Source organism: Netta rufina (assembly GCF_964035555.1).
Source record: "Netta rufina genome assembly, chromosome: 15".
NCBI classification, from domain to species: domain Eukaryota; kingdom Metazoa; phylum Chordata; class Aves; order Anseriformes; family Anatidae; genus Netta; species Netta rufina.
The window spans coordinates 10708928-10991496 of NC_140138.1; the positions used below are offsets into that span (position 1 = coordinate 10708928).

A 282569-nucleotide genomic window follows, 5' to 3' on the forward strand; every position below is an offset into this window, starting at 1 on the left:
CCGAGCCACTCACACTAGGACTGCCAGGCTACAAAGAGCCTTGGGTTCCTTTTTTTCCCTGAGCAAACCAGTTATTTTTAGTAACTATTGAAGTGAAAGTCAAGCAGAGCAGGTCCAACAATCCCAGGAGCCTTTTCATTTCTACAGTTAGTTCTTGCCATTATTCTACTTGGCAGAGAAGCTTCTGGTTGGACTGATGCACACAACCACTGTTCTCTCCACACTGCCATCCGTCCAGGCCTCAAAGAAAGTATGGGGAAAAGCACATGCTTCTTGTGCCAAGTGGATGAGTTCACTGAAATTGATGGAGTGTACCACCAAGGATGGTTTTCAAGTGGTTTAATCTATTAATTTCAGAACATTTCTAAATGATTTTGATACCATACAACAAAACCTCATCAATGGACAGAGCATCCCATGATATTTAATCTCTTCCATTTTTCTTTCTCAAGCAAAGATAATTCTCAGATATTTCACGTTAGTGAAGAAAACATAACAACTGCTGTAAACTAAAAGGCTATTTTTGCAACACTTGTATGTCCATGTTCCCTCATACAGATGGAAGCGAAAATGACTTGTCATTTAAGCTAAATATCCTGAAAGCCAAGAGTCTGCTCCTGCCAATGACCTGGCAACCATTCCCTACCCAGCAGCTGGGAGCTGCGGAAGAGAGGTGTGGGCAGTAGCACAGTGCTCCTGCTGTTCTTGGCTGCTACAACAGCTTTTGAGGCCTTTGAGATACTGCACAGAAATAGAGCAGACGTAAAGATTGTCTAATTTATGTTAGGGTCCTGGGGAGATCCAGAATGTGGACAGATTCAAGTGCTGTGTAAAACTGCTTCTGATTATCCCACCACCTACCAATTCCTTCCCTGGTTCTTTTTTGCTCAGTGTAACCCAGATGGATGATTGGAATTTTTTACATGAAAAGGAACTACAGCGACATTTACAATCTCATTACAAAATAGCACAGAAAGATAAGCATGAAGGCTGTAATGGAGAAAACATTCACATTAGCAACAATTGCTTTTATGATCCTGCCGTGAGACAAGCAATCTTTTTATGTATGTTCTTTTCAGTGCTCCTCCATCTGATTCTTTTGGGATCAATTGTTTTAAGCATTGTCAAAAACTATTTAAGTCAAAGCACAGGGTATGCTTCAAGCACGCTTTAAATTTACAGTTGTAATTGGATATATAAATGCTAATATTATAAAATATGTAGATAAATATTTACTATTAGTCATTGAAAACAATATTACAGTTTGGATAGATAATGACAGTAATAGAGTCCTACAGTGTTTTTCCCACATGTTTGTATATCTTTATTCCTTCCAATATCCTAAAAAAAGAGCCTTTTGGAATTGTTCAAAATTTTCAGTTGCATTCCTAACTGATATCTCTTTTAAGGTAAATATTCTTTACATGCTCTGGAAGACAAATTCTGGTGTGTATGCTCCTTGATATGATGACACGATACATTAATTATTCTATTATTAAACTTCAACATATTTAATATATGCTTCAATTTGTTCTTACATCATTTTTGCTTCACTCTAATTAAGTGTATTTGTTTTCAAAAAGAAAAAAAGTCCCTTACATAGTGCTATTAATGTTTAACACTTTGCATATATGTTTTTCCCCTGAGAATCAGAGAAGTGGACACAGGGAATACACCAAAACGATCTGACAACATAAATAAACGTAGAACCAAAGAACAGGATGAAAGACAGGACAAGGGAGCGAGAAGTTCATAACAAACAGCTTAACAGAAAAAAAATATTAGCTTGATAGATATGATTGCTTTGCTGAGTTGTATATAGAATATTTACAGATGTAGTACACAGAGGAGCATGTAAAAAGAAAAGAATGAATGGCAGTAGCTATAACCAATTATAAATGTTTCCATAATTCTGATAAAGTTATGAATCATAAAGTCGAGGCTTAGATCAGTCCTAATATTGTTCCATAACCTTTCACCTTGTCTTCTGTCATCCATTACAATTGTTGAAAGTATTTCTTAGACATCAAGAGGAAATCCTTATTTAAAATTGTTTCGGGTACTGCCTGAATATGTGTATTGTGTATGTGCTGGCACTGAAGAAGAATTATTATCCTTTGTGGATGGGGAGTGGCAGGGTAATCACACTGATGCAATACTGGAAAGTGTTAGTCACCATGACACAAAACATCAGCATTACAGAGACAACAATAATTTGCACTTTTATAGCATCTTTCATCCCAAACTATTACTGTCTTCTTTAACATGTTAGTTCGTCAATAAAACCATAAACAAATGCACAGAGAAGTAAAGAAGTACCAGTATACACACGGTACATACGAGAAAACACGTCAGTGAAAAAAACAGGACACCTAAGAGTGATTCATGGATGTGTACTACTGCTCCTAGATGACACTTCCTGCAGACACCAGTTCTGTTCAATTGCCTCCAGGAAATAACATGCTACAATATCTAAGTCAAAGTAAAAGCCTGTTTATGGGTAGCGTCAAAACTGTTTTTGGGGCAAAAAGCTGTAATCGGAGCTCACAGCCACTTGAAATTAGGGGTTGGACTGAAGGAGTCAATTTTACATGAAGTGAATCACATGCTACTAAAGGGTGGAGTAAGGCTTTCAGCATATGCTGCACTCTTGTCTCTTTACATATTTGTATTAGAATCAGAAGAAAAACAAAGGAAGAAAACAAAACAAAACAAAACATACCACCACCACCAAAAACACCCAAAACAACTTGAGAGATTTATCTTACTGGAGAAAAATAGGGTTTCTCAGTGCTTTTTCATCTTACAATAAAAGCTAAAAGAATTGTCTCAAAAATTTTGTTCTTAAAGATTTTATCCTCATTTGAGTTGCTGGTAAAACTCAAGTGATTAATGATATAGTATTAGGGATATATAGTAACTGGTAGAAAGAAATCTTTATGCACAGGACTAGGGAACCAACATTTCCTCCTGGATTCTAGTTCCATCTGTGACATTACCTGCCTTTGTGGCCTGCCTGTCACTCACTGAGCCCCTTTGCCTTCCCACTTTTAAATCAAGATAGAAGGATGTATTCAAGCTGTTTGGAGAAGAGGAAATCTTCACAGAAGTTGGGGAGATATAGTAACATAAAATTCATATTAAAAATAATATAATCCACAAATAATCATCCACAAGTTTTAGCTATTCCAAGCAGACATTTTTGGCATGATTAGTTTCCTGAGCTTTGAAAAAAAACACAGTACTAGCATGTGATATGTACACTGTTCAAATATAGTACTCAGTCTGCTCTAGAGGAACCAAAGCCAGCAGTAAAAAAGGAACCACAGCTTTTAAATGTCAGCATTTGCTGCATCAGAGAGAAGAGATTAAAGGAGTATGCAAATAAAATGTTCATATATAAATCTCTAAATTAATAAGGAAAAGTTGTAAAATAAATGCATTGTATTTGTGTGATATTAGCATATTAGCATAGATGATTTAGCTGGTATACATACACGACACAAACAAGTCCTGTATTTTCTTTAGATAGCTTCTGACAAATACCTCTTCTGTGCAGAATTTCAGTTATAAAAACCACATAAGGCTTTGCATTCACTTCTGCCTCCCCTCAGGTTTAGCAAGCAGTAACAGACACGCTCACTACAGCAAGAGCTGCTGAAGACAGCGGGACTACACAGTAATCCCTGTATATGGCTGTAAGCTTTTTGGAATAGAGACATTATTATATATTTATTAACAAGACATTAGAACTCTCTTATTTATTTATTTATCACTGTAAATACCTCAGCAGAAATAAGGGAATAAGTCTTTTTGCCAACTGAAAGGCATCAAATTATGCCATTAGGTGAGACATTGCCGAAGTACACAGATGTGTAAACTAGAGATTCCCCTCATCTTGTACCTATGTTGGTATCAAGCATTTCACAGAAATGAGCTTTCAGATATTGAGGAAATGGGTAAAGGTTTAGCCATGACAGAAGTCCATTCAGCCCCACTAGTTATATTGCCTTCCACCTGCCAATTATTCTTCACATGAATAAAGACTGAAGGCTACGAGCTTTGACTTGGCTACCTGAACTCCTTTGAAAGATCAAGAGTTACTTTTGCTCCAGGCTTGCAGGCGTGCTTATGAGCTTCAGTAAAGCTAGGACCTACAAGGACAAGTCTTCTGTGGTCAATTTGCCCGAGGACAGGCAAAAGGTAAGAAGCCTACTTCTCATCTGAATTAAAAACTTTTCTGGAAAACTTTTGTTTGTTTGTTTGTTTGTTGATTTTTGTTTTTTCCCAATGCATGTACATTTATAAGCTGCTAAACTGCTTCTTCCTGTGAAGAGGAAGACTTCCCCAAATAAGTTGATTTATTCCGCAGTTCCTAAATATAACAATTACAAAATTGTCCTGTTTGCAGAACAATCTATGTGAACGGTGGCATAGGTTAATCACCTTCCTTCTGTTTTCACCCAATAGCAAGAGATGCAATTGGGTGCCTGGTGTTTCTGCGTACTTCTGGCAGCTAGCTAATTTGATATCCTGTTAGATTTTGCATTTTTTTAACTGACAAAAAACGCCTGTTCAAATGTAGTCTTGTGTCTTTTGAGCATTGTGTATGTTAGAGGACCAATGCTTCTCAGTACAAGCTCACTGCAGCGCTGTATGGTAACACAATAGCTTCTGCAAGAGTTATTCATATTGTCAGGAGCTTCAATTGCATCTAACTATGACTCAACAACTATATGCTTTTATAATCCGCAGTGTGTTGTACACCTAATTTTCTGAAAGATTTTGTAGAGAGGGGGCTCAAAATTAGACATCACAAACCAAAAGAGTAAACTGAACGCTTTTGTCAGCAGGGACAATAAACCCTCTGAGGGCCGCCTGGGATTGCAGAGTGCCAAGGCTGGTTGCTGCTGGGGAAGGAAAGCATGGCATCAGCAGACGGGCTACCAGAGCTGTTGACAAGTTTCCTTGCAGCCCTAAAAACCCACTCACAAGAAGAGGTTTGTTAGGAACCATCTGGCTCTTTTTTTCTTTTCTCTCTTTTTTCTTTTATTTTCTTTATTTATTTTTAAGTGAACTTTCAGTCCAAAAGAGCACAGAAGATTACAGGAACTGAAGAGAACAAAATGTTTTATTGTTTAAAAAATCTGACTTTTCTCTTTTTCAAGTTTTTGTTATGATCTCGGTCTTTTGCAATCATTTTGTTGTCAATTGTCTTTTTTTTTTTTTTTTTATACATAGCAATGGATATAAAAAGATACCAGAAAGAAACTAAGTATAAATAACCCTAAATTCTCTCTCATTGAAATGCAAAGTGCTCATAGTGTATCTCTGCTTTTGTAGCTCTTACAGAGAACCTTGGAGACCCAATCACATGCACAAGGACTTTTGTGTTACACACCAGAGCGCAGAGACGTCCCTTCCCAAAACAGGCCTATCCAAAAGCAGATGAAAGACAGATATAGTTAAATATGGGGATGCTGTTAGGTAACATTGGTCTATGTGGTATGCACATCCAGGGCCTAATTTTTATTTCTTTTGGAAGTAAAGTATCATATAAGCGCTGAAGGAGAACAGAGAAATCTTTGTATGAGCATATGAGGAACTCCTAAACATAACAGATAAAAGTTGAGAAAGCTTCAGAGTACATTTTGAAAATGTAACAAGAGTAATGTTGACTAACAACATTTTTTCTTTGAATAGAAGAATAAATATTTGAATTCCTGAGGAGAAATTTTAAGCAGAATGAAATAAAACATGAAAGGACTTCAAAGATAAGGGTGTGCTTGTCTGATGCAACAGAGAAAGGCGAGTCAGGGTTAGGAAGCAAAATGGAATGATGGCACTAAATTGATGGAAAAGGATTTCTGCAGCTCTCAGCCACAAATTGCACGTCAATAGTTTTGAACTTCTGCATATTAAAGTAATCTGTGTTTTATCTAAATTGAAAAGGATTTTACCACCATGACAGAGCTGAAATCAAAGGAGGAAGTGGGGGGTGGCTTTGGGGTTTATTTTAATTTTGAATAAGTAGCTAATTTCCAAATCCTGATGTGACAAAATCTGATGAAGCTCTTCAATTGGTATTCAATTGAATTATCTTTTCAATTTGCATTTCTTTGTTGGAAAACTAAAGATTATTTTATCAAACACAATATTTAATTAAATAATTAGATCCAAATCAATACCAACGCTAACTTGTTGTTATGACCTAATTTATTAATGATATTGCTTATTTTAGTGTAAAAAGTAATTTAATGTCAGTATTTTCTCTTGTGTGTCAAATTCTTAATCAAGATTTTGAAATTGATAGTGTCACAATTCTGTCAATTAACAACATGAGCCCAAACTAATGAGAATCTGACAGATACCAACTGATAAATACAAGCTAATCAGCTTCCTGATTTAGTCTTTATATATCATGTTGCATTCAATATAATCTCAAAAAGCTGCTAAATGTCTTAGAGCAGCTAAATTACTTTGTGCTCATCTGCTAGAATAGATGGCTGCAGTACATATAACAGAGAAAGGAATGGAGACATTGAAGAATTTTAGTTAACCTGGAATTTCAGTTGTAGCACCTGGACACATCTTTGTTCCTGTGTCCTCAGTGTCTTCAGTACTAACAGGGTTATTAAAAACTTCAGATGTGGAGGAAAAAAAGATACAGCACCACTGTCTTCACAAAACAGCCCAGCTGAACTGATAGACATACTACACAGCAATAATACTACTGCTTGCAGAAAGAAGCATATGCCCATCTTTGGCAACCTTTTTGAATTGCAAGCTATTGCATTCACTTTATGAATAATATACATAACTTCAGTCTCTTTCCCTTTTTTTTGAATGATGTGCAGAAATAACCCAAGGGATACTTTATGAATGAAGTTGTGAGGAGAGTGGAGGCTATTATTTCATGTTCTCCAAAATGAAGATGGTGCAGGTAAGTCCTGTCTCCTCCTTTTAATAGTGCAGGTAGGCTCAAGAGACCTAGGCACAGAGATGTCAAATCATAGACATCACAGATCATAGACAGATCAATCCTGGCCTCAAAGGGGATTCTTCAGCTTTGATTAAAGGACTGACAAACAGTCCTTCTTCTGTGACTGAAGAGGGACCCAAAGAGCTTTGAATCTGCTTGGAAACCCTGGGGAAGATGGATAGGTATCTGATAAGGTGGGTTCTAAAAGATGCATTTTCTTTGATACTTTTTTGATCTGAATAAGCAGTGTTTTGCTTTTAAGAATCAGTAGGATAGTCTGAGAGAGCTCTGAGAGAGCATTTAACTCCACAGTCTGACATTCGGTCAGATCTGCTTAGATGACCGCAATGAGCTACAGCTGTCCAGAATCAAAAAGCAGGGAGTGAAGGAAGGGGGTCCTGGACTTCCACACTCATAAGAGGCTTATCTGAAGGCCTGAGATCCAAGTGGGTTTCTTCAGATCTGTTCAGAAGCTGGATAAGATGAAAGAACTGGTTAAGGACAGCTCCAGTGACTGGTTCTGCCCTTGACAACCACGTTCTAGTCCCGATCAGGCTGGAGGGGCTGCCTGGTACCTCAGGCAGCAGGAAGGTATTGCGGTACCTCCTCACCTGCAGGATGGACAAGCCCTCAAAACACGCCGCATCCTTAAAATACTCCAGTTCCTGAGAGCACAAGCCAGTGCCTGTATTTTCCTTAATTGGACTGTTTACAGTTTCCAAACACAGAGTGAGTTTTCCAGGGGTTTTCCGCTCTATTATGTAGCTAACGAACAAAACAGCATTTCAGACAAAGGGACTGCAGATAAACCTGGGAGCGTGTCCAATTTTGTACCGGAATTTCTCCCTGTGCACCAGAGTGATTCTGTGGCAATACAATAATATTTCACGAAGAGTTTAGATCGATAGATTGATTTTTCTGTTTCACGTTACAGTTATTAAAAGTTAATTGAATGAAAACTACATAGAAGAGTTCTGGTAGAAAAGGGCATTTTTTTCTTGTTTCATTATCTTCATAAATGATATGGGTTGTCTGTTCTGGGGTGCTTTCCCCTACTGGCAAAGTTAAGTGCCATGATGATAATGTACCTCAAAGAGCTTCCTAGAGTATGACTAAAAAATGTTTAAGTGTAACCTATGCTTGAACATTGCTTTTAAATTCAGAACTGAAGTGCTGCCTTGAAAAGCATAAAGCGTTTGCTTGTGGAAATAGGTGGTTTTCAGCATTGATCGCCGAACTGCATAAAGCACAGAATTACAAAAAGGGGGGGAGGGGGGAAGCAAAAATCATTATCAACATGGACAGCCCACTCATTTGCGTTGAGGAGGTTCAACGAACCAAGCCCTGGGGCTCCTCTTCTCTAGCGGCGAGAGCCCACCCGCCTGGAGGGGCTGTGAGGAGCCCCAGCCGCTCTCCGAGGGCTCCCAACACCCGAGGGCGGTCGGCGGCCGGGCTAAGGGAGCTGAGGGAACTGAGCGGCCGCGCCCACCCCAACGGTCACAACGGCCGTGCACCGCCCCCAGGCAGGCGTGCCCCGGCCGGCAGGCGGCGGCGGCGCGCACGCAGCGGCACGCAGGCGGCGGCGCGCACGTCGCTGGGCGGGGGGCTCCTCCCCGCTGCTGACACCCGGTGGCGGCGGCGGCGGCGGCGGGGCCCGGGCGGCGGGGCCGGGCCGCGGGTTTATGGCGGCGGCGCTGTCCGCCCTGGCTGCCAGGCTCTCCCAGTCGGCCGCGGCCAGGTCGTACGGCGTGTTCTGCAAGGGGCTGACCAGGACCCTCCTCATCTTCTTCGACCTGGCCTGGAAGCTCCGCATCAACTTCCCGTACCTCTACATCGTCGCCTCCATGATGCTCAACGTGCGGCTGCAGGTGGGTGGGCGGCGGCGCCGGGCCGGCCCCGTGCTCCGGGCTGCCCTCCGGGGTGCTCCCTGCTCAGCCCCCGTGTCCCCGTGTGCCGTCCTCGCGTTTGTCCTCGTTACCGAGTCATCCTGGGCTTGAGGGCATCCTCAGCTTGGGTTGGGAGCGCTTCTGTTCGGGTGTCGTGTGCTCGGTGCCTGATAAAATAATTTCCTAATAAAACGACGTGTTTAAAGCCAAGAACAAGCTCTAGCAGGGAGAACGCAGGGGTAGCTTTAACTCCCAGTGTAACTGCGTGACAATGACAGGTCACGTTTAACGTCTCTCCTGGCTTCTACAAAACGGGGGGCTCCCTAAACAAGCTGTGACCTAAAGGCATTCCTGGTATCCCTCACAGGGTGGAAGTTTTATTGGTTTGGTGCTGAAATGAGAGCTTTGCTTTTAACATAACTGGCAACAGAAGCAGGCTACAGACATCTGGTGTAGCCAAAGGTTGGGCGCTCTCTCTCTGCTCGTAAACATAGCAGTGCTCAAAGTTTTGACGTCTGGCTGGTGGCCGAGTGCTAACAGATAAGGCTGCCTGCAGCCTGCGACTCGTAAAAGGCACGCTGGAGAGGGAAGAGGTCAAAAAGCGGTGCCTCATGTTTTTATTTTTGGGACGCATTTGTCCTGCAATTCTGAAGCTTAATATTGAGCCACGCTGCCAAAAATTACACACGTGGCATAGTAATAAGCTCGGTGGCTAAAAATGCCTCGCCTTTGCTTCTTATCTATGCTGCTACGTAATGGTTCTCTTGTAATACCATCAGCTTGTCATTTGGCTGCAGCATAAGCAGTGTCCTCTAACTGCCAGTCTGGCAGGTTCCCTTCGGGAAGCTGTTCACGCCACCTTCTTGATTTCCGGCGTTGTCTCTGACTGACTGCAGCATGTACTTCTGTTTACAGGAACATGACTTTAATATTTGCCTTTAACGTTAAGCCTCTAATCAGTTACAGTCTGTGTTTGTACTGGTGAGGGAAAATCATGCTGTTACAGAGTCAATCTTCCTAGCTGCTCGTTTGCTGACTCACATTGATATTTGGTACAAACTCTTTTGGTAACATCAAACTCAAAGTACAGAATAAAGTTCATATTTGGCTACACCTCCTACCCCTTTAGATATGTTCAAAGCAGTCTGTAGGGTGACTTGTCTGTTTGGACTACTCTTAAGTTCTGCATTTGGGTTCCTCCCTATGTTAAAGAATTTTTGTTTTTCTATGTACTAAGATCTAGAGAAAAGATGATTTTTTTTTTTTTCTTGTGGGATGAGCTTAGAAAAAAAAATATCAGGGCGGGAAATTAGTGTAATAACATTCTGTATCCTTTCTCTGTAGGTCCATATTGAGATCCACTGAATTGTCACTTGTTATGCTGCTCGTACTCTATGCTGCGACTACAGTCAGTCACGTTCCTCTTCAAGCTCATTCTGCTGTGAAAAAGCAAAGCTATGTTTGTCTTCTCTAGGAATATGAAGGAAGAAGATTTAAACCCAGGAAGAGTATGTGACAGTGGCCCAGGTCATCACAAGGCTGCAGCTCACCTGACACATGTACATTCCGTGTTGAACAACTCTCAGAATCATAGTAGCAGTTTACAAAAAGAATTATTTTATTTTAACATCAGGAATTGTCCTCTCTTTATTAATATACCTCCGCCTTATGTTGGCAAAGAAATGCCTCTGAGTTTGAGTGAATCAGCAGGGAGAAACTCAAGTCCAGCGGTTCCTTGGAAAGATTCATTTTGTCTGTGTTTTTCTTCTGGGGAAGCCAGGCTTGATGGAATTTCTCACTGCATTAATATTTCAGTAATGGGCTGGCTGGAGAAAGCTCGTAGTTTTGCTGCAGACTTTAGCTTAAGCTGCCCAGGAGATAACTTTGTATGTTTTGTACATGAATGGCTGGGAAAGTTGCAGTGTAATCAAGAACTGCAGTTTCTGGAATTAGAAGTGAGCAGCAGCATAGAGAATGAGTTGCAGCTTGCACTTCTTGAAGAGCCGGAGTTTGGTGGGCTTACTGATCTCTATTTTGTTCCAGTTGCCTCACTGAATGATTTTGCTATGGGACTCTTAAACAACCAGAAATTGTGTATTTTTCTTTGTTACTTAATCCCTGTTACTTCAGAGCAACCACTTGGATATAAGACAATGCTTTCAAGTGTACAATATGTGACTACCAGTTTTCATGTCATACAGCTAGTAATATCTGTCCTAGCTTTTGCACTAGCAGGTCTCTGGTATGCAGTAGTGAAGGTAAAAACATACTAAAATTTTAATAGTTATTATTTTTAACATTAATAGAAACTGAATTGATTAAATTGGAGACAAGGTTGCAGTTCAGGTTTTAGTGATAGACAGCTGAAGTGAAATTATACTTGTGTAGTTGCTGGTAAAACTGGCTGTTGAAATAAGAGGCTTTTTTTTTTTTTTTTTTTTTTAGTACAGAATGTCTGCCTCTGATTGGAACAAACTTAATTTCAACACTTTCTGGGACTTCTGCAGGTGTCCTGTTAACACTAGACTAGAACTCAAGTTGACTGTTTAGCACAGATCCTTTTGTTTTCTTAAGGGTTTGTATTTGCTGATTACTTCGGCTACTGTTTACAACCATTTCCAATGAAACTACTGCTTGTAGAATTGAATTCCCAGTGTGAAATCAACCATAACTAATGTATCAGTACTTAAAACACTTCGAATCAGAAAGCTCTTGGGGTGGTGGTCTTCAATATGGCATAATTCTCAGCAGTGTTCCTTTCAAGGGTGATACTGCTCTAACTTAAACAGGATCTCATGAGTTTTAATGGGCTACAATAGACACACTATAAATAATTTTTTAAGAGAACAATTTATTTCCTTGAAATAGTGATTGTTATCACTGAGGCATAATAATAATTTCTAGGCCTGTTGACTTTGGCTTTGGGACAGACTTCTGAAAACAGAGTTTGGCAAGCAATGGAGCAAGCATGTTGAAATCAATAGAGCTGCTTGTGAATAAGAAATTGTAGGAATACGATCCTGTGGACACGTAGATGGAGAAACTCATTGTGCAGTAGGTCAAAATTTGAACTTAGTGTCCAAAATTCTCAACAACTGACTTAGTATAGATAGGCTTAGTGCGCCTTAGTCTTTGGACTTCCCTAAAGAAGGAGATATTGATGTGATGGGTTAGGATATGTCTTCAGCTAACTCTTCAGTCTGAGCTAAAAGTGGGGATTTAATGTGGAGTAAACTCATGCCAGTGGGTGACATATCACGTCATTTTTACTATCTAGCTTACTTCACTTTGGAAATGGAGTAAATGATGATGTTGCGTTCAGTTTGAATTGTATTGACCTGGAAAGCTAGTAGTGTTTCTAATGTTTGCTTGGGAGTTGGTATACTAACATAGAGAAGTCCGTGATTATGAAGATGAGATGTTGGTTAGCAGTGTTATGGGGCAAGATATTGGAGGATATATTTTTTTCTAAGCCTTACTTGAGTACTAAAAGTAAGGTACACTACTTCTTGTGTTAGATAGCATGTTGTGTTTTTGTTATCCCAACTGGTTGACTATTTCTTCTGGATGTTAGAAGAGGTAAAAAGCCACTTGCTTTAATTTAAAAAATAGCTTTTCCCCTGGTGTATATTTTTATTAATTGTTAAAGTTCTAGACTTTTGACTACATGACGTCTAGTCACAAAACTACAGGAACTTCAAAATAATAATGCATTATGTATCTGAAGTAATTATTTTGACAGTAATAGTTTCCTTCTTTTCAAGCCGTTCATACTTTTCTCTCCCATCTCCACTACTGCAGTTTATCACTCTTGCAGTGGTAGTAACGCAAGCATTTATTGATCAAGATTGCTGAGGTTATGTGGTTCCCCAAAACACAAGAAACAAAGACATTTCCCCCAAAGTCTGTGGCTTATCTGAGTTATGGTGTCAACTGTTGTCTGTATAGAGTTTAACCCTGCTGTGTTTAACAGTTGGCAGAGCTGCGGGTACAGAAATGAAAGTGGAGGTTGGGGCTGGAGCCTGTTTAAGCTGGCTTGATTGCTTTAAAGAAATGTGCAACTGCATCTTTAATTTCTATAAGTAGCTACGCAGGTAAAGAAATACCATCTTCTGGTATGGTGAGGTTTCTTTGTTTGTTTTTAAAGTTGCACCCAAACATAGTCCTGAATCCACAACTGATTGCTTGAACTTCCTATTTAGAGAATCTGTTGGTATGGTTGTACCTGTATTTGCCTAGAACCTCCTCTGTTCACATGAAGAGTATGGCCTGGAAGATTCTCTTCCCTGTTGTACGTCATTTGGAAACCACGTATTTTGGGAACCATCGGTACATAAAAGAAAAGCTTGTAAGTAGTACCAAGTACATGTTACCAGGTGAGAGAAGTTGCTGAAGGCATAAAATCACGAATCCAGTTTTTAACACACTGACTCTTAATGGTGATTTAAAAAAAAAAAAAAAAAAGAGGAAAAATGAGAGAAACCACTTGTTAATTAGCATTGAACTGTGTGTACAGTGGGGTGCCAAGAGCTGTTTTATTATTGATAAACTTATGCAGGTGGAAATCTTGGAATGATGAAATACAGGACTATGTATCGCAGTCCAGATAACATAGTCCTGTCTCAAGCAAAATTTGCATTGAGTGGCCTTTAATTACTTATTACAGGATCACTTTAAATACAGATACAATACAGTTAAGTGACATGTTATTTTTTGTGTATTATATGTATATTGAATATAAGACTTAAAGAATGTCTTAAGTGAGTGGATTTAATCCATTTTTAAGATAGCTTATGTACTTTGCCTTGGATTTTATTGTTTAAAGCCTAAAAGGTAACTTTCTAACTTGAACATTCCTTCTGAAACTCAAATAAAGGATGTTGGTATGCTGAAATCTCATGTAATATACTGCACTTTAAGCATGGGGAGGCCACAAATGGGAAACACTATTCTTGCACTAATAGATCCATTTGACTAGCAGAGACAATGCTCAAATGGCTTTTTTCTTTTCTAGTGGGAGAATAGTAAACCAAAAGGGTGTCAATCCTTTGAAGCTATATATAAATCAAACACAGTACGTGGTTTAGGCCACTGTTCTCTCCACAAACGTTTCAATATCAACTCATCTCAAAAATAGGAAATGTCTCTGCTTAGAACCAGTTTGTATGGAATTTTGTGGCCTCTAAGTTCTATATGGAAATTGCTTTTCTGAATAAATGTGTTGTTAGGGTTGAGAATGTTTTTTGGATGATTTATTATAGTACAGAAAAATAACTTTTAATAGGGGCAAGGGATCTTTAAACTGAACCGGGAGTTGCCTTCTTATTTCCAGTTCCTCTTAAATCCTGCTATTCTACTGCTGCTGAAAAGGGGTATTTCTATTAAACAATTCTTGCTTTTTAAAATTTCATCAACCAGTGTCCAGATCCCTCCTGTACTACATAGGAAACTTGTGTTTCTGCCATTAGAAAACAATGAAAATACTCAATATTTAGAGAATTGCGTAATAGTTTCCCACAAATATACACTTAAGTGGAAATTTACTAGATGGTGTATTGCTTTTTTTTTAAACAAAAAAAGAAAATATACTTTTAAATGTATGTGCACAGAGCTCTGCATGTGGGTGAAAATGTATTATCACAGTATGATGTTGGAATGCTTATGCAAACTATTATTTACTTCTTGACATTACAATGCAAAATTCAGTACAGATGATGTTGTAATTCTCAATGTGGTATTAGTGCAATCTTAGAAATTATTTGTATGCATTGTCATGCACCATGAGACAATTTTAACTGTAGACAGTTTTTAACCTCTTACTACTTCCGTTTTTTTTTTTTTTTTTTTACAACTGTAAAGATGGCACTTTCTTAAACTTTGCCAAAGTTTTCCTTTTTTTTTTTTTTTCCACGTTTGCCCCTCCTTAAGGAGTGTGTGTATGCCTATACTAAAAGTATACATTCTTTTAATTTTTGGAAGAAGCAAGTCTCTACTTACTTCTCCAATATATCAGCTTATTGTCAAGTTGTTCCTTTTGTTTTTAATTATGGCCTGATCCTACTTACATTTTCCTTCTCTTCCCTCCACATCATTCTTCAGCATAAGCATATGCTGAAATTGTGTAATTTCAGAAATGCTCCCCTGTAATACATAAACTGACAGTAACCACATCAAGATGCAAGTATCCATAGTCTGTCATAAGGGTGTATGACGAGTGATACATCTGACAGAACAGTAAGTAGGTAGTGTGAGATATTTCTGCTTTTCTCAACAAAGCATTTGCTTTGACTAAAATCTAGTATTAAAGTTTGTTTACATCTGTTGGCTGAGAATTGCAGCTAGAATTTAGGGCTTATCAAATACATTGAGGTTGAAATTTAAGAAACAGTTACACTAGCTTCAAAACTTTGTTTTTAAGTCATACTGTGACCTTCCGAAAAATTCACATGAAAATACTCTTAATACTTTAAAACATTTTTTTTTCAAGACTGCATATTACAAAATGTGTCATGATGCTTGTTTCTGTGATGCACAGTCAATAACTGGAAAGAAAAACACTTTTTAGGATTTTTGTAATACTTGTGGTGAATTCCCTTTTGGTATCTCAGACTACAAACCCTCTAATCCTCAGTGACGAGCTGCACTTGACAGAATTTTCAAACAAACAACTTGTTTATGAAAATATTAATATTTATGATCAGCTCATATACTCAATACCAGGACACAAACTAGTTGCTGGTAGTTGTTGTGAAATAAGAATAATATGGAAGTGCTAGAATGAAGCTATCCTTTATTACCCTGCAGTAAGTAAGCCGTATTACTGTGTACTTTGAAATTAATTCTGTATTGCATTCCAAGATATCAATGATCTTATTTTTTTTGGAATTTGTGGTACAAGATTCAGACCAAGTAAAATGTTACTTCATTGTTAATGCTGAAATCGATTTGAAAACTAATACATTTTTGAAAATGGCCTGAGGGACTTCCAGGAAAAAAAAAAAATCTGCCTTGAAATGATCCTGTGTATTTGTGTGATCTCAATATAGTTATAGTCTGTTTGGAAAATCTCTTTTTGTGCAAGATCTAGATAGTTAGAACCTGATAGCAAAAATGGTTAAAAAAAAATCCATCTTTGCCAGGTAGAAATGTTCTTTTATTTTCTGCTTACAGTCAATTTCACCTTTTTTCAAATATAAAAGTATCTGGATGTAATTAAGCTTTTGTTCCTAAAAATAGGTAAATCTATTGCTTAGTGCCTGGTTCATCAGTTGATGAGTGTTCCGTGAACTTCCTTTAAGATGAGTTCTGCTCCCTGCTGGTGACACTAATTATAAATGCTGACACTAGAATACTTTCTGTGAACTGTGATGTTACCCATGCAAAACAATTTTAGTCCATGGCCTTGGTCTTTGGCCTAATTATTTTTTTATTACAGTGTGGGAGACAGAGGAGGCTGGCACAAACCATTTTTGTGTGTGTTCCAGAGAAAGATGTTTACAACTTTGTATGTATTTTAGAAATTTATTATAACACTTTTGAACTTGTGAGTTTCCATAGTAAACTTGAAATCTGTTGTCCTAATGCAATGAATACAGGCTTTTGAATGAGTGCTGTCTAAGCTGCCAGGAGCCGATTGTGATGCTGCTTGCTTACACCACAGGAGGGAGTTAAACATCAGTCTTTTGAACATTTTCAGTTGTGGCATTGTTTTATCTTAGTACAGTGCATTTCAATTTATAAATATGCTGAATTTGACTTGTCTTATGGATTGTCACTGCAAATAGCTTAATGTACAAAATCAATACACAGTGGTAAATTACTGTAACTGTTTACAATTGAACTCTGAATACCGATTGGTGGGTTTTATCAAGCTATTTAAAACAAATAAAAATCTTTTAAAAAAGATCTTTTGTCTGTGCTCAACGGAAGAGCTAGTTGTGCTGCTCCTCATTCTGATTTTTCAGTCAGGTGTACAGATGTGCATATAACTTAAGAGCTCCTATTCCTGACAATATAAAATGTTTATCTCATACCAAACATTAAAAACCTCTAAAACAAGTGCATTTATGCTTGGCTTTGGAAATGTGGTAGCTGAGCTCTAGGCTAGCTTAATCATATTAGCAACCCATGCTAATTGGTTGGCCTTCTTTTTACACTTTTTTTTTCTTTGACACACCTTAATGAACCAGTCACAGTGAATTTAATTCCAAGGTATTTACTAACTACATCTAGTCTTGCACCATAGTTTCATTTTAGAAGAGGAAAGAAAACCATGATAAACATAGAAAATACACAGCAATTCTCTTGCATAAGTCAGGATAATACTGCTGGATGTTTTTCCTAAGGGTTTAAATGCTAGACTTACTGCTTTTGCTGACCAAAGTGATGCTAGAGGAGTAGAATAAACATTTATTTTCTGCTTGATGTTGAGCAGTAAAAAAAGAAATGTCCAGAAAACCTTCACACTTCAGATCTGCCTACTGAAAGCTGCTACTGGATGATTTATTCTGGAATCAAAAGACATAATTAACTTACGTTTTTTTGGTTGTTCTTAGGGTCCCTTGATGCCGTAAGTGACGATACTGAGGAAACATGCTATTGTTATGTGCAGTATTCATTCTGAAAAGAAATTATATTGATATTGAAGAAATGGTTGATGCCTTGAACGTGAAATTCAAACATATTAATGATAAATGCTGAGTGTCTTTTCCCTCAAAACATAAATTTAATGTGAGAAAAAAGAAACGGGGGTAATAAATCTAATAGTCTAGGAGGTGCTGTGAGTTTTCAGCATATGGTTAGACATCCACAGTTAACAGAGTGCCATCAATTCTCTTTCTGCACTTCACAATAGATCTCTCATTGTAGGAGGAGCACAGACCTCCTCTATGGGAATCTGAAATTGACAAAGGAACCAATTGGCAATTTAGTCTCATACATCCTTCACCTTTGCATTATGTTTCTTATTTCTTGTCTTTTCTGGCAGATATGATAGCAGCTTGAAATAAAAAATAAGCCAACCAAACTAAAATAATTCAACAAAATGATGAAATTATGCCTATCTCTTTAGAAGAAGGTTTTTGAAAGTTATTTGTTTTACCTTACGTTTAAAAAAAAAAAAAAAAAAAGATTAGGATCTTGTCAAGCATGCTTGTAAAAGTACATTATCAGTATTTTGAGCCTTAGGAAGTGCTGCTTTTATTTGTTATCATAAATGCTTTCTATGCATATCAAAATGCATTTATCTTTAACCTTATAGTTCAAAGAAGAAAAAAAAAATCAGTATTTCAGAATTCTTTCATGTATTATGCATTGTTAGAAGTATCCCCAAGGGCAAAGAACCAAAACCAACACAAAAGTCAAATGCTCCCCTCTTGCTCATTGAACAAAAAGCCAGCAGCAGTGACAAACAGGATGTTTCTGATACGCCTTTTTGTGTGTGTGTAGGGAGGAGGGGTGGGTCGGGCTAGTGGCTGGAGCCCTTAATCACTTAAGCTGGAAGTTATTCACAAATGACCCCTCTGAGCTCAGTGTTCCTGTCTGGCCTCTTGTAATAAAAAATCTTTTCTGCAGCAGAGCTTCCTATAAATTGCCTTTCAGATCTTAAGCCTTGCATTCCAAGTATGACTGCAAGCACGTATGACTTGTTCCAGAGTTAGAAATAATTATAACATTTCCAATTTCTGCCCTTTGCTCCTCTCCTACAATATAAAGGCATTTAAGATTAAAAAAAAAATATGATGAAGTAGAGCACCTTTCTAAGGGCTTGCTTGTATACTTTCAGGTCACTTTTAGGTCAGGTTTCATCTTCTGTTCTCTAGCTGCTTGCTTAGTGAGAACATCTGTACAGACTATAGCAGGCTTCTAGTCCTTCTCTGTGATATATGATATGTGTTTGCTACAATCTGTTGGTTGAAATAATAACTGTGTGGTCTGTGTTGTCACTGTCAAACATGATTTTCAGAGTTCTTCTTCACTTTTCTTCCTGGTTTATAATCAGGCATTTTTAGTTGGTAACTGTACCTTCTAAGTTCTATTTAGCTGAACTGTTTACTTTGCAATCCCAGCAATCCAGAAGTCTGTAGAGATTTTCATCACTGTATTTTTTTAAAGCTTCATCAAGCTTCTTTGTTACTTGTTCAATTTACAGTAAATTCTAATGTATTTTCATAAAGTACCCATGAGGTATTGTAGCTGTTCCTGAATGGATTATTTAGCAGCCTGTCTTTCCTCCATATAGGAAATGCTTTTTCTGAAGGCTCCTATTGAAATAGCATTGTCCAAAACTTCAACTGCATTTTGGATATTGCTGTAGCTACTATAGTTACTATAAAAGAATGCTTTTATCAGTGAAAACACATCTGGTAAACCTTTGTTACTCATACGTGCTTGTCAAATCCAGCAGCTGATCTGCCTGGGAAGGAATCACATTTCCACATCCTAGCAGATACTCTAGCTGTGAGAAATAATGACATATACAGGACGACTCAACCTAGCATGTAAAAGCTTGAGAGGCAAGGAATAAACCCAGGGCAGGGGAAGGTGTAACAAGAGAAAAAAAATATATTGAACGTATCCTTGGTTATTTTTCATAAATCTTTTCACCAGGAACATAGGATGAGGAATGTGAATTACAGCATGAGATGAGAAAACCTGGATATAAGCTGACTTTCCTTTATAGAAAGTACCTGTCAAACAGAACAGGGGCCATGGGGAGATGGACTTAAATAAGTATTGGAAATGGAATCAAAGGGAATAAAAAAGTAAAAGTATTTTATATCAGTTTCATGGGAAAGGGAAATAACACCTTTACTATTTTTTCCCTCAGAGTTGTTATTTCTGTTATCTTTCCCACCCTAGATACACCTTATGAAAAAGTAAACAGGAAGGTGAAATAGTTCATTAAAAATGTGAAGGTGGTTGTTTGTTTTTTTTTTCATTTTGGAAAGTGTAATCAATTAGAATAGAAATCTGATAGTTGGATTTATCTGTTTAAGTAACTTAAAGTGGTTTTAGTAGGACAAATCACAACTTTAATCCTGTAATCCAATCACACAGGATCAGTACTGATGTCTAGTCTTGTTGACTTAATCAGAGCTCTGTAAGCATGAGGATATCCCTATGTGAACCAAACTAGAAGGTCAGGACCTGTGTTTTTGGGGAACGTCCTTAAATTTAGGCAAAGTTAATGGTCCAGGCATACTGACAGTAGTCAATGTGCACCTTTCCAGAGGTTCAAATGGATACAATACCATGTGTCTGAGGTGTTTCCAAATCCATTGCATACTTTCCAAATATTGTGCTCCTACCAAATAAACACTATTAAAGTAAATGTATTATTTAGAATCACACTGTCAGCATTTAGTAGCTGAGAATTAGAAAAGTAAATTATACAATGTCCAAAGTTAGAGCACACTGGGTGGCCTTCTAAAACAAATAAAACTGCTGGGAATTCCAGTTTATAAAATGGTATCATTTGGTACTTTCTTTGAATGATTAAATTGATAATTTTTGCTAACATTTTTTACATAGCTTTAGTCAATATTGGTTTTTAAACTTAGATAATCTCACATGAATGAACTGTACACAGTCATTAATACAGTTATGGCCTTTTATGCAGAGCAAATAATTTTTTTTAATTTTTTTTTTCTTTCCTAGAGCATTAGGGTTTTGTTGTTGTTGCTCATACATTGTTCATATGGGACGTACTGGCTCTTGCATTATTTTGTTTAAAGTCAACTGCTTGACATTGGTGCTGTAGTTAGAGAAAAAGTTTAGCATTTTTATTCAAATCATGCTTTCAAATTAATCTGACAAACACTGCCATGCTGTAATAAGTTCTTCTTCTATATATAAAAGGCTTCTTATCGCAAGGAAGAATCCCCCAGTCAGTTTCTCCCAGTTATCCTAAAGGGTGTTGCAACTGTGCTGCACACACATAGGCCCAGCAGTAATAGAGTGACTCCCTGCAATTTCCACTTACAAAAGAAGACACCCCAGCTACCAGTAAATTCAATAATTCAGGGAGAATTTTACTTCAGTTGATGATATCTTTTTAATTTGCTGTTACTAGCTGTGTCTTTCTTTATTAAAGAAGTACTATGGAAGTGTTAAACAATTGCTGATGATTGGCAGAATGGGAGGAGAAATGATTTTACTAAGGCAGACTCCAAAGTCAGAGGTAGAGTCTGCTCCTCGTGTGTTGTAAATGGGGTCTGTAAACAAATCAAGAAAGAGTTCCCATTAGAACCAGCTGTTGAAAGTGAGTGCCGTGTCTCTGTTCAAAACTGGACTGAAACCAAGGCAGGATATCCATGCAGGCTTTGTAACAGCCTTCAGAGAGTCATTTGCTCATTACACAACCAGGAATGCCTCTAATCCTATGATCTAGAGATAAAAGACTGTCTCATTAGCATAAAATATGAAATTGTATTTTTTTGCCTTCATGTATATAGACATACATATATTTACATATAAATATACACATGCATGAATACTTTTCTAGCTCAAGAGTATATTTCTGCTAAAGTTTTAAGTACTTTCCATAAATTATTAAAAGTCTTTTAGCAAAGAATGGAAATACATTCCTCAATGTACATGAAGCATGATAAAAGCATACCTTCCTTTTCTGTTGCATTATTGTGGAATTAATGTGGATCTTCCAGAAGCCCATCCTGATAAAGCTACTGCTTTATTAGTTCCTATTGCACATGGTCAGCATTCTGATACAGTATCTTCAATTGATTATAAGTTTAGATTTCTGAGAAAAATACTTCATCTGCATTTATCTGCCATTATTTGCAGTTTCATAACCTAGCAGAAACAATTTTATCTCCTCTCTAATAATTTTAAGCATTTATTTATTTTAGCTGAAGAATAATGAAGAATTTATCTCCTTTTAACTTATAACTATGTATCTCAGCTTTACTAAAGCAGGAAGAAGTACATTTATACAATGGAGAGATTTGTACAATTTATGCAGAAAGTCCAGGACATTTCAGGGAACAAGCAGCACCTAGAAAAAGAACTGCCAACCTACTGTTCTTCATAAAGAGTAAATGTGAAATTCTGTAGAAGCAATCAGGACGCTGAAGATTCAGATACAAGAACTGCCTAAAAATACTTCATGGAATGATGTAATCTATGAAGGAGATAATAGCTCCTGTCAACAAGTTACAGAAGTTTTTTGCTGTGAGAGAGACCTTATTTAAGAATATGAGCAGTACTCAGGTAACAGTCTATCTTGTAAATCTGATGAAGATGTTGAAAAAAATTATCTGGTTTAACTGTAGTTATCTGCCATCTTGTTTTTCAGGTTTGGTATCCTCCATACATGCTGAGCTCTGGAAAAGCCTTTCAGATGGGAATGGAGAGCAAGGGCATGATTCTGTTAGTCATGAGAATTTAGCTGTGCTCATTATCCATCATCTACTGCAATGGTTTCTCTTCTAGCAGGAAGACCAGAGTTCTGACCTTGCCAGGCCAGGGGAAGAAAATATCCTTGCGGAAGAGAGCTCATTTATTCTAAGCTGATACAGTAACTGAACTAAATACCCAAGATTCTCATGTTTTTGTAGTGTTCTCTGCAGGTTTCAAAAACTTTTACATGACAAGTCTTTCAGGTATAAGCGTCCTCTTATTTCCTAAAGCTCTGGATCTTTTCCCAGAAACAAATAAGGAAATGGAAAAGATATTCTGCATGAAAAAATATTCTTTATTCAGTTTGAAAATGTTTAGCAGTACATGTTTCCTTGAGTAGCTTTGTGGATTAAAAATGCAGATATTTTAAAATGTAAATAATCTTCCTATAAAACAAGCTTCAATAGTTCTGACTAACAAAAATTTGCTTTCAAAATACATTTTCATAATCTTTTTTTAATTTGGATATTTGGAATTTTTCTATATCCTGCTGAATGGTACACCTGATAAAGATATCCTCAGAGGACAGTGAGCATCTGTACAACTGAGATTTCTGGTATTAGAAAATATAATTAAGCTTTTAAAGATACACGTAAAAAAAAAAGAAAACTTTAAAAAATGTTTTATTGAATTTCTTGGTCGGACATTAGTTTTGCAAATGCATCTACTGTATTTTGTACTGTCAAGCATTTTTTTTACATTACATAGCTTATTTTATCTAAAGCATGGCAATTTGCCAACCCTAGCTTTTAGTGATAAATTCTGCTATACAAAGCAAGTTTTTATATCTGAGGCCCCTTCCTCCTCCTATTTTATCATCTTCCTGGTTTTGTCTGTTTTCAATAAATGCCTTTGTATTTTCACATCTTTTATATGCATGTATACATAGATCCTTTCCTCTGTATTAAAACTGACAGTTGCATGTTGGTAAGGATAAAAAAGACAGACTTTTGATTTCAATTTAATTGCACTAATGTACTACATGGCTTTTTTACATTATACTATGGAAAGATCTTAATATAGTGCTATTAGAAGTATTTCCTCAATTTGAGAGTGGGATGGGGAGGCAGAGGTTGATGTTTCATAACAAGGCTTTAAAACTGAAGTAATATCTGGGTATAGCTATATTTGAGCACTACAGATTGACACGTGGAGGCTGGGTTCTCAGAGTGAAAATACATTGCTTTAAAGCATATCAAATTTAAGCATATCAAAATTTAAAATCTAAAAAGAAATTAGGGCATAGGCCAAACACCTCTCCTTTCTCCATCCGAAGACATTGAATGTTTCTGCCTAAAGAGAAGAATTTAGATAATTCAGCAGTGAGTAGCCGCAGAGAGACCAGAGATCCCTGTGCACACAGTGGAACTAAAAGAAACTTGAGGGAATGGACAACTGAACTAGAGATGGTCGGGGAGAAGAATGAGATTGGAGGAAAAAAATAAAGATGCAATGCAGCAAGCTGGAGAAAAGCTTTTGGCACTTACAAGAAAGGGAAGTTGTCCCTGATGTCACTGCCCATTTTAACAGTCTGCCATAATTCCTTTTTCCCACAAACTGTTATGGAGGATGTTGGCTGCAAATCATCATGTACTAATCTTTTTTATGAAGCCCTTTTTGTTGTTCTCTAGACCTATTGTTCTTTTACAGTTATATTAATAGACTAAAAATAACAGAGGCAGTTCTATCAGGCTTAATTTACAATTCTGTTTCTTAAGAATGATTATTTTATACTGCTGATTGAGATCACAGAAATCCTTTCCTGACCCCAGAGGCATAAGGTACCAAATCCATCCTTCATGTAACTGCACTGAGGTAAATGGAGTTACATCAGGAATTAATCTGACCCGTCTCCACCATTTCCTTAGAAAAATTCTTTGTTTTAGTGCTTGCCAAGTTTTAACTTTGACTCTCCCTTGCTTAACATCATCTTGCACTTAGAGACAGCTTTTCTTTAAGACTATAAAGAGAAATACAGCACAAGAAAGACAATTATGGTGAAGAACTGTTTTTTAAATTGAAAGTACACTTATGGCAAGAAAATACCAAAACATTTCTGTTTTGATACAGAAGAGTACAGGATTTTTCTTACATCTATGAGGACAGGCAAGGAATAAAATAGTGGGCAGAGACATGAGAAGGAAAGGATTTAGGTGGTGTTTTTCTGCTTCAGACTTTGAATATTTTTTCTAACTACAGCAGTTGGAATAAATAGGGACCTTTCCTGGTTAGAGACGGTAAGAATTTAAAATACTAAACACCACCACTTAATGAGGTATCATTTCCCCTTTGCTTCAGGACTCATCAGGAGCTATGTATTTAAAAATAATGTACAAAAGATGCTGAAGACATACTCTCACCAGTATACAACTACAATTTCATGCTACACTAAATTCAGTTATTGGATGGCCACATGGCACAAAATTCTTAGTATACATACTTAATCCAATAGTACAAGTTGTTTAGGAAAAAAAAAAAAAGGAGTAAAGAATGGTTTTAACCCCCATATGATTTTAAATTAAAGTTGATATTGCAATTCTGCCAGCGCAGTTGTTTGTGGTGTACATTTGATCAATGGAGTAATACAGGTTGAAAATTATTATTTTAGAGATAACTTTTAAAATCTGGATTGAGTATTCTGATTTACAGCATGGTTTCCAGACAGTTACATGAACAGCTAAGAGGGCACTAAAAATCACCATCATTAGTTGACAGTTCCTACTCCTGGCTAAATTTATGGTTCCATACTTATTAAACCCAGATTTGTGCACTGCTGACTTGCCAAAAGCCAGATTTGAGCCAGCTCACGTGGAGATATGCAATTGCATTTCAGATGCTCGCTGGTGAATCAACAAGAGCACCTGGTCTAACCCTTCTAACACTGCACGTCACGAGCGAGTCCAGCCTGTCACTTGGCTGCTGTATGTACACTGGGATGCCAGCCCTTTTACACTGTGGAGTTGTTTAAGCAGGCTTCTCCAGGTGGGGAGGAAGGAACCGTGGGGGCCTCCCCTGTTATCAGCATTACTACAATAAATCCTTCAACTGCTGCCATGTGTATGCAGATAGAACAGGACTCATATGTGGCTTGTAGCCAGCTACAGCTCCCAGGGTAGGATGAATAAGGACTTTCAAAATCCCAGGTCTTGGTGAGACTGAAGAACGCTACGCAGTAATATTTGCAGCCACCTCAAACTGGAAGTACCAGCAGAGGTGAATTAACAGACTGTGGCTATTTCTCAGGGTAAGAACAGAGCATGGCTGTAGTCAGTGCACTCGCCCTTGGAGAACTACTTTATATCAAGCTCTTTCATTTCCCTTAGATAAAAAAAAAACCCTCAAGTTCTATACAAAATTCCACTATCGATCTGTTTCAGCCCTGATCCTTTGAATCCAAGTCATCTTTTTCTGTTATTTTTGGTAAAGCTTTCATACTCAAAAGCATCCTGTTTCTAGTACTATGCATAATTAATACAGGTAGAACAAGTTCTAACACTTAGTATACTTCACATCGTAAGCATTACAGAGCTGGTGGACCTCCACAGTTTTTAATGCATTTGATTTTCCTCACTGGATCATTCTGGTGCTCTTCGCTCAATCATTCACCAGCTGTCCTATCAGTGATACACAATGGAAGCCAGCAATGACTTCCAAAACCAGTAATATTTGATGCTAAGAATAGATTACGCTCATTTAGAAGTGTCAACAACAAAAAAAAATATGTCAAGAATTGGAATTTGAAATATGTCACAAATAAAATTCAGGATGTGATTTAGAAGTTAATTTGCATAAAAAGCACATAAGTTTTTCAAAAAACAAGCATATTTAATTTTGCTTCTTTGACTATTTTAGGGGAATGATCTTCCTATCCATACAAAAAAGCACTATTCATAAAATATGATATACTTGCTAAGCTTGAGCTTTGATGTTCCCCAAAGCAATATAAAATACTTACATGTAAAATTTTTCTTGGACTTAATAAAAAGTGCAAGCAGTCTTGAAACCATTAAGATAACCAGCAAACAGGATTTTCTATAAATGTGTTTTTCCAGCTGAGACAAATATGATGTGTGTGACAGCACAAACATTTTGAGAAACAATACATGACTAAAACCCATCTGCCAGACAGAGGAAGTCAAAGAGTTTGCCTTAGGGATTCAAGAATACCAGATTTTTCAAGTACTGATAAATAATTAAATAATTAAATAAATAAATAAATAAACAAAAACAGGGAAAAAAAAGACATGGTGATGGACTAAGACCTTCCTGCCTGGAAATTATCAGGCATTGCTTCTTAAAAAATAAAAGTTGTTTGATTGTCTAGAATTTAAACAGAAGTAATCTTTAATACAGCAGCTGAGTATTGATGACTTTGTTGCAGAAAATACATTGTCTCAGGACATGAAATGCTTGCACCACTTTTCCAACCATGTAAGCATCTAAGTGAGCAATAAAATCAATCAAATAATTGTAGTAAATAAAATGTTGCACAACATCTATGTTAAGATTTATGTATATTCTTTAAAAGATGCATCCATTTTCCTTAAGAATGTATTCTTAAAAGCATATAGATGCTTGTTCTTTAAGAGTAACTTGCCTCCTTAAAGGTAACTACAAAATCCTTCTTATCAAATCTAACAAAGTCACAATAAGCAAAAGTTGCCAATTAGCAATGTCTTGAACATATGAAGTAGGACTACCTGCGTGCATGATGACTGCCTCTTCAAATATGATTTCAGATTCTTCTTTTCAACACTAAGATGCATTATTCCATTTCCCTGTGTTAGATACCAACATCCAGCCTGATGGCACAATGGCAGGTTCTTTATTTCTTTCTGTGTTGAGAAAATTCAGAATGGTATTTCTTACTTCTTTAATATATAATGTTACCATCTACTTTCCTGTTGTAATTGATGTAATGAACACTACCATAGCTCATGCTTTTGTTTAGAAATTAAAAGTTTACAAAATCTATAATCATAAAATGGTATTTTACATCACTGCAACATTTACATTACTGGAAGAGGAAACTTATCACATTAAGATTAAGCTTATTTCTTTCTACAAGTAAACTGAAGATGAATAATGGAGATTCTTTTCAGAATTTCCATTAACTGATAAATAGTAATCCAGAAAAAAGGGAATAGTCTCATGCTGAGGAAAACAGGTGATAAGCAACTGCGCTTTCCTACATCTAAATTCTTCAAATATTAAAAAACATATATGGGGGGGGGTGATTTTCATTCACTATCACTTGGAGTCTGGTTTAAATTGCAATCCATAAAAATGGCTCAAGATTTAATGAGCCACTTAAACCACAAAAATATTATGTAAGGGATTCAGTTGTCTTCACTGATTCTCTGTGTTACAACAAATGTCATAACAGATGTGCTCCTGACCCCTTAAAATGAAACACAACGTGATAAATTACTACTTAGTGGAAACTTAATCAAAAAAGATACTAAGCTATCTAAAAAAGGAAAATAAAGGCAAAGTATATTACCTGAAAATTCAGCAAATATCCACATTTATCATCAAGGAATCAACCCCGCCAACAGCAGATTTTGGAGAATGCCCAATTTTCCCCTAAAAATAATTTAAACAGACCAACTATTAGACTATTATTTACATGAATGACAGACCATGAAGTTCTTCCAACACAGAAGGCTAGACTTGTGGATATAAAACTGGCAAAACATATTTGTGGTAAAAATAGAGCTATGACTACAGAAGGGACGGCATGCAATAAAAAAAAAGATCAAACAATCTTCACAAAACTGTTGATTGAAACCCTTATTAACACAGGGAAAAATAAAATTGATATGTTTCATAACAGAAGAATGATCAAAGTTCAGGAAACCAAAGTAGATGTGAGAGAATTATTCACATGGGTAAGAAATAGTTTATTGGAGTGCATCCTAAAATTTGCTGAGACTATAACCTGTCTCATTATCTGGATCTGCTTCTTTGTTGGTAGGGAACTGCCCAGTATTTAATAATGGTAGCATTGTTATTGTTGAATTACCAAAAAATACAGAGCTGTTCTGGTATGGTAGAAGTACTCTAATTACACTGTAGAACTATGACTGTAATTTTTAGTTTATTCTGTACATTTTCAAAAAATCTTCTCCTGCCCTAATTTGGTTTTTAGCCAGACATGACAGACTGAAGTTAAACATGTGAAAAGGAGATAATAAGGTAACAATTTTGATCTTAAAAAGAGACATACAGCCTTGAAGAAGACACTATAATTTCAAATGCTCTTATGTACATGTATTTTGTATCATTGGTAAGTCATCCTACTAAAAGAGGACTGAAAGAACAGGTTTTCCTTGAGAGGGTACTGAATGATATATCTTTCAAACCTACAACAGAGTAAGCTACATATTCAATAGGGCAGAAAAAATGGAAATATAACTGTTTGCTCAAGTTAATGATTAGGTTATAATAAAGAACATTTAGTTTATTTCACAAGTTTATCTGATTTCAGCATGAAGTTTATATAAATATCCCAAGTGATCACTTATAGTTGGGGCAGTCCTTTTTTTCTCATCTTGCTTGCATCACAATATCATTTTCATCTTTGTTACTAATTTTGATAAGTTTAAAGCTTAGTATTGCTTCCTCTGAAGTCAACAGGAATTTTGCTGGTGAATCGGTGGGAGGAAGACCATGGCTCACTCTTCTCTGCTACAAGAATTAGTGATTGGACTTTCATTTTGCGGTAGAATTTTCTGTGTATCAAAAGCATATTAGTTTATAATGGAATACAGGAAGGGAAAAATGATACTGCTAAACAAAAGCAAGAACAGAATTAAATATATTTTATATAAATGTGCAAAACCACACAGATTAAATGAAAGCAAACAATCTGTGATCAAAATAGAATTTGAATTTTTCTCATGAAACAGATTCCCCTCTAATGTAAATTAAGTCCGCTCAGTGTGCAAAAATATTCAGAACCCACTGTCAGCTCATCCGCATTCAAATTTATTTAAAAATCATTCTGTAATTTCACTTCATAGACACACATTTCAAAATAAATCTCTTACCAAGGCAATGCTTCTGTTTTATGTAATCATCTCCTTTTTATACACTAACTGATTAAACTTATAATAAAGGCTATTTAAAATATGAAATACAGAGGAGTATCTTAGAGGTCTACGACGTTTATGATTTCTTGCTGAGGTAAAACGCTTTATCACCAGAGCAGCTGTTAAGAACCAAAGCTCAGCTCTCAGCAAAAGGGGATGTAAGAACCACTGATTAGCAGTGGTGTCCAGAGGTGAGCACTCCTGACAAAGCTTTTTAGACAGTATGCTGTCCCATGCCAGCCTACAACAGGAAAATGAAAACCCTGATATTTTCCTGTTGGCTGACCCCTTCCCCCCCAGTTTCCTCTCTGAATAAAATTTTGACACCAAAGGTTTTAAAAAATAAAGCGGGGTGGTGCCTGGGAAGGAAGGAAGACTGGTCTGTGCCAGCACACTTCTGCTTACCTTTACAGACTTTGGAGGCGGCTGATATCCTGACCGCCGTGGTATCGCACCGACAATCTTTAGCAAGGACTTAGGAAATCCCACAAATATTTGTGTCCTAGATCCGTAAGCAGGCAAATCTTTTCCCTTACCAAAACAGACAATACGTACCAGGCAAAACCGTGTGCTGTATATGAAGCAGTAACATTTATACACAAAACTTCATGACCACTGCAGCAGGGGAAGCATCCAGCATCTCTCCAGCACCAGACCAAAGCATCAGGAGCAAGCAAGACTGCAGAAGAAACGAGCACAGACACCATGAGCCTCAGGCCCCTTTTTGGACACTTCCATCCACCTCATCCCCCTTGACAGTGTGACACCAGCCCAGCTCTCACCCTTCACCTTCTTCTCATCTCCCTGTCACCTTTTTCCCCTCATAGACACCTTGGAACGACTTCTGTGGCTCTGTAGACGCTTGGGAACGACCCTGCAGACATTTTCTGGCTACCACAGAGCCCAGAAGACACCCCGGCCATAGCGATACCCAACACGACGGCTCCCCTCAGCCCTTCCCACCGTCGCCCCCCGGGGAATGCTTCTGCATGGCCTCAACTCCGCCAGGCCAAACCTGCCGGGAACACCCTGAGGAGGAGAGGGCAGAAGCGAGGCCCCTCGGCCCGGGGGGGGTGCACGGCGGGCGATCTGCCGCCCCCTGAGGGGGAGAGGCGGCGGGGGGCGGCGGCAGAGGGCCGGCCGGGCCTGCCTTTCCCCCGCCGCCCGTCACATGAGAGGGGCGGGCGGCTGGGCCGAGGCGGCGGCTGCCGCCGGGGCTGAGGCAGAGCTGGGCGGAGAGGGACGGGGCAGGGCAGGCGGAGGAGGAGGAGGAGGAGGAGGAGGAAGAGCAGCCGCCGAGAAAGGCGCCAAGCGGGTGGAGCGAGCCCCGGGCCTCCCTCAGCCGCCGCCGTTGCGGAGCGCGCTGCCTGCGGCCCCAACATGGACGAAGAGGGCGGCGGGGGTGGCGGCGGTGAGTGGGGCCGGGGGGACACCCGCGTTCGTGGCCGGGGAGCCCCGAGCCCGGGCTGGGGGCCGCCGCCGAGCCCGGGACGTTTCCCCCGGGCGCTGAGGGGAAGGGGACCGCGGGCGGGCGCGGGGGCTGGCGCCTGTGCTCGGCGGCCCCGCCGGGGGCTGGCTCGGCGCCTCGCGGCCGGCGGGGTCGGGCCGGAGGCTGCGGGAGCCGGGCACGGAGCTGGGGGGAAGGGGCGGCGGCAGCGGCCCTGGGTCCCCGGCCCTCACCGGGAGCCGGCCCCGCTCCTGGCTCCTCTCCCGCCCGGCGACATCGCTGCGCTGCCCCGGTGCAGCTGCTGGGGAGGAGGGGGGAAAAGTAGGCGGCTGGCAGCGGGCGGTGAAAAGGGTAATTATGTTCTGTGAGGGCTGCTGCGAGTGTGTGTGTGTGTGTGCGTGTCTGTGTGTGTGTGTCTGTGTGTGTCATCTTCGCGGCGGCTCGGTGATAATCACGGAGTGGTTCGGCCAGTTTGAACAAGGTGAACCGAGCCTGAAGGCAGCGGTGTGAGCGCTCCCGAAGCCTGCCTTCAGAAAGTCAGGGCTCGCGTCCTGGGGGAGCTTTTTTAGTCTCAATTCTTAATCGTTGGGAGACGGGGCCGTGTGCCGTCCCGCTGCCAGGATCTGCAGCCTCGTGTGATTTTCGTGTTGGGGGCGCGTGTAAAGCTTGTGCCTGAAACACCCAGCTCTTGGGTGCCGCCAGTGATAATGGTGCTGAGGAGCAGCCGGTCCTGCCCTGGGGCAGAGCACTGGCTCAATGCAGTGCCCTATATTCGCTGCTGTTGCTGAGACTGTAGCTCTATATTCACTGCTGCTGCTGCGACTGTGGCCGTCTGCAGCAGTGGCATGGTTCGGAGCAGAGAGCGATGGGGATCTCTCCTGAATAAAGCACTAAACCGCCTGCGTTTGAATGTGTTGCTTTATTTCTAGATAGGTAAAGTGATGGCTAAGCCTTGTATGATTAATAGTTACACGGTGATTGCTAATTCTAAATATAATTACCCAGAACTCGGAAATCAAGTGGGTGTGGTGTTTGTTTTGACAACTTGAAAAAAAAAGTCTGTGATGAATCAGAAAAATAATTCAAGGAGTCGTCTGTAAGCATGGCCACTTCTCGGCAAGCACCTCTCTCCCTTGGTTAGTGTTGGGCTGAAGTCTGTAAAAAAATCTGAAAAAGGAAACCAAATAACAAAACAAGACAGTCTTCCTTTAAAAAATGTAATTGGCAACAATTGAACGGTGTAATTGTAAAGGCCAGAAAATTCGCTCAACTCAAAATATGTTCTCACAGCATTATGGGCTTAGATCTGTAGTAAAGGGAGATGACCGTGCCTGCTGGCGGCACGAGCCCTGTGTAATGTAGTACCTGCTCACATGCGAGGCTTAGACTACCAAGTGGACCTCTTGCTGAATTGAGAATCACCTTTCAGAAGGTGTTAAGTGTTTCAGAGTTGCATTTTCACAGAAAGAAAAAGATGGAAGCTTGGGAGGAGCTGGTCTGTATTGCTCTGAAAGCTGGTTTAGTGGATGTAGACATGAGATTTTCATGTAGACTGCAAGTAAAACTATTATTTATAACTTTATGTAATTAATAAACATGCTGCTTTTTTGTCAGAACAGAATAGTTTATGTTCCTACTTGTCTTTGTTTAAAACAATCGTAGACTAATTAGTAACTTTTTTTTTCAAACAGTACTTAATGTTTTACACTAATTTCTTGTGAGTATTGAACTTTTTTCCTGACCAGAGATCCTGTCTGGCTTTTTCTTATGGAACACAGTCAGTTTGGAACACCAGGATTAATTAGATCATTTCCAGCTAATGAATTGTTTTGAATTAAGAGTCATTTTTTTTCTTCTTTCTAAACAATAGAAGGCATGTGAAAAGTGTTGATTTGATAACCAATTTTAAAATGCTTTAGTGCCACTAAGTACTGAGAGTCATGGGCTGCCAAGGGCGTCTGAGCAGGGCTGCCCAGCATTTGAACCTCTGCAGGACACCTCCAGTGCTCAAAAATTCACATGATTGACTGGCAGACTCATAAAGCCGAGCTTATTGATGTGCACAGGTACTTTAGGAAGTGTGCACAATTATTTGAGGACTGCATGGTATCACCCTAATTAGAGGCTTGATCTAGATAAACATCTAAATATCTAGGACATTACACTGTGATTCAGAAGGTAAACTGCTATTCCCAGTTCAGTTCTGCCTGCTGCCCTGCTCTGCTGTGTAATTTGCATCTGATGCTTCAGTTCCCTTAGTTGTCAAACGGGGTCACTTATTTTGCCACCTCTTGTAAAAACTGTGAATGACAGCGGAGCTATGTAAAGCTAGGATTTATTATTTTAGAAACACTTGACGGAAGAGAAATGTTAATTACGGGAATTGTTCTCAGTGTTTTCTCTCTTCTCTGGAGCCTAAATGGGGGCATGCATTTATTTTATGCAAGCCACTTATACACAAACCTCCCATTGATTTCAGTGGAGGCTGTGTGCGTGGATTATTGATGTGATATGATCCGAGTCAGTTGGTGTTTGTCTCAGCCTTCTTTTGTGTTCTGATTAAAATATCTCTGTGGTTCACTTGATCCAGGAAATTTCTCCCCCTCCCTCTCCTCGCCTGGTTTAAAATCACATGTTTTGTGATCTGACTGAGGCTTTTCTAACACGCTTACTGTTACACAGGGGTGGTACCATTGCACCGAGATCTTTACATTGAATATTGCAGCAGGTGTGTAGAAGGCAGGCTGGAATAGTGCTCCTCTTTGTTTCCCTGGATTTGAGTTGAGTTGTGCAGTTGCTTCGTAGTCACCCAAATCCGGCGCTGGTCTGCTTGGAAAAACCTACAAGATCAAGTACGTAGTGACTTGTGTGTGTGCTTGTTCTGAGCTATCTCCATAAAGGGCTCTACGCAAACACTCAAAAATGCGAAAATCTTTTTTCTATTTAGTAAACATGAAAAAATTGTCACTGATTGTGACAGTGAGGTTTCCATACTGTTCCCCAAGCTCTGTTCTTTATTCCCAAATCATGAAGCTTTTTTGGGGGGGTTAGAGCAGTTCAGTTGCCAGGCTGTGCTAGTTGGCCCGACTTGCAGTGACAGTGCCAGGTAGCACTTTGATTTCTATTATGCAGACAGGCGCTCATGAGGAACTAGACCAAGAGACCAGATCGTCTTGCAGAAGACTCAGAAGAATAGATTTGCTGCCAAACCAAATTTAGCAAGATGACTTCTGTTCTTCTGCATGGCAAAGCAGTTACACGTTTATAGGCAAAATCTGTTAAATGTAAGAAAGACATTTTCTTCTTAGAAAAAGTGTTTTTAAAAATGATTTATATATATATATAGTTATGTATTTCAACTTCAGGCAGTAACCTCTGGACGTGTTCTTTTTTTTTTTTTGTTTTTGTTGCTTTGTTTTTTTGTGCATTGTTGTGTCTTTCAAAGGTAGATGTTACAGACAGAAGAATCCATGTGGCCTGTGCATGGTTCTAGATGTTTGCTCTGCATTTGAGACTAAATCTGCATGTTTTGTTTATAATAAAAGAAACTAATGAAATAAAGAATTTATTTAGCATAGAAGAATGTTAAACATGTTTCACTCCAGACTCATCAAAGTGGATAACTTGTACTGGTGGTTTTAAAAAGTTGTCCCAGAAGTTCTTTGTAGCTTTAAATAACACTGGGGAAGTGCCAAGAATATAAAAATGCACCTGAGTGTTAGACTAACAACATGTAGGGATTCTAGGAAGAGGAAAAAGAGCAGATTTGAGGATACAGCACAAAATTAAACAACATAAATGTCTTCTGTTAGCCAGCAATGCTTCACAGTAAGTCACTTTTTGCTTAAATAAATATTTCTATGTGCTCAACCTACTTCACATTTATACAGGCTACCTGTTGGTTCAATAGGATCTTAATTTTTAGCTTCAAACACGTTAATATTTACAATGTAATCATTAATATTATTTATAATGTTATCGGAAAATGGGCATCTTAATTGCAATAACACTTTTTTTTTTTCCTGAGCCTAACATTCGATATACTTAGCTGTGCCTTGGCAGAAAATATTTATTTGCTGATAAAATTTCCAGAGGTTGCCAAACTTGACAAATAGTTAGGTAGCATTTGGTGTCTGGTGCATGGCGTGGATTTTAGTGGAACAGCATGCCTATAACGTAGCATCTGCATGTATTACTACATCTAGGGAAAAAAAAAACAACACCTGTAGGATTTACTGAGAGGAACAGAGCGTTTTTTGCAGAACGGTGTCTGGGAATCACGGTAATAGCCACGTGAAAGGGGGCTCCCCATGCGCTGCTGTTACAGGATGGATATTGCAGTCTTTTAATAGCAATGGTTCCATAAAAGCTTTTACAAGTTTAGGGGCTGCACGTCTCAAGGCAGCACAGGGTTTTCCAAGGTACATCCTGCGGTTCACATCAAATCTTTCAGTCTCATCATGTTTCTTGCCTCCCCTTCTTTCTTTATAGGATTTTGAACACTTTCCAAGGGAAAATTGATGGAATAAGGTTTGTCTGTCCTGCAGTTTCTTCTGCTTGCCGTCTTTTCTACCTGTGTCTCGCTCTTGCTAGCACTATAGAAAAGTTTGATCTCTTGCATTAAGAGCTTTAAGATGTTTCGCTTATACTGGAGCTCCATCTTATCTGCTGCTATCTTTTGCTTGCTTCCTTTCCCTCCCAGTGCAAACATGCTTTGGTCTGTTTCTTTTTACACCCTGTCTTTGGCCCCGTTTTCTTGTTGAACTACTGCCCCATCTCCTTTTCATGTTGAAAGTCATCGAATGAGCTGTTTGCAGTCGCCGTCTGAAGAGTATCTCCTCCAGGTTCATCCTAGGTCCTTTCCACACTTGTCCTGACCCCTTGTACTCAGAACATTCCCTTCCTTCTCTTTGTCCTGCCAGCTGCCTCTCGTACTGTTTACTATACTTTTCTTTTTGAAATCTTACTCTTTCTTGGCTTCTTTCAGTGTTGTCTTCTCACTCCCCTCCAATCTCGTTAATCGCTTTTTCATATGGAAGGTCATTTTTCTGCTTCCAAATTTTTGTGAAGATTTGCAGGATCCTGTGCTTGTCTTACTGCTCTCTTCCTCCCTTTTCCTTGTTCTGAACAATCAAATTTGCAAATAGATATCAAACTGTTGTGTTTAAAGGGATGACTCGCAGCATACACTGTCTGCTCTGGATCCAGTGCCATCTGTCCCAACTAAAATGCTGTCTTGTTTAGGATCTTAAGATTGCATAATTGTCATCTTAAGTTTAATGAGGCTAAACCAGAGCTGTTAATGTTGTTTCCACCCACTGCCTTTCTTGGTGTCCATGGGTGCACACATGGACATGTGGCACATCCCAAGTGGCTGTTGACAAGGAAGTAATCAGATGTTAGAATTTCTTCTTTCTTTCTTTAAAAAGTCTGTAGAAAAGTTGTACAAAAAAAAAAGAAATTTAAAAAGGCAATGCAAAACCTTTTGAACACTTTTGCAATCTTACTCCTGAAGTTAGGAAATAAGTTGCATGTTCCTATGCAATATTTGTTTTCCTGTTTGAGTACACGAATAAATTTAATCTGGTTATGGGATCCCACACTATGCTTTCTTCATACTTCTGCATGGGGCTAGGCAACACGTGGGGTAGTGTCTCGTGGTGACTGAAGCTGTCTGTGGGAATCCTTTCCACCTTTTTAAGGCAAAGTTATAGTTAAGGATGTCTGCCTCGCTTTGTCTTCCTGTAGTTCGTGAGTACTTAAGCAGGTACTGAAAGATAGCATTCATTGTAGTGAAGAGTTTGGACACACTGACCAGGGGTTTCTTTCACTGAGGATAAAATTAATCCCTTAGCAGCGAGTCTGCTGGGAAAGCTTGTCAGCTTGCAGGGCTGTAGGGCCACAATCCCACGGACGTGAAGAACTCGTGATATTTCACCTTAATATTCATAAAGACAAAGAAAATTTCATGTGAACAGACAAGAGTGGTGTTTCTGAGTTCTTCACTGTGCATTCGTTTAAAGCAGCGTGTTGTAGAGGAAAGGTATGCGACTTAGATAGTAAAAGTGGGTTTAATTATATACCATTTGTATAACTTTAGCATCTAGCAAATTGTTTTTAATTGCATATGACTTCCTTCTTTTAATTCCAACAATTTCATGGGAAAACTTAGTATTGCAAATTTCTTGGACAACAGTGTTTCCTTTTAGTGGGATAGACACACAAAATCCACTAGAAAACCATGTGTTTTGTGGTCCTCTGAGATTTGCCTGAAGAAGGAAATGGCTTGACCTATTTGGTTGCTATGAAGTAAAAACATTCTTGTTCTTTTTTTTTTGGTGAACATCTGTGTCACATTTATTTCATTACTTTCCGAAGTTCTTTAAGCCCATTATTCTGTATTATAAAGTTTTATTAAACAAACAAACAACAATGATACATAGCTGCTTCCACAACTCTGTTGAAGTTCTGCTGTCTACTTACACGTAGGTAGGATATAAGCGGGTAGCTTTTCCAATATAAGTTGACGTGCAAAAGGCAAATACAGACGTTATCTAATATTTCCCAGAAAACAAACAAGCACTTCTTTGACAAATTCAGTAGGATCTCATGGAGTTTAACAGGAAATGCAGCACGCTGGAAGCTTGTGAAATCTCAACCAGGACATGAAGTACTGGAGATCTTTGATCTAATTTTTCAATAGGTTGGACTTCTTGGCATGGCTTTACTAATTAGCCTAATTTTCAGATGCTCTGTTTATTATAAAAAGAAATAGCTTATGCCGGGAGTATGGAAGATTTGTGAAGGATAGATTTTACTGCCAGACTATTGATTAATAATGCTGTTGAATTTCTTAAGAAAATTGTGTTTAAAACAAGATTTGGAGGTAACTTAGTTTGTGACGATTGAATCTGAGTTTGGATCTGGCTTTCCCTATCAGATCTAGCAGCCCGGTTGGATTGTGAGGAGCTGCTATGGGTCCTTAATACCAAAGGAGAAAACAGTTGTTGATTTTTAGGTGAAATACCTCGAACTTTTTGAACAAAACAAGCAAGTTGTATGAAAATGATGAAACCCAAGTCTGTGGAAATGGTCTGGTATCTCTAAAGCTTTGCCTTCTCTCCTAGGAGCCCGGAATCTTTTTCATGTCTCCAGTGACATACCACGCATCTCCTCCTTACGGTATTCTATTTCTGGCCTCGTTCCCCATGCATTTATCTGCATAATAATGTGATTTTCTGCAGCTGGTTCGGAGCAGGGCTCGCGCGGGGTGGCCACGTAGAGCGCGTCTGCAAATTTGCTCGCCGTCTGCTGCCTCTCAGGGTGCAGGAGCGGCTGAGCAGCGACTGTGGGAATTCATGTTGGTGTCTCCCCTAGCCAGTTACCAGTTCTCACAAGGCTTGTAATATCCACCCTTCAGTCAAATTACATTGAAATTGAGTGGTACGCAAGACGTCGTTTGGCAGAAGGAGTAGATGGGGAGGAAAAGAGATGTATCCTGTCTCTCTCCTGTTCTCACACACATGCACACGCAAAAAAAAGGCTGAAAAAATTGGCATGTGCAAGCAGGGAAACTGCCTCTTGCTTTCTGTGAAAGGCACAGTGAGATGTAATCATTTAGTGAGTCACCTCTCCGTTTTTATACAAGAGCCTCATTAATAGGCAGTGTAACTTCCAGCATGGAGATGTGTGTTCGTACCGTCTGATCCTGAGTGCTAAATACCAGTCAGGTTGTTTTCCTGCTCCATTCCCAAGTTTTCAGATGCCTTTATTTGCTGTTACATTTTTGCTTTCATATATTGTAAATATCATGTTCCTTAATAAGATCTTTGTTTAGCTCATAAGCAACGTTGTCTGGAGGGTCAACTTCTGACCCGAACGGGTCCTGTTGCCTCATGAGGCATGCACAAGAGAGGGGAATAGGCAAAAGGGGCATTTATAGCTGCATATTACAAAATAAGGGATTATTGTCGTGTAAAGTAGCATTTCTTATATTCAGTAGTCAGATTTTGAGTACTTTTTTTCTTTTATTCTCGCTCATATAAGCGTGGACTAATGAACTTCCTGCCTCGTCATTCAAATCGACTGAAGAGGAATTTTCCCACCAGGCTCTGTACTCTTCCCGAGTACAACTTTGACCACTTGCAAATGCCATTTTTGAATTTGTGAAACTGCTGCATGTTTTTGTGGCTGTATCCCACAACTGGGGGCTGTGGGGGAAGGCTTTCCCAAGAAGTGGAGGTTAAACCAAGTGGCTGCAAGAAGCCCTGGTACGAAGCAACTCCCTTCCTTGGGAGGAACCTTGCAAGTTAAATGCATTTTCTGACCATGAAAATCCTCCCAACTTCAGGCTAGGGGCTTGGTCCTATGTAGGACAGCCTTGAGTCCTTCTTGAGAAGCCCCCAGGGACCTGCCCCCTTTCTTGTGCATGTAAGTGCTCGGCCGCTCAGGGTTGCCTACGCAGGAGCTGCTGTGTGCAGGCCATGCTGGCTGGTGATCCCTCACAGATCTATGGACTTGATTGCTTGGGGTAGGTAAACACGTGTCTGTATACCTTGTTGCGGTTCTCCCTTTTTTGTTTTTCTCCATTTTTGGTTCTCTTTCTCTCTTTTCTGTGTGGTATTCCCTTTGACTGAAAGGATCCTGCTTGGGCCCTGCCCAAACCAAGCGTTCGGTGTTTGGGGAGCTCGCCGGCAGGAGCCTCGCTCAGCCTGGAGGAAACCGTGGCGTAACCCTGGTGCATGCTAACTGGGGAGGACTCATTCTGGATGTGGTATCCGTCACGTAACACATTAATGGGCACGTTGTGTTGTGGAAGTCTATGTTTATAGTCTCAAAAGTAAATTTTTGTTTTAACCTGCTCTTCTGCAAGTCAGTTCTGACCTACTGTACCGCCCTTCTAGTTACTCAGATTATTATGTTCTGTACCTGCAACACTTCTAAAGGAGAGTCCAGCATTCATCTGGGGACAAGGAGCCTATCTGCGTGCTTTTTGCTTTGTGCTGCTACTCCTGAATTGCAGTTTGTATAGAAACTTTCTAAAGTGGAATTTGAAACTGGAAGCCAAGGTTAGTTGGATGCAAAGTTAGAGAAATGACTGTTGTGTCTATGAGAACGATTCCAGCCACAGAAGGGAGAGATTAAAGGCTTTCAGGTACATGACTGGTTTGCTGTTTCTTAGTGTAGCTGATGCTGGTGAATTCTGTGGACTGGGAATCTCAGCCTGGTTCTCAAGGCGAACTCCTGTGTGTGACGTGAGGTCAGCCTTTCTGGGCAGCCTGTGACACTGCAGTTTGCTGGAGGTGGTGTGCTCAGGACAGATAAATGGAGCATATGGAGTTGATTTTTTTTATTTTTTTTTTTTGGCTATAGGAAGTGCATTTTTGTGCATTAAATATAGTAACTTTCTCTTTTAAATATCTGAGAGGAAACTTCCCCCCCAGCGTTTTTGAAATCAAAATACATCTTTCTTCACCCTTGTTTTTTGCACTGTAAGTTGGAAGGACTGCAGTGTTTAGTCTTGGTTTTGTACCAATAAATGACATAGTCTCACATGAATGTTTTAAAAGATTAGGTGATATTTTATAAGTGCAAACATAAAAAGAAGGCTAGCTTAAGTCCTTCCACTATGAATTCAGTGATAAGCGTAGAGAGTACATGTTACGTCATTGTTCTTAATTGCTGAAAACTCATTTTCCTTTCATATTTTTTACCTGTGTTGCAAGCATGAAAAAGAAGCATGTATTATGAAGGGGAAAGGTTGGGTGAAATTGGTAATCCAAATTAAATACAAATAATACTCTAAAGTTTATGGAGCCTGTGGGTGGGTGGACTTGGCAGATACATCCATTGTGGTATGTTAGACTTGAAAGACCATATGGAGATGATTATTTTCTGGCATTTTGTAGTAAAGGTTTTTGAAGAAGGATTTTTATTATTATTATTATTATTATTATTTTTTTTTTTTTTAGAAAAAGGGGATGAAAAATAGGAAGAATAATTTCAGTTTGCATCGAGTAGTAAAATAGTTTGTTGTAGTAGCATATGGAAAAGCAATTTATTCAAAGTTAAGCTGCTAAAAGAAATTCTCCTACTGTTTTCCTATTGGCTTTCTTGTTTTGTGAACGCAGCCAGAGATCCTATGCAGCTGGGACTAATACAGGATCCAGCTGTAACTTTTTTTATTGTTGTTCAGATGTCCGGTGATGGTCAAATCTAAGTTATTGTGTGGAAATTCAGTAAAGGAAAAGGGCAGGGTGGGAAAAAAGTGACTCTCCTATAAAAATATTCCAGTAAAAGCAACAGGAACTAGGAGTATCCATTTCAAAACTCTGCCATAAATCCCATCCTGAAATACTTAAACGCCTTCAGATTTTGCTGTAGACTTTTAAGTCATCTAGGATTATTTATTTATTTATTTAAAAAAAAAAAAAAAAAAGTTGCCTGAATGGAATGGGAAGGTAGCCATACTTTTAGATTACTTTCGGAAGAAGGTATCAATTTATCACTGCTAGTACAAGATTTAGTTGAAACAAAATCCTCTGCTGTCTTTAAAGTATTGGTACAATCTGTAATGAGTTCTACAATGTTCATTGAGCAATTTTGACTTCACTTATGCTGTGTTTCACTAGTCTTTGTTTTACAGAGCGTAAGTATTTAAGGAGGCGAGAAGCCTAATATTTTTCTTCAGAGTTCAGCTTCCCTTAGGTATATTTTGTGCTTCCAACTATGTAGATGATGGTTTGGATCCAGGTTAAACAAAATGAGTGAGCAATACAGTAGGTACATGGAATTTGAGAATACTTAAGGATGACCAAAATAATGCATCCTGTATTCTTTCAAAACAATTTCTGTTTCTTTTTTTCTTTGTTAAAAAGGTCAAATTTCTTGAGTTTCTTTATAATTGATCCAGCCATCCTGTATGTGAGTTACTTCGGACCAATGATGCAGTGGCTGTTAGGTTTCTGCCTACCTTTCAGATCTTCCTTTCACACTAAATTTGCAAGTGGAGTCCTTCAAATGGCTATTAAACTTAACAATTCTGTTAATGCCACTGAGTCTTTAATTTTGAATGTAGTTACTCAATCACTTTGTAATTATGCTAGTCAAACTAATAAGTTTAATAACAATAGTATACAAATAAGTCCTAATTGACTGGAAGAACTAGCTTGAAATATTGTAAGTTATATTATTAGTGATAGAGGAATTTTAAAACATAAATACAGTCTACAGCATAATTTTGGAAAATATTAGTATATATACCTGCTAATTTTTTATTTAAAAAAAAAAAAGGAAAAAAAAAGATTTGCGGTGAGCCTGCTGGCTTGCCAGACAGCCTGGCATTTCACCCCACCGTGCTAGAACATAACAACAACAACGATTTATTTTCCTTCCTGAACTAGTAGGAGCTGATCTGTGACTTCAAAGTGGAAGTGAAATGTGGACAAAATGGTATGCTTTGAAGGCACAATACTTCTAAAGCAAATCAGTTGCAGTGTAGAAATCCCTATGTTGTCCATGCAGCTATGTAAGATGTAACAATCTTTGGAGTAGTTGTACTTGCCCACCAGTGTCAATGGTAAGAATGAGGAAGTTTTGTTCCTGTGGTAGGATTGCTGCAGTCCATGGTTAAGTGGTACTAACAGTTGGTTTTGTTTGTACGGTGACTGAATCTGTGTGGTTGGTTGGTGACTGTCAATGTGGTGATTATCAACATGGAGACTAAGAACATGTTTTGTAAACCTGCAACCAAATTTCTTTTTCTATATGGCATTTATTTCTTCTTTTTAATTAAGCAAATTATGGCATTCATTTTGCTGTGTTACTGCACTGGGTGTCATATATTGCATAGCTATGTTTGGGCTTTGTTGAGATTGATTCCTGTCCTGAGCACCCGTGTTTTATCTTATTTATAAACACAATATCATACATGCAATTAATACATGGATTTTTTTTTTTCCAACATCATAGTGATTAGATTATATCAGTATTGCTTCATTTTGTTTTGCAAGAATGGTATTAAAAGTTCTTCTGAGCAGTAGGTGTTATGATCCTAGATTGTAGAATGCCCAATGCCAGTTGTCTTTTGCAGAATTGGTTGTATGTAGACTCTGTCTGTGTCAAAGGCCACTAAAATACAGCAACTAGAATAAGGAATTATGCTTCAGGACGCTTTGGCTGCATTCATGGTGTATTTGAAAGGAAATTTAGGAAGTATTGCCTAGAGAATGAAATATGCCAGCTACACTGAAGAAAGCAGTGTAATAATGTCTTGAAAGAGAGAGAATGCTGCAGTTTTTTTTAATTGTTACACTTTTTATTTTTCTCTAGCACTCATATGGACCTAGAAGTTATCCTATCACATTTGAAAATCATCAGAAGGTCCTTCTCACTTTATTGAAATAATTGTATGATAATTCTGTGAAAGTCTTGGCTTTTCACAACCTCATTTAACGTTTTAAAGAAAGGGTTTAGTGCTGAACAAACACATGTTAGCCTGATAGCATTTTCCTGTATTTGAATTGAGAACAGTTAAATGACTCCAAGAAATTTGTTGTTGTAGATAATGAATTTTAACATAGAATATGTGCATACAATAAATCTCTTCAACTAATCAGTCTGCTTCCTTTCCCTCCCACCCCCTTGCAGCTGGACGTTCCTCAGCCTTTGCTGCTATATCTTGCTTCCTCTCGAGACTTTCTGGAATAGAGTTAACAGTGGTGGCAGGGATCAACGAACAATGTAGTGATTATATTCTGCGGGTCTGTATAAGTTGTCTTTTTCCATTGCTATTAATTCATATGGAAGCTATGTCATCTATTCAGTATGAACACATTATGTGTGCCATGCAAAGTTGCGTGTCGCGGTACTTAGTGAAAACGTGTGTATCGCCATTCAATCAGTAGGGAGTATTTTTAGATTTCATTAGTGAGCTCATAAGTTCTTAGCTGGAACAATGCAGGATGGCTAGACTTCCATTGACAGTTTGCAATTAATTAGACTTTGTGTTTCTTTGGCATATGGGAAGACATTTTTTAAACTACAACTGCAGGAAAATTCAGGAAAAAAAAATTTCTGTTACAGCAGAGTTCATCCTCAAGGTTTACAACTGCAGAGACAAGGGGAAACATCTCATGTTTTCTAACAACCTGATTCAAAATTTGTGTAAGAGCAGTGTTTGTTGACTTCTTTTCTTTAAGGATCCAAAGGTAATCTTTCAGAATTTGTTTCTGAATGTTTAGAGAGATTGGCTGGACGTCTGTGGATGTGGCACTTGGTTTTTCTGGTTGTGCTTCAAATATTTTAACAAAGTTTAAGGTCCAAATCAATTTGAACTAGCTTTTGTAAAATTTTGATGTGATGCAGACTGCTCTCTACATGGCTGTATGCTGTTGGGATTAGGTGGCTCGGTAGCAAAAACCTATGCTTAATAATGCCACCATTGTTAGTAGCAACTGCCTTTCTCAGTGGGCAAAAAATACTTAAAACAAGAGAGTGTCAGCAAACAGCATTCACTGGGTGTTTTGTACCCAGAGCCGTACTGCTGATTTGTGAAAAACGGAAGGATCTCTGCACGGGGTGGACAAGTCTTCTCCCTGTGCACCTCGCTAGCTGTGCCCATGGAGGTGCAGACAAACACACTGTTGGCGCAGAGTGCTCAGCAGAATTTCCAACTTGGTGTTTCTGGTTGCCCTTAGGCAAATTTAGGATGATTGCGACTGTTAATGAGTCAGATTTTTTTCAGCCTTACACAAAGTTTGTGTACTGAAAGCTCATGCCAGGTAAAGCACTGCTCCGAAGGGAGCGATGAGCTCTTTGGAAATTTGCTTCTCAGAAGCTATATATAACCACATTGTCTTATGAAGCTGGTATCTGCAGTTAAAGACAACATGACTTGCTGTACGTTTTACTAGTTTAGCATAAAGTGCTATCTTTTATTGGTACCTTTTGCACTGTGGTGAGGGGTAACAGAACTAAAGCATTTGGTCCCATTCAGTTGTTTCCTAATCGACAAAAATGTTTGCTATTTGAGCATGGCAGGATGAAGTGGAAATCTGAGTAAGAACGTTTATAAATAGGAGCAGCAGGAGTCGAGGGATTTGGAAAGAGGTTGGGGTTGAATGCCAGTTAGTTACTTAAACCTTTGTAAACCTTTCTCTCTTCAGTTTCAGGGAAAATGCTGAATTTAACATGCTATAAGTCTGAGACAGAGAGAGTAATAGAAGTTCATTGCTTAGATCTTTGAAGTTGTAGGGGTACAGATTGATACTTGTTAAGCACTTAGCTGAGGAAAAATGATTAACTTAATAAAGTACAAAAATACATGGTCAGATTATTTTTCATTGATCTCTGGAAGGAACGCAGTGACTTTTTTGTCAATATTAGGCAGGAAAAACAGCCTAGAAAGTGCAATGTACTATTTTGGCAGATCTGACTGAAACTGTTTGGAAAAGTTTAAATAGAAGAATGTATTTATTCAAAGGAGTTTTTGCTTGGAGTGCCAGAGGATCTGCTTGAAGTATGAAAAAATATGTATTTTTTTCAACATAGAACTTATGTCTACTCTAAAAAATAAATAAAAAGTATTCAGACTTTTTAAAAGCATGTTTAAAGCGAATGTGCTTTATTTTGGAAGTATGATGAGCCACATTTGGTATAAACTACCAATTGTCTTTTGCCAAGCTAAGAATGGGAGAGCAGGGGTTTGACCTTACAGTAAGTGATCCATCCAGCAAACTTCTTATCAGTGAACCAGAGAAAAAGCTCTTTTATATCTGGATTAGTGACCTGTCAAGCTAATTGTTGCACGGAGTGATGGCAACCAACAATTCACAAATGCTAAATATACTCTTGTGTGAGGAATTTGAAAACGCTTTACAGTCTTAAACTAAGCCTTATTGTTCCTTCACTAAGAAACCTATAAATTTCTGACCTCTTGAAGTCTCTTCTTGGGCTACAGAACATGTGGCCAGTGGGCTTGTTGATGTCATAGCAAAGTGCTGGAACCATTGGAGCTGAAGATGACCAAGAAGTAAAATATTGTATGACCTAAAGTGCATTTTCCTTCAGGTATTGCAGCTCAGCAGCTTCCATAGCAGGTATCAGGGTTACTTTTTTTGGACGAGACTGAGAACTTGGATGGTTTGCAATGTCAGGTATCCTATTTAACACCCTGGAGCTCATCTTCTTTTGGAGGAAAGTAAATGCTACTCAAGCAGTCATTTGATGCTTGAGTAGTCCTACCATGGCACTCTCTGGTTGCTGTCTGGAGACATTCTTTGGAGAACGAAGACTGCTTTCAAATCCAGCATTTGCTCTGCTTCCTTTAGCCTGCAACTGATCTTGGAAAATGAATAAATAGAAAGCTTCTGCAATAAATATTGCTTCTGAAATCTAACTCCAGAGCTGTCTCAGGCAGGGGTGGGGGAAGGGGAAGGATGAGTTTTCCCTTGCTTTTTCTGAAAATTGGATTTGTGTGCTTTAGAAAGAGCCAGCAATCATAAGTAACTGACTAATGCTCTCCACTAATGAGTGAAGTACAGAGAGCAGCTCCCTCATTGCCAAGAGTAGATGTTACTGGAAAATTATGACAGCAAGACGGGTTGAGCCCCAGACGTTGTGCTGGGAGCACGGTAGGTCTGGTGAACTGCACCCACATCTAAAGCAGGATTTAAGGGTACTGCTGGTGGGCAGCCATGGGGTCTGCCCTCTGGGCCCCCCCCCTGCAGCTGCTCAGCGACATTCCTGTCGATTTTCCATGCTGTGACTCAAAATGAATCTGACAGGAATGTCTGTTGCTGCTCTGGTGTGCTTGCTTTATGAGCCTTTTTCCAGGTCTGTCCTAGGAAATGTAGGTGTGAGCCAGCCAATGCTTTCCTCGCCTCTAGCAGGGGGTGCTGTGGTAGGGGAAAGCTGAAACACATCACTGCAAATTTTTTCTTCTCATAGTGTCCTTTCAGAAGTTGAAAGGATCAGTGTGTTCTTGTTTGCTTCTCCCACACCCAACAGATGATGGAATAATCTCTGCTATTTGGGAATTGTCCTGTCCTTGGTCCAGGATGCTTGGATGTTGGAGCTGGAATCTGCCTAGGCTGGAAGCGAGACGTCTGTGGTTAGTCCAGTCATTCGCAGCAGCTACTGGGAGGTGCGTGCCAGTGGGAGATGCTGAATTCCTGGGAATCATCCCGTATCCTCCAATGTGAACATGGAGCCAAACCCTCTTCAGTGGTAACAGTAGCTCAAGCAATCCAGCTTCCCGGTCTGCTCCATATTGCGTGTGCTTGACCTGATTTCCATCAGTAGCTGGTGCTGAATGCTGCCTGGGGAGCATGTATATACGTGACCACTCCTGTGCCCTGCGGGGAGAGCGGCTTTGGTGGTGGCTGATGACCTGGAGGTAGCCAAGTGCTAACCATTTCCCTTTTTACATTAGAAGAGAATGCAGCATAACTCACAAAGGTGGATAATTGCTTATTTTCTGACCTGGATTTGAACTAGATGATGTCTTTGTGCTGTACAGCATAATGTCAGTCGGCCGAAGACTTGATGGGAATCTGTTAAACCTTGTTTATCTGAAATTTTGTCATCTGGCAGTTGTTTCAAGTTTTTAAAATTACTGTCAGCATTGCCTGTATGCTTGTCTCCATTAGAAGCAAATAGCTCTGTCATAGAAATTTGTCATGGGATCATCCAGTCCCTTTCCATCCCATTCTTCGTAGAAATCTTTATAGTAGTATGCTGTGTGATACAATATGCTTTTATTGGGCAAGATCATAAATGCCCCAAGTTAAAAAGTGCTAAAAGGTATTGTATGTGCAACTTCTGGAACTTAAAGGATCTAACTCTTGGGAAGCTATTCAATCTTAATTTTTGAATTTCAGAGTTTTCCTACTGTAGTCAGGCTAAATCCACTGATCTTCAGCTGCCCTTTTATCGCACTGTAATGAATGAACGGTTTCAAATAAATATGCGGTATCTTTCATGTGTCACTTAGCTGTGCATACTTGGCACGGTGGTCTGTTGCTTTCACCACCTAGATAACGCTGAGGAGGAACCCTGATTTGTTTCCCAAGACTCCCACTTAAAGTGGCTGCTGTGTGTTGCAGACGGGTGCATAATTTGCTATCAGCTGTTACCATGGCCTCTCCTGGCATTGTTGCTGGATCAGTCTCTCACTCTGGAGTGCTGAAACACAAGCCAGAATTAGAGAATTTGTTGTGACCTGGATCTTTCTGTGAAAGTCAACAAGAGAAATATGAAATCTGCAGTTTTTACAAAGACTGTATTTTGTGTTAACACTTACAGTAACACTTACTGTGGGCTTTCAAATGCAAACATCAGAGGAACGGAGTTCAATTTCAGCTGTAGCACAAAGTAACCTATGTTTCCTCGGTTCTGTGCATAACGATTGCTCAATAGGGAGGAAAAATACTATTGAGTTCTCCCAAAATTACATCTTCATGAGATTCTGCCTTGCAGCATACATATTGATGGGGAAGAAATCTTTTGATTCTGTTTGACAATGTTTTTTTGATCTGATGTAGCGTAAAGAAAAGGCTTGACACCTCTTAATTTTGGAGTCGTAATATCATCTGCATGTTTACTGGTGGTGTTGCTACACAGAGCTGATTCTGATCACCCTTTCCCATTATTCACTGTGGGGAAAATCAAATATAATCATTTTGCTTAAAAGCTAAAATCTAAGAAAGTTTTAAGGCAATATAAATAACGCAGCAAGACAATAAAAGAATGCATTTTTACTTTTAGTGCTTAGCACTGCAAAGGTATTGCTTTTGTCCTGCATTATTTTAGTGTTTTCCCTTTTGAAAGAGGACGGCGATGTGAAGGTGATGGTGTACTTACTAGTATATGGGTGTAACACTGTAATCTGACTGGCGATTCACCAGATTTCTTGAACAGTTTTTGGAAATCCATACCAACAAAGGCACGTGCTAACTTGGGTAGTGTTTCCACTATCTGTGCTAATCTGTTAATAACCCACCCCAAAAGACATCCCATTACGTTGTGACCAACATCTCCCTTTATGATTTCCACATTAGTTAGCATAAAAATTTTCTGTATTTATTCAATATGCATGACCATGCATATTTTAACACTGTATTATTAATACCAGTATTAATTTATTTGGGTAAGAGACTTAGAATGTAAGTTAAACCCAGCTTTCTTTCCATATTCAGTGATCTGTATTTACATACTTTTAAAAAGTTGGCCTAGAAGCATCTTCTGATCTTGAAGCAGGAGCTGAGTGACTTCAAAAGAAAAATGCGCCTAAAAGGAAATCCACACTTATCTATTTTTAATATCAGGTTGAACTACTTTTAGGATTTAGAGGATACAGGCTGCGAGGGTGGGGTTTGTGGGCTGGGCTGAGCTGGTTTTAGGGCTGGCTGATGTTTCAAGGGTTGCTGCCCCCTCTGCCTCCCTCTGCCAGGGCTTTTGCTGTGCCTATTGCTTTGGCTTGGGCAGCTCTGTGATCCTTGTGTGAAAGCGTTTGGCTTGCTAAACTGGCAGAAAACAAACCCAGAACAAGGCGGGATGCGGGCAGGGCTGTAAATCCAGCAGCAAGTGGCAAAGCAACTCGCGCAGAGCTGCTCTCTGTGTGGTTTTTCTTTCCTCCACACATGACACCCCTTCATTTGCTTGAAGGTGGTTCTTTTACTTGTGTTTGCAAAACACTTGGTTTCCTAATGGAAGTGCATCAGAATGATGAGACAAGGTACATTAGTGAATATAAGATGTAGAGGAGGTAAGTGTAGTGTAATCATGGTCTTCAGTACTGCCTGTTCATAAAAATAACAGGGATGGTAAAAGAGAAGTGCTCATTAACTTAAACAAACACTGCTTTCAGATGGCAGATATGCGTGTCAGTGGCATAATTAGGAAATAAAAAGCAAGGCGGTTGGCTCTTCGGTTGTTTCTATCGACATATCTATCTAGCAGGGTGAAGATATAAAAGCTGTTGTAAAGCTGTACCTATTTGTGCTTCACTGCTGTTGGGAAGGGCAAGTAGGAACAGCGAGGGTTAGCTGCTCATGTGAGCTGTAAAAAGCCTTTGTACACTCGTCTGTTTCTTTACAGCTGTTGTTGCTCCTGTTATCAGCATGGGCAGATTGTAAAGATCCATATGCTGCGGTCGGTCGCTGCAAACTCCTGCTCCATCGAGTTCAAGAAACACATTTACTGTGGTTTATACGTTATAGATGTAAGCATATGTGCAGCTGTCTCCTGTGTGTGATAGGTGAAACCCTAATGCTGGCTCTGGGAAGGCAGGTAAATGGCATGGACTGGATTGTGTGTGTGTGTGTATGTATATATATATATATATATATATATATATATATATATATATATATATATATTTCTTCACAAATTGGTGTTTTTTAGACCCTGCTTTTGCACAACTTCAGAATTCCCTACTTTCTGCTTGACTAAGCATGGTAACACCAACTAAATTATATGTGGGCATTTCTGACCAGGACAAAAAACATAATTTTGTGTTATTTGAAGTCATTCTTACACATTATAACATAATGCGTAAGAATGACTTTAATTCTTTCAATTAAAAATAATGCTTGATTTTTCCAAGAAGTGATTATGTACCTGGCAGCAGTTAGCCTGCTGTCTCTTTTCTGTGTAGAATAAAAATGCATTTTATATTTCCAATTTTTTACGCTTTTTGTTCTTTCAATAAAAAAATGTTGAATGGGAATCTGGTATAACTAGAACTGGTATAACTAAACCTACCCTGCAGAGGAAATAAACCAATTTCTAAACATAAGAGATTTAGTGGGTCATGTCAGAGGGAAACTGTTTCCTCTAAATTCCTGAAAATACATTTTTGTGTAATAATGGATTTAATACTAAGTTGGGCTTTTTCACATATTAGTAGAAGCCCCAGAGGACAGGTATCTTAGCTATGAGTTGCTTGTGAAGTATCTCCTTGTCCTAGAGGGAAAGATGTTTTCAGCAACATCTTGTAATGGTGTGCTTTCCGGTAGTTAAACAATTACAATGATGGATGCGCGTTTGAGGCTCTCTTCTGGGTTTTGCTGCTAATGTGCTTTCTGGTCACAGCATCCCTCGTGACCGAAAACTCTCAAAATAACTCTGCAAGCCATGGACTCAGTCCTAAATTCCTCATACCGCTAACTGGTAATTTTGTGTGCAAAAGGATATTGTGTAAAGGTTTATTTTCACTGTTAATGGACGTGTGAGCACTACTGTGCTAGAACGTGCTCAGCAGTGACTAAATAGCAAAGATTAATGCAGTAGGATAGTTGGATTTGGTTGCCTTTAAAAAATAAAAATAAAACTAGTCTTACTGATTGAATTTAATGCAGTTATATTTCGTTTTCACACTGAAATAAATCCGTGCAGGAGGATGTCCTCCTACAAAACCCTCTGTGGAATTTTTAATAGCCACAAGTGGTCACAGCTTTGTTTATACGTCTTGCCTGAAAGCTGGAGAATGTTCCTATAATTAAGTTTAAAAAAGGGAGCGTGTAGGGGGAAAGGAAGAGAGTAGCCTGAGAATATCCGTTGAGACAAATGTCCTGAGACGATCAGATTTGTTCTCAGGATGGATGTGTATTATTTTTAAAGGTCAGAAGAAACAGTTGTGCAGAATCTGTGGATGGGCAAGGATAGGTTTGTTTAGTTTTAAGCCTCGTGTTGTGTAACTATCTTTGTACTCGTGAGATACTTCAGTAGCAGCAAAATGAAATCTATCTGTTCTATCTAAATGAAGCTCTTTGCTTGGAATGGGAGTGCTTAACATCACCCCTTTGGGGCTGACACGGTAGGAGGAGAGTATTTACGAAACCAAAACTTCGTTGTGTCAGTAGTCAAGTGAGCTAGAGAGTCAGTGTTATCTATTGATAGATACTGAGGAGCTTTTTTGTTTCTGGCTAGGGATTATTTGGTGTTCTCTTGAGAATCTGAACTCTGAAATCACATGAAGTGGTGGAGCAAGATTGCGTTACCTCTTAGCCAGTGAATGCTGGGGGAAAGACTAGTAAGGGAAGATTTTCAAACACAGGAATTCTGTTGGTTCATGTAACATCACTGGAGAGGATTTATTTTTTGCTACTGGAAAAGATGAGGGATGTGGATTTAGGAAGTACTGGATTTGTCTCTCTTATTTAGGGATACACTCCTAATTTGCAGTGACCTGTGGCATGTTCCTTGTGTGTTGGTCTGTTGCAGTTCTTTCTCAGTGCGCAGAAGACTTGGTTATTTTTTAATTTTTGGTTCCTGCTTGCTCAAAAATGCCACATTTGGATTGATGGCATTTAAGTCATGCTATTACATTTGCTTCATGCTTTAGTAAATGAAGGACAAAAATGTAAAGTGAAGATAAAACAGTTGAAGATGTAAAGAAATTATCTGGAAACAGGAATGTAAAGAATTGCATTTGACAGTTGAATTTTCTATTTTTTAATGATAATTTTTATGACCTTCAATGTCAGCATCTGAGAAGTGAATTGATTCCCATGCTTTTTAGTAGGACTTGTAGAGAGAAATGAATACTGAAGGTGCCTTTGTAAGCTTCAGAGTTCTGGGTTAATGCCCGTGTTTGGATGCTGTGCTTGTGTTGCTGATAGTGGAAAATGATTAAAGCGGCATCATCACAGCTACAGGACAAAGCACTGATTGCTATGGCAAACTACAGTTTGTTTTTTGGTTTTGGGATGTGTGTTTTTATGGTAACACCTTTAGTGCAAACAAACCTGCATTAAAAGTGCATATTCTGATAAGTATTTGTTTACAGGAAATTCATCTACATGTATTTAGTTAGTTACAGTAATTGAACAGAAATGGGCCAAGTTGGAATATGTATTTAGCCTTTTTTTTTAATGATTTCTTACTATTTTTTAGTACTAGCAAGATTTATACTGTTGTCTTTCATTCTGTTTTACTACTTGGCCAGGAATATAATTTGGATTTAGAACAGTGCCGTGCCTATCTAGTAAAATCATCACTAGGCAAATTGTCTTTCTGTTTAGTAATAGCTGAAACTCTGAAGTTTTAGAAAAAGGAAGGGCTCTCCCTGTGAGCTGAAGGGTTTTCTCATGAATGACTCACGTTGGAAATAGAACATTGTCTTTATTTAAAGATTAGAAGATAGCATGAAAGTGTGATGCAACTCCAGTTTGTTCACTATACCAAAGTGCTTTTCCATCCAGCTCTTTGTTCTCTTTCAGTATTTAAATGTTCATGCTAACTCCTCCCATCCTGTCTACTTTGTGTTTAGAATTGGTGAAAGACCAAAAAAAAAAAAAAAAAAAGGCTTGGAAGTGACTCAGAGGAGAGAGCTAGGAAATTTGTCTTATGGAACAAATAGGTAATTTGCACTCAAGGAGCACTTGTATGTGGAGGGTTATATGGGCACAAGCTTTAAAAAAAATAATCTTAAGTGTTCTAGCTAGCAAACACTTGCCTGCACATTCAGTACAGCTGAATGGAAGCAGTCTTCTCAGAGCAGACATCCCTTGTGGCATGGACCTGCTTGCTGAGGTCTGTGGAGGTGCTTCAAGGCACTGTGGTTACTCTTCAGGCATCTTTGGTCTCATGTTTGCTTGACATGAGCCAAATGTCAGCCTGGATGTCACACTTTTCGGCTGTAGTTTTGGAACTTTTTGAATAAATGAATTTTTCTTTTCAGGTTGGAAGCATGGCAAGCACTAGCTCTGGTGTCTAAGGATGCCTGGGCACCACAGCTCCGCAGGTTTCCTTTCCAAAGAAAATTCTGTTCAGGCTCTCGCTGCGGTGCCTGCTCTGCAGGTTGTGGAAGGCACCTCGCACACAGTGAGACAGACTGATTGCCATTCAGCCCTACTGCTGGGGAAACGTTTTATCTGTTTAGAAGTAGGATGCTGAGTTTTTCTTCTGTTTTCGAATCACTAGAGATCAATGAAAAAGAAAGAATATTTGAAGTGAAAAATAGAGTAGATCCTTCCTTGTAAGGAGAAGGTTTAAGTAATGGTGCGTGCCCTTTTGCATTAGTGATTTTTCTTTTTATTTTTTAGCAGCAGTTGAGTATTTTCTACTGTGTTTTTTTTCTTTTTTTTTTTTTTTTTTGTTCAGATCAGGTAGGAGCATCATGCAGTGTTAGTGTATCAAAAACCTTCATTGAAATACAGAAATACTGTTGTTAAATTTTGCTTTAAGGAGGAGAATTGAAACACCAGGGACACCAACCATGGCTGAGGTCATGCACCCTCCTGGAGCAGACACCCGTAGCCTCTGAAATTGCAGGCTGTAACGCCCCGTGGGCAGTTCCAAAATGTTCTTGGTGAGTTTGTGTGCCCATTGGTATGCTTCCTCATCAGCATGAACAGAAGTGCTGGAGAAGGGCAGCAGTGATGGTACACAACCAAAAGAAGGCTGAGAATAAGACAAACACTTTCAGTATTATCTTCCCCACCTGCCAATTTATGGTGGCAATAGGACCGTGCGCTTCCTACAATTAAAGAATCCCTTCTCTGTTGCTGGTGTGAGTGGATATAAATACCGACTGCACCAGTAGTGGCTGGAACCTGAGCAGTACTGTGACCCTTGCTTAGCTCTAGCCTGGTTTTTTATCCTTATCAAAGGCTATTGGAGTCCTTTGGCTCTGATACTAATACCCTTACTTAAAGATGTTGCAGTAATGTGGAGTTCCCTCTAAGTACTCTCTTCTGAGTGCTCTGTAAGAGCTCTTAGAATCTTATTTTCTAGCAGATTTTTCTTGTCTTTCATCTGGCAGATAGATACTTGATGTTATTTCCTAATGCAAAAGACAGTCTGACTCCATTTAGTTTATTTCCTTTTTGTCTAACAGGATTATTAATTGTGTTGTGAGGGCTGTCTCCCTGTTGCTGCTGTGATCAGAGGGAATGAAAAAACCCAGAAGACAGACTCAGAGAGCTGTAGGAAGAGGACTTTGGTGTTTTATTTCTTTATTTTGGTGTTTTATTTCTTTTCCTTCACTTGGTAGCCTGAGCACAGAAAACTGTCATCAGTCATGTTGATTTAAAATAGAAATTCTACTTGTCCCAGATATTCCACACTTTCACTGGGTAGTAACGTAAAGGAAAAGGAACTGCAGCAGCACTAACTGGCGTTAGGCTTCGGGCGGAGTTAGTGGTAGCAGCAAATACACTTGGCTTGAAGGCAAACCAAGCACCATCTGTGGATACTAAATACTGAAAGCTTTAAGGTTATTTTCTATTTGCCTTCTGTTTAGTATTGCTAGTTACCGGTGAAGGTGAGATCAGCCAAGTCTCTGCTATGGCAGGAAGTGTGTAAGTGGAGGACTTACTGATACTGCAAAGTCTAATCTAATTTTGTCTACTAATCTAACACTGCAAAAATGCTTTAATGATACTTGAGCATACTTCCCAGCTAGGGGAGTCATAGATTATACATGTTTTGCCTTTCAAACAATCAACATCGGGTAACAGACTTGAGTTTTGTTGTTTTCAGTCCTCAGATAACCAAGTTAACTCTGGTGTATGTAGGTACAGAGTGTGTGCATAGGCACAGAATCTCTTGAGTTTGGATGGTTAAAATCTTTGAGTACATGAGACAATGGTGCGATCCCTTGTCTAAGCATCACACGTGTTTCTGAGGTTTGATGTGAAAAGATTTAACCAGTATTTGCATGAAAGGAACGTTTAAAAATGGGTGAGTTTCTGATCTGACGAGGGGAAAAAGCAGGTAAACATCGAAGTCTAGTATTCTTTCAACAGAAGCCTGTAATTTCCTAAACTGGAAGTAATTCAATCATGTCTGTATCTGGAATAGCTAAATGAGATCATCTCCCATAATTACTTCATGTCTAACAAGCTCTGTTGCCGTTTGGATTTTATATTATGATTTGGATCCTAAAAGGAAAGGAGCTTAACCACTGGATGTCAAAAGTAATCAATATATTTCATTATTAAGGTTTGAACAGAGGCTGTGTTTCAAGAGTCCAAGTGAAAAAACTTTTGTCAAGCTGAATCTTTGCTCGTGATCCTGTAGTGTCCATTAAATGTATATATGACATGAGGAAACACCCTTGGCCTTCTGAAGTGACTGCACGGTTGGTTGTTACTGTTGGTACAGAACCATATAAATAACTTAATTATTTTTGTTGTTCCATTGGAGCTGGAAGGAAAAGCTGTTCTATAAATAAGGAGCAATTTCCAAGAAAGTGGGTAGTGTTAAAACTGTTATTACAGGATTGTTGCAAAGGAGGTGAATATTTGTGGTTGGTGTGCTACTGCTGTACAAGTAAGTGAGCGTAATCCATGGCCAAGCAAGTTTCTTGCTGGTGAAGATCTGATTGCTTGAGAAAAGCAGAGGTTTTGTGCAAATAACTTTTTGTTTGTTAGTTGTCAGAGACTGCAGGGTAAGGGACTCTTGCTAGAGTGGCTGACAATCACGCAGGAAAACATCTGCATCTTCAGAGGCAAATACTTTTTATCAGCAGGGTAACGTATTTGTTTTAGCATGGCCAAGGAGGTTCTTCAAATTGAGTTAAATGCTTCAGACTCACTCAAGTGGTGCTACACAAAAGCAGAACTTCATGATAGGCTCTATTCAATAACGGATTGTAACTGCATATTTATTTGTAAAGAGCAAACATGTTTATCCAGCTGATGGAAAGTAATTGCTGTTGGGGATGTCTGTAGTGTTCTACTTACCTCTGTCTCATATGTACGGGTAAAAAGCAGCCAAGTAAAAGGTTACTCTTGCAGTTATGATGTGGGAAATCAGTATCAGGATGCACATCTTGATAATGAGTTTTGTATAGTCTTGGCTTTTCTTTGGCTTTCCCCACCTGCAAAACGTTAGGTGAATGTATTTTGAGTGATAATTTACTTACATGAAAAATTTTGGTCCATGACTAAAATAACTGGAATGGTACCAGACTTCGGCAATTTAACTGTGGAAATAAATCTTACCACGTATCATATGATAACGAGTTCCCTTAAATTGTCTAGGCTTCTTTTGAAGGACTGATTCTGTCCCTAGTCTATTACGTTATTTATGATTTTACAAAATAGAATTTCAGTAAATTTGCTTTTTTTTTTTTCTCTGTAAATATTTTTACTGAAAATAATTGCAACTAAAAAAACTTTCCTGTAAGCTTGTTTTTCTTAATCAAGTTTATTCAGTTTTCTGCTATGAGTTACGTTAGCAAATGCATGAAAGGCTATGTTTTGCTCTTATTTCAGTGCCTGATGACCTCTCCATAGAAGAAAGAGAAGAACTTTTAAATATTCGTCGCAGGAAAAAAGAACTGATTGATGATATTGAGGTAATTGATTTATCTGTAAATTCCTTAGGAGACTACTTCAGTAGATGAAATTTATAACAGACTACAACATTTCTCTGTACGTATAAATCACTGTACGTAATGGTTTTAAAAGCATGTAAATGGCCTAAGCTAAAGCTTACTAATTATCAATAGGATTTACAATTCATTATGTGCTTTTAAAAATGTTAACTTCTGTATTTATGTAACGCATTATGCGTATATGTACACATTTGATTTGTGTAATCAAGAACTCAAGAAGCAGTGGATTTGTATATAGCATAGGAGCGAGAAAGAAATTTGGGTAAATAAATCTTATATTGAGGTTGGTAATGACAGTTTGGTCTTGATCTTCTGACATGAGCATATACTTGAATGATATACTTCAGATCAGCGATTCAGTTGTGGTAAAATCTTTAAACAAGGTATCTAAAGAAACCATGAGATTTATCACTTGTCTTCAGCTGACTATCAAATAATTAAAGAAAAAAAAAAAACTAACGTCTTACTAGTACATGATAATTTAAAAATGAGTATTAATGTGGGTTAATTTAATTCACTTCCTTCTTTTGGCAGAGATTAAAATTTGAAATAGCTGAGGTTATGACAGAAATTGATAACCTGACCAGTGTGGAAGAAAGGTAAGTAGTGCCAACATACGGCCATGATTCAGTAAGACCTTGGAATAAGCTCTTCTAGGAACAGAAAATAAAAATGGCTTTATTATGCTAAACAAACATTTGATCACCTTTATTCAGTCTAATATAAAGCCTCTGAAGTTTGACACTATCCCATTCAGGTGTGTCATTCGTTTGGATTAAGAATATGTTCAATAGAATGTAATATTTTAGATGGTCCAATTAATAATGATACAGTTAATGGAAGCATCAATTACTTGAAATAACCGTAAATAGTAACATAATTTTCCCCCTTATAAAAAGTGAATGTCTCTTTCATAATATTAAAATACGAAGTAATCAAAATACAAATTAAAAGAAACTAATCCAGAAATGGTTCTGTTTTATAAGAATAACTTATAACTGCTTTTTTTTTTTTCCCTTTTCTCCATGTGTAGCAAAACTACACAAAGAAATAAACAGATAGCTATGGGAAGGAAGAAATTCAACATGGACCCTAAGAAGGTAAAGAATTATTATTGCTCGTCAGGAATCAAGTTCCTGCTTGTAATATGATCTATGGCAAATACAATCTGTTTTCTTAAGAAAACATTTCTGATAATATAAATTGTTAGGCCTTATTTGTATATCCTTTAGTACACTGAGCAGAGGGTTAATGTAGAAGCAGTCATTTTAGTCATTTGCCAGTCATGTGTGCTTTTTTCACTTAAGCAAACTTTTTTTTTGATCAGAAAAGGTTTTTATCAACAATCAAATATGCCAGGTATTGATTGAGCAGGCTTGCAGACAGATTATTTGTACCTGATAGAGGGAGTTCAATGTTGACTTGTCAAACAATTCTAAAAATACATTGATATTTGGTTAATAGTGAGGAAATAAATTTAATTCCCTCTGGTTCTTCCAAAATGCTTTTAACGTGGTTGATAATTATTTCTCATACAGGCTCTTACATTTGTATATCTAAATTCTGTTTGTGAAAGTCATATTTGAACATTTGTATATTTGTGTACATACACATATATGTACCTATACAGTTTGTACAAACACCTGCAGGTGGGAACTTCTGTTATCAGTTTCATTTAGCTGAAAAGTAAAGTAGTTCATTTTTCTGCAGTACCTCTACTTTTCTTAGAGTTAATAATTGTCTTGAAAACTGCGTGACCTGAACATTCTCTTACAGACTTCCCAATATATTTAAAAGAACTGTTTCAACATATGTGATTTTTTGTTTCTTTACTGTTTATGTTAAATTTGGCATCTTTCTGGCTTTGTTTTTCTGCCTTCTGCAGTCTTCATTGGGATTCCATTTTGAATTATTTTCTTTAACATCTTTCTTGAAATTGCCTTAACATTGTTTTTCTTTCAGATTGTGTTGAAGTCAGTTACATTTCGATGACTTTTCCTTCTTCTGGCTATTTTCAATTTACGAGAAGCACTCAAGTGTTTTGTGATGTAGAATGCTTTTGAAGCTAGCGACCATGTGTTTTATTTCTCAATTTCTCCATTTTGGTAGCAGTGTAACTTCATTTCTGTTGAGGGCAGAATATCCCCAATATCCTGGTAGTTTGCTCTTTTCCTCCAGCTCTTTTGTCTCCAGAAGCTTGTGGCAAAATCAGAATGATGTCAGATGCTTTTGTTCCAATGTTAACTGTTTTTTGTTATTGTTCTTGTTGGATGGAATTATTTCTATAAATAGATGCTGTGGCCACATTACTACTGTAACATAATATAAATGTGGTAAACAGACTTAGAGTAGTAATTCCTTAATAATGTTTATGAATCAGTGGCGGCCTGCAGTAGCTGGCTGCTCTAAAGCTGTATTGTCTCTCTGTTAGGAGCTGCTACTTGAAATAACAGGCAGCTGAAATCTGTGTCATTCTCATGTTGTATGAGAGAATGAACTTGGGGTCATTGCGAAAACGATGCTTTTCTTTTGTAGTGAGAGGGAAGATGGTCTCCGTATTTAGAAATGTGAAAAAAGTAAAGTAATAATATGTGCACTGAATTCCCAAAGTGGTGGTGTATTATTTTTTTTTAATCAAGTAATGGAGATATAATGTTTTCATAGAAGCAGGAACATTTTGAGCTTTCTTAACCATTTTTATTTAAAGATTTGAATTTTCTAATGTGGTACCCAGTATGTTGAATAATTGTCCCTGACCCCTTACCAGCAAAACATCATCACAATATATACGTTTAATGCAGTTATATCATGTAACATCACCAAATTTGCTGTTCAGATTTGGTTAGATAGTGTGGAAAGGACTGTGACGGTCAAGTTTGTAAAAAACACTTTAGGAATTCCAGTGCAGGGGATGTAAAGCTGTGCCTGAAGATCCCCGCATTGGATGCCAGTACTGTCTGTGATGGGCCCAGAAAATGAATTCTTTATAACAAAGACAGGGTTTAAATAACTGCAAATTCTCTAATTAAGATGCTATAAAAACTGAAACTCAAGGAAGACTGCATTGAACAGACCTAAATAAATAAATAAATAAATGCAATATTTGCAGTGAATATCGAATATTCCTGTAACAGTGCATTTTGTATGGGGAGGTCAAACTAGTACAGCCGCCTCCCATCTCGTATCAGTCTAGAGAAAGAAAATTTGCATCAAGACAAAAGATAGTGTAGGAGTTGATGGGTGTTTGGCTGGCCTATTTTACAATTTATTCCAGACGTTGGAGTTGTCCCAGACATTCCTTTCCTGTCTATCTGACTTCTGGTTCTTAAAGATCTGAAGGAAAAAGAAAAAAAAAAAAAAAGAATAATTTTTGTAGCATGCTAAGATAGCTGCTTCTGTGCATAGAAATTTATTTTCCATGATTCTAGTAATTTCCATTTTTCAGTAACCTGTATGACTTTTAAAAAATTACTCTGGACAGTCTGTCTACATTAAACATGAATAATACGGTCTTGGGTGTTGAATGAGGGAATCTGCAACTGCTGTTTCTTATGTTTGTTAGAAGGAAGGTTCTCTGGTGGTTGACAGATCTGAGAAAGCTTTTTGAATAACTTGCTATGGGAAAAAAAAGTGTTGTTTCATACTCAAATTAATTTTTTGTACAAATAATAAGTTACCAAATAAGCTTTGTAGTGATCGGTTTTGAGGAAAGCTCAGCTATTTCTGTTTCAAGATAAAACTGTTATTTTCCTTGCAACAAAGTCATCTCTGTTCTGAAATGAGTTATAAAAATACTGAGTTGTCAGTCAGACTACCAGCATGTCACTGAACTAAGTATCAGATGATGAAGCTGTTATGAGAGGAATTGTATTCCAGACTTTGTTTTTTTATAATTAAATGATAATGTGCCTGACAAGAAGTCAATTGTCTGGCCTAATTTAACAAAGAAGATGCAGTCTTGAAGCTAAAAACCAACCAACCATCCATACGAAAACAACAACAAAAACAAAAAACCAACCAAACAGGAAGATAATTACTTTTTTGAATATTACTGCAGGGCCTTCTGTGCTATATCAAAAAGTAATGGAAATTTTCCTAGATGTAATGAAATAAAAACTAAATATATTCCATTTGCAGAAATTTGAAAACTTCTGGCAATTGGAAAATTTCTGAAATTATCCAATATTCTAGCAGGAAATATTTGGAATAATTTATTGAGCTCTCCTGTACATACTTGGAATCCAAGGCATTAAGGATCCTTGCAGCTGCCATTTCTCCTTTTTAGCAGCGTGCTGCTCACGGTTTTGTGAAATTAGCAGGAATATTAACAACTTTGGGGTTATGTTGGAGTGGGGGAAGAGATGTCTCTTCATGACCTGTTAGGTGGTGGGATGACATCCTTTCCAGCCTTCCTGTAAACTTTATCTAACTCTCAATCTCCTTTCTTAACCACTTTGCAGAAAGCTCTCTGGGCACCCCCAGAGCGGGCAAGTTGTAGGGCCGGTGATTTATGGAAGCGTAGGGGCCCAGGGGCTTGACTGAGCGCCCACTGGGGGAGAGGTCTTACCTGAGGGTAAGAGTCCTCCTGGCTTTGGTAGAAGCTCTGTGGTAGATGCTTGACTGCTTTTTCTGGATAGTCCTTTGTGAATAGTTTAATTCAAGCACAACCAGCAGTCAGCGATAATCCCAGTGTCAGCATAAATTCTGTAAACTGGTTTCAGTGTCCTCAGCCACGACTTCTACTGCAAGTAGTGGCTTGATGTATTGGGTTGCAGTTTGCAGATGCTTTATTTTGTGTCGTGGTGGTAATTAAGTTATTCCTGCATACTTCGTTATATGATTTTACAGATTATGGCTCTGCAGACATTTATGCAATACAGTGAACAGGCCAACTTGCGCATCGACTCCACAGAGCAGCATGGAATTCAATTTATTCAATTAAAACAATATCTGATATTTGCAGTTGAGGAATTCTAACAGCCACCTAGTGCTTCTAGCCTTAAAATGTCTTCCCATTTTTATGTGTAAACCAGTACTAAATACTGCTTATCTGACTGGAAAACTTTCATTTGTTTACTGTTTTGTCTAAAAAAAACAAACAAACAAACAAAAAAACCAAACTTCTATAGGCTAATTTAATTCTTAAATGCTATGTGTATGTCTGTGTCCCTATATTAATGCCAACTGTTATGAGCAGTATTTACATAAATGTTTGCGGAAGAAAACATAACATTTATTTTCCTCTGTAATTGCTTTTCCTAGGGAATACAGTTTCTGATAGAAAATGACCTCCTGCAGAACACTGCAGAAGACATTGCACAGTTCCTTTACAAAGGAGAAGGATTAAATAAAACCGTAATCGGCGATTACCTCGGTGAAAGGTAAAATAAAAATATTGGAACTTTGTTCTTGTTTACAAAGCATACTTACTGGTTTGGTAGTTACCTTCCCCTTCACAGGCTGCACATAATAGCTGCTATTCTGAAATCTATAAAAGCTACAGTGGGAAGTAATACTAACCTATTACGATTTTTTTTTCTCTGCTTTCTTGTTGTTCTTTTTAATTGGATGCATTGTGGAAAAAAATATTTAATTAATTGTAACTTACCATTTTGAGAAAATATCTTTAAATTTGGCTATAACACACAATTTAATGCCATAAGTTTCTGGAATGACAGAGTTGTATTGCAACAGTTCCGGTAATTCTTGATACCGTGCCCAGACAAGGAGTGCCTTACAATTGCTTATATTTGGATGGTAAAGAAATAACTTATAAAAGATGGTAGTTCCTGGGACAGTTCTAAGAAGGTTTTAGCATTGCCGTCATCTCTGCACACAGACTTCCCATTAGTAAGTAGGTATCTCAAAGAGCAGCTGCACCATAGCTATATCAGTTCTAATGCAATAAACATGCAACGTGCATATTTTTGCATATGGTTGCATAACATAATAAAAATGCAAATTACCTCCATTGGTGTGCAAACTAGGAATTGATTTTTGGAAAAGGCAAGAGCAAGAGACAGAAGTGGAGAGTGGGTTGAAGTACATGTATCTACGTGCTTGCACATGTTCTGCTTCAGATGCCAGTTATGGAGGTTTGAAAGCTGACTCATTTAGGATCTACTCCTGCAGTGATATGTTCTGGCAGATCCCTTTTGAGACATCCGTAATCTGTTTACAGCATCAGCAGCTTAGTTTGTGAACAGCAGTTTCCTCCTGACATTAACAGGTTTAATGAAAGTTTTCACTGTGATACATACATTTTGAAAATGTTTGCCATGGAGCTGCTGTACCATATTTCAACAAGTTTTACATGAAAGCATTAGGATGTTCATCTTGAATATTTGGGCAGTGTTATACAATTACTCATTATGTCAACATCCATAATTACAGAATAGTAACAAAGCTTGTACAAAGCAGTCTGTATTCATTTTTGACAGCTTCATTCTACCTTCTGAAATACTTCCAGTTTTTCTAGCCCTAATCCTGGAACCTGCATACTCATGCAGAAAGGTCTTTCCAATATGTTCAGTCCTACAGGCATAGTCTAGAACAGTCATGTGACTATTTATAGGTTTGCATTTAAAATTCAAAAATGTATTGCTCATCCTTTTTCATTCCAAGCTGGGCAGCACTGTCATTTGGTCTGGAAACACTGGGCAACGTTTATTAACATTGAGCATGTATACTGATAAATACACAATTCAGTTGCATCTTCTTGATTTCTCATTATTTAAGTAAGAGAAATTTTAGCGATCAGTCCTGAATAGCAAATTTGATCAGGATTTTTTTAATAAATCTGTTAAATAGGTGATAAAATCTGAGGAGAAATGGGAAATAAAATGCCATTCCTATTTTGCCACAAAGCAGAAGTGTGTCCATTTTAAGGAGCAGTTAAATTAATATATATATATATATATATTTTAAGTTATGTTTTGTTTTAAAATAAAATTTATTCAACGTATTCAGTCATTCTACTCTAGTTGGGTTTTACTTGTTTCTTCGTTTCTGTGAAGGATATGATACTAGCATAGTAGTGGGAAAGGAAACTATATTTGTCTACTTTTTTTTTTTCCCCACTAATAGCAACTAGGAAGGTGAAGAGATGACAGTTTGATTTTTGGGAATGTGTATGAAAATTTCAAGGTAGTCAGGTCTGGAATGGGAATTGGTTCATAGTACTTCTTTAAATGCAAAATTAATTTCCCAGAAGCCTAATAATATGTATTCATTTTCCCCTGAAAACAATATATTAGGCCTTTAAGTCCTGGGGGAAATAACTGCCTTGGGATTAAACAGAATATGAGAACTGAGGTGGTCTTCAGCTGACAGTTCTGCTTTTGTGACTACCTTATAAACACTAGCTTATGCTATGCAAATGGCAGCACATATTACAGAAGAGTTTTTGTTCAGTTATGTACTTCCTACCTTTTATTAAGGCACCTGGAGTCTGAGGATGTTCCTTTTTACTTAGCCCACTCCCTCCCAGGGACCTATCATGAAATTGCTTCTGCATTCTAGCTAAATTTAGCTGAGGATGAGGCTAGGACAGACAACAGGATGAAAAATTAGTAGAATATCATGGCATAAAGAGAGATGCTTTAAGTTATTGACTTCTGGAGTATTACAGGCTCTGCAAACTGGAAAAAATGAATGGCAAAATGGAACAAAATAATACCTAAAAATGTACAACAAATAAGAGATGAATTGCATGCTATGAAAGATTTAAGTTTTCTTTATACATGGACAAGTCCTCATTTATTGTTAAGTGGCTTTCTAGACTTTTTGTGATACTGGCTTGTGTTGTTGGAGCTGTACCCAGCACAAGTATAACTATTAATCCAGTCTACAGTAAAACCTAGAAAAGCAAAAATTAGATTATAAAGCTAATTTTTGTTCTGAATTACTGCAGCTTTGTGTATGTGTAGGCAAGATAGATCTTTGCCTTAAAATACGAAAATAACCCTCTTGAGTGCTCAGTTTAATTGCACACTTGTGCCAGTGTACTGCCCTGCAAAATAGTCTTGAAGCTAAATTGCATATTAGTGAATTTGAGAGCTGCTTCTTTTTGCTTGATGGAGCTGATGTGTGTTTCTGTAAACGACATGGAAACATCTTAACAAATGGCTTGGTTTTAAGTATTTGCTTGTGAGTGTTCTGGGCTGGCTACACGTATTTAGTCAGTAATGCAACAGATCATTCTTGGTGGATGCACACCTTTCTATTTTTGGGTGGAGGCTGATATGCAACATTCTGCCTTGGTGATGTATTTAAAGCACACCCTAAGGTTTACAAACCTTTATGCTTCTGGCTTCTGGCACTGTGAACTTAGTGATGGTGTAGACTAAATTCTATCTGGATCCAAATCATTTTGTGTTCATCAACATTTAAATATTACTTTTGCATTCAAATACCCTTGTATCAAACAAAGCACGCTTTGGCTCACAATGCCAAATGATGCATAACGATGTAAAAGATAGTTAAGTGCAAGCCAAGTAAAAAGGTATTCTGATCTTAGTAAACTTGTATTGTAATAGGTTTTGAGAATGGAATAAGAATGTGATGCTTATTAAGTAGCTCTTTCAAAAAAATGTTATTTTCTTAGTTATAATGGGTTGAAGTATTTCTGTTGCTTGTTTCTGTATGTGAATTAATATATTGATTTAATATTTTTCATTCTTAGAGGGGGGGGGGGGAAGAGGATAATCTATTTTCTCTGTGTTGTATTAGAAATTAAACCTACATAAGCTGTTGCTTTAAGTGTTCCTGACACAATTTCTGCAAAAGATTTTTTGTACTGACCAGTTTTATCAAATATCTTCCCATGTCAAAGTAGGTGCAGTAATAATAAATAACGAAGCAAAGGAAGCCAGGTCATTTTTCAGGTCAATCAAATAAGCAGTTGAAATCCGTTAAAGTATACTGGCTATTGCTAATTTAGATTATTAGTGTTTGCAGAAATGGGCAAAACACTAGCAATTAAAATACTCAAATATGTAAACAATTTCTGGTGGTTTGATTTGATCAGTATGATCATCTATTTGTTTGCTTATTATCAGGGAGAAAAATAAAGATAACTAAGAAGGCTTTTAAGTTCAGAATTCTAAATGTCTGTTTCCATTCTTGTCTTTCATAGAGATGAATTTAATATTAAAGTTCTTCAGGCGTTTGTTGAACTCCATGAGTTCGCTGATCTCAATCTTGTACAAGCCTTAAGGTGAGTAAATTTTTTCTGTTTTTCTCCCAGAGCTTCCTTTATCAAATTGCATGTTTGTATGAGTCACTGTGTTGATTTACCATCAGAAAGCTGATCTAAAGCTCAGCAGGGTTATATATTCCACAAGTTAGCAGAGACAGCTCTGTTGTAGCACTTCCAATTGTTTGTGTTTATGTTGCCTTTGAAGGTGAAAAATGTTATTATTTCAGACAAATACAAACAACTGAACAGTAGCCATCGCTCTTAGGTGTGCCTGCCAAATGTGGACATTTGAAGACCCATTTTGTATCTTAGCACAGAGATAGGGTTTTGTTTGTTTTTAACCTAAAACAAGCAAACAAATCTTCTTTACTGCCTTCTTCTTTCTCCTTTTCTTCCGTTTTAACTTGTTCCTTTGGGTGGGTGGGGGAGTCCTGCTGACAGAAAACAAAAGTGTAAAATCTTAATATACTTTTTTCCCTTTCTAAGTTAACACTTGACTTGATTTCTTTGGGATGGCAGCGTACAGTGACCTTGTGAAGGCTGCTCTTGTCTTGGTGGAAATCCACAGTTAGTCCAGCAAATAAAGTTGGTCTAGACAGTTTTGCCAGTTTCATTGCCACAAGTGACTCCCTCCTGACACCAGATAAATTGAATTGTTCATGTGATCTTTGTCTCTGGTGCAGTGCCTTGTGATGTGGTGTCAGAACAGCTTTGCTATGGTCGAGTGATGTGGTGATGATAACCTGAGCTGCCTGAGGCTTGAGCTAAGGCTCTGGCTGCTGAAGCTTGTCTGGGAGGCTTCATATTCCTGTCTCTTTTACCCAACTTAATGTTAGGCTTGACTTTATTCTTCCTTAGCAGCTGCTACTATTAAATATTTGTATTTTGGTAGCTTACAAAATTCGTGAGCTGGGTTGGAACCTTGTACGAGGTGAGTAAAAGACAGTATGTAGAACTGAACAAGCTAAAGATGGCCTGTGACAATTTGATATCATGTCTTAAAATGAAAACCTACGAGGATGGAAGTAAATGATTATTATATTGGGTCCCAGTGTACAGGGAATATAGAGAACTTGTTTTGCATGGCAGAGCATGTAAATTTGCTGGTTTAGGTCCTGTTTTATTTTAGATAATTCTTTTGCTAAGAAAGAAAAAAGAACAAGTGATTAAATTCATTGGAGCGTTTTAGTTCCACAGTGTGCTAAAAGTGAATTTGTAAAGATTTCTGTCCTGTATGCATTCCAGTGTACCTATATGTAGAAACAGTAAGTTGTGAAACTAAAAACTCTATTTCAGTTCACGCAGCTAAACAGGAGAACAGATCTCCCACATATATTATAAAATTACTGAGATGATATTGCGAGTCTTTCTTTATAAGATCTGCGTCTGATTCTTGTAGGGTGAACTCACGCTTGACAGGCAGCATCTCTCTCAAAGCACTGGGGTTTTTCTTGTCGTATTTTTATTTTTTTAATGTTTGAGGAATTCAGGCAAAGATGTTGAGTGTAGTGTTCTTTGCTGCTTTCTCCTTCCGGAAATATTTTATTTACTATGTCTTTTTACATTGAAAGTGAAGTCTAGTTGAGTGTTTATTGCTTTTAGTATCCAGGAAACCTAGGGGAGGACTGAACTGTTTTGTTTCCCCGTAGTATTCTCGTGGCAAAATGGGATGCATACAGAAAATTGTTTACTAGTCTGGAAAATGAAGAGAGTCTCAGAATATGAACTGCCATGTTACCTTGCCTGATAGCATGCAGTGTTGCTGGCTGAATTACTGGGCTAGCCATCTGTGCATGTTGCTTTATAATAGCTCCTGACTTGTGTTGTTGAGAGACTGAGAACCTATTTCTAGGACATTTTATATAGATATTGCTGACTTTTGTTTCCAATTATCAGTAATAGATGCTTAATACATAATGACTGGAATGAGTCTAACAACTATTCTTCCTTTCTGTAGGCAGTTTCTGTGGAGCTTCAGACTCCCAGGAGAGGCTCAAAAAATTGATCGTATGATGGAAGCTTTTGCTTCACGCTATTGCCTTTGTAACCCAGGAGTTTTTCAGTCTACAGGTTAGTTAATTATGTGATTTTTTTTTTTTTTTTTTTTTTTCCCCTTGATATGTATTCTCCTATATTTGGTGCAAGGAAACAATGGCCAATTTAGAAGTTCAGGATAAAAAAGTATGTGAACTAACACATTTCTGAGAACTCAGAAAATGCCACTGTCTAATCCTGTGCTTTATGTCCAGGAGGTGCAAGCTGATGGTCAGAATGCATTTCCATTTACAAAACTTTACTTTTCATATATAAGCTAATTGGAATCTTAGTTCTCCAATTCCAAGCCAAAAATCTCTGGTGACATTTCTAAAGTGTGTTTTAAGCTCTAGTATTAGATATCAGTATATCCTGGTAAAACTGCCATTTTTTGTAAGCAGCAGTTCCAGTGATGACCCAAGAAGATCTTGATGCTTTGATGTTTTTTCAGGATAATAATACATTACCTGTTCCTCAAGAAACATAAAAGGAAAAACAAAACAAAAGTAGTAAATGATTGATGGTGGACAAAGTTGGAAAGACAGAAAAACTTAACCAAACAGCAGACAGGAATCCCTTAAAGCAGACATGCATATAATTGGCAGAGCTACCTGCAAGAAAAATGATGGTTCTAAGATACGTAAGATTACATAGACTAAGGGGCTCAGCCAGGTGAGACCTATAGGTTGGGTAATCTCATCTGTCAGGTATAAGGACTTCACACCTGAATGTCTCCTTATCAAGTCTACCTAATATGTGGCTGTAGTATATTACCAAGAACATCATCAATTTTTTCATTACGAGGACTGTGTCCTTTCTCTTTTGCAGTCTGCTCATCAATGACTTATCTCAGTTAAAAATGCACCTCAGTTTTGCATTTAATTGCTTGGTCTAGGGTTATTTGGGCCATAAAAGGCTAACAAAGCTCTGCGATACTGCACAGAATGCCCTAGTGTTCTAACATTGCTATATGCACGCACAGCTCGCTGCTGCTCAGTTAATTTGAGGAAGAAAGAGGCGAGGAAAAGGTTAACATAAAGCAGGTCAGCAACAGCTACAGAGGGAAATCCTTATTGAAAACAAAATGCTGAAGATGCAAACACATCTTTCCTCAGTGGAAAGATGTGTTTGGAAGGATTTCCATCCTGCTTTTTCTCACATGGGATTTTGTACTTGAATTCTGGGATAATTTACCACAGTCATAACCATATCAAAAGGCATGATGAGATCTCTTGTTATCCTTTGGTATTGTCCAGTGCTATTAACCCCCTCATCTATGCCAACAAATTTACTCATTTTTACTCATTTACATTTAGAAATGACAGTTCTCTTAAATTTTGCCCAACACCTCAGACTTCCAAGTGAAGTGCTAATATATGGTGATACCAATGATTTCAGAGTTTTAAAATTTTTCATATTCTATTCTTCTGCTGAGTTTCTTATACTGGCTTTTAATTTGAGTTGTTACCTTTTTTTTTTTTCTTTTTTTTTCTTAGGCTTACTCAACAGTTCATAGAAAAATTTGTGACTTTTTTGTGTATAGTGCTTAGTATTTCATCAGTCGGGATGAGCTACATACTCACTTTATGGGTTTATAGAAAGTATACAAAGAAATATAAAACACTTTTCAAATCTCATTTCAGATACATGCTATGTGCTATCATTTGCGATCATTATGTTAAATACCAGTCTGCACAACCACAATGTAAGAGATAAACCAACAGTAGAGAGGTTTATTTCTATGAATCGTGGAATTAATGAAGGTGGAGACCTTCCAGAAGAATTGCTACGAGTAAGTTAAATTGGGGGGATAAAAAAGAGGTTGCTTTGTGTTTTTTAATAGGAAACTTGAAAGCACATGCAACAGTTCTCAGACTGATTTGTCAAGGGAAGTAAGAACACTTCCTAGCATGCATAACTATTTAAGAAGCTGAAAGAAGCATTCTCTGATGTTCATGGCCTCTTCGGTTAGTTGTCTCTCAATCTTACGTTGAGGAGGGTAGATTGCAGAGGAAGTACTCTGTGTAACCCTCGGCAGTTCCTTCATAGAATCATAGAATGGCTGGGGTTGGAAGGGACCTTAAAGACCATGCAATTCCAACCTCCCTGCCATGGGCAGGGACACCTCCCAGTAGAAGAGAATGCCCAGGGCTTCATCCAACCATGAACACCTCCAAGGATGGGGCATTCACAGCTTCTCTGGGCAGCCTGTGCCAGTGTCTCAACACCCTCTGAGTGAAGAATTTCCTCTTAGCATCTAATCTAAATCTCCCCTCTTTTAGTTTAAAACCATTCCGCATTAGTTTAAAAACATTACCTTGATACATTTCCGTGTATCTTGTGAAGCTTTGTCCTGTCCCCTGAGATACCAGTAGACGTACTTATTTCTCTAAGACAGTGTGATGGTTTAAAGTATTTTCTGAAAATCCGGATTTGTTTGGCCACACTTGTATTAAATGAGTACTGTTTGAGAAGCTGAAACCTTTGAAATACTGAATTCTGAAAGAAAAACGTCTTTGTTGGGATGTACTTGTAAAATCTGTAGAGAGAAAGAGACACTTGTTTATAGATGATGTGATTTAAAAACAGACTTACTCAAAGTAGTAAACAACGATTGAGAAGGGATGGTCCCGAACGTTATGGACAATATTTCCTTTGTGTTTTTTTTTAATACAAATAGTCTGAGAAGCAGTAGGATGCATTTTCTGTTAGACATTATTAATGAGGTATTTTTCCTCTTTTTTTATTCTTCTAGAATTTATATGAAAGTATTAAGAATGAGCCGTTTAAAATTCCAGAGGATGATGGAAATGATCTAACGCATACGTTTTTTAATCCAGATAGAGAAGGTTGGCTGCTGAAATTAGGTTAGTTATAAGGGCACTATTGCTGCTATGTGTTTGTTCGTTGTTAGCATGTCTGCTCCTTCTGTGTCTAACTGCTTTCTCCTAAATGTAATAGGATTAATCTTGTAACTTGTACTTAAAAATGTATACCATAATCAGTAACTCCTTTACAACTAAAGGTCGTTACTTCTTGTTTTACATATCCAAATTAGTGATCTTATTTCCAACTTTGGAGTTTTATTTCTGATATTTGAGAAGTGAAAACTCAGCAACAGAAAGGAAACTCCACATGGTATTTGCCACATGCTGTGACTGATAAATAACATCTAAATCTCCATGAAGTCATTTCAGAAAACGAATATGAAATTTCAATTCAGTTTTCTGTGTGCAAAAAGAAAGGATTTCTCTTCAAATAGTTATTTTTGTATGTCTTTATTTTTCCATATTATTTGTGAGTTTCTCTTGGTTTGGTTTTGGCTATGATTTTTTAATGAGTGGTTTAAATGTGCCTTCTTGTTTTCCTTATGGCCTATGACCTATCACCTTTCTGTTCTGTGACTGGCTGTCTCTGCTTATTCTGCATTAGGAGGTACGTATCTGATTGCTTTCCAGTCCCATCTTGTTCAGTTGCTCATTCTTTTATTTTCTTCCTCCTTCCTCCTGTCTTTTCTTTTCTTTTTTTTCTTTTCTTTATTTTTTTTAATCAAATTTATTATAGCATTTTGCTTTTTCACTCAGTGTCACTAACAGTATCATCAGTGGTATTCTGTCCACAAAAGACTGGCATGTTAGTGTCTAGCTCACATGCAAGTGTCTTCTGTTTAATTAAAAAAAAAAAGTGTTTAAATGTAAAGCAGAAAAATAAAGATGACTTCTCAGCGAACTTCTCAGGGTCACTGAAGAATACAACAAGGGAAGAGTAATTTCAACCGAGAGAAAAGCCTTTCTTATCCTTGTAATCAAGTTCTAGGGTGATTTTGTTACATGTATTAGATTATTGAGAAATTTTATTACAATTGATGTACATTTGAACTATACATATATAAAAGTTGTTATTTTTGCTATTTATTTTCCTTTGTTAAGCAAGCTATATATATTATTTACAGAATGTTAAATGAGTGCGAAGTTCAAGGTCACTAGAATCTTTGAATTTGCAGTCTCCTGGCACAGCTTTCTCAACAAAAAAAGGCTTTCAAGATGAAGTAGATAAAATGCATTTTCTGGAGAAGAGGTTGGGAATAAGCTCTTGTTATGAATGCTAGGCATATCTGTCCCTTCTCTGTCGGTTGCCAATACTCCTCATAGAATTATATGCATACAGAGAGTGCAAGCAAGAGTGGGAGTGTGCACGTAGAGGAGTGTCAAACATCCACTGTGGAACAAAGAGTCAATAAAATACATATGAGAGAATTGAAAGAAATAAAAATAGAGGAACAAGGAAGTTGAAGAAAAAAGGTGACTGCTGAAAGCTGCTGGGTACTTGTGCACCTGCCACCTCCAGCGCAGCAAGTAGGGCCAATGAAGCCAGCTTTTCCTTGTGGATGGTGTAAATGAGAGACAATACACAGGAAACCCAACAGCAAAAGCGTGCATGAGACTGCAGGGTGTTGCTGGTGACGCTCCCACATCAGCGGGGTTATTTGAATAAGGAAATTAAATGTGTCCTGAAGCCTTCGGTGAATCAGCCTATGAATGCATGAAGCTGTGCTTCCTGGAAAGACTGCGTTTTTTCAGCAGGCGCAGACTGCGTACAGACAAATACATTTTGCTAAATGAGGTGAATTGACCAAAACCAAACCTGGCAATATTCTTTCCTTTTCATTCTTTCCTCCTTCTTTCTCCTCCCTTGAGTTTCCTATTTACTAGGAGTCTTAAACTGTATGTTAGAGAGTACTATCTTGATCCACATAATCTGCATCGCTACAACCCTTTCTGTTGGGAATCCATGAATTTCAGAGTACTTGAGTTTCTTTTTATTTCTGGAAGATGTGGATGTTTAAAATCTTGGTATTGTTGAGATGCTGAGGAGATACTATTCCTGTGTGAGAGTTCAGGTGCTCAATTGTGTTAATTCTTGCGTAAAAGATCAAAGTTCATATATAAAACTATGAGTAAGACAAGCCCTGACTCAAATCCTGAGTCTTATCAAGACACTATTTTGTTTTACTTACAGTCTCTCTTCCCATTTGTCTACCTGTGCCCTTCTATTTGGTATTGCAGCTTGCTGCGTTGATTCTTCTCTGGGCAGGAGATGGATATTGTGGAACTACCGTATATAGTAAAATTCACCTGTCCTAAAGACTTCCCCAGCTCTCTAGCCAGATGTGTTTTTAGAAAGCTGTGCTTCCCAAATGCTTGCTGTTGTGAAGCTTGCTGCTCTGAATTGTTCACAGGTGCCTTAGTGTGAGTCCAAGTGCCAAACCGGGCAGCCAGGCAGCACTTCTGGCTTTATCTATGTAGACTCAGCTGGCTCTTTCCTGTAGATGCTCTTAGTCTCAGTAAACCTGAATTATCATTTGAAGCATGGTGTAATGAAAACAAATGCTACAAGTGAGAAAAAGCTGAAAGCTGCCGAGTGCTTATGAATCCTCACATAGAGCAGCTTGAGACATCACTAGATTTTAGATGTTTCTGCATCATGATTGGTGGTGGTGTTTACCATGAAATTTTGTACCTTCCAACTGAAGGTATTTGAAATTTTTATATGGGCTGTCTGTCCTAATTTCTAACTAATAATCATTTTGCTCAGGGAGGGCGTTCCCGTGTCTAAAACAGCTTCTCTTGGCAAACAGCTTGGTTTGCGTAATTCCTTCTAGTTAGAGGGAAGCTGTGACATAGCTCTACCAAACTGGAGAGGAAATGATTCAAGCCTGACACGTGATTGTGTTAATTTTTTTCTGCCACTCAGGCAGCAACTGAGAGCTTGGAGGTTGTCCAAAGGCCTTGCTTCTGGGCCCATTCTGCCCATGGCGTTTGTTCTAGCACATCTGTCCTTGGGAGGATGTCACTGCTTTTCCTAAATCCAGGGTGAGAGAATAATGGTTGGTGATCAGGAAACTGATGCCTTCCGGTTCCCATCTGGGTCGCATGGATGCTGTTCTAGTTTAAGGCAGTCGATGTTGCTGTTGAGGTAAACGTTTTCAAAGAAATGCAAACAGAATTGTGTGTAACTGCAGTTTCTGAGTCTAATTCCACCTAGTGGTATCTAAATGAACTGAGACATACAAAAAAAAAGAAAAACATTATTTTTATTTCTGTCTACATGACTCTATTTCCCCATTAAAACATTATTTACAAATGTGCTGAAGATTTGAGTAGAATTTTCTGACTTCGGATACTTTGCTGCCTTTGGTTGTAAAACCATTTTTAGTTTTTGAAGTCAGTGTTTCCTAAGTCAGTGCCAATTGTTTTTCCCTTTGGCCTAGGTTGTTTATTTTACCTTATTCTCTAGTTCATACTTTCTCCAGAGTTGAAAAAAAAAATCCAATGTTGGTTTACTTAGGTGAAGAGGATTTTTCTTTCTCTTTCTATACATTTTGCATTATGGCCTTTTCTTGTAGTTTCCTTAAATTTTGACTGACAAGATTTACTTTATTTTGTTTGTCCTTGCATTTCAGTTAATCAGCTAGATCCTTGAGAATTACATGCTCTGTATCTCTCCATTTCTGTAAAAGTATATGGATTCATACTCCATTTTTTTGATCCTTTTCTGATAACTTAATTCCTTTCAGTTTTAATCTCGAAGAAGCTGACAACTGGAATAAGACATGAAGCACGGTACTAACCCTCTGTGCTGTTGTTTTGTGAGCCTACAGCAATTTTGGCCGAGGAAAAGAATTTTTTGTTATCAGTAGTTCTTACCATTAATCTTGTATGCCATGCTTATGATCCCCAAAGCCTTATCAACCAGCCTCTTGGGTTTTAGCCCATTTTTAAAGGCATATTAAACACGTTGTATGGTGACCCCTGCAAACTTGATGAGTACAGATTAGATTGCCTTTCAAGCTTTTTATTAGAGTTTCTGTGCTGTTGACAGCTGCAACTAAGTAATGGGGTGGGGATACAGAGATTTATATATTAGAATACTTGCTTATCTTGGGCAAAAAAATATCCTGCCTCGCTTTTTTTTTTTTTTTTTTTTTTTTTTTTTTGTGGAAGAGAAGAGTAACTCATAGCTTGGTTGGGAACAGAGACCTGTGCTGCAGTTCCACAGCTCGTACGAGTGCTGTGACCTGGTGAGCTACTGGCTGGCTGAGAGAAGGGAGCTGCAATGAACACTGCAATGAACCTTGGATTACCTGAAAAATAGATCCTGTTACGGTGATAGGAAGGACTGCCCTGGCAGTCATCTTGACTTGGTTGCTGCATATTCATTGATTGAGAAGTGAATCAAGCTAAAGTTGGCTGATTTTCCATTCCAGGCCTAAATACTTCCTGGTACTTGAACCAGCGCTTAGTCAAGGTTATGGGAATTTTTCTAGTGACTCATGTGCCAGTTTGATTGTTCCTACAATGATTTATTTAAGGACCTGTCACAGTGGTTGTACTAAAATGCCACCAATTCTTCCCTCACTGTCTCCAGTTCACTCAACCATCCATTCTGTCACGGCTTCTGCATCTTGCACTATTTTGCCTTCTCTTATTTCACCACACCTGCTTGCAGATTAATTTTTTCTTGGGATATGTGTGCGTGTAGTGGAAACGTGCAATTTATTGAGTACGTTGAACATTGCAGCATGTTAGCACTGGGCTATAACACAGGTCATTAAACCAACTGAAACAAAGATACAACATTCAACAAGACTTGGTCTGCATTGCAAATACATAGTAGACTGGTATAAAAAATAACGATATTCCTAGAATTGAGGATTATATCAAAAAAGTTTCAACTGTCTCAAGAAGAGCAGATGAAAAAATATGCTTGTGTCTTAAATTTAGTTACATGACCTAAATAAAATTGGGGGCCTTGTGTATATTAATGGTACTCTTTTATCCAGGGTGTTCAATAGCAATATTTTGAGACATTTGGGTTAATGAGGTGAAATCATTGCTGAATGGATGATGCACAGGTGGTGACATAATCCTGAAGTCATATAACTATGGTGGAACAAAGCCTGTATGTCGATCACACGTGAATTCTTTATCTACTATCGTCTGTCCTGAAAATAATAACTGTAGAATACTGGAGAGGTTGTGAGGTAGCACACTGCAGAGCAATAGGCGAAAAGTCCGAGACAATGTGTGTTTCTAAAAGGATCAATTCCATACAGTGTGACATTAACAGCTGGGAGAAAGAGCATCTCAGTGATTGCTGGTTTCTAAACCACTAATGTGGGGGGAAAAAAAATATGGTATTTTTGGAGCAGTAGCTATGCCTTTTGTTGGGTGTATTCCATTACTTATTTCCCCATAAAAAGCACATGTTTTTAAAACAATAAATGATGAAAAGTCACTACAAATGATACATTTTGGTGTATCATTTTCTGCATTTGCTCCAAGTTGATGACTCATCAGAGTTGTTCTGCTTGCAAGTGGTAATGTTTGTAAGCATCTGATGTGCTTGATGTTAAATCTAGTACTAGAGAGAGCTAGGTTCTTAATCACATGGATGGTCATGAGTGGAGTGCAAGGAAGGTGATAAAACATCACTAATTTTACTGATGAGACCCCTTCCTTGTAAAAAGACAGGCTGTGGAGAGGATTGGTCCTGTCATTGAAACCCAGTTACTGGGTTTGCTGTTTGGCCTCCTTTCCCATAGCAGCACTGGCTCTGTATTTCTGAGCACCATGAAGGATTAATGTTTTTGATTAATATTTTTGAAATAGCTGTGACTACATGGACAGAAGAAGCTCATGTGGCTGGTCAGCAGCACCATAGTTAATGCGGTCTCAGGAGTTTGATCTCAGTACAAGAGCTACGGAAACACGTTCTTTTAATCTCAGCTCATCTGTGCCTGATCCATTTGCAATTAATTAAGCCATATTTTGAAAAACAAAACTAAATACTTTCTTCTTATCCATTACTGAAGCCTTGACAGCAACACACGTTTAATTTATCGATACCTTTTGATTGTAGGGGGAAGAGTAAAAACATGGAAACGAAGGTGGTTTATTCTGACCGATAATTGCCTGTATTACTTTGAATATACGACAGTGAGTATATATTGCAGTTAGCTTCAATTGTAATCCAGGTATTTAAGGGGCTAATGTGATATTTTCTGCATTTTTAGGACAAAGAACCTAGAGGGATTATTCCATTAGAAAACCTTAGCATAAGAGAAGTTGAAGACCCTAGAAAACCAGTAAGATATCTTCATTATAAGTTTTTACTGAAGATGTTTGCCAGTTGTTTGTTGTTTTATTTGTTCGTTTTTTAATTTATTTTTCCACTTCTACCTTCCAGAACTGCTTTGAGCTCTATAACCCCAGTCATAAAGGGCAAGTGATTAAAGCCTGTAAAACCGAAGCTGATGGTAGAGTGGTAGAAGGCAACCATGTAGTGTATAGAATATCTGCTCCCACCCCAGAAGAAAAAGAAGAATGGATTAAATCTATCAAGTGAGTTTTGAGTCTTAAATGTCTTTCAGAAATGAAATGTAAGCTCTTCTCTGAGAAGAGTAAGGTATTAAGAGAATTTGTATTCTAACTTATGTAAAGTGTTCTGATGTGGCAGTGTCCTCCAGGATTAATGAAAAGCTACACGGGGTTGATAGATCAGGATAAGTTTCCAGTTACTGTCTGGTCCTAAGGAAATAGTAATACTACTAACTCAAATGAGGAAAATGTGGATTTTTTTTTTCTTGTGTTGAAGCGAATTTAAAGCCGTGTGTGAATTATCATTAACCCTGATTTTGTTAAATTCTTCAACTACTAAATAACTTCAGTGACATCTATCTTGAGCATGTTCACAGTGCAGCTTTGAACTTTGATAATTTGACTTCATCTTGTAAGATTTATAAAGCAGACCCACACTTAAAGGAATAAATAATGTTCAAGAGGAAGGTATGAACTCTTAACAAATCACAGCTGAATATGATCTTATTTTAAAATAAATGTTTCTGGTGCTTAGAGGCCTACAGAACTTCCTCACGAGGGGAGTGGAGGGGCAGGCACTGAGCTCTGCTCTCTGGGGACAGTGACAGGACCTGAGAGAATGGTGTGGAGCTGGGACAGGGGAGGGTCAGGCTGGGTGTTAGAAAAAGGTTTTGCACCCAGAGGTGGTCAGGCAATGGGATAGGCTCCCCGAGCAGTGGTCATGGCACCAAGTCTGACAGAGGTCGAGGAACATTTGGGCAACGCTCTCAGACGTAGGGTCTGATTTTTAGATGATGCTGTGTGGAGCCAGGAGTTGGACTCGGCGATTATCGTGAGTCCTTTCCACCTTGGGATGTTCTGTCATTCTAGGTCAGCAATCCTTATCTGATTATAAGTGTGGAGTCATTCAAAGGGAAGAGAGAACAAAACAGTTCTAGTTTTCAGAAACAGGTATTTGTTAACCAAACTGATGATGCCTTTTCTTCTAGAGCAAGTATAAGCAGGGATCCATTTTACGATATGCTGGCAACAAGGAAACGAAGAATTGCAAACAAGAAATAGAATGTGATCAGCGGCTTGTATACATGCATCAACTTATGAATGAACATACAGTTGAGTGATAATGTAAAAATTGGACAAACTAAGTGAAGACATTAACTGTAAATTTTATATATATATATATATATATATACTTTACTATGACATAAAAACTTGGCAAGATCTTTCAAGGTAAATAGTTACTGGCATATAATTTGAAGTAAACTTCAAATCCCAGAGGATGATTTTGTTGGAACTTTATTCAACTGAAAACATGGAAGCCTTGTTTCTGCTTGTGTTAGTTACAGCTCCAGTTTACTTTGATTGGCAGGGAAGGAATTCCAGGCTAATATGCTGTACCTCTTCCTTGAGCTCGTTGTCCATAAACAGAGGAGCAATTGAAATTGTTTTAATCTCCATTAAATGCAGCACTACGAAGTGGAGTCGGGGGCGATGCAGCACTTGATTTTTCTGTAAGCAGAAAAACCACAATCTCAGTAGCAGTTTTCAAATCTTGTGCATCTTGCAGTAAATGACCAGCTGAGTGAAGCTTTCATTTAGGGTATGTGCTCCTATGTTAGATGGAAATAGCTTTTCTTCTTCAGAAGTGCAGCTGAGTGGTGGACTGGCAGCTACATAGTTAACTAGTTGTGCCAAAGGGTTTGTGTTGAATGCACTGAAAAATATGCAGGTCCCAACAATAAAGGATTGTCTGTAGGCATGACACTGAGTACAGATGTGGTTTGATATTTGCCAGTAGGCTAAAACTCACTCCAGTCTGCTCATGCACAATAAGCAGTAAGATTTAATGACCGGTTTCGTCTGCTTTTTATATAGTAACATCCTTCTTATGTTTTAGATATGTTGTAGTTAAAGTAACACTAAGTTACTACTAAAGGAATAAGATGACAGGGCTTGCATGTGTTGCATTAGGCTTTGCATGTGAAAACACCTCCTAATAATTTCACATGCATTTAATATTTTTAAAGGGAAAAAACAGGAAGGTGTGCTCTTTCTGTAAGATACAGCCCTAGATAGTTAAGGCATCAGCATTCATTCCTTTGCCTGTAGCAAACTTTTAACATACAGAAAAGTTAAATATTTTCATTACATTCTTAAAGGCGATTTTTCAGACTTGTGCTTCAGTCATTCAAGTTGAAGAAGTGAGTAGACATCCTTACTTTTACGTAAAGAACAAAATCTGTATCTAAGGTTGTGTTATCTAACACACCTAAACTCCCACCCCCATGTTTTTTTTTGTAACTTCTGGAAGATCTTTTTGCAGTCCCACTCTGATGGCCTTTCAGTAACATACAAACTGCCATGGCAGAGTCTGTTACAGTGCTTTTCTATTGACAGTGTGCATAACACTAAAGGTAAAGCCCCTCATTTCACAGTGGGGACATAAAGTGTTTGTTTGGACCCCGCTGCTTCTGTTAGTACTCATTTTTTTTCACAAACTTGTTGAACCTGAGCCGGGCCTACTGTGCCAACAAATGCTTTGGTGACACAGTGTGTTGTCAAAGCAACACTTTGCTTCTCGGAGTTAACAGAAGCAGCTCTGGATACATGATAGAGAATTGTGCTGCATTGGGAAAAACAGACACTAAGTTGATCTATTTCAAATCTCATTTTAACTTTAAAGGACAGTTAGTTTTGTGGTTCCTGTCTTACTAATTTGCCTTGTTTTGCATGGAATGTCAGCCTGTGAATATCTTGCTTTATTGCATGCTTCAAAAAAAGGCTGAGAGGAAGAGCCTGGAGGAACCTTTTCTATACTATACTCTACACTATTTCTATACTCCCCAAGCATGTGGAATTGCAGGCTACTTGGATGAATGTTCAAATGTCAGTAGGGGAGCAAACCTCAGCCAAAGGAGGTAGAATCCTTGCTTAACAGTAAGTATCAATGTGGGGACATTTTTGCTTAATGGTAGGCATTTAAACTCTTTATAGAAACGAATTAAGTTGTACATCTTTTGTTTGGAAAGCAATATGGTTACACAGCTGCTAACATAATGACTTGAGTTTTCCACTCTGCAACTTCAAGTTTTGTTTTCAAGCAGTGCATACATCAGTTTTAGCTTTGGACAAGCAGATTTGTAATGCAAATAGTGATAAACCAGAACCAGTGGTACTGACGAGTGTAACGGTGAAATGCAGCAAATAAAGTGTTCCTGGAGAAATGTGAGATTACAAAAACAGTAAGCCATGAAGCACTTTTTTTTTTTTTTTTTTTTTTTTTGATCAATTCTTACATTCTGAAATATCACTTGCAAGAAAATCTGTTTATCTAGCCAGGTGAGGGTGTCTACCTGTAAGCATGAAGGAAATGCCTTGAGAGTTTATTTGCTGTATTTGGTTTAAAGTTCTTATATCCTGCAGAAAAGATTATTTAGATTAACATGTAACTGAGGATATAGCAGGAAATATATTATTTCTAGCATTAAAATGCAACATCTAAACCAGCTGTTTGTGGTGCTCAATGTAACTATTTAATTTACCAAAGCTAATGGAATATCATTCTTTTGTGTGATAATATTTGATTTCAAATGTTTTTTGTAACAGTATTAACAGGGAGTGAAACTGGCCCAGAATTTCCACTGGTCACGAGGCCAGTAAAACAAAGTGGCTTGTGAAAATTTTGGCCAAGTCAGGTACTATCCATGAGGGTGAAGAAAAATCTCTCAACCTTTCCCTTTTTATTGGGCTTCAAGTCCAGGTGTAGCTACTCAGGCTAGCTGCTCTGTGGCCTAAAGCAATACCTGTTACAGTTTGGCCATGCTGAGGAAAAGTCCTCTGGGGACAGCAGACTTCTCCCTTCCCATTGCGCTGAAATTTGCATAATTCTTCAGCTCTTTACCATTGCCCTCTGAAACTACAGGGGCCAGCAAGAGCCGCTACTGCTTCTGCCACACAGACGGCTTCTCAAATACCTAAACCATTTGGCCACTAACTTCAGCCATGCTGCCAGTGCAATCTAGGGAGAGAACTGTATATAATACTTAAGCTCAGCTGGACTGACTTAAATTTTACAATATTCTGACAAAATAAGCTCTAAATCACTTAACATTTTGAACAGTTTTAAACTGGTACAAAACTGAACCTTTATAAACCAAGCAGCATTTATAATGCTTCATATATAAAAACAATGCCTATTTTTTAAGATTTATTACATATCTATGTAGATATGCTTGCTGGAAAAGCTAGGTCTGTTGTAGACCAAATGCTACAAATTAAGACTTGTGGCTTACCAGTTTCATTTCTATATTTTCTTGGAAAATGTTTCTAGTTAGAGTTTAAATATAAAATGTAAATACTGTACAGATATGTATTGATATAAGTATTACTTGGTGTACACAGGTGATTTGCATGACAAATACTCTGTATCGATCATTGTTAAAAATGTAATGTTCTGTGTAAATCCATTGCAATATTAATCTTTTCACTTATCATCAAGAGCTGTTACTTAAACCTGGACGTTCTCAAAAATAAAGTGTGAAACTATATACTATTGTATAGCTCCTCCTTTATCAAGAGTATGTGCAAGATAACTGCTTTTTTTTTTTTTTCTTCCTAGAGGGTGATTCAGTTTTATAGCATGGATTGTAACTGCTCTTGCAAGTGCCCTTTTAGGCACAACAGTTTAAAGGATCAGGTTACAGAGAAAACCCTTTCACTGCAAAATAGATTGAATAAAGTATGCTACAGCTACAAATGTTAATTCTAGTAAGAGCTGGAGATCTGTTTCCTTTGAGAAGCCTTTGTGAACCACCCTAACCACCCTAAATTAGTGAAAGGACCTGACAAAATATTTCCTTGTGTTTCAGTCAAACATAAATGGGAGAAAAAGTGATCTCCTCTCCTCCAGGAGACAAATGAGACCTCCCCCCAGCAGAAGCAGCCAACACCGCTGCAGTTGTCCCATCTTCTTCAGAGGGCTAAGCTGAAGCTGTCTCTCACTGCACTCCCCTACTCCTGTATGGCAGCTAGTTCCAGCAGTAGTTGTTGCCGGACGCGCTTAATAGAGCACTAAAAAGGTACAGCAGTCAACATTTAAACTCCTTTTATACATTTAAGCCCAGAGTTAATGATCAGACAAAACACAAGACACCAAATCTTGGAGCCAAAGGACAAAAGAGGAAAAAAAAGCCAGATACAGGACAGGTGGGTGTTTTCTTTGTCATGTTACTTTATGTAACTTAACATAACTGTTGCCATAGGAACATTATGCAGGGTACACTTATGGTTTGGCTTTATGGTGTTCTCCATGTACCAAAATATTACTTGAATTATCTAGTAAAACATTAACCTTGCTCCTTTTTTAGTGTCACACGCAGTGGAAAGCTACTGCCAAGCTTCCAAGCTGTTGCCTGCTTTGGGAAGCTGTTAACTTCAAAGGAGAAAGACTTCTGCATTCTTGTCTAGGCAGTTGAAGTCCCAAGTTACTTGTCTTCTCTGTGTCACACCAACAGCATCTTCTCACCTACCACTGAAAGGAAGATCTGATTTCTTGATTATCCAACACTCTGAAAGCTGTCAAGTCACATGACATATTGCATGTTAAATAACTCAAGTAAAACTCAAGTAAAAATCCATTTTAACTTCGCTGTATTTATATACTATATAAATTTTACATGCTATATATTTACAGTGGGGCAAGTGCTTTTTATCTTTAAAAAAACAAAGATCAAACTTTAGACATCTCTGAACAACACAGCTTGTATAAACCAGACAGATTATTCAGATGAACTGTATTTAATACAGGTTCCCCACTCATCTCCTGATGCAGGACCAGTGAGTAATAAGTGCATCACAGTTTGATAGCATTTAATAATAAAAATAAAAATCACAGTATGAATTTGTCTGTAACTAGAAACTTTAGAGGGACAAAACAGACAACCAAGACTTAAGACAAGTGACGCTGTATTAAAAAGTGTAATAAAAACATATGGAAGAGTATACAAATAGTCTGAGATACATTCAGAACTGCATATTCTGATCATTGTTCCACAGCGTTGAAAACCAGAACATTCTTCCGATCTTGAATAGAATTAAAATGTGAAGTAAATTAGTTTCTAGTGTCAGGCGTCACAAAAAAGATGAAGCTCTTGCAAAACTCCTGTTATGTGAGAGCTTGTGAAATCTTAAATAAGTCTTTAAATTAAATATACAGACTGTCAGTTGCAAATTTTATAATTCTGTGGTTTCCTGGTCGTTCTTGCACCAGATGTCTAACTTGGAGTAACATTACATGAATAACACACAATCAACCTGAGTCTGTAATTAAGCAGCATTTGAGATGTTCTATTCCAGGGCATTGTTTTCAGTGAGATATTTACTTGGTAATGTACAATGTTCAGCAGTTGTAGAAAGTTTCCACCCTTTTGGATTAGAAGTACATTTTAAAAAAGAAAGTCTCAAGTTAAAAGCTAAAAAAAAGTTCTTTCATGGTAAAAGTCTGTACAGACATTTGAAGCACCACTTATGATTGGGTTTTGTTTTGATGGTAATTTTACGGTATTGATAAATTTTAAGTAAGTTTTGATAGTTTGTTTTGATAATGTTGAGTCGTCGGTTTTGAAGGTAAAAGGTGGTTGGTTTTGACAGTAAGAAGACGTTGGGTTTGACGGTAAGAAGTTGTAAGAAGACGGTGGGTTTTTGATGGTAAGAAGTTGTTGGGTTTGAAGTTGTTGGGTTTTGATGGTAAAATGGTTGGTTTGGATGGTAAAAAGGTCATCAGTTTTGATGGTAGGTTTAGTTTGAGTACTGAAGGCTTCCATCTGTAAGCTCTGCGTCTGAAAGACGAAAGGAAGAAATGTCATTCCCTGTTGAGTTACTCAACATGGAACTGTTTGGCTCAGTGGTTTTCTTTCTAAACAGAAGTCACAACTCTGCACATGGCTTGATCTATCTGTGACTACAGGATTGAACGGGCTAGAGAAGGTAGCTTCCAAAGAAATTGTTGCTGCATTTCAGTTCTATGCTAAAATTGGTGAACTGTACAGAACGTTAGGACAAAACTACCTGCTTTAATAGCAAATGGTAGACCTTAGGTAAATTAAATTTATTTGAAGGTTTGATTGGACAGCATCCTTCTTTTACTAGTGATCGTGTGGTCAGCTGACCAAATCCTAGCCACAGAAGCGTTCAGAAACTTGCTAGAGAGAGCACTTAGGAATGCAGGGATTTAACTGCTTTAATGCTGCTCTTTCTCTCCGGTATTTGTATTTTCCTTAAGTTACAAATTATCACTAGCTATCCTTGTTAATTTATTCAAAGTAACATGAGTCCAGGTGAAAAGGCACAATCTAACAAGTCCTCAGTTGTTCCTAGTCTGTCCCTAGCTTATTTGAGAGGTTCAATACTGTAAAAAACAAACAAAAAAAAACCCAAACTGATTAAGTGACCTTTTTTTCAGATTAGATTCCATCATTCAGAAAATCCTGCTTAAGAGACATTTTTTTATTTTCTTTGAAAGACTGACCTTCCCCAAAATGAAACTAATCTTTAGCCCTGATGAAATACTCGAATTCCTCAATTTCCCAAAATTGCTTTGCACAGCCCTTCTATCCCGCTTATGTTGCGAGCAGCGTATCTAACTGGGGTACTATTGTATTTATCAATGAGCATCTCTTTCACTTACATAGCCCAGTGATCTTAATGCCCCAGACTAGTGGAATGTATGCAACACATTTACATTCTTCCTATGCTTTTGTCTGGTTTAGAAAAAACGAGTTTGCCCTCTGCTGGCCAGAGAATTCATTGAAGCCCAAAGAGCGTTAGAGCAGATGCATTTTCTTCTGTGCTGTTCCTGATTTATCAGCTAGAAGACATGCTTACAATTTAGTACAATCAGGATTCTTTTGACATTAGTATCATAAAAAGTCTGGTTTTGCAACACTGGTATTTGAAAGACCTCAGTTCAGTCCCTAATTTTGTTCTTGATAATAGGACAGATTGTATTAAAGTCTGCAAGAATGTGTGAACAACCAGCCTCCCCTCCATGTGGTATTTTAATATTAAAACTGGTCATCCAGGTCTCAAAACACAAACATGCTTTGCAACAATTGCACTTCCTCTTTATCTTGAAGAAAGTTTTCAGTGCCAGAATCTCCTGACTATGGCAATTTACTTCATCAGGAGGCAGAATTTTTGAAAATCTCTTCCAAGATTTAACTTCTCCAACCATTCTATAAAAGGCATTCAGCTGTAAAGCAAGAAGATGAATTCTTTTGTTTCCTATGCCAGAATGGCAATTTCAACAGTCAGTAACAATCCTGTTCATTGTTAACTGGTTAAGTTGTGGCTAGGTATAAAATGTAGAAAATGTTTAAAAATAAAACTTGCCTTTGGATAGTGAACTGTCTTCTTCGGGGATTACTTCAGTTATCTGTAAGAGGAAAATAGATGATTGGGGGGAGGGTTGTTTGTTTTTAAGAACGGGTGCAGTCTTGCCAGTAGTTTAGCTGTTATTTTTCAAAGTGAGCTTTTAGAAACTTTACAGCTCTGTTGAATCAATGTGTCTCTAACCCTACAATTAAACCAAATAATGCTAAAAGATGCAGCAATTTATCTTACTGCAAGTGCTTATTAAAATATCTGAGTAACTGGGACTGTGGCTTCATCTCAGATACATATATATTTAATACTACACACTTCTGCTCAGGAAAAAAATCATGGAAAACATAAAATTTCATTTTTGATGTTGAATTGTTGCAGCGTGCAGTCATCTTCATCACATGATTCTATAGCTAATTAAACTGTATTATCTACTGAGAGACCAAGATTATGACAAGAACAGCACAGAGTTCAGTGTGAAGCCAATCAGGAGCTCAAGTCTGTATTTAGTTTTCTGTAAGGAGATGTACCAAGATGGCTTTTTTTATACCAAAAATTGTTTTATCAGCCCATTTCTCTATATTCTTAAGCCTATACTAATAGGAAAAAAAACCACAAGTAGAACAATAGCAGGAATTTAACATACTCTCCAGGTGTTAAATTGCAAAGCGTCCTCTGGAGGATTAATAACTGTGAATTCAGTGTGCTTAGGAGAAGGCAGATCTACATCTGAAACAAAAATATTTCAGTATTATCACCAACTTATGTTACTCTGAATAAGCAGTCAGCACTGTTTCTATGTTATGAAATAGCTGAACATAGTATGTTATTCAAATGAATTATTCAGGCAGTTTGTTTTTTTTTTTAGAAAGACTGTGTTTCACTATTACATTAGTGGCCTGTAAGCCTCATGTCATCGTCTTCCATCTTGACTACTGAACCTCCTTTCTACCTACAATATTCTTTTCCAAGATAACAGCTGTCCAAGTTTATTTTTCCTAGTTAGTTGGACTGAATTTAATAAGGCATCTTTCATCTCTTCCTCTTGTTTGCCACTTAATCATCAAATCAAATTATTTCTCTTTTAACCTCTTTGTTTCAGACTTTCTTTCCTAGTGGTCATTCAAAAATGGAAAGAAAAAGTCTATCATCTTTGCTTTTTTTAATATCCATGCAGACTGTTCAGTCATCAAGCATTTTAAGACCATTTTAAATACTCTGTATTAATAAAAGAGGAATCCCATAAACATGCTGTAGCCGCTTACCTTTAATATACTCGTTGGATGCAGTGGAGCTGTATTTCTTGCTTTCACCTGCACTGGAAGGTTTCTCTTCCTTGTAAGGTTGTTTACTGCCCTCATTTCTGTATTGCTCACAAAAAGAGCCATCTGGAGGACGGGATTCTTCCTTCTTCTCCCGTGTTTTCTTCTGGAAACGAGGATCTAAGTATTCCAAGAAGCCTTTCAGTTTCCTGATGTGTTTCTTCTTTTTCTTCTTTTTCTTACGCTTGCGATTGTCATTGTCAAAGTGGAGCACAGAGAAATCCAAATCATAAAGTCTGAAGGAAACATGCAAGTTAAAAATAGAAAAAAAAGATGTGGCACTTGATGCATATATGAAACTTTATTTATTTTACCACAGGTGATGATTTGCGGCATGTCAGCTATTTTGTGGTACTTTGTGCACATGTAACTTACTTTAGATGCAAAACTTAAGCCCTCTGATTGAAGGACGATAGGTCCTGGTTTGTACACAAATCATTAACAATGGCTAGCTCTGGAATATGTGCAATTAAAAAAAATGTTTTAACCTAATCCAGAATGGTGTGCAGATATAATTCTAACTATGTGGTCCAAATCTAGTGTTCTAACACAATTCAGCAATATCTTTCCTATCTTCACTGATCAACCTAATAACATGATCCCCATCCAGATTACGCTATCAAAATAACTTTGAAACTATGAAAAAAAAGGAAGACATGAGAAACACCCAGAAAAGAATTAGGAAAAAAATTGCTGATTATGCTGGAATCCTTGCTTACTTGTAATCCTTCTCTCGATGTTTATCTTTAGACTTCTTTTTCTTCTTGAGCTTCTTATATTTTTTCATTTTTTCATCACCTAAAAGCTCCTTTTCTATCTTTCTGCGTTTCCTTTCTATTTCACTTTCACTACCTTCTGCACGACTATATTGTCTTTTTCTGTTTCTTTCTTTTTCATTTTTTTGGGGAGAGTCCTCAAAATGACCTGACACAGGTGGAAGTGCATGTCTTTCACGAGAATATTTTTCAGAATGTTGCTGAGGTACTGAGCAACGATGTAAGTCTACTCTGTGGCTGCTAAAGTGATGTACATCTTCCTCTCGAGAGAGGGAACTGTGAGGCCATCTGCTTTTGTAATGATAATCCTTATGTGACCTGCTGTTGTAAGCTTGACTCAATTTGTCAAAGTCTTTATCACCGTGAGAAAACTTTCTCTCTCTGCTGTCTCCTGTTGCATGAGATGAATAGTAATCATTGTAATATCTACATTTTTCCCATCTTCGTGGTTCATCTTGATAGTATCTTTCTCTGCTCCAAGTTCTTTCCCCTTTGGAATGGTAATATCTATTCCTATCTTGTTCTGATCTTCCTCGGCTTCGAGATCTGTACTTGGAATATTTTACTGATCTTCTCCCATTATCAGGGCTGTTTCTTTCACTATGGAAAGATCTGTATTTGCTTCCCTCACAATACTCCTGCTTATGACGATTTTGCTTAATAACTTCCACACTGCGAGAGCACCTTCTCTTGCTGGAATGACCATCTGTTTTGCTTCTGTTTTGACTCTCCTTCTCTTCAGTATCAGAATGTTCCCTCTTTCTTCGGTAATGCTCTTTGTCAGTTTTTTTAGTTTCGTGTATCTTTTTCTTATCTTTTTTCCTGTGCATGGCATCTTCTTCCCATTTTCTATCACCAAATTCTTCATTTGGTCTGGAGAATTGGCTTTCCAAAACTTTATCCAGCTTTGTAATAGACGAGTCATTAACAGGTGGTACCTCTACGTAGTTATTAGATATGTCCTTTGTATCTTGGCATTTATCTGTAATAGCTAAGGAGGAAAGATTTTTAGAACTACATTCACTGTCAGACCTTAGAGAGGAAGTTTGCCGCAAGTCCTCATCAGCCTCAGAAGACTCTTTGATGTACAAAATATTTTCTTTTGAAATGAGTTCAGGTTCTTTTGATCTTCTTGGTTTGTCTTTGTCTCCACGGTCCTCAGATCGGTACTGTTCAAGGAATTCATCTTCAGTATCAAAGCATCTTTCCCTAATCTTGTGCTGACCATTGATACTGGGATGTGCATTATCAGCTTTTGTTATAATACTTCCAACTTCTTCTTTGGTAGAAATGGTTTCAGAATCTGATTGAATAAAAGGATTCTCAGCCTCACAGCTGAAGTCAGAAGGAACTTTCCTGGATTCTTCATAGACCAATAGTGCTTCCATCACTACAGTTTCCATAAGAGCATCATTCTCTGTAGACTTCTGAGGTCCTGGGACACTGCACAAAATAAAAACATATTAAGAGTAAAATCTTGTTAAGTAAAAAACAGAAACAAACAAAGACCTCACGACTACAGGAAAACTCTAAAAGATATTCCACGTAGAAACCCAACCTGTGATTATTACACCTTCTTCAGCTCCCAGAGAAAGAGTTTTTTCCCCTCTTGCTTCTGAAACCATTGCAGTAAACAAACAAACACGTGTCTCCTTCCACGTGCTGCTCTGAGTAATAGCCAAAATATCCAAAACCACTGTATTTGCTCTCCCCCCATAACTGAAAAAACAACAGTTGAAACTTATTTTTCTATCTCTCTCCCAAGAATTTACATTCACATATCCTATGACTGAAAAAAACAGGAGGGGAAGAGCCAATGTTTCTCCAGACAATGGAAAAAAATGGAAAAACATTCTATCAAGAAACAGAAGTTCTCCATGAGGCACCAACCTGCATCAGAGCAATATGCACAGTGCAGATCATTAGTTCTGTTCGTAACACTGGACATACAGTACAGAATTCTACTGATTTAAATCCTTCCATTAAATAGTATCAGTAGACAGATAAAACCACAAGGGACTTCCATAAAATCTTGTTTTACCCAGACTGTGCTCATTTTACCTTATTTCCTCTGACAAGCTGTTCAGCTGGCTGTCTGTGAGGGATTCTAAGATTACTTCTTGAGGGACTGGAGGCATAGCTATAGGCATCTGCAATTAAAATGCACAAGTCAGCAGACAGAAAAAATACTATTTGTAGCAGTACTGGAGGCTAGTGTTGTCAGAATTTCTCCTTTAAATGCTAAACAAGACCACTCTGAGTTACATGCATTATCTACACTTCAAACATAACCCCAACACACGCCCCAAAAATCTACTTTATGAAACTTACGGATTTTTATCTCAGCTGAGCTTAAGTTGACAAGTTCTAATGTCAGCTCAGCTCTGCAAATTCTAATGGGATAATATCACAAAGTGTTACAATCAAATTTGTGCTATGTTTTCTCAGTATTTCACAGGAATTAGGAACATAATACTCCTGAATACATCATAGGTGATAAATTCTAGATGGAGCAAACAACTCACTGTTTCAAGCAATCCATTTGTTTTAGAAAAGAACATCTCAGAAGGTTTAACAGGTTCAGCTTGGCAAGTGGAATCATCAAGTTTCAGTCCGTTTTCTTTAGATTCATTAACTAAACTAATAGCACCATTTAGTGAATCATTTTTTGGCAGCTCATGCTGGGATCTTTCTTCTTCAGCATTCTGACAGGAAGAATGGGAATTCTGCAATGTACGGACTACCTTTCCAACCAAAATTCCATTAGAGGATATTACATTGCACTTCCTTTTAAATAAGCCCTTCGACTCCTCCTCAGATTTTCCTGAAGATTCTGCACCGTAAGGGACTGTGTTATCAGAGCTGAGTTTAGGATTTCCATTCACTGTTGGTTCCACAAAAATTTCATCAGAAACTTCTTGTTTGGAAACAGTAGTAACTGACATAATAGATGGATTTGAGGTAGACTCTGCTGCAGTGGAATTTGTAATTGTGGATGAAGGAACAGCCTTGTTGAGATCTTCATCCTCCACAGCACTGCTAAGACAGTCAGGCTGTGACACAGTCTGACGAGCAGGCAATTTATTGTGAATACTGATAGTGATCTTCTGTTTTTTTGATGGATCAGTAATTGAAGGCCTTGTAATTGCCCAGTTTTGAACACAAGCCGTTGGCGGTGCTGAAGATGGCCTTTTTAGGGTGACACCAATGGTATTTGGATCCTCTTTTAAGGATCCATTTCCATTTAAACGGCTTGAATTCTGTATTTATAAAGAAGAAATTGCAAGATAGATTAATGCAAACACTTGATTTAAAATTTTTAAACAAGAAATTCCCTACTAAGAATTTCTACAAATGGTCTTAATACCTAAAAAGAAAAAAAAAACACACCGCCCTTTATACATAAATGCAAGTCCAATAAGTGTATTTCATTCCTGCTTTTGGTTTACCACATATTGTTATCAAATTAACATCATTTTTGAAAGCCATCCAAGCAACTTAATATTACCTAAAACTATTCCCAAATATATTTATTTTTCCCTTTAAACACACCCTGAAAAGCCTGGAATAATTGTTCTGGTACTCAGGAATAAGACAATTTGTTTTCACTGTTTTAGCTAAAAAGACGCTGCTAGGAGAAAAAAAAAAAAAGTCCTCTCTTAAATGATTCAAGGATTAGTACACTCGAATTGTCAAAGAGCATAGCTCTCTGTGCTTTAGAAAGCTGTCTTCAAGGTATAAGGTAATTAAGTAGCACGACTGTACAATTCAGCAGTAGCCACTGTTTGAATGACTCCGGCTCTAGCATGAGGGCTGTAAAGAAAGCTGCAGCATGGGAAGGAAAACAAAACTTAGATGCTGAAAACCAAATAAAAACCCCCACACCAAACCCCATACCCACTGTCAGTTTGTTGCCATTATCTGCCCTTCCGCTTCCCTAAATTACCTTAATCATATGAGGAGGAAGTCGTGGTCCCATAAATCCAGTCTGCTTACTATTAGCCCCCCGCTGACCAAGGAATGAACGGGGATAAGATGGTGCTGGTAAGTAAAAAGCACGTTCTCCGAGTGTCAGATCATAGCGCCTTTGGAAAAGAGCAGTGATCTTGGTTTAGTTTTTCTTTTGGCCTACTCTTGGATTAAATCCCATTCTATAATTTTATAGAAACAGTTCATATGATCTGGAAATGTTCTATACACAAGACTTAACCAAGACTACAAACTGAAAATTAGATAACGGTCTTCCTACTATCTATCACTTTCAGAGCAATAACTCATTCTTACACCACAGATGACCTTAATTTTTCTTCTCTAAATTAACCAGCTACAGATAACACACATATAGCAATTTACACAAGTGCTGCAGTTTAAGGCCAAGCAACAAAAGATAATTTCAGGTTAGACAGAACTGAATTATACAAATAATAATTTTTTCCTAGGATAGAAAGGAAAACACTTGCAAAAAAGAAAAATGTCAATAACAGGAAAGTAAATCTGTTCTGAACACATTTTAATATATGTTATTACCTGATATAAAAAAGTAAATAAGCTTGCTGACCAAGAACTGTTTTAATGTCAGTACGGACTACATTAGCATCATTCATCTGATACCAAAGTCCATTACCAGCCTGCAAATAAAGACAACGATATCTTTAGATGAATTGCATGTTTTCCAAATGAAATCACAGATAGGAACAAAATACACACATATAAAATAAACATGTAATGAAATCTTTTTCCCTAGAAACAGTAGTTACTAGTAACATTTTAATTGGTTTGCCAGCACAACTTTTACCCTGTTAGAAATGATGTTGATATCTACCTTTATGTAGCATACATAGTGTCCTGCGTGACAGTTGATACCATTATGCACCAGCACTGCATATAAGGCGTAGAGGAGTGGTTCTCCAATTGATTGAGACATGTAGGCTCGAAGGTCCAAATACTCTGGATATTTTACCTCCTAGATAGACCAAGAAGATATAAAAATTATCCCAGAGTACTTTGCGGACTAGCCAGAGAAAACCACTTCCAAATAACACAGACTAGAATTATGTGAATATATTTCTTGATTCATTAAAAATAAGTCTTCCCATAAGCAACGTTTAATAATAGAAGTTGCAGAGAACTATTTTCTGATGAATTAGCCTTCTCAGAGGAAAGCATATGCTTCTTGTCAAGCAGGAATTTTATTGATATTATGAGAAAGAACAAGCCATAGCTGTTAGTCTACAATTATTGTCTGAAAATATTAACAACTTTCAGCTTTGGGAGATGCCCTATTACATGATGATAAAGTTGCATTACAGCAGTAAATATACCTTGTTGATCTTTCCACCTGTGAAATTTGCAAATCTTTTCAGTGATATTGTGAGAACATTGGAAGAACGGTGTATAGTAAATCTCTTGGATGCAGGAACCATCTTTTTACACCTTAAAAACAAGCAGAGACAACTGTTTAAAAGCATCTTCTTTTTTGCCCTAAAATCAAACTAGTTTTAATGTCTCACACATGCTTATGCTATTTGAATGATATTTACTTGCATAATATGTTTTTTTCTTTTCATAAATCCATACACTGCATTTCAGGTTTGTTAATACAGAGAAGATAGCAGGATATTAGAGGACAGCTCTACAGAACAAAGAATAAAGGAATAAAGGATTTAGAACATTATCTTTTGATAGCCAAGCAAATGTCTGAACGCGTATTTTGTTATGCCAAAAAGGTAAGTTTTCCCAACATCTCAGCATAGCGGGAACAGGAATCTCTCACGAAAGCGTATCACCAGATTGTAAGGCAAGGTACCATTTCTTGGTATACAAAAGTGGCTATTTGAACTCCAATCCTGGGTACATTCTTTCAGCTTTCAAGTGAAATACAAATACTGAAAGTAGAACATGAGAGCCTTGGTCCTCAGGACTAGAAACTGCAAATAATTTCCAAAATAGATCATCTATCGACATCAAAAATACAACAGAAGCACACAGTCATATTACAGGAGGGAGACATTTAACAGTAATAAGTCTTCATGCACTGAGGTTGTCTGGAAAGACACTGAAACCATCTGCAATCCTTTGAAACAAAATAGTTAAAATTAAGTTTGATATATTGCCTGCTCAAAGGTAGGACCTACAGCGTAAGCAGTGAAATTTAACCACTAGCCCAGAGAACAACTGAAACTAGTTGGTTTACATCAAGAGAAATACTGTTGATAGCTAATAAATAGAAAGAATTAAAGTATCTCTTTTTGAATTCTGATGTCAAAATACAAGCCAGAGAATTCCAAACTCATAGAGAACGCCTATGAACAAGAAAGACTTCCCTCTCAAAAGAAACAAAAATCCAAGCGTTTTATAAAATTCCACAGAACTTGTAATTAGACACGAAGTTTAGAGGCAGTCCTCTTTATTAGAAGAATTCATGGTAGAAAATAAAAGAAAATGTCAATTACAAAAAACGTAAAGTAGTAAGATAGTTTGTCAGCAATGGAGAAAGTACTGCACATGTGCAAGGCCTTTCCTTTTAAACTCACAAAAAGACGGAAAATTCTGGCTTTGTGTGTTACTGAACTGATCACACCTCAAAGAGCACATTAAGGAAGGACCACGCAATTCAGATGTGAGGTGCTTATTACAGTTTTTCTCTTCCTCAGACATAAGTTATGAGGATCCTGAATATACTACATGTGGCTTTCTAGCATCCACAGGCTAAGACGAAGCTGGGATTAAATTGCTTTAATAACCTATTGAATGCTCTTGATTCGACACACTAATTTACTTAGTTTCCAACAACAAAAAGTGGATACTGCATTTTTAATTTAGAGGGGTCAGGCATGAATCCTACAGAGCTGATCCTGGCATGCCTTGCTTTTCTCATTGTATGTTTGAATAACAACTTGTTTTGCCAAACCATCTTATACAAATGTTCAATTGTTTCTCACATATGTAGAAACATTTTACATATTGATCGGCATTTTGAGTGCCTGAACTCAATATGCTTTCCCTGAGCATGTGTACTCAGGTAGCTCATTTCAGACATTCGTCTACAGGTTTTACAGTAAGAACTGTGCAAGATGCTGTTCAGTGAGCCAGCACAGGCTGCTAACATTAATTATCACAGAGCCAGCTCACATGCACTGAGACTCAATCTAACTTTGTTTCACAGTGAACGCTAGGACCTTCAGGAACCTGCTGCTGCCTTCCACTCTAAATCATTCTCCATAGCAACTTGCTTCAGCACGCCACTACTTACTGGGCATGTCTTTTAACTTCTTGCAATATGAATATTTCAGCATGCAACTACACACCTAGGAAGCCTGACAAGCCATGGTGCAGACAATACTAGGAATAAAAGTCCAATATTAGCTAATAGGCACTCTTCTTACATCTCCAAAACAAAGGTAATGTTTTCAAGTTTGGGATTGTTTCAGTGCATCAGTTGTTTAAACACAATGAAGCAGCAACAACAACAACGAAGCTGTGTCTCTATTTCTACATGAAGTTAAACAATAACTTATGCTCTAAGTCAATGCAATATATTAAACTAGTATCTAATATTAAGACATAATTAGTAATAATCTTACTTGCTACATTTATAGCAATTCTCTCCATCCAGCTGTTCAGGTTTCACAAATAGTTCTAGAGCTCTGGTAACAGATGAAACTGCCTAAGGGAGCAAGAAAGAAGAACATAAAGTCACTGTAAATTCAAAATTCTAAAGACATATTAGTAGTTTATAAGATAATCTTATTAATACATACTTAAGCAATCTACTATGAGCACCGTGAAAAAGGAGGCAGAAATAGCATGCTCAGCATTTACCTCACCTGGAAGTCATTTTACTTTGAAACAAATAATTTTCCAATAATGTAGACAGCATCTATAGTGTGCTTTGTCATCAGTAATGGGAACAGTCAAACCCATCAGTCTAACAATTAGATGTACATTGAGGTAGAATAACAAAGAAATATGACAGTATCATAATTCGTGTAGATACAAAATTCATTCAGCTTTAGCCCAATGCAAATGTGCAGACTATTTACATGCGTTCCACAGAAGGACCATGTCCAATCTACTTCCTAACCACTACCAAGCTCTTATATTTTAACATTATGTTTGTTTTTTTAAGATAAACAAGTTTATTTTAGAAAGTTATACATGCATTTAAACATCGTGAATCATATTTACAAAACATCTTACCTTTATATCCAAAGTGATATCAAGAAATGCCTCATACGTATCCGAAACTGCTTTGCAATTCAAGCACTTTACTGGAAGCAAAATATAAATGCTTAACAATATGTGAAGGAGACTAACCATCCAAATTCAAGTTGTTGATAGATACTACTTTAGACAAACTACAGATTGCTTTACTATCAACAAAAGACACAGATCAGTTCTAAGGACAGGAATACTTTTAAAAGTACCTCTTGATCTTAGAAATCCTCCAAATATTTGATGAATGATGGTGGTTGCTTGAGAAGATCTGTCCAATCTGGAAGTAAATTATAATCAGACCTCAGAAGATTTAAGGTAGAGAGTTAACTCTTCAAAGAGTTTTATGAAAAACAAGGATGGAGACTTTCATTTTTGATAGTAAATAAAGGATTAAAAGGTGCTAGAGAACATATAAAAGTGAATTTGTTTACGCTTACTTGGTGCTTCCATTCAAGCATGCTTTCTGCATAGCATCTACAGTATAGCGCAAGAATTCGTGTGCGTCTTCTTGACTGCCAAAACGGAAATGTTTTCCTATTCCTAAATAAGAAAATTATAGTATTTACCTCATTTAAAAATAAAATAGTTCTCTTATTTCTAAGATCTCTCTTCTTTATAGTGTTAAAACCATTTATACCCATCAAATAATTATTTGAAGATTACAAGATATCGAAAAAGAAACATCTGAAGCCACTTACGTCTAAGATCATTGATAACACGTGTAGGCTTGATGGCATCAACAGTGCAACACAGGGCCTGGTTAATGTGAGTCTCCATCGTGCACATCATGCAAAAACCTTGTTCACGACCTGAAGAGTGAAAGAAGATAGCATCCCAGTCTAGCAAAATATACGTAACTACAAACATACAAAGAAAATTTAAACTATAGATACAATATCCATTTTCCTTGCTATATTCTATTGTCCTAAGATGGGAGTGTCCCAACAGTCTTGTAACATTTAATTTCACAAAACTTTATAGAATAAAAATATCCATTAAGCCTGTATTCAAATGCATTTTCTGATGAGAAATCTAAGAGACTACTGCAAAGTCACGTTTGTAAAGGCTGACAGGAATGTGAACTCCACAGGCTGCAAAATATGTGAGGAAAGAATATTTGACATTGATGATACAGCATTAAGAGAATGTGTGTTATTTTCAGCACAGTGCTGTCAGGTGAGCTTCACGATATGGGTCCTTTGGAAGAAAGGAAAAATTCAAGTAATGTATGTAAGAGCACTTCTACCCTCCTTTTTTCAACAGGATTCTTAACTGAAATGATTTCTATGTACAGTAACAAAACAGTCAAATTTCTAGGTATCAGTACAAAGATTCCAGGCTAGAAAGCATACAGGTGCCTTTGTAAAAACACACATATACAGATATGACAACAGGATCCTAGGGTTAAATAAACTTAAGTATAATGATGAAATTCAAAGAACACAAATTCAACAGTTTAAAAAATACAACATTTTATTTAGGACAAAATCAGTCTAGACTTTAATACAGTCCCACTAAAATTTCTAGTCAAGTTCATAAGAGCTCATATTGCTTTCTACTTTTTTTTATTAGTTCAACAATGAACATACCATTTATTGTAGCGCATTATGGAATCTAGGCATTGAAGACTAAAGATCTGTGGTGCCAACATCCTAAATTTTATTGATCCTGCCTTTCTACCAGCAGGAAGCCCAAATGCCAAATGTTCATTAAAGGCCTTACTTTCCAATGCACTTCATTATTCACATGAAGCAAGAAATGATCCTTTATTTTTTATTATTAACATCGTGCATTAAATGCACTCCATATGCTATTCTGAGCCCACTGCTAATACAATGTTCAAAGCCAGCTTCTACAGGTAAAATGAGACAAATCATTTTGTGTCACAGAACCCGTGCTGTTCTTTCACCTTCAGAGCTATCCAACACATTTAAAATACTGTTAGAAAGTACTCACATGACTGGTTGTGCTCAAGAGAAAGCATGTAATTGGCAAGTGGGGGTGTGTAGGTCAAACATTGTAGAGTAGAATTAAGAAAACATGTATTGCCAAGATTGTACAGTCCAACTCCAACACTTTGTGTTTGTTGCCAATCCATACAAATCTTCTCAGGTGGAAAAAGAATTCTTTGTGGCGGAGCAATTCCATCATTAATGACTGCAAGAAAGTTATATTTAAAAAGAGATTTTATTTGTTTCTAAGAAAGGTATTTAAAAAATACTATTCTGCAGGAGCACCTAGAGGAACTAGCTACAATCCAAAACAGATAAACTTATTACAAACAACTTTAATACTGCCAAATTCAAATTGGCTGGTCAACACAATGTTTTGGGAAAAAAAAAAAAAAAAAAAAAAAGTGTGTTCAACCATTTTAATTTTTCTAAGGCGAGTCTAACTGCCATTCTGATTTTAGTAACGAATGCCAAGTGCCTTTCCATCTATAATTTTTAACCTGATTAACTCAACTGCTGTTTTTTTCCTTATTATAACTTAAACCACAATCTTATACTTGAAATTGTATGGTAATAAATGCAAGGACAACGTAAAAACAAGTAACTAGCAAGGACAGTAGATATCAGACCTTTTCCTGAGCAACATTATCATTCAAAAACTTGTGAATAATGGAAGCTGTGAATAGCAACAAACACTTTTCTTTGCAAATCAGAAAAGACATGGATGAATCTGTGTATTTCAAAAAGCTCCCCATATTTCACTGTCGATTGTAAATATATCAAAATTAATTTCTATAACATCAGTCACTACAGTTGCCTTAGAGGATTCCCTTTTGAAGTCTTCATTCACAGTAGTCCCATTCTCTATCAGTATAACAAGTAAGAACTGCACTTTCTAATTTCATTTTGAGGAAAATGGAGGCAGGATAAAACGTACACTTACTTAGATCTCTTTGGGCAAAAGGCTTAGATTTTTCAGATGATCTACAATAAATAGCACCTCCACGTCCTTGGGCCACAGAGACTTGGTTTGAATCTTCTGCAGGTGGTATCCGGCCCCAGTTTGCGGTGCGTGACTTCATTTTTTTAGTACGCGGTTTCTTGGATTTGCCAGACCGCCTTGATGATGATTTTTTAGACTTTGAAGATTTTGGTTTGTTAACTATGGTCATTGTTCATATCTGCGAGAGACAAAAGTTCTAGTTGACGTAAGAATATCAAAAAGCATTCCAAGAAGAAAAGAGTAGTAGAAGTCCTGTCACTTAATCTCAAAGAATTAGCCTGAAAAACTAAATAGCACTAAACATATGAATGATTTAAAAAGAATCCCCAAACTAAACACGCAAGGTAAAAATTTCCATCAAAACTCTATCAGTATTACTTTTAGCTTCTGCAGAACTAGTGGCTCACGTCATTTCTTTCACAGGATTTTAATCTATTACAACTCTAGAGTCCTTTTAATATAAAAATGTAGATGACATTCTCTGATGGGAATCAGTTATTTATTGCATTTTCTGAATTTTTCAATTATCTATTAATTATTACCTATTATCCAATAGATAATTGTTGAAATTGTCTATTGCTGGCATTAATAACAGAACACTATTACTTTACTGCCTGAGTTTTTTCTGTTTTGTATGCACAAAGGTCGTTACATTTGGCTGCTACTTTTTTTCTATCTTTCCAGGGCTCGCCCTCATTGTCTACTGCATCAGTCAAGATAGGCTTGTTGTGATTCTGTAATGAGCCTAGCTTTTAAATACACCTTTTTTGGATGTCAGTTTGTGACAGCAAGTTTATTTGTGAGGGCTCCTCACTCTACATCATGAGGTCACTTTTTCCAGGCCAATTGGAGCCATAAGTGGCAGTACATTAAAACCCCTGAAATGTTGAGATCCAAGAGGAGAGATGTTTGGCCCTCCTTTTCACTCCTGGAGCCACATACCTCAAAACCTCCCCAAAAAAAAGATGGGATATATCTCAGAGAAATCTTGGGAAAGGAGAACATAAAGATGTTTGTAAATTTATTTCTCCCTGGGCTTCTTCTGTTTCCCCAAGAAATACTTGTTTGGATATAACTTTGGCAGCAGCACTTACGGTATTTTGCACCTATCACATTTAGAACTCCTACGATAAACTGAAGAGTTAGACTAAAAAGCCTCTGTTTCAGTTCTACTTTGCAAAGTTGCACATTTTCCTGATGCAAAACAACAGGGGAATGTAAGCTAGAAAAGGAAATGCTGCATGTAAAACAAAACAAAACAAACCTCAGCCCTCCAGGAGGAAAGGCAGTAACTGATATTAAGTCCTTTTTAAAATGCTGATTAGGTTTCAAGATGATACCACTTTAAATAAGTGTAATTGTGTGTGCATAGTCAGAAGCTGAATAATGACATGATGAACTTCTATACTTAATTTTTTGTTACTGTCTTACTGTAGCACACAGACTTGCTACATTTAGGGAAACCACTAACTTAATGGAGGGTTTAAAACATAAGCTAGTTTGTTATACTGAAATGACTGAGAGAACAAAGCATAAAGTGTTTTCAGATTTATAGTACAACTTGCTTGCTATCGATTAAACAAAGCACAGTAAATAAGAAAACTCCTAGTCCCAGAACTAACAAATTGTGTGCAGAGGTTGTAATTAGATTTTTTTCCCTTTACATTTTTAATCTAAAATTAAACTTCAAATCCATTCTATACACACTTGCTATTTCTGAGAAAATAATACACAAAACTGAAAAATGCATTTAACTGAGAAATGAAGACATCCTTGTCCTATTGGAAGACTAAGGTGACAGCTCTTGGGCTCAGTGATTTTCAGACAAGATCCAGTCTTCAAATTGCAGACATCAGTGACATCTCCTTTTTTCTGATTGAAAGGGAAAATGTTTCAACAACACATTGAAAACATACTTGAGGATCAAGAAACAAAATCAAGACTGCAGTGAGAAGAAAAACAGAAGAACATTACTGAAAAAAAAAAGAAACAAAAAAACAAACTTGAGCTTTATATTGACCAGTGAAGATAAGCCTTACACATTTTTAAATTTATTTTTGACAACTGATTGATGCATTACCAGATATTAAGCACTATTCAACAGCAAATATTAACACAAGTAAGAATAAATCAGATCCATCATCACTTTTTCAAAATACATCAATTTCTGATTTGGATATAACATCTCTCTGACAAGGAAGCAGGAGAACTACAAATACTGATACTGTTTCCTCTCCCAGTGTTCCATATACACATTGATGCTGTTCCTACACAACTCTGAACACAAATTTATGTTGACATAAGCATCAGGTGTTATTTCTCTCTCTGTTTGCCTTGATAGACTCCTCCTGCCCACTGAAAAATAAACTCAAGATTGCAGATCAGTTAAGACAGTTGCTATCCCCCCATTCAGAGCTCTGCAGCAGTACTGTTCAGATTTTTTTGGCAGTCTCTTAACAAAACATTACCGCTTACGACCTGGTTCTCAGGCGGTAGGCATTTGGCCTCTGCTTAGCAGAGTCAAGCACAGCTTAAGATTTTGCACAAGATCCCATTCACAAAACTGAGCTTAACGAGGCAGCAGTCATTATGCACATATCTTATTACAAAATAAACATTTGCAGCAGCGGTTGTAAAACAACAAAACACACAAAGAACTAAACAGCAATAAGCAGCGAGAGAAAACTGTTATGGCATAGATATTAAGACCACGCGTGAATTACAAACTGCCGTTCCATCCTCCAAAGCTGCCGTAAGCTAGGAAAAAAAGGAAAGAAACACCCCAAACACACATGTCATGGTGCTTGAAGTTTCGTTAAAGAATAAACCAGCAACCAAGCCAGGAAATATAAATTAATCGTCACTTTACCCCGAAGTGGATGCCGGTTATGCACAGAAAGCCACTGAGCTGTTCTGTGCAGACAGGATTGCTGCCGGGCTGGCCGAGGAGGTGGCGGCAGCCCCCGGGGCCACAGGTCCTGTCCCAGGCGGGTGCCGGGGGTCCCAAGGGGTGCCGGGGGGGGGGGGGTGTCAAGGGGGTGCCGGGGGCAGCAGCCGCCGCCTCAGCCGGGGCCATCTCCACAGCCCGCCCCGAGGGCCTCGGGCCGCCGCCGAACTCGGAGCTCCAGCGTGGCGCCTTTATAACCCCGGCGCTGTGCTCACGGCTAAAACCGGAGCGTTTCCTCCGGCGTGTGTTTGCTGTCGGTGCCGGATCGGCCCTCAGCCCCAGCTCTCCCTTTTCGGGGTTGGGGTTTCCCTCACGCCGCCGCGGGCAGGCCCCGCACGCAAGATGTCCGCGCCGGGGAGCAGCATCTCGCCCGCGGCGAGAGCTCGAGGGCGCGACACGAGACAGCCCCGACATGCGGGCAGGGCGGCGGGGACACGGCTCTGAGGGGGCCGCCGCTTCGCCCCGCCGTCCTCCTCCCCTCCCGGGCCGCTCCGCCGAGCCCCGTGCGCCTCAGCTCAGCCCCGCGGCGCCCTGCCCAGCCGGGGCGTGCCGCCTCAGCGCCCGCCCTCCCGGTCTTTTCCCTTCTCCGTTCCCTTCTCCTCTTCCATCCCTTTCCCTTCCCGCGCCTCCCGGCCCGTCCGGGCAGGGCTCGCCCCTCGGAGCGGCAGTGGCCATGGCAACGGGGTGGAGAGGGCGGCACGGGGCTCGGCGGAGGCCGGGACCCCCGAGGGCAGCCCGGGACCCCCGAGGGGAGCCCGCTCCGCGGCCGGCCGGCAACAACGGCGTGGCAGTCGGGGGAAGGGGATGGAAACGGGGAGCCGGCCCGCCCGCCGGGGAAGCAACGCCGGGTCCCCGCGCCGGCAGGAGGAGGAGGGAAAGGGAGGCGGCGGGAGCGGCGACCGCCGGGCAGGGGCCGGTCCCGCCGGCCCAGGGGGTGGCGGCGGCGGAGGTGGTGGCGGCGGCGGCGGGGCTGGGTCCCCCCCGCCGAGCGCTGGGGGCGGCGCCCTGCCCCGCCCGGGGGTCCCACCCCCTCCGGCTGCCCGCCAGCCGGGAGGGCAGCGGCCGAGCGCGCCCGGTGGGCTGGGCAGGGCTGGGCCGGGCCGGGCCGGCTGCTCCCGCCGGCCGCTTCCCTTCCCCTTCCTTTTTCCCTTCCCGGGGCCGGCCCCTCCTCCCGGCCCATTGATTTGCGGGCAGGGAGCCGCACGCGGCGCTGCCGGGCTGTGCCAGGCCGCCGCCAGGCCCGCCGCTTCCCCCCCGCCGCCACCACCGACCCCCCGGCCCGGCCCCATTACCTGGCTCGGCCCCGCTTGACTCGGCGCTGCCGGGTCCCCCTCGCCGCAGCCCCCGCCTCAGCCCGGCCCGCTCCGCCTCCTGGTACGGCCCGTCGGGGAACAATGACGTCCCTCCGCCGGCCTCTTCCATCCGGGGCCCGGCGCCGGCCGGGCAATAAGCGGGCGGGGGGGAGGAAAGGAGGCGGCGGCGGCGGCAGGGGGGGAGAGAAGAGAGAGAGAGAAGCGAGCTCCTCCGGGTCACACGGGGACCAGCACCGCCCCTGTGCCGCTGCCGGGAGCCGCTAGAGGGGGCTCGGCGACCCCCGGTCACGGCTCGGGGGGCGACGAAGGCGGCGGGGAGCCGGGGGATGCGGGCAGCCCGAGCCCGGCGGCGAGGTGAGGGGGCCCCGCTGCCGGCGGGGAGCCCCCCGATCCTCCCCGCGGGGCCGCAAGCCCAGCCCCTTCCTCGGCCGTAGCCTTCCCGCCCGGCTCTGCCTTCCGGGCTGTATTTACCTCGCTCCGATTTATCGCCCCCCCTCAATTAACGTTTTATTGCTCTACGCTCAAAGAGCGGCCATAAACCGCTGGCCCGGCCCCCGGGCCCGCCCACACGGAGGCGGCCGGGAAGGCGCCGTTGACCCGGGGTAAAAAGGCCCCGACCTCGGCACCGGGCATGTGGCGGGGCGAGGGACGCCCGGGGCGGCTGCCCGGGACCCCACCGAGGGCCGGGGCCCCCCACTCGCCGCCGCCCGCCATCGAGTTCCCTGAGGAGAGCCCGGAGCCGCGCTTCGACGGTAAGCGGGGCTGGGGGCCGTGAGGGGAGCCCCGGGGGCTGTGGGGAAGGAGGGGGGTGTCCCCGTTTCCCCCTCGTTTTCTGAGTTTTCGGTTCCCTGGGTGAGGAAGAGGTGAAATGGGCGCCCCGCTCCCTGCCCCTCAGCCCTGAGGAAGCGGCGGCCGCGCGGGGTGATGCAAGAGCGGGCAGGGCCGCGACCGCTGCGGGAGCTGGGCCGCCCCCGGGGAGCCTCGTCTTCTCCGGTTACTTTGTTATATAGGCACTTATAAAAATTAATTATAATTAGATTCCTAATTAGCAACTAAAGCTTCTTGCTGAGCAGCAGCTCACGCGCCTTTTTGTGAGCCAGGGTTGTGTTAAAGCTGTGGAAGGCAGGTGGGTATTTGTGTGTTTATTTTTTTGATAACTTGGAATATAATCAGTTCTAAATTCCTTCCTCCGGTTTTCCTTTTCCAGAATCAGATGTGCCAGCAGAACTGCGAGTTGCAAACGGGTCACAGAAGTTTGTAAACTTCACCTCGACCATCCAAAACCAGCTGCTGCTTGTGTCGCTGCTGGAGCATCTCTGCCACATGTACACGCACAACCCTGTTCATTCGAGGTGTTTGTTCCGAAGTTAGTAAGAGTAGTGCTTTCCTACTGCCATATATACCTGAATTTTCTGTGGAGGATTATAGTGGAATATCAGTAAAAAGCTGTAGGTCTTGTCTCATAAGGTGACAGGACTAGTTCTGAGAAGAGGCTGTATGCCCTGAATCAGCTTTAATGGGGGCTGAGGACCTGTCTTGTTTTTGAAAATAGTAAGCAAATGTTGTTGCTGATACAAGGAACAGACAGCTCTGTTTCACCTAAATCATGAGAGCTGCATCACAAGAAGGGTAGCAAGGCAATTTTTTTAAAAAGAGACTACACTTAGTGGAAATATTAAATATGATTTTAAAAACAGAGATAAATTGGGATTTACCATAAATATTTATAAAGAAATAGTTGTGACATAGTCTTCACTACATCTGTCAAATTATGTTCTGTGAAAATCATAGTAAATAGTTTTGGAAGTCTTCTTTTCTAGTAGAATCCTTTGACGTAATCCTGGACCTTGCATCTTAGGTGTGAGGTGTCTCTCCTGAAATCTAGCTTTTTGTAATATGGCGTATCCTAGGTATTTTTGTTTAATTAAGCATATGCGTACTGCATTTGAGAAACAATCTAAGCTTTTTTTCCTTATTCTATGTAATCATAGAAAACAAAACTAGCCAAAATATATTGCTTATGTTTGAAACTGTTTCCAGCATCCAGTAATGACAGACAACTGTCACTTTTTCATTCTTGAAGTATGATGTAGATGTTTGGCTCCAGGTCCTACTATATCTTTATCAAAAGCAAAAATACCTGTCAAAAACAAAAGAAGCACATTCCTTGTTTTAGAAGAGAAACACAGCAACAATGAAAAAGTAACTTTCCACAAGATGTATAGGTCGCCCTATATGGGCATGGTCAGCCTATACTGATATGCCCGATTTATGATACGAGATAAATTAAGGCATTTGAATTTTTAACCTGTGAATGTTAAACCTATATAGATTAAAACCTATGAAGTTAACCTGTAAAGGCTTATGTGGCCTAGACCTATAAAGGTCTAGTAGTAGACTAGACTAAATTGTCCAGCCTATACCTGTCTGCTTCATGATAGCTCAAGGAAAAGTAAAGAAACGATTATAAGGATTGGATCTTCACTGTTCTAAAAGCACAATTTACCTTAGAAAAGTAAAATCATTCTATACTGGTATCCATATCCACAATTAATTTATGGTAAATAAAAACAAAATATTTCTTAGAAACATTTGGATTGGAGGAAGGGATGCTTGATTTTAGAGCAGTAGAATCATTATACTTATTTACTTTATGGTATGTTAAATAGTAATTAGTGGGAAAAATATCTCTATAAAAACATAGACCTATTTTGAAATTCTGTATCTACCTATGTGGTAAAGGATTAGGTTGTCCTACACTATAGAATTATAGGCTGCCCTATACTGATATGTCATATCTACTCTATCATGTCAAAAATTAAAATAATTTTAAAAGAATTTGTTGAATTGGAGAGGAGGAAGAAAAAATGAATTGTGGGAACACTAAATTCCTACCTGATAGAAGTATTTCACCGTTAACCATATACTTATCTACTTACTGATATGTAAAATAATTATTAGAAACACTAAATTATCCAGAAGATGAGTCTAATCAGAACTTGCTTTCGCTGGTTCAGTCACAAGCACCCCGAGAGAGTGACCAAGGCTCTGTGTGTGTTTTCTAATAATTGACAGCAATGCCAGTAGGAAGAGTGGAAGCATCTTAGATTTATCTTGGAGGGTTTATTTAAGCTAACAAATGATTATTGAATACTTGAACGTTTCTCCATTCCCCTTATTGACCCAAGGGCCTTGGGTAAGATGTGGTTATTCCCATGTCCCCCCAGTGACCAGGGATCAGGTATAACACAGGCACCTTCCAAAGTATGGAGCTGCTTGATTTCCCTGTGTACTTCCATGGCAGATAACATTCCTCCATTGGTATAGTTTAAACTGTTTGCCCAAGTGGAATAAACCTGATTAATAAAAGAAATACGTATTGCAGTAATCATCTGTTCTGTGGTTTTGGTTGGTGTATTTATGTTGGCATGGGTGGATCCCAGCCCCCCCCCCCCCCCCCCCCCCACTTTTCTGCTGTATATGACTATGTCCATATGGATTGTATAGCAAAATTCCTGATTCCTTACAGGTTTGCTTCCAGTAAGTTTTATGTACATTAAAAGATAATGGGCTGATTTTGAAAAACCAATAATAAAAAATCATCTTAAAGAAATCTTACAAGCAAGTTTAAGACCTTGGAATGCAGAACCACAAAATGTTAGGGATTGGAAGGGACCTTGAAAGATCATCCCGTCCAGTCCCCCTGCCGGAACAGGAAACTCCTAAATCTTCTTCGTAGTATCTTTACAGCTGCACCCATCTCCAGTATTTGTTAGTTTTCTCTCTGCCACAGCAATGTTTAACTCAGACTGTGAAATATACAGTGCTTTGGCAGGGCTGATGCTTTGCTACAAGTACATGCACAGATGCGTGAGCTTGTGTGGGAATTAGAATGTCTTGACAATACCACTTTTTATTATAAACATATCCTCATACTTGTAAACATGCTTTGAATTTCTCTTTTTACTAAGCAAAATTAGTCTAGAGGTGACAAGTAAGTGAACGTGTGGATGTTTGTATAATTCACCTACTGAGGTGAGAAAAGAGGAGATGCCATGAAAGGCACGGCAAATGACTGCATTATGCAAACGGATTCCCCCAGAGCAGCTCTAGTTTGGTCCTAATTAGTTTTTATTGCTAAGAGTATGGGAAAGGGCATTAGAATAAGAGCGACTGAATGTTCAGTTTTTCAGACGTGCTATCTTTCAAATAAAGTTTTCTCATTTAAAAAACAGCTGCTTATTGGCAGGCTTTGTTTAATGTGACCTTTCTCTCTGTTCCTCTGTACAGTACTTCGTCAGGCTTTCACAAGAACAGGGTTGCTCTCCCCTTTTGCCTTCTGTGATGAATTTAGTACTGTAAGACTGCAGCATAATAGAGCCATTACTGAACTAATGAAAGCAGCTAATCGACAAGTACTTAATGGGGTAAGCTTTGTTAAATTTGTTTGGCAACCTCTGCATTAAGGAATTAACACATCATTGCATCCAAAGAAGCTTTTGTTTTGGGGTTCTTTTAGTATTGGATTGGATGTTTTCAATAATTATACAAAATAGTATTCCAGTTCTACCATTTCTGTTTGGGATGACACAATCTGGATTTACAGGTGCAAAACAATGCTTTTGAAGCCAGCAATATTTCATTCCTTATTAAATCCTATTTTTTTTTAAATGTGATTTTTTTTCCCTGTTAAACACAGGCAAGTTCTAAGTGTTCTATTGCTATGTTTTTTCTTTTTTTTTTTTCCAACAATAGGCTGGCATCCATTACAACTTTTAACTGTTCCAGTTGTTTGCGTTAACAACCTTGTTTATTATAATGGATTAATATTAATGGCGGGCATAATTTTATATACTGCATAATAGGCTTCAGGCTGAATGAGACCAGTTTGCTTATCTAGCTACTTCAACTAAGCTAGTTAATGTTGTCTTAAGCACATTTTAGAGCCTTCATTTTATCCTGTTTGCCAGCAGAACTTTGCAGGACAATAATCTCTCCAGTAAAGTGATGTTAGCAGATTACTGGCGGGATAATAATACTTTAATTTGGTGAAGCTCTCTGCAGAATGAAAGGCTATCTGTAACCTCATTTTCTTTTAGGGGCATAGTTTTAGTTACTGTTTTCATTTAGCTGTTTGTGCTGATGGCATGGTAGACCTATCACTCTGGCATGTTTTTATGTTGGATTTTGTTGTTTCACAGGAACTGGATAATGGAGATTCTCATGCAATTGGGTATGTATTCAAAGAATTTAAATGACATTTAACAACTCCTTCCCTGAAGTTCTGTGCTCCACTCTGAATTTAATTAATACTGCATTTCATGTTTCCTCTCTGAAACATAGAAAAAAATGATAATTTTTCCAAACTCTCTCAGAATGATCTGATGAAAATTCCTTTTTCAGTACAACTTTCATGGTTAGGGTGGCTGTATAAAAACAAATTTTTCAGGAATAAACTTAAATCATTTGAAAACTTACATTAACTTGGGGTATGGATGTGTAGCATGTAGCTAGCATGTAGCACAACCTCTTACCATAACTGCCGATGTGCATGCGGTTGCAGTCTCCTGGTTTTCAGTATGCAGTATTGCAATGCCAAATTATTCTTTTTCTCCTCTTTTTATAATGTAGATAGCATTTTTAGATTGTCTGTACCTGTAGCATATATAATACCTTCCTTAAAAGTTTCAATTTAGTTTAATGCAGCCTAACTTTTTCAAATAGGGATAAAGAAGTTCTATTGGAAGCACAGACTTCACGATACTTGAATGAATTTGATGAGATTGCAAGACTAGGAAAAGGAGGATATGGTCAAGTATTCAAGGTATTCTTTACTTTCCATGTATAATTTACCAGTTTACAGCTAGTTCTTCTTTCAAATTTAGATTTGCCGTTTAATCTGCATATCCCAATGTTCCAGTTGTGGCTGCTTGAAAAGAAAGCAACCTTAATTTGTATGTAAATTGTTCAACCTAATCTTGAATTGTAGTGAACACTTGTAGTATATAGCCAGCCTAAAGCTCCCCATGTGGTATGGTGCCATATATAAATGACCGTTGTGGTCTCTCAGATTTGTTGAGAACCTGATCGAGCAGTTTTTGGTACCTATCAGCTTTTTTTTAACTGATGGAAAGACAGACGTAGAGATATGTATTTCAGAAAGATTGGATTAGATGTTTGAAGGCCTGAAATATAGTAAAAATATAATATTCTCATTGTAGATAGCTAGGGCCTCATCCCGTTTTCCTTCTGATACAAGTGAGAGGTTATTCAAATAGAGTGCAGAAACTAATTACTAGAAAATGGTTGGTTCTAAAGGATTTAATAACTCATTAGTCTAAACACATTAAGATCTAATTTTGTCATATTACAATTGTTTTCAGGTCAGAAACAAGTTAGATGGTCAGTTCTATGCTATTAAAAAAATCAATATTAAGAAGGCTACAAGAAGAGATTGCATGAAGGTATCATTTATCCTGGTTTGTCTCTGTTCTAACTCTGTGTCTCCTCTAACTGATTTCAATTTAATTTAGTAATGCAGTTAATATTTCTCAAAACATCAAAAATATTAATATAATTTGTTATACATTTAGTAGTGTGTGTTTCCAAAGACTTGACCCTATCAGTACCTAGTAGAAAAAAGTAATTAAGAGGTGTTTAAGTCCATTAATAGTAGTATATTAATTTGAATTTGGTCATCTCTTCAAATATAAAAATCTTAATTTGTTTTAAAGCTTCCAAATCTCCTCAGTTTTTGTAATAATTTTATCTATTTTTTTTTCTATTAGAAACTATTTTTTTGTTACCATTTAGGTTTACTAAGCACTCAGAGTAAAGAACACAGACTGTTTCTTCTTGGTCCTGTTAGGTACTACGAGAAGTTAAAGTGCTGGCTGGGCTGCAGCATCCTAATATCGTGGGCTATCACACTGCTTGGATGGAACATGTTCAAACTTTATGCCCAAAAGGAAAGTACAGCATATTGTGCAATTCTTGCATCCTATGTATAACCTTCATACTATTATTTGCAGGACAGTACTTCTGTGATAAAATACCTGTGTTTTTTCCTCCTCAAAACACCACCAACAAAGCAAACTAAAGATGACCACCAGGTCTTTATGTCCCTATGTGCCCTTCAGTTTTGCTTGTGTTATTTGATGAATAACAAATGATGATAATGATAAATTTGGAAGTGTGGAAATACTAGCTTCTCTTCTGGTAGTATTTGAGGAGGATTTTAAAGCTGGGTGAATTTCAGTGAAATGCAATGAAAACCTCTTAATGTTAACTAGTGAGTTAACAAGGAGAAGAATGAATACTTGGGAATTAACCATTTCAGCTACCATGAGAAAAGGGGTGAATAGGAGGAAAAAAAAAAAAAAAAAGCTTGTTAGGTAAGAGACTGCAAATACTTCAATGGGAAGGGAAAAAAATAAAAACTTATTTTGCTTTCTGCAGGAGAGTTTTTAAATTTGACAAATTGGGATTCATAGTTCTGCAGTGATAGAGAAATCTGTTTTGTTTTGTTTTGTTTTGTGTGTGGGCATCAGCTATTATCTGTAGCTGTTGAAAATTCTTCTACTTTTATGTTCATTTTACACATTCTTCCCTGGTGACCTTTCCTCCCCCTCTTTTTTTTTTTCCCAGTTTCTCTATTCTCAGCTCTTCCCACACTTTGTCCTTTGGTCCTTTTCAAACCCTAATCTGTTGGTCACTTTTCTTTTTCATTCTCTTCCGGAAAGCCTTTAGCAGTTAAATCTTTTGATCCTCCCTTAGTGGGAGGTTTGCTTATCCTCTATATGACCTTATTGCCTTCCAAGTCAGTGGACTGATGCCCAGTCCACCTTTTGAAGTGAAATCTGGGTGAATGTAAGGAAACCCAGTACAACATTTTCAGTGATTGTTTATAACATTTATTTTCCTTTCCTATAAAGAAGAATGAAAAACAAATTACTGAGGTTGTTAGTAGACTAAGAGATGGCTTTCGCATTAGCAGAGGGAGAGATCTGCAGATAATGAAGTTCAGTAAGATGGTACAGATTAAATGTTAATTTGTAGTACTCATCTGCATGTTTTGTTTTGTAAAATACCATATTTATCTTTTCATCCAATAGATAAGACAATATTGAAGTTGCAGTCGTTATCTTTGGAGCAAGAGAGTGGCAAGTAAGTATTATACATCTCAATAATAACATTAATTTGTCTTTAACAGAAAGACTTCCTTTTTTTTTTTTTTAAAGTAACAATAAAACAGTACAGAATTCAGCATGTATCTCACAAGTGCATTTTATTTCCAAACTGTAACAAAGAGTAAGTGTTAGTTATCCTTGTCATTGTTTCTCTTCTGGTTGTGTGAGCTGGAGAATGTTGCTGGATACTCCCTCCTTTCTTCAGTCCCTCAATTTCAGTGTCTGAGTGTTGAACTGAGCTTCAGGTTTACTTCAAAAGTTCTGTACTGACACTGATTTATACTGTGAAGTCTTATTAGAGCAAAGTGGCCTTTTGTTTCTCAGAAGTATTGATTAGCCCTTTTCATAAAGAGACCGAGTCCAATGAGGTGTCTTATAGTGTAACTTCCTAACTCAGAAGGAATGGATCATCATACTTCTGCCCAGTAAATGCTGTGACCCAGGACTGTGTGTACCTATGAGCTGTCTGGGTCAGCTATCAAAAAATCTGTGCAGAGGGAAGATATAAAAGGCTAGAACCTACACTGCCAGTTACATAATGTTTTATGCAGGGAAGCAGTTGAACTTTTACTCTGGAATGCAGTTCACAATAAAAAATAAAGTTTTCGGAATGGTGTTATCACAAACAGATGGCATAAAACTGTACATATTTTGATTTCCCTCCCTTTATCCTTTTCAGTAATCACTGTCGCATTCAGAGCGTGGGAAGTGGTAGTTCAATTATCTTTGCTGACCTTACTTCACAAGAAGATAAGTCCCATGACAGTACCTGTCTTAGAAATCTGGATAGTGAATCAGTGCAGAACATGGATGTAAAGAATGATTTTACTAACAGCAATAGTAAAGAATGCATGAAACCAAATGGATGTGAATTCCCCCTAGAAGTACAAGAAGACTCTGTAAGTAATGTTGACAGTGGGTCAACTGATTTTAAAAATCATTCACCACATGGACCTCATTGTAGTCTGGATCTAGATGTTAGCACTGAAAGTAAGTCCAGCACTGAAGAATGCTCCAAGAACGATGTAGCTCTCTGTGGAGGGTTTGAGGTAAATGCCTTTCTCTTTAAATACTTTTAGCTACTGTCTGGTTTAATGATGACTATAAAGTAGAATTTGGTAAACACGAAAATGATTTATAATGATAAATTTAAAAAAGAAAATGACTGCTAAAAGAACCAAAATTATAGAAAAGTTTTACTTGTAACATATTTATGTCTAAAATAAATTTATTTTTTATTACTTTTTAGAGAAAATAAGTAAGGAAATACTGTTCATATTACGCTGGAAGAATCATAGACTGTTATTTTTCTGTTAGGTGGAGTATCGTTTGATGCTTCATATACAGATGCAACTTTGTGAACTATCCTTATGGGATTGGATTGTTGACCGTAATAAAAAATACAGTGAGAGAACGGAGGAAACTGCCAGTAAGATTCATCACTGTTTTTAAAATTTACATATCATAAAGTTAATATTTATTTTGTCTTAATTGAAAGTCTATTTACATGATTTAATGTTTTAATTCAGCAGTTTGTAATATGGATATTCTTAAATTATTTATTCATTTCATCTAGTAGCTGCTAGTATTGAGCCTTTAATGTTATGTGTTGGTAAAAGAGGTTTGAGTTCATGAGTTTTAGACAACTCATCAAAGAAGAGTGAATGTATGCCTGAGGCATAGTTGTTACCTGGAGAGATCTGTGCGTGGACACTACTACTTGTTTGGAATATAATTTTTTAATGAGAGAATTTGCTCTTTCTCAGTGAGCTGTTTAAATAATTGAATTTTTACTTTAGTAGCAGTCTAGCTGCTACAAAACAGAGCTCCACACAGGCTAATTTATCTGCTGGGGAAAACATAAATACATGTACATCTTCTGTTCTAGACAAGTTAAAACATACTTAAAAGCTTTCAAGTTTGTTCTTAAAGCTAATTGCCATTGGTCTAAAAAAAACTAACATTTAATCTTAGTTTAATCACTATTAAGGTAAATCTGTTTTCCATTTAGTAATGGAATGAGGTTTAGCAGCTAACTATTTTTCCCCATCAGCTGACTTTCCCTGATGTCTCCTGTAATCATGGTCTTTATAGCTTTTATAGGCTTAAGAGTTGACATTTCTCTTCTAGGAATGACAGAATTGCTAGGGCATTTGGCCTTGCAAAATGCCATTTTCACAAACTTTCCACAAGCAACAGGAGAAAAAGAGTGAATGCTATGGGTTAGAAATTAAGAAATAGAAGCCCAAGTGAGAGAAAACGATGAGTGTTCAAAGTAGCAGCAGATGTTAGATCTGGGTCATTAAAGTAGGAAGTCAATGCAGTTTAATAAAATAATAGTTTTGGAAATGGTAAAAACAAAACAAAACAAAAAAAAAAAAACAACAACGTTGTTAAGTTTATGTAGGACAAGAGCAGACAGAGAAGGTTTGGGAATTTCAGAGGGAAGCACAACTGCAGAAAGATCCAAAAAGGAATGTTGCAATTTAATACAGACATCATACCATTGTGCAAAGTATTATGATTTTATTCAGAACTGTATTTTTTGTTCCAATCTATGAGTTGCATGGAAGTGAAGAGTTAAGGAAAAAACAGTAGAAAGGGATTAAAGGAACAACAAATTTTTTGAATGAAAGCAGAAACCATGGGAAGTAGTAAGAAAGAAGAGATGTGGGAGTGGAACAAAAGGTGCACAGTGAAGAGTAATCAGATGTCAGTCATCTCTGATGCTGTGGTCAGGCAGATAACAATAAAAAAAAATCCATCAATGTTTCACAGCATTTAAGTCCATCGATGTTTCACAGCATTTAAGAGATTGTCATGTGTTTTCCTTGATTTTCAGACTCCATCATTTATGTTATAAGGAAGACAATAACCTGTTTTTCTTTTCATTTTCATATACCATTCTGATCCTCTTATCGAGTGATAAGAATATCATTGGTTTGTTTTTAATGCAGTTCATGGCTCTCTTAATCCAGAACAAATAAGCACAGTTTTACAAACGTTTTAATTAATATATGGAAACCACAACTGCCAGTCATTACTGGGGCCTAGGAGAATTTAAATCAGAGTCAAATATACACACAGTGAGGATACTTTGGAGTCTGTAATGGTTACATTTTTAATCTAATAACTATGGTGGGGTTTGGACAAATCTTTTCATGCAGATGCATTCATGTCCCATGAACTGTTGCCTTCTGAATTTTGATCTGAGTAACTTTCTACTGTTTCAAAACACTCTCTTAGGAGAAGTATGGGAAATTTCATTCTTTAAGCTGTGTTCATTCTATTCTTTTTTTTTCATAAATAAACTAATTTCAACAAGACATAGTATCATAAACTAAAATAAGTCAGCAAAATTAGCTGAAATAATACAGATTTTAAATTCTTTTAAGGTCCATACCATCTTGTGGATGTCAACTGGACAATGAAAATTTTTCAGGAGCTATTAGAAGGAGTATGCTATATCCACAGCATGGGAGTGATGCATCGAGACATTAAAGTAAGTTCATTGAATTATCACTTGAGGTTAAAGAAAACAAAGATAGCTTACATCATGGGAGGATGAAAGCAACTTCATGGTTAATTTGAGAGGACCTGGGCTCTTAAGAATTTAGCTATATTATATATGAAAAATGAATTGTCTCCTTTATACCATTACTGTGTTTCCTTACTATATTTCTGAATTACTTAAATTCTGATTAAGCTCTGGAAATGCCTTCTAGTTTGTGAAGCCCTTGTCTTGTCCTAAACAGGGATGGACAGATTAGTTTTATTTGTTCCTTCCTTAAACAGGTAGGAGCTAAATTACCTAAAAAGCAGTCTTTTAGGTAACTATAAAAATAAGCAAAGACCTTTGAGTGCTCCTCAATTTGCTAACAGCAAATCAGTTAGCTTTCGAAAATAAGTTCTAATTGTAGTTATTACATGCTTACTTTTTGATAATTTTTTCCTCAGTTGCAAATAACTGCTGTCTTTTAAAATGGTTGTTATCAAATGTAAGGGACTGAAATTGTAGGTGACTACAGTGAAAGAATGAAAAGTTTGTTTTCGTTCATGTTAAATGTAGTTAAGATCAGACTTAGAAAAATACACTTTGAATGGATTAGAATAGATGCCCATTTTATGTTCCTCTGTAGTTTTTTGGAATGCTAATCGTAACAGTTTTGACTTGCTGAATTAAATGTGAAACATAGGTAGAATACATCTTGTCGTGTCCCCCTCCCCCCAGCTTAAACTCATGGAATTGATTATCAGTGATGTGAATGTGTATTCTACGCTGCTTCCTTCAAAGGTTCTCTGCACCTGAGGTGACACCTGTATGAGGAAATTATTGTAAACCTTATCTTAGTTACTAAAACTCCACATAAGAAAACGTGGAATGATGTAAAAACACACAAGATTAATCTTCATTCTGGATCAATTTTAATTTTCTATGGGCTGTTTCTGGGTTAACAGTTTTTCAGTTTGCTTTCCTGTTTAGCGTCGTCATGGCTGTATTTTCCAAACTCCTGGTAGCTGTATAAAGAATTCCATACAGTTACTGGAAGCTTATTTTTGAGCCAGTGCTTGTTGTTTTCACCATAGATTCTTCTAGCAGTGATTTTGCAGATATCCTGCAGGGACAGTAATTTCTGTGATAATGTTAAAAGGAAGTCTTTCAATGCTTGGAATTCCGGGAGCAGAAGTCCAGTGGGTAGTTGTCCTTGATTATCTGTTAGCTTCAGTGGATAGGAGAATCCCAGCAACTTGTTCAACAGTGCTGTATCTTTCAAATTTGGTCTGCGCTGAAGAAATGAGAAGAGTGGAGATTGTCCATCTCTTGTTAAAGTGTTCATGTCTGCCTTATACTCTAACAGGAGGTCAACTATTTCCTTTCTGCCACCTGAGCAGGCTTCGTGAATAGCTGTTCGTCCTTCACGATCTTGGATATTTACGCTGGCTCCGTTACTTAACAGTAAATGGATGCAATCTGTGTTGACACCTAAAATTCTGCTTGCTTTAGATGATGCTGCACACACTGCAATGTGAAGGGCAGTTCTCCCACAAGTTGGAATAGCAGAATTAATATTTGCTCCACGTGCGATTAAAGCTACCATTTCCTCAGTGTTTAGTGATCCTGCAGCTATGTGAAGAGGTGTCCAGCCAGACTTGGCTGTGTCCTTTATGTTGAGACAATACTCAAAAAGAATGCGTATAGGTGGGAAGGCATCATCAGACTGCTGGCCTGAATGTAGCAGATGGTCGTGTTTGTAATTACTCATTTCAGGATCTATCTATGTATTACAGTGTGCAAGATACAGAGACACTTTTTTGTATTATGCTGTCAGGTTTGCTGATCTCTCTCTGAAATTAGCCTGAAGTGGATCTCCCAGCTCTATAAGTACTAGGCAAATTTAGTACGAGATGAAATGTTGTGTAGCCTCTTGTTATTTCTGTAATATAAAACAGAGTTTCATTTTTTTTATTTTTATTTAAAATACTTTTGGACTGGTAGGGCATAGCATCATAACAGGTTGCAAAAATGTTAGTTGTCAGAATAAATCTTACGGGTTGCTATGACCTAACAGAAGTTAGGTCATTAATTCATTTTTGCTAACCACAGCTTCTGTGTGCCCAGCAGGAATGCATAAAATGATGTTATGCCTTGAGTTCCTCTATTTCCCAATTTTATAGGATGATAAATGAGTCATCGTAGTTCAGCTTCAGGTCACTGAAGCTCATAGAAGAAGCATAAGCAGGCAGAACCATCATGTCTGTGATACAGTGCTTGGGCTTCGGGACGTGTGGATTACAGCTTGTTATAGGTCAGTTCTGTCATCAGATTTGGGTTGTAAATCAACAAAATTTAGCAGCTTCTTGGACAGATTTGCTATAGATGGCTTCATCAGCTAGTGACTAGTTCTTGTCTCTTCTCTATTTTCAGCTTAGAAAATGTCATTAAAAAAATCTATGGTAACAAGGCAGTTTTCAGCATAAGAAGTGTATTCGACAATGATATGACTCTGAGTCAACAGATACTACCTCTAGTTATAGTTTCTGTTTATATTAATTACTGAGTAGTGTGTTCTACTCACTTTTTCAATCCCATGCATGATTTACTAGATGTTTTAAACCTAACAGTTTGTCTTGTGCTTTTTATTTAGTGGTTCCTTGAATGGAAGCCATTCCAAATTTTCAGCGTTCATGTGAACCATCTCTGCACATTTTTCCAGCTCTATGTGCTTTTTGAGATGGGAGGCTCAGAACTGTAGACGGTACTGAAGATGGCAGCATATTAATTCATGTAGTATCATATGATGTCTTCTTCCTTATATCCCCCCTTAGTTGGTAATGTACAATTTGCTTTATAGACTGCTGATGAACATCAATTTGCCATTTTAGGAGTTGTCAGTTACCACTCTTGAGCGGTAACAGTCAGCTCGCAGACAGTTGTTGCCCATATAAAATTGGATTGCTTTTTCTTTCATTTACATTTTAATGCTTATTTGCACTGAATTCCTTTCGTCATTGTACTTCCTGCCTGTTAAGAATCACAAGATCCTTCTACAGTTGTTTGCATTCAGACCTTGTCATTATTTCACTGAATAATACAGTATAGTCGGTAAACTTTGTCATCTCACCACTCTCACTCCTTTTTCTAAATCATTTACAAATATGTTGTTCAGCATAGTTCCCAGCACAAATTCATAAAAAATCAGTTGATAGTATCTTTCACCTTGAAAGCTGACTATTTATTGTTTCTTTTAAGTCTTTAAGCTAGTTACTTATCTGGGGGGACCTTCCCTCTAACTTCACTACAGTTGAGTTCAATGAGGGTCTGGACAAATATCTTTCTGAAATTAATGTAAATGAGTTCAGCTGGATTGCTGTTAACTAGAGGCCCAATGACTCCTTCAAAGAAATGTGAGATGTGGAAGGCACCTCTTGTGATCTGTTGGAGATACATAGTCCATTTTCCCCAGAGTAATACTTACGCCTGCAAATCCTGTGACTTCAATTTTACTAAGATTTAGGAGTCTGTTTTCATTAGAAGCCACAGCCATTAAATGTCTTTTTAATGATTTTTTTTTTTCATTAGAAAAAAAAAGTGGGATTTCTTAAATCTACAAGATTCTTTAAACACAAATTATAATCCCGATCAAATGGTTACCTGGAGGGAGAGCAGGTCTATGAGTTAAGGGTCCTCCCCAGGCAGTCACTGTTTCACTGACAGGGTGATATTAGGGCTTTAAGTGTTGTCGTCTTCCATTATTACTTCATATAGTTCTTCACAGTGCTTCCTCTGTTCCCAGGAGAACGGAGGAAATGTAGAGTGGCAGGTCTCTCTACTGTCTCTCTTGATCACGTTACTTGTAGATTTTGTAATGAAAATCCATAATCAGAAATAAAAGATTGGGAATCTATCGCTTGAGCACCATCATTGTTTGTGATGTTGCGGGATGTCTAGTTTGAGAGTAGCTTTGAAGTAACCTCACTATTCAGTGCAAGATTTTAAACATACTATAAAAGCAGCGAAAGTTTAAGAATGGAAAAAGGTTTCTGTTCCCTTTGTTTTCTTGCCAGTGTTCATTTTATTTAGTAGGAAAAAAATCTTTACTAAGCAACACTGTTTTCATTTATCATAGAAATGTACCTAAGTTCAGAAATTTTGTGCTGCAGAGACTAAGTAAAAACTTTACTTTGATATTATGTTTTCTTTCATGTGGCAAGTATTTCTTTTTCCTAGACACAGAGCACTAACATGCCTGCTTAGTGGTTATACAGCCAAAACGCACAGATAAAACTATTTCAGTTTTTCCACAGTCAGCGTTCCCTACTTAGCAGCCTCTCAGCACTTACTTTCTTAGCAACTTTCCTGGAACAAAGTAGCACATTGCAGCTGTGCTTGTCATACAGAAAAGTATGTTTGTTTTATGCTATGCCTTGCTCAAAGATCTCAGTCCTTCCTGCTATGTTAGTTGGTCTAATTTGCCGTGCATTCTTGCCTGTTAAGATTACTGTTCTGCAAATTTCCGTTTCCAGCTGAGAAGAAAAAAGTACTTTGTCTTTTCACTAAATCTTTGTTTTTCCTGTTTTGCTTTCTTTACTTTTCCCTAGATCCTTCATGTGTGGTCTTTGCAAACAGTGCTTGTTAACACACAATTTGATAGTCCATGGCTACTTTTTCTATCTCACTAACAGAAGTATTAAATAATCACTATATTACCCCTCTGAATGGATGTTACAGATTGTGAAACAGCTGAATACATCATAATCCTTTGTATAGGTTTGTGTAAGACTTTCTCTCATTTTATAGCCCAGAAATATCTTTCTACATGGATCAGATCGTTGTGTTAAAATAGGAGATTTTGGATTAGCATGCAAAGACCTCCTTTCGGATGATGTAGATCAGTGGTTTCACACAGAACGGATAAATGGTAAGAGCAGAAATCTTTGTAGGTTTCAGTATTTAAGTTTCTATTATGTTAAAAATGTTAATACTAAATTCTAAAGTAAAATGGTAACCATATCTGAGTTAAGTCTAAACTGACTTTTTAAAGGTCTGACACATACTTCAGGTGTGGGGACTTGCCTGTATGCCTCACCAGAACAACTGCAGGGATCTGACTATGATTTCAAGGTAGGGATTTTTTTTTCTATGAAGCCAATTAAATTCTGTTAAATATTACCTAATTAGGCACTGATATTCAGATTGTCTAATGTTACACCTTGTGTCTATCTGTGGAACCTGAAATGTAATTTTTCAAAAATTATGTTTAATTTTAATAGTACAATTCGTCTGAAAAAGTCTTACGGTGAAATTACTAATTTCTGTAAGACGTACTTAGAATAGAGTATAGGAATAAAACAAGCCCCTCACCTGTGCATCATAGCTGGTAAACATCTCTTCTACCATTACTCCATTTTCTTGCTGAAACAAATTTCAACTAAGCTGCTAAATGCAAAATTTGCATTTCTAGGGTCATCTTGAAGAACCTGTGTAATTTGAATTTGAGTTGCTTTAACAGTGCCATGGAACTTCATTACAAAACCTTTTCGTACTGTGAAACTTAGGTGAGCAGAAATCTAGTAAGTCATTTAAAATAAGGATTATCTCAGAACTTTTTCTTCATCCCTTTTCCAGTCAGACATGTATAGCTTGGGTGTTATCCTGTTCGAACTCTTCCAGCCATTCGGAACAGAAATGGAAAGAGCAGAAGTTCTCACACATTTAAGGAATGGCCACATTCCTCATACTTTCTACAAAAAATGGCCTGTTCAAGCCAAGTATGTTAAGCTTCTCACCAGTCAGGTATCTACAGAAAGACCAACTGCTGCTCAGCTTCGTGAAAGTGAACTATTTCATACCACAGAACATGTAAGTTATGCCAATAACCTCAGCCTTTGCCAGGATAAAGAAATACAGAAAGAAAAGTGCTTTATAATGATCCCCTTACTTCCCTGCCTCTACTGTGCCTGTATTTATTTCTTTTCAAATAACTTAAAAGGACTGCGTCAATGATTTTATTTTTTCCCCCCAATAATATTTAGGCCTCTCTTTCTGGTCATTAGGTAAACGTAATTTAATTAAGACTGGACACTTGATTTACATACCACTTGAGATAAGTGTCGTAAGTTTCTGAAGCTTTCTGTCAGCTCTCAGAATTTATTTTCCCTTTCCTTGAGCCAGGTTTTTTTCAATTTGTAATATCAAATACCCCTAATACCTGGGGTGTTGCAGAATGAATCTTGTTCATAATCCAGTACAGACACACAAATAAAGTAGTAAGGCTTTATGCTTGCCTGTATATAAATGACCTAACCTGACTCTTACTTTCAGGTTATTTATAATCTACAGCAGAAGTTGAGACAGCAAGAGGAAGAAATAGAAAAATTGAAAGAGAAATTAAGACGCCTTTCTAATGAACAAAATGAACCTATGAGCCTAGGTTCTCCAGTTTAAGCACAGGAAGAACAAAACTATTGTACATTAAGTTATATAAAACTTTTTTTACATAAAATATTTCAATGCATTTTGATTGTCCTGTCAGTTCTTGAAAGGCCTTCATTGTTTTGCTAAGGCAAATCTCCCATCAACAGAAAGGAGTCCAAGTTAACCTGTACGGGGGTTTCTGGGGTACAGCGAAAGAATTAACTAAAAATACAAAACAAGAGCTGGTATTTGCAGAGGACAACTTTAGATAACTCTCGTTCAATAAACAAACATGCTTGTTACACATGGGTTACAAAGAAGGAAGATCACACAAAAGGTCGCTGTAATCTTTTATTGGTTTTAGAGTTCTGTCCAACTGTAGAAATTGAGTAGCTCAGAAAGGACTCAAACCACTACAATAGCCACGAGGTGGAAAAAGATTAAAATTATACCATGATGAAGAGTACAGCTTTACTTTAGTAACTTAATAACAGAGCTGAAAGGTGCTAAGTTTTCACAGGACTTCATCCACTTTTGCACGTTGGCTGGTGCAGCATTTGTACTACCTGTCTGCTGAAGTGCACACCACGCGACAATGTCTGCCACAGTGAGTTCATTTCCCACCAGCCACGGTGTCTTGCCCAGGGCAGCATTCATAGATCGCAAGACTGCTCCTCTCTCTTTACTGCTCCCTTCTTTTAGCTGGAAGATGGCGGTATCAACCCAGCTGTCAATCAGAGTTGAAGTAACTGCATTGTACTTCTGGCCAAAAAGGGAAAAGAGAAATCTAGCAATGTTCCCTTCTCCTTCAATTGGGCACATCGTTTGAATGCTAAACTTCATCTGAGGCTTTGGAACTGAAATCGAGAAAAGAAAAGTGATTACCGCACGGTAGAGAAGCTAAATAAACTGGTAATTCAAAATTTATTTCATTTGTGATGCCAGCCCACTGTTAACTTTATGACCAACTTTCAGTTTTCTTAGTCTAAATACTAAAGCTAATGCAAGAACCTAGCATAAAATAAAAGAAAGGCTCACATTGCAAACTTCAGTCCAAAGTCTCTCACCTAATTTATATTCCAATAAATTACTTGTAGAAACTGTACCCACAGGATTTTTGCATAGAGGTGTTTTTCAAATAACCACCTGTTAAATGCCATTTGTATTTTAATAGCAGTAATTCAGTTTTCCTGCTCTGTTCCCATTACTACATACAGCTATGAAATTTCAAGTCCATACTTACAAGAAGAGCAAAAAAAAATGTTGCCTGCAATAGTGTCTATCACGTGTCAGCAAAAAGACAGCAAAGCATCTGTTTTATAGCCCAAGTTTCATTTTCTGACCTATTATTAAGTATTCACCTGCAAGATAACTTATTCTTACCATCCTTCCAGATGAGAGTAAAGCCCAACTGATACTCATGGCGTGGCTGCTTCTTAGTTGGCTCTCCAAAGCATTTCAAGAGACTTTCTGGTACACTTTTCACTGATGAATGTGTGTGAACAGCTGATAATATTTTATAGTGCTCACAAAGCAGACTGTGTAGTACTAATAACGACAATGGAGGTAGAGAAGGATTTGCATTGATTACAATATCTTTCAGGGCACCGTAATCCTGAATGGAAAGCAAAAAAATAAATCAGCAGATAAGATATTTTCCCAATAAGACTTTGAAGTGCTGTTTTTTTTTTTCATTTGACACCAGAATGTACAAAGCCATGCACATGTGTCTAAAACTCTATGGATATTCAAACAATTCAAGTTTGCACATTTAAGGTTTACTTAAAAGAATTAAACATCTTTCTTCTTCAATAATAAAACAGTTTACAAACATGATCACAATAAACTCTAGTCCAACCTGAAGTCAAAAGTTCCAGTTAGTAACAAAGAAACAACCAACTGTTGTGATTTCCACATTAGCCATTCCATCTTGGGTTGGTATCAAAATGAGAATATATATGGTTTAATGTTTATAAAGACTTAGCTTTAATTTGTATGCCCAAAATAAATTGGTAGTTGTAGGTTATTCCTAAGAATGTAATGTCTTGTAAATTGAGTTCTGAGTGTTTCAAGTTTCAACGCCTCCCTGACACCCCTGAGGAGCTGAGGGCAAAGAAAATATCCATCCTTGTATATACTGAATGGAACTTACCTTTCCGAGCATCAAATCTAAATCTGCTCCATTTGTTGTCAAAGTAGAACATTCATCAGTTTGAATTACGTTAGTTACATCAAAGTCAGCATCAGGAGTTTGTATCATCTTTGAGAGACCATCGACGGCACTCTTCAGCTCATATAAGCGTTTGAGAATCTCCTCCTGGCGGGACTCAAGCGCTTGAAGCGATGGGTCAACCTCTTCCTACAACAGGGAAAAAAGAAAATAACAGAAGTGTTCAATCAGCTCAAAGTCTAAATAGTTCACAGCTTACTTGACAGATTCTGAAAGACTTTGAACACGTTATTCAAATCATAACCCTACATCATGGCATATTAAGGTCCTCTGTCTACCTCTCCAATCTGTATGGATGTGGTGAAACAGGTTATATCTTCTTTAAACAAATTGGTGAAATCTGTTTGTCTAAAGCTGCAGCTTTAGATGGGTGGTACCTTGTATGAGATTGCTCTTTGTTTCAGAGAACACGAACTTATGAGAAAAAAAAAAAAAAAAAAAAAATCAAAACCCCAAACCCATGGATTTTGTGATATGCTAATCCCAGTGGATTTTTCTGTTATCTCAGTTTCCGCCTAGAAGTCTCCCATCTTACAATGTGACCTCTTTAAAAGACGAAGAATACATTTCCATGGGAGGCTTTAAATTTACAGCCTTACATCAATGTTAAGAAAAATCTGTATGTAGGTAGTCAATTTCTAAGCCTCCTGAACACAGCCATTAAAGAAACCCAACCTATCGACCGGACTTCATCTTTCCGGCTAATGGATAAAGAGATAAGCAAGGTATCTAAGCGGGATCACGCCACCAGCTTACACACCATTCTCATAGAGAATATGCTGAGACACTTCTTTAAGCGAATGGGTTTTGGCAAGCACACAATTATACAAGATAAACCCCAGTGTTGGAGGAGGCTGGTGGTTAGCCCGTGGCTGTTGCAGTGCTAAGCGTGCTACTGAGGGTTCCTGTTAAGATCTGCCCCCCGAGCTTAATCCTCTTCAGGGCTCCCCATGGCGAGCCGCATGCTCTGAACACGGCGCTGCCGGGCTGAGCCGGGCCGTGGGTGCTGGGGAATTCACGGGGCTGCTGACAGAGCTGAGGGGATGGAGCCAGGCAGACTCACGATGCACTTGGCGTTTCACTGCAACCGCTCAGCCCTTAAAGGAGGCTTATAAAAAAAGACGGAGAACAACTCCTTGCTCAATCAGATACCGACAGGACGAGGGGGAACGGCTTTAAACTAAACGAGGGGAGAGGCAGATTCGAGGTTAGGAGGCAATTCCTCCCTCAGAGGGCGACGAGGCCCCGGCACAGGCTGCCCAGAGAGGCTGCGGCGGCCCCATCCCCGGGGCGGGTCCGGGCCAGGCCGGGCGCTGCCTCGGCCCCTCCCAAGGCTCCGCGCCTCGGCTGCCGGAGGGACGGGCACCACACAGGGGCCTCGGCCCCGCCCGGCCGCTTAGAACCGGCCCGACCAGCCCCAGAGAAAAGAATTTAAAAAACAAAAGGAAAGAAAGAGAGCCTAAAAAAGAGAGAACGACCCCCAAAAGCGAGAAAGACCCCAAAATGAGAGCCGGAGCCGAGGCGCAGCCCGCGAGAGCCCCGCGGGGCCGCGCCCGAGCCGCGCGTGAGGGGAGCCGTGTGGCGGCGGGGCCGCTCCTACCTGCGGGGGCGGCGCGGCGCGGTGCAGGCAGGGCAGGCGGTACATGCAGCTCGGCAGCTGCTCGGCCCGCAGCACGCCCGGCGCCCCGTGCAGCGGCTTCACCTTGTACATCGGCATGGCGCCCCCGCTCCGCGCAGCGCCGCGCCGCGCCGCACCGCCCCCCCGCCGCGCCCATTGGGCAGGGCTCCGTACTGACGGGCCCGCCGCCCAATGAGAGCCGGAGGACGCCGCGCGGGTGCCTCTCGCCTTCTTCCTATTGGTCGGAGGGAGGGGGGAGCTACTGAGTCAGTCAGCGTGTCGCCGCGGGGAGAACGGCGCGGGGTGCGATTGGGCAGTTCTGTCGGCCAATTGCTGGCGAGGAAGGGGGGAAGAGGGGATGGGGATTGGTGGGCGCTTTTCTCCGGTGGCCAATGGCGGGAGCCGGAGGGGGCGGGGCTTCCTGAGGCGAGCGGGGCCGTGGAGGAGGCGGGCGGCTGAGGGGGGCGCGATGGAGGCGGCGGCGGAGCCCAGGTGAGGGAACGGGAACGGGAACGGGAACGGGGCCCGGGCCCCTTTGGCCTCCGTGTGCCCGGAGATGCCGGGGGCCTCCCCCTGCCCCTCCCCGTGCCGGGCCCCGCAGCGGTCGCGTCTTGCTGGGCCCGCCCCGCCCGGGTCCCGCCGTTCCCCCCAGAGGCCGCCCCGCGCCCCCCATCCCTTCTCTCTGTTTGCAGCCCGGAGCCCGCCAAGGCCATCAGGGCCATCGACAGCAGGTCCGTGCATCGCATCTGCTCCGGGCAGGTCGTCCTGAGCCTCGGCACCGCCGTCAAGGAGCTGGTGGAGAACAGCCTGGACGCGGGAGCCACCAACATCGGTAAGGAGCCTGTTAGCGCTCCCCGAACCGCCCCGAGGCTGGGGATGTGCCTGTTTCCTCGCTGCGGGGTGCACATCAGAGTGCGTTGGCAGCGATTTTACCACTCGTATCCACGAAGCGTTTGGGTTCCTGGGCACCAGATGAGCTCGTGCAGGCTCAGTTTATCTGCGTTTCTTCATCGGCAGCCTGCTCTGCTCCTAAATTGCTGTGGTGATTTGGCTCTGCTGCCTCAAGCTCGCAGACCTTTAAGGCAGGAGTGCAGTTAACAGAACTGCCAGGCTAAGAGCTGTTACAATGGGGAAAACTTCCTCACAGGCCAAAGCATGACCCGAAAGTACAAGCAGGCTTGCATTAGGTTGTCTGGGTTTTGACAGATATGAGAAATTTTTGTTTTCGTTAAAACTGTATGGAAAACAGTTGCATGGTAAATCTCTTCAAAGTACAGAATTAATGCTGAATGTTGCCTATTAGCATGCAGAGTTAAAAGACTTTATTTGTCAAATTTGTAGATATAAAACTGAAGGATCATGGGACAGAACTGATAGAGGTTTCAGATAATGGAGGTGGAGTGGAAGAAGAAAACTTTGAAGGCTTGAGTAAGTTTAACCTGGACACGTTGAAAATATATTTTCAGTATAATTACTACTATGTTGTGTTGTTGTTTTTTACAAATTTTCTATATCTGCTTATTTTTAATGAGTACTTGGCATTTACATAACACTTGCATGACTTGCAGTGACTTGAGCAAAACTAGAATGAACTTCCTAAGTGCTGTTGTGGTTATAGTTCTTGTAGCTCAGAAGTAGACTTTGATTTGATTGCTTGTTTAAGTGGAACATAGAACAGATGTAATTATAGAGGAGAATGCCCCAGAACTGTTCATGTAGATTTATTCATGTTGAGTCATCAGTCACTGCTGAAGGAGGCAAACTTTGTGAGAGTGACTGCTTTTGAGAAATGAATTACAAACTGGAGTATTTGCAGACCATGAACTGACATCACATGCTTGACTGTCAAATTTTCCATTTGCTATTTTTAAGTAATGCAGAATGATGGCAGCCCCGATACTGTCTGATAAATGTAACTAGCCATTGCAATGGAAATACTCATATTTCCTCTTTCCTGTAATGTTCAGGAGCACTGTCAGGAGCTAAGGTTGTTACCTGGTGACTAGAGCTGTGCTGGTCGTGTAGAGTGAGTCCTTCCCAGCTGTGGTCACGGTGCACAGGCTTATCCCTGCCTGCTGTATACAGTTACACAGCATGGCTCTGCAGTTGATTTTTTTTTGCATGGCAGCATCTGTGACAGGTACAACAGTGGCAGAAGCAGTTACTGCATGCTGCTATGAAGCATCTTGTGATGCACGTGCCAATAATGCTGTGTGAGTTTGAGGTGTAAGTATGTACTAACAGGTATATCTGAGGGTTTTAGAGAGATCTTGTATAGCAGAAACATTGCATATTTAATTATTTTGCCTCTGATTATTATCTAAATAACGAATAATACAAAAGTCTTCTTTGCTTCTTGATATGCATGCAAAGCCTACTTGCATATACCACTGTCACTTTGAAGTGAAATATATATTTTAAATATCTCTTTCCAGCTCTGAAACATTACACATCAAAGATACAAGATTTTTCTGATCTAGTACATGTCGAAACATTTGGGTTTCGAGGTGAAGCTCTCAGTTCACTGTGTGCATTAAGGTATTAACGTTAACCTTCTTACTAGTAGAAAGTTACTATACTCAAAAAAAGACTGAAGCCAACTTTTCAGCTTAACGTTATTGATAAATTGAGGCTTTGGAATTTGCAGTTACTTGAGGTAAGCTCCATTCTGAGTAGTAGGTTGCACAACATCCTGAGGTTATTTCCATCCAAAATTATTCTAAGATTCTAAGCTTTTGAATGGTCCTTTTATGTACAAAATTTAGCGTTACTTCAGTATGCAAGTCTCTGCAGGATGGAATTGTGCATTTGCAGAAGTCTTTGATAACCTGATGTTATACCTAAGTGCTGCAATTGCTAGACTGCAATTACTGCAATTCATTAAAACTGCATTTAAACTCCTCCAAGAGAAACTGTGTTTCAAATAGCACAGCTTTTTTTGCAACAAGAATATTCTGCTGTTGTGTGTTAGTATGACAAGTGTAGTGTCCTACCAAACCAGATTTTAACTTTGCATTTTATATGAGAAGAATGAAAAGGATAAAAATGTTTGTGTTGTAGCTAGCAAAATGTTATACTACTATTCAGTTTTATTTTAAGTTGGTTGTGGTGAAAACTATAATTAAAAATACATGAATGCTTTCTGTGCCTGACTAGGTTGTAAGGAATGGTTAAGAAAAGGTAATGCTCAGTCAGTAATTCTGTTGCCTTCTTCCCTCCATCAGTGATGTTACCATTTTTACCTGCCATAAATCTGCAAAGGTTGGGACTCGTTTGGTATTTGATCACAATGGTAAAATTACTCAGAAAACTCCTTATCCACGACAACAAGGAACAACTGTTAACATACAGCAGTTGTTTTATACTCTGCCAGTACGACATAAAGAATTTCAAAGAAACATTAAAAAGGTAGGTTAAATCAGAAATTATTAATTTAAGACTGGCTTACCTCAATTTTTTTCACTGCTGAATAATGTTCAGTTCTGACATTGTCAGACTCTTTCACGTCTGTCTTACGTCTTCATATAATAAGCAGTGTGCCCATATGCACACTTCCGAATTACAATGAATAGTTTTAGAGGCGCAATCTCAAATTTTCATATGTTGAAAAGAAACAACAACATCACTTTTGTGTATTTTAAAATCAGGGAATGCTGTGTTAAAAATGACTGAATATCAATCTTGTAAATATGACATGGATTAATAAAAAATATGACTATTTGCACACATCTATTTTTCATATATGTGTATATATATATATATACACCTACATTTAGCTTGTAACAATTAGAAAAAATCTGACACTCCCCCTTTTGAACACAATAAAGTCTCTGTTGCATGCAAATATTGAAAATGTTGTACAATTTTGTTTTAAAAAGACATTTTGTATAAGTGTGAACTTTCTCTTTTCTTTAATAGGAATATGCAAAAATGGTCCAGATATTGCAAGCATACTGTATTATTTCAAAAGGAGTGCGGATTAATTGCACTAATCAGGTTGGCCAAGGGAAAAAAAGCTCTGTGGTATCCACTACTGGAAGTCCTAGTTTAAAGGAAAACATTGGAGCAGTATTTGGGCAAAAACAGGTATTACATTACCTCCCTTTTCAGTAGCATGTAGTTGGAGAGATGTAGTTTTAACGCCTTATTAAAATAGAGGGGCTGCAGGAAACCTTTAAAAATACACAAGGATGGAGCTTGTGTTGACTTCTAGCACACCCTACAGGTTGAAGAAGGGGAAACAATGCAGCCTTTATGGTTCATCTGGAGTTCCTAAATCGGAGAGGAACTGTTTTGATGGATGAGATGATTTAGGAGGTAGGGTTAATGCTTAATATCTCTGAAGCCAGTTTTATGAGTTGTTCTGACAGAAAGCCTTTGAAGGTGTGTGATTTGTGCTTTCAAAAAACATTATGGACATCAAAGTCTGTTGCAAGAGCAAGCAATTAAAAAAATAATCCTAAAAATAGTTGTGATGTGACAGTCTTAACTGGGAAATAGAAAATTGAGGCAACGCCTGCCTCATTAACCTTTAAATGGATGTTGCAGTCAGCCCCTGTAGAAGTGTGGACTCTGATGCTTTCTAAATAATAGCTATAAAAATAATTATTAGCATCTAGTAGGAAGCAAAAAGGAAAGAAACTCAAAGCACCCTTTCTAGAACCATACTCTACAACTACCAGGAATACTGAGTGCTTGATAGCTGCCTTCTGCTTGTTAAGCCCTTCTACCCTTCAGAGTGTTCTTGCAGTTTTCACAGCCTGTTCATGCTGTAGCTGAAAGACTAGACAGAAGATGTAACTTTGTCTTGCCAGATAGCAACAAGTGTAGATGAAAATTCAGTGTTACCTGAGTAGAACATATCGATTATAACTTGGTTAGGTAATATCAAAATATCCAAAAATATTTTACTGCTCCTTGTGCAGTAAAAGGGGATGGGGCATCCACAGCTTCTCTGGGCAGCCTGTTCTAGTTAGTGCCTTACCATCCTCATAGTAAATAACTTCTTAATGTCTAATCTAAATCTATCCTTAAACGTAGCGATACCTTCAGCACTTAGCAGTGTTAGTGCCTTCTGCTAGGCTAGATTTGGGTTTTGGGTAGTTTGAATGAGTCAACTTGAAAAGAAATACCCTTTTATCAAATGGAGTTTAAGGTTAATAAATAGTAATAGAAGAAAATTACCCATATGGTGGACCAAGGGAAACCAGCTGATGTGATTTTTTTGGACTTCAGCAAGGCTTTTGACACGGTTTCCCATAGGATCCTACTGGACAAAATGTCCACCATACAGCTAAATAAAAACATCATATGATGGGTGAGCAATTGGCTAACGGGCAGGGCCCAAAGGGTTATGGTAAATGGGGCTGCGTCAGGCTGGCGGGCGGTCACCAGTGGGGTCCCTCAAGGCTCCATTTTAGGGCCGGTACTTTTCAATATTTTTATAAATGATCTGGATGTAGGAATAGAGGGTATTTTGAGCAAGTTTGCTGATGACACCAAACTTGGAGGAGTTGTGGACTCAAATGAGGGCGTAAAGGCCTTACAGAGGGATCTGGATAGGTTGGAGAGCTGGGCGATCACCAACCGCATGAAGTTCAATAAGAGCAAGTGCCGGGTCCTGCACCTGGGACGGGGAAACCCTGGCTGCACGTACAGACTGGGCGATGAGACGCTGGAGAGCAGCCTAGAAGAGAGGGATCTGGGGGTCATGGTAGACAGCAAGTTGAATATGAGCCAGCAGTGTGCCCTGGCAGCCAGGAGGGCCAACCGTGTCCTGGGGTGCATCAAGCACGGCATCGCTAGTAGGTCAAGGGAGGTGATTGTCCTGCTCTACTCTGCGCTGGTGCGGCCTCACCTCGAGTACTGTGTGCAGTTCTGGGCACCACAGTATAAAAAGGACATGAAACTGTTGGAAAGTGTCCAGAGGAGGGCTACGAAGATGGTGAAAGGCCTTGAGGGGAAGACGTACGAAGAACGGCTGAGGTCACTGGGCCTGTTCAGCCTGGAGAAGAGGAGGCTGAGGGGAGACCTCATCACAGTCTACAACTTCCTCGTAAGGGGGTGTCGAGAGGCAGGAGACCTTTTCTCCATTAACACTAGTGACAGGACCCACGGGAACGGGGTTAAGCTGAGGCAGGGGAAATTTAGGCTGGACGTCAGGAGGGGGTTCTTCACAGAGAGGGTGGTTGCACACTGGAACAGGCTCCCCACGGAAGTGGTCACTGCACCGAGCCTGTCTGAATTTAAGAAGAGATTGGACTGTGAACTTAGGCACATGGTCTGAACTTTTGGGTAGACCTGTGCGGTGTCAAGAGTTGGACTTGATGATCCTTAAGGGTCCCTTCCAACTCAGGATATTCTATTCTATTCTATTCTATTCTATTCTATTCTATTCTATTCTATTCTATTCTATTCTATTCTATTCTATTCTATTCTATTCTATTCTATTCTATTCTATTCTAAAATTGACTCTTTTTTTTTTTTTTAGTTGCAGAGCCTCATCCCTTTTGTTCAGCTACCTCCTAATGAAGCTGTTTGTGAAGAATATGGACTTAACGCTACTGACATGCCACAAAATCTTTATAGGTAATTATAGAAGTACAAAACAGTGTTGCCAGTGGCATTTTAGCATAATCCTAAATTAAAATAAAAATGCAATTAACAGTACTAAAAATAACTAAGAACAGCATATTAGGTATTAGTATACAGTTTGGGAAACAACATCCCTTGATTAAAAAAGATGACTCAGGACAGGACTAAGATGTTGGCAGTCAGATGAGAGGGAATAACTGAACTGCTATTCCTTGTGACCCATCTAGTTTTATATTACTGTAATCTTCTGTTGAATGTCATCCATGAAGGTGCTCTGAGTAATTGCATGCCTGAGTTGTATCCATGGTTTACACCTGTATTTCTTCAGTAATGTTACTGAGAAATGGTATGAAATGAATGTGAATCAGTTTGTGTAAGTAAATTACCCTTTACTTAAAGTGTTTTTTTCCCCCTCACTATAGGTGAGGTTGACAAATAGATGCATCAATATCTGACCAATGCCAGTTCACAATTGACCTCTCCTGCTGTCAGAGCAAAAAAAATGACAAATGCCACTTTTTTTAAATCAGTCGATAATTTTTTCAAACGTCTGACGACTTTTTAGAGCTGAATGTCAAGCATTTGTTAGATAAGGAACTGGGAGAGGAAAACAAGTATGCATACTTGCTGATGCTGTGTAGTAGGGTTTCTTTTAGCAGTTTAAAAAGTACTTTTCCCTGAAATATGCTCTGACTCAGAAAAATTTCTTTTGTTTTCCTCCTCCATTTTACCTTACTGTTATTTTCTTATTCAACAGTATTACAGGCTTCATTTCTCGTTGTGATCATGGTGTTGGAAGGAGCGCAACAGACAGGCAATTTTTCTTTATCAACCAACGTCCATGTGATCCAGCAAAGGTGAATTGTTTTTTTGTGTTTCCTAACAATGGCAACACTAACTTGTTTTTTATCCTCTGAAAATCACTTCATTGATTAGTAGCTGATATACCTATTTGTGGCTTGACGCTGCAAATTCCTGTCTTGAGTTAATGTCTTCATTTGGTCCATTTACGTGAACAAAAGCTTAATTGTATGAGATAAGGTATACAGCATTTGTTGTTTTGTGGGGGGTTAAATAGCATTCTGGTTTGAAAGACAAGATAATAGTACTAGTTTTAATCGATTTTCCACCTCTGCAGGTTGTCAAGGTTGTGAATGAAGTTTATCACTTGTACAATAAACACCAGTATCCTTTTGTTGTCCTTAACATTTCTGTGGATTCTGGTGAGTTATGAATAATTTTCAGTAACTTCTGTAAAGGCTAAAACTTCATTGAGGAATAAATCGTACTTATTTAAATAATATAATAGTTATTAAGAAAACAGTCCCTGGGGGTGTTTAAGGAAAGGTTGGGGGCCCATTAGGGACACGGTTTAGTGGATGACGGTGGTGGTAGGGGGATGGTTGGACCAGATGAACTTGGAGGGCTTTTCCAACCTTAACTTTATGCAGTGATACAATTAAATGATTTTTTTGATCTACATTTGGTGAGGATGGAGTCTAGCTGTGGTTCTACTTTTTCTCTACAGTCTCTACTTGACTCTGAAGTACCTTCTTAATGAATGAGAAAAATGCTATCTTGTATTTAAGCTAACCACAAGATCATCATATTACTGCACAGAATTAGCTTCTGTTTTGTTTGCTAGAATGGTAAAAAAGTTTAATCTGCAGATATACTTTGAATGTTAACCGTGGTTTTGTTTTCAATCCTGTGAAATAAAAATGGAGGGCAAAACTGCAGGGAACTTTGAACAAAGGGTGGAAGAAATACTTATTTTTCCATGTATAATATGGTTGTCTTTCTTTTGATTTTTAGAATGTGTTGACATCAATGTAACTCCAGACAAAAGGCAAATTTTACTTCAGGAGGAAAAACTTTTATTAGCAATTTTAAAAACTTCTCTGATGGAGATGTTTGGTAGTGACCTTAACAAGCTGAACGTCAATCAGAAACTTCTGGACATTACAGGTGGGACACAATATGTGAAAGTTTTATGTATAATATATGGTAGAGAGTTGAAAAATGTGCTTTAAGCCCAAGGAAGAAATTACAAAAGTTTCTGTTTTTTAATTAACACGCCTTTCAGGGCAGATTTTTTCATGTGTTGCTTACACTGAAATATTATATAATAAAGGAAGACTGAAAGTTATTAATACAGTATGATTTTTAGTCACCTGTATAGGGAAAAGATTAACACAAAATTAATTGATGTCTGAAAGAATTTTCACAAAATACTGGGAAGAGTTCTGTGTTCTTCCCAGAAGAAGAGAGAAAGAATGTATATTTATTTTTCATTGTTGCTATTTATTTATTTTTTAACCCATGGAAGTATATGAAACATCATATCTGATTTGTTTGGGCTGTTCTTTTTAAAAAGAGAATACTTTTTATACCTGTCATGGACGATATCAGGATGCTTACTGCGAGCTTATGATCTAACTAAAAAGGCTAGGTGAAGATTATTGGACAGAATCATCGTTTATGTAAATGTGCTTCTGAAAAAATGGTTAAAGTCTTAAAAACTGAAATCTGAGTACTTAGTTCTTTTACATTAACCACAGAAATCACTGTTTCTCCCGTCACTGTAAACTTTCAGGGTTGCTTTTCAATGTTGACAGGAGCTTTTCTTCCTCTCCCATTTCAATAAAAACCCTTCTAATTTCCTTTTTTATGTATTGGATCAGTTGCAGACAGAGTATTATTTATTTTAGGTTCATCTCTAGTAAAATACATGTTGGACCAACAATCTGAAAGATTTAAGTCCTCTAATTATCTGTGAATCACATGTACTAGAGGTATTTGTTGTGCCAGCTCCTTAATTCCTCACCCACAGACTTCTGTAGTGACCATTGGTGTGGAAGAGCAATTCACTTTTGTCATTCAGTCATTTAAACTCTTGATAATATAAATAAGAGCGCTGATTGGACTGATTGTGGTTGCAGTTTAAAAAGATACTATAAATTCATTCATACTAAGTTTCTTAAAGATGTAGCTGCCTGTCCATTGGATAGTAATACATTTCAGCTCGTACTCAGTCATGGTCTGAAAGTGAAGGGCTCCTTTGAGGAGCTTGTTAGTTTTCTACTTCTTCCTTCACTCCTTTTACTGAAGCACGTGATTCCCTGTATGTTTCAACTTAAGTTATAAGTTAACTTAAAATCTTGAAATACTTTTTATTCTGGTTTTATTAGGCAACTTGAAGAAAACACTTCCTGAAGAAACAGAAAAGCCTCGGGAAGAAATGCTGCTTGATTCTGAGACTGAAAATGCAAGCAGTGGAGGAAAAAGAATGACTCTTGCAAGATTAAGGGAGTCATTCTCTCTCCACCAAACAGAGAGTAATTTTCAAAGCCCTAAAAGGTCAAAACAGCAGCACAGCTCCCCTAGACAACTGTCACTGGATACTGTTTTGAGTACTGTGAAGACTCGAAAGACTGCCTTGAGTGAGGAGTCTGAGAGTTGTCATGAGACGGAATCAAAGATGTCAATTCCAAAAAGATGTTTGAGAAAATTAGAAGACAATACAGATTCTGGATTCTGTAGCACCTCTGAATCAGATGTTGGATATAATACAGCAGAAGCTGGGAGCTGCGTCAATAGTGAAAGTGTAATTATTCCTCCTGAAGAAGAAATCTCTAGCTCGGAAGAACAACTTCAAAATGAGTGTCCTAAAACTGCTGGACATGGTGAGAAATCATTGGAATGTGATGTTCAGGTCTTGGGCAGTAAACTTAAGTTAAATCGCGTGAATGACTGGAATAATCAAAGTAACTTATCTCTGGAAGCGGGTAACTCTTCCCCAAGAGGAAAATGTTTTAAAAGTGAGTCAGGTGACTTCAAGGCAGGTATACATCCTGACGTGAAGAATACTAAAAACTACATGCCGACTGTTGATGTACCGGTGGAAGTTAAAAAGAAAACTGTGCCACTTGAGTTCTCTATGAAGCTTTTAGCGGAAAGGGTAAGAAAGGTAATGCAGCAACAACGGAAAAGTACAGAAACGCAAAATTACAGAAGATTTAGAGCAAAAATTAGTCCTGGAGAAAATAAAGTAGCAGAAGATGAATTAAGAAAAGAGATCAGGTATTTTAACCTTCTTAACATGTACTCATAAATAAACACAATACATTTAAGGAAAAAGATAAACTGTCTTGTGGAGGGAGGTGGAAAGGATGCTTAAATCTACTTTCCAATTTTGGGGATCTCTTATCTAGCTTACGCCATTAAAACATCATTCTTGCAAGAGTGACAGAGGTCTGCAGCTGTTTGAACTAAGTGCAAGCAGAATGTGGAAAAAAAAAACATTAAAAAGGCAACAAACCTCAGATTTGACTTGGCTAAGATTTGTAATTTTCAGAGGAATGTCAAATTTCATAATGTCAAATTTCACACTAAATAGATTCCATAACTCATATTTCTCCCTCATGTGAATTTAAAACTCAGTGATACGTGTCTGTGGAAATAAATTTTGTTCAGATGATCACTGGGGAGTAACAGTGTATGATTTGTAAACTTTGATTTTAAGAAAAAGGTATTAACAAAGCCTTCTTAGAGCAAGAAGGCGGCAAGTGTGTGCTACCTTACTTCAAAACCATGATGCTGCTTTCAGTGCTATTCAATTAGACTATCACCATACTGCATGTTTCTAATTTTATTACTGCTAGTGGCTGTATTTATAATGGGAAGAATGCTGATCAAGTCCTGTTTTAAGGATGGATTGTGCTGTGCCAGGAGTGGCATCATCAGTCAGTGCCAGATTCCAGATCACCATTTTCTTTTTTCTTGTTCATATCCTGCTTAAATTACAATTGTATTTGTATTTGTTTTTGTTTTAAATGTAAAGTATGTTCTGCAGGGGAGATAATGATGTTTTAAAGTTTTATACTAACATGGAAACTGATGTGGTTTGACTTGTAATCTGTTTATATTTTCTATATACAGTAAAGAAATGTTTGCAAAAATGGAGATCATTGGCCAGTTCAATTTAGGGTTTATAATAGCAAAATTGAATTCTGATCTTTTCATAATTGACCAACATGCTACTGATGAGAAATACAACTTTGAGATGTTACAACAACACACAGTGCTTCAAGGTCAGAAGCTGATAGCGTAAGTATTTTCATTGTTTATTCTAACAATTCTAATTTACAAGTTTAATTCAATGTTTTTGAAAGGTATCTATGATTATACTTACGTAGTATTTCACACAATCAAAATACTTACAACAAAAGTTATTTTTACATTCAGTGTTCCAAAGAGTCAACCTTCACATAGAGTTACAATGAAATTCCACAGATAGTCATAGCTATGCAGAAAGTCAGTGGTCAAACAGATTTCATGGCAGGATTACATGTTAATTTGGTAAGCCTGGTCATATAGTGAAGATATGGGAAACAGCTATAGCACCAAGGAGTGCTGCCCAGTTCATTTTACTCTGTTGAGTAACAATTGGAAACGAAGTGTTCTGCTCAGTAGTCAGATTTTTTTACAAAGCAAAATGAAATGTTCTCCCAGAGAGCCCTGTGTTGCTGTCACTACTTTAAGCAGTCTTTACTATGTACCTATGCAATACTGTATTTTTCTCTCTTTCAGGCCTCAAAATCTCAACTTAACTGCTGTAAATGAAACAGTATTGATTGAAAACCTAGAAATATTCAGAAAAAATGGGTTTGATTTTGTGATAAATGAAGATGGTGAGTTTGTGTCAAAATTACTGGAAGTAAGGAAGTTCTATGGCTTCATTCCCATTCTTATCCAAGAATCCCTTTAGGCAGAAACATTAAAATAATGTATTATTGTATAGAGGCTTTTTTTTTAAACAAACAAACAAAAAAATTATCGTTCTGTGGTGGTTTTGCACTATTTAACAGAAGGCTGTAGAATATTTATCTCACCTTTTTTTTTTCAAGTTGCTGTAGACTCTTTGGCATCACTGTTCGGCTTTATGACAGGATGTGTATTTTCTGGATGTGTCACACTAAAATAATTTTGTTTTGTTATTACACTTGTGGGTCCCGGTAAGGTTAGATACAGGCAAATGGTAAATCTAGTAATTTTAAACTATTAGATAGCATTGGTAAATAGTGTTCTTTGGTCTTTATGGCTGTAGCATTAACTTGCTATATATTTCTGATCAAACTGCATAAATTGCAAGCTCCTTATACATGTGTTATCCTTGCTTTACATCTCAGAGCTTTATTGGGAAGGATTGTGAAAGTACTGTATGTTACCACTTTAGTATTTGGGAAGTCACTACAGATTTTTCCATATTCTTCACTTCAGAATCTCCATTTTTTTGCCTGAAATGCTATTAATTATTAATATTTTAGCAACAAACAAAAATCCTTGATTATTTTTTAGTCACATAACCTCAAAACACCTTCATAAATCTCTTTGAAATTGTAGGGTTTGTCAGAAATCAGATCTATCTGATTTTAAGTTTGCAAACAATTTTTGGTTAATGTTCAAAACAAAAGCATGTCTGCTATAGTCATTGCTTTGGTTAGCTAATAAAATCCCATCAAAAGGCTAAATTTAAATTTTGTCATATATGCAGAACACAGTAACATATCAAAGTAGGTTCTCAGTTTTTCTCTCAAGAAAAAATAATGCTTCTTTAATGATAAATTTAAAATAATGGCTGTTTCTTTATTAATTATTGCAAATCTTTCAGCTCCTGTAACTCAGAGAGTGAAGTTAGTATCTTTGCCAACAAGCAAAAATTGGACTTTTGGTCCACAAGACATAGATGAGCTGATCTTCATGTTAAGTGACTGTCCCGGAGTCATGTGTAGACCCTCCAGGGTCAGACAGATGTTTGCTTCTCGAGCTTGCAGAAAATCTGTAAGTATACAGCACTTGATGTTTATTTTCAAGTAAATACAGTATTTTCTGTCGTATCATATGTGGCTGTATCTGCATACGTCTTTCAAGAGAAGTTTATTTACTACTAGGTGTCAGCAGCCAACATCCTTCATTTTATTCCTTGTCTTTGTGTAGTGAAACTTGGGAAGAATCCTGGTAATTCTTTATTCTGGTTCAAACTAATGCAGTGATGAACAACATACTTGTTTCTATTTTGTCTTCTTGTATGTCTTTCCGCTTTTAATGCTTTGCACAGTATTTTACTTGCTGTAGTAGTGGAAGTACTGCTCTTATCTGTATGTCAGTTGTCAATATGGAGTAAGATTTTTTTTTTTTGCATTTACTTTCAGGTGATGATTGGAACTGCACTGAACATACAGGAGATGAGAAAACTGGTCACCCATATGGGTGAGATTGAGCATCCCTGGAACTGCCCCCATGGAAGGCCTACTATGAGACACATAGTCAGTCTAGACTTGATTTCATCAGAGTAACAGTCAGTTTCTGTTTATTAACACTTTCAATTTTAATAACTTGGCAATGTTTCAACCTTTTATCACAGTTCTCTTATTTTGACTAAAAATGATTTTAGCCAGTTTGGAAATTTGAAAATAGCACTTAAAAACATTAATCAGGGTTTCATTATCAACGATATCTACATACTGGAATTCATGTGTAAATAACATCTTTTATTGTGATTTGCCTTCTGTATTACTTTTGTAATCAGGATTTTTTTAAATAAATATTTATATATAAAGAGCAAGAGTGGGTGACCCTCAGTTGTAGCAAATACACTTAAGAATCACTGTAATGTTAATTTAAGTCAAGTAATACCATAAAACATAAAATTATTATATACAGGATGTACAAACAGCTAATTTCAAGAAAATGTAAATGATCTGCAAATGAAATACAATTGTTTTTTACTTACACTAAAGCTGGTTTTCATTTGATAATTACTTCAAGCATTAATTTTGCATTTAACGATTAACTTACTGACATCACTGGTTAATGTTCAAAAAGAATAACTTATCCAGCATATTTACTTTTAATTAGTATTGTTCCCATTCATATCTCAAACACTTTTTTTCAAGAACAGTGCTTGTTTTTCAGAGAATGAACACACATAAAGCTGTTTCACCAGGTACTGGGGAGAGGGAGTATTGCATGTCAGAACAAAATTCTCTCTTATGTGAATCACAGTAGTTAGAAAATTGTCATTAAAAAAACAACTAAAAAGGTCTGTGACTTCTGTAGGACTAAGATTTGACCTAGGGGACTTTTTTTTTTATTATTTTTGACTGCTCTTTTTTTATGGAGCACTGTGGCTGTGATGGTGGAGCTGTCCTCGTGCAGGTTGGCATCTGCTGCTTCTCCCAGCTTTGTGGCTTTGATGGGCACACACGGAAACCACATCCAAGCGTCTGTAGCTGGCTTACGTTTGAGTGTGAATGTGCCAAGTACCATAAATACAGTCTCTGTGGAACGAGTTCAACATCTGCTAACAGACAGTTTGAATCCATGATTTCACAAAGTAAAATAAACCCAAGGTAAAACGGTTTCCCTCGCGGCCCGCGTAAGGCAGAAACAACCTCCTCCGGCCCTCCAGCGAGCACGAAGCCGGGCTCCCCTCAGCACCGGACAAGGGGGCGGCCGCTCCCCTGAGGGCGGCACGGGCCGGGCCCACTCTAGGCTTTTCCTCGGGCGGCGGCGGGGCCTGGCCGGACTGGGCGCTGCAGTTGCTAAGGCTACGGCAGCCCCGGCCAAGGGGCGGCTGCGCGGGAGCGGGCGGCGGCCGTGAGGCGGCGGCGGCCCGGGGGGCCTTGCGGCTCTGCCCGTGTTCCGGGGGCTGCAGCCGGCCGCCATTTGGCGCCCGCTCGGGTCTTCCGCGCAGCCTGGGCGCCAATTGCTGTGGTAGTGCCTGCGGGGCTCAGGCGCCTGCTGGAGCCGGGCTGTGGTGAGAACATGGCGGGTGCTTGAGGCTGGCTCTGGCGGTTCCCGCCGCTGCAAAATGTGGCGTTGATTCTGGTATTACAGAGCAGCGGTGGCCCGTCTGTGAAAAGAGGAGTGGGATTTTTTTTGTCATAGTGGCTGGGGAAGGTGTCCCAAAGCATTCGAGTAACAACTAGCAAAATAGCCTCTTTTTTCTTAAGCTGTAATGGGTTTTGTATGTTGTGGTTGTCTGCAGTTCAACAAAAACACGTTAAAATCCAAAATAGTCTTGCAACTGTAACTTTAAAGAAGCCCACTAAACTGTCCTCTTAAAAGAAAAGGTGTTCAACTCTTCTACACGATTAAATCTAGACCCTAAAACTCCCCTAGTAAAGATGGACACCTCTCTGCATAGCAAAAATTGGTCTACTGACGATAGTGTTTTGTCAGTATTTGATGGATTTCATACAGGCAGACGTTGGTTCTGGTTAATCCTGCAGTCTGACTGCCACATGCTGAAAACACTTCTTTGAGGAATTACTCTTACAGCACTGATTTTAAATACCTGTATGAATGTATGTATATATTTAAGGAAAGATAATTTTTTCATGTAATTATCTGTGTTGCTTTTGTTTGTTTTTGCATCAGATATGGGCAAAAATCTTCACATAAGAAGACAGTAGATATTTGGGAGGATAATAGATGTTGAGGCAATTCAGTAGTTATGGCAAAGGATAAGAAGAAAGATGTCAAGAAGTCAGAAAGGTCTGTACGTCCTTCTATTGCTGAACAAGGTGCCAGAACTGAGAGTGGTTCAATAAAGCTAACAGATTTACAGGAAGCACAGACAAGCGCAGCAGTATCAGATAAAGGTCCAGAGGAGGTTGAAGAACATCCAGTCCAAAATATTCCTCAATACTATGATGAGCCTGTTCTTACTCATCTTATTGTAAAAAGGTATGGTTGTTACAGATATATCAGTTAAATTGAGAATTCTCATTTAAGCATCTGTGGTGTACAGTGATACATATTTTTGTCATACAAATATGGATCAAATCCGTGATTTGAGGCAGCAAATGAGGTTATTCAGATCTAGTAGCCTTGACACCCTATAAAAGTGATACACGTAGAAATTCTACTGCCTTCCTGGATCCTAGAGTGTTGCTGGCACTCGCTGCTTGCCACAAGTCTAATTCTTTAACCTTTGTTTAGATGTGGTGAAGTTTAGTCTAAATATATCAACATGTAGAAAAAATTTACCCACATCATTAATTTTCAGTTGTTGCTGCCTTTTAATGTGTAGGACTGTTCATACCCTTTACAAATATCCTGAACTGAGGGAGACAGATGAATGCCATTGTATAACAAATACTTTTGTAGTTCAAGGGAACTGTATGTAATGTTTCACATACTCACCAAGTTGCCTGGTTATAAGCTAATAAATGCTACCAGTATGATTTTATTTATTTTTTAATTGAAAATAATTTGGGTCTGTGGCAACGTGGTAACTGTGTCAAATACTACAGGGAGGATTGTGAAAATTGGGAATTTTGTAGCTCTATTTTCTACACAAGATACAATAACCGACCTGTGTTCAAACCATGGTAAAACAGAAGTCATTTATTGTATGTCTGCCATAATTTAGGTGTATTGGTGACTTGAAATGTTCATCTTTAATTTGTTTTCCTTGTAGCTATGAAGGTGAAAAAGTCCATGGATTGTATGAGGGTGAAGGTGTTGCATATTTTGAGGGAGGAAACACATATAAGGTGAGTGTATAAATTAATTAAAAATAGTAGTGATGGATCAACTTATTTTTCTAGATCAAACAGGACGTTCCTCTTAATGTAGGTGGAGGTTGAGTGCTTAAAATGTGTAAGCATCGAAAGCTCTGTTGGTTTCTGGCATTAAAGCTTCATTGGCAACTGGTAGTTGGAGATAATTTAATATGCTATTATTATGAAATTTTATAATCACTGTAAGCTTCAGTTGTGGTTGGAATAAATTTGCAAACAGTACTGTTCTTTCTTTTTAAAGGGCATGTTTTCTGAAGGATTTATGCATGGACAAGGGACTTACACATGGGCTGATGGAGTGAAGTATGAGGTAAAGTGCATTATACCTTGTGACTGAACACTGTTACAGCCGATTAGATGTGTAAATTTGAGGGAAGTAGTTACTTACATTGCAGTAATTGGTACAATACAGGTTGCAACTGCAGAACTGTGGTAGCGATTTCAGCCATAAATCTGAGTCCTCAGAGTTGGTTATATCTTCCTTGCATTAAGGAGGAATAGTGAGTCAAATGTCTTAGTTTTTTAAATGTTGTAATTTAATCTTTTAGGGAACATTTGTTAAGAATGTGCAGATGTTTAATGGATGCTATACATGGAGTGATGGCAGCTATTATGAAGGATCGATTGAGAATGGACTTAGGCATGGATTTGGCTTTTTCAGGAGCAGTACCCATCCAGTTTCTTATATTGGTTACTGGTATAAAGGCAAAAGACATGGAAAGGTAAATAAAAACACCAAATACACCAAATGAGAGCATAGTTTTGAGTGTGTACTTTCTAGAACATAATCCACTCTTGTGCAGGAATTTCCTAAAAATATTTTGTGTCATTGCATGGTCTTATCCTACATAGAGATTCCTTTTTTTTTTTTTTTTTTTTTTTTTTTCCCAGAACCTTTTCTGAGGTTGTGAATAATAATTAAAACAACTGCGTTGGACTCTTGTTTGTAGTAGAAAGGATGAGTAGTCTGCCAAAAGAGTAATTGGTCTGTTGTGTGTTCTGTTAGTCCTTAACGCTGCTCCAATTATATGATGACAAAGCCAAAATTGATGACTGTATCCATAGCCACATTCTATCAGCAGTGCGTTACCACTTTCCACAAAGGATAAAGTGAACCCACCTCCCATCTGTGTTAGACAGACCAAGTGATGTTTTCTAAGTGTAGATGAATACTTAGGTATTGATTTAAATTGATGGTACTGTTTCTTTCAGGGTACCGTTTTTTATGATCGGGAGCACACCTCTTGGTATTCAGGTGACTGGGTAAATAACGTCAAAGAAGGATGGGGAATGAGATGGTAAAGATGATAACACTTCTGTTCTTCATATTATTTATTTTGCATGTATTTTCGTATGTTTTTTCCTATTATTTAAAGCAAGTGCAAGTGCTGCCATTTCATAGTAGTATGTACTTCCTGCAGTGGAAAAAATAACTGTACTAAGTGATTGACAGTAATAACGTAGACCTTCTCTATGAGTTATATTTTTATGTTAATGTATTTATACTTGTCCTGGTTATTGTCGAAACGATAAACTATAAAGATTAAATTATCTTGAATCAGCTTTAGTAAACCACAAATCAACATTTCAAAACAAAGGAACTAAATTGATCTGAACAGATAGAGGTGCTTTCATGAATAAATGAATTATTTGCTCTAGTTTCATATAAAATAATATTTTTATTAGTTATGGCAAAGACTCTTTGGAGAAAAAAAGATCTGGTTAATATTTTTTTACAATGGTTTATTAGTTAAAATTTGGTAAAGAGTGAGTATAGTCAAACCTGTGTATCCATGTCACAGTGAGCCAGCTTACAAACTAACACTAATATTTGACATTAAGAAATGCTAAATTTATTAGCATTGAGGCTTTTCATAAACTGCTTCCATAAGACCCACTGAGAATTCAGTGTGAAATCTTAACATTTTTTTCTTTTTGCAGCTATAAATCTGGCAATACCTATGAAGGTCAGTGGGAGAAAAATGTACGTCATGGAAGAGGAAGAATGAGGTGGTTGACAGATAATCAAGAGTATATTGGACAGTGGGTGTATGGCATACAGGTATTGATTTCTTCCCCAGCAACCTCTTTAGTTGAACATCTATCCTTTGCTCTGTTCAAACTAGATAGGGAGTTTTGTGCAAGATCAAAAGAGCATGGTATGATGTTGCTAGTTGAAATGGAGGAAATATGATGTTTGTTGTAAATTAATTCTCATGTTTGGAATATTCCCATTTTTAACGGCTTTTGACTTAATCTTACAAAATCATAATTTAATTTTGAAAACTTTTTTTTGATTATTAAGAATCTTATTTCACATTAGAAAAATTAAATTTTTGTGGCTGTACTTAGCGTGAGATAAGACTTTGGCCATGACTGTATGTGACAGTTTACTTGTGTCATCTGTAAAATATGAGACTTCACTGCTCCCTCTTGTAAAAATTTTATGATATAAGGAGATTTCTGGCATTTTCTGTTTCTTCTATATATTTTTCTATTGGAAAAAGAACAGGAGCCACTTCCTCTGTCTTTTTACTCTGCATAAAAGTTTCAAGGAGTCCAGCTTCTGGAACATCACGGCGCTGTGTGGCATGCTGTTCCTCACCTGGCTGTTCAGCATTACAGTTGAAAGGATTCAGATAGGAAGGATGTTTTTAGGAGTCCTGTTGGTAAAGTCTGCTTAAGTATATGTTCATTCAGTATATCCTCTGAATGCTTTTCCCACGCACATGTGTAGAACATAGTTCTATGTATGGTTTGAAGTACGACAGCTATTCACTGTGTGCGTTTATTTGTGAGATTTACCAGTAGCAACTCGTAGAGATGCCTACCTAGGTGGTCATCCTTTATAATAGGACAGGTAACAGAAGTAGCTCTTCTGGAGACTTTTTTAACCATGTGATTTTTTTCCAGCATGGATATGGCACCCACATATGGTTTCTGAAGAGAATGCCTGCATCTCAGTACCCTTTCAGAAATAAATACATAGGGAATTTTGTAAATGGGGAACGACATGGACGTGGGAGGTTCATCTATGCCAGTGGAGCAGTGTACGATGGTGAATGGGTTTGTAATAAGAAGCATGGCAAGGTGTGTATTGACAAGTAATGAGACAAAGCAAGAGAAAACACCAGATGAGTCTATTCTGATCTTGTATAGTGGATCTCGAGATTTCTGTACCAAAAACTACATTAAATTTGCATTGTGGATGGAATCCTAACATAAAGGACAGAGTCCACGGAGAGCAGTAGGAGCCTTTAAGGGACATTGCTGGGCCACTGGTCTGACTCTATAGTTAGGTGTGTGTTATGTGTATAATGAAATATATTTCACTGTGGAGACTCTAAATTCAATTTGTGCATCTCGATTTTTGCAGCAGTTGGTCAGTGCTTTTATTTATGAGCTAATGGATTTCAAGCTATCCTTGCACAGAGATGTTCTCACTTTAGCAGATTGTTAAAAACAAACAAACAAAAAACTACTCAACCATGGGCACATTGACTTCAGTCTTTCTATATGGGTCTGTGTGGGGGGTGTTTTTTCAAAATACATTACAAAATAAAAAGGATATGTTGGCAATTCTTCATTTCATCAGTGTACTTTAATTAACAGATGACAAAATACTTTATAAAAGAGGGTATGAAAAATTCTTGTGCTTCATTTTATCTCGTATAATGCTGTATAACCAAGATTGTTTAAAAGGAGGTTTAATTGAGAGCATTAGTGTTATTTTTTCCCCGGTCTTCGATTACATAAGAAAATTAATCAATTACATCTGTCTGTAGGGCAAGTTTGTTTTCAAGAATGGGAATGTTTATGAAGGAGAGTTTATAGATGATAATATGGTAGGATATCCTGCTTTTCAAGTGGGTGAAATGAATGCACAAGAGTTGAATGCCATTTGCACAGGAAGTCATTTTGGCACTGGTAAGTAACTTAAGAACACGAATTCTACCCAATTCAGATCTTGTTGCTCTTTCTTCTATAATGTGAAGCTGTTCATACTAATTCAAGAGCCAGACCTATTTCTTTGAAGAACTTTGATGAAGACAGACATTATTTTAATACTTTTTGCTTTAATTTAAAAGTTATTTTAATATTCTTTTGCTCCTATTCTTGTTTCTAGTGTGTGACAGTGACACATCCACACTGCATCTTCTTATGGTTTTGGAACACTGTTTAGAAGTTTCATAGCAGATATAATATCTGCCTTTTCTTTGTTAGTGGTTGGATTTGAAAAAAAATATACTTTAATGGTTATGCTGTTGATTATGAAATATGTACTGTTCACCGTAAAGGAGTCTGCTTTTCTCTGAAGTCAGTAAAACAAGAGGGAATAATGTACAGTTTCTTTTACTTGTGTGTATTTAATTTCATTTTGTTTCTGATTTATTTACTTGTATGTTAGAAACCATTGAAATCATTAACAACTCAGAAAATCCTTCTACTCTGGGATCAGATATTGAATTAGATATATCTTCACTACTTGACTTGTTGCCAGGGGAAGAGAGACAGGAAGAAATGAAACAAGTAAGAGCCTACTATCTAGTATTTCCATTTTTTTTCTACAGTGAGATTCATGTTATTTCTAGTTGACATATATTAGCCTAATTCTTTTCTTTCAATAATTTTTCAAAAATCTGAAGGCTGTGAAAAAAGAAAAGCACAAATAATGAATGCACTGTATTGACTCTTACCGAGCAGCTACTAGAAAACAATAAAAAATACGTTAGCATTCTTAAGGGCACTCAGCAACTACTTGCAGTTACTGGGAGGATTGTCTGCTAGCAGACAGAGACAAATTTATTTTTATCAGTCACCAAAAAATATGCATTTTAACTTCATTTGAATAATGCTCTGCTGAGCCCTTAGCCAGGAATTTAGAAGATCAGAAGCATTACATGCTCCGTGTGAGCTGCTTCCTTCTTTCTGTGAGACTGTTCTGAAAACATACCCTGCTTTATTTAGGTAGAATTTGCTGTGTTGAGACATATTACAGAACTGAGAAGAATTTACAGTTTCTACAGCAGCTTAGGCTGTGACGATGCTCATGACAACACCTTCCTTATGACTAGGCTCCAGTTTTGGAGATTTCTGAAGGACTGCCAGCTTCATCACTCCAACATAACTCTCGCTGAAATGGATCGAATATTGAGTGGTTTGTATTTCCGTTGATTAGGATACAGAATCTAGGTATTTTAATAGTAAGCTATGGAGAGTGGGAGTGGCAGGCTCTACTCATAGGTAAGTGGCGCAAAGGAAGTTCCTCTGTGCTTGTGAATTTTCAGTGAATGTATTAGCAGTTTTACAAGCACTTCAGGTACTTAGGTGGGAGAAATGCAAAATTAAAATACCACTTAAAAGTTGTTCTATGGAGACAGACATCTGTATAAAAATGTTTTCACCCCTGGTCTTGTTGCTACAGTTACACATAACTTTAAGAAGTCTGAGAAGAACTGGTAGAAGACAAAAATCTTTCATATTTTTGTTAAGTGCTCTTATCTCAAGTTTGCATGTAGTTTTTTGTTGTTTTTTTTTTCTTCCATAGAGTCAGTTTATGAGTCAGCTCCATTTAGACCCAGACTGTGCCTTTGTTATAAAGACACACTGCAGTGTCCCCAGTGTGTGAAGGGATTAACTCCAACTTCACTTCCCCTTCTATTTGCATATGCTGAGGGGATGAATTTTTAGAAAGAGAAATGATAAGGTATAGATATAGGTGGACTGTGCTCCCTTGCCCTGCTTATTTGGAAGTGATGCTGTGTCTTGTCTGATTCTTCCAGGAGTGTTGTTTCACTGCGATAGGTAGAGATGGAGAGGATAAGAAAGCTATAAGCTCAATACAGTTATAAAGCATTTGAATGTACATGATAGCAATAGATGTTATTTTTTCAATTTTTTTTTAGGTGATAAAACACCACTTGAGGAGATACATTCTCCATATGAGACTTTACTCTTCAGAACGTTTTTATCTCGCCTTATTCATCTAGCATTTCATATCTATCATAAGGAGCACAAGTAAGTTTCACCTTTCAGTGAAATTTATTTCAGCATAATGTTTGATTCTTCCCAGACAAGGACTTCTTCCTCTCATTTCATTCTGCTTTTCCCAGGACGCAGGCTTGCCTTTGCACTCTTGATTATTCATTCTTTCTGTTGCCTGTTCTGATACTGGGAAAAATATCCCGGTAACCAATACTGGAACTATTAACGAAGTAGTACTAGCTGTGGTATTGCAGAAACCAAATATTAGTGCTTTTGGAGGTGGTTGTATGGGTGAAATGCTTTCTTTTCTTTTTTTTTTTTTTTTTTTTTAAACTAGTCTATATAAATTGTAGCAAATATTTCTGAAGTGCAAGGTAGACTGTAGAATTTCAGTGGGCTTTTGATCCTACGACATGAGTGTGTTTTTGAAATTTCTACTTAATGTTTTTTGCATTAATTAAATGACATTTTCATATTGAACAGAAATAAATGTGAATCTTCTCTCCTTGGTTCTATATGAGGGAGTCATAATTCAAGATGGTTTTGGGAAGGACTTTTACCAAGAGTCCTGAAATTCGCTGAAGAGTGTCCAAGAAAAATCTGTTGTAAAACTTTTACAGGATAAATGTACTTTTTTTAAAAACATAATGATAAAAAAAAAAACTTTAATTTTACATTTTGTGCAAAGGAAAAAATGTAATTTTTGTTTTCGCCTGTAGGGACAAAGGTCCTTGTCTGAGTAAGTGTTTTGTAGAAATGGTGTCCAGGAATGTTATTCCCACTGCATGTCATATCCAGGGTAAGTAATATTTTGGATATTCTTCTGTACTGTGTAAAATTCATTTAATATTACATACATCACAATTTTCTGGTAACTGTTGTTTTTTCCCAATTCATTTTTACAGGTATCTTGTTTTCTGAACAGCGTCGTACGGTTTTTGTCCTGAGCTACATAGACAAATGCTGGGAAATACACAGAACTTTTTGTAGACCAAATACTAAATCTCCATTTGAACCCACAATGAAAATGAGGCAGTTCCTTTGGATGTTGAATGTAACCTATTTTTGTTATTTTGTGTGATTAGGTGCACTTTTTTCAGTTTTTATAGGCATTTAAAAAATTCTCCCTGTGACTTCTGCACAGTTGAAAAAATATGAGTATTGCTGTTTGTACAAACTGTCCAACAGATGTTACAGTTGTTACATGGAAATTTATGTTCTCTTCACAGGATTGCCTTCTGATTTCTTACTTGATTATTTCAAATAATCAAATCTTAGACATATGTTTTGAGGGAATATAAATGTTTTTGCTGTTTTTTCATTTTCCTCCCATAGAACATATATGCTGAAATGTCATACTGTTAGAACTCAAAAATTGGGAACTTTTGAAATAACAAAATAAGGAATTTTAATAAGGTACTAATTTAATTTACTGCATCGTGGTCATGAGATTCTTTACTAAAATTCAGGAATCCAGGGACAGACATAGATTGCACTGAAGCTATGGAACAATTTCCATTGATATAACTGTGTTTTGAGTCCCTTTCACTGTTTAAATCCAAGCCTTTTTTCTTTTCCTTGAAATTTTCTAATTAAAACTATCAGATGGTAAAATTGTAATGTTAAATATTCTTATTTTTGAGCTTTCTCAAGTTCTTAACACTGTTTTTTTGAATTCCCAGAAAAATTACTGTTGACTTCTGTTGATCCAGAATTTCAATCAATCATTATTTGTGTTGTGGAAGTATCATTTGAAACCAATAGAAATTTCGATACAGGCTTTAAGGGGAATTGGATTAGGTTCATATGGGAATGCCTTAAGTGCTGTTAACATGTAATATTTAATCTTACACAGGATTTTAAACTTCTCAGCAAACAGTTAACTGCTTCAAGACTTGTGGAAATACTCGTCAAAGATGGTCCATCTCTACATGACAGCAGTAGTATCAACCTGGAGCAGGAGGTATGTTTGTTGCTACAGGAACAATTAAAATTAATTTTAGAAAATGTTGCAAACAGTTTCCCTTCTGCCAGAATGGGAAGAAAATGTAATTTATTATGACAAAAAATGAGCACAAAATTTGTAATATTTTTATCTTCTGTTGTTTTGTGCCTGTATCTTCTAATACAGCTCAAGTAACTCCATGTTTTGCTTATTATATTGCCTTTGGTATAGTCTCAGCATACCTGTGCACTGATCACAGAGATAACACCGTAAAAGTATTGTAACACAGAGGGCGAAATACTTGGTTAGTGATGCGTGAGGTGTCACCAAGAGTCACTATCCACTGAGGAATGGTAGATGACTCTTGAGCTATGAGCTGGGATGCCATAGAGGGCCTTCACCCTTAAAGAACTAGCTCTTATCCAGTGAGAATCTATTGTAAATGACATAATTGAATAAGACTGAATATGATTTGAATATGATTTTAAACAGTATTTGATAAAGTGAGAGTACAGTATATGAGCATTAATAAAGGATTCATTATACATCCATTCTTGGTCTCTCTGGAAGCATCATGTACAATTAAACATTTTAAGTAATGCCAATAATTTTATGTTATTGCTCAGGGAAAAATTTCTTGTAGCTCCAGATACAGCAAAAATCTATTCAGTATTTTATTTTAATGAGATTTGTATAAGGCATAAGACAGTATATTACTGACTGAATTTTTCAATTTAATTTTCATTTTTTTCTTCAAAAGAAGGGATGTTTGAGTAGATACATGAAGCAGGCGATGCTTTGTGAACAATCAGTTTTTGAGTTCTTTGTTTGCTCAGACACATTTATCTGTGATGAAAGGATTTGTGAAAATTAATGAATTAATAACTGTATTTTGTTTTACTCTAGTTGGTTTTTCTTGAATTTGTTGAAGCTCTTCTCGATTGTGCGCTGGTGTATGTTACCAATGATGTGATTAAAGAGCAGGTAGATCATGATAATCAGAAGAAAAGTAACTCCAGAGTTGAGGTTTTCTCCAAGAAAACCACAAATGTTTCTCTGTGTCCAGAATATTCTCTCTCCCAGGTAAAGTTAATACAGACCTGATAAATGTATGTCCACTTAGAAGGCAAAGTCAGGCCCTGCAAAGCCTGAACATAGAAACCAAATTCCTCTTTTTGCATAAACGCTCATTTTATTGGATTCTTCTGCTTTTTCTGTTTGTTGGTACCTTAGATTGCATTATCAGTATAGACAGTATAAAGAGGCTTGCACATTTTCATAGGTAATTATAAATACACGTAAAATACTTTCAAGTTTTCCAGTGTTCAAAGGGGAATTGATAAGTGGGTTGACTGGTGGAGGACATGCCTCTCCTGCTCTAAGTGGGATGTCTAAAATTGCTATGTAAGAATGGCCTTGAAGCTATTGGACATGACAGGACCTGCGCATTCCCAGAGGTTATGCTGTACTCCTCTTTTTGCTAATCTTTTGAGTAAGGATTCTGTAGGTTGTAAGATGCTGCCTATGACACTCATGTAATTTAGGGACACAGGGTAATTGAAAGCAAGACTTATTATGAGTTATGCACAAGATTAAAATATTTTCTATTAAATTGCAGAGAATTCAGAAACTGATTTCAGTCTCTAAGTACGTAGTGCTGCTGAACATCACCTTTTCCCATTCTCTGTCCATTTTTTGCTCTCCTGTGTAATGTTATTACCTTGCATTACTGCAAGTAGTCATGCAGTAGCACAGTGAAACAGGCCAATTAAACTAGCTAATTTTCACAGACTAATAGAAAAATCTTCATTTAAAATGTATTGAATATCTTGTTCACTTTTTACTAGTACGCTTACAGCAGAAGCATAATGGGTACAGACATAAACGATGACATTTCTGAGGCAGTTGAGTTCAACAGTTCCTCATGGTTGTCTTCAAGCAAAAGTGTCATATCACAAGATGACATAAAGAAGCATGAGGTACATAAAAAGCCTATACTGAAAGTTGAGGGTTTGCCATTCATGGGTGATAGAGAAGCCAAGGTAGTTAAATGTTTTGAAAGGGGCAAGAATTTCACCTAATATTAAAATGTGTTCCTTTGCTTGAATGCATACAAGTGGGATATTTCTACTGCTAACAAAGCATTTATTCCTACACATACTCTTAGCTATTTTTATTTAGGATATTCGTTGGTATTTTCTACATAAACTAAAGCAGAAGCCAGTGGTGAATAAAGCGACGTGTGTTATCTGTATTACCATGGTGGGGAGTTAGAGGGTGAGAAGTGGGCAAAGAGATTTAGTAGCACTGGAGAAAGTAACTGTAACATACTTCCTAAAAACACTTCTCAGATTTCTTCTGGCAGTTTTTTCAATATCACCACCTTTACAGTTTTGCACCCACTGAGGCTGTATTCTTTTAACCGTGGGTAGAATCAGATAGTGAAGTAAAGATAACTGAATATGATTATGGTGAGATTCTTAATGTTCCAAGAACAAAAATGTTCTGTTTGATGTCTGAGATTCTAGGGTAAGATAGTAAGGATTAGTCAGAGAATTTAAAAACTTTCTGACTTACAATGAAATAAAATATACCAACACTTTGAAAATGGAACCATGTTTGACCTGAGCTATCGTGAGACTTTTGCTTTCACTTGTCTGAAGAGTGGCATCATTGGGATACAGTAAAAGTTTGGGATTACAGCAGGGAAGATTTCAAAGGATCCTTCTCAGATACACTTTTAAATAATGGTCTTCTCTTTTCACTGAATGTAGTTCCTGTAGTATATTCCTATAGCCAGAAATAGATGACTAATAGAATGTAGCACAATGTATATAAGAACAGAGGTGCATGTCTAAGAGCAGGAGCTTTTGTTCTCTGTACTTGTGTCTTTCCCTTACTCTGAAATAGGATAATCCTAATTCCCCGGCCATTGTCAAAGCAAAGTGTTGTGACTGTTTTGCTAATATTTGAATGTGTGAAACACTATTGTAAGTTAAATGTTTTGAAATAGGCATAATTGAAGAATGTATTTGGTTAGGAGAGTGCTTTGGGGGTAGATATTTGCATGATCCAAATGGACAATATAATTTCAATATTTTTTTTGAACACAAGACAAAGCATTTAGTAACTGAATTTAAAACTTCTTGCCAGCCACTGAGACCCAGTGAAGACAGAGGGCAGTCTCTGCAAGAATTTCTAATGGGTGAGTACTGTAGTTAACCACAAGCATCTATAGGCAGCTACAAATTTAAAGACGATTAAAACAGTAGTTAATTGTTGAAACATTTGGATGTATTGTAATTATGGAGGGTAGTGGCATTCAGTTCTGTAATTATGACAAGGTTTACCTCTCCATGTTTAGCTTCCAAAACATGTTATGCTCAGTTAGCTGGGCAAGTTTGAATCTGTTCTGTGCTTTTTAAAACAAAACAAAACAAAAAATCCTCAGAGGCTTTTTTAAAGTTAAATTCTTACTGGTCTGTCCCACTCTTGTGTATGGAAGCAGGAGATTGAACTCTGCACTGTGTATTCATTATAAACAATCCTTTAATTGGTACGGAAGTGTTTCGACCACTAAACAAGCCTGAAGGTTGATGATGATCTATATTTGTTTTTGCTGAAGATCAAAACAAATATTTAATACAGAGAATTACAGATTGAGTCATTTTATTTTTTCTATGTTTGCAGTACCAGATCCTGTCCTCCCATTCCACACAAGTCATGGAGAAGTCAAAGCTGTTTGTTCATTGTCCAGCTGGGATACAGACAAAGGACAAGATCTCTTTCCAGCAGTGGAACTGACAGGTAAAGCAATCCTACTGTCGTAAGATGAACATGCACACACACACACCCCTCACAGCTCCTCAGTTGTGAAATATTATTTGTATATGCAGATTTCAGCTTGTCACAAGAGGGCAGTAAATGAACATTAATTCTGGAGGAAATTTTTTGAAGAAAAAATTTAAGAGAGTTATTTTAAAGGAAGTGTAACTTAATTGAGAATTTAAAGTAAAAAACTTAAATATTATTTCCACAATTTTAAAATGCCACATCTTATCTGTAGGGCAACTGTAAATTTTAGTTTTTATTTACTGTATGGGAAGCTCAATCTTGGATAAATAAAATATATTATGGCTATTTCTTGCATCTTTTACTTATTAAAAGAATTATTATTGTATATTCAGGAATGGCGTGCCACCATTATCTGGGTTAAAATGTTTTGTGTTATGACAGTCCAGCAGCATTCATGCAGAAGAAAAACTGCTAAGAGCATTTTCATATAAAGCCTACTAACTTTCTTGTTACTCACCTTTTTATAACATCACCCTTCTGGCTGGCAAGCAGGTCTCATTAGGGTTGTTCTTTTGTTAACTTGTTACATAGGTAAAGAACTCAAATGCAATAACATAGGAGGCAGTTTTTTTTTTTAAGCAGTCCATTATGTCTTTCACTGAAATCTGACTGAAAAGTTAGAGCTGAAAAAACTGTGTTTCTTAAAGAACAAGCAGATGTAACCTAGCCTACTTTTTGATAGCCACAGCAATTGGATGCAGTTCTGTTCTTTCAGAGAGGCATGCTAATCCCTCCATTCCCCCATGTATGGGAGTCATGGGCACTTAAATGTTGTCAGCTTACTGCATAATTAAGACATCTGTCATAAGATTGAAGGGAATAAAAATTCCCTTTTTTATTCCTATATTCCCTTTTTATTCCCTATATTCTTCTGATGCCACTCCCAGAGATGAGTCTGAAGACCTGCAAAAGGGCTATCCCCTTTCACATGTATCAGTTCTCAGTTTCTGAGTTGTCATCTTTTATACCATGCAGAAACATCGTGTATTGCTCAGATATGAAGAGGTGAGGAGCGTAATGATCAGTGCAGCTAGACTTTTCTGTTGCAGGGTAGCAGATCTGAAATATTGTAGTCCAACAGGCATTTGAAATATAAATATTCTGTTAAATAAACGTGTTTAATTTGTATGTTGCAGATATACTAGAAGCCAAAACTGGAAAAGACGAGGAATTTGGTCAGTGGATGTATCAGGTGCAAATCTTCTTTATAAAAAACTTCTTTCCTGCCTACCATCATGAAAAAGCACTGAGGGAAAAAATAAAAGAAAATCGAATACAGGATGCTGAGTTAGCTGAGCTGAGAAAGATGAAGGATGAGGAGCTGGCAAAGTACGTATGGGATCTTATCTCAAAATATTTTATCTTCTATTAGCAAAATTATTGAAAACAGGAAATCCACTGTAATACAGTAGTATATTTTTTCCCCAGTTACAGTATGCTAATCTAAATGTAGTAAGCAACGTATAGAATGTAACTTCTGTTACTGTCAGGAATAATGAATGCAGGCTCCCTTTAGGTTACAGAACAATCTTTCCTAGTTCTGCTCTGCATAAAGGCAGCCAAGTCAAATGTATTTTTGAATACTGTAAATTGGACTTGAAGGATTAACTAGCTGGACTTTCTGCTTCTCTACAGTATGACGGCTTATAATGTGAATATAGGTGTAGTTGCTTGGCCAGTATAAATCTGCAGTACATAAATTGAAACTTTGTTCACTCAGGCTTATTGCTGAAAGAGAAGCAGAAGAGGCAAAAAAGCAGGAAGAGTCCACAGTTGAAAAAGAATCTTCTGAGTCCAAGAATACAGCTAATAAGGAGTTAGAGGAGCCTGGTGCACAGTTAGTACCTCCTCCAAAGGAAGAGGCATCCGTTGTACCACCCCCTGTTGTTACCAAGGTGCCTGCAGGTGCAAAGAGAAAGAAGAAGTAAATCTTCTGATGAGGCCTGAAGCTTCAAGTATGTAAGTATTCTTTGAAGAAAAAACAAACACACCAAGAAACACCTGCAGTAGCATTTAAAACACAAGTGAGATAAAACTGCATGGCGCATTTTCACAGGGAAATTAAACTTCATGGCGAGCTGCTTTAAATGAAGGGCTTTGGGAAAACGAATATGTTAGTTAGGTGTGTAACCCTTTGCTTAAAGAAAACCATTCCAAAAGTCAGTATTTGATGATTAACTAAACATTCTATCATTGCTAAGCGGGTATAGAATTGATATCCCATATCATGAGTGTATGCCCTAAGTACATGGTTTCTCCTTAAATCATTGCCTATTTGATTGAAATGCTTCATATAAGCAAGTATTTTTGTGGTCCAGTCTGGAGTAGACCTATGTTTAAGTAAGAATTTGACAACAAAAAAGGTGAATCGGGATGAAGTAGAAGCTTTAAAAACAGTTCAACTTAGAACAAATAATTTTCTAGCACCTTTTTTGAGGTCTTGTGTAACCAGTCTAATTCCACATCACAGCATGACTTTCTGTTAATTTTCTACAAATCAACACAGGGAAACCAAAAGATGCCCTTAAAAGTGTAACAATTATTAATTTTATTTTCCAGTAAAATATTCACATAACATCAGAATGGAATGGTACAGATGAATTCAGACTGGTTTTTAATTAGTTTGCACATAAACATTTTTAAAATCTAAAAATTTTATGATCAGTTTACAGATTTTAGTAGAAATTTTGATTCTTACAAAGCAAGTATTGCTTTACTATTGTCATTATTCCAGTCAATAATATGACTAATAACTTCTCATGTTGAACAAGTGTCTGACATTGACATCTTCAATAAATCAGCCCTTTGCAGATCAATCCAAGAAGAAAATATTATTAAATTGTGTTGCACAAAGTTTCTTCACTTCTTCTGTAAAAAAAAAAAAATAAATAAAAAATAAAAATCAAATTTTAGAAATCAGTATATTTTACAGGAAGCTATGCAAGAAAAGCCATGGCAAGCATCAAGTACAGTATAATTTAATTCAAATAGAAAAAAGTAGGAGTTTTCTTGTAGAAATAATAAATTTTGTCTTCAGTAAGAGAAAGTTAAGTTAAATCTGAAGTTCCAGACTGTCTGAAAGGTAAGTTGTATTGTTTAGCAGCTGAAGTATAAGTGGTAAGTGCAACCAGATCCTCTTTCTAAAATTTAGGTTATTAAGTTTAGGTAATAGAAAAAATATTAATTCTTTCCTATCATCCAAATCAGAGCATTGCCTGTTTATAAAAACCATGAACCCCCCAAATTGCTGCAAATAATACTCAAACTGCCCTTTCTCTTGAAAAATCAATCTATTTAAAATAGATTGCATCTTAATGCTCATGCACCCTCATAGACTGAAGACTGATTTGCTCTTAAAAACACTCATACTGGCAGAAGGATCACTGACAGGAGTGACATGATGTATAAGTAAGTTTTATGTCCGTGATCCCTGGGTAGGTTACATCAGATGTAAATATTTTCATCTCCAACCTGTAATACACATCATTAATTACTCCTAAATATCACAAAGTACTCCTCTATTATTTCAAAGAATAATGACTCAATAATTTAAGAATGTCTCATGAATATTTATGTTGTTCTTTTTTCATAGCTGATAGAGAAAGCAGACTAAAACCTGACACAAACTTACCTGGTCTATCACCAATCCCTCCCTCTCTTAGATTTTGCATGAGATGGATTTTATTACTTTTCCATGGGCATACGTTTCACTAGTAACTGTATTTAAAAGTAATAAAAACCAATCCTTACCATTAACTTCAATCAGATTTGCATTTTTTTGATTCAAAATAACATACAGTTCTCGCTGGTCAGACTTTTTCCCAACTACCCAGTAATCACTCATTGCCTTCACAATAATTTCCTCATCTTCGTCAACTCTGAAAGAGGTTTCAAAAAGTAAAGAAGGTGGTGGCAAGCTGATAGTCATCAATTTTTCAGTTGTACTAATTTATTAATAATAACATCATAAATTGTCATGGAGTATCAAGAGATACTAACAGAGTACTAACTTCAACATAATTAATCATTCCGAGACTTCATAAATAAGCTACACAGAATGATTTACTCATCTGGAGGCACAATTCTTGCTTTGTCTGTTGGTCAACACTCCTGCACTTCGAAGAAAACACTGTCCGTGAAGTAAGGACATATTTCATAGCATTATGTTTTGCTACACTGTGACCAGATTACAGAACATAGAGATAGTAGACCCTCACCCCATATCAAGTTGTTAAACATAGAACCAAACGAAGCTGAACAACTAAGTCTATTATATAAGGCTGTCACTAAACCTGGTACTTCCATAATATGATGAAATTCTGACTTAAAACTGAAAACGAAAAACTTGTCCTTATATAGAGTGGGACTATTGCTAGTCTCTAGTTAGAGCTATAGACATCACAATTATTCCACATATTCATATTTTTATGAGTTTTTGTAGTTCTAGGAAGGTCTCTCCAACCTTGAATTAGATAAGACGATACCCTTTACAAAAAGCCATTTATCTTTCCTGTGAGCAGTACTGTAGTAACTGCAAGGCTTGTGTTTTATCCATTGTCCAAACCCTAAAAGCAGCCAGCTATTAAACCCCAGCAGAGGGTTTAATGTAACAGGCAGAAGCAGGTTTCCTGGTCCTTTATGCTACTTATCATGACACTAGATGGATTTAAGTGCAAAAGCACTTCACTTCAGGCCCTTTCTAAGTTTATCATGGTTACTCTGAAGCTTCACATAGATTAGATATTTTGTTAGATAAAGAAAGGGCCAGGGCTTCTAAATTATTTTTTAAAAGGACAAGAAAAATTTATGTATGACATAATATTTTGTGTTGGTTAGAAGTAGTAAATATAGTAAATATGTCCCACGTTACACAATTCCTTATAGAGCTATGAAAGCCATCCATGAACAAAAAGGCTTGAAAGCTTCACCCATTTGAAAAATCTACTTCACAGAAGGGGTTACACACTATTTAATAGTTAAGCATTACCTAGAGAAGTCACTGTTGATGTCACCAAGAATCTTCATGAGGTCAGGATGTACAGATGCAAGTGATACACTGGGTGTTTTCCTCATGTGAATAGTACTCTTCTCTGCAAGGTTCATGTGATTGAAATAGATAAACTTAAACTGTGGCTCCTTCTCAGCCCTAGGAAGATTAAAAAAAAAAAAAAAAGTGACTTGCAAATACTAACATGTTCTATAAGCACGAGACTCACAGAAAACATTTATCAACTAAGCAGTGTAAAACTTACTGAGACACCATGAAGTTACTTTCACATTGCAGAAACCAAGTACATTAAGACTTGCAGCAAGATCAAACTTAATTTCAATACTTAAATAATATTAAAAACAACAATAACAAAAAAACCCTCCAAGACCAGTTTTTCCTTCTCTTAGGATGCTAAGAAATAGACACAGTGGAGTCTAAGGGCCTGGTCCCACATCCCATTAGTATTTTGTTCAGATCTTTCTAATAAACTATTTTTTCCTTCCATCACCATTTTGTTTCCTTGCTGTGTCAGCTCAGTCTGCTTTGAATGGAAATGGGTCTTTAACTTGACTACTTAGGAATCTTTCACTCACATCTTTATTTGTTAAGTCAAAAGGAATGACTCTTCCTTCATCCAGGCAATTAGTTTTCGACCATCATTTCTGTGGCCCAGCCAAGACTATTTTCAAACTCCTGCCTCAGTTATCCTCCTCCATTTCCTCTTTTATTAAGGTAATACAAAATCTGTCACTTAGAGCTGTAATTCTGGTTTAAGCCACAACAAATTTAGATCGTCAAAAAGTGGCAACAGCAATTGGTACTTCAGGCTATGTATTATTCAGAATCAAGGAGATACTGTGATGACACCAGTCACCTTAGCAAACAACTAGATACCCTTTGTCTCTGTCACCCCAGCGCATTAGTGTCAAGAAACTGTATCATGTTTTCAGGACACTGTGGCATTAAACTTTAAGAGGGTTAAAGCAGCCAAAACCAGTCCCAGATGACAGGGAAAAAAAAAAAAAGCCAAGTTTAATGATTTAGTAGATTGGCACAATTTCAAGTGCATCCCACTCTGTACCCTGCAATTCTGCTGATTTGGCATGCTACCACTACAAAAATTAAGACTCACACCTATCTTTGATTTAATTCATTTTTTGTTTTATGTGACTGCAGTTCTTGGTTCCACAATTAACAAATTTACCTACAAATAAGTCATTTTATATGGAGAATCAGCTATAGTTTAAAGAGATTTGTTTCAAAATTTCTAAAGCATTAGCATACTTTTTCATTTTTTTTTCCTTTGTTACCTTGGTTCTGCAAAATAGAAAAATAACAAATCATTTTTTCCTCGCCTACCATACGTGGCCACACCGAGAAGCAGTACTTCTGAATAAAAGTACTTTTTAAAGCTTGCATTGTAACAAAAAAAATAATCCACTCCAAAAATAAAAACAAAACTGTTCAACATAAGTCATTCTAGTATCTAGAACTTCTTTTTCCTTGTAGCATCATTCCGATAAGGAACCTAGCATCAGCATCCTAAATAAAACCTTTGATTTCCATCGAATATGTTGCACAGACTTTTGGCTCCAAAGCAATAGCAGGAAAGTTGCCTCTCCTGTGTTCTCACTATCTTCCTATTGGGTTAACGCAGCATGAAAGAAAATTCTTAAATTGGACAGTTGGAGGAGGAACCGGAAAATGAGATAAGGGTTTAACCTGCAGGAGTTAAAAAAACAAAACAACAACAACAAAAACAAACAAACACCCATCTTGCCCTACAGATGAGGCAGAAACTATGACAAAGCAAGTGCTTCCCTGCCAGGAATTGGTAATTAAAGAGAGCACAAGAACTTGGGACCAAGGGAATATCTCAACATAACAAAGGAAGACAAGAACATCAGTCCCATGGAAAACAGTCTTCACTCAGCCTGGCTACCATAAAGTAGACTACGCTGGATGCATCTAGGTCTTTCCCCAGGAAGAACTGGGTTATTCAAAACCCACTCATCTGTTTACAGGCTACGTCTTCCACTTGAAAGAAGTGTCACAAAGAGCAGCCCATTATGCCCTGATGTGCAAGTACAGTACTTCTACAAATGAAGAACACAAGAAAATAAAGCTGCTTATGAAAGGTCACACTTGATTTCTATGCCCTTGTCTCAATCAACAACTCAAGCCCAGAGGTTTTACATCCATGCTATCTGATAAACACATGGTGTGCATTTGTAACAGATTTAAGAGTTGCATACAGTCTGTCCAAGCTATAGATGCATGTGTCTAAGGAAACATTCAGACAGAGCTTGCTGTGTCAACATCTACTTGGTGTGAAAAAGACAATTCTCTGTTTTTAATGTTACAGAAAATATCGGTCTAGGAAAGCAAAAGTCAAAGTAAATCAACAAAAGAAAGGAGGTGGGCACAAAGCCAGTAATATTTTTAAGAAACTCAAAAGTTCTAATTGCCCAAAGGCTATTTGTGAACATTAAGAGATCCTGTTTGATCAAGAAATGTTGCAAAATATAAACTGAAAGTTTTGCAGGAACTGTTATTTCTGTTTCAACATGGCAAGGACAGACAGAAACTATCAGTCCAGTCTGCATTTTTACCATCTTGTATGTATTTCTGCAAGCATACTAATCCACTGAACTCCATAGACCAAGCTCAATTTCACTTATGTAAAAAGCAAAACCCAGAAGTTCCACCTGCTGTATCTGAAAAGACTGTTGACATCTTCAGGATGAGGCTGAAGAAACTTGATCAATAAATGAGATTTAATATCTTAATATTTACATGATTCTTCTGCAGCAATTATGCACATAGAGGAAAAAGGCTTCAGCCACACGATAAACATTCATTGCAAAATTAATAACATGTATGTCATTATTTCAAGGAGGCCTGAATATGCAACAACAGGAACTTTATAAATGCTTAAGATGCAGAAAAGTAGATAAACGTCCTAAGATACACAATTAACTCAATGCTTTCAACATTTGGGAATCATATTACCATTATATTAGCAGTTCATTAAAGCTAATGTTTAACCAACTAAAGCAGGACTGCAACAGAAACATGGTACAAACCCTGATATTCTCTTGTTGATGTTGTATTGTTCACATATGTCTGATGCTAACACGGTAAGCTGAGGCCCAACAATGCTGTCCAGTTTACGGCAAAACTCCAGTGTAGGTGGAATTGAAGCTACATGGCATGTAAAGAAACAGGAGAGATGAGATTCCCTTCCCACAGTAGAAGGTACAGCTTCTGTAGTTGCTTTCTTTAAACATCCTTGAGAGTCCTCGGACAAATTTCTCAGTTATACCTGTGCACTTTCCAAATCATCCATAAGGTTAACTTTAAGCAATATTTAGTCATTTTATTGTGTAAATTGAATTACCTATACCGCTGGAATAAAATCAAAAGACTGATAAAAAGCACTCATGAAGTGTCTTAAATAAGAAATTGAGTAGTTTCAAAAGTAAAACAAGTTGTATGCGTTTTGTACTAACTGTGTCTCACCAAAGAAGTGATACTAGTAGGTACTTACCATCAATCATAAAGCAGACAGCTGCACTCATGGCCTGGAACAAAAAAATTAAAGCAAAAAAACATTTACAACAGGTTACCTCAACTACCTCAAAGTCATTTGACAATACTTCAGAGAAGTCACACATAGGTAAACCCAGTTAAATAATAATAATAAAAATAATCACCTAGTTTAAAGGTGATTATCCTTACCCTTTAATAGGACAATTTCTTTGCAATCTACCATAACATGGGATAGTTAGGATTTTAAAATTCAGCCTAGTTTAGAGTATTTAAGCTGTAGGGGAAATGTAAAATTTGCTACTAACTGCATTTATGCAAGGAGGTATGTCTGCAATGAATTGCATTTCATTACAAAAATGCTATTTTTTTCTCCCGATGGATTAATGCAATATAAAGCCAGGTATGAAATCATGTAAACTTACTATGGCTGGCATTTTGTTTTGATAAAACTTCTTTTGTTTTACGGAGGGTATATGAGAGCGGAAGAAGTAGACTCAGGTTTTAAATTCTACTGCTAGAAATTCCACAGTTTTCTGTCTCTTTGCTCAATCAATGCATCTCTTTATGCAGTTCACAAATATTTCACATCATTGGCTTCTCATATATAGATTCCTAATTCTGAGGAATAATTGCAGAGAAAAATGTAATACCTTATATACAATTAAATGAAGCTCTTCATAAGTGTCATCAGTGTTAACAAATATTTTGGGGAATCGGCATTTTGCTTCTGGATCATTAAGATTTAAGGGTCCAGTAAGAAACCTATAAGATAATTTAACAGGTCAGATGTGATGAATTCTTATATTTCAGTTTTTCCTATTTAACAGATGTTTTTGAAACTAGCAATTACTTGCATGCATGAATGCATTTTCATACAATACGTTTTCAGCTATCCAGATAGGCACAGAACCCTTTCCTTTATATATTATCTCAGCACTCTTATTTTCGAAGTATTATTTGCATATATGTTCCTGCTACAGAAACAGGATCAGAAAAGCAGAGTAAAAAGTAATAAGGAAATAAGCTGCACAGATTGTCAGGTGAACAACAGCCAAAATCCTTCCACATCCAAGTTGTGACTTTAAAAAAAGCCTTTTTTGTTGCTACTGGGAAGGCATTCGTCCTCTGCTTTCCAACAGTATATTCAGATTAACTTTACATACAACAGTGATGTATTAGAAACACTTAACTCTGAGGGGAAAAGCAGGAAAGCACGTGCCACTGCCTCTATCCCAACAGAATACACTAAATCAGGCACAGTGGTTTATTATTTATAGTGGTTAAAGAAAGATGACTGAACCCACAATTATTCGAGATGTTGCCCAGCTGCTTAGGTACAGGATTCCCCCCTCTAACATACCGAGTACAGAGGAAAAATAAATCACTAGATACATACACCTTTGTCTGAAGTGCCTGACTGAAAAGAAGTGTCTGGAGCACTGCCAAAACTATTCATGCAGTACATTAAGAACAGTAGGGAAGAAAAGGCTTAATTTCTGTTTCTGCATATTTATTTTTCTCTTTTTTTTTTTTTTTTTTCTTTTTCCCTCTCAGAGGTCAAGTTTTACATTGTACTGACTACTGTGCAACCCTGTGGAATGGACTACATGTGGAACACGTCCCCAGAAATAAATTCACGCCTCTCAAATGTTTTGCCCTTGAGGGAAGAAGGAGTAGATCGTGACAGTTATTAAGAGCTACCTTCCATAATGTTGTAGATTTCCTGGCATTTCAGCACGTATTGGAGAATCTCTTCCTGCTAACTGAAGCAAAAAAGAACACAAGAAAAAAACAGCTTAGAGGTATTTTCTATTACTCTTTTGTAGGCTGTCTTTATATCATATTATATATAAACCATTGCAGAAAATAACGCTCATGAAGATATATACTCTTTGTGTAACATGATGGAGACAAAGCTAAAGAGATGCTGACAGAACAGAACATTCTGATTTTGCATTTATTACTTTGAAGCTTTGCTGGGGGTGGGGAAAAGGATAACTAACTCCATGTGGTCTTAAAGAACTCCATGTTCTGTTTAGCCATTAGGCTGATGTGATTTGTTTGCAATACTGAGTATGGTCAGGACTACAAAGTAGGGAAGTATCTTCATTATGCAGGTATGAAACACATCTGAATGAATTCTTCAAAGTGACATACAGGGAAGGCAGGCCTGTTCACCTTATCTGCTGCAGTCAAGTTCTACATTAGCAACACACGCATTAGCTAAGCCCTCACTTTTCATTTGCTGTGCCAAAGCACAGCCTGTACTTCAAATTATGAGGCTGTGCCACACACTTTCTACTACCTGTAATTATTTACATCAGCCACTTAAGCTCACACACAAAAAATCCTCACTGAAGTAAACAGTTCTGTGTTTACATGATTTTTCTTCTTAGAAGATATTCTGCACTATTCTCCCTGTTTTGTTGTTAGTTATTGTGAGAACTAACTCAAACAGTTAGCACCTGTTACCTATGTTGCCATAGTCTCCTCTGGGAATGAGATCCCTTGCTATTCTTAGCATCAAAATTTATATCCTAAGGTGGAAAAACTCAAATCAAACCTAGGGTTTCCCCTTTTGTTTGTGAACATCACGTAGCAGCTAATTAAATTGCTACAAATACTTTTTTTTTTTTTTTTTTTAAGTTCAGGGAACAACAAGCTTTCCCCTCTCCAGCTTCATATGCTAATCCATGGAAGACTGAAACAAACACCCTAAATCAAATGTCTTCTTTTTGTAAAGCTCACTAAAAGCTATAAGAAGCTCGCCTGATTCAGTTACAGGAGAAGAAAAAGTCCTGTCAATAAGGCTCGATGACTTCTGAAATTCACCTTAAGCAGTGTGAAAGTTCTATTCATCAAGCACTGAGCTGCTGGACAAAGACTCAGAGGCCAGTTACTAGGTATTTGTGCAGCTTAAGGAGTATCTACAGTGTTGTATATCAAAACTGGTGTATTTGAGCAACACTTTATTAACTGGAAAACCACACACAATTTACTCAATTACTTTAAAAGCTTCCACGGCTTCGATCACTAACATTGCACATCTTTAATAGACCCAAATGCACGTTTTTAAAAAAAATTGTTTTAAAATAATACTTCCATTAAAATGCTCTTTTTTTCATGATAATGGAAGTATATTGGAAGAGCAGTAAGCTTATTTCAATCCCACTGTCCACTACTCAAAAAAGATTCAGCTCTACCCAGCTCTGCCTCGACCAGTGTAGGCTTTTGCGAGGGTGACAGTCAAGAACATGCAGAGCATTCACTTTTAAGTTTGAGCAGGTCTCCACTGGTGCTATAAGGAGTCATCAGGTATCAACACTTAGGAAATTCCCTATCAGGGACCCTTACTCGAATTATCAGCGGAATTCATACTGTAAGTGATAGGTACAAACATTACTGAGTTTAGTAGAATGCAGCCAAAGCAATACATCTCAGGCATTCCTAAACTGAATTTTAAGGTGGGTATGGGAAAAGAGATGCTCCTCTTTGATATTTTAGGCTTTAGCATTGCAAAATAGACAGAAGGAAAAAGAACAAACACTCCCACTATGATACCTCAGGCTCCATGTGTCTTGGAAACAGAGATGTTGTGAGATATTTGTACAAAATTCTCATGTCATCTTGTTCCAGTCCACTCCTAGAACATCAAGTAGAGCAAGTGCTGTTTGTCCTGCAGTGCTCAAATCACACATTTTCCCCCAACCACAGGCAGCAAATCACACATGAAACTAGGGTAGCAACATTTCAGTGTCTCAGTAGATTCAGTCCCAGAATATTCATTTTTAATAGGATGGGGTTTGTTTTCAGGAAACAAGCTAACATCCATGTTTGCTGTAAAATACAAGTCATATCTTCTGCTACTAACTCATATTTGATGTCATAATTACATGGTGTAAGTACAAAGTAGCGGGATTTTTTTTTAAAGTCTTTCCCAAAAAAACCCACAAAATTTCTCATCTGAAACACAGTGCAATTCTCTTATGATTTCCTCACACCCTTTGAAAAATAGAATGTTTAGCTGCGAATGAAGCAGTATGCCTTGAACAACTGTGTCACATCAGTAAATGCCCCCTAGATTAGCTGAAAAGTTAAGTTAGTGTTGATTTTGCAAACTTAAATACTTGTCTTTGTTTAAAAAAAAAACAATGCTTCCCCCCAGTATTTTTCACAATGAGGGCTGGGACATATTAAAGAATAATTAAGTATCAAACATGCTTTTTCAAGGCTTATTACTTTAAGTTGCCCCTGCAAAACTAAATACAGATCTATAAATTGGAACTTTTGCGTGGTTTGCTCTGGCAGCTAGGTTAATAAAAGGCTCACATTCCTTCCTCAATAACTTTTGAATCTACTTGCCATATTACTACCTAGTTTAAGAGCAGAGATGATAGCTCAAAAGTTTCATAGACTTCACCTTAAGCAGTTTAGTAGGAACAAGACTCACATAGAAGTCCAATCAATACTTGGTAGAACTGGAAAGACCTAAAGTTATTGCAGGCATGGAGAGATTCATTGATTTTAGGAGACATAAAATGGAACTACAAGAACAGGCTTATAGCTGCTCCTTAGGGCTACTTGGAAATAATAATTTGGTACAGCTTAGAGATTTTTAAAGCAAAAGACCAAAGACTTTCTTCCATGTCACTCTTCCTAGCATTCTGTTTTTGCATTTTCATGCACCTTGTTCACTGATTCAGCTTTGCTATTATGGCACTTATTTATAGGATGATAATTTAAAAACACATAAAAGAAATTATCAGAGTACCTACCAGATAAGCTGATCATTGTAGAGAAATGCAGTATATTTGACTATGTTCAAGCTTTCTTCCATCCTATTAATAAATGACTGAATTTTCAAGTAAGTCATTTTATCCAGTGGAAAGAAGCTGATTCCACAAAATACGTCCAGCAGATCGCAAGATTGTAAGTGCAGTGTCTGCAAGTACTAAGAGGATAATGACAGTTGTTTTTAGAATTCAGAAAAATTCCAGTGTGTACATTTAAATGACAAATTTGAGTCTAATTTCCTGTAATCTAGACTAAAAATCCAAAAAATCCCTTCTAGTCCTGTTTGCCTGAAGTACTCCTTATTGTATCAGTGTGATCCAGATGTCAATTTACTACTATTTAATGAGGGACAACAGCTTTTAAGGCTAGCTCAAGATCCTTGGAGAGGACAAGAACGCACAGCCCATCATACTACTATTTAATTTCAGAAATAACTCTGTAGTAATATTAGATCATAGAATCACAGAATAATTCTATGAAATATTTTCACTGAAATATTAGATAAATACATTAGCTTGCAATGTGCAAAAGAAAATTTTTATTATTCTCTTTCCTGATACATTGTAAGCTTTACCAGTAGATTTTAAACACACTATCAGACACCCTGGTCTATGAAAGATGAGTTATCCAGTGGCTCCCTCTACAGTCATTTCACATTACCAAATACCAAGCAATAATACAAGCCCCGCTTTTGAACTTCACTTGTCAGCACTGCATACATTACCACCGTACTAGACTAGTAGGAAATAGTCAACAAAAATTAGTTTCACACACACAAGACAACATAGCTAAAGCAAGTTGTTATCAAGTCATTACAAAGATCTTTGTCTACCCAGTAAAAAAAAAATATCTGCATTCAACCAAGCACACACACACATATTGAACTGCTCAGGTCAATCTTCAGCTTTGCAGAATAATTTTATTGGCTTAAAAATTAGAGCTTGTTCTCATTCCATTTAAAAATGTGTATTCTTGTTCACATTTACTTATTCCATGGTACTTATAGACAGTATGACAGATCTCTGTCACAGTTTATTATCTAAGTCTCATTTCCTTTCACAGTTTCAATGCAGACCAAGCCTGCTATCAGCACATAACCAATTCATTCAATAGGGTTACAACAGAGTAATTTGCATGACCAAACTTTCTAAGCATTTCTAATTCCCCAGCAAAAAAGAGAAACAACTTTTCCTTGGAAAAGTTTGTTATACTAATCTACTAATACTAATAACATACTAATAGTTTGTTATACTAATCTCAGTGACTACTGTTTTATCTTCACTAGGAGCTTGAAAGGAAAACTAATGTTTTAAAGATGATCTATTACTTCCCTTTTTGCCATGCTGTATTTTTTGAATGCAGCCTAGACAAAAGTGTACACCAGCAAATCAAAGAAGGACTCCTTGTGCCCACAGAGTTCATTCTAGCATCTATGATAGCCTTACAAGAAACCAACATGCAAACAGAAAAATCCAAAACTAAGAAAAACAAAACAATCCAAAAAGAAAAAAGCCTATCCTAAAATTGGTTTGAATTGTGGGTTTTTTTTTTACACTTTTTTCTTAAAAGTTCATAAGAGAACAATTTTAAACATCAGTATGCAATGTCTACACTCTTATCATTATCAGAGATAGCAATATTCAAATCTCTACAACAAGAGAACTAACTGCTGACACCAACCCTCCATTTCCTTCCATGCAAATGAGAAGAATGGGGGCAGACAGACACTTGGCTGCTATCTTCTGAAGTCAGCTCGATTAAACTTTGCATGTAGGAACACAAACTTTTGCTAGATGCAACTACTTTACATGAAAGTTAAATGAAAATATTTGATTGACTTCCTGCTCAGAAGTAAGTTTTGCTTTCCATCCTTTTACTAAAGCATTTGCTGTTCAAAATTGAAGTTAAATACTGAAGACAAGTTATAAACAAGGTTTATTTCCTGAAACCTTCTCAGGCATGACTATTGATCCCACACAGAAAAAAAATATAGTTAAAAATCACAACTATCAATTACTTCACTGTGCTATGGAACTTCAATGTCTGTGCATGGAGGTTGTAGAAACTCCAACCCTGGATACTTTTAAGAGTCAACCAGCCAAAGCCACATGAAACCTAATTTGAATTCAGTGTTACCCTACTTCGAGCAGGTGGTTGAACTACAATAGCCTCTCCAGGTTCTTTCCAATTTGAATCATTCTTTAACAGTTTCTCAGATAGGTCTGCACAAACAATGATCCCACTAACCAATTCAAACGTTAACGCAGAATTTCCAAAGAATTAACATGATTCCATTAGAAAAAAAAAATATTCAATAGCTAAACTCTTCTATCAAACTACAACCCTTTTTGTGGTTCAACTCCTTTAAAGAAGTAGTAGGAAGCAGGAAGTATTTGGAAAGAACAAGTAACTAGGCTTTTTGTATTGTTGCTACATCTTTTCCACTGCTCATGTTTTAGAGATACACTGAAGCCACATAGAGAAACGTTTTACTTTTTATTTCCAATGTAGAATCACACTGTATATGCCTGAAAAATAAAGTCTTACCCGATGGAAGAACTTCTCTAGTCTTTCCTTTAGAACTTTTACGCCTCCATCTTCCATGGCTTTCACAAATGTGCCATTGAAAAGCTAGTGGTTAAAAGAAGTCAGTCAGATAATTGTGTAGTTACCTTAATTTCAAGTAACTCGACTATGAATATAGCTAGATTACAATACAGCTTCTGTGCCTCAGTACTACAGCTCCGCATAGATGCCAATTTACCCCTCCCTTATTGAAAGATCCTCTATCAGATTTGCAGACTCCAGGTATACATAGCAGCATGGTCAGAATTAGAGAAGGAAAACAAATTCTCCATTAGTAGAGAAGTTACTTACCGTTGTTGCTTAAACATCTTAATTCCTTATTTTCTAAAAGCCATTTTGATGGCCTTTATTCAGTATTGTTTCTCGAACAGATAATATAAACATCAAAAGCAAGTGCTTAGTGTCATAACTGTCCACAAAAGAAGAAATCTGGACTTCACGGAAATTAGAAGGCTCTTATTTTTACTGTAAGCTAATGAACTAACACTGGCAACTGCAACAGCTTTATTTTTTCCCTTCCATCACCACTATTACAGCTTCAGGAATAGTTATTAAGAGTTATTACTGCAGCCAACAGCAATGAGACAAGCATCTCAAAGCAATGATGAGCTTGCACATCCAAATAGTACCATAAGGATCTCTTTCTCTGCCCAGAAGTAGAGCCTCTGTATTATTAACTCTACCTTGTACATGCTGTAGCATTGCTGCAGGACCGAACTATAGACCTTATCCTGCAGAAAAAAGAGCAAGGCATTAGTACAAGCAGAGACAGTATTTCAAATATTCTTGCTATGAACTACACGTAACAAACACTCAAAGAGCAGGCACATGCACAAATTAGAGAATTTGGTCTCTGAAAAGTTAAATAGCATTTTCAGTCAACATCTAGAGACTTCTTCATACATATAAGGTACTATTTCAAAGGGAGTCCTTCCCCCCTTTAATATCAAACATTATTAACTCAAGCACAAGATATCAGTCACAAATAGTGTATTTCCCTAAGGCCAGTGGTCAATTAAAATGAACTTATTTCTGACCACTGTTCTCTTCTTCATATTCAAAGGCTAAAGGAGGTGGGACATCATACCAAGTTGTTATTGCACTAAAATCTTAATGAAAAAAAATACTTTTATTGTTTGATGAAACAGAGTGACAACACCAATCTTTATCACAGGACTAAAGAAGTAACAGCATTAGTATGCATACTGTAATGAACAGAGGCAGCATAAACAACCACCTCTTTAAACATTATTTCAGCTGACCAAATACCTTTCCTGCATACAATTAAACTGGCGTAAAGATACTGCAGTCTGGATGAGAAATCCTGTGATAGGTTTTAGCTGTTTGGCTTTCCAGCTTATTAGTAAAGATTACTGGTAGTCTTAAAGTTGTAAAACATGTACTTAAACCTAATAAAACTACATTCAAGAATCTTACAGATTCTTAAATAAAAATTAACAGATCCTAAGAAATACTTGCCTATTCCAAGCAAAAAAGTCTCACAGCTGTGTATTTCACTGATGTTTGTTAGGTGATCTTGAACTGCTATTTAGATAATTCCCTGTCTTGCTGTCTTCTCTAAACTGAATTGAAAACTACTTTGTCTTTTTTCCATTTATGGCTATATGCATATTTTAAGTCAATTTGGCTGCAGTTCAATAAGAATCAAACTAAGGTATTTCTGGTGCTACTCTTAAAATGCAATAACTTATTTAAAAGGGGGGAGAAGGGAGAGTTCAGTATTACCAGTAATTCTTCTTCCTGATATTCATAGACTGGTTTTCCATCTTTGTGTTTTTCTATTATAGGGTTTCGTACAACCTAGAAGGTGGAACAGGCTGGCATTAGACAATGCAGAATGCATTGAGAACATTCTGATATGATGTTTTAGAAATATGCATATCATATGCATAAGTACCATGACCATCCAGAAATTCTCTTCAGGTTCATGGAAAAATTGTCTGTTCTTCTGTGTATGTAGGGATTTTGCAGGTTTTGTTGGACTAAAGGTCCTAGAAAGAAAACATTAATGTAGATATAGATATTTATATACACACACAAAAAGAAAACATATATGAGTGGGAAATGTTAAGCATTTTGTTTGTGCTAATACAATGAGTCATGCAGTCAGACTTTATACCTTGTGAACTGTACTATAGCTTCACACAGTCCCACATTTCTAATTTTTTCATTCTTTTCTACTTCATTTGGGTGATAGAAGAGAATCTTCTTTTCTTCCTAAAATTTAAAATAAGAATCAAAGCAAAATGCATTTTAACAGAATCAAAGTTAAAGAATACTCAGATCATGTTCTGATTGTTTTTAAACTTCAATCACAGTCTTTTAGGCAAAATTTTATCTTGTACCTAAATAGGCTTCTGTAATAACGGCTAAAAGTCATATTTAAGCATGCTTCAGCAGTCATCCCAAGACACTTCAAAATGGTTTATAAATTCCAAGGCTATTGAAATAACAGGCCATAACCACTTCACAGCTAGTTCAAAGCAAGGCTAGCTTCAAAGCCAGATCAAAGCATGGCTAGCTTGAAAGCTAGATCAGATTGCTCAGGGCCCTGTCCAGTCAAGTTCTGAGTATCTCCAAGGCTGAAGATGGCACAGACTTTCTGGGCCCTGATCTGATGTATGACCACTTCAACATGAAGAAATTATCTCATCAGAATTTCCCTTGCTGCAATGTCATCCATTGCTTCTTATCCTTCCACTGAGCCTCTTCAAGAAGAACCTGGCTCCATTCTCTCTCTAAGGGCCCCTCAGGCAGGTGAAGACAGCCACAAGACCCCCTTCCAACACCATTCTGCTTTTCAGGCTGCACGCACCCAGTTCTCTAAGGGTTTCCTGACACATCAGGTACTGCAGCCTCCTGACCAACAGGGGCTCTCTGCTAGACCTGCTTCAGTCTGTCAGTGTTTTTCCTGCTCTGGGAAGCCCCAGGGGACCACAGTGACCACAAACAAAGGGAAGCGACCACTTCTCTTGACCTGCTAATACACTCTCACTCACCAGCCTGGGATGCTGTTGGTTTTCACTACCACAAGGGCACACTGCTGATTCATGTACAACCTGTTGTTCACTAGGACTCCCTGGTCCTGTTCTGCAAAGCTGCCTTCTAACCAGCCAGCCCATGCTGCACGAGATCGTTTTGTCCCACATGCAGGGCTTTGCATTTGCTTTTGTCAGACTTTGTGAGATTTCTGCTAGCTGTTTCCCCAGCTTGCTGAGGATCCCTCCAAGCAGCAGCCCTGCCCTCCAGCACATCAACAGCTTCCCCCCAGCTTCAAGCCATCCACGGACTCACCGAGGGTGCAGTCAGCCTCGTCAGTCACTAATAAGTAAGTACAGCCACAACCCTGTGCAAAAGCACTACTAAATCTAAAGGCTATCACACAAATCGTACAGTATGTTATTATCTACAAATACAGATTCTGGCTTATTGAAATTAAAAATCACAGTGGCATGAGCACTGTAATGCTAGTGCTAACTAGCAATAGCTTAGATTTAGCTAAATTAATGACTGAGGTTTTTTACCAGATTATAGCGATTGAAAAAGGTATTTTAGAAGAAGTTATCGCATGAGTAAAACACAGTACCTAACAGACCACCTGCAATATTTTACATGCTACCACTGACAACATCTTGGTCACCGCTTTGCCAGAAGCAGGACACGGCCAGAGGAAGGCGGCCGCAGGAGCCAGGGGAAGCGGTAACCCCCCGGCCCCCAGGGCCTCGGAGAGGGGCAGCCGAGCCCCGACAGCCGCCCCGGGGCCGGGACAGCACCGGAGGGCCCCCGCGCCCTTCTCGCCCCGCAGCCCCGAGCCGCGGCGTCCCTCCCTCCGGTACCTCTCCCTCTTTGGGCCCCAGCTTGGGGTTATAGATGAAGAAACTGAGCAGGGTCGGAGCGAGCTGCTTCTCCTGGGCGGCTCCCCCCGCCGCCGCCGTCGCCATACCGAGCTGGAAGCGAGCGCGCCTGGGGCCGGCCGCCGCCGCCACACACCATCAGGGAGCAGCCCAGGGCCCTGCACCGGCACCAGCCCCACACCGCTTCCGCCTTCTCCCCCGCCCCGGAACGGCACGGCACGGCCCGGGAAGTGCTCCCGTGCCCGGCGGGACACGGCGCTCCGCAGCGCCACAGCCGGCGGAGAGAGAGAGGTGGGCGGCGCTGGTCAGCCCTGCCTCGGGCACGGCCCTGTGCTGTGAGGGGCGACGGGGCTGGGGAGCGGGGCGGGAGTGCCCCTCAGCGAGTGGTGATCCCCGAGCCCTGCTGGAGCCTCCAGCAGCCCCTCTGCAGGCGAGGGGTCCTGCCGGTTTGGACGGTGCCAAATCACCAAGCTTTTGGCCAAAGCTGCCCCTTTCTGAAGAGCAAAACCACAGCACGGTTCAGTTCCCTTCCACTCAAAGACGCCCAGTAGCTGAAAAAGTAGAAACGCCTTATTTCTAGGGTTAAAAAAAAAAAAAGGTTTGAGAGATGAGATCCACAACTTTGAATATCTTGAAGGACATGTCGTCCCAGCATCACGTAGTGCAGGTAATCCTCTCTCCATAAATGGATGCATTACATTTATTCTGGTTATTTTATGTGTGGCACATACTAGTTGCTGCATTTAACTCATTAAGCACTTGAAAAGCTTTTCTGTTACCTTTCAATTCCAAATTAATAAAAACTCAGTGTGAATTTATAAGTAGAGACAGATACATAGTGCAGGGCAGTGATGCTTCTCTTAAAAGTATGAAGCTTGGGAATCTGAAAAAAAAAAAAAAGCTAAGTTAAGTAATTGCCTACTTAACCATCTAAAAAAGGTGTAAAAAATATAATTGCACATCTTGCACTCTTAAGTTTTTAATTTTCCACTTTGTCATTACTTCGGTTGCTCTTTTAGTTTCTATGTACTTTCAGTGCTAGTTATGTCATTCTAGATAGTCTAATCAGCCTCGTGAGTTGATTCCTGAAAACCCAACTTGGTGCTGAGTGAGCCCAGTGCAGAATAAAGATGATGTAAGACTGCAGTAATTTAATATTTAATCAGTCTGTACCCAAAAAGTGAGCAGTGTAAGCAAGAGAGAGAGGAATGCAATTTTCTCCAGGGCTGGCAGGGTCAGTTTTAGGTCCGTCTTGCATTCCAGCTGGGATGCTGTGTCTGTAACACACCTGGTACCTAGACTGAGTGAGACAGCTGCCTTCTGTAAGGAAGGGGAGGCACAAAATGGTGGGGTATGCCTCCTGTGAGGGAGGGAAGACACAAAATGGCGGGGTGCACCTCCTGTAAGGGAGGGAAGACACAAAATGGCGGGGTGCACCTCCTGTGAGGGAGGGGAGACACAAAATGGCGGCCTATGTGTCTTGTGAGGGAGGGGAGGCACCAAATGGCGGGGTGCACCTCATTTGAGGAAGGGGAGGCACAAAATGGCGGGGTGCACCTCCTGTGAGGGAGGGGAGACACAAAATGGTGGCATATGTGTCTTGTGAGGGAGGGGAGGCACCAAATGGCGGGGTGCACCTCATTTGAGGAAGGGGAGGCACAAAATGGCGGGGTGCACCTCATTTGAGGAAGGGGAGGCACAAAATGGCGGGGTGCACCTCCTGTGAGGGAGGGGAGACACAAAATGGTGGGGTGCGCCTCCTGTGAGGGAGGGGAGACACAAAATGGCGGTCCTGGGCTGGCTGTGAGGTATGGTGTGCCAGGCAAGCTGCTGGAATGAGGCCTGTAAGCCTGGCTTAAGGCAGTGTGAGCATGTGAATTCATGTGAAAGTAGTATGTGTGTGCAGGTTTATTTTCCATGGGTGCGGAGCTCAACACTGCCTTGGGTGTGACCTCTCGTGCCTGTGCTCATGGTGTTTAACCCAAACCTCTTAAGAGCCAAGAAGCTCATGGTGTTGCGTGAACTGCAGTGGTTGGAGGGACACCATACTGTGCTTCCAGTCACTGTCAGCCAGGTCTTTAACAGCTGTAGGAAGTGTTTCCAAAGCTGCCAAGAGATTCTGATCTGTAACTTAACTTCATTTTTTTCAGAGAGACTGTAGGTTAAAGTGACTTCTGCCCCTGGCCAGCACAAAAAGCAGGAAAAGGAAGGTGCTGGTGCCATGAGGCCTACAGGGTTGCCCTGAGTTCATGTTGAGTAAGTATCAGGCCATCTGCCTCAGGATTAGGCATCTAAAAACGGTAATTCTAGCTTCCTACCCTACAGCTGTGAGCTAAATTGCAGTGATTTGCTCAGATGTTGGAGTTATGGCCTGTCAGTTTAAAGGTTGTTGCACAGGTGAGACAATTTCTGGGAACATGCAGTCAGTGCTGAATATATCAGTTAAAAAAAGCAAAGGTTCCCCCCTGTTCATGGTGGTGGTGATTAGGATGGCAGGCCAGAAAAGTTAAATTTCTTTGTATCGCTCACTTTAAGCAAAACATGGAAAACCTTGAAATTGGTGGTGTAAATAACAGGTTTATTTATTTCTTACCAAAGAAACTATAAAACCATAGTGACTGGATTTTGGTTTGGGTTGGGATAATCTTTTAGATGTGTGTTTGTTCAGGATTTAACTAAGATCCTGGTCTATGACTAGGATGCCTGTTTACTGGTGTAATACAAATACTGTTGCAAGGGATGAACTGTGGAGGCATGTATGGTTGGACAGTGGATACTTACTGTGACTGGTGATTGATAAGGAAGGAATTTCCGTGCCAAACTCCCTTTAGAAAGGGCATTAACATATGTGTAGTGATTGCTAAAATACAGTTCTGCTCAATGGAATCTCACATGTAATTTTATATCGTTCTTGGTGGAAGTATTTATGAGAATCTACAAAGAGGAAGTGATAATAGATTCAATTAATTTAAATTATTACATCTCTGATATACAAATTAACAGGGTGGGAAGAAACTTCAATTGTGGTTCCAATTTCATCCCATCTTCTTAATTGTATGTGCAGTAACACCACACCTTGGCATTTGCAAAGTGGCATCAGATCTCCCTGAGTTTGAAATGTGATTCCTAGCCCATGATTACGTAAAATTAAAATGCTGCATAAGTACTTTGGAAATTTGACAGGACAACCCCAGCATCAAGAGACAAATAATTAAGAACTTTATTAGTGCTTTCCAATTTATATTAAAAAAAAACAAAAACAAAAAACAACACACCAACAACAAACAAGTTGGAATAAGGAATAGTAATATCTTCAGCATCGTACAGTCATACTTTTTGGTTTGTTGAGCCTGTTTCTAGGTACTATTTTGAGCATTTCCATCAGCTGCATAGTAACAGACTTAACAAAAAGGTATGCTATCAATCACTCCGGGTGTTGGAGCTGACAGCTGTAAGTAAATACAGCTGACAGCTCAAATAGCTGTTCCATTGGCAGTATGTGGTCAAAATGTGTTAACAAATGTGTGGACTCAGCAGTTTGGGATTAGTTTCACAAATAAATTACAAAATAGTGCTGTGATCCAGCAAAAAGCACAATGGCTGTGTATCCCTACTCTGCACGCTTTGTTAATTCTGTACCAAGCCTTTGTAGCTCTGTGTGAAAATGTAACACTGCAGCGAGACGCAAGGATCCTGCCCCTGCTCTGAAGAGCGTTGTTCATCTCCCCCAGATTTGCTCTTACTGTGGTGTCAAGGAATGCGAGAAGCTATTTGAGTGTCACGGTGAGTAGAGATGGTTTAATAACAGTTGTGTACGCTTTGCAGAATCCAAGATTCCATAGTGGAAGGTAGTAAATTTATACTAGTTTTGGTTATGGTTAAGCATGCAGAGTCACTGAATAGCATAAATAAAAAAATAAAATAAAAATCCTACTTTCATGAAAAACTGGAGATATTTAAATGTTTTGATTTGTTTAATGTGCTAGGAAAGCCTAGGCATTGTCAGTAGACTGAATCTGTAGTACCCATGAAAGAAGAGCTGGGAAGAGTGGATGAGGAAGGGGCTAGGCAGGTAAAAGGATTTCAGCACTGAAGACGATTAACAGTAATATGTTAGCTGTTTCCCTGCTGATCACAGCAAGGCTTAAAAGAGAGAGAATTACATGAGGAATTATGTCATAGGTTGATGCATTTAAAGCATGGTATTGTTTTTTTTTTTTTCCATGCTGAGGTGTTGAATAGGCCACTGTTTATTCTTTTACATTTTATATTTAATTTTAACTGTTCACAGACAGGATATTTTTAGTGTATTGTGGTGTAAATAATGTAAACATGCAAAGGAACTAAAGAGACTTGTATTCTTAATGGAATCATAGGTATTCTGGTATTTCCAAGTATGTTCTAAAAATGTATTTTTATAGTTGTACCCAGTAAAAAGTTTTAGAATATAATTTACAAGTGGCAGTTCTGGTAACTAGCTGCAAATTTTATTGCAGTCTGTAAACATGATTGTTAGTTGTAGCTGATTTCTGAATGCTGTCTCTGGGCAAATCTTTGTACTGAGTATGCTTGATAAAGGCAGCCTTTATTTCCATTTCATTTATTACAACAATTGTAGAAATTAGCTGCTCATGTTCTTCGGTGTGTACCAATAGTGTGATAAATAATGCAACTTACTGTGTCCTTACAATATGGTAAGATATTTTTCCTTCTTTGTCAGTCAGTAGGCCCCTGTGCAGGAGCTTTCTAAGTTACAACTCCCTCCCTGCTTGAAAGCAATCAGAATTCAATGTACCATGTCTGTAGAATGAGGCTTAGCCATGACACTTTGTTTTAGGCCATGGAGCAGAATGGTATCTCTGTCAGTGCGAAAATCCAATTTGAGATATCACTTTCATGTGTTTTACAGACAAGGCCAACAGCATTTGAAAGTATGATTTAGCACCTGAGGGATCCCAGGGAAGTGATAAGTTGATTTTACTTTAAAAGTTTCTTGTATTTCAGAAATCCCACGTCAAAGAATTTCCCTTTAATTAAAATGCAAATTCCCACAGAAACCAGTAATCTGCTGCAGTAGCTGCTGTACTTTGGTACTTTTTTTTTTCAAGGTACTTTTTATGTGTGTGTGATGGAAATGTGTGGAAGGATTCCTTTAACTGCGGTACTTGGGGTGCTAGATATATTTCAAAATAGCTCAGAGTAAGTGACTTGCATCTTTCTTGTTTGGTACTGACTTGTATTGAGTAATAAGCTATAAACAAAGAACTGAGGCATGTTTCAAGCTAGTAATGATGCACAAGTTTCTAATAAAGACTTTACATATAAATTGGGTAAAAGAAGATACATATCAGGCTAGTGGCTAAAAGATGCTTCCCTAGTCTTTTTGTTGGCATCTTGATTGGTCTTAAGTTTTGTAGCTCAGATGTTTTACAGGAACTTCTAATGCAGACGACTGTAATATATTCCGTTTTCTGGAAAACGAAGAAAGTTTTAATTTCACTGAAAAACTTGTTTTGGGTCAGGGCAGTGCATAAATCTTCTGTCCACCTCCTGTCCAGCGACTGGCTCCAGCAGCGTCTTGCATCTTAGTGGAGAATAACAGAATTTGTACTTTGCCTCTGGGTTTCTTTGTGTAGGAACATGGTGAGGAGGCTGAGATGTTGAGAGGAGATACAGAGTGCAACGGCTTTGTTGTTTTTACATGCATTTTCCTGCTTAATGTAATATGGTTAGTCAAGGTCAGGAAAGTTAATTGTCAGTGAAATGGAGAATGGTTTGTAACTTACATGTGATCTAGTCCAAGACCCTTCTGTCATCAGGCTGGTTTTGTTGCCAAGAAGAAATTTTATTTCTTGTGAATATCCTGTGATCTTATGCTGTGAGAATCTCTCCATGGGTCTGATCCTTACCTCACGTAAATCTGAGTAGCTTTGTTTAAGTCCTTGATGCTCCAGGGAATTTTGGCAGGTGAGAACATTTCTTCATGTTGAGAAAGATTATTTAAATTCAGTTTAAATTTTTTTATCAGTTTGTTATTATTATTTTGCACAATAAAAGGAAAAATCTCACAATCATTTTAAATTCTCACATATCCTGAGTATCCCAGTGTATGAATAACTAAACTAAGGTGATTTAAAACATTTTGAAATGGGACAAAAATTCTATTTTTAACCATCAGCTGTTAAGAGGTGTAGGGTAATGTACACATGTTTAAAGCAGTAAATTTTTCTGGCTGGTTCTTCAGTGCTTGGCTCCCAGAAGATTCATTGGCTGTAGAGAAGGCATTAGAGGTGAGTACTCAAGGATGAATCATGATTGCGTTTGTGCTGCTGTCTAGTGAGAAAAATTTAGTGTATTTAAATGTTTTTGCTTCAGTGATGAACGTGTTTGAGGCTAAGAGGAATTTCTCAATTACTATTATGTTAGGCGACATAGCCCAGAAATACCAGCTGGAATACGTTGGAGCTTTCTCAACATGCATTTCTACAAGTCTTTCCTCCACACTTTTAGTCCTCCCTTTGAGAAAGCTTAAAAAAAAAAAAAATACCATAAAGAAGGACATCTTTTGCTTCCCCTCTATTTTTTAAAGCCTTACAGTTTATATGAAGCCTCAAGTCCACAGAGGCTTTTTCCCTTTTTTTTTAATTCTTTCCGCATGAAAACATACAATTTTTAACTTCTCTTGGTTGGTTAATGTAAAAAAATACAGCTTGAAACTGCAACACTCTCATGTAGAAACCATTTCCTAGGCAAAAAAAATAAAATACAATAAAAAAACTGCTTTTCATTTTGAAGTCAACAAGAGATGACTCTTCACCTACCTCCTAGTTATATCTGAGCCCCTAGTCTTGGCCTAAGAACTGAGGGTTTTGAGGACTTCAAGCTTAATACAGAAAGTCTATTGTAGAGAGAACTCTCACTGAGTTCAATCAGATCTATATATGAGGCTCTGATAAGATTGAGATCTTTGAGATTAACACTTTCTGTTTAAGAATTCATATGTTTCCATTTATTGTTCAAAAAAAAGCAGACAAGTTGCAGTAAGTAATTATTTTTATTGGATATTTTTAAGGGAAGTGTCTGGTAGAGTTTAGAACACGGTAAATGGTCCACACAATGAAAAAAAAATCATGAATCAGTGTTTCATTATATTATTAAGTCAGTGAACAAATAACAGACACTGTCAAGATAAATACATAAGGGACTGCTGATTTTCAAGGTTTCGGAGTTTTTCTTGCAGGTTCATCCCGATTCTATCCTGTTTGGTCTTTTTGAACCTCTAAGATTGCACCATTTCCTGGAATTCTGTGAAAAATAAGACAATATTTACAGTAGAAATAGTAAATAAAAGGATTAGGAGGAAAAGATTAATGGCTTATCAAGAGATTTAGAATCGAAATAGACAGAAAGCAATTACCTGATAAATGATCAGAGTGGAAGAAACTTGCATGCAAGAGAGACATTGCCTAAATTTCCTGTTTAGGCAGACAAATTTAATTAATCAAACAACAGATGGAAAGGCAGTGATTTGCTGACATTTATAAGGAATAATAAGTGCCCAGGGTAGTTGTAGCCTTCTCTGCCTAATAGTTATTTTTGGCAAATTTAATGGAATGGCCAATGTAGAATCAGAATAAACAGACCTTAGGCAGGATTAAACATGAATCCTTGTGTCTTACTAGCTGTTTGTAGTGCTTCAGCAGTTGAGAACTGTTGATTTAGATGAGAGGATAAAGCTAAAAATGTGTGAAGCTTCATGTGGTATTGTGGTGTTCAACAAGATACCAGCATTAGAAAATTTTTTTTAAGTTGTCTTCTGTGAGTTAAGAGCATCTGATCAATCCTGTCCCAGAAAGACTCTATTAAATATATAGATGGCTTCATAAATCATGTGTGGTTGTTCTGGCATGTTTCCTAAGGAACTGGATTTAATTCCTTCCAAAGAAGGAACAGAAGAGTCCTGTGCCCCTGGCGCAGTGAGCTGGGCAATCTGCACGGCAGCACATTCCCTGCGTGCCCTTCCCTAAACTCCTTTCACGCCTGCTGGGCAGCTTGCTTCTCGCGTGGGACAAGCTGCCGTTGGCTCCAAGCCTTTTTTGTGAGCATGTGCTTCCTATCCAAAATGAGACCCAGAAGGACAGTGTTAGGAGATGGTGAGGTTTTTGTGCTGAGCAGCCATTAAACCACAGCAGTGTTTCCAGGGGGTGGATGCAATCTGCTGCTTCCTAAAACAGCCGCTCCTTATCTGATGCGTAGCCCGGCACCGGAGGTAAATAACCTCCATCTGCACGCACAGCCTTCTGTGGTATCTTGTGTCGGGGCGGTGACACTTGATCATGCTGTTCTCCTTATTATGCAAAACTAATAGTTAACTGCATGCTGCTAGCTCCTGCACATTACGAGTGATTTCACTGAAACTAGTAGAATTCCTTTAGGGAGATACTGCTGTACATGAGCCTTTGTACGTGCTGGTGATTCTGCTCTGCAGGGCTGGCTCTTTTGTCCTCGTTTCACATGCGTGTAGCACGAGTGAACTGGTGATGCTTTACATCAGAGTAGGTAGGAGGAGAAAAAGGGAGCTGTTCCTTGCAAAGCAACTGGAAATCTATCAGTGGCGGTGAGGAAGCTGGGTAGGGTTTTTTTCTTTTCTTTTTGATTTACTCATGCATGGGGAGTTGAAGAGATGAAGCTGTAAGGTCAGGTACCAGTTCTGCACTCACACAGGTCAGTACTGAGAGGGTTTCAGCAAATTAACTGGAGGTACATTAACGTGCCATCAATATAAAAGAGAATCACGCATCACTTACAACACACCTTGAGGATCTTAGTTATATATGGAAATAAATACCTTCGGCCCCGATTTTACCATCCCCATCGTGGTCTGCAGCTGCCAAGAAAGTCTTGGTTTCTGAGGCAGTTAACACTCGGGCTCCACACTCAAACCTCTGAAGGAAATACCTAGGTGGGAAGCACCTTTGATTATGATTTTTCAGGGCATACAATTTTTTGTTGGCTGTATCATCACACTGATAGCTATCTGTAAATAGATTATCTACTACAAACACTGGAGGGTAAATTTTCTTCATGTACAGTTTTGCTTTGTAAGTCCAGCCCAGATACATTGAATTCTGCCCGCTACCAAAATCCAGCCCCAAGGAGGTGGTGTTTTTTTTCTATACTACGCAGTAATGGCAGGTATTTACTAATCTATCTTTGACTGTCAGGATTGTCTGCTCAAATGCACCATCCACAATCTGGTGAAGGGTTTATCAATATTAAGCATAACCTGAGGCACCCCTTTATGGAACAGTTCTGGAAAGAAAAAAGTGGTAATTTGTGGATAGGCTCTTACTAGGCAAAGTAACCCAGAAAATCCTTACTTGAGCTCATCTTCCTCGATAAAGCCACTTTGGTCATTGTCAAGAATCCGGAAGATCTCCTTGAGCTGGCTGCTGGTCTTTTTAGACATCCCACTGATCTGAAAGAATTTTTTGGGACTAAAGGAATCTGGAGCTGAAAATAAATTAATAAATAAATTAACCCCAGACCACTATGTTTACTGCTCCTAAATGGTCTGAGGATGCAGCTTTGTTACTTTTTAATTGTTCTAAACATGAACAGTAGGTGAAGGCTGACAAAGAATACATTTTGCTATACTGCATAATGCCCAGGTAAACATCAAGAAATCAGGGCGATAGGTTACAAACAATCTCAAACCACCCACAAATTGAAATCTCATGAACAAATGCACTGTGACAGCTGCTACGGAAAGAGACTACGGAAGTCTGTTGAGTATGTGCTTGTTCAGTATGCTTTTGGGACTGAATTAGACTTGCCATGTGTTACAGAAAATAATAGATTTTTAGGGTTTTAATTGTTTTCTCACCTTGGCAGTCCCGCAGAGCAGCAGCAATGTCAGAAGGGCTTAGAATGTCTGTGAGGCTCATGTTAAACCTGTTCAAAATAATATATTGCAAACAGATTTATGAAATGCAACTGCATCTTACAACAAATTGTTTTTTCTATGTTTTGAGGAATACTGGCTAATGATTTTTAAAGTTAGATGAACCTATTTGATCAGACTGAAATTGCTGCTGTTCCTAAGCAAATTAGAAGATCTAGTACGATACTTCTGTAAAAATAGTACTGCTGAAATAATACTTCTAAATGAGATGGATCGCGTAAACAGTATTGTGAGTTGATCTACAATTCTAAAATCTTTTTTAAGCTATTACCTGCATCCTGGTTAAGTACATCATATTAAACTCAATATTGCCATCAATCTATCAATGACTCTTACTGAAGTACATGGCAGTTGGCAATACAAATAACAGTATAGACAGTGGGAAAAAATAAAGTCAAGAATGTTTGCTTCTGTTTTCTCCCCCAACAGTTCTGAAGAATAAAAAGAAAACATACTTATCTACAGATGGTCCATCCACATGTAATTCCAGCAATCAAAATTTTAGAGCAATGGGTATTGTACTTACTACTGGTGCAGCTCTACACAGTAACATCATTTAACCAATCTCAAGTCAGCTGCTCACCTTTATAGTTTGCTCAGCTAGGTAAAGGAAATAGAGCTGAGGAGATACCAGGCAAAATAGTATTGTTGGCTCTGGCTTGCCACTCTGACTTATAAAGGATTCAAAAGGTGACAATAACCGCTACTTAGGTTACTGTTTCATGGATCAAATGTTAGATTTGAGACCTAGCTCAAATTTCTTCCTTAACTAATTAAACTTTTCTTTCTATTTATATCCTAAGATAATATGGACAAGAAGTGCAATGTTTTTAATAAATCCACTTGGGATTAATTAAGTATGACTCTGCCATCAAAATATAGCCTTTCCAACTCCAAGTGTGCTAAAGATTTTCAGTTAACCTCTGGACCTTCCAGTTGCTTGCTGGAAGTTGACTCCAGCAGTCAAAACCTTATGAAATGGAACTAGGTTGGTTTCCTGAAGTCAGTCTGTCCTTTGGAGCACATAAAGGAAGTTGGAGATGAAAGATTTGAGGTGACAGTTCATCCTGACAAAGATAACTTGTCACTGGGGTGGAGGGAAGTGTGGCATAATTAAGGGGAATCTTTCTACAGTAGGCTTCATTTCATGTGTCCTGACTGTTTTCTAAATTACAGAGCTGTCCCTAGTCAGGGCTAGAACGGAAACCAGTGCATTCCTTGATGGCACAACCAAGTAACTAAGCAAAGAAGAATAAACTAATGTTCTTAATCTTAATCTGTATCCTTGGAAGATTATGTATAATCAGTTGTTCTTAATAATTACAATTATTTTAAATTATACAAAATCAATAATAGATTTACTTGAAATCATAGGAATCAGACTTTGCTATTGTGGTGCTTTATGGAATGTGGTGCTTTTACTCATGTATTTAATGTCAGTGAGAGAAGTCAGGCATAGCATCTGTTTATGTGAAGTTGGATAGAGAAATATAAATCACAAATAACATGAGAAAGCAAATATCAGTTAATTACAGTTTTACCGTTTTTTGATATCTCTTTTGTACAAAAAAAAAAAAAAGAGGTATAAATCACAAATAATCAGACATAATGATAAAGCATCCCAAATACCAGCTGCATAGAAGAATGCTTTCTTCTATTTCTTCCAGTATGAAAACTGTTTATAGTGACCTGGAAGGACTCCTTCCTATTAGATATAAGAGGCTGAAGCCAATTAGAATTGTCTGAAGAAAACCAATTGAACAATGCTAATTTGTATATATTGAAGATCTGATCTCAGGTCTCTTAATGTTCTTTCCATTTAATGTTCTTTCTTTAATGTTTCCATTTAATGTTCTTTCCTCTTTGCTTAGTACAGTATGTTCATATTGCTTCCTACCTAAGATTTGCATGCTGTTATAATCTGCAGTAGGAATGAAGTGCATACCTGCTTTCTGCAGAACTACGTGGAAATAATTCCCATCCTTCTATGTACATTTTTACACTCCATTGTGAATTTTCTCCTTTATGTCCATCTCGTGTTAATAAGAGATTTCACAAGTCTTCATACTGCTTCCCTTTGACGTATTTTATAACCAAAATGTTTTTACAGGAAATGATGTTTTGCCCTCTGTAATAATGCTATTGATTCTACTGAGAACAGAATTTCACTGCTGGACTTTATAGTAGCCTTCCTTTATTTTTACTTGCTCCTACACGCTGCTTGCTGAGCTGCTAACTTTGTGTAAATCTTTGACTTGTCATACTTCACTAATTATTAAAAGCCAATGTTATAGAGGAAAATGAGATTAAGGTGAGTAAATAATACTCAAGTTCAAAATATGTCTGCAACTTATTCAGGCATTGTATTAAAGTGTAAGCAGCAAATGCTCAAAGAATGGCCTTGGGTTAGCTTATACTCTGTGTTGTGGCACATAGGGTTCTGAATTGTTTTTACATGTGGCATAGAGTATTCAACAACAGTAGAGTAATCAGAATGAGTGTTGTATTAAAATATGATGTCAGATAGAAGTGAGCTAATTGCTACAACAGGGTCATTATTATTGCTTATTCTGGGATATTGTAACATTTAAAATTCAATGCTGAGAATGGAAGCAATGCTAATGCTGCCTGAAAGATGATTTACAAAAGCCTAAAACAGCTGAATTTCAGAATCAAGTTGATGTCACTGAATATTGATACAGGTGAGAATCTAGGGTTACTGGTATTTATTTATTCATTAATGAGACTGCATCTGAAGTACAGGTCTCCCTCTACTACAATTAGAATGAAATAATCAGGGATGACTATATTATATAAAGGGATATCTTAACTAGATAATCTGTAGTACAGCAAAACTATCTGCCTGCTTTCCTTACTTCTGGGATATGTGTTAAATTAGTTGATTGTAATCACTGTAGAGGCTCAAAAACTAAGAACTGTAAACAAAAATTTATATAAGATAATATGCAGGAAATGTAATGCTATAGAAAAAAATACTTATTCCACAAGAAGAGCAGCTGCTAGGTAATGAGCAGTTTACAGTAGTGCAAAATCTGATACAGAATCTGAGTATTGCAGTTTCCAGGAATGGTTGCACTTGTTCCTGCAAAGTACAAGAAAAAATACTTATTTTGTTGTGTTTGTTTGTTTGTTTTTGCTCTACTAGGGAGTTTTGGAAGTGCTGTTGAGTTTTTCTTCCTAAGATTTATGTACTTCCATAACTTAGTTCTGTTGTTTTCCTCCTGAGATGTCTCTGCATGCATTATGCATTACAGGAATATTAGTGCCTTTTTTGTTTGTTCGTTTCAAACCTCTAGAACTGAACTTGAAGATGTAGTTCTGAAAAATACGGAAAGTTCATATTGTTAAGTTATTGGTAGGAATCTTCTACTTTTCACCTTGAAATAAATTCATTTTCAGTGAAATCTGACAAAAACAAAAAAAAATATCAAGTACCATTAACTAATTCACAGAGGAAAGTTGTATTTCAGTAAATAATTGACAGATTGTGGACTAGTTTTGTACTCTTTCTGTTCTGTTTGGTATAAAGTACAGTTAATTGGTAAATCAACCCAAGACATGACTTGAAGCAGATGCAAAGTAATGTCAGGAGTTGTCTCAGATGAGATCAGAGGAGAGGTGTTAACCTGAGACCTGCTACGGTAGTGTAAAGAGATGCTGTAGCAGCTGTTCTAAACCCCAAACAATTCCATCTTTCAGCCCTGGTAGCGTTAGGGCTAGAACAGTTGTATCATGATCCTGGATAACAGAGTCTGCCTTTGTAATGAGCTTGGAAGTAACTAAAACAGATACTTGTCGACCTATGTGGTTGGTCATGAATGCTGATGTCTCAGTGGTGATGGCAGAGAATCTGTGTGAATATAGCTGCTCTCACTGGAAAGGGTCTCTGCAATGACATGTGTTACATCTTGCTGCTTCAAGATGTCTCTCAAAGTACATGCTTTAATTGTGTAGAAAAAAAAAAACACAGAATCTTATCTGAGTGGTCTGCTGGGTCATAGCTTTTACCACATTTAGCAGAGAGGTTTAAGAACATGGTTTATTATCTGAGTTTTATTCTGTACTTCACATTATTACAATGAACGATGTAATCCAGGCCTCAGAAGCCTCAGTGACAAAGCTTTTTTTTTCCTTTGCAGCAAGCAGAGGATATTACCCTGAAGGCTGAGCAGAGATCTGGACTGTTGAATCCAAGACAGGCACATCCCACAGCACTGTGGGTCTGGAGCTAAACAGAGACAGGTATTCCTTGTTTGTTAGGAGCAGTATTGTGTGCACTTTCCCCAGTTCAAGTTATGTCCTTATCATTGTGTGTAAATGAGAAAATTTCAGCATGATAACATGCTAATATTAATAACATAGCTAGTTCATAGAGAAGATTCTGAACATAATACTTTTCCACTTAAAAAGCTGTCGTGGAAGATCTCTGCTAGCATTATATATGCTATGTGCTTGTCTTCAAATGCACTTGCAAGTGCTTCTGTGACTCAATAACACTATTTTCTCATTGTGACCCTAAACATAATCATCTAAGATGTTTTTGACTGCTGTCAGCATTATAGGTAGTATGAGATGGACTGATCTTTGAAAATCTAAGTTGTTCAGATTTTCTGTGTGTTTTAAAAGTAACTGTGCCCTAAGGTTAAAGACTGTCAAAGAATCTGGATGCTGCCTTTTGTGGCCTGTAACAGATCTGTACAGCAGTACTATACTGTTACCAAAGGCTTTTTACACATGGATGTATTTCACTATGACCCATGGAGTACAAAGCCACAGTAAAATAAAGCAAATAACACTGAAGTGTTTCCAACTATTTCTGTGTTTCCTGCCTCTCCACATTGGTAACAGTGGGATTTCTACAACTGACTTCAGCAGTAGTCAATGATACATGGATGTTGTATATGAGGATGTACCCTTAATAATGTATAAAGTAAAAACTACCCTATAAATCAGTTAACCTTATCATAAGCAATCACTGAATGTCATTTGTGGAACAGAAATGCCCTTCTAAGTAGAGGGGAAGCAGAACAAAATTCCATTGACAAAAGTCGACTGCATATTTAGACTGGTGGAAAAAGTTGCATAGAAATACCTGCTGAATATGGGTCCATAGTCCAGACCTAAGAATTTATTACTCCACTTCACTTAAGGGAGCTGACTGGGAATGCATGTTTGTGGTCACGCAGTGTTCTTTCCAGTTGTGGCCTTATAGGTGCAATTTGAAGAACTTTCTTAAAGCACAAGATAAACAGATAAAGGCTTTCCACAGTACCTGACAGCCTGTGTGAGTGAGAGACAGGGAGTGAAAGAAAGAAATTAAAAGAAAAAGTGAGTATTCTGGTAGACAGAAACAGCATTTTCTCTGCTGATCTGTTTCGTGGTAATGCTGAAAGCAGGGAAGTTCTAAAACCCTAACATTCTGGAGCGATCACTGAAGCTGTTATCAGATCTACCTCATCATTATTTTTTTAGTGTCCCTAATGGAATGGTAAGTGGTGAAGTTATTGTAGATTTGTATAGACCTGGCAGAATAGTCAGCATGGAAGTAAGCGTGGTTAAATAAAGGAGATGCCTAAGCTGTCTGCATTTCTCTCTCTTAGCAGTTAAATTGGTACAATGCTTGAAGAAACTCAGGTGACCCGTGTTACATGCTGAAAACATAAAACATAGTATTAGATGAGATGCATAGCATTTTCTGACAATGACAACTTCTAGCCTTGCAATCAGATTGCAGTTACTAATTCCTCAGAATTTCATTAGTTTATTACTCTCCTGAGATGCCACTGAAATAATAAATGTGAATTTGTTGGATGGGTAATTCTTTTTTCACTGTTCAGGAAATTTCTATAAAATTAGGGCCTTGATTAAATTCATTAAAGTTAATGGAGAGATATCTGTTGGCTAATCAATAAGGCATGAACAAATTACTGAGTATTCATTAAAGTCATGTAGCATGCTTTAATTTTTGGTACTGTTGTAATTTCCCCAGCATTATATTGATCCCCAACGTTGTATTAATATTTTTCTGCTTCTCTGTAATGTCTTGCCATAAGCAGGTTATGCATCAGTACCATTATAGCATTAGCACATAATTTTGAAATTATGATTTTGGTCCACAAGTACTAAAACAACTTCTTAAATAGCTCCAAGAAATGCCATCTGAGACAGTCAGACAGGTTTTGGCAAGATTAATGCCCAAAGAAGGACCTTTCAAAGAGTTCCAAATCTTTTCCTTTCCAAATGGTAAAAGACAGGTTTATTTTGTCTGTTTGTGTGTTTGTGTGTTTTTTAGAGGGGTGTTTGTATTCAAATTATTTTTATCATATACGTAAGTCTAAAAAGAACATAAAGACTGTAATGCCTAGGTAAGTACTGATAGCAATTAGATAGCTGTCAAATTAGGTTACAGAAGTTGTGTGTATATTATGGCAAAATTGTAATAACATCATCACACTCCTACATTTTAACTGGAACCCTAATGTAGACAGTGCTCAAACTGGATGAAGTTCAGTTAATGTGAACTGACTGGAATTTTGCATTTTTCTCATTCCTTATTTACTTCTTGCTATTTCAATCTGTCTGTAAAGAAAAAAAAATCTGAATTTCATAGTAAGCTTTTTCTATGGTGCCCTTCATTTTACGACACCTTCTTCACAAATATTTATGCATTTACTTATCTTATGAGGTGTGGACATTGTGTTATGCTCAGTTATGAGATGGAGAAAAGCATTGATTACTCTGGGACAACATGCCCCAATTTGTCAATATGGAGGCTGGGACTTGAGTTTTCAAAGTGCTTTTTAGCTACTGTATCCAAAATGCAGCTCCCTTTGCCTGCAGTTACGCTTCTGAGGGCTGGAAAACACTTCTCCTTCAAGAAGATTTCTGGGGAAAAATTAGCAATTTAGAATCGTGGTAGCAATTAATACTCTTTACCTTGATCATACAAGAACTGATTGTGGTATAAATTCTGTTGATATGATTAAAAGATGCAGAATCTCTGTTCTGGCTGTCTGTGTGCAGACTTTTGAGTCTCATGCTGAAAGAGAGAGGAACTCTGGGCTCCTGGCTCTGTGCAGGCAGACCCAGGCCATGGTCCTTTGTTTCTTGGTGCAATGATGTGTCTTCAAAAGACGTTTAGATGTAGAGCTTAGGGATATGGTTTAGTGGGGACTGCTAGCATTAGGTCAGAGGTTGGACTCGATGATCTTGAGGTCTCTTCCAACCTAGAAATTCTGTGATTCTGTGAAGTACAGCTGGTATGCTTCATTTGTGATCTGCTGACTAACTTGTCTAGCACAGGGGATACGAAAGGGCCTTGCACATAGGATTTGCCACAAAAGGGGATTCAGTGTCCTCAGTGGACCCACCAAAAAATATTCTCCTGATGCAAACCAGCACCACAGACCTTACTTCTGACTTTCATCCAGGTCCCAGATTCTGAGGGACAGGGTCCACTCCTTTGTAAAACAAAAATTTTATCGTTCTGTGTTCAGAGATAATTTAATCTGGCAAAACTGAGTCATAAACATAAGCGGACAGACAGGATACTAGTAATGTCCTGGCTTGAATTAATTCGAACAGAATACTGATTTAACTTCTTTCAAGTGGAGCAATAGTGCCATCAGGTGGACGTGAAGGTGAGTTATTCCTGGCAGAATTGTAAATGTATTTCTGCTTCAGTAATCTGGATTCATCTTGATCCACTTGATCTTTTATTAAAATTAACAGCTTAATTAACACTAAGTCCTGTAATTTAATTAGTTTATGAAGCATAATCAGTTGCATAAAGAATGACGTAAAAACATATGGTTTATTAAATACATCTCTTGAATATGCAAGTATAATATCACCAGTTAGCATAATCAATTTTTATACCCAGAAATTTTATTAATTCAAGTTTTTTACAGCATATGCTAGCTATTATGCAAATGTTGAAAATTAAATGGCCCACAGAGATGTTTTTGATTTCTCCTGCTCTTAACATTTTTACTAGGGTCTGTAAAGACCAAAATTCAGATGAACAGAGTGGACTGCCATTCAGTCTCCCAGTGGTATAACGAGCTTCTGCTTAAAACATTGGGGAACATTGTTTAAGTAGTACTTACGCTCTTATGCTACTTCATATGTTTTTTAGCAATACGCAGTCACGCGCTAATAATTGCTCGTGACCTTTCAAGGTACAAAATGTATAAATAAATAATGTGCTTCCAATGGGAAAGATTGTTCTTGGCACAGATATTAGACTTTTTTTTTTTGAGTGTCTGTTAAGATTTGATGAGGGCTTGAAACTCTGAAAAAGAAAGAAAAGAACAGTAAAATGACACCATATGTTATAACTGCATCTTCAGAAAAGTATTTTCTGTATCTCTTATCTGATAATCATTCCTTAAATGTACCATATTGTGTACTTATAATAGATATTTAAAACATAAAAAATGTTGCATTTAAGTGTCATATCAATAGTTCAATAACAAAGCAATGAAATTATATACTAAGTTTTTATAAATATAAGTTTGTATTCCAGTTCTGAAATCTCTGCAGGTGAAAAAAGGGACTGACTACGTAGAGCTGTGGGCAAAATACAAACACAGTCCTGTGTTAAATCCTTTTTACGATGGAGCAGAGCTGAGCACCTCAGAATCAGATCTGTAACAGCCAGCGTAGGGAGCATGGCAGCTGCCTAGAGCTAGTCACTAGGAAGTCTCAACAGCAGGTATTACTCCATTCCATAAAGGGAGTCTTACCATCCTCTCCGATTTTACCATCTCCATCCCTGTCACCTGCTGCCAGGAATGCCGTGGGCTCAGCATCAGTCAAAGCTCTGGCACTGGCTGAGAAGTTCTGCAGGAAAAGTCTTAAAGATGAGAGGAAAAAGACGTGAGACATACTTCAGTCATGAAAGCGTTTGGAGTTAGTTGTTGGTAATAGCTGTAAAAATTTAAGCCTGATTCAATCCTTCCAACTATTTCAGAATTTCTTTATGAAATCCTTTTGAACTCAGTGGAAAATCTTCCTTCTTTGGTGAGACTAAGGGTAGGAAAAGAAGAGGGTCTTGAATCATAACACATAAAGACGAATTTGATATATAAACCGGAAAAAAATAAAATTAAAAGTTAAAGTTTACCTTGGCAACTCTGTAGGCCAGCAGCAATTTCAGCTTCTGTCAGCAAGAGCCATGCTACTGTAAAATGATAAATAAGATTAGGTAGAGTTCACAATTATCTTGTTCACATTGATCTTGCTCTATCAGCCTTTGACGCTGCCTCATGGGCAGCCAGGTTTGATTAGTGGGACATTTGGAATGTAGGTCCCAGCGCAAGCCAAGGGAGCTGCCCTGCAGGAGCAGGCTATTCCATCCGCAGTGCATCTGCTTTGGTGTTATCTCTAGTTATGGCTTCAGGTGCACAAGCTGAGGATGAAACCAAATGTATTTATAGAACCGCATGACATTGTGGAATCTTTGGTTATTTCCATGCTTTTTTTGCATGGATTGTTGGGATGACTTGAAAAGCTCCCAGAGGAAAGATTCAGTTCACCTTGCTGCTTAGTTTTTCGCACACCAAGAACAGAAAAATCTTTCAGGTCTGCAGAGTCCTCTTGACTTGATTATTTTTCAGATGACAGAGATAATGACTTATATAGATCTCAGTTAAGCTCTCTTGACCTTTTACAGAAGTCCTGGAGCCACGTGATGGCTCACATACCCTAGGGGATAAGTTACTGTGGCTAACAAGACCTGCTAGCTAATCAGATTGATATTTATATCCCAAAGGAATGTGCATGGTGTTTTACACAATATATGAGGTGGTGACATCAAAGTAAATCGTCTCACTTGCACTTATTTATAGTCTAGTGAGTGATTTTTGAGCTGTGAATGAACTTTTTTTTCCACTGAAATGATAGCTGCAAATGGACATCTTCATTGTAGATCTTGACTTCCAAGCGTCCAATCCTGACACTGATTGCCCATGAAGCATTACTCCTGTAATTGCCTTAATAATCTTCAAATAATGCTACAATGATACAAATGTAGTAAGAATGACTGACATGCAAGTAGAATCTCATGTAGATAAAACTTGTCATTGTAAATCAGCCCGAAGTATTTTTAATAAGCTCATACATAAAGGTTGGTTACCCAATTACTGCAATATGTACTTCAGACTATAAAAGTTTAATACTGAAGACGTTTTGCTCAGTATTAATTCACTACATGGTACACATTTTAAATCATAATAGTAAATGTGTCCATTTATAGTATGACGGTTGTCAGTCATTCAGCAGCACAAAGCACTACGCACCAGTTAAAGGTAAGAAGTGAAGATGTGAGCAATGGAATCAGTAATATTTGGTTCTTCTTTTCTGTATTGAGAAGATATATTTCCATAAGGATTTGACCACTGGCCAAGCACAAGCTGTAACTTTTTTCTTGCTGGGTCCTCCATTTGGCAATCTAATGAAATCTGTTCGAAATCAGTGGCCTTGAGAAAAGGCTGAAATTAAAATGGTGTAAAAAGCTGTGGGTGAACATTATGCATATAGGGGGTGAACATTATGCATATAGATATGCATAGAGTACTGTTGTAGGTTTAGATAGTCTTTGAGTAATGCCATTACATATAACATAAATCCTAACACCTGGTCAATGTAACATAAAGCTGCTGTCTTTTCTCTCAGCAGTCATATACGTGGAAATACAGACAAAGCTTCATCTTGCACTTCTTAGTTTTTCTTGGATTGTTTCTTCAAAAGATGAAGTCAGGCAAGGAGTGTTATTCTAAACCTATGCTATATGGTAAATTTAACATTGTGAAAGCAAAGCTTTCTGGACTGTATAAAAGTAACTGAGCAAGTTATTTTTAAAGACTTTTTATCCTGAACTGGAGAATATATAAATTTAATGATCCAGTCTTTCTGTCTGGGAATCTAGCTTTACCTTTGGGTCAAATTCCTAGGAAATAATTGAGAATATGGCATGGGATCAGAGATTCCATATAATTCTCTAATAATTGTGCTGGAATTTCTGAGCATTCAAGAAGCAGTTCTTGTCAGAAGACCATGCTGAGATTACAAAGCATTTATTGATACAACTTTTTGAGTGTTTATGTAGTTGATTAGAGTTTGCCTGTAGATGGCACCAAAGACAGTTGTGTGCAGCCATGAAATCTCCAGGATTATTTTGGATGAGAGGGAACCAAAAAACAATGAGAATGGGTTCACAGGTGGGCATTCATAGGGAAGGAATAGAAGGGGAAAGAACTGATATTTAAAATAAAAAAATCTAATTTACCAAACCACAACTGAAAGACTGCAAAATATAAATTTATATAGTTACCAATGTGGTAATTTGATTTTCTTTTCTGCAGCTTGATACACAGAAGCTCTGATTTTCTTGTTTTCATGAGTATAAGACCTGTTGATAAGCAAATCAAAAGTTATTGAGCAACCATATCCCATCTCTTCGACAGTGTGCTCCTTAGGCCTTCTGTGCAGAAAGTTTTCCTGAAAGTCCATACCAGCCTAATGTTTTCTGTGTGTGCTTGCAAGCAAAAGTAACGTGGAAATTCAGTTCCATAAAATACGAACACTGAATAAGTTCAGATTCCACTGCACCCACTTATTATAATGTTGTAAAAATACAAGCAACTAAGCATAAAAATGTTATGTACATGTCTGTTCAGGGATTTAATCAAGATGTATCTATTTCAGTAACCCATTCCAGGAAATGAATCCAGCCTTGGCCCCCTCTGCCCACACTGGGTGAAGGGCTCCAGGCGCCTCTGATGATGCTGCATCAAAGATTTTCCACATGGGCTGGCTGCTAATTCAAAGAAGAAACTTTACCAGTCTGTGCATGTAACAAATGTTCTGACATCCCCTTGCCCTTTCTGTGCTCTCTCATTCCTCTTGTTAGAAAATGAACGCCAGATTTTGAACAGTTGGAGAACTGAAACTGAATCTGTAGTTTACAAATGGCCCTAGGTCGTGATTTCCAAACGAATAGTGTGGTGGTAAAATTACTTGGAGTATTCCCTAGCAACATAAGAGTTACTAGGCAGCCAGCTTCCATATATCAGGAGATTTTATCTTTGCAAGCATGGTTCTGCTCCTTTATCCCTTCTTTATCAGGACAAACCAAATTTTAGTTTGAGAGATGGTACATTCAGTGTCTGGAGCAATAGCCTGGGTTTTGAGAATAGGTTTCCAAACCCTGACCCGCCACATCCTTCTTGTAAGAGCTTGTGTAGGATGATCAAAATTCTTTGATTCAAAATGTATTGATTTCCCACTTTAAGAGAGCATAGTAAGTCTTTATTTCGCAAGAGGTATTGGGAGGATTAGAGATTAAACTGTTCCTAATGGTAACGAGGGGACTATGTATGCAGCTGAGGTGTGTTTGAAAACTCAGTCATTGGGCTCAGTGGGACCCAGATCTGCTGCTTGTGTTTTGGGTCGATAATGAATTGTCTTAAGTGGAGGTAAAACATATAAACAAAATTTCCTTCATGCTGGGAATTAAGAAGCAGTATTACACTGAGTAGGATGGAATTACTCTAGAAACCGAGAACAGATTATTGGTGTGTTATGCGGGGTGTTGTTAGATCCTTTCTGATTTGATGTAGCATAAACAATGTATAATAGAATATGGGTTTTAACTGTGTGCTCATCAGTGTTTTATTTGTGTACTTTATTCATAAAAGCTTGATGCAGAGGATTTAATCCTTACTTAGCAGATTGATCAGAGAGGTTATAGAGCCTCCATGTTTGAAGATACTCAAACTCATCTTAGCGCGGTATGATCTAAGTTGGCCCTGTGGTCAGGGGATTGCACTAGTGACCACCAGAACTCTCTTGTGGCATAGATTACTCTGTGATCCTGTGCCTTGATTGTGGTAACATTGTGAAATCACCATTCGTCTCTTTGCTACTTAAGATGGCATCCATATAGAGATCCTGCAAACAAAGGTTTTCTCTAGCACTATGGCAGTGTGAAGTCCAGAGACCACTCCTTGCTATTCCCTAAAAAAAAAATTGAAGGCCGCCACCGGCTGAACTTAAACTAATTTAAATGAACCTTCCGAGAAAATTTTACTTTACAGATGTTTTTATGAATTTCTGTAGTTTGGTGAATGAATGATGTGATCTTTCCTTTTACATCTGCTGCTTGGTTTATTCTGTGACAATATGCTACAAAGCAACGGGCATTAAGTGACAATTGGTACGTTCCTTGGGTGCATCATCTGGGATATAGAATAAAGGTTAAGGATGATTTTTCAGTTTTCTGTGTAGTCGATTGCTGTTGGCACTTACATGTCTGTGTAGTGCCATACTTGGTAAAAGTATGTCTTTAAATGGAAGATGAGCGGTATTGTTTTCATTTGTTAATGTCTGTCACACAAAAGAAGTTGTTTCCTCTTTTTGGAATTTATTCTCTTCTAATTTAGTTCAGCTCTAAAAATGTGCTTCCTAGGGCCAGCAGAAGATTTAACAGGGACCCAAGCATTGTTTTTGATGAACAGGCTATGAGCTTTTTTAAAAATTGAGGACTTAGAGTTTTACTGTAATTTCTTAATGAAATGGCTGGATGGCTTCAGTAAAATTTAAAACTCGTCTTGTTACTGGGACTTACTGTTTTAAGAAGGATGGATTTTCTGATGAAGAAAGTTCTCTAAGTTTTACTTAAAGTTGCAATATGTGTAAAAATTGCCTAATTCATAGAAGTACTTAATTCCCCTCTTGTGGCAACAGAAGGGACTGATGTACAGTTGTTTAACATCTCTGAAATGCAGGATAGTCTTGCATTTCTTGCATTCCACATGAGACTTTCAGGTGTGCAACGAATAAAATGTCAGGCTTGTCACTTAGTGTATTGTGTGTGCCATCTGCTTGTGAATTAATGACATGATATTTTAATGATTAGCAGTGTGAAGAGCTAATGTGTGTGTTATATCTGTATACTGCTGCAGGTCTGGATTGCTCTGGCTTGTTTCTTCAGCAGATAGGAAAATGAATAAGGTAAAAGGAACCACTAGTCTCATCATTATGCAAAATATTTCAGTGCTCTATTTAACAGCAGCTATAATTTAAGCCCAGATTTAACATCAAAGGCACTGGGGATAGAATTAAGATTTATATTCATTATAATTCTGCCAAGGCTTCAGTGAATCTGATTGCTAGAATTCCTCTTTTGCATTAACAGTCTTAAATCTGCCGAAGAGCTCTCTTACATGCCTGGGTATGAGTGAGCTGCACTTGCCTCACATAATCATCTCGCAATTCATAGAAATGCCAGCACTGAATGTTACATAAAAGTTCCAGCAGGCTTTGTTTCTGCTCTTCTTCAAAACAGCTGCCAAATTATGTTATAATTATCACCCAGTTTCAGCAGGGAGGATTAAAATGACAGTCTACTTCTGAGCTGGAACCAAGTCATGGTAGATGGGAGAGGTCTCAACTAAATGTTGATGGGGAGATTTCCAACCCACTCATCCAGAAATGCACAGCATCTACTCAGTCTACTGAACTCTGCATTTAGCCATGAATAATATTTACTTTGTTCGTTAATGAAAACAATGCTCTAACTAGCTCTAAACCATGTAAGACACTTACCAAAGGAAAGACTAGTTCTTTGTAATTTTCATACTTACGTAAATTGCTAATATAATGGGTTATATAGATGATTATTCATTATAATAAATGAAATAATTGAGTAATGGCTGTTACTTAGCTGCATAAGACAGATGGTATTTGTACTCTGCTTCACTTTAAGATAATCAAATAGCAAGGCTGGCTGTTTTTCATCTGTAGTGAACACAGACATTCACAAATGTGACAAAGTATTATTGTTTAGTAGGTATGAAGAGGTAACAAGCAACATGCTCATGATTAACAAAAAAAACCTCCAGGCCTGGCCCATGTCATCAAGGCAGTGTGACTTGTGACAGTGTCAGATGTGGGATTAGAACCTTCTCCTCTGTCTCACAGCTGCCTTAGGTTTCATGAAAGATAAATCTTCTTGAGGGAGAGTTACGTTTTAGGTTATAAACACTTTCTGACGATGTATGCTGTAGCCTAGTACTTCATTTTGTAAAATTACCCACAAATTTATTCCATGCTTTGAGCTATGTGTCAGCTCCTCTTAAATTTTTTCTCAGAGTCTCAGGTCTGGAACTGAATATAAATTATTTTTGGCTATCTTGTTAGCATTGCTTTTCCTAAAGGATCAGAGAACTAAGTAGAAATAAAACTCAACAAAATCAGGACAATTAAGCTTTCAAAGATGTCATATTGTTTAAGAACATCAAAACTGTGTCTGGCAAGTCAGCATGGTAAAGTACAGAGATGGAAAACCTAAACAAAACCAAAATAAATTAAAAAAAAAAAAAAAAAAAAAGCTTTTCCCCAGATTTTTTAAATGTTTCTTTTTGTCCCATCCTCCAGCCATGATTTCAACACTAGGAGTAGTTGAAAATGACAAAGTGCCTTCTTTACAATGGAAACGTAACAATGCCGTGTCACCAAAACATCTGTACGTTGCAAGATTTCTCAGCAATCCTGTGTGTGAACTTGGTGTACGGGGAATTGCTAATGCCTGAAACAATATAAAAATGTACAAACACATGCTGAGTGCGAAGTGCTTGTTGGACGAGGTAATTGGAAGAGTCAGTCCAAGGCTGCCTTTGGTCTAATGCTGCTTATGCCTGCACCAGAGATTGGAATTCTGTCAGGAAAAAAAAAAAAAAGAGAAAGGCAGGGAATAAAACTAGATGAAAGTGCTTATTAACATCCTTAAAAAAGGTAGATAAAAATGTCCTAAACTCCTAGCCATGGAGGGCTCCCAAAGTTATTATAACACTGCACAAGCTACTGCTAAACTGGGATTCTGGGGGTGTGACAGATTTTTCACTCCTTAAAAAGAATATGTGCAGAGAGGAGTGTAAATTCATATTTGTAGGAAATCCTGAGTTAAAAGTAAACTATCTTTAACCCATTTACAAAATCTGATAATAGCTAAGGCTGCAGAGAATGAATTAATTAGGTCAAGCCTGTAGCTTTCAATGTGAGGGTATTTTTTTTTTTTATTGTATTACTCCAAAGAAAAAATATTAGTAGTGACGTAACTTCAGAATGGGAAATTTGATGGTTAATATCTAAGCGTAATATAATGCTCTATTTGGGACTCATAAACAGAAGCAGCAAAAGCTGCTGCTGAAGCAAATTCCTCCAACAGTGTCTCTCTCTCCTCCCAAACTCTGGCTAAGATTAGCACGTGTGTCTGTTGGAGTTATTGCCACCTGTCCTAGTTCAGCTAAGACAGCCCTGTTTTCAGTGACTTCATCTCTAATACATGATGTCTAATGCCCTATTTTCCTCTGCTGCAATTTCTAAAAGAAATATCCTGGCTGGTTCACATCATCTCTGTGAGGTTTCGTGAGGAATTTGATTTGGTTTCTCATAGGACTGCCCAGTGAAATTTGCAAATATCAGATAGTTCTCCAGCAGAAAATTATGTGCCACCTTGTAGCAGTTCTAGATTAAAAAAAAAATAATAATAAAAAAATACCAGTGTTACTTTACTGAATTATCCACTTGGTAACACTGGCCAGCCTTGGAAAGTGGTAGATGAATAAATTTATGTAGTTGGAAGTTGTTTAAAAGTGAACGTGGCATATGACCAGAAGTGCAAAGCATCCACTGCTGAAATGAAAATGCAGAGAATGAACAGATGTTCAGAATGTTTTAAAAATCCCTCACAATGAGTCTATGGATCAGATGCACTGTAGAAATTAACCCCAAAACTGTTGTTATGGGTTGAAAGAACAGGTTCTACAATGGGCTTAAATGTGCTTTTACTGCAATAGAGACCAAACAGAAATAAGGCTATGAAAACAAAGGATTATTTGCTAGTATAAAAATTGTGTCAGAAAGTAGCAGGCCAAATTGCTGTAATGCATTCTTCATTCTACCATTTAAACACAGCTAAATGCATGCATTTTAAAACATCAATTCAATGAAATTGCCAAAAGTCTGACCTTCTACTCCAATTTTGCCATCGCCATCAATGTCACCTGCAGCCAGAAAAGCCTTGGTCTCTGCAGCAGTGAGGACTCTGGCACTTGAAGAGAACATCTTCAGAAACAGCCTGGAATTGAACAGGGTAGAGTGCTGTGCTTGAGTTTTGTTCTATGAAATGACCTTGGCATGTTGGTATTTCTGATTTTCTAACTTAAATTCATGCCAAAAACAAACAAACAAACAAAAACGTAATGCTTGCTCTTAATTTCTGATGAAGTCCACCCAGATTCAAGGAAAGGCGAAGTACTGCATTTTGTTTTAAAAATAACAGCAAGGTTCTTCTAGGGCACCTAGAATGTTCAAAGGTTTACGCTGTTCAAAGAAATACATCAGCTGAGCAGTACTTACTGAAGCTCTTCTTCCTCAATGAAACCACTGTTGTCTTGATCAAGGATTCCAAAAACCTTCTTTATCTGATCAGGGGTTTTGCTGGATAAACCAACCGTGGAGAAGAATGACTTGTAATTGAAGGAATCCGCAGCTGGAAGAAACAAAAACCTCTTAAACACTTTCCCCTGAAGTTGCTCCCACTGGATGTATTCCTGGGGAATATGTATGTCTTTTCTTAAAAATCAGCCTGCTCCTGTTCCTCTTGTTCCCCAGTGTAGCAAGGAAGATGATGTAGTGGATAGTTTCCCTTTTTAATCACTCTGTGCCTGTGGCCACATATCCTTTCAGCTAGTTTGACATTTTCTGCTACAATGCACATCCTGCTAAATCAGGATCTTTGCGATCTGTGTCATGCAATTAATAATAAATATTTAGAGGGTGCTGCTGTGGCTTGCAGACCAACTCCTAACATTGCATGTTCACTTTTACTTTGGTGAAGAATTTGATAGAAAGTTAAGCCGTCTCGAACTAGCTCGCTGAGCATTTGGAAATTAGGCTTGATCCTGCCAGGGAAGAACTCTAAGAGAACTGAGACTAGTCATTGATTCACAGCTGGTGATTGGATTCTGCAAGCTGTGGCTTTTTCTTTACATTTTGAAGGACGAGGATAGCCAGTTACATCTTCAACAGGTTTAGAAATTGAGAGGCAGCTTGGTACTAACTGAAGCTGTGGCCCTTTAATTGCTTCTCCGTGTTTCGGGGAATGTTACCCACCAAATGTGCACTTGTAAGACTTTCTGAATTCAAGGGGCTATACTTTAATGTAGCCACAATGAGATCTCACAGGGAAGGAATCTAAGGGGAAAATGACAGGCATGCCATCTTAAGACATAAAAATGATATGCATCTTCTGGCTGAAGAGAGACCATTCCTTACCCTGGCAGCTGGAGAGAGCAGATTCAATATCTTTAGTAGAAAGAATGTCAGTGATGGCCATTGTTGAACTGTAAAATAAATTAAATGTGAGCTACTTAGTCATTAAAATGACTTCTCTACCACTTTCATGGCTCTATTTGAAGTTGCTGCTGTGACAGTATGTGATAGGGGAGACATTATTCATCTAATTGTAAGGGGAGCGTTCTGTAACAGATGTCTGCAGCAGGTGCTTCCACTTAAGGCTGGGAAATGAGGGAGGAATTCTGCATGCGGGAGTGGGGGGCTTCAGAAAGATCTGATGCCTCTATTGCACTGGGAGAGCAAATCAAAGGTGGCTAGCACCACAAAACTTCATGAATTCTTTGTGGGTTTTCTTGGAGCTGGATTATTACTCAATTAAATTCAGCATATATTTACAGTATAAGTAAAAGATAGGGCCAAGTATGTCCCCTAGAACTACATCTGGAATAAATTTAATTGAAATTAAAAACATAAATCTGACATTATTGTCTATAAATGCAGTGATCTTTACAAGAATAAAAATAATAGTGTAGAATGAACAATAATCAATTCTTTTCAAGGAAATCTAAAATCAGAGGGTAATCTTCTGTTCAGCTGCACGCAATAAATGTAGTGACATTCTAAATTTGGTCTGCTGGGCTGCTGCATCATTAAAAGACTACATTTCATAGTAGCTTTTAAAAAAGAGTCTTAATTATGTTTTGTTGTTTGTTTGTTTTGGTGTAGATGGTAATAAACCAGATTTTTATCCACACTTTGGCATTTCAGTATATTGAACAGTTATTGAGAGTTAAATATGATTCGTAATAGAATGGTGGAGGCATTTTCTTATGATACAACAGCATTTGACAGAACATACTCTTTGTTTCAGTCAACCACCAACAGCTGCAACAGTCTGTTTGCCAAAGTAGTAGAAAATGCTACAAGGCCTGAATTTCTCAGTTATTGTAGTGTGAGTACAGCATCAATGCGTCTGCAGTTTTGTAGCATACTCCAGTGCAGACTGGGTGCAACTTAAAACTTGCAATGTTACTGTGAGGTAGCTTCATGTTAAGTAAGGAAGAGGGACTGAGACATAGAAAAGTTATTTCTGCAAACCACAAGAGAACAGAAATCTCTTATCCTGAATTCCTAACTGATCTTCAACAGCATCATCCATCCTGTCTAAGTTTGGAAAGCAGTATTGGTTAGAAGGAAATCAATGCTGGTAACTATTTATAGTCTGTACGTTGATTTGAGATCTACACATTGGTTGAAACTTTGCCCAGAATATGAAAGAGATGCCTCCGTACCTGTTTGATTGCAGCAGAAGAAATTGTCAGTCTTTGCAGTTTCTTTCTGAATGTCTCAGGAGATCTAAGGAGACAATGGGACAAATCCGTGTTGATGGCAAGGAGCATTTCTCCAGCTAAGGCAGATAAGTTACTTCTGTTTTGCTAGCAATTATTTGGTCCCAGTGGCTTCTTGTGCAAAGTATTTCCCCCTCTCAGTTCTAGGCAAGGTAATCTGGAGCTCTGCCATTCACCTAATTCTCACTGCTGACAGGATAAAAAATGGGGAAGCGTTGAAGGAAAAACTAAAAACTGCAGCATGGTCTCAGCTTTTGTGAAGGGCACCGGTCTGTCTTTTTGTGTCCTGCAGTCTGAATGCTGATTCTGTTCTATGATACCTTGTAAAGTTATGGCACACTGGAAGCTGGTATAAGAATGCATATTTCAATTGCATAGGTGCTTTCCATTTAGGGAGCATTTTGCTTTTGTGTTTCTGAAAGCAGAGGGTCTAATCAGCTTACCTTTGTGGTCGTCTTGATGGGATAAGGAAGCCGTCTGGTTGGAAGGAAAGTACTTGCTGTGTGGCTCTCCCAGAGCTGAGCTTGCATATATATACTTTAAGTTGTATACCATATACAGATTTTAGATTTCAGCGTCACGAAGGGGGAATGGTGTCAAATGAACTTGCCTAACTAATCATCTTGCACTATTTTTGTCTCAAGAGAATACATACGATATTTGCAAACGAAACAAGATAAGCGGCTACATACACGAAACAGACTGAGTCATATTAAATTTCTTCTGATTTAAGCAGAAAATACCAACTTCTCCACATGATGTAGGGCAAAGAGGAAAAAAACACCCTATCTGATATGCTTGATCTGAGGAGTCAGATCAAATGAAGCGGTACTAGCTTCTGAAGATATGCCTTTAATGTTTAAATGTAATGACTTGCTATCTTATCTGTAGACGCTGCATGTCATAGCGTTTAATCATTAGAGAACTAAACAGAAAAAAATTAAAAATATCCTGTTCAAATACTGTTTGTGTAGCAAGCCATTTAGGGAAAATAGTAGTCAGATTGTCTCAGAATGTCTGGTTTGCTGTCATTAAAAAAAAAAAAAAAAAAAAGAAGAAACCAACAGTTAATATGTTGCTACAGGAGGTAAAATAATATTATGTCAATCCATGGGAACAGTTGGTTGGGGGAGGGTATTTAGTCTGGTATGTTTCCAGAGAAAATCTTAAAATTCTGTAAGGTTCTGACATCCTGTTTAGTCGCGTATGTATGAAGCAAAGGGGTTGTGATCCACCCAGCTGTCTCAGACAAAAGCTCCTGAGCCCTACATGAAAGATCTTTGCTTTTAGAATAGAGAGAAAAATTTTGATAGCAGCATCACTGCAGGGAACAATGTGTGAGGAGTGTCTGTGCAATTTGGTAACCTACCTTCTGATCTCTTTTAAGTAACTCATTTTTAGGATTTTTTTTTTTTCTGTTGTGCTGTTTACAAGTGTTCCCTCGTGCTTTTAACATTTTTTTAAATAGTGGAAACAACTTGGTATCTCATTTTTCTTTCATGAACTGTGTAGCCTAACTGGATGAGGACCCAGTCAGCTTGCATCTCATTTGTGGTTTCAGGCAGCAAAATACTAGAAAACAAGTCGTGGATGAGAGCACAAGATGGCATTATGGCCAGGGTTGAGGGATGGCAAGGGATGACCGTGCAGTTGGCATCACAGCCTGAGGTGGTGGCACAGTGAGATGTGACAGTGCAGAGACTGTCGTAATGTCAGAGGGAGTATCAAAGCCTCTTCTGTTTCAGAAACATTTCCCTCTAAGATGAAAGGCAATCCTAACCAAGCACTGAGGACAAACACTGACAAATTGCTGTGTTATGCAGGAAAAGGGGCAAATGGGGTGTCTGTGAGACCTTAGTCCATCTGACATTGACAGCAGCTGATGAAAAATAGACAAAAGACTATTGTAAAAGTATGTAAGGAGGGGACATTGCTTCGCTTACTGCATATAAACACTCAAATGTATTGCTACAAGATTTTTTCTTGTTTAGTTTTCTTTTAACAGATTCTGTATGTTTGTCCTCCATCAAAAAGTTTCAGAGTCAGAGATAATTGTCATTAGGTGAGGAACTGTTGGTTAAGAATGGCTGTGGAAGATAGCCAGTTTTCCCAGTTTTTGAATGGGTTGCTGACCAACTGGTGCTTAAAAATTTCAGGAAGAATTTGATAGATAGATATTTAATCCTGGCTCTTGTTGCCACTAGTGACATCTGGCAGAAGGGATACAAATATCACTATCCCCCCTCAAACCGTTCTAAGAAATGACTTATTCTACATAGGAAAAAATTCCTCACCCTTGTGCACACACCACCCTTTTCTCCCCCTCCAATTCAGAAAATTGCCTACATAGTGCCAACAACTGATGCGAAGTAAGTAGGGCATCCAACATAAAAATCGATGGCATGATATGACCTAATGAAGCTAAGTTAAGAGGAAGGCCAAATTCTGCTGAAACTCTTGGACTGCAGGAGTCTACATGGGAATTTGGGCTCTGGTGTCTATTTCAGAGAATGTATTTGATTTTAGATGCAATGGCTTCTCGTTTTGCCTAGAGCTAATTCCACATATGTTAACCCCTCGCCCCCACTCTTCCCTTTAAAAATAGCATTGATTGCTGTTATTTCCCTTAATGCCTGTGGACTCCTGCCATTAATTTGAACTTTTGTACGTGCATCACATAAGGATGCAATCTTTAAAAGTGTGCTTTGTTTTTTAAGAGGCTGTAAGAACGTGATTCCTTTTGCTCTCTGAAATTTTAAAGATAAATCATGAACATCAAATGATTTATGGCTCTAGTATGCTTAGCTGCGCTCAGACTCCAACGAATTTTGGAGTCTCTTCTGCAGTGAGATTGAGGGCACTAGAGATCCAGAACATGTGCGCTGGCTGGCGGGCTGAAATGCACAAGGATCATGTAACTCTATTTACAACCAGCCTCCAACAAACATTTTAGTTGCAAGCCCTACATTAGAGATTGCAAAAACATCTGTCTGGTCATTTTTACCTTCTTACATCAAATACAGCTGCCATCCAATTTGGCAGGGAGAGGAACTAGGGAAGTATTAAAGAATAAGGAGAAGATACCCCTTCAGGTGGTCAGGTCACCACTAAAGGCAATTTTAAACCCTGTGACTTGGGCATTTCATTCTCCTCAAGTCTTATTGATTTCTGGAGGATTCTGTAATGGAATGCTCTTCTCCTTTTATTTTTCCCATTTTTTATCTTAACCTCTCTGGCACCTGTTCCCAGGTTGAGCAGCTGTATTTTAGGTCTTCTCTAATTGTTCTGTAATATTCCTGTCATTATTCTTTGAGTGCTGATGTGAGTCGTGTGCAGCAGAATAACAAAAATACACTAAACAGTTGTGAATGCCCATTTTGATTCAAATAAATCTGATTTAGTACCTCTGTATATGCTTGTGATCGTTTTCCCTGGCTGCCTATGATATGGATATCCATAGTTACCAGTCAAGGAATAGAAATCACCTCATATAATGTGTATAACCTATTGCATGTGAAGAATGACATTGCATAGTGCAAGGGAGATATCCAGTCAGCTTGTCATTTGCTTTAGGAATATGTGAGATGAAAGAAATTGTATGAATGTAATTTAGTGTAATTGCATTAATGCATCATGCTGCTGTCATTCTAGGAACTTGAACATTCTAGCTCTTGGAGAGATTTGGAAATAGTTGTAAATGACTTTAGGTATGTATTACTTAAACTAACATCTATGGACAACTTCTGACTACTTTTCAGTAAAATGCTGAAAAAGAAGAATGCCAAAACTGCTGCTATGGGGTAGGGAGGCTGTACCTGGGTAACATACCAAATAACATTTGTTGTATTTTTACACAGTTAAATGAATTACAAAAAAGTAGTTTCCATTTCTGTTTCTTTCTGAAAATGCCCATGTGGTGATGCAAAAACAATTTTATTTTTTTTTCTGAAGAAGGAAATCACATAGAATGACTCCTGAACTGCTAGATTCCTGGATCTATTAAACCTGATGGAATCATTCATAAATGGAAAGAGTACTTGAACCATCAGATGATTCTTTCAATAGTTTAAAATTACATGCAGCAACATCAGAAAGCATGTAAAATAAGTAATTTTTCTATGTAAGTTTTAAAGCAAAAAGGTTACCTATTTTTGGAATTATCCTCATAAAATCGCCAATAAAAATGTATGTGTAGGGTAATCATACTTTTTGAGTAGAAAGTAAAATCAGTTCTGTCAAAGCAATCTTCTCTAGCTAAGTTGGAAGAGAAGATATATGCAAAAAACAGAAGTTGTGTTCAATATTTCGTCTGCTGTATTGTTTTCTTGTGCAATGTTCTGCAACTGTCAACCATGAACAACCCTAGAGAGGTGCTTGTTACAGGAGTTATCACTGGGCTGTGTTTTTACACTGTGTAGCCTGGTGCAGTTGTGCTTAACTACGGTTTATATGCACTATAAATAATCATCAGTTGCAGCAGGCTTTCAGATGTTTGAAATTAACTCAGATGTTTTGGAGCCTGTCTGTATATTCTTGTTTATTCCTTCTCACGCAGTGTAAACAGCGTATACCACTGGAAAGAGAAACAGCCCCTTGCAGTTACGTAATTACAGGAGTACGAAATAAGAATTGGGTCATTATTCACGCATATACTAATCTAGTACGGATGTTGCTGAACAATGCAGTGCCTTTGATTTTTCTGGCAGAGTTGCTTGCCAAGGATATATATATATATTTCAAGGATATATAGGTTTCAAAAAACTTAAGTGCTAACTGACATAAAATTGACTCTCAGAGATGTTTTTCCTGTGTGCAAAGCCCATACCCAGTCTGATTTATAGGTGCCTGGTGAGGAGTGATAACCTGTGCTCCTTCGTTTGCAGAGATCAAGAACTGCTCACAACTTGCCACTGCTCCAGGCCAGGCTGTGTGCTCAGGCTTCTGTTCTATGGAAACTAGAGCATGATAAAGGGGCTGATGTGTGTTTGGGTATTGTCCAAATGCAGAGTTCGTGTCTTCAGGCCATGCACTCAGACTCAGGAGCTCAGAAGGATCCCTTCTTCCCTTGTTAGACAGTGGACGTTGCCAACAGCAAAGCACTGGCAATAATGAGAACTGTAGAAAAGTAAGCTGAATTAATACGGTAGTTGGTACTAGAGACGTAATGGCATCAGATATGAAAGCATTAGGTCTTTACAAACAAGAATTCATTTACGTTTGAGAGGTAAGCCTGGCTTAATCAAGTGGTGCATCAATAAAGCCATCCCACTGTTCAAATATTTAGGGGATCGGTGGGATGAAAAGATGGAAAAGGGCATCGTTCTTCCTATGCAGGGCTGCATTTGTCCTGTAGTTCCTGAGTAATACCAGTGTCCAGATATTCCAGCAATTTCAAGCTTTATTGTATCCTACAGAATAACACAAACAGAAATTGTGAGTTCTTATTATTCGTTTTTTACAAACTACAGTATATTCACTATGGATCCTATTAACAAATTGCTGTAGTCAGTAGGTGTAAATTTAATCACTTCAAATCTGTTGCTCTGAACAGAGAATACATTTATTGTATTCCAGCAATAAATGCACATAACATTTTTTCTTAGAATTTAATGTCCTCCAGCTGAGCTGGATTATAGCACCAATTGCACTTTACTAAAAGCATACATTTAGAAAGGAATTGTACTAACCTGGAAACTTAGGAGCAAAATGCTAAGTAAAGCTCTAGAGCAGGAGACCTGTCTCCTAAGCAGAAACTCAGGGATGGCTGTAAGTGAGTAGCTCTTACAGCAGAAAATGTCCTTGAAATGTACAGAAACTGATCATGAGCTGACAGAGGACACCGCCTGCCCGCTGCAGGTGGGGAGATGCCTGTCTGCATCTATTATTCTCTGAGACAACTCGCAGAGTGGTGTTGTAATGCATAGACAACAAATAGATGAACAAGACTCTTGAGATTCTTTTATGAATCTTACGATTTTTGAAGGATTTTGGCACATTAGTTTTTAACTTCTGTGTTTGGATATACTGAATAGTAACCTCCAGATTTGAAAATCCAGAAGGTGAGAACAGAAGGCATTTTGCTGATTCTTGAATTCTCCATGTTGGCTTGTCCTTCTCCAAGTAGAGGTGGATGGAAGCAGGTGCCAAGTAGAATGCATGCTTAAATGCTTTGTTGAATTTGAGAAGTAAGACCAAATTTTTGCAAATGTATTGTGTGTCGCATGCAATGCTGAGGTGAGCTATACAAACTGTAGTTCTCGGCAAAATTCAGCACCTAAATTTTTTAGTAGAATGTCAAATATTCCTGTGCAAAATGTGATGTTCCTGAAGTTTGATTATCATAAGAAATGTGAAGCCCTTACTAAGCTGTGTTTCAAAGCTGATATCCTAGAATACCATGGTAAGGTAATTTCAGATTGCCAAATCCTTACTGTTTCCCAGAAGATACAGCTATATAAAACTTTACTTAACAGTGATGTTAAAAAATGTGTGCTAATCAGTGCAGAAGATTTTCCCCATCGTGTAACTTTATAATTGATGGTGTCATCAACAGCAGAGACAGTCATTTAAATTATGAATACTTCTGGTTATAAATGATGGAATTTTTTTGGCATAGGAATTAAAGTGTATGCATTATTAGAACTAGTAGAAGAACTCAAGTCATGCTTTGGAGAAAAGTACAAAATTAAACATGGTTTTAAAGTTCATGAATATTTGGGTAACCAAGCGTATTTTTCTATTAAATATGTAGCTATTACAAAACAGATGAACATCCACTGAATAATGTTTGAAAGTTTTTCTAAGCCTTGTTGAAGTTGGTATATAAACCAACCTTAAATTAAACCAACCTTAAATTATAATACCTACAAGCAATTATGTGAGTGCCTTTATGGAAGCAGGCAGCTGAGATGATCAGCTTAATCTTTGTCAGCCAGTTCTGTTTTGATGGAGATGCTCTAGAGAGCTTTCTGATGAGCAGTGTCTCTGACGGGTCTGAGGGGGAGTAACTTCCCTGTAGAGGTGACCAGCCAAGCATTGCCTGAACATTTTCTGTAATTGCGTTTATTTGCGGAATACACTTCTATTTAGATCTTAGGTTTATGGACAGCATTTAGCTAAGTGATATAAATGGATCAAAGAAAAACGTGGGAGCTCATCTTCTGCTGACATGGCCAGCGGGTTGCCTTCTGAAAGGAGGATTTCTTTTGGTGAGTGGGATTGGATTTCACCCAGTTTTAAAACTACAAGTATGGAAATCATGGTCTGATAATCAGGCATCGCTTTCATTGTATCTTGGTATCCTAATTCTGCCAGTTCTTCAGCAACCCCCTAGAGTTTTCCAAAGAAAGCTGTGTAAACAACGTCAATTGCAAAATATCAAGACAGCTATTAGAGAAAGAAAACCAGACAGTAAAATGCAAAATACAAATCCCATCTTTAGAAGTAGAAAAGTTTTAACTCCCTTTCCACATTTGCTTTTATTGGGGGTAATATCCATAAACTTCCTGAAGACAGCACCCTGGAGTGTCGCCTGTGCTGACTCTGGGATGAGGCTGCAGCACTTTGGAAATCCTTTGGGGTCTCAGCGACGACAGTAACCCCAGTCAGAGGCCACGGCAGCTTGCGGAGGTGGCAGCTGGCTCTGTGCAGCTCGGGAGCCAACATCACACAGCCACGCTCAGCTGCGCAGGGTGCCTCCGGAAAGAAATGTATACCCAAAATTCAGCTTGCTCAAAAGAGCAGTCTCTTTTGAGATATTGTCTCATGACATATAACTGAAGAGAGTTTGAGTATTTTCTTGTTTCTATAAAAGAATCTGCGTAAGACCCATCAAAATAGAGCAGCAGTTAGTTTCCCCAAAGCGAGCTCCCCTTGCCTACTTCCCAGTGTGAGCAGTGGGCTGTAGGTCGGTTGCTACAACAATTTTGCAGTTCCGCTCTATGCAGTAGGATTAAGACTAAGTACCCCAATGTACTTGCCTGTAATGACATGTGCTTGGTGTCAGAAATTCGGAACTGAGCAAAGTTAGTTATTAAACTGTCTGTGTCCTTGAAATGCTGAACACATGTGGAGCAGATGCAAGAGATTAGAAAAACACAGAATTATAGATGAGAAATGTTCACAATTACAGTGGCAAATGTGCAGTTTGTACATATGTATGTATGTCTCTTTCCTGACTATTTTGAAAAGCGTTATGGTGAAAAAGGCTGAACATGAAAATTTTTGTTAACTCCATTTGGAATTGAATTAATTCTGATTCAAACCATGTTTTCAAAATGGTCTTTCTTTCCCTGTATTCCAGCTTAGTAAAAGCAAATCAATATGTTTAACTCCACCACTTAATTTCGGACCATTTTAAGTTGTCTGATGAATTTGATAATTCAGCTTGTCCTCTACTGTTTCAGCTACGAAGGAAATTCCAGTTAGGACCTGCAGGATCAGATATCCTGTGTCTCAGCTGACCCAAAATCCCCATGGTGGTTTTAGCACCATTCTTAAGAGAACCATGCAGACTTGGTGACTAACAACAGACTTGTTTACCTGATCATGGAAGAGGATTTAATTTAAAAGATAGTGGCATCAGTATTAGAAACCTCAGGATTAAATGACAGTGTCTTGAATGTTCTTACTTTTTGCTGTTACTTGAAGTAATTCATTATTAGTATGCAATTCGGTAGAAAATGAAAGAAGCTTAACAGATCCCTTTTGCTTTGGGGAAATCCTCCAAAACAAAATTGTAAGTGAAAATGTGAATTTTTTCTAGGACTCTGTAAGTGGCTTTTTCAAAACTCAAGCCTCTGAGGATCATGTGCCTTACGCCCACTATGCCTATACAGAGCAAAGCTGGATAAGCTGTAGTAAAGAACTCCCCTTGCTTGTGCTGCTGCTCACAACGCACGCAGCACTGTCTTGATGCAGTAAAATGTGCAAAACTTTAAAAAGACCAGCGCTATTACTCCAGCCCCAGGGTTTTCTAAAAGGGCAGACTCTGGAGGAAGCTAAACAGACCTAGTTCATGTTAAGACTGTTTTTACAGATCCCTGACAGGGTGTAAAATTACAGTGGTCAATGCAGATAAAGCTGACGCATACTTGCAAGCATAGCAAGAGTTTTGGGCTATATTTAACAAAAACACTAGTTCTGTGTTTGGGTAATACACTCTGCCTCCATACCCCAAAGTATCATGGGAATGCCAGGTCTCTCCAGCTTCTCCTGTTAATTATGTCCCATGTACTGGTTTCCAATTTTATCATTTGTGCTTGTTGGTGGAAAGAGGTATGGTTTTGAGGTAAAGAAACCAAAGATACTTTCTTAAAATGCATCCAGTTTTTAAGTCTCCAAGACCTGGTCTCTTTTCTGCATTGGTAGGCAAAAATGCAGCGTTGGATTTTCTTTCTCTTTGTACAGGTGAAAATGTGCGAGTTTGGCAAGCTGAGAAGAGGTGACATTTTCTGATGGTGACTAGAGCACATCTTTGCTATATGCGTTGCATGGGCAACATGGCCAAAACAGCTGTTTTTGCCTTTATCTTAGAGCTGTTAATAAGAGACTCCTGGAGTTAAGTTTGCAAAAGAGCTGCGTATTGAATGCTGCTTTAAAAATCTGTCTGTAAATACCATTGTAGAAGCTGCTGCTACACTGGCAGTCCCAGAAAAAGTGACTCTTCAGAACACCGAAAATCAGGCCCACTCCCCAAGCTAATGTGAGGCATTGTCTGTATTTAGCCTGCTTGTAAATGCATGCAATTAATAGTCTAAAGGCCGTTTCTTTGAATCATATGTGACAGGAATTTTTCCCCAGTGGTAGCAGCTATTTCTGTTCAGAGGAACACTGACCACTTTCTAGATCTTTCTGAGACATTTTGCATCATCTGACATTTCTGCGGGCAATGTTTGCTCAGTGGTGAATTTGATTGTAAATTCTGCAGCTGTGAAGTTAAAAGAAACAGGAGTCTTGGCAAATTTCTAAACTGATCTCTGGTAAGGAGTGGGAATTTAATGAATAAGAATTGTGGAATCAGTCTCTTAATTTGTTCTGATAAGGGTAAAGTGCCTGATAGTATTTTTTGTATTGATTTAGTAAGCATGGCAACGCTGAAATTTATTATCTGCACCTATTCGGAGTTTTTTTCTTTACTTCTCATGTTAATGAATCTTTTGAGTTTCTTGACATTGGGAATGTGGCCTTTTAAGTTGGCATCTGAATGTGAATCCTCCCATCTGAGCAACATAAAATAAATATCTTTTAATTCAGTAACACTTGGAAAGGATTTTCTCCTGTTCATGCGAAGACAGGCAGGTTTGTGGTAGCTGTGTCACACCTTTATAACTGTATAGAAGGGGATGCTCAGAGAATTACACTTTATAGCAACTGATAGTAGTCAGGTATTTTTAACCTACATCAATGAATCCCTTTTATCTGAAATAATTGTTGTGGACAAATGAATCTAGTTAAAGTCTCAGTGCATCCCTCCCAGGGTATTTCCATAGTCTGTCAGAGAGTGGCAATATCCCTGTGTGCAGCCTCAGTGACAGACACTTTGGCTGATGAGAGCTGGGCATAGGTCTTGCAAAGGATGCCACTATCATTTCTGTATTGGCTAGAGAACAGATGAGATTGCAGAATGAAATTATCTTTCTCTTACGGGAAATACAATACAAAGCTTACATGCTATTCCTAGGTCTAAGACAAGGAAATCCCATTGCTTTTTAAAGGGACTGGAGTAAGATTCAGTCTTCCAAGCAGAGCAATCATTTATAAATTATAGGGACAAACATATGATATCTATAACTGCTTACTATACGGAGACTTCCTGTTTCCATTAAAGTCAATGGCAGAGTTCCCGTTGACTTCAGTGCCAACAGAATCCGGACTGCAGGCCTTAAAACAAATGTTTCCCATTAAAATTGTGATATAATTAGCATCAGGAAGCTGCTTAATGAGCTGGATCTGATAGCTATAGAAGCTGTGGATTGTTTATATGAACTTAATCTTTCTTTGTTTCTCTTCTTGATTTTAAAATTAAGCAGTGTCCTTGTTTTTACCAAACTCTATAAATATTTAGTCCTGTACCACATTGTGGTTAAAGCCATCATATTATTATTACTAGTGGAAACTACTTTGTGGGCTATGTCAAGACAAATGGATGTTTCTGTTAAGGCAATGTGGTTATTATCAGCCACGTTCTTCAGAATATCAGCTGTATTCTTAAGTTTGCTTTTCATTCAAAAGAGGAACATTCCAACATAAGGTCAAAAAAGAGCGATTTTTGGTGTAAGGAGGAAACAGATGCTCTTGAGAAAGTAACGGTTGCAGGCTCTCCAGGAATGGCAGCAGGTTAGTGTTTGAATAATTCATGTGAGCTCACTTCAGGGGTAAGGATCTGCTCTGTTAGGGACCAGCAACAAATCCAGGACTACAGCAGATTCTGCCACCAGGTAACTTCTGTGTATGTAAATCATTTATGCTTCTCAGAGAGACATGCACACAACTCAGGATGGGGCACCTGAGTTCTAATTCTGATTTGGATGTTGAGTCTCCGTGGCCCTGGACAGTTACTATTTGTTGTGTGCCTTATGTCACTGCTTCCCAGCATGGTCTGCCACACATGCATTTAAGTGACGGGTTTTGTCCCAGGGAGGTTAAAGCCAACAGGGCAAGTTGTTGATAGGGCTTCAATGGATGTTGAGTAGATTCTTGTGCTATGAACTGCTTCGTTACCGTAGAGGTGAATCTAAGAATGAGATTTTACTCAGTGTAAGTGTACCACAAATTTCTTCATATGTCATTTAAGATGACATACTGATGACAGATGACAGATTTTATAAGTATGGCTTATCTCTTTAACGACTTAAAGAGGTTTTGTATGAGTTTGCTAATCATTAATCAATTCTGGGGATAAAAAAATGAACTTAAGTACCAGCCAGTTCATTTATTTTCATTTTTTTTCTGTAAGTTCTTCATGCTGGTAAGTGCAGAATTTGGCTCACATTAGTTCTGAATCCTTCCTTATCCCTATATTGACAAAGTCTCTACTGGAAGCCAGTTGAACTTTTGCCTGAATTAGGGCTGATTTATGATAGATTTGGTCCACGGATTAATTTTCCCAGTGATGAGGATGATAGGTGTTTTATTTTAAGCTGAAATAGTCCCATCTGATCTGATAAGCAAGACAATAACAAAATGCAAAAATAGTCAATTTAGAAAAATAAAATTATTGGTATGTTTTTCTAAACTTCCTTTTGTGCTGTACAGGTTCATCTTGGGTTGGGGAGTGAAATAAATATTGTTATGGAGACAAAAGAAACTGTGCAAATATGTTTATGCATTTCTAATTTTGTCTTTGGGTGTTGAGTTGCCCTGGGTTAAGTTGCATAATGATAAGTAAAGCAACTGGACACAATCCAGTGCAAAGTGATGCATGAAACCAGCACTTTTCCCCCCCAGTGTGTGAAAATTTGTATCAGCAAGAAACAGATAGTCTAACTTGTATGTAGTTGGAGATCTGCCTGCATTTTGATACCTACATTCTTTTAAACTGAATCATTCTTCAGTGCAGACACAAGATCCCTGGCTTAGGGAAGCTAAGAAGTGACATGCTGACACTGGGCTACGTTAACCCTCCATCTTCACCAGCTTCTGTGTACTCATGCGACCCTTAGAAGTGGTGAGCAGAGAGGAGCTGTGGTCAAGGCTGTGGTTAAAGCTGTAGTTAAAGGAGTTGTTGTGTGGTGTGACAGCACAGTTCTGTACTTTGTAAAGCCGTACTGGAGCCAGGGCTAGACTTGAAACATGCTAGCATCTTGTCACAGACCAGTATGCTCAGCTCATCAATGGTGCTTGAGCGTGTGGTTGCATGGACTGGCCTGGCTGCAACACTCACCGTCCTGTTCAGCCACTTTTTGTCCAGAAGATGGGGCAAGGTGCTTCATTTTAAGGAAAGGGCCTCTCATTGCTTTTCACCTGGTTGTTAGCTAAGTCAGTCATTACAGGCTCAACATCGATCATAAATGTAAATGCTTATGATAATGGTTTTGCTCTTTAAGCACCTTTCACTCTGAAAACCTAGTGTGACTTTCTACCAACTACATACCAGGGAGCCCTCATGTATTAAAAAAAATGTCTCTGGTATTAAAAGGAAATTACAGTTTTTAATAAATAACTTATTGCTTAAAATGACCCCCCAGCATCTGGTACAGAGTAATCAGAGAATAGTTTCTCTGTTTTTCTTTTATTTCTAAAGGAAAAAAAAATAAGGCTTTCAATTTTTAGGTAGCTGCCAACCAACAGCTTTTATAAAGCATAGGGTAACCATATATGTGTGTGAAAGAAAGGAAGGTTCACTTCTACAGCAAAGCTCCTGTTTGGATCTGTTCTTTTCAAAAGTGACACTCGCTGGGAGATAACCATTCTTCTGGGATTTGAAGCAGAGCAAGAATAAATATGTAAATAAGTCAGATCACTTTCAGGACTAGAGAACGTTTTAAGTGATATTAAAGATTAAGCCAATGTAAACACGTGGCTAAAATTGTGCAGATTTTGACTGCTGCTCAATCAGAATTTGCATTTGCTTTTATTCTCAGTGTGTCTCCTTTAAAATAAGGCACAAATGTATAAATAAATTGCAGCTGATCTATCTTACTCTGGTATGTGAAGATTTGGTGTCTAATTGTAATTTAAACTGTTTATGGCTAGCTTATAGACCTCCCCAAAGTGAAACTAGCAATAGGAAAGCAAGCACATCTTTCTCTACTGTGATAGATCTTGCTGTCCATTGAATTCACAGAAAGCCTTTATGAAACTGCTGAGATTTGTTAATCACTTTGGTTTATTTAATTGACAGTGGAACAACTGACCAAGTGGCAAATTATCATGGGTATGGAAATGCACCTCTGAGCTCTCTGAATGCCATTTAAAGATTCAGGACTTGTTCCCAATTGACTGAAGCGTCGAGTGAGGTCTGCCAGCGTTCAGTACTTCTCTTTTGGGTGGGTTACAATTTAAAGTATGCTGTTGGAGCAGTGAACTGTAGAGTATCCTGCTTTTCAAGTGCTCCAAGGAATGCTGTACGTTAGATAATGATTGCTGTAGCAGGAGAGGGTTCGAGCTGGGCAATTAACTGGTCTGACTAAAACTGACGAGAAAAGATAAATGGTTTCCTCTAGCTTAGCTGAAGCATTCAGCAATGGCTCAAAGCTGTCTCACCAGGGCCAATGGGCACGGTGCCAGCGGAGGTTTTTTAGTGGCTTTGATGTTGCTGTGATGCTCCTGGAGGGTGCTGTGGAGCAATGGCAGTGGATTTTTATATTATCCCAAGCATGCACCTTGCACTCCCTTACACTTCCTAGGTATGTAAACAGCGTACGCCCATGGAACTAGGCTTTGCAAGGGATGTGGCCACCACGTGCGGACTCATTAAATTCTACACCCACTTGGCAGTCAATCTTTGCAGATTAGATTATTTTTGGAGTCCTCTGTGATCATGGAGTGGGCAGGATTTGCCCTAAGAGAAAATGTCATAAGAACAGGATGAAAAAGAAGAGTGAATTCTGTTGCTTAAAGGCTGGTCCTAGAAGAATATAAAGGGTAATGAACAAATCAAATTCTGACAAGGTATTAATGAGAAAAGAAGGGAGTTTTTTGTTTTTTTTTTTTTGAGCTGTCTGCACTAAAGCTGGATGCATGAAATATAAAGCAGTTCTTATGCATAAACACACTTATGATTTAGTTGGCATTACCCGGGGATAAGTCATACAACATAGCAGACATTTACATCCGTGCGTGCAAAAATGGCCCCACACATGGTGGTGATGCCAAGAAACCAGGGAGACCACCTGTTCTGAGATAGGGTGCAATATAAACAAACACAAAGACCTAATCTTGCCCAGCTAGTGTTAACACAAGTAGCACACCTTACGTGTGATGTACATTGACATGCTTATACGAATGAAACATATGGCTTGACCTGCTTTTGCAGGAGAAATATACGCAACAAAGTGTGTGATTGTAATCGAGAACTGTTTAGGGAGAGCTCTTCATTGTGATCGGTGAGGTCTAGTTGTCTTTCCTTTGCTGTGATATTTATATCAATGTCAGTTCTTCAAACAGAAGATGCCTTTCAGATTAAAGTGTAAGGCCGATAATCCATCTCTGAATTGTACACTGCAGTACGGCTCTGCTGCAGCCACGGTGACAGCGATGGGGAGATCAAAGCTTTGTTCCTGCCCACGTGGGGGGGGGTGGCTTGCTGAATCCTCTTCCATTATATTTTCTAATAGGCTACACAGTAAAAGCAGAGAATGGGAGAAACTGGAGATTGAACAGTCAGGTGGAAGGGTATGGCCAAGAGACCAGAAAAAAACAAGACTGAGAATTTGAACAAGATCTTGTCTGTCATGCAGTACCTATCTTGGGCTGTTTTGCCTTTCTCCTTTATGCTGCCATTGGCTGAGTCTGGCAGGAAGAATAGGACAAGGGTGGTAAGCCTGCAAATAGTGAGCTATAAACTGGTAGGATTGACATCAGTATTTTAGGATATCTCTTGGCTCCCCCTGTTTTCTTTCCTTGTATCTTGTCTTTATATGATTTTTACACCTCATAAGACCTCTCAAAATGTCTTAAAACATTTAAATGTAGAGAATTTGTAAACACTGATGTAGAAAATGCTTGTTCAACGGATGGCCAAGTGTGTGAAGTATTCATCCAGCCTGTCTCCCAGCCACTAAATTGACTCTAGCCCAGCTCAGCGTCTCACCGTCTGAAATACCCAGCCTCAGTGCATCCACAGAGGTTAAGGAGCACCACCTTGTGGCTACTTGGCTGCGGACAAATCCTCTGGGGCTGCTGGGGAAGGATGATGCGTGGTTCTTGGAGGCAGCAGGATCAGGTTGTGAGTTAAGTGCATTCCTGCAGAGCACAACGGCCTAACGGGACGCTGTTGGGTTCTACAGCGTGCAGGCAAGCTCTACAGGCAATTCAAGGACTTGAATACATAAAATTTCAAGCCTCTAAAAACACTTGTAATCACATTGTATGAAAACGGCTCTTCTTACACCCGTCTTACACTGCTGAACTAGCTGGGAGGATGAATACGAGGATTTATTGATAGGTCATTAAATGCTGCCCTGCAAGACAAAAATCCATGCAGCAGTGAAGTCGAGGAAGCTTCCAGTTCTGCCCCTTCCAGCTGCTCCATTGCCTTGTGTGCCTGCTGTTTGAGTCCTGTTTCCCACAGGTGAGCACTGACCTGCTCTGAGATGACCCAAGCCCCTTCCATCCTGCTGGTGTATCTTGTATATGAGCCTTCATCCCAGCGCCTTCCTTGCCCGTGCTCTTCCCCACAGTGGAGGATCAGTTCTCCAGAAAAAGACCTTTCCCTATATCTCGATTGTCTCATCAAGCTATGAATAGCTCCCATTGGCATCGCTACCCGAATCATATCCACCCCTGCTAAACCTTATGTAGATCTCTTCTGCTATGTAGAAACCTCAGAAAGTGGATCCTTGAATGAATAAAGGACCCAATTTTGAACAAAGCAGTCCTTTGGGATTTGAAATATCCTGCAGTGCAACACCTACCGGGACACAGGAGAGTCTGAGTGCTCAACTGGAACCTGCTGGAATTCTGCTTATTGCAAGAGAATAAACCAGCTTATTCTGACAGGCTAGAAGTTACAGAGGGCTTAGTGATTAAATCCAAATTATTTGTATAAATTTCACATATTCAAAAATCCAGAAAAATATCAAAAGATTCCATGTGGTGGGCAACCTGAGTAGGCTTTGTGAGAGCTTGTACAGACAGATTATGATACCATCAGGAAAGAGCTTAAAAAGAATGCAACAGAACGGGTTCAAACCATGGTAAACATGCTGTTGTTGTTGCTGTTATTAATACTATTCCCACCAAGTGTTTGAGATGTCCTATGTACTTCTCAGACATAAAAGAGAGGATTATATTTGACCAAGCAGTTTACAGTAGGGTAAGAGCTTTCTTTTCCAGTTTGATATGGAAACAAAACAAACAATTACTTGCTTCCTGTTAAGAACCTGTTATGTATCTCTTCTGGCTTTCTTTCCTCTTAAAATGGAGAGAAAAAAAAAAAATAAATACATTAATCTGTCCTGCAGGAGTTCAGAGAATCACTTTTGGCAGGTACAGAAGTTGTGTCCTTGAACTTAGCGTCACAGCAAAAGTTCTTTATCATATACCGTTCCTTGATAAAACAAGAATCAATAAAGCTTAGATTGTAGACTGAAGATCTGATGCTAAATGGAATTCTTAGAGGGCGAAACGTATTTAATAAGCAATCCAAGTTCACCAAGTCTTCTGTTATAACCTATGTCTAATTTTAATTACCAAGGGAGGCCTACAGGAGGGCTATGCCTGACTTACACTAAGTGAGAAAAGGAAAAACAATCACAGGAGGAATGAGGAAGCCTAAAATTCAGTTGCAAGGTTGCAGAAGATAAAATATCAACCCATAAGATGTGAAAGTGAACAGTTGGCAAAGCTCCAGTGTTTCAGAGGAAGGTGAAAAAACCTCAGAACGTAACTTGTTCAGCAGTGGGGATGTGTTGGGAGAAACCCACTGGTTCTCTGTTGGTGGAATCTTTTTGCAATCAGAAAACACAATGAGGCATGGGATCTGTACAAAATAAATACAGAACAAGAGAGATCTAGTCTTGCTTCAAACCTCTTTAGGTATGCACCAAACATTTATTGGCCACAGACTCATTTTCTCACTAAGGTATGTAACTCTTACGTGGGTATATCAAGTTCCTTTTTAAGCCTATTTAGGTTCCTTGCCCTTACTGCTCTCTTTGGAGGATAATGCCAAAACATGAACTCCTGGAATAGTTAGAAAATTTTGCCTTGGTTTTCGGTCTAAACATACATGTAATGCTGATCAGATTGGAGCAATTTGAACTCATGGTAGTGTAAACCGTTAATTCCATTCTTTTGTCTTGCTGTTTATCTCAAAATCTATTTATAAAGGACTGGCATATTGTTTCTCTGCTGTCACGCTGAACAAACCATGCTCTTTTATCTCTCCCTAAGACTGATGTTCCATTTCTGTACTTGTTCTCATAGCCAGCCTGCACTGATTCCATTTCAAATTAATCTTTTTTCAACACTGTTGACTGGAATTGTATAAATATTTCACACAAAATCTTACCAGTGCTTTATGTAAAAGTACAGATATTTCCATCTCTACTAAAAATCTAACCTAACCCATCTTAGCATTATATTATCTGTTTCCAAAATTGTGTTATATTGGCAGCTCTGGTACACTGACAGTCTATCAGTGCACTCAGATCTTTTTCCTTCTCTGTTGCTTCCAGCTGATGAATCCCAGGAACACGACTTTGCAGTTCACATTATTGAATTTCTATCACTACAGACAAGAAGGTCATCTAATTCCAATGTGGTGATCAGGTCCTCCTCGGTACTGGCAGTATCTTTCAGCTTTGCATCATGTGCTTGTTTTTTTGATGCTGGGCCTGGTCATTATTCCTAGGTGACAGCCATGCACATTAAATAGCATTGCTCCACAGACTAATCCCTGAGGAATGCCATCAGGAAATTTGCTCTGTTCTTGTAACTACTTTTTTATTATAACTTGTTGCTCCTTGTTCACATTGCTTTTTTATTAATCCCTATAAATTCCACTTTCAGTAATGATTTTTTGTGGAACGCTGTATCAAGTGAACTGTTTCAAACTCAATAGACCAACTTTAGTGCATCATTCACTTCTAAAAAGACAATTGTCTTACTCAAAATACACCAGCTGAGTCTGACATTCTCTGCTTTGGTAAACTATGTATTTTTTCTCACATTCTGTTTGCCTCACTACAGTTAATCATGCTTTGTTTCAGCATTTGCTCTAAGACATAGCATTATACTGAATTTTAAAAATAGTTTCTGGAATACATATACATTATATTTGCTCTACTTGAGCCTTAGGTAAATTTTCATTCAAATTTATTTAAAACCTGCTGCTTTACTTATAATTTCATATACCAGTTCTTTTGGTATACTAGGGAAGCAATTACATGGATCCCTTGATATTTTTCACATTAAGAAATAGCTTTGTTTCTCCTAAGATGCTGTTATTTCTGTTATCCTGCTGCTGTTTCCTTTGTGTATCGTTCTCATCTGTCATCAGCCTTAAGCAAATCAAAGCAAAGGTCTTCTTTGCTCACTCTGAAATAACACCAGCTCCCCTTAGTTAATTGATTATTAAAGAAATTCCTTGTTTACCGTGCTTATGTCTTTGATGGAGCTCTGCCATCAATAGTGGCATTTATTTTCTGCTTTATGCCCAGGAAGCTAAAGTCTTCCATAAATGTGAAATTGCATTTATTATTTTCCTATATTTTTACATCCTTTGTGCTTTATATCAGCTGGTAGCTGACTTTTCACAAGCAAGATGGTCTGTAATGGACATTTGATACTTTAGCTGCTTGTCTACACACCAAGACTTCATTGGTCCTTAGGCCCTGACAATCCACTTGGGGTTATCAGAGAGAAGTATTAACATGAAGTTAAAGAACAGAAACACTGTTTACCATGCTTATTGAACTGGCAGGGTTTATGTTTGTTTGTATGTTTGTCCTGGCATCCAGAGCTGATGAGAATAGTCAGGGCACTTCCTACAGAGAGAACTATTTGAGCTAACCAGCCATCTCCAAGAGTTATTTGTTCTTTGATACTTCAGAGAAATGATTTTAGCCACATCATGAAGGCATTCACTGAGATTAAAAAAATCAGCATGGGCAGGAGAGAAGTGTGCTCCCATACACTTGATCCTCTGAATCCACACAAGATTTGCTTCTTGGCAGGGAGCGCAACATTGAACACAACCCAGAGGACTTGCTGGGAAATGGCATTGCTGAACTTCTTGTCACCCCAGTCACTGGTGGCCGCACACACCCAGCTGCTGCTGCTGGGAGCGGCTCCAGACACAGAGCTGGGCGATGCAAAGCATTTTTCAGATGTTTACACCCTGAAGAACTCCCATCACAGGGTCAAGAACAACTGTTTTCACAAAGTAAATACTGTGCATTTCTGAATTCGATAATAGCTAAGGGCAGCAAGCACTGTAGCTGGAGCCTGAAGTGAAACTATGGTGGTGAGTGGAAAGAGACATTCTTGTTTCCTGAATTAGGATGAGGCTTCTGTGCAGTCCAAGCAATGCTTCCCCTTTCAACAGCTACTACTGGCTGTGATGCATCATGTTAAATTTTTCAGAGATGTGAAATTAAATTAGAAAGGGGGAGAGCAGCAAAGTTTAGTGAATTGAAGAAAGAGTAATAATTTTGTATCTGACTCATCTTCAAACTATTCTATCAGATCAAAAATAGCTCACCCCCTCTACAAAGATGTTTGCCAACAACAGCAGCCCAGCAGTTTCACAATGTCTACAGTTTAGGAGCTCTGGTCAGGAATTTTACATTTCTTAATGTAGCAAGACTTTTCTTTAGCTGCAATGTTATTCATTCAGACACAGTGACTCTCCTTCCTGTTAGCTGATAACACTTTCTGTGTTTCACTACTACTGTTCTTCTACCTTTTCCTTGTAGTATGTTACAGAAGGATTGGCACTTGTTTAGCAAACTGTACCTGAAAAGATTTTCTTAACTAGTAGGTCTCAGAGCATATTAGACGTTAATTTCTCAATAGAAGGGTTAGAAAGAGCAAGTTTAGTTTTGAAATGTCTCACTGATATTTTTGTGGGCTCTGTTTGATGCTTGGAATATTTTTGGAGCAGATGTTTGGTCAATCATCTTTTGAGGAGCTTGGGAACTGACTACTGCAAAAGGACAATATGGTCTGAAACCATGTCAGAAGTGCACTGGCATTTCAAAGATGATATAATTGTTTGTAAAGAACTTACGGCCTGCTGGAAACAGATTTCATGTGCCTTCCTCCTTCTAGTTGAAAGGCAGGAAACTTATCTACATTTTTTTGCCTTCTTGGCAAAGTACCATGTAATCTGCATGAGGCTCTAAGAATTAAAGCATCTAGAACAGGAGAACAGGAAACACGGGCACAAGGGCATGGACTGAGCTGAGGCGAGCTGAACACAGAGCTCACTTGGTAGTACTTGGTTACATTGCACAGTGTTGTCTTCAGATTGCTTCTTCCTGAAAGGGACAGCCAAAGGGGAATTTATACTTCCATTGAATGAGATTGGAGATGATGTAGATATGAAAGGTTAACTTGAAGAAGTGAAGGATCACATCCAGCATGGAACAAAACCAGCAATCATCCTGATCCCTTAGAAGTATCTTCACTGCTAACAGAGTTACAGTACCAGTCCTTGTTCTACCTGGATAACTAACTTCACTTGGAACAGAAACATTTTTTGCCTGTTGCAACTCCATTGAAGTCAACAGATTTGCATGTAAGAGTTTGGAGCCGAGGCTGGTATGCTGCCTGTTGCCAGTTCTTTTTCGATGGCTTCTACTGATAGGTGGGTGAGACAGGAGGTTGTTTCACGTGGGGGAAGAATTACAGATGGGAAGTGGCAGCTGAAATAAACACTTGATCTTGTGCCTACAGTTTTAGGATGGAAAGTGAACATGACTCTTACCTAAGGTTGGTGAGCCAGCTCCAGTTTGCGTGATTCATATGAATACTTCCATGCTACTTGGGTTGTAAGCTCCATTGGCTAGATATGATTTTGTCCATGACTTCTGTTCTTAGGCACTGTGCCACTGCAAATAGTACCATAATTAAATGCTGACAAAGAAAATTGGGCAAATATATGCTCTGTTTCTGAATATTATCTTTCAGCTGCAACCCAGCTGCGGTTTCGTACATGCAGCAGTTTATGTGATTGCTTAACAGAGAAGACGAAACAAATCTGAAACATTTTTTTATGCTATGGGTACAAGTCCATGTCATGTATCATGTTTCTTAGTGATACTGGTACAAGTATGTGACAGTATTAATGGCATTATTGTTAATATGATCTGTATTTTAATAGTACATAATCCCCAGCATAAGCCCAAGGCCCAATTAGGGATGAATGAATGTTTTGGAGAAACAAGTAGTTTTGGTACCTTCACAGTCACAGCTATTATCAGTACAGCTGTTTTTAGTCTACAGCATCAGTCCAGTTCTTTCCAAAGCATTATATTCACATTATGTTTTTGACAAAAAGATTTGTAATTGGAACTTTCATCCTGATTTTAACTTTTTCAGGTAAAATTGCCAAATCAGAAATGCGATCCTGTAAGATGTGCACGAGTCACCACGGTTGTAGTTCTTTTGACTGCAGAATCAAAGCACAAAGACTCCCAATTGACCTCAAAGATAGGGAAACCTTGTTCAATATCTCTTGTCTTGATCTGTAATATGAAGATAAACAAAGTTTATAGGGGATTTTTGCTTGGGGGTTGAGCAGAAGGAAAGATCTCAGGATCCAAACCTGTCATTTTGTTTCACCATAGATTCATTAGCAGTTAGAAAATAATGTTTTCTAAGTGATTGCATATTTGTTTGCTCAAAATTGTATTGTAATGTGAATCATATGCCAATGAAAATACAGAATAATGTTTCTTGGTTTCAGAACCAAAGCTGCATAGTCTAGACCTCAATTTCCCCAAAGTACTCAGATTTTGGTATTTTTTTATTTAACATGTCAGTTTTGATGTAAATCCAATTCTCATTACTGAAAGCTACATAAAGTTATGTCTTGCAGCAATTTTCTTCTTAAGATCTTCAATGTATGTGTATGTAAAACTAAGAATTCCAGCCTCTTTCTACATAAAATATACCATATTTTCGAGGAGAGTCATTGTATCTACATAAAGATATGCACAAGATATTTCAGGCAGGGAAAAAAAAAAAAACTGGTCCATACATATTTCTTATTAACTGCTTTAAGTTGACTTATCTTGTTTTACAAGTACTATTGTCAAGGGAATTCATTGCACCAGAGTCAATGGAGAGAAAAATCAAGGAGTATTCTACTCACAACAAATTAAGCTTTAATACTGCAGAGTTGTCATTTTCTGTATCAAAGGCTGCTGAGAGTCATGTTGCTGACATTAACTAGGGGGCTTGTTAATGTAGTCATGATGATCTTTCTGACAGAAACGCAACTTTTGCAAATTCAATATGAACTTTTCCTTAGGTTCTTGTTTCATTCCCATGTTATCCTTTTTTTTCTTCATAGTGTGCTTCTTGTTTAATTTCTTAGTTAGGAACTCATTTTTCAGCATCTACAAAACTATATAATGAATGAAGAACAAGTCCAAAAGAAGTCTTAAGTGAATGCAAGTTACATGTTCTTTTCCCATTCTTCATCTGAATAGTTTTGGGAATGTAGGTCTCCTCAACTAATTCGAGTCAAGGCCTTTGCATAAATAGGGTCATACTGTGCATTTAGACTTAGCTATGAGACAGATTCCTAATTTGTACCTTGTTATAGGTCCATTTTAGAAGACGCTATTTTTTTCCTAGCATGACCTTTTGTAGGAGAGTAAGCCCTACATGGGTGTAGTTCTTCCTGTCTAGTAATCTCTGTAATATCTTATCAGTCCCTTAGGGGCTCACCCTGCATTCTGTGAATGGCCGGAACTGCTACTGAAGTCAGTGGTGGTTAAAGAAACTGCAGAATCAAAGAGGTATGCTGCTGGCAGCTTAAAGGCTTTACAGAATTCAAAGTACTAGACATTGTTTCTTCAGGATTTTATACCCATTCTTAGGTATGCCTACCACATGCAAACCTATCTGTGGAATTTCTTTTCTGCCCTTGCTCGGTTTTTGTTTTTTGGTCTGTTTTTTTTTTTTTTTTGTTTGTTTGTTTTTAAGGCTGGGCAGGAGTCTGAGTTCTTCTGCCACGTGTAGTAAATCTTCTTGTGACAGAAGAAGCAAAAAGCGAAGGGATATCACTAATAATGCAGTGGGCATCATAGGACAGCTGAATGCCTGAACTACTTCAAATCCATTTGACTGTGTTTTATTTGCTGACTGCTACACGCTGATCAGGCAGTAAACAATTACACCCAGTGTAAGAGTCTATTTCATTTCCAGACTGCTGTAAATAAACGTGACTATAAATGATAGCTGTTCCCAGTATTTCCCGGGCCAGATGATGTATTGGGCTCAAAATTACATACACAACATGCTTGAGCAATTGCATATGTCAACTTGTAATATTCACAAGTGCATTGTTGTGCAGTAGCAGTAAGTTCAAAAAAGTTTCCTTTTTTTTTTTTCTTCTCTTTTTTGTCCATGCATTTGCTTTGTGCAACAACTAATTTATTGGTCCCTCTGAACTTAATGAATATTCTCTCTCTATGTGAATGATGGCTCTCTCTATTAAATGCAACCTCCATTTTTGTCTTAGTTTTTAGGCTCTTTGAAGACAGGCTCTTTTAGGCTCTTTCGTCTTAGTTTTTAGGCTGAGCATTGTGCAGCACCAAGCATGCTTTCTCTGATTCTCTGTGATGGCTTGCAATTCTGTGCAGCAGTCCAAATCTCTGCTTAAAGAAAGCAAATAAATATCCAGATCCATCTGGAGATGTACGTAAATTTCTCAGTGGTGGACAAAATGGTATTTCAGACAAGGACCAGAATGACAGAGCATTTGTGGGCTCTGCCTTTGGCTGGTCCTGTTCATATCTCCGTGGGAATCACTGGCCAGTGATGGTAGCGTACAGACAAGATCTCCTGCCTTTCAGTGTTCGTCTTGATGTTGTAGGGACCTTCCTTCTCCACTTTCACTACTACTAGCACTTCTTTTACACATTAGGGCTCCCAGTAGATGAGACCAGGGATCCTCCTGGGGATATTTCCTCTCCAGTGGGTCTGCACAGGCTGGGAATGTAGGTCAGCGTGGAGAACAGTAATGGACTGTTGCCAGGTCTGCATTTGCCAGCTGGAGCAAAGCACATTGCAGCAAGGGCATGTGTACAAACCCATTCTCAGTGCTGGGACTAGCTAATTGTTTAACCCTGCCAGTGAGGAGGGAAGCTCTTGGAACTATTCTGATCTCCAACAACTGTAATCAAATTCAGGCAGAGGGAAAATCGGACCTGTTTCACCTTATGTACAAAAAGCAGTGGAATATGTTGATATAAGAAAGGAGAATTTGCAATGTGTAGGAATGTAATGAGTTGCGTTAATGTGTTTGATAAAAATAACATTTTCCGTTACCTACGTTGAGTGATTCTGCATTTTTGAGACAAGTCTTTAACTAAAATAAATGTGTCTAGAGATTTGTGTGGGATAAAGATCATATTTGTGTCAAATTAAAGAGTGGTCCATGCTGCACTGGATGGGTAAGCTGTAAAATGTAACCAATGAAAGGGTCTAAGTGGTAATCCTGCTTCTAAAATGCCAGCTCAGCGGTAAACAGAGCAGGTGCAAGCCATGTTTAATCCATGACCCCTGGGAAATGGTAATGTTAATTTCTGTTGTCTTCCTGTGCCAGATGCCAGGCTCTTTGAATTTCTAATTGAGAGCACTAGCTAAAAAGACTGAGAAGGCACAACTGAACACCTGGGTTGCATCAAAATGAGCATAGCTTTGTTATCTACTGCTTATTGTAATATCCCACTGTAGGCAACACCTGTGGTATGACTTTATAAATAGATAACCTGAGCTGTGATCACACAAGGTTAATTCAGAAGTTGTCAGCTTGTTGGGCAGCTTTACCAGCCATGTGCTGATGATACATGCTCATAACATGGGATCAAATCATGTTTTGTATGCTTATGTGTTTCATGGTGACAGAAAGATTTTTTTTCTTAGGTAGAAAATTCCTGGTTTGCTCTTGTGTTAAGAGGAAGCTCCAAATAGATGTGATTTTAACATTCTCTGATATCTTAGAGCAAGTACTTCATCTGCCGTGTATAAAAACATTTAGATGATCAGAATTACTTAGATCTGGTAGTGTGTGCTCGTAGAGGGATGAAAATTTTGGCAAAGGTGCTGTTAACAGTTTTCTCATATAGTTTAATCTCTTAAATGCATTTCCTCAGTTGACAGTGATAGTCAGTGTACCCCAGGGAGTTTACACACTGGAACAGCACATCGTCCTGGTTAAAAGAAAAAAAACAACAAAAAACTCCCCTTGCTGAATATCCAAACAGCCCTTGAATGTTGGTTGTCTTTGCACCTTTACATTGAATTTACTTCATGTTCAAGTAATTTATATTTGAGAATTATGTAGAAAAAAATGCAACTTGTCAGCCATGAGTTGTTCCTAATTATTCAGTGTATATAGAGTTTGATTCACAAGATTCATAAATAGCTAGCAATTTATCATCAAGCCCCTTCATACTGCTCAGAAGTCATTTGGATTCTGTGATGTTGGATATATCACCAACATCCTGCTCAGGATATTTACTGGATGTTAGGTTGCTTTAACAGCAAAAGAAAGCACCAGTTCTCTGGATGGATTAATGCATTTTTGATTTGGATATTTTTTTCCTTTCCTGGATTGGAGGGGCAATTGGTAACTGCTAACATTTATTGAAGAATATTAGACCTTTCCAGTTTAGTCAAAGCTTTGTAAAGTAGCAGAAGGGTGAGCATTTTGAAAACTGCTGTATTTCCTGCTTCAGTAGCTGTGCTTGTACAATATGGGATTATTCTCTGGATTTTCCTGGAGTTCGTTAGTTAAAAAATCATGCAAATTCCTGCATATACTGGCAGATATGAGTAATATCAATCACATGAGCAGCCCCACTGCACATGCTCACCTATGGCCAGAACAACATAGTGCAGAATTTAAGGTACATGTAATACTGCTGTGATGCTGTAATGGGGAGGAAAAAGAATGCCCCCTTACTGAATGACTTGAGTTCATTCAGTTGTTAATATTGGAGATGAAAAAACAGTCATGCAAATATTATCCTCACTTACATTTTTGCTCTCTTTTTATCTGTATTTCATAATTCTACTGCCAAAGCAACTCCTGCTGTAAGACTTTGAACTTTTAAATAATTTTATAATAAATCCAAATTAAGTAATTTGGATTAGTTTTATTAAACAGATGAGGAAGAGATTGTGGAAGACAGGAGTCCTTGGTTCTTGGATGATCTTTAGACTTTCAGACTGCAGTAGTAAGGGAAATAAACTACAGATTTCAGGTCTGTTTGTTTTTTTTTTTTTTTTGTAAGTAACCAGTTAAAATTAATGAGTAAACTTCTAAAATAAGAAGTCCTTTAATAGTGCCAAAGTTTTCTCTTAAAATGTGCCTGCAATTTGTTTTTAGTGAGTTGTTTCTTGTCTGGGGCATTAAGCTTTCTTTTTTTCTCACTGGTTTTGATTGGCTTCTCTGTAACAAATTTTCATTGAAGGGTTTTATACACTTTCTGTTCTGATTAGCAAATGCTACAGAAACTTACATCTAATTCTTACCTTCACTAAGCCATTCTTATTCCAAACTCTGTCTTTTGAACCCGTAACTATTAAAAAAACAAGAAGGTATCAAAAGTTATGTTTCCAGTATACATGTACTGGATATATTGCTTGCTCAGCTGGCAGGATTCATCCTGATCCTGCTTGATTTGTCTTGATTCATCTCGATTCTTCTCTGCGTAATGCTTCCAGCTAGTAGGTCATGTTGAATGTCAGAGCTCTGGGAGGCAATGTTCATTAACACAGGAATAAATAAGATCGCAAAGCATCCGCATTCCAGTACAAGGTATATCCTTTCTTCCCCTACATGGCTTCAACAAACCGCACCTTCTGTTAAATCTTGAATCCTTATCGATTTCCTTCCAAATGTGAATTTTATCTGAAAGCATCAAGAACACCAGATGTCTGTATATTAGAGCGTACTTATTCCATTTTATTTATCCCTTTTTGGATGTGGCCTCTAGGTTCAAATACTCCTTTTTAAAATTCATTCCGACAGTATTGACAATTATTTCCAAATTGGGATGAGTTTTCCCCCAGTACATATACTGACCCTTAGCAGGAAGACTTTGCTTGTGCTTTCACTAGAACTAAGTCTGAAAGCCAACTGCAGTCCACTGAAGAGCAATGCAAGTGGTCTAAGACCAATTTCTGGTTTAACTGTGGACCAGTTATTTAGGATCAGGTTATTAAAGATACTTAAAATGAGAGATGTGTACCTATATATGTAAAAAAACCTGTCCTTTCATCTTCTCTGAGATTCAGCTTGCTCAATTTTAATGAGAAATAGTACTTGTATGAGTTGTTTGTTTTTTTTTTTAATATTTTTATGAAGTCAAGTATAAGGTATCTTGGAAGTGGAAAGTATTACATTAATAGGCAGGTTGACCAAGTATACCCAGTTTGATAGGATTCCAAACACAGCTCTGAAAAACTCATTTGGTTTTTCTCTTTCAACAGGTGACACATTTAAGTGGCAATGTATAATATTTTCAAAATTTAGTATTAGCATTACTTTTAATGGAGACATGCAAATCGTGTTGTATCTATTTTATTTTATTTTATTTTATTTTATTTTATTTTATTTTATTTTATTTTATTTTATTTTATTTTATTTTATTTTTAATGCTTATTTTTCTTTATTGAAAGGATTTGTGATGGAGAAGTTCCTTCTGATTTAGACATCAAGAAACAAACACTGCTTTTTTGGCAAGCTTTTGTGAATAGAGTATACACCAGCAAGATACTAATTACAGGACCATTCATTGCAGCCTGTGGGTAATGAATTAGTTTGTTTTCAGAAGCAGTGGTTCTACAGTTTGTAGGTTTTTTACTAAACCCATGCCCTTTGGCTAACGCATTGCCAAATTATTTCATTGCAGGAGTGCTGTTCTTGTCATATGACACCTACAGTGTAAAAACACATGAAACCTTAAGCAGCAGTGCTTGCTTATTTCAGTCATCTCAGATAGGGCAAGTTTTTGAGAGCTGCTGAACAGCTTCCACAACTATTACTGTAATGAAGTACCACGTGAGGAAAGACTGAATTTGCGACTTTATTATTTGATCTGTTGCAGTTGCATCTTACCTGGTCTATTTATGAGAATATTCTTTCTGCCTTGCTTTTTTACTTTGACACATATAATGTATATTTAGATCAGTACTGCATTAGACACTGCTTTGACTAAATAGTTTCTCATTCTATTTAGTATTGCTTTCCTGCATCTGGAACAAAATTTAATAGAGCACACAGCTCAGCATTTGCTAAAAATAAATAGGGAAGAATAACACGTAGGAGAGGGTCGCAAGGAGTATCTAATACAGCTATGGAAGGTCATCGTTTTGTATTTCCTGTCTTATTAATGGAAATTACTTAGCTAAATCTCCTTGTTTTCTCTGAAACGGTGCAGAGTTCTAGAGAAAGCCTTAAAACACAGATGTGACTTAGTTCAGCACTAGACATCTAAATAAAGAAAAGAGCATCTTCATAAAGCAAAGAGTTCCAAAATCAGCAGAATTGGTATTTTGGCTGGCAGCATCAGCAGAGAGCAATACCTGGGTAAAGAAATTTGCCCACTCGTGACTATTTGTTTTAAGTCAGGATGAAATCCTGTTGATAAGAAATTTATACTGATAAAAAGGCACTTCTTATGCCTTCTTGAGGGAGTACTTAAACACTCTTTTACAAAAAATCACTCATTAGATTAATTTGAGTCCTTAGGATGGTTTAGTGGACAAAAGGGAAACTGATTTAATAAAAAACATAAATTGAATAAGGTATATTTAAAATTATGATCCACCTTCATGTCTTCATGTTAAGACCTCGTCAAAGCCCACCTGTCTGAAGCCAAAGTAGGTAATGCCATTCCAGATCAGGGCCATCAAAATACAATTGGTATTCCTGAGACGACAAATAGGAAATTTTTACTAAGTTTGCAAGGACATCAGTGGCAAATGCAAATCTAATTCCGAAATATTTCCCAAGAAGAATGTAGTTCCTCTGTGGTGATGACAAGAGCTGCTGGTCCATTGTTTAACACATTTTTAAATTCATATAAATGGAACTTTCTGCCAGCAGTTCACAATATGCCCTGCCATGTTTTTCAGGAGTTTGTCTCTCCATGTGCAAGCTTAAGCATTTGTGGGAAGAAATCGGGGAGTTCTGTTCTAAACTCATTTTAGAGTGACAGATTCAGAATGAGGGGAGAACATTTGACTTGAATAAGCAAATTACTCATTGTTTTAAACCCGCTTTTCTTTTGCCAATTTTCCTTGGGAGCTATATAAAATCCTTTTGTAGGCTGTAGTATTGGAACAGCAGTGAACTGAGAAAGATATCTCTAGTTATATAAAAACACTATTTGGTCACTATGACTGAAAGTGGAGGTTAAAATTTGTTCCTATTTATCAGGTAGAGGAGCAAATTACTGCTTAATATAAAAAGGGAATAGTGACAGTGAAGGAAAACATTATGCATAAAGGGATGAGACATTTTTCTTTTTGGGAGCGGAGGTGTTGGGCATGTGCCTCAACATTCATATATACAGAAACTAATCTTTATGCTTAAAACAGTGGCCTGGAATAAAGACCTGGGTTCTGTTTTCAGTTGCATTCCTGATGCTCAGCGGTACTGTACTGTTTTGTAGTAAGCAAATTGTGAGTATTTTGGGGCGTTATTCACAGTTACACTGAGGACCTTTAACACCCCTCTGGCAACTCGCTCAGTCTGCTAGACAATATTCCTTCCGCACCAATAATGTTATCAAAAATATTTAAGAAAATCAACTGAAAATAAAACTATCAACATCCTTTGGTTGATCCAATTATCCCTCTCTAAAAAAAGGTTTTAACACCTCCCACACGGAACAGCAGCTTCAGTAATTTGGCAGTGATAGCAGCGCATAATCAAGAAACATGAGGCTGCGATGTGGTAATACATCCCATTTTGTGTACAGGAAGATTTTTGTTTTATTTAAGTAAATATATTTTCTGTATAAGTACCTTTTGGATTTCTTGGCATTAGGTTGCTCATCCCATTACTCTCGTACAGTCGCTACAAATGTTCAGCTGCAGAAACGGGAAATGAGTGAATTGTAGCATTCCTGGTGATGGCAGATACGAGATTAGGATTTGTGTCTTTGTTTTTGGTATGCTTGTGGTATATTTGTAGATAGGGAGTAACTGTGACTAACACATAGAACAAAGGATAGGAAGGGTTGGTTTTGTAGCTTCAACTTCATATTCTACCAATGACTAATTCACAGCTAACCTTAAGTGTACTGTCATTATAGAATAGTGCTCTGACAAGTCCTTTTAATGATAGGTTACCATCACTTCCCAGATAATATTACAACATGATGCTTTATCAGCAAATAACATCAAAGGTCTAGCATTCAATTAGGATGGGGTGGGCTGTGAAGTGAAGCAGTCTGCTGTGGTTAAAATGCACTGAATTGTTTTCACTGTTGAAGTGAGAACACCCTTACATTGTAAACCTGCTGCTAGGCTACAAGAGAAGTTTTAAACTTAAGGTCTGTAGCTGCTATGAACCTCAAAACTATTTGCTTATGAAATTTGCAGGAAGCCAGTGACAGATGTCAGAAATACCACAGACCCTAGATACCAGAGTGATAGGTAGGAATCAGATTTGCCCATGTAGTTATACCATAATAGCACAGTGTGGTTTGAATAACCATCATTAAATGGATAAAGTGTCAACTAGAAGGAAAACACATCCAGAGGCCCCAGCCCTGATGTCCATATTCAGAAGGGAGATTTGGTAGAGTGAAGAATCAAGGAATATTTTTGAAGCTTCCAGTGGATATTATATATGTGTAGACAAAGACCAGACTAGAGGCTTGTCACCAGCACCAGTTTTTAATCCATACAGAACTATTTAAATTAACATAGTAGTTGTTTGTACATGAAAAAAATAATGTTGTGTAACCTACTGCTTATTGCATATCAGTGATTTTAAAGGGAAGAAGCCCTATTTTGCCTTCCCAGTACTAAAATCTATGGACAGCCAGGCAAGGAATAATTTGGAATAATCTCTTGCTTTAAAACATTCACAAGAAGCAGCATAATGCATTAACAATAGTTTACTAAAATGACAAAAGATTGTCTGCCGCATTGCTGTTCAAGTACAATACTTCTGTGGAAGAAAAAGTAATTAGGGCATTTCAAAAAATATGGGACATTTGGTAATACAATTAATGTCTTCGAGCCAGAGTGAATTTATCAGGGGGTAGACACAGACTGGTAGCAGGAGGGTAGTTAGACTTTCAGTAGACGTCTATGGCAGGAGCAAAATTACGCTAGAAAAAATTGCTAGAGATATGGATTTTGGTTTCTGTTTGTGTCTGCCTGAACATAGTGTCCTCGGTGCTGCTTGGGGCACGAAGCTTTCCTTTCCTGAGCTCCCAGGGGCGTGCTCGTAGGACATTGCTTGGGACAAGTTGTGCTCCCAGATCCATTATATAACCCTGACATAATTAGCCCATTCTGCTAAATTATTGGGAAAATGGAAATGGAGCGAGCCGTACGGTCTTTCTCCATTTCCTCACTCTATGCAGCGTCTGGTTGCTTGGGATTACCGCTGGTGTTTACGTTGCTTAATGCCGTCACCTCGTCTCCGTGCTCTGTAAAACCTGAATATTTACAAACGGGACCGAGGTGGGGCCCCGTGTGTGCGCCGTGCCCGAGCCCCGCTGTAACAACAAGGCCCCCGCCCGCCGCCCCTCAGCCCCTCCTGCAGGGGGCAGCGCTCTGAGGGGCTCCCCCCGCCCTGCGCGGGCTCGGCCGGGCTCCTCCTCCCGCCCCCGGGCTCCGCGCTGCCCGCCGATTGGCGGAGGGAGCCTTCAATGCCGAAGAAGCCCCGCCCCCCTCCGCGGCCCGTACTGCGGGCCGATCGCCGAGCGCGTCCCGCCCTCCTCCGGCCGCAGCCTTCGCTCGGCCCAGCCCGCAGCGATTGGCTGACGCGGCTGCCGATCACCGCTCGGCCCTGTGCCGCCCAGCGCTCCCGCCTCATTATAGCGAGACGCGGGCTGATTGGCCCGCCGGGCTGCCAGTCAGCAGCGCGCCCCTCCCTCCCCGTCAGGTAGCCCGGAAGATGGCGGCGGCGGCGGCCGGCGGGGCTCCGTGAGGGGAGCGGGGCTGCGGGGCCGATGCCGCGGGCGGCGGCGCCGCCGAGGCGGGGGGCAGCGACCTCCGGGGGGGCCGCGGGGAGCCGCTGAGAGCCTCTGGGATCCGCCGGGAACCGCTGGGAACCGAGAGCCCCGGCTCGGGCGCCGGGCGGCAGCGCGGGGAGGGGATGCGGCAGCGCGGCGGGGCCGGGCGGCGGGAGGCCGGTCCGCCGCCCCTCAGCCCGCAGCCCCTCGGGCCCGGCCTGCCCGCCGCCCTCCTGCTCCCGCTGCTCCTGGGAGCCGCCGGGGCGGCTCCGCTTCCGTCAGCAGCGGCAGGTGAGGCGGGGGGGGGCCGCGAGGGGGTCGCGCATCGCTGCGGGGTGTCCGGCCACACGCGGCCGTTCTGCGGCGGGCGCCGTTCAGGGCTCCGCGGGATTCCCCTGCTCCGTGGGGACCGCCCGGCCCGGCTCCCGGTGCGGGGTGGAGGCTCCGAGGGCAGACGGCGCTTCCCTCGTTTCCGGCCCGGATAGCCGGGTCCCCCCCGCGCCCTCGTCTCCCTGAGCAGGCACGGAGTCCGTGCTTGTTTGTCATGCATTAGGTAACGCTGCCTGCCTCCCCTTCCCTGCCTCGTTTTCCTGTTTATCCTAGAGACATAGAATGAAAAATGTGCTCTCTCAACGTTAGGAATTACTGCTGGGAGGTTTATTAGTACGCATAGGTAACAACCACTTTTTTTTGTGCGTATGTGTTTTATCGCAGCTTGCAAGCATAAAATTGTATTAGGACAGAATTTGGTTAGGCTTGGCTTGAATGCACGCTGAGATTCAGTCCCCAAGAGTTTAGCAGCTGAAATAGACTCCACATTTGGAGTGGAGAAGCAGCAGCAGTGGGGAGGGAGACAGATCTGAAGCACAGAGATTAGGTAATTTGGCTGCTGGTCCACGGAAAGTATCAAAACTGGCAGTGGAACACATGCTGCCTTTAGCAGGATCCATGCATTTTTTTCCCACTTATTTTCTTCCCAAGAAAAATTAAGAATTGTTCATGAATTACTCCTTCTGTCAGCCTTCCTTGAGGTCAGTCTTCCTATAAAAGTAAGCCTCCAAAAAAAACCAAGAACTGTCAGTCACATTTGTATTTCCTTTGAGACTAAATGATAATTTTCTCACTTATGAAATGCTTGAAGATTTTGCAAATAACGTTGGCTTGTCATCAGGCCCCAAGGTAAGACAGTGTAGTCAGGTCTGTGTGGCGGTTTCTTCCTTTTCTGTCTGTCTTTTCCTGACATGTTATTAGTTTTTCTATTTAAAGCTAGGTGTCGATGTCTGCATTAAGTATTCTCGAAGTAGCCTAGTTTTTTTTTTTATTTTAATAAAAATTGCTCTGCTATCAGGACTATCACGTATCTTACAAAGCTTGGAGCTGAAGATGTAATTTCTATGACACTGGCAAAAAGCTTAGCTGTCAGAATGAAAAGTTGATTGGACCTATTGCAGGAAATTTCATTACAGTTACCTTTTTTAAAAAGAGGCTAAATTAGATATGTTAAGTATAGTACAGCTAGGGGAAGTACTCGCGATGCTGTAATGTTGCACTAATACAAAGTGAATGTCATACCCGAACTTCATAGGGTGTCTTCGGTTATAATCTTAGCCCAAGGTATATGTATGTGGGGTATTACCTGAAATTCAGCAAACTGCCACATCCTGCATGGGAAACCCAGTGGACTTGGGGGAAATGGAACTCCTGGTTTCTCCTGTATCTTTGCCCATATAGTAAGAAGCAGTGTATTTGGATTATTTCATTGAAAGATATTTAGTATTTAGACCCTTAAAGCCTCAAGAGGAACCTTTTCCAGTTTCGGTGGCATCACTTTTGCTGAGAAGACTTTCAACGAACTTCTTTTCTGAATGAGATAATGTGTACAAATGGTTTTGTGTGCAGCAGGTTCTGCAGCACATCCCATATCACCAGGACAGCAGTAAGCAGCTGGAAAGCTACAAGGACCTCTTTTCCCTTCCCTTGAATAGCTCACCCATGGTTGACAGACAGTTTTGTCTTGAACCCTCTCTGTCATACTAAGCACATTTTATAAACTGTCCAGAAAACAGGCCTGTAACTTTTATTCTGCTGGGGTAGGAGGCATGAATTGTGTTTGAGAACAGCTTCAGCCATATTATGACTTTCTCATGTATCCTGTGATAAGCTGCTTTGATTTCCTTTATTGAGACTGGTGTTCATTGATGATTTTGGAAATTATGGTCTCTGTTGTAGGCCTTAGCAGTTCTTGCAGTTGACCATAATGCGCAATCTGATATTAAAGAGTTGTGAACTTGTGAAGAATTTAATGGGCTTTGCATAAAATAATTAGTAAGGCATTTCAGAGTTACTTCAAGATCCCACAATTCTGCACCTAGCAAGAAGGGCTACTTCTCTGACAGGGGAGAAACATTTTGATGTGTGTTGCCCCAAGCACTTTACTGGAAGGATGGCAATCCACAGAAAAGGAGAAAAGGATCTGTGTTATCTGAAGTAGTTGTAGTGAACTTTGTGGAATAGTTCATGGAATATACCCATAATAAATAGATTTCCCTTTCAGGAAGGAAGGAAGAAAGCAAGAAGTGAGAATGGGCAGGTTCTAGCAGGAAAAGATTGGAGTCCGTGTTCAAAAATGTTCCATTTTGTGGAAATAGTCTGGAAGTATCCCAGACCACAGCTGGGGAATTGTCAGGTTCCTGGGGTCTTGATCAAGGTGAATGATGCAGCTTGTTCCTTAAGTCTGGCTTCACAGTGTTTGCAGGTGAAGGTGTGCATTGATGTGTTCTGTGTTTGTCTCCTGTTTTTGAGGTTGTATTTCTGAACTTGTTGGGAAAAAAAAAGGACGTGGTAAAGGAAACTTTGCTTTAACTGTTCCCCTAGTATGCTTCATAGCAATTATTGTAACAGATAGGAAAAGCAAGATGTCAAAGATGTTACTAGCTAGAAATACTTAGACCAACTTAAATTTAATTTATTCTGTGAATGGAAAAGAAGGATACTGATATGTACGGTGATAGTTCTGAATTAATGGTTTCACCTTATCCTGGAGGTAAGAGCTTGGGACAGGTCCAGTTGATACCAGCTTTTGAAGAATGTATTACCTAATCTGTTAAAAGTAGAAGAGTTCAAAAAATGAAATACTGCAGTTTTTCTGAGGCTGTGGAGCATCAGTGATTTTACCTGAATGCATCAAGCAAGGACAATTTTCATCTTTAGTGCTGTGTGACTAAAGTAAGGGTATTTGGAAAATTGGGAGCAGCACTGTTTTGCAGACAAGCATACTGAATTATAATCTGACACTTCTGCTTTACTGTGCTAAAGCTTTCTATTTAAATTCATGCTTGCTTTGTTTTCGACTGGGATTTTCATACATGGCCTTAATTCAGCTGCCTCCCCAGAAAGCTTGGAATGTGAATCAAGGGTATGTACGTTAATGTCAGACAAAGCATTTCTATCATCTCTCTGCTTTATGAAGTCCTTGCAAGTGCAAAGGAACAGGGACTCAAAAGAACTCTTATTTTCTTGCAAAACTTGAATAGGTGGTAGCGTTTTAATGAGTGTGTTTGGTCTTACATCTGTGCTGAATTACATGGTCTGCTCAGTTGAACTGAGGCTGCTGCACTGGCGCCTACATGAGTCCTTGGTTTGTGCCAGGACCTTCCTTGTGGACTGCCCTCCTGGACCAGCTGCATGGCACGGCAGTGGAGCCTTGTTGAAGAGCCTGGTAATGCACAGCTCCAGAAAAGAGACAGAAGTTTGTGTCTAGTGGCCAGAGATAGCTAGATGTTGTTCGTGCAGCTCTACCTAGTATAGTCAGCTGGCCACAGGTGACAGTGTGAGATTTTCTTCTCTTTTTATTTGCTAAGATGAGTTCTGTAGTTCACGTGTACTCTTGGGAAAGCTGTTGGTTTTGAGTTGCTTTGGCTTGATATTTTGCTTGGTGTTGTGTCGGCCTGGGGCCTGCTTGTGGTTGTAGCCTGTGGTTTGGATCTCTGTACAGTATATCTGACAGTTGCACATTATGAGAAAAGCAATTTTCTAAGCATATGCAAGGTAGAGACCCAGATCATTTGAAGTTAAGAAAAATCTCTCTTGTAAAGGGGTTTTAATCAATGGTATAGTTTTCTTGGGAGTGGTCTGTTCACCTAACCTTTCTTCTCTCTTTCAAGCACTACATTTGTTTACTTCTCCCTGTATTTCTTTTTCTAACTTCTGACCCAGATGCCTAATAATTGTAGAGCTAGAGCTGCTGGGTTGTCTTTCATCTTTTGTTTCTCTCTGTGACTTTGTGACTTTGAGGTAAGAAGGCAACCCCAGCTCTTGGCCTGCAGGAATGTTCCCTGCAAGGCTTTGTTCACAGGCTTGGTCTGCTTTCTCTGCCTCTGGCTGTAAGGTGTCTAGAGTTTGCTAGAACCGAAGCAGTCCTTAGAGGAGGCAGCGCCTTTCTGAGGTGTTTTCTCACATCTTGAATGCTGTGGTATGTTTAATAATTCCTCAGGTATTGTAGCATGTTAAGATAGCACTGATCAGAGGCAGTCTCAAAGCTGTGGTTGTGGCATTAGACCTGGGTTTGAAAGGAAAGCCCCATTGGTGAGTGCTGGTTTTACCATGGGTCCTGGATGAAAAAGGAGTTTGTGTTATATAGTCAGAGCCAACATTTGGAAAGCACAAAAGGCCAGGTTATATTCTGGGGGGGGCTACTGACCAACTGTCAGGCAAATCTGAATAGAAGTCATTTTCTGAATGTTTGCTGTAGTCTGGTTTCAGTCCCTGTATGTGTAGTTTGCCTGTGCAGGACATGGGGATCCTCAGCATAATGCCAGAGGTTGGTTCTCTGTCCTGCTCCTTATGTGCTATTTCAGCAGCAGAAGTACAATGCACGGAGTACTGGATTTCCTTAAACTTCGTTTTGGGCCTGCCATTCTGTTGAGTGTATCTAGTACATGGAGCCTGGTGAGGTTCTGCAATAGCTTTGGCACTTTGATTGCTCTATATAAACTGTTCTCATTGTACTACTTGAAAGGCCTTGAACAACTTCAGTGGTACTAGAAACGTCTCATAGACATAATTGGAGATGTTCAAAGTGTGTCAGTTGTTTAAGACTGAGAGGTTCATTAAGCATAACTTGGAGCAGGAAGGTGTTGTGCCAGATGCAGCTTAGGCAGGGTGATGGAGTGAAGCAAGCTGTGTCAGGGAATTGTCTGCTGAGGGGATTCAGTATGAAAAGCTGGTCTGAAGTAGCACTAAGTGTCATCCAGTGCTACACGGAGAGTTTCCTTAATGGAAACGTCACTTCAGTGATTCAACAGGGATGTGAATTGTTCTAGAGCTACCTTTGTACCCTGAGATTTCTCTGTTACGAAAGAGGTGTGGGGAAGTTGGGCAGTACTCAGACAGGCTTCTGAGTACTGCCTTTAAGTTTTCAGCTTGTAGGCTAGATCCAGTTCTCTGAAATCAGGCATGTGGCCTGTTCTCTCTCATAGAGATTCTTCATCTGTGGATGGGGATGAGAAATAAAGGTGAACAAGCTCTTCTGGCAAAATGATTGCATTGTTTTCCATGTACCTTATCCCAGTCTTACATGGAAATTGGAAATGTTTTGGTAACATCAGGATTCTAGAAAATACCATCAGTGAATGTTGCAAGTGTGGATTCCTTTTGCATGAACCAGAAGTAATTTGTCTCTTCAAAACAATCTCTCTTCACAAGGGCTGTGGAGGGCAGATACTGAGCACTGCTCTCTGGGGACAGCGACAGGACCCGGGGGAACGGCATGGAGCTGGGACAGGGGAGGGTCACGCTGGGTATCAGGGAGAGGTTTTTCACCAGGAGGGTGGTCGGGCACTGGGACAGGCTGCCCAGGGCAGTGGTCATGGCATTGAGCCTGCTGGTGTTCCCGAAGCATTTGGACAGTGCTCTCAGATGCATGGACTTTCAGGTGGTGGGAGGAAGAGGTATGGAAATTGTGGTTTCCATGCTGCAGATAACTCTGATGGTTTGAGATACCACGATATGTAATCTTCTCATACTTTAGATGACTGTGGTCTACCCTGTTTTTTTGTTTTGTTTTAAAAAACCTACCAGCTCATGTGCCTCACAATTGGAGAGAGATTAAAGTGCATGGAATCATACTGTCCTTGGGTAGGAATATGTTGTTAAAACTAACATCTAGCAGCATGTTACAGAGTGTGCTCTGCAGAATTCTTTTTTTTTTTTTTTTTTTAAAGTGTGTATATAGTGTGTGTGTGTACACACACACTCAAGAATCAGCTGCAGCCTTTGCAAGATTTTAATTAACCTAGATTCTCCAGAAACATTACCATGAAAGCATAGGAAATATTATTATTGAAGACTTACATTTTTTTCCTTAAGATCTTGCTTTGTGCAAATACAACATTTTAACACTTCAACTTCAAACAGACCTTGCTCTATAAACACTGGAAGTGCTAGCCTATACTTATTCCTTATTAAAATTGAGCCCTATGCTGTTTTACGAGCTATTCTTTGACATCACTTTGAAGTTTTGTGGAGTAACAGAATAAGGACAAATACAGAACTAACCCCAACTCATAGCTGTGCTACTTGCTAATTGTTGTGCCAACACTGAGGTGGGCCAGGATAAGTGTTCAGAAGAAAATGCGGATTGGAGCAGGGTTGTTTTGGGATGCTGTATGGCTTGGGGATCCAACGTTGTCACAGCTATTCGTGACCTAGGATACGTAACCTCTGCCAGCCTCGAGTACAAAGTGGATTTCAGCAGCTGCAGAAGCTCACTTGAAGCACTCTGTAGAAGTATTTGGGGGGGAGCATGGGATAAAACAGTTTGAAAAAGCATTGGATGACAGGAGAGGTTTGTATTCTTTTTAAGGACAAATGGGAAGACTGAGCCGATTTGCCAAGAATTGCTGACACAGTTACTCATCTGGTTGTGATATGAAGGAGCTACTATTTCTTCTTCAATGTGTTGTTTGTTGCATGGGACAGTAATGATTTCAGGGTCATGTCCACAAAACACCTTTAATTATGAATTTGACTTTTCTTTGAGTAGAACTGTGTTGAGCACAAGGGGGGCAAAGGTGCTTTTTTACGGCTTCATGGGAGAAGTTCAGTAGGAAATTGCCACTTGCTGTCTTCACTACCCTTATTTCTGATGATTAGCTGTTAGGAAGAAGAAGAAAAGCTGGTGTTTTTTCAAAAGAAATGTCTGTGCACCTGTTTTAGTCTTTTATCCTGTCCACATCTCACCACGAAGGACTTTAATAATAATCTAGGATAAAGCAAGGATGGTAAAGGCCAAGTTGAGTAGAGAGGGGTAAAATGTTTCAATTTCTGTCTAGAATAATACAGTAAGCGAGTAACTTGCTTGTGATTTCTTTTCCACTACTATTGAAAACGTCTTCTTAAGCGTAATATTTTGATTTAGGCTGTGTAAGGGAATTCAGATTTAGGCAGTCAATTTCTTATTGATAAAATGTTAATTGCTGCCTCTTGTATTCAGAAAGACTAAGTACAAGTGTGCCCAAGTAACTCAGCTGTTAAGTTCTTAGAGCTCTTTTTCTTGAGAGTGTAGCTATTGTTTTTTTTGGATAGTTGTAAGGAAGAAGAGAAAATAAGATGTGTCATCCATATCAAAGGTTATTTGTGTTAGGTATGCAAACATTGCCTGATCCAGTACAAGGGTAGTAATAACATAATGAGAGGGAAGGCTTTTGAAATAACTCTTCAGTTAATAAACTTTTCAGTAGTTTGTTCCAGATGATTTTTATTGCTTTAAAATGTTTGGGTTTTTCTTTGAATGGCAACAAGTATTAAAAATGTGAAAGCTGAAGAGTTCAGACATAAGCTGAGAACCTGATTAAAGTCCCTTGAGGGATATTATGTATGACTGCTCTTAGGGACTTGCTTGTTCAAGGAACCACTTGACATAACTTGGGCATTTGGAAGCAGTTTGAGATTTCATTAAGATGCTGGCATTATGCTGAGGACATCAAGTCAATGAAAGTCATCTGAGATCTTGGGAACGTTTCCTCTTGCTGTATTGGTAATGGTCATTCAAATCAAATGGCCGATTGGCATATGGAGTTCTGTTACGTGCCTCTTGTGCTAAAGCTCTCATTTCCTTTGGAAAGAATGGCTGAAGTGTAAATAACACTCCTTCCAAACTTACGCTAGGTTCGTCTGCTTGTGCTGTGTCTTAATTGAAGGTTAACAGTGACTTGATGCAATTCTAATATAATATTGTAAAACCTATTGTAACGTAACATTGTGCTGCATGATGGTGCTGCACAAATACCAGCTGAAGCTTACTCTCGAAGATGATGCTGGTTTTTGGTTCCGCTGTTAAATGGAGCATAGGAAAAAAAAAAAAAAAGATGATAGGAATGCAGTAACTAACAGAATTGGCTCATGAGATTTTTTTATGAAACAAAGGAATTGCAAGGCACATTGTGCTTTGCCTTGCCATACTAATCAAGCATTACACAAAAGATACATCTAAGGTTGTTTTAAAGAGTCTTTTGTGTTAGTATTCTGCCTGTTACCTCTAGGCCTTCTTACACAGATAGCACCGAGTCTTGGTTTTGTCTGTATTAGCAGCAAGGCTCTGAAGATTTCATGGAGTAAACAAATGCAGGAGAAACCCTTTGTGAGAACAGATAGCGATGTAAATCTGACATGTGAAGAACTAGGTAGGAGTTGAGAACAAGTTAATTTTCAAGTTAATTGCTAGCACAGAAGAAAATGACAGCATTACTTAGGAAAGTCAGAGTAGCTTTTAAATGCGTATTTATGAAAAACAGTATAAATTAGCATTATTACATATTTAATCTGGTTACGTTAATATCTATGAATAGCACAGTAAGTAAACTGGTCAGGTTTATGACAGATATCATGGATGTAGCTGGAGAGAAACATCGGATCTGGCCATTCAATAGTATTTGAAATGATGCTGTGTTCTGACTTGATGTCATAAGGTAACATCTCAGTTCCTGATCGTATAATTTCAGGGTGTTCAAAAGGCAGTTTAAGTGACTGCTGTCATGCTAGATTTGTGCTGGAATAGTTATAGCTATTAGTGTGGAGCTGCCATTTAGATAGCTGCTCTTGAAAGAAAAGAGGCACTTTCTTATGCCGTGGGACTGTTGTCGCATAGCAACTACTGTGCTGAAAGCTTAAAATCAGATGCTCCCTTGAAGTTCCCTGTGCTGCTCTAATAATGCTTACTTTATCTGGGCCTTGCACTGTCTTTATCACAGCAGTGTCTTTTGTTAGCGTACTAAGTCATGTCTGTCATGTACATTGATTTTTTTTCCTGAGCTTAGAAATGTGCAGTGTTGTGCTGTTTTATTTATTTTTTTTTTTTTTAGCCCAATTTCCTGAAGATTTAAGACCTTAACAATATGATAAATCACTTTGAACCAAATTTTAGAGAGGTGGTGTTCATGCTCCATGGCTTTTGATCTCTGGTAAGGGAAGGGAGAGGCAGGTCTGCTGTCCCTCATACAGGGCTGGCAGTTACATCTAATCCTGTGCCCGTTTTGAGTGGTGGCTGCTGGCTGGCAAGTGAATGTGGATTTACTGCTTGGCAGCCCGGTGTGCGTGTCATTCCTATGTGATGGTACCACAGGATGCCACAGATGACATGAGTGAGTGTTCAAGGTGATTGTGGGCAAAACTGGAAAATTGGACAGAGAGGGAAACCAGTTCCAGATGAGTTTCTCTTTCAACTTTTGTTTGCTTAGTTGGTATATTTGATGTGTCTACTGTCTTTTGAAGAAAGTAGACTTAAAATACAGAAACCTTAATACAGAATCCTGAGCTATATACTTTTTTTGAAATATACTTTGTCTGGAAGTAGCCTTTTTCTACCCCTTGAGACATGCTAGTACTTATTGAAGTTTGTTCTCATGTCTATACTTGGTCCTGAGAATGCCAGCATAATTTATCATTATTGGTTTTTGTGTGTTCCTGTACTTGCACGTATGCAAGGCTTGACTTCAGATGTGCTGTGTTCAAATTTACACTTCAGTGTAAATTTTGCTTTTGCAATGGCAGTCTTCAGAGGTGCTGAAAAACCTGCTTCCAATAGCTGTTAATACCTACTACTTATGATAACATATGCTTTTAAAAATGTGTAACAGCATCAAGTTGGAATTTAACATGGTAAAGCTTTGAGAAAAAAAGCATGAAGCTTTATGTTGTTCACATTTTTCATGTAGTATTTTTTGGATCTGTTTTGCAGTTCATATCCTAAAGAATGTAGTAGGTTGTTGCTGTGTAGTTACAGTAGATGATAGTTTCTTAACTGAGATGATATGCTGAAAGTAAATTTATTAAATACTTTCAGCATCTATTATGCGAAGAATTTAAACTTAGATACAAAATTGTAAGTGATATTGGATACATTTTTATCTTGGTTTAGATTAAAATTAATTTACAATATATTTTAGCAGATTTTTATTAGAGAAACTCTTGCAACCAAATGGTCCTTTATATTCAGTTGAACTGATTTCTCTCTTTGCATTAAGGTCAGGATCTTGTAAATATACACGTGCACCTTTATAATAGGTGCAAATACTTTCACAATTTACAAACAAAAGAAAGGAATTAAACACCTCCTACCTTTTCAGTTTGCAGTCATTTTACGAAATTCCAGTGAATTAATAATTAGATGGAAATAGTTGGAAAAATGCAAAAGAGGTTATACTGCAGCAATTTGTCAAACACTACTTCCAATATTTAATCAGTGACTTCCATCACTGAATATGTATTTATGCAAGATATTAAAATAACTTCACTGATATTTTTAGCTCAATTATAGGTTGTCATTTTATATTTAATTCTACATTAATCTTTTTTAAAAGTGCAAATTAAAGATACCACTTATTAATGACTGTGTGAGACTTCAAAGTTTATCCAAATAGATCTGGATTCTGTAATTCTTAGTAAGTAGCACTTGTGTGAGTCATCTGAAATGCTATTCTGTAAGTGTTGCAGAAACTTGCTCATGATAATTGGCATTTTTCTTACATTAAAGCATCTTTTTATAACTTTGTATATGAACGTTTTCCTTGTGTTTTTGGCAGATTAGGTGTCTTCCATCTTAATGAACCACTAATGGTTAGTTGCCTTTTCAAAGGCAAAAAAAAAAAAAAAACGCAAAAAAAAAACACCTTCATTGCCTTCTCCAGTTATGTGCTGTTATTACACACAATTTCTTGGGAATTCTCTAAGGTTAAGAAGTAACACAATGAGCAGCAGCAGATTTTTTTCTGAATTCCTTCCAAGACATTTAATGGTGGTGGTTACATTATGGAGAAGAGTATAACTTGCACAAAACACTCTAGACTTCAGGCTTGGTAAATTTACAGTTTTCTTTACAGAAGAAACTGTAAACACAATGTGTTGTTTATTTTTTCATATAAATAGCTGAGGGCATATACGGTGAAATTAACTTGTACAGTTAACGTAGCTTATGATCATTAATGCCTCAGAGTTGAATAAGCCAGAAGACTGGTGTAAGTCCTCCGAGACCGAGAGAATCCTCCTAGTGCAATAAACTGCACTCTATGCTGTGCTAGAGTGGGGCTTAGGAACTTTGGTTTTCTACTGGGAAGAATATATATTGTAATTGTGGTGATGTGTTCCCAGGTGCGTGTTAATAAGGGAGAATCTGCATCTGGTTGGTAGACGCTCTGTGGTGAGTTTGCTTCTCATTTCAGGGCTGTTGATTGTGAAGGTGAGGAAGCTGTTTGGAAATTGGGTGGGATGGTTTTGGGAAAACATTTAAAATAATTAGTAATACCTGGTACCATAAATCAATTTACATTTTTCTGTACTAAAGCTACCTTTTATTATTTGGCTTCAGTTAAAAGTTCAAGGGAATCTTTTAAGCTTCCTCTGAAGCCCTTTTACCTGTGTGTGTTTATTTCAGTAATGCAGCTATCTAATGACTTATTCCACAATGTATTTGCTTATATTTGTGGTTTAGGTAATTTTCAGTCTGCTTAGCAATGTTACTAACCATCTGAGGGAAGCAAACATAAATTAGTGTTTACTTTTCCATTTCCTTGTTGATGCTTATAAATGAGATATACAAAGGCGTAACGTGGGAGCCTTGATTTAAATGAATGTAAATCATTCTATTGAGAACCCTCAGCAGAGACTTTTCAGAATTATGACTAAAAGGTGGTTAAATAGCATCATGTCGTGGTTGATGTGCATTCAAACAGCATGTAATAGTTAGAAATGCAGTATTTGGGTCCTCTAATGAGTCTGGAACGCCAGAGCTGCTGTTGAGACTAGAAATAGCATTGCTTGCTTGAAAACCTTTTTAAATTTTTGCATTGTTGTATGGATAGTTAATGTTCCTAATCTGTTGTGCAGAAAACTTTTAAGTTCCAAAAGTACGATAAAGCAGTAGTTTGTCAATTTATCTTTTACATGAAATGAAAATAAGTAAATATTCTGTAGGTGTTCTGCAGAAAGTGGTGAACAGCTGTAGCTTTTTCTTGGAATCCTTGTAGTTTTTTAAAGATTAAGAGCTAGTTGGGCAGGTTTGTATGTCCTTAGTTATGGTGATCAACTTCTTGTTTTCTTTATTTTTAAGGCTTTATTATGTTCCATTGCAAGAGGTTCCCATTGATCCTTAGAGGTTCCCTAAAAATCCAGTCAGACTAGGTCACCTGACATTGTGTAACTTTTGCAATGCTGATGTAATATCTAAATATATCTTAATCAGTTACGGTCCTACTATTCTTCAAGCCATATACCAGTGCCTGTTTAAGAACCAAAAACAAACAGCAAAAACAAAAAAATAACCCAACCCTCAAGATATGAGCTGTGGTTTCCTAGGGAACTACCCAAATACTTTTTTTTTTTTTTTTTCCCTTCAACTTAAAATCAAAAACAGGCATGAAAATTAGTTTAATTCCTCTAGCAATGCCTTAAGATTCTGTTAAAATGCTGTGTGAGGTTTTTGGTTCTGTGCAAGGAATGATTACCTGACTCATTCGTATAAAATGTGTTGTAGAACGTCTTTATCAGCTAATACGGAAGTATGCTATTGGGAAATGCATTTACAGAATGGTGAGAGAGCATGTCTAAACTTGAAATGGAGACAAATCACCCGAAGAATCACAAGGAAACAGGAATTGAGGGTGGAGTTGGTTAGATCCATTGCACTTGTGAAAACAACTTGTGTGTTTGGCAGACTGTCATGATTGCATTTATTGAAAGAGACAGCAATGCCATATAGTAGTATGTTAGAAATCTGTACACAATTCATGCGAGGAGTTCTTCTAGCTAAAGTCCAAAGTGTGCAAGCAGCTTATAGAACATACAAATATTTTGCAAGTTTTGTCCTTTTTGGTCAGTTTCTTTTTACTTTAATCATATCTTCAGAGTTAAATGTTCAAACTTATCTTTTAAATAAATTCTGAAGGAATTCTGAGGGAGAAATAAATTCTGAAGGAACTTCTTAAATTGCTAAATATATTTATATAATACTACATTTATATAATAATTTATATAATACTACATACATGTATATAATTTATATAATATTACATACATGTTTCCTTCTAGGACAAGGAGCTACAGCTGAAGTTTCCTCATCTTTTGTGATTCTGTGTGTATGTACTCTAGTAGTACTGGTAATACTGCTTGTAAACTGTGTCTCCTGCTGCAAAGACCCTGAGATAGATTTCAAGGTAAGCATTTGAACTTACAGATGCTATATACAAGTGGTATTTGCAGATGCAGTCCGATTTCCAGGATACTTATTACTTGTGCTAATACTTTGTGGTTAGTGACACTTTTATTGCCGTACATTTCCTCTTCTGAAATAGCTGGCAAATGTATTTCTACATGCTGTAAAATACTGTTGCAGCTGGTTAAGTACTTGATCCATGCTGCAGTAAGGATCTTTAATGTCTTTTCAAAATCATTACTATTTATTAGGATCAGTAGCGAAAGTATAGCCCAAGACAATTTTACTGTACAGATTTTTTTTTGCTGTTTGTTTTCATTTGCTGGGTTTAGTCTGCTTACAGTTTTTAAGATGTTTTAAGATGTTCCTGGCAAATATTATTGAAGATGCATATCCAGTGTCACAAATCTATTGAGGTGTTATCAGAGAACAGTTACTTTTGAAACATCAGTCATTGGTGTTTCTAAATTTGAGTTTTGCTTTCATTTCTGAGGAAAGTCCCTGAAAAACCCTACGTATTTTTGATGAAGTTAGTACTCATTGCTTTAATTCCCTTATTCAGCAATAATTTGAAAACAAGGAATAGAAGTATAAAAAATCTGTCACTGTCTAGAAAAAATGAGCCTCCTTATCATTGCTCATTCAGATAAAATGCTTTAAAAACTACAATTATTTTTTTTTCAGCTTTTCAGATGGTTTCTTTTAATATTAGCAGGTTATCTCACTTAAAAACGAAGCCCTTTGTAATGGGTCATATTTTACCTTCAGGTGGTTATTTCATTGTAGTCAAGTTTATGTATTCAGATAAGAAACTAAAAGAAATGTATTAGTGCTATTTTTAAGACACTAGTTTGAGTACTAATTTTTTATTTCAGGAATTTGAAGATAACTTTGATGATGAAATAGATTTTACACCTCCAGCAGAAGATACTCCATCAGTTCAGTCTCCAGCAGAAGTTTTTACTCTTTCAGTTCCCAGTATTGCTTTACCGACTCCCTCCCAGTTTCCATCTCGCGCAGGTAAAATAGACTTTTTAAGTTTAACTGTTACAGATTGAATTAAACTGAGTTAATTAACCCTACATTTTTGTAGGGTATAGTGTGAAATTCCTTAAAATATAACTTCCAGCAGGTGCTGTATATACTAGCGTAAAAGACTGAAACTGGCTTAAATCTGTTTAGACTGCTTCCTTTATAATATCTACATGCATAAAGGGTTTGAAATGCTCTAGGGATGTCAGTGGCTTCCATGCTTTAGTAGTTGTCATCGTGGCTGAGTTGTCAATGGACTTTAGACATTAGTCTTAAATGGAAGCAAGAGTGAATCTCTTACTTGACAGCAGTGCTACTGTTTCAGCTGTATCCCTTTCTTAATATCACTGTAAGAGAGAGAATGCTGCTGAATCTCTTCCATAGTATAGAGTCTATCCTTGTTTCTGTTGATCCTCTGCCAAGGTCTTTGTCTTGCTTTCTTTCCTTTGCCTCTCTATACTCTTTATGCAAAGTATTTTTAGTCAGAAAATGTCTTCCTTCCAGATGGTAGCTGTAAGTAGGGCAGTTGGACTGAAGAGTAAAGCAGTCAACCCTTTTCTCTTAAAATGGTAACTCTATAACTATAAATGTTAAGATATAGAAGCAGTGAGTGTTTTGTTTTTTCTTCTGTTTACGCAGAAATTTGTGTAAGTGTGTAATTTGCTATGCCCCAGTACAGTGTATGATACACTTGTATTGGAATTAGAACTCATTCTTTTTGCTGTCTTACTGAACTTTTTTTTAATAAGAGGTTTATGTGTCATAGAGACACATCTTTTGGGTGGGGTGGGTATTCTGGTACAAATGGTTTAGAAGCTGAGAAGTTTTTCTTGAATACTATTGTCACATTACCTTCATACTTCATTTTGTTCATACTACATTTTGTTGTTTAGCATGAATATATATACATGTAAGTGGGAATAAATATTCTAGGAGCATGCATTTTTTCCTCAGCAGTTGCTTAACTTTGTCAATCTGAGTGGTTAGCTGCATGTACCATTTGTTTTGTTGTGTATAACAGATGGATCAAAGTCTCAAGTTGCACGTCAGAGTCTAAACTACATCCAGGAAATTGGAAATGGCTGGTTTGGAAAGGTGAGGAGTTCTTTAACGTTGTACTTCAGGTTGAGTTTTCCTCCTAACTAACCAGACTACTCTATTTCCTTTAATATGATGCTCTCTATTTAAAAGAGTTATAATAGCATAAGCCATAGTTGAAATTGTTTACTTGCATGCACTATTTTTAGCTATGATTAGTGCTTCTTTAACTTAAATGCAATTTCTTACCAAAGCCACTATCTAGACATTTCACTTCCATGGGATTAAATTAATATGTTTCTGTTACTACCAATGTTTTCTAGAAAAAAACAACCACTTAAGTAAATAAATGGTCTTCACAAAAAGAGATTTTCTGAAAGCTGATGTGTTGATCAATTGTCAAGATTTATTAAGTATGTGTGTTTAATTATCAGAGCTCTACATGTGTTGACAAGCCAGAAAATCTTCCATGCGCCATGTTTTTAGCTCTTTTTTCTTTCGTAGAGAAACTCAATTTTTTACTGATTTAAAGACAACGGTTATCATTTTTCAGGTTCTGCTTGGAGAGATCTATACAGGCACTAGTGTGGCAAGAGTGATAGTGAAAGAATTGAAGGCAAGTGCAGGTCTCAAGGAGCAAGAACAGTTTTTAAGAAATGGAGAACCATACTAGTAAGTAAACCGTAACTAGGTTATCTTAAATACTTTCATACTATTGCTTATGATTGCAGAAATATTTGTTCAGTGTTACTGTCTCTGTTTGCCCTGCCTTACAAATTAAAGTCTTGTCTTATGAAAATATAGTTGATTCAAAGTGACAAAATACAAGTTTGCTTAGATGTAAGCTCTTTGTATAAATGTGTTTGGTAATTACTTGTTCATGATTGGGAAACGTACTTGGTTCGGTTTATCAGATTTTATTCTGCTATTTGGAGAAATCCTGATGTTGCAAACTATCATTGTCTAATTACTTGAGTTTAAGAAGTGAGTTTTAAATCTTGTAATTGAATTTTGTATTGGAAGTAAGAGAACTGGCAACACTCTGTTATCAGATGCACTTAAATTTCTTTAAAATTCCCCTATTCAAAAAAATGAACACAGCATAGTGCTAAAAACTAAATTTGTACAGGTAGCTTGCAATTGGGCTTGTGCAAAAAAAAAATCAGAATTTGTTTGGAACTACTTGCTTGTAGAAATTGAGTCTTTGCCTACTAGAAAGGTACTTGATACATTAAAGGTATTCTAATTTCTCTTCTCGTATTTTGATTGGAATAGAGAGTACTGTAGTTTACCAGGTATGCTTTTGTGTGGCTTACCTTGCCTGAATATGCTACAGATGCTTTCTAATGTTCTAGTTACCTTTGCAAATAGCCTTAAATTGTTGGCGGTTGTCAGAGGAATTCTCATACCTTCTGCTGCATTGGCACGAGTATTTTTGAAGCAATTTAGAAAAAGAAACTCATCTGGCAGGGAGCTAGCCTGGCTAAAAAAAGGGTTTAGCTTTTAGCCAGATCAGTTCCTCAAGTTTAGTTCACGAACCAGTTGCATGCATGAACACTTATTTTTGGTATAAGGGAGTGGTGGGGGTGGTTGGATAGGTGCGACTTTTTTTGTGGCTGTGCTGTTTTAGTGGTTTTGAGAGCCTCTGAGTTTCAGCTGCTCTTGATGATATGCTGCAGCAATACAGAGTAAAGGTGCAAAGAGAATCTGTGGCTGGATACTCACACCTTCTGTTCATTCTGCCCCCGATTATGTTTTTAAATTTACAGTTGAGATTTCAGTGTGTTATGTTATACTGCGAATAATGTATACTGTAATCTTTCTGACTTAACTGTATTATCACTCCCAGCATTCTTCAGCATCCAAATGTTCTCCAGTGCATTGGGCAGTGTGTGGAAGCCATTCCTTACCTTCTAGTTTTTGAGTTCTGTGACTTGGTAAGTGCATTTGTACAAAAGGCTGTGGTTATTTTTCTGTTCTGTAAATTTTATGTAGTATATTTATTGCCCTTCAGGCATGAAACTATTCTTACTTTTCTTTTGGGGGATTTCTTTTTTTTTTTTGAATAACAGAATTTCAGAAAGGATACTTTTTTTAGTTTAGAGACAGACTGCAGAAGTGGTTTTTTTATTTTTAGAATTTCTATGATGAATAAAGGATTTATGTTCTTGTAGAATGTTCTGAGGAAAAAACTACTTGTTCTTTCTTTGATATGATTTGTTAGTGTCTTTCAGTCTAACTACATCATGTAACAAGGAGGCTGGAAGGAAAAATGATGCTTTTTATTGCAGTCAAGTATCATGCATGTGCTCAGTCTCATCCTAAATTTTACTTACTGTCTGTGGAACCTTAATTTGTTTTTAATATGACTTCTGTGAAAATAACTTAGGAAACTGAAAGAACTTCCTCCCTCTTGCCTCTTCCCCTCCAGTGTACCCAAATTTTACCTGTGCTGTGCAGCTAAAATGCAGTGGTGGGCTAATCTCCAGAACCTGTAATGGGTGTGCTCCAACAGTTGGAGTTTTAAGTATCATCCTGTGCTCTTCCTGATCCTTTCTGTTACTGTACTTCTATTATTCCTACTTTCTTATTCTTTTATCTCCCTACTTCCATCTCTTCCCGCCCCAGGCATCTACCTGTTGTGCTTCCTGAACACCTAAATAAATGCTAAGGGCACAGTGAATGGTGTTCTTATTGCTTTCTGTTCTGTTGTTAGTGCCACAAAGGCCACAGGAGATAGGAAGGGTAGTTGCAAAAAAACAGTGCTCAGCCACTGCATTCTTGAGCATGTGTTGGCCTTTACATAAGCTTTGTGAGGAAGGAGGTGGTATGCATGTATGGAAACTGCGCTGTGCCCAGTACACACAGAATCTTAAGAAACTAAGATTTGGATATGGCAATGGTTCCATGGTCTGGAAAGACTTGAATTGCTTTATTGTAGTGTAATACAACATTAAAAAAAAAAAAATACAAACCCAGAACTCCAGGTGGTTATCAAAATGTAGGCTTAATTACTGCTTTTAAATCTGTGGCCTAGGTATTAGTGAAAACAGTTTGTTGAGAAATGTCAAGGCAGAAGTGAACTCAGGAGTGTTTTTTTTTTTTAACCCTGGCAGGCAGCTCAGTACCACGCAGCTGCTTGCTCGCTCTCCCCAGGTAGGAAGGGAAAAGAATCAGAAAGGTAAAAGTGTGAGAACACGTGGGGTAAGATAGAAACAGTTTACTAGGCAAAGCAAAAGCTGTGTGCACAAGCAAAGCAAAACAAAGAATTTGTTTGCTACTTCCCATCAACAGGCAGGTGTTCAGCTGCTTCCAGGACAGGAGGGCTCATCACCTGTAACAGTTTCTTGGGATGACCAACACCATTCCTTAGAACATCCCTCCCCTTCTTCTCTTTACCCCATCTTTCATTTCTGCGCATGACACAACGTGGTATGGAATATCCCTTTGGTCAGGCTGGGTCACCTGTCCTGGCTGTGTCCCCTTGTGAACTTCTTGTGGACCCCCAGGCTCCTCGCTGGCAGGGCAGCATGAGAAGTGAAAATAGCCTTAGCTCTGTGTAAACACTGCTCTGCCACAGCTGAAACCATGGGTGTGTTATCACCACTATTTTCATCAGAAAACCAAAATGCAGCCTTGTGTGAGCCTCTGTGCAGAAAATTTTGTCCCAGCTGAAATCATGACTTTGCTACTAAGAAATCTTGAAGAAGTAGAAATAGTTTGTACTTATAGAATTCAATATAGTCCTTCTTAACCTGCTTCACTACTACAGTATTTTCTTTTAACCTCAGGTACACAAATACAGTTCTAGTTGCACCAGTTGCCTCAGGCGATTAAATAAAAGTGAATGTGAAGAACTTTGAGGTTTTTTGAGAATCATCAGTTAATCTGTGATGTTAAATAATCATATTTTTCATTACTGCTCTTTTGCTCAAATTTACTATCTGTGGTAAATTAATGAGGTGAAAATGCTGATAAAATCATTCTTTTTCTATATGGGAGAAAGGCCTGAACTTTTAAAATGATTGATCAAAGTGAAATGTTCAATTTTTGGTTAAGAATGGAAAAGTGGTTCCCTAAAGTTAAGTAGATTTTTTTTCAATGTGCAGAAATGGAATACTTCTTACGGATTTTAAACCAGCTATTCAAGTTGTAGTTTCTTTTAAAAGGACCCTTGAAAAAGAACTGTATTTTATAGGCTTTGTTAGTAGATATACATAAAAATATTTAATCAGATTTAACTGCTGCCATGTTTTTAAATAGTTACATTTTTTAATCTCTCTTTGAATTTGGAGTAACTTTTAAAGATTGCCCTACTTTAAGTATATATTAAAAAAAAATCCTTGTTTGCCTGATGATTAGTGCCAAAAGTCGTCATGGAAAGGATTTTATTTAAGCAGATAAAATCGATTTTTGCTTTAACTGGGGGCAGTAAGCTTGACAGCCAAAATGGTATTTTTACAAATTTGAATGTAGTCAGATACTCATTGGAATGGAAAATAAATGTATATACTGACTTCTATTCCAAGTGAACTAAAGCTTGTTTTTTAGAAAATTACATATTGTAGGGAGTTAAGCATGACTTTCATACTGAAAGCCCCGGCTCACTTAAGGACTTTTTATTTCGTAGACCTGAGTATGTCATAGAGATCATAGTATTTTATTCATTGTGCACACAGATATACAGGGGCTCGGCAGACAAAACAGTATTCACTTTAAATAGTTTCATGCAACGACTGAGATGAGCACGCTGTTAGCTCAGTTATTGCTGTGTCACCAACTTCTGCTGTAGTCCTAGGTCCTAGTGTGGGAGGGAGCAATATTGAAGAGGGGGGAGTGGAGCGACACAGCGAGGGGGGAAATGTCAAGGAAGCCAGACAGCACCATTTGGAATAGAAGGTATGACCAGATAGCTTCCTTTAGTACTTTTGCTGTTTTAGTAGACTTTCAGCAGGCTAATACTCTAGAAGTTGCTCTTAATATGGTGGCTGGAATTGCAGCTACTTGGGTTTCTCAGGGTTTTAGCATGTGACACCAAAGGGTGGTAGGCTCTTTTGTACCTCTTTTCTGAAACTGGGTAATAGTGAGTTTCAGTTTCCAGGTTCCTTGGCACTGAAAGGTCTTGGTCAGAGGCACTGGAAACTAGCGCAGAGATACCAGAGCCAACTGTCACTGGAGTGGTACTGAATGTCATGTGGGCTAAATTACTTGTTTGCCTGGCCATATAAATGCATTTTTGTTACACAGTGTTGTATGCACAGCAACTATATTTGCTAGCATTTAGCCTATTTTGTAGTGTAATCCAACTTGCTGTGTGTCCCTTGCTTTAAAGAACTGGGCAAGAAGCAAGGGAGGTCAGTTGAATTTAAGTTGTTCAAGCACTTATGTGTTAATTGTCCTTTGCTTCTGTTACAATTGTTTAAATTCTTTAACTGGTAAATACAAAATGAAATGGTCAATAAGTCCTTAAAAGATTCTGTGTTAGTTTTAGTATGTTAGAGGTCTTCTATGAATAGCTAACTAGCCACTGTTAAAAGCTGTAGAATGGTGCCAGGTTAAAAATAGTGGTAGCTGGCTTATTAACTTCAACGGATCACTCAGTCATGTGTGGCCAGCGTTTTGTCAGCACAGCAACTCTTCTAGTAGTTTGACATAATTTATGAGTAAAGGAAAGTTATTCAAATGTGGATGTAGCATCTATATGGTGAGCGTGATTTGCCTATCAAATAGTTGTTGCAGAAGTTTCTTATATCTTGCAATTCCCTGAGCAGATGAGATCAGCAGGATGCAGTATTCACCCAGAATGCCCTGTAGCTTGCTGCAGGGATGTGGTTGTTAGTGAAAGGTGTCTGCCTGCAGTGGTTGGTTCTTTCTTATTTGGCCTGTTTCTGATTACTGCCACTTGAAAACATTATCTTCAAATAAAATAAAAATCTTAGCAATGAAAACTTCTTAACCAAAGTTTTCAACAAACCAGTTTAACAATCGTAGTTAATAGCAATGAAAGAGGCAAATACTGCATATATTAATATTATGTAGTTTTAAAGAGGAAAAAATGGGCAGTTGACAGTACATGGCAACTCCAGAAATCATGTCTGTTGGGTTCAAAGACTTCTTATTCCCAGAAATGTTTAGGCATATGTACATAAGAAATATTAAACAACTTTCTAGTGGTATAAGCTTGGCCTATACATACCATACACCACTTTCAGGTATTTGAAAAGCAGTGATGTTGGGTACGTATATGGTGAAGCAATGCTGAAGCAGGGAGGCAGGGGTAGTATTTTTAGTTTTCTTAATTATGTGGTATTATGTGACTTGGCAGGTAGCTTTCGAACTTGGTAAAAAGTGTTGAGTGGACATAATTTGGTAACCTCTTCACGCTTCTCAAACCCTGTCAGTACCTACTTGTTTAAAAAGTCACCTCAGCAGTTTGGGTGTTCTTATGGACCAAATGTGGAATTTCTGCAAAGCAGAAAGCTGCAGAAAAATTCTGCAGATAAATATGCCCCTGGCTACTGGTTGTTAGAGGAGAAAATAAAATAAAGACTTATTTACAAAGAAGGCTGAACTGATCCTGACTAGAACTGAGAGAGGTGGGAGGGAAGGTAAAAATCTAGTTCTTCACAAATTCCCAGGAGAAAAGGGATGATGTAGTGGCAGAACAAGTGGAGCCTTCTTTAAGAATGATTACTGAGCTTTTTATTTTCAGGTGTCCGAGCAGTGAATTTTGCAGAACTGTGTTTCCGCTGACATGTATAAGCTTTGATACTTAAAAAGCTCTGCATTAAAAAACTCTGTCCAATAAAGAGCCATTGTGTGGCTCAAAATCGGGAATACTACTGATGTGTCACTACTGTCAGTTTGTAGACAGGGAGGCATCACAGAATAATTCAAGCTGGAAGGGACATCAGTAGGTCTTCAGTTCAACCTCCTGCTCAAAGCAGCATCAGCCTTGGGGGCAGACTGGGTTGCTCAGGGCTTTGGCCAGGTAGGTTTTCGAAAACATCCAAGAGTGGAAACTGCATGGTTTCTCTGGGCAACCTGCTCTGCTGCTCAGGTGTCCTTACCAGGAAAACAATTTTCCTTATGCTTAGTCTGAACTTCTGTGTTGACGCCTGTCATCTCATCCTTCTGCCGTGTTCCGCATGGCTTCATAAGCACTGGGCAGCTGCTAGCAGGTGCCCCTGTGGTTTCTCCTTCTCCAGGCTGAATTAGCCAGGGTAAAATGATCTGATCCCGACAGTCCTGGTGACCCTCTGCTGAGCTTGTTGCAGTCTTTCTCTCTGGTTCTTGGGCAGCCACTGCTGGATACAGGACCTAAATGTGGTATAACAAACATGGGGGAGAAGGAAGTAATTCTTTCCTTGGTCTCCTGGATACAGACCTATTGATGTAGCCCAGAATGCTGCTTGCAGTCTTTGCTTCCAGGGAGTACAGGTGTTTGATGTTCAGCTTGCTGTCTACCAAGAGCCCTGGTCCCCTTTGGCAGAGCTGCTGTCCAGCTGGTTGGTCCTCAGTCTGCATTGTTGCAAGGGCTTTTTACTTTCCAGGTGTAAGGCTTCGCGTTTGTCATTCTAGAATTTCATAAGGTTTCATTTGCCCCTTCTTCCAGCCTGTCCGGGTCCATCTTGGTGTCAGTCCAGCACTAGAGTGCATTCATTGATACGAAGGAATGTCCTCTTAAACCAGTACCAAAAAAAAAAAAAAAAAAAAAAAGCTATATTTTAACTTTGATTGTTGTTCTTAATAGGATGAGGAAAACAGAACCTGTGTGGCTCAAGATGCTGGATTTAATACAACTTGCATTTCCTATAAATACATGTCTACATGAATTATTTACTAAATAAGGGAATTATTTACTAAATAAAGGATGCCGCATAGCACTGCTGTTACTAAGTCTTTTAAAAATTAAAAAGTAATTCCTTGGCACATTTCAGGCATCTTAAGAACTTAATCCACCTGGGACAAACTGTGAGTAACCAGTTGCTGTTTCAAGGGATGACGGCAGTTTCACAGGATCGTTTGACTTTGTACAGCAGCGTGCTGCCATCTAGAGTCAGTTAAACTGGATTTTTGTACTTCATTAGGCTATGCAATTGAGAATCTATGATACGAACGCTGTTCATCTTATTCTTCGGAATTCTGTTCTCGTTAATCTGCACTAGCAAGGCAGAAAGGGAAGTGTGTGTTTGTGTATTTATACACATGTATGAGTCAGTGTGGTATTAAAGCTGTAATTGCAAGACGTAATAACATTTATGGAGACTTTTTTTAAAAAACACAATTCTGTAGGATGCAAATACTTAAATGTTGCCTAATTAGTAGCTGAAAACAGGATAAAGAGAATGTGATGAAGGTTTCTACAACATCAAACAGTCTTAGAGCTTATACATTTTTTGCCACAAAGTGGTATTAGCTCTACCTACTAGCTCTGTAGTGTAAGTAGCGTGTATAAAGCAGATGAAGACTGAATAGTTGCTTACAAGTACTGTTGGATCTGTTCTTGTTTTAAAACAAATTAAAATTGTTTTATGTAGGAGTAGTGTCTGCTTTTTAGCAGACCGTTCATCCCATTTCTTATTTTATTAAATACTGTAACTTGGATTTGTGACTCTCCAGTCAACTAGTTCTTAGGTATCACTGCACTATTAGATGTCTGTGTGGTGCATTGCAATCTACTGCTTGAATTAAGAGAACTGTAAATTGTCACTTTTAATTAGCCATATTAAGGAGAAATTGGATGCTTTAGTTACAGCTTTGTAATGTACAGGAACATCAGAAGAACAGAAATTTAGCGATCTTTCATTCTTTTCCGAAGATAACACTTCTTAGCCAGTGCAAAGACTGCTGCCTTGTGTATTTGATCTCAGACTTTTCAGTATTCTTCCTAGTCCAAAGTTTAGGCACGGTTGGTGTGTACAGTTATAGCCCAGTATGTTATGCTGGTGAAATAAGTTGTGATGTATTTTGTAGTCCTGATACAATAAATTTTCTTCAAAAACAAAAACAATTTTTGAAATCTTCTGGTAAACTTGCAGGAAGGCTGCAATTTAAATAATAATAAAAATATAGAAGCGGTAGGTTAAAAGTTGTGTACAAGTGAAAGTAAGAACAGTGGCATAAGAAACTTGTTCTCTTACCTTTCTTGGATTTTCCTACACAGGAAAAGCAAGACTGGAAGATGCTTGACAACTCCCAGTTATTTTTCCATCTGTTTCAAAGCTTTTTTTTTTTTTTTTTTTTTTTTTTTTTTGTAATTTATGGAGTGCTTCTGTAGGATTGTAAGTTGTATGGATGCTGATCAGCAGTGCCTAGGTTCAACAAAACTACAGCCATCTTCTGGTGCCTGAATGATGGGAGTGGGCTGTGTCATGGTCTTTTAATATCTAAAGCTCTCGTGAGCTGGCAATGTCTAAAACAGTTTTCTGTGCTCTCTTCCTTCCATCCCCTTGCATATGCCAAACAGACAACTGCTGATGGGGAGCAATTGAAATTGATCACATCTAAAAAAAACAAAAAACAAAAAACAAAACAAAACAAAAAAAACAAACACCACAGAAGCTCATCACATTTTTAATGGAAAGTATTATTTTATGACAGTTATGTTTTATGTGGCAGTGTGATTTAGATTATTAACTCCTAAATGATGTGATTAAAAACCCTTAAAAGGACAGTACCATATGCCTTACATGACTTCTTATACAAGTGATGACTGAAACTTAAGGAGATTCTTTATTAAGCACAAATCTATTTATAACTAGTACTAACCTTGTTCACTGGTAAATAAGTAACATAGTTAGTTAGCTGGCTCTTCATAAAGTATTTTTTAGATTCACCTAATACACAAGGCTAAGTATTTACAACTTCTTTTACAGGGTGACCTAAAAACTTATATTTGCAACGAGCAGGACCACATTAAAGGAGATTCACAAATAATGCTGCTACAGAGAATGGCATGTGAGATTGCTGCTGGACTTGCTGTAATGCATAAGCATAATTTTGTGCATAGGTACGTTTTCCAGAAAAGTTACTCTTTGTTATGGTGCACTCCAAAAATCATGTAGGTGTTTTCATTCAGATCGGCACATTTTAAAGACACTAGTTTAATAGACTTTCATCTAATTTACATACCCTATGTCAGGAAGGTGTGATGCTTTTGAAGATGCTAATTTAACTGCAGTGATAAGGTCTTACAGTCCTTGTGCAACTGTAAGCTGATCACCTTCTTTTTACGTGATCTGCAGACTGCAGAACACAACCTACTGCTAGGCCAATCCAGAAGATGTAGTTGTTTGATTAATTCTTGCACAAGTTAAGTTTGTTTTGTTGGGGGTATGTGTGTTAGGGGTTGGGGGGATAAAACTAAAATGTTGTTAGAATCAATGTTTTGGACTGTGTTTTTGTAGATTATAGCAATTTAGAATTTTTGTAATCCATTACCTTTGTTACTAAAAATGGAAAAAAAAAGTTGCTACTCTTTTAATATGGTAAGGAAGAAGCTGACTTAAATTGAAAAATCTGACTGAAGTAGGTGATCTCTTGCTAAAGCACTGTTTATCTTCAGTGTCTCTTAATCTAAAGTAATGGAGCTAGTCAGATCAAAATGGGAGAACAATTTCATTTTAGTGGTGGGGGAAGGCCTGGATTTCTTTATTTTATTAAAAGATGATGCAGTTACTACTGAAACAATGGCAGTAGTTTTAACAGGTAAGAAAAATGCAGTCATGAAACTCAGTGCTCTGAACTATGACAAAAAAATTTTTTTTGCTTTAATTGTAAAGTTGTTAAGGAGCTGGAGACATCAAGTTTGACTTGTAATGTTATATTAGAGTACTTGCTCTCCGGACATGGCCTACCTGATGAAACCTGATATATCTCAGGATAGTTTATTCTGTGTGGGTATTGGGTCAGCCTGTTCTTTGCTGTAGAAACAGCACCTGTATCATCCCTTTCAGCATGTTAGGAATTTGCTGGTCAATGCGTTGTACTACTTTGAGAAAGCGAAGACCTTGCGTTCAGGGAGAAGCTGAACTTCAGTCTTAAAAAGTGCATGTGTAAAACAACAAAACCCTAAGAAATCCCCCAATCCTAGACTCAGCTGGTGCCAGATAAGCAGAGCTTTTAACCTGTTTAACAATTTCAAGTTACTTGAAGGTAGTTCCAGTTGTACCTTCTAAACTGTGTGATCACTGTTCCTTGTATTGCAGCAACGTAGCTTTGTAGGTATTAAATTTAACAGTGTGTTTTCAGTGAAGTACAGTTAAAACTTGATAAATAGTTACTCTTTGGATCTCCAAATTATCACTGTAAATGTTTACTTCTAGCAGCACTATCCTGATGCTGTCAGAGTAAGTGGTAAAGCTCCAGCATCAGTGATTTTGTTGTTAGTGGTAAATTCTAGCAGCTAAACTTTATCTTCTCTTCTGGGATATTTATTTAAATAGTATAATACAAGTTGGAAAGCTTTGGAGCGTACTTGAAGGTTACAAATGTTTCTGACCCATGAGGTTCAACGGTTCTCAAAGTGGAAAAAAAATTTACTCTTTTGAAGTAGGGAAATTGTATGGTTTTCAGACCATCTACACTTCAGAGACTACTTCTTTTAAATCTACACAGAAGCAATGGTAGAATTCTTCCAGTGCACTTAATTGCCTAGTACCCTTCTGTGGAACTGAGAAGCAAAATATTTGAGCAGTTAGCATGTGGAACTCTTTGCTGTCATGGCTATAGTTTCATAGTAAGCATGCAGTTTCATTAAACTTGCATAGATTTGAGTTTGCACGATGGGATTTCTAAAAAAGATTCTTGCTATTATTACAGCAACACTGCTGGCTATGAGTACTTGTCTGGCTTATAGTGGAAACTGGAAATGTATATTCAAGAGCTTTTTTGTTCCTTTATTAAAGGAACTTTTATGAAACATGATTTCTTCTGATGGTCTTTCTCAAAGACTATGTATAGTTCTAGTTCAAATGTAACATGTGGCTCTGTTATTTAGAGGAACTTATATGTGTGTTTAATATATTACTGGTTGCTTACTGTGAGTGAAGAGTGACAGAACTACGGTGTCTGCAGTTTTATAGTGAAATTGGGAATCAATTGTTGCTTTATATATATTCTTAAAACTTGATGAAAATACAAGCAACAGAAGAACTATCTTCACGTTTAGTTTGAATCAAAATTGTGCTTTTCAAATGAATCTCCCTACTGTTGCCAGTTACTGTGCCTGGGCTTGTATTGAGTTGATCTTCTGGAGTGCATGGACTGGTTTAACTATTCAAAGAGAATCAGAGAGGTAGCTTCAGGTGCATGCTTAACTTGCTTCAGCTTTTATGAGCCTTTTGGTCTATGGGACCAGGCTACAGCTCATCTGAATAAAATAACTGAAGTGTATGTAGTGTGGATATTGAATGCTTAGCACTAGTTATTTCGTATTACTAATCTGCACCTGCCACTTGGCTACTGTAACCTGTAAATGTGTGTATTTTTGATTATTTTTGTAAAATTTGGTGGCTTTTTTTATTTGATACTTCAAGCTGTGGTCTGACTCTTCTGAATAGTGTTACTTCTTTTAACCCACTTGTCTTATTTTTAATTGAAGACTTCTTGGTTTGTTCTTACTATTTATTTGTTTGCCTTTGCAGTGACTTGGCCTTACGAAATTGCTTTCTTACATCAGATTTAAATGTCAAAGTAGGAGATTATGGTATAGGATTCAGTAGATATAAGGTAAGTTAATTGGTAATGTACGTTAAATTTAATGTACGTTACATTTTTTTTTTTCTTGAAGGATTTGAAAGCCTGAGATTATAACAAGCATATTATAAGGTCGCGAACTGATCCCAGATAGTCCTTTTTATCTTTCTGAATAGTGAACTTCTCAGAGTAACTGGCAAAGAACTGTAGCAAGGTCATGTAATGGAATAAATGATCTTTCCAGAAATGGAGTTCTTGCTTATAGAAGTTTCTGGTTAAATTTATGTTGTATGTCATGTTGTGCAGTAGCCCTAAAATAATAATTTTGGCAGGTGCTATGCCAAAAAATTTGAATATTCTAAGAAAAGAAAAATGCTATCAAATTGCTTAATGAAAATGTTCAAAATACTTAAATATACCAAGAAAGTGAAAAATGCAAAGTGTTCAAAGTTTTGAGTACCAAACATTAAACAAAAATTGATAATCAATTTTATTGTATACAAGAAATGGATTTCTTGGATGCCTTTTTTCTCTAGCTTTATTCTCTTCTACTTTGGTAAAATTAGATTACTTTTTTAGTTCTCATTTTACACATAGTGATCACATAAAAACAGATTAGGGAAAAAGGATAGTCAACTTCTGGAAGTTGTCCCGATGTTTGTTCAGTCTTTCTGTTTGTTTGTCGATAATATAGGAAGATTATATTGAGACAGATGAGAAGAAACTTGTTCCTCTCCGATGGACTGCACCTGAGTTAATAACAAGTTTTCAAGACAGACTGTTATCAGCAGAGCAAAATAAATACAGTAACATATGGTATGTAGTAAATAATAGTTTGAGAGAGATTTTGGAATACATTTTCAAATGTTATATAAAGGAGTAAATATTTATGATTGGCCTGATGCAGTGCTTTTTTTTTATTTTATCAGATGTACAGTAGGTTAATCTCTACAAATCTGAAACTATCTTGCTTTGGAAAGTTGCCTAAAAAATTGTTGCGAGAACAATTAGATTAAGAGAAATGTATAGCAGAAGAATAGACGTTTATACTAATAAAATATTTACTTAATTTGCTAAATTCCTTCAAATGTTTATAAAGGAAGGTATTTTTTTTCATTAGTAGCTGTGGATGATGTAACGGAAAATCTTGAGGTAGATGCTACTAGAATCCCATTAAGGTTTGTCTCTGCTACCACAGAGCTTATAGAGAGAGGCTAGAGAAAATCCTGAACATTTTTTGAAGTTGCCAAGTTCCACCTCAGTTCTCAAGTCCAGGAAAATTTGGATAATAGAAATTGAGGCTTAGGTTACCATTTCTGAAAACATTGTAGCTAAATTCCTGCTTTTATATTTTAAAGGTATTGAATGATAAACTAGATTTTATTTGCTAATGTAAAACAAGATTCACAGAAAGTGAGATAGATAGAAATGATTTCAATACTTTCTTCCTTGTATCCTTCAAGCAGAGTTCCTCAAATCATACTGTTTATCTAAACTACCAGCAGCCAGAGTCTTAAGCATTCCAAATTGAACCTCAGTGCATTTTATACAAAGCTGCTTTGACTAGGTTTGGACTGGATGATTCCAGAGACCCATTCTGATCTAAATTATTCTATGGTAGTAGAATTTACTGTGTATTTTAGGCAAGAAAAGGTTGCCCAAAGATCTGGATCAGCTCTAAGCACTGAAAATGTGATTAATGTTGTATGTCATATGCATACAGCACTGAGCGAAAACAAGGCTTCTGAGTAGTTCAGATACTGATTTAAAGAAGTCCCAAACAGGTGAGTTTTCTAGTGGCTTGACTCAAAGTGCGGTTTTGTCCAACAGTAGTAGTCTTCAGTGAAGCCATAGTTTTTTTTTGTTCTTGTTTCTCTGTTTTAAATAGGCGTTTCCTACTTTTCTTTAATATGCAGGAGTTTCTTCCATAGATAAGTCACTTGAGTCCTCATTTTGTTATCTTTCTTGGAACTGGCCTTCAAAGAACTTTGTTTTTGAGGCTTTTAGCATTCTGTGAAGCACACTTGAAATGGGTTAACCAATCCTGAAATTATTATGGAGCCACGAGATATTTGGTGGTTCTTGCCTGTTCTTGCATGATCCTTATTTTCTTGAGATCAACTTAGTTCTTAGAACGTACAGTCACTTTGCTGGTCTTTTTTAGGTCCCTGGGTGTAACGTTGTGGGAGCTGTTTGAGAATGCTGCTCAGCCTTACTCAGAATTCTCTGACAGGGAAGTCCTAACCCATGTCATCAAGGAGAAGCAGATTAAACTTTTTAAGCCACATCTGGAACAGCCGTACTCTGATAGATGGTAAACTTTATTTTTTTAATTATTTTTAAAGTTTCTGAGTATGTTTTTCATATTACCTATTTCTCTTAAAAGTATATTGAAATTAAATGTTCCTGGCAAAGGCACCCTATGGAAAATGAAGAGTTGCTATAGATGGAAATTCCTGCCAGTAATACTGCTGTTGCTTTTTAGTATTTAGGTACCTGATTTGTTTATAAAATCCTTTTCCTTGTGGAACCTATTGAAAGGTGTTTCTTACTTCTATAGGTATGAAGTTCTGCAGTTCTGCTGGCTACCTCCAGAAAAGAGACCAACAGCAGAAGAAGTGCATAGACTTTTAACTTACCTTCGCATGCAAAGCCAAAGGGACTCAGAGATTGATTTTGAACAGCAGTGGAATGCTCTTAAACCAAACACCTCAAATAGAGAAACAAATAATTCTGCTTTTCCAATTTTAGATCACTTTACAGGAGATAGACTTGGCCATGAAATGGAGGAAGTTCTTACTGTAACTGAAACAAGCCAGGGTCTCAGCTTTGAATATATCTGGGAGGCAGCTAAACATGATCATTTTGATGAATGTGGTCGTGTGAATCCCGATGAAGCAATGGCATACACAAGTATTTTCTTTCCTGTGGAGGTTTTTGAGAGATCACTTTCAGAGCAAGGGCCAGGAGCACAGGATGGAAGCGGTCAGGAAGCATCTCTTGCCGTTCCTGGGGTGTTACCTGTGTTTGATGCACACAAACTTTCTGTTGGAAACGACTACTATATCCAGTTAGAGGAAAAGGGTAGTGGCTGCAGCATGAATTTTGATAACCAATCAGTTGTACTAACTACGGAAGTTGATCAAGAAGCTGTTCAAGAAAAAAATTCTCATTTCATGGTTCTCAGGGATCTTGATGTTGAAGAATCTAGCACTGATGGGGACTTCTTCCACTACAATACAGATCCTAAAGAGGAATTCTTGCCTGCTAATAGTAGTCCAGAAAGTCCTTTCCAGAATATATTTAATGACATTAACAGATCAGAAGAATTAACGAACAGAAAAGTACTTGGTTTTGCTGAAACAAATAATATTCCTAAAGACTTTAAACTGACTGTTTTAAACTCAAACACAGATGTTACAAATGTCACAGTCTTTGCTGAGAAAGAGCATTCTAGTCATGTTTCTGAAAACAAAGCAGTTTCCCTAGGTGAAAATATTTCTAACCAGTCTGACTTAGTAACTTTAGAAGAACTTTCTGATAACTTCTTATTTCTTCAAGAGAAAAACTTATTAACAGGGATATTGTCTAACAAAACCAGCAGTGATTTCGGGCAAAAACCAGAAACTGTTCTAAAAAGTATGTTGGAAACCCCACATAGAAACTCTGTAGAGTCTGAGCCTGTGTTGGCTGAAAATGCACAGGTCTCTTCTTTAGTATGTGAAAATTTTGGAACCATGAAAGATGAAAATTGTAATCCACTAACAACAGATAAAGATATGAATTCTCAGTCTCAGACGACTGTAGAGATGCAGGCATCCTCTAGTCCGTCTGCAGCCTGTAAGTTGCATGATAAATGTACAAATCTTCCTTATTTGAAGGATGAGGGAAAACTTTCAAATGTGGAAGTCAGCCAAGTCTTGTCCTGTAACACTGATACTCTTTGTCAAGAAGAGCTGTCCAGTAATACAAAAAACAATAATGTTGGAAATGATCCATATTATGGTGCTGCTGTTAAAACAGACGGGAGTGATGTACAAATGAAACAGGGAATACTTCCCAAGTCTGAAGTAGTTTTTAATAGGGAAAAATCCAATCAGGAAGATACAGAAAGAGACTTGCAAAGTAATTCTCCCATATTAAAAAAAGGTGATTTGTCAGAGGAAAGACAAGAAACGTTAAATCATTTTGAGAATTGTAAGGATGTTTCAGAAGAGGTGACCTTAATTTCTGTTGCTACTTCAGATTGCACAAGTCAGGATAGTCTTTTGGAAGACAGCCCATCTCCTGTACAGCCTGTAGAACAAGCCTTAGAGACACCTGACTCTTTGGATTCTTTAGATGTAAATGAGGTTTTAGAATCTTTACAGGCTCAAAGTCCTCAGAAACTTTTACCACCTGATAAGCCTGCTGACAGTGGCTATGAAACAGAGAATCTGGAGTCTCCAGAATGGACTTCCCATATTGCTGTTGAGGATGCTTCTAATGCAGATACTGATAACTGTGGTGTCAGTGAGAGCAATGCGAATGATTTACCTTCTAATCCAGTCATAATTGTTTCAGAAGCAGCAGCTTGTTTAGATGCAGTAAACAATTTTGAAATAACCCCGGAGGTTTTTGTGGGTGGGAATCAAAACTCGTATAGAGACTCTGCCTATTTCTCTGATAATGATTCTGAGCCAGATAAAAAAACAGAAGAGACTGTAAATCTATCAAGAGAGGCTATGTGTATCACTTCTGCAAATAAAGGAGAAAATAACACTAAAAAGGATTATTGTTTTGAAGAGAGAGAGCAAAAGCATGACCTAAGAAATAACCAGGATACCAGTAATCAAAGTACAAAACCAGAACTGAATCACAAGACAGAGATGCAAGAGATGGATGTAAGGATACAGAGGAGTCCTGACGAGTGGACTGAGGCAACTCTGAATTCCCTGGAAATATCAATGGAAAATAACCTAAGGGATGAAATAAAGCTGTCAGAGTCTTCCCATAAAAGTGTCTCTTGTGTTGGCACTAATACTTCAGAACTTTTTTCACACAGAGACTTGAAGTCTGTGCATAACATACACAATTCTTTAGATTCAAGTAACAGTGAGAAGTCCTTCTATCACGTTGAAGGACAGAAGTTGAAAGAGCCAGATATTGAAGGAAAATACCTTGGCAAACTTGATGTTACTGGAATGCTTGATTTAGAAGATGGCGATGATGCGGATGAGGAAGATGAAAACAGTGATTCTGAGGATGACATGAGGACTTTTCATATGCATAGTCTGAGTTCTGACAGTGAAGATGAAACTGTTCATCAAGTACCTGAGATACTTACTGACAAGGATGATGGAAAGCATCTGAGAAGCTTGTTGAAACTTCCAAAGCCTCTTAATGAAAGGCAACATGAGCACTGGAAAAATGAGAAAAAGGCTGTAACTTTCTTTGATGATGTCACGGTCTATTTGTTTGATCAGGTATCATTTTTTTAATTACTAAGTAAAGTTGTTTTTTTTTTTTTTTTTAAACAAGACACGGTAAATAACTTACTGGTATATATGGGCACATTGTTACAAGATCACTTTCTTGTCTTGGCATCTTGTTTGTGATGTATTTGTATTCTGTATGTAAAGAAACTTTTTTTCTTGGTTAGGTGCAGTTTTGTGTTGATAGAATAGCAGCAGGGACTTGAAGTGTAGTTTTGCTTTGGACAGGTTTGCTTGCGAAGTCCTAAATTTCCACTGCCTTTGGAACCTTGCCTGTGTATGCACTGGATGAAACCTGTTTTTTAGCGATGTTTTACTGATGCATGTAAGCTGTGCTGAATTTGAATGAGAGACAGCATTATGCACTAGATTTTATTAATAATTTTATTTATCAGAATGTTGTTGTAACTTTATAGAAGTGGTTTATCTATCTGTTTAATGAATTTGAGGACTTGCGGTTTAAGTTCAAATGTCTTTATAATAAAAATAAAAACTGAGTCCTGCATTATTTAGCATTAATTTACCTTAAGGTATAATCAAAGATGAGAGCAGTAGTTAGATAACAGTGCTGCTTTTTATTCATACAATGTTATTCAAGTTCAGTAAAACGATACTGATCTGCTTATAAAATTCAAGGTTAGTTTTGTTTCCCTATTTGCTTTATCAATTTTTAAGCTTCTTTAACTTGATACAAAGGGGATTGTATTTTAACGTTACAGAAACTGAACTAGTACAGTCAGTTTAAAAGAACAGTGACATTGTCAGGCACACTAGGGCTCATTGTCTTTTGGAATAGAAAACACAGGTATGTATTTGTTTTTCTGTCCTCTGTAGAATAGTAATCCTGTTGTTGGAGGGAAAAGAAAAAATAAGCTGTGTTAAACGACTTAGTTGTAAAACTCATTTATTATAGTAACTGATAAAATGTTGGCTGCTTCAAATACCAGTCCTACAGTGTGTCTCTTTATCCTGAAGCATAAAGGGTTAAAAAAAAAAAAAAAAAGTAAAATGTTGGGAGATGGGGACTATATAAGACTTTTCCAGAGTAGAAAAAAATCCCTGCCTGTGTATTGCGATAAGTGGACTGTTTTCTGTGCAAATGGAAGATACTTTAGTGTTGTTCTTAGGGCATATGAGACCTTTTTATATGATAAATGACATAAATAGTCACTTCTGCATTCAGTTTAACATAGATTTGATGCAACTTTTTTTGAAAATGGAGGTGTATTTATATGCTTGATGTACATCTCAAAGTTCTGTTGTGTGGTAATAACTGAGAGCTTGCAGACCATTTATTTTCATAGTAGATTTGATGAGGAAAGCAAAGTATTTTTGGAAAGCTAGCATCCAACTGCATGTATGCATGGTGTATATGAAAGAGTTAACCAAACTGTTTTGTTTGCATTAGGAAACACCAACTAAGGAGCTGGGAAACCGTGTAGCAGACTTGAATGGTGAAGGCTCTCACAGCACTCCTGCTCCACCTTCGGGTTTTAGCTACTTAAACAGATTCACAAATTCAGAAAGCTCAACAGATGAAGAAGGTACTTAAATATATTTATATGCAGCAGGGGTTGAGAATATTTTATGCATAGTTTTTAATGAAGTGTCACTTAAAATACGTTTTGTATGTTCAGTGTACCGTACTGGCTTCAGTTTTATATCCAAAGCAAATACTTCAGCTAGGCTTGGATGCTAGTGTTACTGTTTATCAAAGCTTGAGAGAAAATGCTGTTTGACATGTAGTGGCTATCTTGAGAGGCAAACAAAGTACAGGCAACAAATCTTTGTGGCCTCCTGGACTAGAACACACTTGGCTCAAGATGATTTTTTTTGAGTTGGAGAGGCGATCTGGATGCTATGGCATTCCAGCACTTCTAGACCTCTGTGCTCTTGTGACTTGATAAAGACTTTGTACTGTTCAAAGCTGCATTCAATAAAACAAAGGAAAGCAAATAACTTTCTTTAGCAGATTTTTTTTTTCAGAATTGCAAGCATGTATGAGCTCAGCATTCTCTAAGCTGAGTTTTGCATCTGGGGAGGTGCTGCGCACCTCTTTTCCAAATGCAGTCTTGTAATGGCTGTCAGTTCACTTGCTGTTCCAGACCATTTTTTTTTTTTCCTGTCCAGTCTCTACCCTCTGTGTGTATGCTTGTTGCGGATTAACAGATGGGAAGGCAGCTAAATGCCACACAGCCACTTGCTCACATCTCTCCCACCCTTAAGGGGATAGTGAAAGATGAAGGAAAAGTAAAAGCAAGTGAAAAGTGACAGCAACCTGTGCGACAAGGCAAAAATTGTTTACTAAGTGAAGAAGAGGTGGAACATAGAAAGAAAACAAATAGTGCAAAATCAATCACTTACCACCTCACCAAGGTAGACAGATGCCTAGCCAGTTCCTGAGCAAAAAAGGGCCAACTTCCCAATCTCTTATCCTCTCTATTTTATTGCTGAGCATGCTGTCATGTGGCACGGAATATCTTTTTTGTTTGTCTCATCTGCCTGATTCTGTCCTCTCCCAACTTTTTGTGCACCCCCAATATATCCAGTGGTGGTAGGGTGAGGAGAGGGCAGAGTGAAGAAAAATAGAAGGCCTTGATACTGTGCAAACACTGGCCAGTAGTTTAAAATATGTTACCGGCATTGTTGTGTTCACAAATCTAAAGCACAGCAGCAAATGAAGAAAATGAACTCCACTGCAGCCAGACTCAGTTCAATATGTAAACTACCAACCAGGGTTCTCCTTCCTTGCTCCCCCATTACTACATACGAGATGCAAGGATTTAGTCTCCTCCCTGTCCCCACAGCCAGTCACTCCCAAAGGAGTCAGTGTTATTTCAACATTTCTGTTTTAGGATGCTGTAAATAATATTTCCTTAAACTGCATTGGATTATGTTAGGTCTATACAATGCTTCTGAGAAAAATTGTCTATATTCTTAGCCTGGGAATCTATAGGTTTCCATCAGGAGGTTCTCAGGACGTGCATTTAAATCTTTTTGTGTATAATGTGTTTTATACTGGTATCCATAAACACAATCTAAATCCTAGCACTGTGAAGTGCTTTAAAAATACTTCTTTATTCATTTAATATTAATTTCTGCAATAGACTTTGCCTGTGTTAACTATTTCTGTTCTGTGCTTTGAAAGCTGGCTTTCTCCAGCTCCTCTCAGACTGAAGGTTGTAATTTCTAATTCTGGTGAGTGTCAATAACAGCAAGTACAAAAATAAAATTTTCTATACAGCAGAGGACAGGGTCAAGGTTAATGTTTTTAAGGCTGTGTTAATGCTTTTGAGTGCTGTGTATCAAAAGCCTCAAGTTTAGATTTTGCTTCCAAAATTCATTGGTAACCTCTGTAACTCTGTGATAAATGTCATTCCTTTTGACTCTTAAGAGATCTTGTATGAAAAGTTACTACAGGTTCCTTTTGGGTTAATGTAGTCTTGCAGGACTTGCTTTTAAAATTATATATGGCTTTATATTACTCTAAATTGCTTTTTTGTTTTTTGTTTTTTTTTTTCCTTCTTCCTCCAAGGTGGCGGTTTTGAATGGGATGATGACTTCTCTTCTCCAGAACCATCCTTTATATCAAAGGCAGCTAATAGCCTTATTAGCTCTAAACCACCTCTTCAGTCAAAATACTTCTCTCCACCTCCACCCACCCGGACTTCTGAACAGAACTGGTCACATTCATCCCCATATTCTAGATTCTCTATCTCTCCTGCAAACATGGCAAGCTTTTCCCTTACACATCTTACAGATTCAGATATAGAGCAAGGAGGTAGGTGATGTAGTTAATTATTTTGAAACTAAATATTGAAAGCTTCATGCAAAGATGTGAGTAATGTAGATGACAAATCTTTTTCTTTGATAAATACTTAGTTTATAAATACATTGTTAATGCTGTAGAAGTTATGTCTGGTCTTATATTTCAGTAAGACAGACCTTTCCATTTAGGTTGAGATTAATTGCATCCACATTGCTGCAAACGTACGGCTATACATTTTCTGGAATGTTTATGGGACAAGCTCACAAGTCCTGTTTCCTAAATAAGTACGATAGTTATATAAATGAAATATAAGCAGTCCTTAAGCGCTTATGTATAGCTGTAACACTGTGGCAGTTTAATTTTCATTATTGCCCTGTCATAGGATGCAATTTATTTCACAGGGTGAGGAATATGTCTGCAATTGTTGTCTAAGCTCGTTTTACAGTTCAGTTTGCGTTGCTTTTTAGAAAGTACATTTTTTATGTTCTCAAGAGTTGCAGCAGCATGTTTTCTAAAGTGGAGTTACAATAGTTAGTCAAACAAATCAGTTCATAGAAATATTTAGTAGCAGTATTTGTTAACAGAAGCTTTCTTGTCTCTAACAAAAAGCTTTAATGCATTTTTTGAGAGTTAAGAAGGGAGAGAAAATGGATTTGAAGCAGTTTAGCATATTAACCTTGGTAAAATACTGCATCATAAAAATAAATGCTACTGATTGCTGGACCTTGCTGATGGTCAATGTCTGTAAAAACGTAATCACTGTTACATAGATTTGTATTGTTCCTGTATCATGCATATTGATTAGATAATGCTTGCTGCTTAGTAACTTATAGATAAAAGATTTTGGAGATCCTACACTGCCTTACGTGTCCTAGGAAGTGACATTGAACTGTGTGACTTAAGCAGATGTCTGTGTACGAAGGTACCAAATGTTTATAGTAGATGAAAGCTCTAGGGAAAGATTAACCAATACTTGGAAGCGTGAAACAGAAGAATGCCAAGTTCTAGGAAAAGTCTTACAAAGAAGTGATGGTTGTGCTGAAGAATCTCACTGTCAATTATTACCTTTCCTCTGCTAACAGGAAGCAGTGAAGATGGAGAAAAAGATTAAACGGATTTAAAACTTCCTGGGACTACAAAAACAGAACACACAGACTCTGTGTCTGAAACTTCTTTATCTGAACTCTGGATCTCCTGGAGTAATACAGGTAATCAAGAAGTCCTAAGAAATGAAAGTAAACACTGAAAGCAATGTTAAATCAGGACATTAATTTGAATGTGTATTTAACTTTGTAATGTATTTTTAAATCAGTGCAATTTTGCTTTTCATTGAAAGATGATTCTGCCGCTGTTTTCAAGTACTTGAAGTATTTTTCAGATAACTTAAGAAACAAGTAAAGCAATTACACTAGTCTGGTTTATGTATGAGATTGTATAATACTCTTTTTTATATTTTTCCATGTAGTTCATTATCTATTTGAACATACACCTGTTGTAGAATTGTGTATAACTGTCCTGTGCAACAGGTGTTTGTGTTGCTGAAACTGTATGAATGATAGTTGATCAGTAGTGAGCCATATTTATTCAAAAAGATATCACTACATGTTACTTCGCTTATTACAATTGCACTATGGATTATTCTTCCTCTATTTCCTGATGATGTACAGAATCAAAATCATAAATCTTTCAAGGAAAATAAGACAAGTTGAATTGGCCCAGTTACCCAGTTTAATTTGTCCTCTTTTGTAGCCTTTGCTATGCACGGTACTTGTAAAACATACATAACTTCTGGGTGTTATGTTAGACTTGCTGAAATCTTCTATTCAGTACCATTTCTAAATGATAACGATTATAGATTGTTAGTGTTCATGTTTTATAGGAAACTGGAATAGAATATATGATATACTCTGGAATTTGTAGATGAAAGAGATAATGTCTCAATTCCTGAACATGATCCTACTGACTGCTTAAACTGTAATACCATCTGACTTTATCATACTTAAGGGCCTTCCAGTTGTTGCTACAACTTCTGCCTTGGAAAGAGAAAAAATAAAATTGACTGTACAAAACTGGAAATTATGAATATTCTAAAACAAGACTAATTTCAGTAGACTGGATTTAGGCATGTTTGGCCCTGTAATTGTACATTCTGTGAATTTTGAAGCTCTCTTCTGCTGACTGCAGACTGGGGCTGCCATTCAGAGGCCTGTGGTAGATCTACCTCTCAGTGATGTTCCGACAATTAAGAATTAGATTAATGGTTAATAACCAATTTTGCACCCTTTATAAGGCCACACATTTTAAGATACCTTCAAGGCTCCATGCTACACCTTGAAATGCATACTGACCCAAAGATGCTGTATAGTAACGTTTAACGTTTACTCTGAAGCAAACTGTGTCTAGGGAAGGGAATACAACGTGGTTTTTTAGCCTTCATGCTCTGCTGTGTGTTCAGCTAATTTAATCCTTTCAATTGCTTGGAAAAAAAATCTTTAATCACTACTCTAAAGTGAGTTAATTTAAGAAAAAAATCCCTGGCCTTTTGGAATGCCTTATCCAGCTGTGGGTCTGTAGGAAACGCTGACAAGAACAGTTTACCTGGCTTTAAAGTACTTTGTATTTTAGTGGCTTTTTTTGGCAGGGCTTCAGTGTATTGGTGGTCCGAGTGCTCTGTGTTCAGATCCGCTCACCAGAGAATTAGCATCCCATGAAGTGTAGGAGGACTAAATATTTTAAGCTGTGTGAACTATGTGTTATATACTTCTATATGCATTTTGATTTTTAAAGTATGTTTTAAATGACAGGAATATGTTAACTGCTTTTGTCCAGCATTATTCAGCCCTTAGCCAGAATGGCTTCGATACCAATCAAAAGGGAATGATTTAGTTCTGTAAAGTTATTTGAACTTGCCGATGTATTGTTGAGAACTTCTGATGTGGCACTTAGGTTCAGAGTTGGTCAGAACTGTACTTCATTGTGAAGCGAGGAACAGGATTTTTCATGGACTTTTCCCAAAACATGATTTAAGAGAAAAAGCCAAGTAGTTCTTAATACATGCTTACAGTATGTACTGTAGGGCACTTAAGGAAGCTGTGCGCTGTTTGTAATATTTTTAAAATATAGGTAATAGACTTTGTGCACACATTATTGCTTAGAAATTCCATAATTCCAACATTAAACTCCTTGATATGGCTAGATTAATTAGATCTCATCTGTGTTGTGTAATTCTCACACTACATTGAGTACGGAAATTCAAAACTAAGAATGAAACTCCCGAAGTGGCCTGCAAATAATGTGTGGGTTTATCTGCCTCATGCTGAGAAATCTACTGGATCAGACCTGGAGTTCAGCCTTAATTTTGAATTGCTTAACTTAGAATAGAGTCCAAAGTTTAATAAAAGCTTTTATTCCAAAATGTTAAAATTTAGTAGTGCATTTTGGTTCTTGTAATTCTGGAAACTCAGATATTTCTCAAACGTGCAGTATTTCATCCTGCACATCGGGAATTTCCTTTGCTTGATGGAAATGTTTTTCTTTTTTTTAATTCTTTACCGGGGTTTAAAGAAAATCTTGCATAGGAAATGAGAGTTTACTTCTTTGTCCAAATGGACTCATTGCTAATGAATTTCCAAAGGAGCATTTTTTTCCAAAATGGGCTGGGATGTGTATGATACTAAGCAAGGTAATGTCCTTTGTAGCTGTACAATGAAGAGAAAGAAGTATTTGAAGTTGACTCACCTCAGTTAAACTAAGAATTTAATTTTAGTAATCCAGTAGGCTGGATTGCAATAATCTAAAGTTTTTTTGGAAAAAAAATATAGTTAAAATCTGATCAACTACTAGCAATATTGAGATACCCACCTAGCAGTCAGTGACACAATGAAGGTGAATCTGTATTTCCAACAAGTTACCTTTTAGTGAGGGGGTTTGTTATGAGTCATTCTTAAAACTGTGTATGTAATTTCTTGCACTAGCTACAAAGCATGGTTTCAGTTTTAGAAGTACATGTATCTATTTTCAATGGTTTATTATGAGGACTGGTTACATTTTAATTCCTTCTCTAGTACAATACCTTGATTATTTGAATAATGAAGGCATTGTCTCAATTTGGCTACTAAAGTTATTTAAAAGATCTGATTTTTCCCACCTAAGGAAGTTTGTTTAAAAACAGAGGATCCGTAGTGAGAAGCTAACCAAGTGAGAAGTGTCCTGATCTAACGGAAACACCTGTACTCTCCCAAATCCCCTAGCTGCAGACATGTTGTGTGTGCAACTGCGTTCATGGAAACTGCCATTTTCATGGAAGTGAACGAGTTAAGCATTTTTTTCATATCCTTGTTGATGCACTAATGAAAGCCATTTAAGCCTCATTCTTTTTATCAGTATTTTTAGCAGATTTTTATGTAGTACTCAAATCTTTTTTTCATGAGGAGGCTGGTTGGTAGAAAGACTTTTTTTTTTCTGATTAAGCACTATGCTAAAATGTCAGCATTGTCAGGTGTTAGTGACATGGCTATTTTTGTTGGTGTTGGTGAAAGGTGGAATCCAAGTTCATTAGCCTTATAAGAAATAGCCTTAAACAAGAATGGAGTGTACAAAATTACTTCAGCTTTAAGTCATACAGAAATATCCTTGTATGTTAATGGTTTTGGTACAAGACTGGAAAAAATCTAGAGGGGAGTCGAACATCATATAAACTTATTGAAAATAAGTATTTGTAATACCAGCAGCCTGTTTTTCAGAAACTTGAATATGACTTACAGTTAGTTTTGTTTATGAAATTGTTTGAACTTGCACAGTTGTAGGTGTAACTTAAATGATAAATGGTACTGATGTGTGTATATATAATGTTTAATTCTATTTGTAAATGAGAAACTATGTAACAAAATCATAGGTATGAGGTTTTCCTATTGTAATTTAATACAGGTATGAGGTTTATGGCAATATATCATAGTTAATGAAATTTCAGGTCAAAATGTCTTTAAATTGTGTACATTTTTAAATTGTAATTTCTACTGTATATTGATTATCATGCATAGTGTGATTCGATAAATTGCTTGTAATTTAAAAATATTTAATATTAAAAATAAAATACAGTTATATATTTATAATCTCTTTGTATATTTGTTCATTCTTAAACAGATGCCAGTAACGAGTCAGGTCCACAGTATAGCATAGCTGGCTACTCTGAGTTAAACTTGCTAGCATCCAGATGCAGAGAAGGTAAAGGCTCAAAGCCCCAGTCACAGCAGATGAGTCTACACTAAATAATGTCATCACCTTTAATATCTTCAGTTATCACCCTTGTTTCAACTTCAGGTAACACAGGTAACATATATATGTTGTCAGTAGAGAAGCAATACTTGAAATACAAATGGGGGGTAACTTCAAAAATTGAATATTGCTTTTAATCCTAGAACTAAGTGTTTGTAGGAAGAATGCAGATTTCAGAGTACATAACTGCCCTTCAGGAAACAGGTTAACTGTATGTTTTCTTAATATTTAGTGAAGTTATTTAGAGAAGATCATGGTTTTTAATTTAAGTGCATATGTGGAACTGATGTAAGATCTCCAGGTTAATGTAGTACTTACCTGTACGGGTAGCTTCTTTCACTTGAGATTCAGACTATGTCAGCCATGACACTGCCAGAGGCATGAGAGAGCTGTTTTTCCTCGTTACCTGTTGAGATACGATGGCACAGCAATGTAAGTAGATAATGGAGGCTGGTGTGGAAGCCCCCACATCTGTCTGACAGCTGTTCATGGCTCCTGGAAACTGTTTAAACCGGAAACTGTTTAAACCTGGGAACAAGAAACTGATATCAAGATGACGACTTTATTAGCTAAAGTATAACTAGTGGGCTGAAATTTGACCAAGATACTGGTTGTTATTGAGAACAGATGTAAAAGATCCCATCCACGGCACTAACTGGCTGTCCAATACAGAGCTTTGATCTATCAAAGAATCTGAGCTCTCACAATCTGTCAGCAGCAGCCTTCTTGCAGGGGATGGAAGTGCTTTGGCTCTGTGCCCTTGTCGTGCAGGGGATACGGTAACTTGTATTGCCCAGGGCAGAACAGAGAACTGGGATAGCCTTTCTTCTCTGCCACCTGAGGACACTCCACTTGCTGAAGGAAGTCTGAGACTCACCCCTCCTGCAGTGACAAGTGTGTATCGATCTGTGTGGCTTAGCTTCTATCAGTCTGGCAGCACCACCTCCATATGCTGCCCCAGTTCTGCCTCCCCTGGGAGCGTTGTAATTGTCTGGTTTCACTCAGAGCCCTGTGACCCTCCAAACCACAGGAGCCTTGTGCTCCTGGCTACCGCCGCATGAGAGAGGGCTGCGGCAATGCTGCGCGTGCACAACTCCTCTGCTGGAACCCAGCTCTGAACCGTGCTGCTTGGCCTCAGTGCGGCAGGGTGCTGGTAGGGACCGCTTGTGTTGTTTTTGCACGCCTGCTGGCAGCTGCAGGGCCCGCCCCTGCTGCTAATGCAACGTGTCGTGTCGCAGCCACCTCCGGCGTGGCGTGGCGAGCAGCGGGCCCGTCTGTCACAGACTGCCGCACAGCCCTAGGGCTGCTGCCTCACCACACTGCAGGCAGAGCTCCAGAGCACAGCAGCAGCACCAGCCTCGGGGGCTCCCGGCAGCACTTCCCCACACTGTCCCTTAAGCTCCCCTCTCAGCGTGAGGGAGCCTCATGGGCTCCTCTTTCCAAGGTCCCTCACAGGCTCTTTACAGGGCCCCAACGGCAAGCAGTGCCCCCACGGACCCTGCCGCTGCTCCTGATTCCTCAGAAGCCTCTGTCATGTCCTTTGGGCTCTAGGTGCCTTCTCCACGGCTGGTGACAGCGGTAAGTCACAGAGGATGAATGCTAGCCCTGATGGATGGACATAGCGGCTTGCTGGTATTTGGCTGTTCTTTTTCTTTTTGGTTTCTCTTGACAACCCAAGTCTTTGTCTCCTGAATCCCCTCTACCTCCCACTTCTTTGTCTGCACCCATGCGATCTCTCTGGTTGTGCCAAGGATTCTGGTTGTGGCTCCATGAGGTAGTTTCTCAGGGGGTTACAGCAGCGTGTGGCAGTCTGAAAGTAAACTTCAGCCAGCTGAATACTCTCTTATCCCATGTCATCCCATCTGCTCACCCTCACCTGCAGTTTAACACTTATTCTTTGCTCCTGTGGTTTGCTGAAGTGTCCTGAGCTGTCCTTAAAGCTTTCTCTGCTGGCTGCTTCCATGAACCTCCTGTTACCTTATGGGCAAGGAACTGAGTTCTGTAAATGCCCAACAGCTGAAAATACCCCTAAAGAGTGAGAAGGGGAAGTGGCTGTTACTGCAACACAGCTGGGAACTCTACAGCCTGCTGCAGCTAATTGTGATGACCTGTACTGGGTTGGCACCTGTGGCAAGTTTCTTTTATTGGCTCAACAACTTCTAAAACCACTCGTATATTAGCATCAGCATACAAATGCATTGTTTAAGACCAAACCTTTCTGTGACTACATGGACTGGTTGAAGGTGGAGGGAAGAATTTTTGGAAATAGTCACAGTAACGTTGATTCTTGCTTTTAGAGGAAGGGTTGCTGTGAGACTGCTGTCTTCAAGCGTGGCAAAATCTGAGCTAGGGGAGGGGAAAACTTCACTGTCATCACCTTCCCTGCTAACACAAGAGGAAGGAACATTGCTGTGGC

The 282569-nt window shown here is 38.3% G+C and overlaps 12 protein-coding genes and 1 long non-coding RNA gene across 17 annotated transcripts; 6 read left to right on the plus strand and 7 right to left on the minus strand.

Moving 5' to 3' along the window:
* Window positions 1-8521: 8521 nt before the first annotated feature.
* SMIM10L3 (small integral membrane protein 10 like 3) lies at window positions 8522-16734 on the plus strand. Its single transcript, XM_084296083.1, has 2 exons — window positions 8522-8850; window positions 10213-16734. The coding sequence occupies exons 1-2, from the start codon at window positions 8665-8667 to the stop codon at window positions 10231-10233; spliced, it is 207 nt and encodes a 68-aa protein (XP_084152209.1). The 5' UTR covers window positions 8522-8664; the 3' UTR covers window positions 10234-16734.
* Window positions 8902-30437, minus strand: LOC311215081. Its single transcript, XR_014618885.1, has 6 exons — window positions 30213-30437; window positions 29937-30060; window positions 27791-27873; window positions 26988-27122; window positions 17404-17487; window positions 8902-9035 (listed from the first exon to the last, which is right to left on the minus strand). It is a non-coding gene; the product is annotated as an uncharacterized lncRNA (long non-coding RNA).
* Window positions 30438-30645: 208 nt separating this feature from the next.
* Window positions 30646-82335, plus strand: CYTH3 (cytohesin 3). The gene is made up of 13 exons (XM_084296069.1): window positions 30646-30792; window positions 57054-57136; window positions 57710-57774; window positions 58209-58275; window positions 62438-62556; window positions 66312-66392; window positions 68332-68444; window positions 70052-70200; window positions 71164-71275; window positions 77331-77407; window positions 77485-77556; window positions 77658-77812; window positions 78778-82335. The coding sequence occupies exons 1-13, from the start codon at window positions 30762-30764 to the stop codon at window positions 78848-78850; spliced, it is 1197 nt and encodes a 398-aa protein (XP_084152195.1). The 5' UTR covers window positions 30646-30761; the 3' UTR covers window positions 78851-82335.
* A 719-nt stretch (window positions 82336-83054) lies between these two features.
* On the minus strand, window positions 83055-103774 carry USP42 (ubiquitin specific peptidase 42). Of its 2 annotated transcripts, XM_084295977.1 has the most exons (20): window positions 103677-103774; window positions 101193-101309; window positions 99378-99615; window positions 98439-98639; window positions 97181-97291; window positions 96920-97022; window positions 96692-96759; window positions 96465-96535; window positions 95849-95931; window positions 93587-93698; window positions 93088-93228; window positions 92793-92893; window positions 92212-92350; window positions 90791-91525; window positions 90327-90415; window positions 88209-89708; window positions 87433-87725; window positions 86814-86896; window positions 86177-86219; window positions 83055-84624 (listed from the first exon to the last, which is right to left on the minus strand). In XM_084295977.1, exons 3-20 carry the CDS (start codon window positions 99604-99606, stop codon window positions 84584-84586), a joined length of 4143 nt encoding a protein of 1380 aa, XP_084152103.1. In that variant the 5' UTR covers window positions 99607-99615; window positions 101193-101309; window positions 103677-103774; the 3' UTR covers window positions 83055-84583. The 2 variants fall into 2 exon arrangements, with proteins under 2 accessions (XP_084152103.1, XP_084152104.1); XM_084295978.1 differs by lacking the exon at window positions 86814-86896.
* Window positions 103775-103897: 123 nt separating this feature from the next.
* On the plus strand, window positions 103898-122026 carry EIF2AK1 (eukaryotic translation initiation factor 2 alpha kinase 1). Of its 3 annotated transcripts, XM_084296205.1 has the most exons (15): window positions 103898-104449; window positions 104905-105063; window positions 107988-108124; window positions 108899-108930; window positions 109422-109521; window positions 110081-110161; window positions 110566-110663; window positions 111810-111863; window positions 112566-112935; window positions 113204-113315; window positions 115282-115388; window positions 120186-120306; window positions 120430-120509; window positions 121014-121247; window positions 121710-122026. In XM_084296205.1, the coding sequence occupies exons 1-15, from the start codon at window positions 104329-104331 to the stop codon at window positions 121830-121832; spliced, it is 1929 nt and encodes a 642-aa protein (XP_084152331.1). In that variant the 5' UTR covers window positions 103898-104328; the 3' UTR covers window positions 121833-122026. The 3 variants fall into 3 exon arrangements, with proteins under 3 accessions (XP_084152331.1, XP_084152330.1, XP_084152332.1); XM_084296204.1 differs by lacking the exon at window positions 121710-122026 and having other exon boundaries at window positions 121014-121638; XM_084296206.1 differs by lacking the exons at window positions 121014-121247; window positions 121710-122026 and adding an exon at window positions 120850-121005.
* On the minus strand, window positions 116268-120160 carry ANKRD61 (ankyrin repeat domain 61). The gene has a single exon (XM_084296210.1). The coding sequence runs from the start codon at window positions 117148-117150 to the stop codon at window positions 116338-116340; it is 813 nt and encodes a 270-aa protein (XP_084152336.1). The 5' UTR covers window positions 117151-120160; the 3' UTR covers window positions 116268-116337.
* A 113-nt stretch (window positions 122027-122139) lies between the features above and the next one.
* Window positions 122140-125786, minus strand: AIMP2 (aminoacyl tRNA synthetase complex interacting multifunctional protein 2). The gene is made up of 4 exons (XM_084296209.1): window positions 125633-125786; window positions 123955-124161; window positions 123186-123417; window positions 122140-122659 (listed from the first exon to the last, which is right to left on the minus strand). Exons 1-4 carry the CDS (start codon window positions 125747-125749, stop codon window positions 122274-122276), a joined length of 942 nt encoding a protein of 313 aa, XP_084152335.1. The 5' UTR covers window positions 125750-125786; the 3' UTR covers window positions 122140-122273.
* A 310-nt stretch (window positions 125787-126096) lies between these two features.
* On the plus strand, window positions 126097-139871 carry PMS2 (PMS1 homolog 2, mismatch repair system component). Its single transcript, XM_084295773.1, has 15 exons — window positions 126097-126142; window positions 126343-126482; window positions 126992-127078; window positions 128086-128188; window positions 128875-129058; window positions 129569-129736; window positions 132141-132238; window positions 133002-133101; window positions 133383-133467; window positions 134060-134212; window positions 135436-136327; window positions 137186-137353; window positions 137837-137937; window positions 138918-139087; window positions 139459-139871. The coding sequence occupies exons 1-15, from the start codon at window positions 126120-126122 to the stop codon at window positions 139600-139602; spliced, it is 2616 nt and encodes an 871-aa protein (XP_084151899.1). The 5' UTR covers window positions 126097-126119; the 3' UTR covers window positions 139603-139871.
* A 1881-nt stretch (window positions 139872-141752) lies between these two features.
* On the plus strand, window positions 141753-164843 carry RSPH10B (radial spoke head 10 homolog B). Its single transcript, XM_084296298.1, has 21 exons — window positions 141753-141997; window positions 142734-142809; window positions 143078-143146; window positions 143385-143558; window positions 144049-144134; window positions 144778-144898; window positions 145750-145926; window positions 146622-146763; window positions 147245-147366; window positions 147805-147994; window positions 148743-148854; window positions 149541-149620; window positions 149727-149875; window positions 150677-150784; window positions 151673-151849; window positions 152614-152745; window positions 153920-153971; window positions 154457-154573; window positions 155758-155950; window positions 156342-156580; window positions 164718-164843. The coding sequence occupies exons 1-20, from the start codon at window positions 141765-141767 to the stop codon at window positions 156547-156549; spliced, it is 2718 nt and encodes a 905-aa protein (XP_084152424.1). The 5' UTR covers window positions 141753-141764; the 3' UTR covers window positions 156550-156580; window positions 164718-164843.
* Window positions 157141-174613, minus strand: CCZ1 (CCZ1 homolog, vacuolar protein trafficking and biogenesis associated). Of its 2 annotated transcripts, XM_084296302.1 has the most exons (15): window positions 174401-174613; window positions 172684-172781; window positions 172462-172555; window positions 172290-172364; window positions 171227-171274; window positions 170505-170588; window positions 167939-168114; window positions 166725-166806; window positions 164865-164926; window positions 163814-163925; window positions 163162-163195; window positions 162698-162815; window positions 159609-159767; window positions 158372-158499; window positions 157141-157489 (listed from the first exon to the last, which is right to left on the minus strand). In XM_084296302.1, the coding sequence occupies exons 1-15, from the start codon at window positions 174503-174505 to the stop codon at window positions 157434-157436; spliced, it is 1431 nt and encodes a 476-aa protein (XP_084152428.1). In that variant the 5' UTR covers window positions 174506-174613; the 3' UTR covers window positions 157141-157433. The 2 variants fall into 2 exon arrangements, with proteins under 2 accessions (XP_084152428.1, XP_084152427.1); XM_084296301.1 differs by lacking the exon at window positions 157141-157489 and having other exon boundaries at window positions 157511-158499.
* Window positions 174614-181697: 7084 nt separating this feature from the next.
* LOC311214898 (parvalbumin, thymic CPV3) lies at window positions 181698-184365 on the minus strand (the record flags this gene model as incomplete). The annotated part of the gene is made up of 4 exons (XM_084295761.1): window positions 181698-181723; window positions 183267-183376; window positions 183799-183931; window positions 184305-184365. The coding sequence occupies 4 exons, from the start codon at window positions 184363-184365 to the stop codon at window positions 181698-181700; spliced, it is 330 nt and encodes a 109-aa protein (XP_084151887.1).
* Window positions 184366-191996: 7631 nt separating this feature from the next.
* Window positions 191997-202806, minus strand: LOC311215140 (parvalbumin, thymic-like; the record flags this gene model as incomplete). Its single annotated transcript, XM_084296167.1, has 5 exons — window positions 191997-192115; window positions 193151-193260; window positions 201406-201546; window positions 201828-201960; window positions 202746-202806. The coding sequence occupies 5 exons, from the start codon at window positions 202804-202806 to the stop codon at window positions 191997-191999; spliced, it is 564 nt and encodes a 187-aa protein (XP_084152293.1).
* Window positions 202807-237308: 34502 nt separating this feature from the next.
* LMTK2 (lemur tyrosine kinase 2) lies at window positions 237309-279990 on the plus strand (the record flags this gene model as incomplete). Its single annotated transcript, XM_084296168.1, has 14 exons — window positions 237309-237456; window positions 250744-250868; window positions 251743-251887; window positions 252921-252994; window positions 253491-253609; window positions 254787-254874; window positions 262816-262949; window positions 265585-265669; window positions 266331-266452; window positions 267801-267950; window positions 268197-271101; window positions 272519-272654; window positions 274646-274891; window positions 275962-279990. 14 exons carry the CDS (start codon window positions 237309-237311, stop codon window positions 275988-275990), a joined length of 4506 nt encoding a protein of 1501 aa, XP_084152294.1. The 3' UTR covers window positions 275991-279990.
* Window positions 279991-282569: the final 2579 nt, after the last annotated feature.

Excerpts from the sequence above, each read along its gene's own strand:
- ANKRD61 (XM_084296210.1), bottom strand. The coding sequence starts at position 117,150 with ATGAGTAATTACAAACACGACCATCTGCTACATTCAGGCCAGCAGTCT.
- RSPH10B (XM_084296298.1), top strand. The coding sequence starts at position 141,765 with ATGGCAAAGGATAAGAAGAAAGATGTCAAGAAGTCAGAAAGGTCTGTA. Across the intron at positions 144,899-145,749 it reads AGTGGGTGTATGGCATACAG|CATGGATATGGCACCCACAT; the intron begins GTATTGATTTCT and ends ATTTTTTTCCAG. Across the intron at positions 155,951-156,341 it reads AAGGATGAGGAGCTGGCAAA|GCTTATTGCTGAAAGAGAAG; the intron begins GTACGTATGGGA and ends TTGTTCACTCAG.
- EIF2AK1 (XM_084296204.1), top strand. The coding sequence starts at position 104,329 with ATGTGGCGGGGCGAGGGACGCCCGGGGCGGCTGCCCGGGACCCCACCG. Across the intron at positions 109,522-110,080 it reads GATATGGTCAAGTATTCAAG|GTCAGAAACAAGTTAGATGG; the intron begins GTATTCTTTACT and ends AATTGTTTTCAG. Across the intron at positions 110,162-110,565 it reads CAAGAAGAGATTGCATGAAG|GTACTACGAGAAGTTAAAGT; the intron begins GTATCATTTATC and ends TGGTCCTGTTAG.
- CCZ1 (XM_084296301.1), bottom strand. The coding sequence starts at position 174,505 with ATGGCGACGGCGGCGGCGGGGGGAGCCGCCCAGGAGAAGCAGCTCGCT. Across the intron at positions 164,927-166,724 it reads CAAGACACATGGAGCCTGAG|TTAGCAGGAAGAGATTCTCC; the intron begins GTATCATAGTGG and ends TTTTTGCTTCAG. Across the intron at positions 163,196-163,813 it reads TTCATTTAATTGTATATAAG|GCCATGAGTGCAGCTGTCTG; the intron begins GTATTACATTTT and ends TTTTTGTTCCAG.
- USP42 (XM_084295977.1), bottom strand. The coding sequence starts at position 99,606 with ATGACCATAGTTAACAAACCAAAATCTTCAAAGTCTAAAAAATCATCA. Across the intron at positions 96,760-96,919 it reads TGCTTGAATGGAAGCACCAA|ATTGGACAGATCTTCTCAAG; the intron begins GTAAGCGTAAAC and ends ATTTACTTCCAG. Across the intron at positions 93,699-95,848 it reads AATTGCTATAAATGTAGCAA|GTGTAAAAAGATGGTTCCTG; the intron begins GTAAGATTATTA and ends CTTGTTTTTAAG.
- AIMP2 (XM_084296209.1), bottom strand. The coding sequence starts at position 125,749 with ATGCCGATGTACAAGGTGAAGCCGCTGCACGGGGCGCCGGGCGTGCTG. Across the intron at positions 124,162-125,632 it reads GCGCCGCGCCGCCCCCGCAG|GAAGAGGTTGACCCATCGCT; the intron begins GTAGGAGCGGCC and ends TCCCTGTTGTAG. Across the intron at positions 122,660-123,185 it reads TACTCTCATCTGGAAGGATG|TTCCAAAGCCTCAGATGAAG; the intron begins GTAAGAATAAGT and ends TCTCGATTTCAG.
- SMIM10L3 (XM_084296083.1), top strand. The coding sequence starts at position 8,665 with ATGGCGGCGGCGCTGTCCGCCCTGGCTGCCAGGCTCTCCCAGTCGGCC. Across the intron at positions 8,851-10,212 it reads TGCTCAACGTGCGGCTGCAG|GTCCATATTGAGATCCACTG; the intron begins GTGGGTGGGCGG and ends CTTTCTCTGTAG.
- CYTH3 (XM_084296069.1), top strand. The coding sequence starts at position 30,762 with ATGGACGAAGAGGGCGGCGGGGGTGGCGGCG. Across the intron at positions 58,276-62,437 it reads TCAACATGGACCCTAAGAAG|GGAATACAGTTTCTGATAGA; the intron begins GTAAAGAATTAT and ends TGCTTTTCCTAG. Across the intron at positions 70,201-71,163 it reads TTCCAGAAGAATTGCTACGA|AATTTATATGAAAGTATTAA; the intron begins GTAAGTTAAATT and ends TTATTCTTCTAG.
- PMS2 (XM_084295773.1), top strand. The coding sequence starts at position 126,120 with ATGGAGGCGGCGGCGGAGCCCAG. Across the intron at positions 126,483-126,991 it reads CGCGGGAGCCACCAACATCG|ATATAAAACTGAAGGATCAT; the intron begins GTAAGGAGCCTG and ends TCAAATTTGTAG. Across the intron at positions 136,328-137,185 it reads GAATTAAGAAAAGAGATCAG|TAAAGAAATGTTTGCAAAAA; the intron begins GTATTTTAACCT and ends TTCTATATACAG.